The sequence below is a fragment of the Xiphophorus maculatus genome, chromosome 8, assembly GCF_002775205.1.
Source record: "Xiphophorus maculatus strain JP 163 A chromosome 8, X_maculatus-5.0-male, whole genome shotgun sequence".
Classification (NCBI taxonomy): Eukaryota; Metazoa; Chordata; class Actinopteri; order Cyprinodontiformes; family Poeciliidae; genus Xiphophorus; species Xiphophorus maculatus.
The window spans coordinates 25726070-26014427 of record NC_036450.1 but is presented as its reverse complement, the minus strand read 5'-3'; the positions used below and the strand labels follow the sequence as shown (position 1 = coordinate 26014427).

At 39.9% G+C, this 288358-nt stretch overlaps 10 protein-coding genes and 1 pseudogene across 15 annotated transcripts; 5 read left to right on the top strand and 6 right to left on the bottom strand.

Moving 5' to 3' along the window:
- Nucleotides 1-8678: 8678 nt before the first annotated feature.
- Nucleotides 8679-33004, bottom strand: LOC102226178 (hyaluronan and proteoglycan link protein 1). Its single transcript, XM_014473487.2, has 6 exons — nucleotides 32636-33004; nucleotides 16198-16332; nucleotides 12580-12743; nucleotides 10892-11090; nucleotides 10230-10532; nucleotides 8679-9692 (listed from the first exon to the last, which is right to left on the bottom strand). Exons 2-6 carry the CDS (start codon nucleotides 16301-16303, stop codon nucleotides 9403-9405), a joined length of 1062 nt encoding a protein of 353 aa, XP_014328973.1. The 5' UTR covers nucleotides 16304-16332; nucleotides 32636-33004; the 3' UTR covers nucleotides 8679-9402.
- Nucleotides 33005-40171: 7167 nt separating this feature from the next.
- Nucleotides 40172-45232, top strand: cetn3 (centrin 3). The gene is made up of 5 exons (XM_005816889.3): nucleotides 40172-40297; nucleotides 41286-41421; nucleotides 43045-43159; nucleotides 43923-44114; nucleotides 44197-45232. The coding sequence occupies exons 1-5, from the start codon at nucleotides 40281-40283 to the stop codon at nucleotides 44238-44240; spliced, it is 504 nt and encodes a 167-aa protein (XP_005816946.1). The 5' UTR covers nucleotides 40172-40280; the 3' UTR covers nucleotides 44241-45232.
- Nucleotides 45233-57841: 12609 nt separating this feature from the next.
- LOC102234229 (myocyte-specific enhancer factor 2C-like) lies at nucleotides 57842-88179 on the top strand. The gene is made up of 11 exons (XM_023338301.1): nucleotides 57842-58066; nucleotides 59940-60085; nucleotides 71074-71252; nucleotides 72925-73128; nucleotides 83223-83366; nucleotides 83456-83639; nucleotides 84835-84879; nucleotides 85009-85172; nucleotides 86455-86566; nucleotides 86639-86762; nucleotides 86855-88179. The coding sequence occupies exons 3-11, from the start codon at nucleotides 71199-71201 to the stop codon at nucleotides 87213-87215; spliced, it is 1392 nt and encodes a 463-aa protein (XP_023194069.1). The 5' UTR covers nucleotides 57842-58066; nucleotides 59940-60085; nucleotides 71074-71198; the 3' UTR covers nucleotides 87216-88179.
- Nucleotides 88180-98272: 10093 nt separating this feature from the next.
- Nucleotides 98273-108582, bottom strand: LOC102233967 (arrestin domain-containing protein 3-like). Its single transcript, XM_005815053.2, has 8 exons — nucleotides 107842-108582; nucleotides 103758-103839; nucleotides 103292-103439; nucleotides 103107-103209; nucleotides 102728-102984; nucleotides 100824-100977; nucleotides 100584-100738; nucleotides 98273-99320 (listed from the first exon to the last, which is right to left on the bottom strand). The coding sequence occupies exons 1-8, from the start codon at nucleotides 108119-108121 to the stop codon at nucleotides 99243-99245; spliced, it is 1257 nt and encodes a 418-aa protein (XP_005815110.1). The 5' UTR covers nucleotides 108122-108582; the 3' UTR covers nucleotides 98273-99242.
- A 9084-nt stretch (nucleotides 108583-117666) lies between these two features.
- On the bottom strand, nucleotides 117667-152270 carry LOC102225918 (multiple C2 and transmembrane domain-containing protein 1-like). Of its 6 annotated transcripts, none has more exons than XM_023338266.1 (21): nucleotides 151576-152270; nucleotides 136143-136263; nucleotides 135926-136068; nucleotides 135756-135835; nucleotides 133366-133489; nucleotides 129443-129481; nucleotides 127932-128099; nucleotides 127622-127752; nucleotides 127201-127387; nucleotides 126690-126783; nucleotides 126476-126578; nucleotides 125905-126007; nucleotides 125170-125271; nucleotides 125001-125075; nucleotides 124098-124217; nucleotides 123912-124022; nucleotides 123773-123826; nucleotides 122696-122805; nucleotides 121662-121771; nucleotides 120767-120864; nucleotides 117667-120687 (listed from the first exon to the last, which is right to left on the bottom strand). In XM_023338266.1, exons 1-21 carry the CDS (start codon nucleotides 152077-152079, stop codon nucleotides 120616-120618), a joined length of 2649 nt encoding a protein of 882 aa, XP_023194034.1. In that variant the 5' UTR covers nucleotides 152080-152270; the 3' UTR covers nucleotides 117667-120615. The 6 variants fall into 6 exon arrangements, with proteins under 6 accessions (XP_023194034.1, XP_023194035.1, XP_023194038.1 ...); XM_023338267.1 differs by having other exon boundaries at nucleotides 127932-128096; XM_023338270.1 differs by lacking the exon at nucleotides 151576-152270 and adding an exon at nucleotides 147874-148000.
- Nucleotides 152271-155571: 3301 nt separating this feature from the next.
- LOC102224095 (septin-5-like) lies at nucleotides 155572-169242 on the bottom strand. Its single transcript, XM_005811492.3, has 12 exons — nucleotides 168981-169242; nucleotides 168812-168822; nucleotides 166405-166495; nucleotides 166198-166284; nucleotides 165990-166113; nucleotides 163348-163482; nucleotides 162597-162714; nucleotides 161321-161422; nucleotides 160857-160953; nucleotides 160646-160781; nucleotides 158175-158277; nucleotides 155572-156659 (listed from the first exon to the last, which is right to left on the bottom strand). Exons 1-12 carry the CDS (start codon nucleotides 169021-169023, stop codon nucleotides 156597-156599), a joined length of 1110 nt encoding a protein of 369 aa, XP_005811549.1. The 5' UTR covers nucleotides 169024-169242; the 3' UTR covers nucleotides 155572-156596.
- A 13266-nt stretch (nucleotides 169243-182508) lies between these two features.
- On the top strand, nucleotides 182509-183799 carry LOC102223836 (annotated as a pseudogene).
- Nucleotides 183800-185269: 1470 nt separating this feature from the next.
- On the bottom strand, nucleotides 185270-194099 carry acads (acyl-CoA dehydrogenase short chain). Its single transcript, XM_005811490.3, has 10 exons — nucleotides 193999-194099; nucleotides 192367-192527; nucleotides 191358-191507; nucleotides 191169-191280; nucleotides 190465-190616; nucleotides 190205-190375; nucleotides 188511-188648; nucleotides 188173-188268; nucleotides 186918-186974; nucleotides 185270-186831 (listed from the first exon to the last, which is right to left on the bottom strand). The coding sequence occupies exons 1-10, from the start codon at nucleotides 194024-194026 to the stop codon at nucleotides 186679-186681; spliced, it is 1218 nt and encodes a 405-aa protein (XP_005811547.1). The 5' UTR covers nucleotides 194027-194099; the 3' UTR covers nucleotides 185270-186678.
- A 1180-nt stretch (nucleotides 194100-195279) lies between these two features.
- crybb1 (crystallin beta B1) lies at nucleotides 195280-199831 on the bottom strand. Its single transcript, XM_005811489.2, has 6 exons — nucleotides 199775-199831; nucleotides 199303-199446; nucleotides 198207-198325; nucleotides 197908-198040; nucleotides 196550-196692; nucleotides 195280-195669 (listed from the first exon to the last, which is right to left on the bottom strand). Exons 2-6 carry the CDS (start codon nucleotides 199423-199425, stop codon nucleotides 195492-195494), a joined length of 696 nt encoding a protein of 231 aa, XP_005811546.1. The 5' UTR covers nucleotides 199426-199446; nucleotides 199775-199831; the 3' UTR covers nucleotides 195280-195491.
- Nucleotides 199832-206567: 6736 nt separating this feature from the next.
- On the top strand, nucleotides 206568-208787 carry cryba4 (crystallin beta A4). The gene is made up of 6 exons (XM_005811488.2): nucleotides 206568-206630; nucleotides 207269-207312; nucleotides 207559-207677; nucleotides 207809-207950; nucleotides 208109-208251; nucleotides 208381-208787. Exons 2-6 carry the CDS (start codon nucleotides 207274-207276, stop codon nucleotides 208526-208528), a joined length of 591 nt encoding a protein of 196 aa, XP_005811545.1. The 5' UTR covers nucleotides 206568-206630; nucleotides 207269-207273; the 3' UTR covers nucleotides 208529-208787.
- A 3353-nt stretch (nucleotides 208788-212140) lies between these two features.
- On the top strand, nucleotides 212141-286247 carry grk3 (G protein-coupled receptor kinase 3). The gene is made up of 21 exons (XM_023338119.1): nucleotides 212141-214495; nucleotides 235161-235237; nucleotides 255698-255771; nucleotides 255891-255992; nucleotides 257812-257886; nucleotides 259097-259158; nucleotides 259245-259296; nucleotides 261010-261101; nucleotides 261185-261284; nucleotides 264026-264104; nucleotides 264292-264422; nucleotides 265855-265949; nucleotides 267402-267509; nucleotides 269565-269631; nucleotides 276710-276810; nucleotides 277642-277708; nucleotides 278622-278717; nucleotides 280195-280357; nucleotides 280825-280961; nucleotides 281578-281691; nucleotides 281772-286247. The coding sequence occupies exons 1-21, from the start codon at nucleotides 214383-214385 to the stop codon at nucleotides 281931-281933; spliced, it is 2067 nt and encodes a 688-aa protein (XP_023193887.1). The 5' UTR covers nucleotides 212141-214382; the 3' UTR covers nucleotides 281934-286247.
- The last annotated feature ends 2111 nt before the right edge of the window (nucleotides 286248-288358 follow it).

Genomic DNA, 288358 nt, shown 5'->3' with positions numbered 1-288358 from the left:
CGGAAACTCCGCCAGGAAGTCATCACAACATGGCTCCTCTGTTAATCCTTTAACAACGTTTTACCTGCGTTTCACTGAGATGTAGCTCCTATAATGAGCTCAGCAGATGTGCAGTTCTACCAGGTGTTTGCTAATTTCTGCTGGCTAGTCTGAAGGAGCTGAGGGATGGGAGTTGCAGGTGGAAATTTGGAAACTGCAGCTCAGAGGAAGAGCTGTGTCCCAAAGGCAGGGCTAGGTCCACCCAGGCATCTTGCGCAGCTGAATGGTTGCCATGGAGATTAAAGGATTTTCTTTTTCAATCATGCATGAATGAATTAAAATGACACCCCAGGTATGTTTTTGATGAAGGAATAACATTATAACATGATGTAAAGTTCAAAAAAGTAGATTTTTACATAAAACTGCCCCTTTAGTCATTTGCTTGAACACTTTGCTTTAGACTGGAATAGAATTCCAAATGATTGAACATGAATGGGCTTTATTATCTTTTGGTGATTCAGATGTGATGTGCGTTTTGGCCGTTAGTTCTGTCTTCATCTCATCATTTGATGAAGTAACGGGACATAAATTGATCCAACTCTTTAAGGATTAAGGTGCCACTGTGATCAGATTGAGGGACTGTTATTCCCAGGAAAAAAGCAACATGTGTCTACCTTGTTTTGACTTTGTCTGGAGTTCCAGGAGTTTATGAAGCAGAAGTGCCAGCAGCTGCTGGGACAGTTTACCACAAATTACCAGATGGAGTGCGCTAATAACATAAAATTTGCATGTTCCATAAAGTAATCTTTCTGCACGCATTTGGCAGCCTGGGCGTGGCCATGGAGGGAGCTGAGATGCACAGCAGAGAGAGTGTGTTCAAAAACAACATGTCAGTTAGCAGAGCAGTTGCACTGGTGCCTTACTTAATGCTTAAAGGATAAGTTACTCATAAAACACCAAGTACTGGATCAGTCAGACACACACTGTTTGATCCTTTTATACAGTTTGACTGATTATTTTTTTGATTTTCTAAGGAGGTGATTTGCAGAGAGGTTGTGAGCAGTTGCTATCTTACCTGCACAGAAACAAATGCAGACTGTACATTCACAGGCCAGTTCCAATGCAGACCTAACACAAGTCCAAAATATTAAAAGCAGATCACTTTTCAAATATAAAATTATAATATATAGAGCAAATTTTATCTTTTCGTATTCTAATCGCATAGTTGTTTTTACGATTTGTTTCCTCTTTAGAGTTTTTTATGTTGTTGGGGTGAAAACGGGACATTAATGCACACAAAGGTAAAAATGGAATATTCAAAATTTGCAATGTGTGCTGTTTCGGCTATTCATGAGTTATGTATTATGAAGCCATCTGACTTTAACTTATTACATACTTTTACTATGAATGGACTGTGATTAAGTAAAGGCTGGTTGGGCCAGAGGTGATTTATCCTTTATTATCATCATTCTTAATGTTTACAGATTTTTGCCTCTCATTAATATGAATTTGAAACATTGTTACCATGTAGTCTTTATGGTGCATTACTAGGTTTTTTTTTGGTTTGTTTGTTTGTTTATTTTTTGATACACACTGTATGTGTTTCGACATTGTGCAACTCAAAATCAGTGCAAGAAACTGACCGTACAAATTCTTGTAGTTTCTCCATCACAAGTTTTTTTTTTTCATCCACATGCTGCACAGCTGGGATCTGTGTTCTGAAGTCTAGAAATAACAGACAGAGATAAACAACCTTTTCATGCGCCTTTTGAAATATTTTTCTACATTATGTCATTACTGTACTTGATATATCTGTGGTGCAAAAGGCTTATTTTTATGTAATCATTGTTCCATCCATTTTAACTGCGCAACATCTCATTATCGGTGTTTTATTGTATTTGTGTTTAAAGTCGAGACGTTGTAATAAAACCTTTACAGCTTTATGAAAAAGGCTCTGGTGGGATTTCTTGCTCTTGCTCTCATCTCCTGCTCTACAGTCTACAGACCTTCTGATGTAGAATCAGATGAATGCCGTGAAATTAGACCACATAAAGCATTTCAATATTTATTCCAAAAAAGCACGAGGACTGTTTGACGGTGAAAAAGCAGTGAAATCAGGCCGATATTATGGTTATAGTCTCATTTTTCTTGTAGCTGTTACTATTTGACGTCACTACAAACTGTGGAATAATGCGATGGATCCTGAGTGTGTATTTGGTGATGCTGGTCTAAATTCACTAAAGTCCCACAGATGTTCTGAAACCTCCCGACTGAGCGGTGACCACACACACGACGCACTATCTGTTTCTGCCAAACTTAAAATTAATCAATAATAGATAATCGTAAGTCTTTTTTTTTTTATTGAAATCATAGAACATCAAACACTATAAAACACTGTTTACTCTGCTATTCACCGGAACCTACATTGCATCTACATTTCGGATATTGTAGAGCTTGGTGTCATTCATTCCTCCAGGCTAACTTAGACTGAAAGTTATTTTGTATAATCAACAAGTTCATATCTGTAGGAAATCAGACTGAGATCTCACAAAATGAAAATAACGCAATGAACACAAGTACAATGTCTGCGCACAGGTACTGTTTGAGAACAGAATCTGTTTTAATTTTATAAATATGTCCAGAAGTATCATTACTCTTCTCAATAATCAGTGGAAATCATTTGTATGCATTATATTAATCAACATATTCTCATAATTCCTGACCAGCTTTCAACATGTTTCCTCTGATATTTTGATGATTTTTCTTTGGAAAGAAATTTTAGCTCTATGAGTAAGAAGGCCTTTTTTTCCAGAAGTCAGGAATCTAGCTGGGCAACTTCAAAATAATATCACTACTATCAGCTAGAAACGGGTCTAAATCTTTCAGAGAATTTAATAACTTTGGTTTCAACTGATGATGAAATGGGGCAGTTTTCATAGCCTAAAGTGACTATAGAACCAAAGACAGTCGTAACTAAAACATCGTCATGTTATCTTCCTGTTCACTCTGTCAGACGATTTAAACCTTATATTATATTAAGAAAAGCTAAAACGAAAAGAGAAAAGAAATTAATTTGCAGCAATCCTAGTTTTACAGTTTTCTTTTATTGTGTGATATAAAACTACAATGCCAAAAAAGTGAACAAGAAAAAAATAAAACAAAAGCAAACAAAACAAGGAGAGATTTACAGATGACACTATATATTAATCCAATGCTTAAAAGAGAAATCAATAAGAACATGATGTAGTCTGGATTTTCATGTTGGTGTAATCTTTATTTTTGCAGCATCATTTTTTCAAACTGAGATTTTCAGACTGAGATTAAAAACTCATGTCAGACTGACAGTTTGTGTAAGATCATCAATGATTCCCTCAAACAGCAAAATTCAGTCACACAGGAGCTGCTGTGGGAACATATGAATCATCCCGAACAGCTGAGAACTGATGTCTTTTTTTTTCTCAAACTTTACTGCACCTGAAGTGAAGAAAGCTGATATTGTTTGCTATTTTCAGCTGTTTTTCTTCTACAAAACTGTGCATGAAACAGAAAAGGTCATTTTATTAGCTAATCACGGTAGATGCCTCTGCTACCAGTTATGGTAGAAATGCTGCAGATAACCTGAGCCCTGGCAGCTGACTTCTCATGTTTTACACAAACAGCCTTCATGAATCCAGTATGAGACTGGATTCATGTGTTTTCATGTGCGTCAACATGAAAACCAAGACGTCACCAAAGCTGCTCTCATTTGCTTCCTAAAAGCAACCTTTACTTTGGCAGGAAGCTTGAATTACGGTTACAGAACCGACTGTAGGGAGCCCGGTGAATTGGCTCTGTGTTTGGTGGAAGTGTGATCCCTCCCTGTGGAAACACACGTGCTGCATTACTGCATGACTCAGGAACTATCCATCTGCAGACGGCCTGTGTGGAGTCAAACAGCCTCCCCCTGGTCAACGTTGTTCTTTTTCCGTTTTTTTTTCTATCTGCTTCTAAAGCCTGCCTCATTAGTTGTCCTCTTACGTGGAGATAATGGGCACATGAAGAAGGTTTCAGGGATTATGATGGGTTTAGTTGACTTTTAATTTCAAGATCCTAACGGTTTCCTTATTGTGCAACTGGAACGACGAAGTTCCCCGAAGAACAAAGAAAATCCCCCAAAATACTCCGACTGACAAACAAAGTTAAGCACAGAAAAATAATGGTCTGACTTGAAGCTAAAGCCACGCGCTTCCAGACAGGAGAGGAGCAGAACGTGACATATGTACGGCATCAGGACTTAATAGGGGATCTGTATGGTCGGGCCCAACCGGCCAAATCAGTAGTTATTGTCGCAGTCGCGTGATGAAAATTGCATCACTTTGTTCTCATCCTCCTCTTGTCCTCCCTTTCTTGCTCCTCTAGTGAACTTTACCTTTCTCCACGCAAAAATTTTGTGTGATTGCTCAGAATTTTGGGGGTGTGTTTGTTTATGTGAACAACAGCCCCAACTACTCAACTTCCAGTTTTTTCGCCCAGAAAAAACGGTGTGTGTGAAAACGAATGTCCCGAAACCACATGACTCTACGTCAACCGTTCGACTTCACCCCATCCAGTGGGGCCTTCACAAGTCTGGACTTGTGAAGGCCCCACTGTCTGGACTGACCAACAGTCAGTCCAGACAGTAAGTAAAGGTCACCACACAGGTCAACGTTACCAACAATTAACCAATGTGTGTCAAGATTTCGATAAACCTCTCTACATCTGATGCTTGGACCTCATGAACAAACATGTGTCCCTATTGATATCATTGTTCAGCTCAATAACTGCGTTCCTTTCAGAGAGCTGCAGTTTTCATTATGCTGAGTGCAGCATGGAGGAAGAAGAAGAGAATAAAGTGAAGAAATACCCAGAATATCAATATGTTTCTGGATCTTTGTTATTCCTGAGAGATAAATTATTCACACTGGGAAACAGCAGATCTCTCATCATCGTGTTTCTTCAAAATGAGGCCTGTCGACTGTTCTGGAGCCACACTCTGACTCAGGGTATCACCGTCACTGTTGCCCTGGATAGTCAGAAACATCCTGGGGAGGGCAGAGCATCCTGGCTCTAGGAGTACAAATGACAAATTTGACTTTGCAGGCGCTGTGGTTGGGCAGTACGACGGAGTATTAGGGGCATTATCAGAAAATAAATGTATAATAAAAATAAGAGAATAAGAGAATTGTAATTGTATGATTTTATTCTCAAAATGTGATTACTTTATTCTCGTATTATTTCAACTTTATTCTCACAATATTATGAGAAAGTAGTATGGCTATTTATTCTCATAATACTATGGCTTTAATCTCATAGTTTTATTTAAATTTTTTCTAAGTACGGTCCTAATGCTCCATCATAGAGCAGAAATATGAATTAGGAAACAGAGCTGACATTGAGCTGTCATAAGGTCAGCTGTGTAATCATGTAAAATATCATCTAAAAGTAAAATATCCTAAACTATTTTAACAATCTTTTAAATGATAAATATTGTATGTTTTGTATAAGTTACATTTTGTTCCATATCTGACATATTGTGTGGAAGTGTAGAGTAGTAAATGAAAAACATACAGTACAGACCAAAAGTTTGGACACACCTTTTAATTCAATGACTTTCCTTTATTTTCATGACTATTGACATTGTAGATTCACACTGAAGGCATCAAAACTATGAATAACACATGTGGAAATATGCACTAAACAAAAAAGTGTAAAACAACTGAAAATAGCCCTTATATTCTAGTTTCTTCAAAGTAACAACCTTTTGCTGTGATTACTGCTTTGCACACTCTGCATTTTCTTGATGAGCTTCAAGAGGTCGTCACCTGAAATGGTTTTCACTTCATAGGTCAACCTGCTCTGTCAGGTTAATAAGTGGGATTTATTGCCTTATAAATAGTCATGAAAATAAAGAAAACCCATTGAATTAGAAGGTGTGTCCAAACTTTTGGTCTGTACTGTATGTAGTTTAGATTTTTCTTTTACAGAAGAGAGCTGTCATAAGTGAGAGTGGAAATCCCACAATGCAATATTTATACAGCTAAACTTATTGAAACTTCATGAGCTGAGTAAAATATTTTTAGAAATATGTACAAAGTGAGAAATTAGGAAATAATCACGACGAAGCAATTTGACGCTGAATAAGCTGATGTCTTGTTGTGGATTCTTGGTTTATTTTTTGTGCATTCAGAAGTTTGTAACAGTCTGAATATCTCATTTTATTTTCATGTGAATATGGTGCAGAAGTAATACGTTTATATTTCTTTCTGCCTCACTTCATTCATTATTTCTCTTAGTCGTTACATGAACTATTCATATTTATGACTGGGTGAAAGAAATAAGAAAATAAATGAAATGAAATAATGTTCAGTAATTTGTCAGGGATTCAGCCAGAGACAGTAGCAACATGTCAGCCTTCAGCTTGGGAACCTAAACCTAAATCTGTGCCTGTGAACACATCATGCCCATATATGGAAGAATCCCTTCCTGCTTTCATATAGCAACGACAGGTTGGCTGGTGTTTGCTCAGCATGCTGGGAGACTGAGAGACGCTTCCAACAGGGTCTTGGAGAGCTTAGACAGCATGTCAGCAGCCACTTAATGCCAGCACATCTGCCCTGCTCACACACAGGCCTGGCTTCATCCAGTGCCTGACCTCACCTGACTATGTGCCATCAACATTTTGCCACCAAGCGTTTCCTCTTTAATCTCATCCAGCCGTTTTTATTTTCACCTGCCACCTAGGGAGTGGGCTGCACACTTTCAGCACAGATTTAGATTTTACAAACTCTAAACTGTTGATTACGGTGGAAATCCGAATTTATCCGTTGATGGAAAAGGAAAGACATTATTTCTCTTTGTTATGAGCACCGGAAACCCCCCCAGGCCCCCCCCCCAAAAAACAGCTGTAAAGATGTCAGTCTGTTTCTGCTTCAAATAAAGGTTGAAGTAGGTTTAGAGAGGTTCATGTATTTGAACCTTAAATAACATGACAAATATATCTTGAAAATAACTTAAACCTAAAAGTGATATAATTTAAGCCAAAAAGTCATAAAAACTCCTCACGGCAACTGTTTTAGGATTTTGGTTTGATCTGGTTTGGAGTTTCAGGGTTTCTGGTTTAGTTTCTATGCATTCTTGCTAACTGTGTGTTCATCTCTCTGCTGGGTCTGGTTCTGCTTTTGTGTTTATCAATCATTTCTGTCTCAGCTCTCTCCAGCTCCTTGCCTCCACCCCAGCTGATGCTTGCTGCTAAGCAACCACCTGTCCAGCATACACACCTCCCTGTTAGTCAACCCTTTGTCAGATCCTTCAGGTTTTTTTCCTTCGTGCTATGCTGCCAGCATAACTCACACCAGAACTTTACAAATTCACTAAACCACCTACTTTGGCCCTCAGAATCCCAATTACTAAATAATTATGCCGATTGGTTTTTGGGTACATTTTTATGTTTTCATTCACTTCAAGCTACATCATGTAACAACAATATATATTTTTTACATAATTGCAAAACTGTCACTATGTGGTGGGAGTATAATATGAGACTGTGAAGAGATGGAGTTCTACTTCTATGAACAATCTTAAAAACAACCAATCAAAGCCAAGGGGAGTGTCTTTGTGTTGTCAATCATGCTCATGTACAAACATGTGTATTTGTTCACATGACAGCAGGTGCACCTGGCAGAAACAAAGTCTGGATGTGCATTTTCAAAAAATATGTTTTAGCAGTTAATTAATCAGATATTATTATTTGATTTGGATAGTTTAAATCCCTTAATAAATACATTTCAAAGCTGAATTTTGCACTTAGTTTATCTTCATCTCAAATTCAAATTTATTTAATGATCTAAATCATGTTAAGTGTGACAAAAGCGAAAACCCCAAAACAATCCATAATACTATTTTACTGCGTGTACTGTATGGGTTCTTTGATTATCCTGGAAATGTACTAAATTAAAAAATCTTAAAATGTTTCCTTTACTGATTTAAACCACTGAAGCAACTAACTCAAAAACCCCAACTTTAGGGAGCATTAAAAAAGGAAAATCCTTTGAATTAAGTCGTAAAATACAGCGAACAACATTTCATCCAGTCTACATCTACTGAAACAAACATCTGATGAAGACATAAAAGAGTCAATTTTAACTTTTAGAACAGGTCATGCTAAAAGTATTGTGTCCAAAAGAATATAATGACAAGCATCAACAAGGCTTGTTCTGCTCTTTCAACTTAAACCCAGTAACTGTATCAAAAATAGCGCTTTATCAAAGCATTGACACAAAGTTGAGAGTAAATCTTCTGGAAGCTGCTTAGCTGTGTGCTTCTTATAGCTGAGCCATGCTCTGAAGCCAAACACTGTGACAGCCTACAGTCCCTGCATTGCTCTAGAAGTGACAGCGACCCAAGCAACACGAGCAACGCTGCTTCTACTCAGGCAAAGCATTTTGGGAGGAAAATTGCTATTTATGTCGTCCACTATCCTGAATGTCATCTGATCAGTGCAAACAACCCCCTGCCCCAGTCCCTGCCCCTGCCCCAGCCCCAGCCCCAGTCCCAGCCCCAGTCCCAGCCCCAGCCCCAGTCCCAGTCCCAGTCCCAGTCCCAGCCCCAGTCCCAGCCCCAGCCCCAGTCCCAGTCCCAGTCCCAGTCCCAGTCCCAGCCCCAGCCCCAGCCCCAGTCCCAGCCCCCCCTGCTAATACTGTAGTATGTTTTATGTAAACCAAGAAGACATTGGCCAGAGAAACAACAACAAACATTTCTACAGTGTATAAAAAATATCAACACAAATACATTTCTAATATTATCACATTCTACATACTTAGAAAACACATAGCTAACAGCTAGATGTTTCTATTTGTTTTTGTCTTTGCTGTTGGTCCAAGTTTGGTCCAATGCATTTGTATAAAAAACATGAAAAAAAAAGCGGACGGTAGGATGCAGCTATAGCACCTTGTTGAGAGGGGAGGGGCAGTAGGGGAGGGTTTAGCTAACGAGTCCTGCCTAATGGCTTCACAGAGGCTGAGCTTTCATCTGCTCTCCATGTTGGGACCGAAAACAGGATAAGTGCCCAACGTTTTGGTCCAACCGTGACACACTTAGCTGTTAGTTTTGTTGGCATGTTTTTTTCTTGTATGACATTTTTGCATTAGCTTCTATATTTCCAAATCTCACCCACACACGTCAGCCCACTATTGGCATTGATTAAATATTATAGAATATATGTGTAAAATACATTTTAAGGTCCTGAATGATGATGCAACATCTTAAATCTCCCATAAGTGAAAGAATCACTCGTTATTACAATTCTCTTTTCTATGCATTGTAACCTGTTGAGAGTGTTCTTTGATGTTTATGTTTGTGCATGCTTGTGAACTGTGTGTAGGTGTTTGCAGGATGGCCTTTGCAGGATTAGTTGTTTTCCTTGTAGCAGTACACTCCGTACAGCTTGTGCTTCTTGTCGGGGAAGCCATTGAACCTCACAGCAGCTTCTGTGGGACTGCAGCGGCGCCTTGGATGGTAGATGGGGTAACGGACGCTGGCGTCCGCCAACCAGCCGGCGTCACAGCGGTCGTACTTGTTCAGCTTCCAGGCAGCGAACATTTGGCCAACCTTGGCGATCTGAGCACCATCTTTCTGACAAGCCCTCACAGCCTCGTCGTAGGTGAGCTTAGACGACTGGATCAGGTAGTAGAATTTACCTGGAGGGGAAAAACACAAACAATAAGAGAACCAGAACCATGTTATACTCTGTGTTGCCGCTGCTCATCCCTCTTCATCCCTCTCCTTCTTCCCGCTGCTCTCTGCCTCTCTGCAGCTAGCACAGCCGGCTGTGAATGCTATGGCTAATTAGCATGAAATGTTGTTTCTCCACCATTAGCACATTAAGTGGTGTGTACACTAGATTGATTGACAGCGCTAAAACCCTCCTCCTGGTTCTGTTTTGTTGTTTTGGGTTGGGAGCAGTGGATTTCTTCAGACGGCAATAACAGCTCAGGGAGGAAATTGATCTTCTTACAGATTACCTCTCTCATATCACTGTTGATGATGACAGTTTTAACACATATGTAAAAAAAACAAACATATTTTTTAAAATAAAAGTTACATACTGCAGCTGTAAGTAGGTATTCTGCTAAACATTTCTCTACGAGATGTTGAACCATAAGGTGTATTTAGGTGTTGGCTCATGAGGAGAAACCCCCTTCACAGACAAACGGAGGTAAAGTCTGACCCCTCACCTTTGTGGAAGGAAGTGAAGCAGAAGACATCGTAGTGACTCTTGTCTTTGTCTCTCAGGCCATAGTTGCGAATGCCCGGCACCGTGTTCCTCCCTCCGCAGGGTTCTCTGGGGGTGGTGATGGGGTACTGCACAGAGCCGTCGCTCAGCCAGCCGGCGTTGCACCAGTCCATCCCGCCGCGCCACGCCTCATACAGCTGGTCGAAGGATGCCACCACGGCATCCTGGTCTTGACATGCCCGCTCGGCATCATAAAAATTCAGGTTGTAGCGGCCCAGGCGGGGGAAGTAGGGGAAGACAACACCTGCAGGGAGAGGCCAACAACAGGAAAGCCTTGATGCAATAATTCCGTTGCACATGGGAATTAAAACTAAAATTTGTGCAGTTTTTATTGACCCTGATGAATGACAGGAGATGAAACACAGCTGCTGCCAGAGTTTTTAGCTTTAGGCTCTAATAGCAGGTGTCCCAAGCTACTCACAAACATAATGAAACTGCTTTGATGCTAATGTACACATTTGCTGACATTCCTCCCAGCAGTCTTTGACCCTGGAGCTAAATTTAGACAGAGCCCATTTATACAACACAACACTGACATTGCGTACTCCTTCCAAGAGCTCATTGCTTTCTGTTCTAAAAATCTCGACCACCCAATCATTTTACCTTCAAGTTCGAGGGACACCACCACTGTGTCATCCTCCAGACCATCAATCACTTCACATTTGTATCTCCCATAATCGTCCAAAGTGACATCTGTCATCACCAGGGAGGCATCCATCGGGGAGGTGCCTTGCAATTGGACACGTCCTTGGAAAGTCCCGTAACTCCTTTTGTGGTAACCCATGGCGACAAACACGTCCACCTAGAGCACAGTCAAAGGAGGTAGGTTGTGTTTTCCACATACTTAGAGAAACACTCTCAAAATAGAGCGGAACACTGAATGAAGAACAGAAAAACATTGTCGCACTCGCAACTGACTTACAACTGATATTTACATACACTGTATAAAATGCCACTTTATTTCTCACTGTCTGATTTTAAAGAAGTTTGTAACTTTTATATAAAGTATTTTAAAAAAAATATTTGTTCAAACGGTCACTATATTGTGACAGCATAGTATGAAACATACCATACTGTTGCTTCAAAAATTGAGCTCCTCTGCCTTCTCCGATGCTAAAGAGAAACTACCAATCAGAGACAGGATTTAGTGCTGTCAGTCACCCTCCATGTGACGCTGCTCATCCCCCCCACCAACCTTTCTCTCTGCTACGATGCAGCCTGCTGTGAATGCTTAGGCTAGTTAGCATGACAGAGAATAAACAGTTTTCCTTTAATGGTTAGTTGTTTTTCCACCACCAGAACGTTGAGCACTACATGAGGGTGATTGACAGCACTAAGCCCCTCGTCTTGGCTCTGATTGATTGTTTTAGGTTGGGAGCGGGGCATTTCTTCAGACGGCAATAGCTCAAAATGAAGGAGATCGATCTTTTCACAGATTATCAGTCTCATTTTACACTTACACAACCTTGTGACAGTTTGAACAAATATTTAAAACACATATTTTTTTTATACAAGTTACATATTGCAGCTTTTAATTAGACTAAATGTTTCCTGTTTTAGGTCAAGTAGGACTCGCAACAAAATCTGAAATGCCTATCAAAACACTGAGCGAGACATTCCTACATTACTTTCTGCAAATTCAGACGTGGATATACATCACTGTGCTTTGAAACGAAAGAGAGGAGCCCAGATGATTATCTCATCGCTTTGTCAGCTTATTACGGGTAAATTTATAATATTTGAGTTATTTGGATGAATGCCTATAGATGCATTAAAAGCAACAGCCATAATATCAGGACTAGTATTTGTTGACTATTTGAAAGTAGTTCAGTGTTAAATGATCCACTGAGATGATTTTAGTCAATCATCTCAGTGGATCATGCTAAATGTATAATTTAGCATGAACATTATATTTATGCTAAATTAGGAGTCAAAATGGTTGCAGAACTCTCATGATGCATTAACAAAAACTATCTTAAATTTTAAACAAAACAATTAGTTTCATATTTGAATTGAAATTCCACTGAAGGATTCAATTATTTTAATGTCATTATTATATTTGAGCAATAAATCAATTTGAACAATGTATATCAAGATAGACACCTTATCAACATTAATACATAATATGTCTGATACAATGTTCAATACTTTTCCTGAACTCTGATCCAGAACCGCACAGCATTCTGGGAGATGTGGGCAGAGGGAAGGCTGCTCAGCCTCTCCCGGCCTGCCCTAGCCATTAGAACTGAGAAAATAGAAAACTTTTTCACCTAATTCAGATCAGTTGTTACCTCTTTCAGATAGTCTGAAGTCAGTTTGGTCCACTTGATCCTCATCTTGCGGCTGGCTGGCAGTTGCTGCTCTCTCTGGATCAGGCATGGTAACGTTACATTTCCCCCTCGCCTCGTTACGACCTTGGCTTGTTCAGCCATCACATTGAATTTGGGCCCATTTTCTGCAAAACGGAGATTTATTGTAATTACAACAAGTAATATCAATAACTTGTCTTATTGATATTTAAGACCAAACAGGACAACAAAAGTAATGTTTGCAGACGTCCTTTTGTGCATTAGTTTAAGGCCAACACAACCAACATTTTCTAAACATTTCAATGTTTTCATGAACTGGTAGTGCTTTTTTTCATAAAAAATGATCTAATTGTCAGGACAAGGGTCCAGAGGAAATCCCACAGTACTTTCCATTCACCATGGCAAGCTGGAGGGAGTCACCAATAACATAAGATTAAAAGCACATTAGAAATCAGTTTCTCCCAAATTAATTAGAGATTTAAGATAAAATGTCAACAGCAACTCTGAAGAATCACTAAGGACAGTTTGTCTCTTACTGGCGACAACAATCTCATGTGCTCTCCATGCATAAACAAATACGATAAGAAGTAGAGTTGCAAACCAAACATCTGTTTTTCCAAAAACACAAATAAATAAAAAAATTAAAATCCCTAAAATCCCTTTGCCCTACCCAACTAACCTTCCATCTGTGGGTTCACCTGAAGAGAGCTGATGTCCCGATAATCTGATAGATTTGGAGAATGTTTCCAAGACTGGAGAAATATTAAAGTGTGATTCTGATAACACAATAATCAACCAAGACTCCAAGATGAAATAGAGTCAAAATGTGATTTATTCTAACAAATTTGGATACATTTGTTAGAATACCTTTAAGCAAATTTAAAAGTAACACGAGGAGACACTGAAAGAAGGAGCAGCCATAACTGTTGCTGTATTTTAATGCTTCATTGAGTTTCTCTGATAGATAGCTCAATAAACCTCAATAACACAGACCTGACCTTCACTGCTTCATTGGCTTTCTGTAAATAAAGGTCAGGTTTATATTGTTCTCTGTTGGACTAGAATGTTTACTAGGGATGTCAGTCTGAGGTGACTTTAAAGGTAACTGAGGCAGTTTTAGGTAACCTCCACCTCCCAACCTCCTTTCATCTGGCCTATCCATAAACCTTCTGACAAATATTCAGCTTCAGAGTGATCCGGGAATATTCTGAGCAAACTGATGGCCCTAGTTTGGGTTTGCCTCTGTAAACTCTCCCCTCCTTCACTGAGTTTATGTTGGCTGCCTACACACAAAATGTTTAATTCCAGCTGCTGCCTAAGCATGAATGAGATTAGCTGAACAGCAAATGGCACATTGATTCCATGCTTTGTGCTGAGGAACTGCAAGTGTGAGATCCTGTGCCTCTTCATGACACTCGTTGCTAACAGTCTGCACCTAGTAGGCTGGGTGGAGACACACCTCATATTGCGACATTTCCATCATCTTGTTTTAACACTTCAAGGACAAACATGAGCAGTGACGTAAAGAAGCAAGTTAGGATGTTTTGTCAGGTGATAGTCAGGTAGACTTGGTTTGATTGGGGGCTAAAATTGCAACATTTTCAGCTACTGTGGTTCTCCTTCACACTGCACTGTGTCAAACAAATCAAACCCTTTTAAAACCATGTTCCCCCCATTGCCTGTGGTGGCGCTGCACCAAGAACCGCTGAAGGAAACGACACCAAAAGCTCAGAAGCAAAACTTTCCTCTTCATGAAATGTAAACAAAAATGGAGTGGTGTTAGATTTTATCGGTTAGGATTTCTCTTTTGTCATTGGTAAAAGATTACCATCCATTGCTACTGCTGGCGCTAATTTTGCACACTTGATTTGGTGGTATTTACCTAGAATGCCCTGTGCGATAGTCCACTTCCTGCTTTTAGGAAGGTCTCTGGTTTGCTTGGCATTCGAAACACACCAGAGTCACTTCAGCTGCACCAAGACTGGGGTTTGTAGGTGGACCACAGCTCCACTACGCATTCACGCCTTCCCATACGAACTGGACTTTGTAGGCAAACAGACTGGAGTTGGATTAAAGTGAACTAAACAGGGCTGGTGTGAATACACGCTAAATTGTCCATCAATCTGAGGAAAGTTGTAGGGACCATTTTTGAACAAACTGAAGCTGACAAAAATAAAATTGAGAAGTTGTAAACATTTACGACAGCAGTCAATCTTTTTGAAATCACTTTGACAGTGCATTGCTCAGATAAATTGTAGAAAATAATTCAATAGAAACTTAATCTCAGTTGCTAAAGGCCCTAGATAGGATGTCAAAGTTTACGATGTTTCAATTAGAAATGTGTGTCCAAAGAAAGCATTTTCTCTCTGGGAGGAAAATGACAGCATGACCTAAATGTGCAAAAATACTCCTAAATTAAGCAGAAGGTTGGAACAATGTCCTGTCCATGTTTGGTGAAACCCTAACAGCTGATGACTGGGCCTCATTTTGCAGCTACAAGGACCCAGCCAACCTGCTATCACTGAGTCAACATCAGCTTTGTATACCAAAGTATTATAGGTTGAAGTGTGAGGCAGTGTGTTGCTCCAAACTGGGTTATGCAAACATCGAACTGATATAGTATAAAGACGGGTAGGTCGAAATTTATCCATAGTAGAGACAAGTTAAGTCATACAGAAAGCAACTGTGTCACGTGGATGTTTCTAAAGATGGTACATCAGGATATTATTCATCATGGATATACTTTTCATATATAGATTTTACAATATGACTTCTTTGTTATTAACAAAAGTGGAACATTTGAATTTTAATATGAGAATTTTAGAACCCAATGAAGACTTGGGGTGCATTCAGTCTGATGAGGACCAAAACAGCAAACTCTGGTTCAAACTTAGGTTTCAGTTCGGTAGAACTCTGGTTTGGTTAGAATGTGTATATGAACGCCAACCGGACCGGAAACTGCTCCAAAAGGATGAAGAGAACTATAATCGCAGGGCATTCTTGGTAAATACAACTAAAACAAGCGTGTAAGTCTAGTGTTAGCAGGAGAAATGACCTGTGCTCTTTTACCAAAAACAAAAGAGAAATCCTACAACCTCTAAAATCTGATGCCACTTCATTTTTGTTTACATTTCACTAAGCGCGTTGCGCTTAGTGTCTTCTTCTGACGTTTTCGTGTGGTTTCCTTTAGTTGCGTTTTGTGCAGCGCCACCCACGGGCCAGGAGAGGAACAAGTTTTTAAAAAGGTTTGGTGGGTTTGACACAGTGCAGTGTGAAAGAGAACTACAGCAGCTGAAAATGGAACAAATATTGTAATTTTGGTCCCTGATCGAACCGAGTCTACTGGAGTATCAGGTGGGAAAACACATAAACATACCACAAACATACACAGAGTTTTTATCTGCCAGTACACAAACTCTAGAACAATATCTGTGTTTGACTGCAGCCTTATCTCTGAGCCACACTGATAAGTCGAGTATTCTGCAGAGAGAGTGTCATGAACGAAGCACAGCAAAGAACATGCAAACAACTCTGCATCTCATCTGACAGAGCAGAGCTCAGGACGACACTCTGAGCGAAGAGAAGGGAAACAAAACTTACCTGTAACATAGATGGTTCTGGAGTGCTCCAGCTCAGGGTACAGAATGTCTAAATTGGTTTCCGCAACACTCAGGGAGACCAAAGCACAGATCAGCACAGGAATCATCTTCACTCAATGCACTCCAGGTCCGATCACTGCAGAAACACACACAGTGCAACATTGAGTTAATGCTTCGCAAACTTGTCCTGTAGAACCGTGTCATTGTTGCATGACAGAAAGAAAGCTCATATTAAAGCATGCAGCTTCGGAGCACAGCATCTCTATCTGCATGGCTCTCCTCTGCAGCATCTCCAGCAACTACAGGGGAGCAGAGCGGCGCGCTGCCGGCTCGCCTTGAGCACTTCCACAGCCAAACACAAAGTCTCAGAGTCTCACTGCAAAGTTGACTCAGCAGATTAACAAAAAAATAATAATAAATCTGAGATGCAGAAACTGAACTTCAGACAAGAATCCCATCAGGACAGAGGAACACAAAAAGCACAATACACTCTAAAGGAAGCGCAGTGTACCTACTGTGTGAGAAACACCAGCAGAGTGAGGAGGCAGCATGTCCTAATCACCAGCAGTTCCAGATTGCAGGCAGACTGCCACAGCGCAGAGTGACTGCCTCCGTCAGCTTCTCTCAATCTCAACCCTGACTAGTAAGTACATTCAGGATACCCCTCACATTCTGCACAGATTACACCTGAAGAATGACAGCAACAAAAAAATCCTAAATTGTGAAAATTACTAAAAGAAATTATGAAAAACCCTGACACACATAATGACGATGACATGACTGGTATATTTGTGCTAAATGCTCTTTAATTCTGTCGTCCCTGGATAAAACACACCAGAACCATTTGCTTTAAGAAGTCACTTAATTAGTGCAGCGGACCCCTCGTCTATTTACAGTTCCGTATTTACTATTTTTTCAGTGGAAAATTTGCCAAAGCAACTGTAAATAATTCTCTGGGAATGTGTCTATTTGCAGATATTTTCATAGAGTGTATCTAAAATATTTGAAAGAAAAGGCAGCTTGGGGATCTGAAATATCAAAGCACAATACTAATTGGCATTGACAGCCAATCCAGAAGCAGCATTCATTTGCCTTGGCACTGATTGGCTGGAGCCCAAAGAGTGGTAATGATGAATGTGGATGTTATCTTCTGTGTATATTAAGATATATTTATTATTTGAACTACTAAAATAGGCAGGTGTAAGACTCTTTAGCTATTATTTGAGCTTTTAAATGCTGTTTGTGTGTTTTTAAAAGTTTATCACAGACAAAATATGGTAAATGAACGACAACCAATTAATGTTATGGGACATGAACTATGAAGGGTGTGTGTACAAAACGACTGTCTTTTTCATCTTGTGCTAAAGTGCAGCTGTGTGTGCTGTAGTAATCAATTAGATTGATCTTTTAGCTCCTATTTTCCTTATCTTCATTCATTCAGTTGCAAACTGCTGATGCACTTCCCACTCCTGCCAAGTGGACGTCCTGCAGTCAGCAGAATAACTGCAGCATACACCCCCCCACACACACGCACGCACACCCCCACGCACACACACACACTACGCTCGTTACAAATACATCCTCTATTACCCCTCCCTGCCTCAAAAAGTCATTTTCCTGCTAGAGTGATTATCTGAGGGGGAAGATAGGTCGTCCTTCTAAGAAGGGTAAAAGACTTTTGAGTCCCACTGTTCGCTCCAGGACAAAAGGAGTGCAGGCGAAGTGTGACATGTCAGTGTGGGACGGAGCAGGGACATGTAGACAATCAGGTAAACCTGAGGCTTAGCTGAACCAGGAAGGGAGGGAGGTTGAGGAGGCAGGGAGGACGCTGCAGCAGGAAAAATGATGCAGTTTCAGACTTTATTGGTGCAATTAGCAGCAGTTAATGTAACACAGCAGAGGTTTCCAGCTGTTCATCAAACCCAACTCAAGTTTTCAGAACGGTGTTCAGAGGCTGAGCTCAAGATAAAACAACCTCTAATGGATCCGTGCAGCGGATTATCATGTGTATTTATAGGTATTTATAAAAGATATTTTCTTAATCATGCATGTATGTAACTTTTATTAAAAATATATTTTTTACATTTGTTGAACGTCTTATTATGTAGTGACAGTTAGGTATAAAACAGATAATTTGAAAAAAACAAGTAAATAAAGAAATCAAACTTCTCTGCCTTCTCCCATGTCTAGCTAGAATCATGCTCGTGTATGAGCTGCTCATGTGCCCTATCACCCCCTTTCCCACTTGCTTTTTGTTACCCCACATTTTTTGTGAAACTCAATGGGTGATAAAAGATGAGTATTTCATCTTGTATCTTCCACATTTAGACGATTTTAAATTGTGTATTGTTCTTGAAAGTTCAGTATAGAGTTCTTTGTAAGATTATTTTATTTTATGAATGCTTTAAAACTCCAAACATTTTTTTTTTCTGGTCAGGGGCACAAAGTCACTTCCAGGGCCACAGATGGCACACTTTGGACACACTTACTTTTAATTATGCCACCAATCAGCACACAATAATTTCAATCATATTTTCATATACTGGTGTTTATTGATGCCTTCATGGAACCAACGAGGAAAGCTAATTATTTCAAACAACACGAGTAATAATCCCAACAATGCTTTTATTTTTTAATAATGTAAACTTCTTCAATTCATCTTTAACCCCAGATGCTATAAATGATGCTATAATTGCCGAATCATAACTTCCAGCCCTTGATGCAGTGTGACAGAGGTCCCACATTAGGTCTGTGTTGGTGATGTTATTTTATAGAGATCAGACTGGTCCAATGATAGATAAACTGAGAGCAGATTGCTGAATTATTATTGGTTTGAAATGTTTACTGTGTAATATTTGGTCTACTATGTTATGTCAGGAGCCATAATATTCACACTCTGTGTGTCAATAATATATTTACTCACTTTGACTTATTTTAAATTTAAACAACTACCTTCCAGGAAACAAAGCTTGAGGAAACTCAGGACTGATAAACCAAACCCTGATTCCATCCTGACTGTAAGTAGATTCTCCTTTTTCCTTGTCAAACTACAACAACTTGGGAAAAAAAGCTATTAGTAGTATCAGTACAAGTGACCTTTGTGACCTTGTGCTTTTTACTTGCCAATAAAGTTTAAACCATCCCATGTTTGACGTTGTGGTTGACATCTTTATCCTGAAGCATAACCTGACCCTCATGAAACCTCTGAGAGAGAAAAACAAACGAGCTGCAAGAAACTGACAGGCTTAAATCCAGACAGAGAGCTGAGGAAATATTTTTTTTTAAAAAAGGATATATGGATCTCTCTGGATTTTAAATTTTCACTAAAGCTTCATATTATCACAAAAACAGAGATTTGCATCTAAATTGAATCATTGGACTCTGGAAAGGTTCTGACTCAGATGCAAACCCAAAAAATGACTGCAGATTGGTTTTAAACTCCGATGATTAGCCCTGCAGTCTGCTAACCTTGCAACGCTAAAATTACATGTTAGTGTTACCATTATTTCCCTCCTTCAAATTCAGCGTTTCCCTCTGATTATTATGCGCCCAGCAAGTTTGTGAGTTTTGCACCTGAACCTGAAAACAATCAGTGGATCCAAACGGGCAAAATCACAGCAACAACCATATCTAATAAAACCAGCTTGATCTATACAGTTAAATTAATATTTCCACTCATTATTGTAACGATTTGATGTCGCTTATACAACATTGAAAAAGAAAGTCTGTACTGTTGCAATTAGTGTTTGTAATGAATTAGCATGCTAGATTAAATGACTAGCTTAAGAGTTGAAATTAAATAGGACTTAGTCTTGTCTCAGAGTGGAAAAAACTTAGACTTGTGACTTGCAGAGCAACGATACCTTTAAAATGACCAATGAACATTTCATTTGTTTTTGGACGGTGGGAGGAAAGCAAACTCCAGACTGAAAAGATTCAGGTTCATCTCACTGTGAGGCTGCACCACACATCACTCTGCTGCCAGGAACTTTAAATAGGCCCTGTATGTAAATGATGTTGACAAACATCAGGTCAGAACATTCACATTCATTCACTGTAATGTCTGCTGAGTTCAGTTAGAGACTGTGTCAACATCCTGGTCAATCTGTTGCTGGTTATTCATTTATTTTCTGTGTAACTTCAGTTTAATATTGTAGTACTAATTTACAGTGCTACATGCTAATTCCCTTCACTTATTTAATGGATCCTCAGTCAGATTCCTGCCAGATCATTTGATGTATAACCACTATTACAAATGCTGAAAAAGTGAGAAGAATAACAGTTTTGTAGACTTTAGACCACATGTCTAACTCAAGGGCCGGGGTCGAACCCAGACGCCAAATTATGACAAGATTGCTATCTCACCACACCTGGTTTTAAGTGTAGGTCACACATTAACTGTAGTTATCCACATTTTTCAGAAAGTTTATGTTTATTTCACTAGTCAAACTTTACTGGCAGACATTTGAAATTAACAAATTGTTTACAAAGAACATTTTAAACAACATGAAGTTGGGGCACATCACAAGTTTTCATGTTTAAAACTCTCAAGGTTTTAAATTCGAGTAAGTCTGCAGGCAACAGATTTTCTGCAGGAGAAAATCCTGAAGAAAAATGCTACAAATGCATATTTTATTTGGTTTAAGACATTACAACATGCACCAGACATTTTCACCATCAAATAATGCAGATCACACTTGGAACATCAGTTCCTCTGTTTTTTTGATTCAGAGTGAGGATGCATTGTCATTTTACTCAGATCTCCGGTGGGGTTTTGCTTAACAAACCGTTAGCAGATAAATACTGCAGGCAGCCCAGAGCAGCGATGCAGCAGCTGACCTGAAGTGGTGCTTGACAAGCTGAGTGGGAGCGCCTCCACACCATGGAATGGAAGCACCTCTTGAGACTACAAAGCCACAGTGAGGAAGATCTGGTTGTTATTACATGCATGTTGTAAAGCTAATTCATGTCAGAAACAGCATGATGTCAGCCGATAAAATGTCAAACCTGTTTAGGTTGCAGGACCGGGCAGAAGTTTACATCCAGTTATCAGGAGCATGACTGCTGTACTTTGAACTGAATTTCAAAAACAAGAATTGGGTGCAAAAGCTAAAAAAATTTAAAAAAATAACAATGTGGAATTTGTCAAATGTAAATAGTGGTGGGACTCGATTTAAATTTTTAATAGTGTTAATTGCAGGATCCATCATTAATTAAAGACAACTAATCACATTTGTATCAAAAAGTATTTGTTGACAAAATAAGCAACATCTCCAGATAAAAAAAATCGCTACTGCGTCACACTTATGGGCGTACAAGAAACACATGAATATAAAGGCTCCAGGCAGGGGCGTCGCCAGGAATCTTGGGCCCCATGACAAAAAATTAAATTGGGCCCCCCACGCAGCTGCTGTTACAATTTCTTGAGTCTATCTGAATTATCAAAAGCGTCACAATTTTAAAGGCTTGCAACTGCCTTGTTTTCTTTGGTTCAATACTGATAACTAGCACAATATTCACTGCTAGTGAATTTTACATGAAACAGTTTGCATACAGTATGCAAGTAAGTTGCTTAAATTTTTTCTATTAGTTTTCTATTACTGAAATGTCTCTCCACACGAGCAACATTCATAGGCAACGTGCAAAATATACATTAAACAATCCAGACTTCTCAAAAAATACTATGTAGTTGCATTTTATTCAAGCTGCAGTATATAACTTTAATAAAATGTTTTCTCAATATTAGTTAAAGCTGGCACCATGTCGTGACAGTTTGTTATGAGACAGATAAACTGTGAAAAGATCAATCTAATCCTCCTGAACTACTATTACTGGTTAAAGTAATGCAACGTTCTGGCCAAAAACAACCAATCAGAACCAGGGGGAGGGGCTTAGTGCTGTCAATCAACTTCATTCTCTCACTACTAAATGTTCTAATGGTGGAGAAACAACTTATCATTATTGCTAGCTACAGAATAACACAAAGCAAGGGGAGGGAGGGAGCAGCCACATGAGATAGTGATTGACAGCAGTAAAACTCTCCTGTCTCTGATTGGTTGTTTCTAGATAGCACTGGGAGAAAGCAGATGAAATAACATTTTCATAGATTATTTCTATACCATACTGTCACAACATAAAGACAATTTAACAAATATGTAAAAAAAATATTTTTTTTATAAAAGTGACATACTGCAGCTTTAATTTGACTCAGGAGAGGACGGGTCAGGAGGGACTAGAGCTGCTGCTGACTGACTCATCTGTTGTTAAGTGGTAAAAGGTACAAGTTAAATATATGAATATCTTGGTAATTTTTTTCTTCGTTCATAGAATGCTAGTTAAAAGGAGGCAAACAGTCTGTAGCTAAGCTAATTATGCTAAATGGTTGATAATCTCACACAGTCTACCCACCTCTCTTGGAGAAAAACTAGGTTATAAATTGACACTTATTTTTTTCTCCCTCTCTCTATTTTTTTGTGAAAACCTAACTTTATTATTTTTCTTAGCAGCATAGTAACAGCCACAGTCGTTCTTGTCTTCCACTGACTTCTGCTGAACAGCGTCACCGTCAAGCTCCAAGCAGGAACGAACCGTTTCATGCAGATCCAGGGATTCAGGGCAAATATGGACGTGTGTTTTTTGGTCTGGGAACATTTGATTTTTACTGCTAAAAACTATTTTGGAAAACACAATATGATTAATTTTGTAATTGACAGGGTCCTATTTTTTTATTTCTATGAAAAAATAAATAAATTGCAGAGGGCCTCCTGTCGGTCAGGGGCCCTTGGAATTGTCATAACTTTTTCCCCCTGGTTCCAGGGGAAATCTTTGAATGTAAAACATCTTTATGAGTTGTGTTAACATTTTTAAACTATGTAATTGAGTAATCAAAATTAATGCAAAGTCCTGCCTATACATGCATATAGATCCATAATTAGAGTTTGGAGTTTCTGTGTCTGTGTGTTTCCTCTCTACTGCAGCTGCAGGTTTTCCCTGGAGGGCGGAGTTAAGCAGGATGTCCACACACACCTGAGATTCATCATCATGCTCATCAGCTGCTGGATAAGAGGAGCTGGCTGCCAGTCATTCAACACCTGAGTGATAACACCAGCTGTCCCTCTAGCCCTCTGTAGATCGTCTGCTGTTTTCTGGTTCCTTCATCTATACTCTCCTGTTGCTCACCTCATACTGGAAATTTATCTCCAGTGACCTCCGAACCCAATCTGTCTGCCCTCTGACCCTCCCAACTCTCGCCTTGCTACACCAACAAGTCTGCTCATTCCCATCTGGCCTCTCCCCCCCTCAAAAACCATAAGCTCCTCACCTCCTCCTTTACAAATATCTGCCTTTCATTCCCCTGGCTCATTTCTCATCCTTATATTTTGCCCATGTTTCATCAATCTGGGTCAAATTCTCACCCACACATAAAATGAAATGAAGACATCCAAGAACAACCCAGACTAACTAAGAACCAGCAAATCTCAAGTCTATCCTACACTGAAAGATGTTGAAACACACAACATTGTCCACAGGAAACTTAGTTTAACATAAACCCAGACTGAGAGGTCACTGAGTGAGGAAGAAGCTCCAAAACTGACACCTTCAAATCCCATCAAAGTCTGTAGCTGCCCACATGGATGGCTTCTACAGAAAATGAGTTTAGGTCAAATTAGACAAAGGTCAAGCTGTTGGCCCACAATAAAAAAAATAAAAATAAATCAACATTAGTCTTTCAAACATCAACCAACTGTCAAGCATAGTGGTGCAGCATCATCAGGGTTTATCTTATAGTGGTGCATTGATGAACAAGGCATCTTAGAGCCCAAATTGAGGCAGACAAACAGGAAGCAGTGGAGATTGCAGAGCAACTAATAAAAAACTTTAGGACGTGGAGAAGACGTCCAAGGAGGCTCCAACTGAGATCATTTTGGATGATCGGGACAAATTTGAACTGGAACTCCAAAAGCTAGAGAAAATGCTCCAAGAGGAGAAAAAACTAAGAGTCCAAGGAGAGACTGAAAATGCTTCTCTCTTGAAAATTGTAGAGTTTCTTTGGCAGGAAACAGACAAAGAACTGCAGAAAGAAAGGGCTCTGAGAGAAGAGGCAGAAAGAGGTAAGCTGGAGTTGGAAAAGGTAAGTGATAAACTTTACCAGGGTTTCGAGAAAGCCTGTAAGATGACAGAGACTCTCTCAGCTGAGGCCGTACTTTTTACCAACAAGCTTCAGGCAGACGACCAGAAACGAAGATCTCTGCTCAAAGATATCCAGGAACTCACCCTCATGCTTGAAGAGGAAAAAACCCTTAGGATCAAGGCAGAGAACTATGAGATGGAGGCCATAGAGATTGTAGAGGCTTTGCAGAAGGAAACAAAATATAGAACCAGGAAGAACAAAGATTTGAAAAAGAAACGTCATCACATCAAAGCTCCACCTTTTTAAAGTTATGTGAATAACAACCTTGTTGTTGTAAGATTATTAATACTTTAATTCATGTAAAAATAACTCTGGTATGTTTTTCTGTTTCACCACACCTGATTCAAATGATTGCATGACCTCCTCTTCAGCCACCAAATACTGCAAAAGTCTGTCAATCAGCCATTCATTTGAGTCAGGAGAAGGAGACACCTAAATCATGTAGGGCCTGGGTACTGGAGGACTATTGTTGGGAATCACTGCAACGGCGGTCAATTCCCGGTCTGTCCACCCTTTGGCGTTTCTTTTCCCACTTCACCCACCTTGCCTGCTGGTGATTGTAATCCCAGTGTAGGGTAAGAATAGATTATGATGAGAATTTATTGATGCAGCATATTGAAATGACAGCCATCGAGAAAGCCTAGTGCTCCTCTGATCCAGAGATCTGATCTTTGTCCCGCTCCGGCAGCCAATGAACCAATCAACAGCTAACTCCAAACCGGCCCGGTCTGGCCGGCCTGATTGAAACCCCAGCTCTCAGGGTTCCAGGGAGCCGGGTGGTACCGGGCTGGAAGTGCTAATGCAAAAACAATCAGCCCTGCTTTTAAGCCAGACTGGCCCGGATCAGCCTGGGTCTGGCTGTGCAGTGCAAAAGGGGCTTATGAGAGATGTTATCCAGCTTTTGTCATAAGGGTGCCTATATACTGTATCTCTCTCTCCAGATCCACTAGAAAGACTACCATGGAACCTCTGAACAACAGCAATATTACGGATAGATGGATTGACGGGTAATTAGACTGAATGCTGTCAAACCAAAACAGCAAACATTTACTGTGTGCATTTTGTAAGTCTAGATTATCATCAATAGTTTGGACCACAGGTCATGGCCACATCAGCATCCATGTAATGGCTAACGGTACAGTTGACTTTTCAAACTCAAAAATTTCCGAGTATTTTTTTTTTTAGAAGACTTCTCAGATTAATCTCAAAATTCCAGATTTTCTTCTAGCAAACTTTCATCCTTTCGAACTTAGAAATTTCCTTGGTTTTTCTAGAAAGTTTCTGAGATTTTATGGCAGAATTTTTTATATATCTGATCAACATAGAAATAAGTTCTCTCCTGAATGTGTCTAATTTAACATGCGTCTGCACAATATTGACAATTCTATTAAGAACCCAACAGAGCAAATAGTAGAGTTCCTCCAGTTTTGTTTTTTTGGCAACAGGCTGCTGTAAATATGTAACACTACCCGTTTATTGAGGCTGTGTATCGATGGCAGTGCTTCACCTTCATCAGCCCACTGGGTAGATTTGTGGCCTGTCTAAAACCACATGTGTTAGATGTGACCACAGTTTTAAATAAACTCAACTTTCAAGGTTCTAGCTCTATTTATATGCATGCTAGACAGAGACAAGCTCAAAAACATAAATACTAATGGAAAGCACATTAGTCAACACGACAAAAACAGCAATTCATGAGGAGAGTAAAAAGTCACATTCTCCTCTGCACATAAATGCAAAAAAAGTCATAAACTCCTTTGCCATATCGTTTGGTGGTCCCCCATAATTCACACAACCTGAAGTTTATGGTTTCTCTCTTTTCAAAGAATAATACCCCCTTTTTACTTGAATGGGTAAAATGGGCCCCTGCAACCCCCTGGTTGCTTAAGTGTGTTCATACATATATATATATATATATATATATATATATATATATATATATATATATATATATATATATATATATATATATATATATATATATATATATATATATATATAAGTGTGTGTGTTGTGAGGGGGAAGGAGTAATGGGTGGGGGTTTCAGGGTGGAGTCGCTAAGTCTAAGCAAGCAAACAGAGAGGGGTTGTTGGGCTCAGAGCTTCTCACGAGCTCAGGGCTTACAGCTCTAAATCACTTAGTGCACAACATGCTCGACCACAAATATGACGAGTTTCACAAATACGATAGTCTGCATGGGCGGCGAGTGACCAGATGAAAGCTGGGCTTTCACAGCAACGTACAGACAATGCTGCACCAGAACTGTGCTCTGATATTTCTTCATTCTAATGAGGAAATAATTGCTCTGCTTTAGTTAGATCTAAATATGTCTGTGGCACAATACTGATTGACAGTGGTCGGCTGCTGGTAGAAGATGGGGCTGTAGGCACTTAGTGACATCTTCTCTGTTGTCAAGTCTCACTCTAGCCGGTTAATGTCTGGTTTGGTACTAGCCAAGTAGGGTGTGTCTCCATGGCAGTGTTGTGGGAATGTGAAAACGTGGGCTCGTTGTGAGTGTGCCAGAGCTGTGGTCGATGCTCCGATGATGTCATTTTGCGCGTGTGGGGTTTTGGCCAGATTCTCCAAAATCTCTTGGTATATCTGTTCGTTACGCGTTGCCTTGTCCAGCCAACGCTTTATCCACTCTTCAGCTACAACTGATAAAAAAGCTTGGACCTCAAGGTGGGACCAATGAAATATAGATTCACAGATCATCATCTCACCAACTACTGCGGTTGTAGTGGTTGAACTGTGTTGTTGCCGTAAAACTGTTGGTAGGTCAATCAATGCAGTCTGCTGCCAATCAAATCACTTATGCTCAATACCTAGCTAGGTCTGGCTTGTACAACTCCTGAGGTGGTTCCAAGAAACTGTGAAGAATTGTGCAAATAAAGACGAATCTGGCCAGGGCTGACTGAGGAAGAACTGGTTAAAGCCACACTGGTGGAGCAGGGTTTTACTGGTTTCCTTAGCTCAGATTTAAAGTTAGTCAAAACATGGCCCACTGCTGTGGTTTGTTTTCTGATCAGTCCAGAAGCATAATTTCTGACTGGGTTCTCTAAAGCTATCAGTCTTTTAATATTGTCAGTTAGTGTCCAGCTTCAAACTCTGTGTTTCAGCACTGCTTGTACTGATCAGAGATCAGGTGGCAAAGTTTGTTTAAAATAGTTAATAAATCAGGATAATATTAGGCTAAATCCAACAGAGGAACAGACATTTACAGGAAGAGACACTTATAGCGACACAACTGACTTAAGTCATCTCCATGGGTGCAAGTCATTCTTTTATGAAATTGGCAAAGAACTGGTTCAAGGACCAGTTCTGGTAAAGTACTGGAATGCTATAGGTCAAAAACCCATAATTGGAGCAGTTCCAGGACTTTCTCATTGTAGAAAGATTGTCAGATGGATTGCTCTACCTGAACAACTTAACTAGACTAGGTGGACTTTACCCACAATAGATGATCTCACAGCATGTCATGTCAGAATTCTTCGTTCATTTTTGGTGGGCCAACAAGTCCATGTGTAACAGATACAAACACCTTTTTTAAGTCATTTCTAAGGTATCTGCTAAGTAATACGTTTCAGAAAGACATTGGTGATTTGTATTTCCATAATGGGACATCTCTTCTGACTGAGCAGACCAGGAATGAGAGTAATGTGGAAGATTTTGTAAGACAGGAATGCTTGAGGAAATGCAGTGGTCTATAACAAGCCAACCAGGAAGAGTGAGACATAATGAAACAATGCCTGTCGAATCAAGTGAAGTTTAAACGAGTATGAAAGTACTGCTTTGGAGATGATGCTTCTAAACTTCTCCAGCCTTTAACAGAATATCTCCTCAGTTTCTGCCAAAGCTAGTTGACCGGTTTGTGACAGGGATTCTTCCAAGGGATTATTTTTACTTAGCTACAGGTACACTAAGGTACATTTTTAAAACCAAAACCTAATGTTTATGATCTCACTCCAAACTCTTTCATTGCACTTACAAACAGTTCCTGTTTGTGAGCAGAAATTTTGAGAATAAAACCTCAGATTTGGTCAGTTCTGTTCCGTCTGTCATCTGTTCTTTTTTTAATTATTATTTTTTATGTTTTATTATTATTAAAGGAATAACCTCACTCTGTAACAATCATTGTGAGAGCTTGTGACTGTGATGTCACTACCCATTTCTGGGTGTGATTGTTTTGCTTAGAGAGCTCACTCCAGATGATAACTAATCAGCTGGATTCAGCTCCACACTGTTCTGAGAACTGAATGAAGTACACACGTTACACATGTCCAGAATTGGAAGACAGAGTTAAAAAAAACAGTAAGGGTCCCGATCGAGATCTTTTGTCCTCAGTAATAATTAGAGCCATTTCACATGAAGTACTACTAATATTAAGTATTAATTTTAAAGTATTAATATTTTTTCACACACTTCACAGAGGGGAAGAGGCTTGATGTCTCACAAATTGTGCTTCGTTTCTTCATGTTTACGCCCATATAAAACATGTTCTTACCCAATATTTGTGGCAAGACAAGAAAAAGTGACGGAAGATTTATAGCACACACTCACACAACACACCACAAGTACAATATTGTTATGAAAATCAACATCATGTATGAGAGTGAGGTATCAGCATGTATGAGACTGAGCTATTCAGTCATGGATGGGGCTCCTTTAGTTTTTACACTATTATTATTATTTATTATTTTTTTTTCCTGAAATATTTGCATATGAAGAAAACCTAAAATAATGTTAGACAGCTAGCACAGCAACAGGTAGGAAGGCACTGGTGTTGCTCCAAATAACCAGGGATAGCTCACTATGGCTACATTCACACATGAGGCCAAAGCGACCCAAATCAAATTTTTGTACCCATATGTGACCCATATCTGACTTTTTCATTTCAGTCTGAAAGGACCAACTTTTCCATGTCTCTACCAACATGAGATGTGTCATAATTCTGCACTAGAAGAAGCCAGATGCAGTAAATCCGGATGCAAACAATGGCTGAAAATTAAAATGGTGAATTTACGAAAGCAGTCTGAGTCAGTGAAGCGCATCACATCCCAGTCCCTGTTCAATCCCAATCCTAATCCAATCCCACCTCTCCTGGTCCAACTCCACCTCCAAACAGATTACTCTACAAAAGCCGCAGTAAGTGTTCCACAAAAGGCCGTTTCTATTAGTTATGGTTTCTTTTTATGAACTTTGTTTGTCTCATCATGATCGTGTGACGATACTGTCGGCTCTCATTGCTGAATATCTTCAAATTCAGCAATGGGATCTGAATTTGAAGCTCCCATTCAATGACTGCAATGTCTATTGATGCTATCGTCTGTAGACAACAGCATTCACTATTATTTCTGTAAACAGAGAGCTGCTGTGTAGCATCAACATTATTCTGCACATGCGGATCACTTTGGTGGTCGTAATCCTTTCACATTAGTCAATATCTAATGATTATATATCTGATTGATATCTCATCATTCACTAGTATTGTCTGAAAAATTGGATTCCAGCAAAAATTTAAATTGAGCATCAAGACCAGCTGCAGGCCAGAGCAGTTTAGAAATCATCACTGTTTAAAACTCAATATTCCTACATACTGGAAACCAGACCATACTGTCTTCTCACTGTTTCTCTGATGCTGTGATTAATCCCTCATGGGGACCAACTGAGGCAGTCATCAATTGCTTCTATTGTACATCTGAGGTGATCTGGACTTGTCCTTCTCAATTTCCCATCTAGCCAGTACAAAGAGAACTGAATATAAATTCAATTAGTTTGACTAGAAAATTTTAATCTTGAAAATGTGTATTTTATGTTTTAGGGAAACATAATTCCCTATTTCCCTATAACACAACACATTTTGGCATTATTGGCATTCCACACAAAACGGCCTCAATGCACTGGGAGAAATTGCATCACTAAATCCGGACCTGCAATTCAAAATAAACCAGTTCAGTGAGAGTTGCTTCTGTTTTTGCTTCAAAGTGTGAGACAACAAGAGACAACTTTTCCTGTGCTGTGCACAGATGCTTTGCACTTCTTCTAACATTGCACATTGCACACCCCACTTTGATGGTGAGCTTTGCACACCATTCACAGAAGAAGCAGGGAAACCGTGCAAGTAGCTGCAGCACATGGAGCTCATTCTGACACAGCAAAGCTGGAGTTGCGAGAGGAGTGCGGTGGTCTGGCTCAGGTTCTGGATTCCTCCCTTGCGAACAACATCGTAGGAATTTATATTCCTATTTGAGGAAAATTGCTGCGTCATGAAACATTTGTAGCTGGAAAAAATTTGTATTCAGATAATACAGAATATGTATTTCATACATATTCAGAGGTTCCATTGTATCGCCCTTCCTGCTTGCTCATGCTCTGCAGTGTGAGATCCAGCAGTCTGATGGACATCTATTACATCTCGTCTTCTGATTAATGAGGAATCTATTGAGTGTGTTGTGAAGTAAAGCAGTGGCATCCGTCAAACAACTGAAATGTTAAAAGCTGGAGTAAAATGTCTGACTCTGGGAGTTGTGAACTGTACTGAAAACCGATGTCCACCACCATGAGGTCAGGTTTAAAGTTTCCTCTAAAGCATGTTGCTTCACCTGACTTGTTTTCAGATGAACTTGTTTCAGCATTGCAGGGTTTTTTACAACCAAGAAGAATCCATCTGTTCCATCAGGTTGTCTAACCACATTAAGCCGAAGGCGACAACAGGGACTGTAAATGGATGCAGTAAGTTGCTCTGATCCCAATCATTCAAAAATGCCTTGATCGAGACCCGAAGGCCAAACTTGTGACCATGTTGGGACACCACAATGATGTAAAGATCCTGTTCCCAAATAAAATAATCTACACCACAAACTTACACAGTTTTCCTTTTAGGTTACAAATTTTATGTGGTCTGACTGCTAATAGATAAAGTAATCTAGTAGAAGAGTTTATGTTAGTTTATTGCAGTTCCTCTGAGTTCAGCTCTCAGAAAGCTACATGTCCAGCAGCAACCACAGAACTTGACATTTAAGATCTTTGTTTTTACATTTTTACAACTCGATTGAACAAATTTGTCCAAACACTACCTTACTCAACCCAGCAATCATTATACTGTAAATCAACACACAATGCGAATTGTTGCTGCTCTACACTGCGCATCATCAGTAAGAAACAACAGAAAAAACTTCTGGTTCGCTCCCTCTGGTTTCTAAAGAATTTTGCGAACCTATCAGTCCGTTTCTACAATACAAACAACCCACTGAAATCTCCTGGACCTGGAGATAACACAACCCCCCTCTGCAGGATCCTTGGGGCGTAAAATTATCTACGATTCTCTGGTGCTTCCTGCAGAGGTTCCTGTTCTCAGGGAAAACACTCTAACAAAGAAAACACACCTCTGAATACTTTCGATGGTGCATGTACGCAACCTTAACCATCCAAGTGGGGAAAAAAACTCGTGTAGTGTCGATTTTATTTGCATTTAATTTTACTGCCATGACTGGAAGTTGTAGAAAATGAATCAGAAACACTCTCTACTGCGCTGTCATTCGGAGAAAGGACAATGCACAATGCCTTGGTCCCACAGACGTATTCTCCTGAGTCGGCCCCTGCTCACAGCGCAGCAAGGTGATGGAAACATCCAGATAAGTGGCTCCTTGTGAATAAGACTCAGCTAAAGCAAACAGAACAGCTCATTTTGTTTCGAGCACCAACACTTCCAACAAGAACTCAAACAAACACTCAAGACGTTCCAGACTTCTGAGAAATTCTCTTATTTACCTCATCTGAAGATTAATAGGGAAAAAAACAGGCAAACATTACGGTTTGAGACTCTTTGATATACTTTGGTAGGAGTTTATGTTTGTTTCAATCAACAGAAATGGACATTTTGAATAAGAATGTGTAACACACAATGAATATTGGCAGCTGACGCTTTAAATAAATTAATTGACTGATTAACCACGTGGTTTATGTACAAATTGAACATGTTAATGTAAACTAACAGCTTCCTGTCATCTTTAATACCAAACATATTTTATAATTAACTTTATAATGACAAGGTCACAGAATATTACTTAATAAAAAAAGTACTTTCAGCTAGACCGTCTTTCTTAAAAACACAGCAGTGCACCTCATATTTATAATACAAATTCTGTTCATGATGTTACATTTTGCGTACATCCGTCATCACACCGATGCTTTTCTGACGCATCTCATTTTGTTGTAATAATCAGAGTAATAAAGAGGAGAACTTCACCTGGACTTCTGCGCTGTGTTGCGGCTCAGGTCAAAACTCTCCGGCGGTCAGAAGGAGCACTGGGGGCGCAGGACGACTGCGCCCGGTGAGGGCAGGAAAACCAGGCGGTGCGGATGTTTCCTGTCCAATTGCGGCTCCGCTGTGTGATGGCACAGCGGCGCGCGCTCCTTCTGGTGTGTGGGTGTGGGTGTGTGTGTGTGTGTGTGTGTGTGTGTGTGTGTGTGTGTGTGTGTGTGTGTGTGTGTGTGTGTGTGTTGAGTCGCCTGCGCTGCGCGTGCAGGTGAGAGCGACACCTCGCTTTGATTTCTCTGGAAATCTACATCCACGCGCTCAGAGGTGCGTTTCCAGGCTCTTGGTTGTTGTGTTGTGACACTTTTCAACCAACAAGGGAGGCGCCCCTAATGTTGCTCAATGTGCTGTTAACTTGATTTAGAGACCCACCACCACCGCCCTCCTCCCGCAAAAGTCCTTGTGTCAACAGTACTCCCCACTCCGTTAAACATTTTTATTTCAAGAATATACATCAGCTTCAAAACGTCAAATTAAAGCTGCAGTATGTGATTTTTATTGTTATTATTTTAACTGTCACTAAAGCTGCTCGTCCATTGCTAATATTGTCTAAATTGGAATTATGAAAATTAATTTGCTAAGTTAAAAAAAGAACACTTGTTTTTTTTTGGGGGGGGGGGGGGGGGGGGGGGGGTTGGTACAGGTGGTCAGGTAATGAAAAAGGGGGAAGACGGCAAAGGTCATCAAGGTGGGACTCGAACTTGTGACCACTTGTGACCACACACAAGGACTAATGTGTGTAGGGCTACACACATTAGTGTCTGTGTAGTTCAGACTCTTCCACCGCCTCCTCCGTATTTCGTCTAAATCAATACAGTATTTATTTAACGTTCATTATTGTACCCAGAAGCCTGAGTACCAGAGAACACACAGGCTCTAGGCAGAAAGACGGCAGATTTGAATTGAAGATCTTCTTGCTGCCGACTGCAAGACCAAGCAGCCAAATCTGTAGTCAATGAAAACTTTACCTGGGTTTGATTATTTTGCATCATAAAATAATTTTTGAAGCAGATGGTAATTTCAGTCGTTAGTGTTTCACTATTTACATCAAGTTTATTCCTGCCATTTTGAGCCCCATCAGCAGGGTCTTGTGACAGAAATGCTAGTGAACACCATGTCAACCGGTGACATGTTCTGTTGTTCAGCCCAGTCATAAAGTTCCTCATTTGTGTAACTTTCTGTACACACTATGGGTTTACCTCGCCAAATGGAGAGGCAGGGCACAGTCTGGAGACATGTTCACTTATACAAGCTAATTTTATTCACTTTTTCTTTACAATTCAGTGGTGTTTGTACGTCTTGCAGCAGAGTCCTGTCCAGCAGTTGGGTTCATAGGTAACGCCAAGAACCGGCTCTATTCTTCACTTCAGTTCCTTTCTGTGTACGACTCCATCAGTATGGGACTGATTTAAATGGGTCGCAGATTGAGCCCATCTGTGGTTTATGTGCGAGTCCTGTCATTAGGCTGATGAGGAACAGTTCCTGGGTGTCTCCTTACAGATAAACCACATGATGTGGGCAATATTTCACAGCAGTCACATCCAGGAATCTCCCCAAAGCATCTGATGACAGTGACACGCTAATAGCTGGTACTTGAGTGTGATGTTCACCAACAATCCCAGCAGCGGAGAATGCCGTACTCGTGTGTTTGTTGTGTGTTTAAGATATGACGATGACAGAGGAGTTGAAAGGAAGATGAATGTTTTTAAAGACAAAGGAGAGCTATGAGGCTCAAGTACCTGTAAATATGTGTGCTTCACAATAAGAGCACAATGAAGCACACATAGGAAATAGGTATTTAAACTCAACTTTACAGCGTCATTTTCTTTGAGGAGAAAGAAATAAACTTTATGTCAAAAACAGTTAAACGCTTTGAGAGAAAAGTACGATTGGGATATAATTTGGTCCACATCCAGACCAGCCAAGGTTATTTTAGCAGTTTGAGTGACAAGAAACTGGAACCTTTGGGGGTCAGGGAACAAAGTACTGACTGCCCCAGTTTTTCTAGTGTTTCTTAAGAACTGACTTATTTTATACACAATGTGCAAATGACAGGAAGAAATTACAAAATATTAACAATCATGAATGTGATTGAAGCAGCTACAGTTTCTGACAATCAGTCAAAAGAGTGACCTGGAAACAGAGAAGGTCTGTTTTACTCTACCAGCACTCATTGGTGCTGACTTTGGGTTTGCATGAAGCCAAGTTGTTATATCATACAAGCGGTCATCACATGGGGCCTGCTCTTCACAGCAGGGTTTCCTCACATGCCTACTGGTTCCAACATGCAATCCGACTTTCACCTACACCGACTGGTTCTTGTCTGACGTCATTCCAGGCGGCGTCCTCGCTGGGGAGTTGACTTGTGAAAGGCCAAGGTGGCTAGTGTCTCATTCACCATACTGCAAAACTTTCTTGTGAAATGTCAATAGCGTAAGGTGGATCTTTTTCTGAATAGGTAATAAAGACCTCACACATGCTGTTTTATGGACAATTACTGGCTCTAATTTCTGTAGAGCTGAATGAAAGCAGAAGTACCTCCAGATGCCGTGAGAGCTATAAAACTCTTTCAAGGTCTGAAAGCAACCGTTGAAAACGTTACTGACCAAATAAGAAACAAGACATGGAACCATTTGGATATTTTACTAAAAGCTTGGTTGATTGGTACATTCCTTTGATTTTAAGGCACCAGTTTGTATTCGACATATAAGGAAAGAAGATGTGAGTGTCTGAAGTTCTGTGACACTATAATAGTCTCAGACTTTACTGTTTATAACACTTTACACAATGAGTTATAAATGAGTATTAAATAAATCACATAGGAATTCATACAAAATCTAGTAAAAAAACAAACAAGTATATTTTTGATTCATTTAATGTGGGTTAAACCAAACCTGTTCCCTGTTTACACGTCTTCCTGCCACTGAAGCTGCAACAGCACTCTCTCACATGTGCAGAGGGACGTCAGACAGGGGGGCTTTGTGCTGGTTCAGGGTGGAGTTCAGTGGAATTTGGTTAAAAAGACATGAGCGAACACAAACACTGTGACTTCAACAGGCTGTAGCCCCACCTAAACCCACCTTAATTGCTCCTAGTAGCCATTCACAATTCATGATGTGAAAGAGCCCAGTGAACATGAAGCATTTCATGGTTTCTATGTGTGTCTTATTTCCTCCTTTGTCAGCCATTTAACTGGGTGCTCTGCTCTGGACTGTGATTAAATCTCCAAAAATTACAATATTGTGAAAAGTTCAAAGTTTTTTGTTACGTATTTTGGAAAATAAAAGTCAAATATCATATAGATTCATTACACTGAGTGAAATATTTAAACCCTTCATTTTTTTGTAATTTAGGTGATTTTGGTTTATACAGTACACACACACACACACACACACACACACACACACACACACGCAACCCCCCCCCACACACACAGTGCAATACTGAAATTCACCACTGTTAATGTATTTCACTGTTTCATGCTGTCAAATTAATATTTGTGGTGCGAAAAAGACACCCTTGAAAGATCATTTTATCATTGCAAAACTTCACTTCTACACGCCTGTCATCAGAACCTTCAGCCCCTTGGTGAACACATATCAAACTGATGTGCCAATGATGCCATTCCTTATGAACGATTAGACAGAATTGATTATGGTAATATTCTTCTGCTACTGGGCATTGTTTTATTTCTCATTTTATGCATACATTCATGCATAAAATGAATGTTGACAAAAATCTGAGAGAAGAAAGCAGTTTTGACATAATTTACAGGTAATGTGTTTATAATTGTGCAGGTTACATTTTAAGCTTTTCTGCTCTCTGTGTATTTTGAGGGAAGTCGTTCAGGACATCAGTCCACTTCAGTTGGCCAGATTGGATGTTAGTGACAAAAATATCTGGGTCCGCCGTAAAGAAGTAAACATTGGCTTGGGTGCAGAATCAACTCTGAAAATAGTTCATCAAGTAATTGTTCAAATTTGACCAGGATCCAGAAAACAGATTTACTTGCTGTTACATGGATCAATCTTGGCCTGGTGGTCAGACCACTTACCATTTACTCTCATCCCTGTCAGGAACTCCAAAGACAGAAAAAGATAGGAGATCTCTCAGCCTTAGTGTTTACAAGGGACTGCATCAAGTTGACGTTGATTATCCTTCTGAAAGTGCAGGACAAGAGCCCTTTAAAGTATCCCACAGTGAGGCAGCTGAGCTGTTTGGACCCTAGAAAGATGTTCTCTAGTCCAGAATGGTGCCAGGGCAAGATGAGAAATCCTGTGCAGAGGTTTCTGCACGATAAGCAGTTGTCAGGAGGTGTCTCAGCCGGAATGAAAGAATAGAACAGTTTAAGTTTTCTTTCCTCGTTCATTACCATATCTGTCTCTAAATGTTAAATAAGCTAGGAGTGATGTAAATTCCATCATAACAAGTGTTAGATATCCAGAAAACACATTATCAGCATGAATTTGCCTTGTTCAATCTAGTACTTAGGCTGACTAGAAAATAAAGTGTTTGCATTGTTTTTATTAATTTGGCTTGTCTTGTACTGTTTCTTGCGGGTGGCATGATTACACAACAGTTTTCCAATTTCTTATCCGTTGAGGCTAGAAATGAGACCTTCCACTCCTACCAGCCATCTCATACAGCTGATGTCTTCCTCCATCGGGCTTTCCAGAGCAAATGCTACGCTGAGTTTTGTAAGAAGCTTCTTCTCTTATTGCATGGCCAGGCAACAGTTCAGAGAGGCTTCTCAATAAACAAAGAGGTTGAAATGTGCAACATGCAAGAAGAAACGATCGTCATCCAGCGAATTGTGTTTATTGTGAAGTTGGACTTAAATTTAATTTCAGTTGGTATTTAAAAAGTCTTAAATTTAACTTGCCGTAAGCTGTAGGCCCTGAGTTGTGTCATGTCAGCCTATTAAAACCATGTTATGCTTGTGAGGTTGATTTATTTCAGCCACAGTGTAATGATGCTACACTCGCTGATGATGGGATTGCACAGCCAAGTATGTCCAGTTGGGCATCACCATGTGTTCTGGTCCTTAAATCTGACAATGCCCCTTGTTTTTGCTCAGATTTTTGCAAACGTAATGCTGTGACAAAACCATACTGTTTCCTGTTGCCAAGAATGGATGATTGCGTTGACCTAACTTTGTCAGTAAATTTGGCCAGGTGGCATTAACAAAGCGTGCATGCGAGGTGTCTGCATTTGTTGCCCCTACAGACTTGTATTCTTATACAGTATTGCTGTTTGGCCTAACAAACGGCAATCTTTGAAATGTCAATTAATCTTTGACATTTCAAAGATTAATGAACAGAGAGGCTGGTGACATGACTGGTTGTGCGGTCTACTTTGATGACGTGGTGGTGTGTTCCGACACATGGGAAGAGCACATGGAGCGCATCCGGGACCTTTTCACTCGTTTGGCAATGTTGACAGTCCATCTTGCCAAATGAGAGTTTGGAAGGGCGGCTGCTAACCTATTTAGGTCTTGTGGTTGGGCAAGGTGAGGTCTGCACTGTTGCATTGAAGGTTCAGGCAGCACAGCAGTTTCCTGTTCCACGTATGAAGGAGAAGCTTATGTGTTTTCCTGGGCTGGTGGGATATTGAAGATGTTTTTGTCAAAACTTCTCATCAGTGGTGGTGACTTTAACAAATTTGCTGCGTAAAGATTTAAAGTTTGAGTGTATCTCCCCTTTGTCAACAGGCTTTTGAGCATGTGAAAATGCTCCTCTGTGCTGCTCCTGTGTTAGTTGCACCACATCCTAAACACGCGTTTCAGCTTCACGTGGACACCAGCCATGTTGGCTCTGAAGCTGTTCTTACATATATGGATGATCTGGTTATTGGCAGGCCGGTGAGCTATTTTTCAAAAAAGTCCAGTAAGCATCACTTAAACTACTTTGTGATGGAGAAAGAGATGTTTGCTTTGATCCTAGCCCTGAAATATTTCAATGGTTATTTAAGTGCAGCAGAAGTAAAGCACTTGGTGTTTTTTGAAAAAAGGTCTTCTCATATTTGCCCCCCCTCCTCTTCTCCCTCCCTTCAGCTCACCTCCATTACAACCACACGTACCGGCTTATATGCATGTACATAACACGAGCTGAATATAGAACGCTCTGTTTTGCACCACATGTGTGCAGGGGTCATGCTCTCATGTGGCTTTCTAAGAAAGCAGCCTCTGTACAGCTTACGGATGCTGGAGAAGGTAAATATGTCCTCCAATTCCCCCAGAAGTACCCCCCACTGGTAGACGGACTTAGCCTAGAGAGGAGGCATGAAAGAGGAGCTCTGTTAGAGAGGCAGAGGTCGGATCGATAGGAGAGCTGATTATAGATCAAAACCAGGCCTAGACTGAGCCTCTGGAGTTTACTTTTAATAAGCAGCAGCTTTTTTTCTCTTTTCATCCCGCATTATCTCAGAGAAAGAAATAGCTGTCTTCGTCATTTGTTATTTCACACAAGAGAAAGGGATTCCGACATCATTGTTCCTGAAATAACAAAGTCTCCTGACTTCACTAACATAAAGATCACCATTTTGTGTCTAAATGTTTGGATTGTAAGCAGAGACGCATTCAGGAGGATGTGGGGCCCCAGGCTCGAGTCAGTTAGACATATTAAACGTTCTCTATACATGCAATCTGCAATATAGTTCAGGATGTATCAACTGCAGATTGCTATGCCTTGTTCAAATGAAAAATAATGAAACAATCTTTGTATTTGTCTGTTTTAAAAGTTTCTGTTGAAACATGGCGTGACATTTCTGGTGCCATGTTTATACATGGCCTTCACTCACACAAAGAAAAAAAAACTGAAAGGTTTAAATAACAGTGAAAGGCATGTCTGTGATGATGTAGGGCTGCTGAAAAAAACACCAAAACGATTGCAGTGATTATGCCTGATGTGCTCAAGGTTTATGTTTGTGTGACATCATTGGTTTCAGATAGTCGTGAATTGGTCAATTCCAAACTACAATAAATTAAAACACTTAAAAGTGTTTTAATTTGTTGCATTGCATATATATACAGTATATGCATATGTATATGCATATATATATGCTTTATATAAGCATATATAAAGCTTATATGCTTTAATCCTGAACAGTGTTTGCAAGACATCCACTTATTTATAAATACAAAATTATTGAACCCAGGACTGTGCTGTTGTCCACTTCTGATTCTAGACATGAAGATAATCAAACACTGAATCACGAAAGAGGAAAATACAACCTTACGTGTTATATTATGTAAGTATAACCATCATTTTTCTCCTGGACTAGGCTGGACTCCACTCTTTATGGTTGGTTCAATGGAATATATAGAATGCCATAAAGAACTGTAGTGAACGGGTAAATCAGAAGATGGGGCTAATGGTACTAAAAGGGCGCAACAGGGGCAAGAAGAAGAAGGACAAAGCAATCAGGAAGCGCCTAGCTGCTGCCTAGCAACCAGCGACCAATGCGATTCGTGAACGTGAGCGCGGATAAAAGGATTTATTGTTGTGTTGATTAGAGCAGCGCTAACTGTGTGTTTGACTGTAAAGTTCTGTTTTTAGACATTCAAACAAAAACCAGAATGAGTCTGTCTGTAAGGTAAGCTGCTGTTCCCCCGCTACTCCTGCTCTCTACCAGGGCACAGTCACTTTGAAGGCGATAAACTTGCTTGGTCCGACCGGGTTAGCTGTTAGCATTTTGGCGTCGCTCTCTGCCGAGGTTTGTTTTCAGGGACGGTGCAGCTGGGATCGGATCAATGTAGTCAGCAGACGTGTTAGGATAGTAATCAGTTACTGCTATTCGTATTTAATCTGGTATCAGACATTTTTAGAAAAGTAATATCTAGACTGAAATCTAAACAGCATGCTTACTTTGAGAATTCTTAGGGACTATAAAAATAAAAAAACACCAAGATGTTTTTATTTAATATTTTTTTAGAACTGAGGAGAGTTTAAATTTAAACAGAACCATAGAATAACTTATTTATGTGCGTCACAATACACCTCGAACAGAAATCGATTCTTAGTTTAGAACTAATTAAAACCTGATAATTCAGTTCAGTAAAAATAGTACACAAGATAAATAAAAATGATTTTTAATAAAAATGTTATCTTATGATCTACAATGTCAAGAGAAAGATACTTGACTTTGACCATTGTCCAGCGAGTGGTTATTGACACAAAGCCACAAATGAGGCTGACTGTGTCCAAACATATTCACGGAAGGTTCAGTGGGAGGAAAAAGTGTAGTTGGAAAATGGAAATAGAATTTTATTATGTGAGAAAAAAAAAATCTTAATTCATCCTAATTTGTTGTGATCATGGAAATTCCTTGGAGACAGATACATGTCATTAGAAATGGCAATAACAAAGATAACACCATAAGTGATTTTCTTTTATTTTTTAAATGATATAATTTTAGGGTGGCATTTGTGCTTTCCTAGCTTGTACATGCCAACTACAGAGTGCAGAACTTGAATTTCTAAAGTATGTTAGTACTAATAAAGTAGTAGTAAAGATACATTTATAAAATATTCTATAATGCATTTCCTTGGGTAATCTTTGATTTATTGCATGTTTCTTAACAGAACTGAGCTCGCAGGGGACAAACCCAAACGCAAGAAGAGGAGAGAGCTCACTGAAGATCAGAAGCATGAAATTAAAGAAGCATTTGATTTATTTGACACGGACAAAGATAAAGAGATAGATTACCATGAGCTGAAGGTGAGTGAGGGGGAAAACGGTAAAGGCTGTGTCATAAAAATTGTGGAATGTGTCATGAAAACTATGGAATATCTCACAAAATACATGGCCTTATGTCACACATGCCTCAGTTTTTATGACACATACCACGGCCTTTATGACATGCTGTGTCACAAAACATGGCATGTCAAAAAAGCCGTGGCACATGTCACAAAAGCAACTGCATGTGTGACAAAACCCGTAGTATATGTCACAAAAGCCGTGGCATACTTCACAGAACACATGGTCATATGTCACAAATACCTTTGTGACACATTCCACGGCTTTTGTGACATATAAATGTCACAAAAGTTGTAGCATTTATCACAAAAGCTATGTTATGTTGCAAAATACATGGCGTATGTCACAAAGACCATGGCGTATGTCACAAAGACCATGGCGTATGCCACAAAGACCGTGGCGTATGTCACAAAGACCTTGGCGTATGTCACAAAGACCGTGGCGTATGTCACAAAGACCATGGCGTATGCCACAAAGACCGTGGCGTATGTCACAAAGACCGTGGCGTATGTCACAAAGACCGTGGCGTGTGTCACAAAGACCGTGGCGTGTGTCACAAAGACCGTGGCGTATGTCACAAAGACCATGGCGTATGTCACAAAGACCGTGGCGTATGTCACAAAGACCATGGCGTATGTCACAAAGACCATGGCGTATGTCACAAAGACCGTGGCGTGTGTCACAAAGACCGTGGCGTATGTCACAAAGACCATGGCGTATGTCACAAAGACCGTGGCGTGGCGTATGCCACAAAGACCGTGGCGTATGTCACAAAGACCGTGGCGTATGTCACAAAGACCGTGGCGTATGTCACAAAGACCGTGGCGTATGTCACAAAGACCGTGGCGTGTGTCACAAAGACCGTGGCGTATGTCACAAAGACCGTGGCGTATGTCACAAAGACCGTGGCGTATGCCACAAAGACCGTGGCGTGGCGTATGCCACAAAGACCGTGGCGTATGTCACAAAGACCGTGGCGTATGTCACAAAGACCGTGGCGTGGCGTATGTCACAAAGACCGTGGCGTATGTCACAAAGACCGTGGCGTATGTCACAAAGACCGTGGCGTATGCCACAAAGACCATGGCGTATGCCACAAAGACCGTGGCGTATGCCACAAAGACCGTGGCGTATGTCACAAAGACCATGGCGTATGTCACAAAGACCATGGCGTGTGCCACAGAAGTCATGGTATATGTCACAAAGCTGTGTAATTTCTAAAAACATGGTGAAAATGTGGCAGGAAGCACCACGATTTGGGTTTGCTGTCTCTCAGGAAAAGTGTGTTTGAGGAAGACATGCTTATTAAAAGTAAACAGTATTTCACTGTATTCATAAATGTTATATTAGTAAATAAAAAAACAGATTTGATTGTTATTATAGCCTGCACTAATCTGAAATGTTAAAAAACAACTATTACACAAATTTTTAATTGCATTTTTTTGTATCCATTTGTGTAATATTTTTTGTAATGGTCATTAATACATTATTAATCCGAGCATCAACTGCTATTACTGGCACAGCATCACATTCATGTTTCATTCAACACTTCATCTGATTAATTGTCTGAGGTGGAATCCCCAGGTGGCAATGCGATCTCTTGGGTTTGAGGTGAAGAAAGTGGACGTTCTGAAGATCCTCAAGGACTACGACCGGGAGGGCAACGGCAAGATCACATTCGAGGACTTCAACGAAGTGGGTAAGGTGACGGGAGCAACTGCGCTGACAGTAGCTGCGTTTCCATTAAAAATAAAATTGCGCAAATTGAAATTCCAAAAATAAATGTGCTTATTGGAAACATGTCATGTTTGAACAATCTCACTTTTCGCGATAAAAAGCTTTTCGAGAAAAACAGCCGTATCAGAATAAATTTATTTTGTAAAACTGCTATGGAAACACTTTTTTTTTTTTGCATCAAACGAATCACGTGATCAGCAGCCGAATGTTACTACTGGTTAAAATAACAAAGAAGAAGACAGGAAGTAGTCGGAGGATGAAGGTTTGTGTTTTTGTTTTTTTCCAAACAACCTGCAGCCGGCTCCACCAGAGCTCTCACAGTATTACATAGTTTATAAAAGGTTGTGTGTCATTCCAATGTGTTGAATCCATCACAGACTACAATTTCCCCAAAATGGCGTATATGTAGCCGCTCCCAAGTAGGCGGGGCTTGTCACTCCCAACGCCTGAATAAGACGCCAACATTTGTAATGGCTGATGGATGAGCGCTAGCCCCATGGCTGAATTATGAATATATCTCATGCTTTTTAATGACTTATTCTTGTGTGATTTTAATTTCAATTTCTTATTCAATGGAAACACAGCAATTGCAAAATGGTGGTGTTGTTTTTTTTCTCCCCAACATCAGCAGGATATATACAAAGACTTGCGCCCATTTGGAATGAAAATGCAGCTACAGAAAGGCTTTGGCGACTAGTTTAAACGCGTTCTGTCGCCGTCCACAGTGACCGACCGCATCCTGGAGCGGGACCCCAAGGAGGAGATCATGAAGGCGTTCAGGCTCTTTGACGACGATGAGTCGGGGAAGATCAGCCTGAGGAACCTGAGACGAGTCGCTCGGGAACTCGGTGAGAACATCAGCGACGAGGAGCTGCGCAGCATGATCGACGAGTTCGACACCGACGGAGACGGAGAGAGTACGTCAGACTCCGGTTTTCCTACATTCTCAGCTGATTTGACCAACAGGAAAGTGTTGATGAGCTGACTTTACTTTTTCAGTCAACCAGGAGGAGTTCCTCGCCATTATGACCGGAGACTCCTGAGGAATCACTGACTGACAGAAGCTAAATGACATCCAGCTTTTCCTTTGTGGCTCTGAAGTGAACTGGACTCATTCATTGACCTGGAGTCTTTTTTTAAATTTATTTTATTTTAGTTTTGATTTAGTTTTATTTATTACCTGGCAGTGGTGGCGGTGAAGATCAGTTACTCCTGCATATGCATGACGCTGCTTTTTCATCTGGGCTGATCTTCGTTTTTATCACACTTGGTCCAAAATAAAATGATATAAAGAGGGAAGTGTTAAGATCTGTGGGTTTGTTGTTTCCTCTGACTTGGAAAAGGTTAGTTAAAAAGTCAGCAGATCATTTCTAAAAGCGGCTGCATTTCATATTTTACAGTTACTGCTTATATTTGTCAGGAACATGTCAGTGTTTGGATTTGCTATTTATTTTGTTTTTGTGACATTTTCTTTATTAAGACCTGACTCTTACTAAACTCCTGCTTGCTTTGCAAATGTGCTCTGTTTCATATTTAAAACCAGAAATCCTGCTAGTGAGCCGGAAATGATTGACTGATTAATGTTGGGAAATTACCCATAACTCCCTGCAGTTTTCCACTAGCCTGTAAGATTTGAATTTGTCCGGTTATCGTCTGTTGAGTTTTATCTTTTTCCTTCCTGTTTAAATGTGCTCATCCGCATTTCAGTGAGAAGTTCCATTTTCTGACAATGTCTTTTACACTTAAACATTTCAACAAAAAAATAAAAGAACCCAGATGTGGGAAAAAAATTTTAAATTTATTTTATATCACCACCTAGTGATCACACGATGTACAGTATATAAATCTTTCTCTCACAAGGCGAGTGTGATGAAAATTCAACAACTATCAAGTATCTAGCAAAACCTTAGCGTATTAAGCTGTACATACAGTAAAACCCACAAGTCTTCACACCCCTGCTGGGCTTAGATTTTCTTTGAACTGTGGAGTTGGACAAATTTCCCCAATACAACAATGGGGGGGAAAAAAAAAAAAGAAGAGTAAATTTTTGACAAAAATCTCTGAAATTTCGAGATTAATCTCAGAAAATTTCTAGAAAAACAGTATTAATGTCTGAGTTTCAAAAGTCAGAACTTTTTCAGTTTTGAAACTCAGAACATTTGAAAAGTTGAAAATGTTCACCATTTGAAACAGTAATTTCTGTTTTTCTAGGAAATTTCTGAGTTTAATTTGAAAATGTATGTTCCTTGCACTCCTCCTCTTGTTCCCTTATCTACAAGGGTTCAAACACATCATTGTACTCCAAAGTTGTTATAGCAATTTACAAAGTGTCATATTTAAAACTAAATCTTAATGACGTGTAGAAATATCCTTGTTGGTATTACAGCAATAAAAACATTGTATTGTATTTTGCAAAACTGGCTTAAGTTGCCAGATTCTTGAGCTAATGTTGGTAAAACATTCTTTTTAGAAGTTAGAAACTCTTTTCTCATTTTTGTTAATGAAATCTTGTCATGTGGCCCACCACCCACTGAGCGCTCCACCTGAACACAGCGCCGCTGTTGGTATGGCAACTAACTGACCTTGTCAGACAGATTTAGATCTTCAGACTCACTATTTTATCATAACCAGCATCAGAGCCGTGCAGAGACCTTTGGAGGGGCAGGGGCTCAAATTTTAAAAAGGGGCACATTGAACAAAAACTCCGTACAATAACATAGCAACAACCCATATTAATCAAGAATCTAATTGGATCCTATTATATCATTGCCATCATGTGGGGAAATGCAAAGCAAATGTATATTTTCCCCAAAAGATATAAAGTTTCTGTTTCTGCTGCTGACAGTCCTGGAGGGCTGAGCTGATCTGAGACTGTAGCTGTTAAACAGACCAGAGGAGAGAAGGTCAAAGGTTATAAAGTTATGAAATAAGCTAATTTGCTGCCATTTTACGAATTAAGCCCTAATAATATCTATTTAACCTCTAGAACAACTTGGCTGCAGACTGATTTATAGATCAAAAAGCTCAAAGGGATTAACTCTATATAATAGATTAACGTTAGCACCTCTGAGACCTAGAATTATAAGACTGAGATATCAAGGCAAAGAAAACTCAATAGCTGCTGGTAGGGGCCATTCAGGGGCCTCCAGATAGCCAGGGGCCCCTAGAAATGGTTTAATTGTAACAGACCATAGATCTAAACCTGTAGCATCATTTATAGAGAATGATAATGTTATTACATTTTATTTAATGCATTCAGCTGAGAAAAATAAATAGTACATTTAGGATTTAATTAGGAAATTTACTTTGTAAAAGTTTAAAGAATCATCTTGATAGTTTGGTTGTTGTGTTGCCATGGCTACAATATGGTGTAATCTTTGTGTTTGAGTTGGGTTTGTTCACAAATACATCACAGTAAAATAACCAATAATCAGTGATTGATTTTAAACTGGGCCAATAAACCTGGTCTCCCTCTCACAGATTCACCTGATCGATATTTAAACATGTTAGTGATGCTGAGGTTCTTAGTAGGACGGGTTCTGGGGGGAAACCCCGAAACCCGTAATATGGAGGTAATATGGGGCCTTCTGTCTAAGGCCCCATATTACCTTGGGCCGGCCCTGCATGAACAGCCGCTGCGATGCGCATCTCTGGAATCTACCTGGAATCTACCTGGAATCTGCCTGGAATCCCCCGGTGGCCCCTGTCAGTCCCCCGATGCTTTGGGGACATTTTGATTAATTTCATTGTGGCATGTTTGGCTTTTTGCTGCGGTTCTAATTATTGCTACAATATTTTCTCTGATGTGTATTTTGTGAACTCTAAATGCTTTGGGCCGAATCTTCCTTTAACACTTGAGGTTCTGCAATAACTTCTATTTACAGCCGTGAACCTCCAGCCCAGATCCCGTCAGCAGTGGCTTTAACCCGCCTGGTAGAAACGTTAAGGAGAAGCAGAGTGAACAGAGAGCAGGTGGTACCAGGTGGTACCAGGTGGTACTGGGGCTTTGAGCTGCGTTGCGACTCGCAGCAACAGTCGGTACCGTGTCTTATATCAGGATGTCTGATATAAAGACAGATATTCTTTCTATCTGTCGGTGGACCGACTCAAGCTGCCTGTAGTGAACCGGGCTTTTAGCAGAATGATGAAGTTAAAGTCAGAAGTTTCTCTGCAGCCGAAGCATTTCTGTGTTTGGGTGCGAGGCGTGTTTTGTCCCGCTATTACAAGGACGATTATGAAAATATAAATAGAAACAGTTTTTGTAAAGTCAACATCAGACCTATGTTTTTATTCACAAACCAGTGGATGAAAAAATATTCTTGCCCATAATTTGATAGTTAGAGGACACAGATCCTCCTCCTCCTCACCTTGGACCCGGAGTCTGAACAACATGGAGGCTCTGAGAGTCATTATTAGACTGAGGGCAGCCAGACTAGTTTATTTTTACTAAATTATTATATTTAGCTAAATATTATTGCTGAGGGGCTCAAACAGGCCTTCTGATATACAGATTAAAAATAAATAAAAAAAAATATTTGAAAAAAAAGAAAAAACTCAAAAAGGGCACTAGGGGCATCAAGGATAAAAGGGGCTCAAGCCCCCTCCCCCTCCCCACTCTGCACGTGCCTGGCCAGTATGATGCAACATAGTGAAGCGCGGAACCTTTGACACTGTTGAGACTGTCACAAACTTGCTTTACCGTAGCTGTCCACTAGATGGAGCTGTTCGTTATAGAACAACAAAGAAATGTTCAGAGGGAAGTTTCTCAGAATGGAGAGAAATTTCTCTCTGACAGGCCCTTTTAGACAGTACCTGCCGTCCTCTACGTGGTTAATTATTGTATATTTTATAAATCTATCAACATTTTGTATGAATTGCAATTAATTTTTGCATTGCTATGTATATTTAATCTGTCATCTGTCATGTATTTGATTGATTTGTGCTCTATGATGTGTCTTAATGATGGATCCCAGCTGGGTGTAAAGTCCAGCTAATGGGGATCCTAAACAATAATAATAACATGCTAATATCTATCTGTCTCTCTCTCTCTTGCCCTAACTCTCTCTGTTATATATATACTGTATATATATATACTGTATATATATATATATATATATATATATATATATATATATATATATATATATATATATATATATAAACAATATCTCAGATAATTATAACTCATAGAAAGTTGAGTGGAAGGGAAAAGTGTGGTGGGGAAATATAAAATCAGTAACCATGGTGTTCCTGTTCTTGATTGGTCAGTAAACTCTTCTGACCTTTAACTCCATAGAAAATCTTTGGGCTGTTTCAAGAGGAAGATGAAAGAATCCAGACCCAACAATGCAGACGACCTGAAGGCAGCTGTCAACACAAAGCAGCCTATGCAGAACCACAGGCTGATCTCCTCCATGCTACGCCGCATTGCTGCAGTAATTCATGCAACAGGAGCTCCAACCGAGCATGGAGTGCATAGACATGTACAGAATTTTCGTAAACCTGACTCCTCTGTTTAAAGACACTTTTTTAAATAGACCTTATAAAATATTTATATATTTTTTTAATTTTGGTTTGCATTATCTGGGAGCCATAATTATCAAAATGATCAGATTGAAATATTTCACGCATTGTGTTATGAATCGATGTATAACTTGTGAAATCAGTGACAAAAACGTGAAGCTTTTTATGGCCTTCTTCTTTTTCGAGCTGTGCTTGTAGTTTCTCTGCTCCTCCTCTCTGGAAGCTTCTACCTGAAAACGTGATGAACACAAATCCTTCACCAGCTCCATCTGGACGGAAAACAATTAACAGTTGGATTATTAACACAACTGTTAATAATCCTTATCAATTATCTCTTTAAAATTAGCATTCTCGTTGCCTCTTTCTATTGTTCAAATGAAAATCTTTATATGACATTTCTTGCCTCGATTTGAACTCCCTGACCTCTGAAGGAGAGCCGCTGCCCGTTTGCTCTTCCTTGTCTGCTGAAGCCCAGAAGGCTCACCATCCCGGTTCCTTCTGGTAAAAACCTCCATCAACCACACAATGGCAGCGCTGAGCTAAGACTAACCACTGTATTGTTTTTTGTTTTTTCTGGTTCTGCAAACATTTAAGAGATTCTGAGGAGTTCAAATGAAAGTTACGCAGCAGAAAATCGTCACGCTGTGTATGCGTGTGTGTGTGTGTGTGTCAGTATGCGCTCATTCAGGCTGAAGATCAGAACAAATGTGTGTTAATCAGAGCCAGCATCTGCTCTTTACTGCGGGGATCATGACTCGCCCTTGCACTGGCACATGTCTGACTGTCGGCCCCTGAACCAGGGCAGCACACACTCCAGAAATAACTCAACCCAGTTCCTCCCTGGTTACAACCCCAACACCCGTTCTGTTTGCTTTCTGCGGTGGATCTACACAAACAGAGCCGTCAGTACTGGTTTCCAGCAGTTCCTGTGGCTGAGTGTTAAGAAAATGGATGAGGACAGATTACAGAAGGAAAGAAGTAACTTGGAAGAGGATAAATACATTTCTTAACCATAAAACTGCCCAGATATCAAATATGTGGACACTGGGAAACAAGGGCAGGCAGTACTGTAAATGAGTAACTTCATAGTGCTACTATAAACATGTTTGTGTGAAAAGGTTGTGATGCCAATCAGCAGAAAATCACGTCTGGAGTACTGTTGTGTCTTCAAACAGACTAAATGAAGAAAAGCAGGCATATAATGGTATTTTATTTTAATCTGAAAGCTGTTGGAAATGTGTCCTCTGTACCATGAGGATGCACAATTAAAATAGTGGAGTATTTTTTCAACCTAACGTTGACTCTGCAGTTTCTTCCAACTTTTGCTGCCACCATTGAGCGTACTAGCGTCAGCGCCACTTGGAGGAGAAGGGAGAACTGTTATGTATGGACAGCTGATGTAAACCATGCATGGAAAAAAAAATCAATTTTACATGAGTTCACAAGGCAAATAAACAGATTTATAAACATGAAAATGAAGGATGTTATATCTATAGTTTCAGTGTTTTAGTTTTATAAATGCACAATATTTAGTCTTTGTTTTCTCCTGTTAAATCCTGTTATTTCAGCTAATATTTTTTTCTCAATTTCAGTTTTCATTGTTTTGTTAATAACTTTGGTTCTGATTCTTCTCTCAATAAATCCAACAGTTCTAAAACTTCCTGGTGCCGGAACAACTCCATTTTCCATTACTCCAATCTATACCCTCTTTCACAGAGAGCTGGAGTGAAGACAGATTGTAGAGCGGTGTGCCTCTCCCCTCCCCCACCTGTTGCTCCGAGGTTATCATACCGTCAGAGACTCATACCGGCCTCTGCTTAGTGAAATGAGTAGGTAACAGCATGTGCATCTGACCCAGCAACTAACTCTGCAGATCATTAGTCAGCATGCACCACTACATTTCACACTATGTTATCTATTTTTTTTCTTCTTCTATGTTAATTTAATGTCATATTGTCCCTGCTTTTCTGTTACATTGTGAAGATGGCAGATCTGAGGAGGTGCTTCTCACCGTGGATCAGACCCTTCTTGAAGCTTGAAGCTTCCATCAAACAGAATTGTGTTCTGGCAACCCTGGACAGAAATGAGGTGTGCTGATAATTAATCTTGACATCTGAAACAATGAATCAGAACTACAGTTACATACTCCAGCTACCCAGAAGCCCCCAGTCCCTGGTCTGTTGGGAGCATGCAGGAAAAGAGCAATGCTACTGATGAGCAGAGTCAGAGTTCCTTCTGGTGAGTTCAGCTGTCAGTCATTAGGCGCAGCTTTGTCAGCCATGTGTCAACACTTAACCTCTGACCCTGACCGAGACACTCGGACATGAGGCATGTTCAGTTTGATCTCAACAGGAAACTATTTTCAGATATACAGAAAAAGAAAAAGAAATGATGTATATATTCAGCTGAGCTGAATCCCGATAGAGAACGTAGAGAGAGCTGCATTTTAGGGTTGAGTTGTGAACGATGTTGATCATCTGCACTGTTTTAGAGTTGTAGTCTGTAGCCTGCCTTTAGTTTTAGCGAAGGCAGCAGAGGAAGTGAACATATTAATCAATTAATGTCACAGCAAGAGGAATGTGTAAGACATCCTATTGCTCTAAAGATGTCATGGTCCTGCTTCCCACTGGGTTGTTTATACCTTAGGTCATTTCCTTTATCTTCATCGAGTTGGTGCATTACATACTTCACGGCCGTACGTTAGCGATTTTGTAACATCTGATCTAATCCTTTAAAATTGCAACAAAGGGTCCAGACCCTCTGAACGACGCAAAGCGCAGAACCAGGCTCTGGTTTTCACCGGAGAACAGACCACCTGTCTGTGACTCCGTCTTTAGAAATGCAAGACGATGCTGACGACTCCTACAAACTCTGCCAGAGTGTTTTCTGTCGGGTGTCAGCTGGACTCATGTGTGACACCAGTGTCCAGGTAGGTGCCCCGACCTCTGACCTCTCCCGTTAGAATGACCTCACACCGCCTGATTTCTGTGAGTTAAACCCCACTGTGAAATGACTGGCATTTCAAGCAGCTCCTCACAGTTGTCTCCTGCCAGTGAGCATCTGAAGTTCTGTCTGTCTCCGTTTTCAGCTGGAGCTGCGGAGGAACCCAACAGCTCTCATCCCCACAGGAAAGATGGAAACCTTAAGGTTCACTGAAAAAGCACAAAATCTTACCAAGCAATTTTTGTGTCGTTTCTAGTGCAAATATCTTGGTGCACTTGAAATTGACAAACCTAGAAGTAACTTTCCAGCAGGAAATAGCAGCTTGATTTAATTTCACCTGTAATAAGGAATAAGTTTGTGTCTTGTGATGAGTGAAATTATCTGCCAATGCAACTAGTAATTTTTAATCAATATTAATTACTCAAATCAAGCTCCTATATCTTGCTGAAAAGTTACATGTAAGGTAGTTTTATCTTATTTCAAGCGTATTAAGATATTTGCACTAAAACTACACAAAAATGACTTGGTAAGAGTTTGTTTTTTTGCAGTGTAGAGGTTACAGATTGATGACCAGACTCTCTTCTCTTTCCTTCAAGAGAGCAGATTCCAGGGTTCTCACAATTATGGCAAGTCGTCCAGGCTGAGAAGCAACACAGCAGAGCCAGCCGATCACATCACCATCACCGCTTTTCTGCAATACTTTGTCAGTTTTCCAGCAAATGTAGTCAAATGCACACCTTCCAAAAATTCCACTTTTGTCTCATCAGCCCACAGAATATTTTTGAAAAACTCTAAGGCAGTGATCTCCAGCTCCAGCCCTCAAGTTCATCAGACCAGGCTCCAAAATTACTTCATTAGCAGAGCGCTGTACAGCTTGACTGCATGCTACTGAGGCAGGTTAGCCATTTAATTCCAGTGTGTAGAACAAGGGACACATCTAAACGTTGCAGGGTGTTGAGGAATGCAGCTGGAGATCACAGCTCTAAGAGGATATTCTTGGTGTTTTCTGGTTTAATGTGAGACAGAGCTTCACGCTCATTTTAATTAGCAGCACCTGTCGCCTTGGATCTCTCTGGTTCAGGTTGAGTTATCTGTGTCTTATTGTTGAACCATAAACACTAACATTAACTAAGGTTTAGATGTTCTGTTCTGACCACCTGGTAGGCCAGTAGGGATGTTCATCACTGTTCCAGAGTCAACACGACGACATGTTTAAGATTCAACCGTTCATGATCACATTTCACCTTCAGGTGGAATGTACGTTCTCCCAGCAGTTTCAGACTGTGGAACAAAAACCAGAGAGCAGAAAGTATCCGTGCATGCAGAATGAGAACGAAGTTCTCATTTAATGGTCCTGAGAGGAGATTTTGAATCCAGGACATCCTTGCTGAGTATTGTGCACCCTGTTGCTTCTGCATGAATTCTGATCAAAGAATCCTTTGGTTACATTTGAGGCCATATGTCCAGCAGCTGCAGCTCGGTCCAAGTAAGATCCAGCAAGACGAGACAACAAGGGCAAGCTTAGCGGCAACTCTGTGAGAGAATGGTGATAAAGCCAGGTATTCGAACTGACTCTCAGGCCATTAACCATAAAATTATGCAAATTAGAATTTTCAAAAATAAATTTGCTTAATAGAAACACGGCAATTTTGGAAAGAAAAAAAACTCACGTTTTTTGATACGTTTTTGTGCTAGGGTCAGGGGGTTTGCAGGTATTTCACCAACCTGCAATGGAAAACACTTACTTGCATCACACAAGTCACATGATCAGCAGCCAGATGTTACTGCTGTCAAGATGACAGGAGGATGTTGATGGTGTGGTATGTTTTTAATGACTTATCGCGTGAACAAACTTATACATGTGTGATTTTAATTGCGTTTCTTGTTTAATGGAAACACCACAATTGCTAAATTGTGTCCTTGCGACGTTAGCAGAACATCAACAACGTTGTGAGCACATTTGTAACAGAGACGCAGCTGGAAACCAATTGACTGTTATCATCCTGTGGGCTTTAATTTACCCTTGAATTCTCTTGGCATTCTACCTACATCTACTTCAAAACAAAAAAATGCTTTTTTTCACAACTTACCTGGAGTAGTATAAGATTTAAACCTATAGTAAGCATGATCAGAGGATCTGTGAGGCCAGCAGATGGACATGGAGAGGAAATGCCTCGAGACATGCGCTGGATTGTGGAATATCCCTGGCAGTTGGGTGAGGCAGGATTAGTTTACACTCGGTCATGGCTTTCACAGTAACTCTATCTCTGGGATATGCGAGCTTCACCCAGCCTGCACTATAAAGCACTGGACCCTCTCAATAAACACAAAACCTTTCCGTAACATATTGTGTTCCTTCCATGTTTTATGCAGTTGGAATTATAAAGTAAATAAGGCAGGGGTCAAAACAGGAAAACACACATTTCTTCTTTTTGGAATTTTTCTGTCATCAACCTTAACATTACTGTCAGACAAAGATGAGGTGAGCACGGCAAAAAAAAAAAAAAAAAATTGCCAGGTAATTTTGGTCTTGTTTCTAGGGCAAATTTCTTAGGAGACTTGAAATAAATCAAAACTAACTTACATGTAACTTTTCAGCAAGATACATTAACCAATTATTGACTTTAATAATTGGTTAATGCAGACCAGAACCTTCCAGACTTCTCAGGTCTTCCGGTTCTGGTTCTGCTCTGCATCCCCAGAACCAGAACCAAACAAGGAGAAGCAGCTTTCAGCATCTATGCACCACAAATTTGGAACAAACTTCCAGAAAACTGTAAAACAGCTGAAAAACAGACTTCTTTTAAATCTAGACTAAAAACCCATCTGTTTAGGATTGTATTTGAAATGTAATCATTTACAAATTTATTGATGGAACTTGACTTAGTGTCGTGTTTTGATTGTTGATTCTATGTTGCATTGTGTTTCTGTGTTTATAATGATGTAAAGCACTTTGAAATGCCTTGCTGCTGAAATGTGCTATACAAATAAAATTTGATTGATTGATTGACTGATTTAAAAAACACCTACATTTTGGTGAAAAGTTACTTGGAAGTTAGTTTTGTCATATTTCAAGCAAATGAAACTAAACCAAAATTACTTGGTAGGATTTTGAGTTTTTGCAGTGAAGAGAAAAAGCTATTCAAGTCTTGTTTAGTAAAATAATTTCTGTTCTTGTTGGACTATGAATTAACTGCAAACAGCCACTTATTATTTGGAAAGCTGAGTAAAGTTTCACAACCTACCGCCAGGCTGGTGGAACTGTTAGAAAAAAGCTATTTGACAGAATGAAGTGGAGTCACTCAAGAAAAAAAAAATCTGAAACAAAGTCAACTATCAGTCTGGGGAGAGTTACATTTCTGAGGGTGTGGGGCTCCAGTGAACCACTGTCCACAGAGATCATCCATTATCCACAGTGGAGAAAACATGGAACAGTGGGGAACCAGGAAAGATTTGACAACTTATTGAGGCGTTCCCAAAAAACCCAGAACAACGTCAAAACCTCGCAGATGTCACTGACCCGGGTTAAAATCACTTTTCATGACTTAGCAGCTAGAAAGAGGCTGGACTAATTTCTAGTGCAAATGTCTTAGACCACTTGAAATGAAATAAAAACTAAATCACTCATGACTCCAGTGGGATAAAGGAGATTGTTTTAAGTCAATAGTTTCTTAATGTTGATCAAAATTACTACCTGTATTTGCAATTAATTTCACTTCTCACAAGACATTTTTCTCATGTTCTAAGTGAAATAATTTGCCAATGGAACAAGTAATTTTTAATCAATATAAAGAAGTTATGGAATTCATACAAGCTCCTGCATCTTGCTTGAAAGTTACTTGAAAGTTAGTTTTGTCTGTTTCAAGTGCGCGAAGATATTTATAACTAGAAACTAGATGAAAATTACTCAGTAGGATTTTGTGTTTTTGCAGTGTGTAATCGATGGAAGGATGAATTTGGCTCTCTTGCTGAAAGTCCGGAGGATCCAGAGATTCAGGATTTTCTCAAAAAGTCAAAGTCTAGGCTGGAATCCGACAGACATAATCTGAACCGGGCCGTCCTGTTGAAAGCCACAGGACCTGTGACAAGCAGGGCAGAACATGGCAAGAAACAAGAAGAGAAAGTAGAACATATCAAAAGTTCACTGTTGGACACTTATCTTGATAGCAACCACTCGGCGCTATCTACATGTCAGCAGGTCGATTGGCAGTGATGCCAGAAAAAAAACTGTTCTTTCCTATAACAAAAAAATACATTAAAAAATTAGTTTTACTCTGAGATGGGAAAACTAACTAACTCTCCAAAGACTGTGGCTGAACAGGTGGGGAAAACGCCTGACATCAAGAAGTACAGTGGAGGATCTGTGATGCTGTGTGACTGTTTCATTTAAAAAGACAAAACCCCTGAGAACTCTGCTTATTAATTCAATATTGAAAAGTCCAAAATAGTGCAACTGAAATGCCATAATTACACAATTCTTTTTATGGAAAAAGATGCGGAATGCTTAAGCAGAATGAGCAAGCATGGGGCGACAGTCAACAACCGGGAGAAACGTCCAGGAAAAGCAGCTGGTCTGCTGTCCTTTTTGACCTTATGGTTAAGATCCGAGGTTTCCTTAAATGGCATTTTATTATGTACTCAGATGGCTTGTGTTGCATCTTTAATAACTTAAATGGACAATATTTTAGTCAGTGGACACCGGCGTCCTCAGGACAGCTAGGGGGTTTTAATGGGCCGTACGGGGAAACCAAAAATTCTGGCAAAGGGAGATAAAGTTTCCACCCACTCTGAAATAAGAAACTCAAACTGAAGGCCAGATATCGCTACATTTATTTACTTATTTTTTTGGTGTGGAAAGATTTGCTTATTTAAAGTTTTTTTCTTCTCATCTTTACAAATGAGTCTCTAAGTGTATTCTGGAATCAGACCGTCAGAGTCAGCCGATCCCCGATTCCTCCGCCTGCCTCTTTCTTTCCGTCTGCCGGGCCTGACAGGACGGGACAGCTGAGTGTAATCCTCCGGCTAGCAGATGCTCGGAGCGCCGATACCTCCGACATGCTGGCAGGCTCGGTCTGCCCACTGTAAAACAGTGGTTCAGCAGTTCTCCTTACTTAAAAAATATATGCAAACTCGTTGCCGCCTTTTTGTTTGTTATCACAAAATTAACTGATAAACCTGTGCAATTTTAGTCACCTTAACTTAAATTAACTTAGTTAAACTGAGGATTTTTTAATTGTTTAAACAATTAAGTTTTTTGTAAATAAACTCCAAAGCTTTTTGAAGTCCATTTTTTTTATAACTTGATTGAAGCAGTTCCTGGGTCCTGCTTCTTATGTGTTTCTCTAACAGAAAACACAAAGAAGCAGTGATAGTTTGCTCACTTTTTCTTTCAGTAAAACAAACATAACCAGGTGGTGATGAAAATGAACATAACTCTCTCATGGTGCAGTTTAATGTATTCAAATGTAGGCAACGGAAGCTGCACTGCTCTGAAAACGGCTCACTGTGGATGAACTGACTGCATATGAAGCTTTGGAGTCGACATTTTTACCTTAGACATCTTAAAATTAAGTTTTGCAACAAATAAAAAAATAGTTAAATTAGTTGCTGTTGGTGGTAGCACAATGCACTATGGGATACCTCTTCCTGGCAAATCCCCGTGTCAGCCTTTCACATGACTTCAAATGAAATAAGTTCATTCTTAAAACCTTTTTACTTCAATACTTAAATCAAGTATAAGAAAAAGTTAAAACCACTTAATTCATTTAATCAAAGTTAACTTTGTAATTTACTACACAGCCAAAAATTCACTAGACTTAGTTTAACTGAGTCTTAGCAAAACCTTAGATTCACTCCTCTGTTTTCAATTAAACATTAAAATGTCATGATTTACAGTGTAGAAGCAGTAATCCTGGGCTCTCGCACCAAGACCACAGAGGGCCCCTGAGTGTCAGCAACACATTTTTCTCTCCTCTACACACTCACACACACACGCCCATGCACACACTGCATCAGTGACACCTTACAGCTAAATATACTGCAAGTGACAGCAACAGGTGAGTGATCCACAGACATTCACTGAGCTGGGACGCAGGAGGTCACAGGGTGTGTGAATGTGTGTGTGTCTGACTGTGTATGTGTCGGAGGGCATGGGATGGGGGTGTTGGATTGTGGACTACCTCAGCTGCTCACTTTGCAGAAAAGTCAGACCCAAACGCTGCCCAGCTCGGGCTGCCCCGCTCTCCAAAGCCAGCTGGTCTGGCTTAGCAACGCTGCTTTTATTCACCTTTTTTTTCCTTTTTTGTTTCGGCTCATCTTGTTTGATACAAGGGACAGAGTGAGCAAACCCACAGCTGGAGCTGCTGGGAATCCTTCCAGGTGAAGACAGAAACACAAAGCACTGGTGAGTGAGCGGACGGTTTGATGGATGTGAGAGGAAGAACAGGAGAGGAAAACATCAGACGAACACTGCAGACACAGAGCAGAGGACTGAGAAGTTCAAGTCTGGGCAAATAAACTTTAAGCAAAAATCTGAACTTCCTTTTCTACAAGAAGCAGATTCAGAGAAGTTTATTGTTATATTATATTTCTCCACTTCAAAATCTGTTTTTGCATCCAAAAATGTCCTCAGCTTCTACCTGTTCTTAATAAATGCAGGAATCTTCGAACGTTTGAAACACCTGTTTATGTTACTGTTTTAATTTTTTTTTTTAATCTACGCTCTATTATAATAAAATGAACACAGACTCAACCTAGAACAAACAGGGACTTGTGGAGAATTAATAAAAGGATGTTAAAATATATGTTACAGAAATTTTATTTGGGAAAAAAAAACTTTTTGTAATTACAGATGTCAGAAGTCGAGGGTCAACAGAATCAGGGGCCGTCGCTCATGCAGTTGTTTCAAGTTTACGTATCTCACCTGCTTAGCCAATGGTACAGTCTTACTGGAAAAATGTATCCTCTACTCATTGTCTAGCTTTATTTTACTTGTTAGTAAAAAAAAAAAAGTTTTTTGTTCTACAAAATAACATGGATTATATCATTTCACAAAATTTTGACCAGCAACAATTAAAATGAAATAAAATATTAGTAAAAAAAAAAAGAAAGGTAAGCCGAGACTTTCAAAAGCCTACTAAAAATAAGATCAACTTTATACCAATAAAAATATATATTACAAAATAAACACAATGAAATTTAGAAAAAAGTTAAAGAAGAATGACAGAATTGCAAGAGAAATTTGTCCAAACTGAAAACAATCAATTAGATTTATTGGGTTGTTTTCTCATTTTCTGATGTAATTCCCAGTTTGGTATTTTCAGCTTCTCTGAATATGATGACAGACGCTGTAAGCTTAAAGTAACACATAGTCTGAAAAAATAAACTCAGAGAAGGAGGAGTGTTGACAAATAAAAAAAAAGAAATTGTGGAGCCGCTGATCCTCCTGTTTTATTTTACCATTTGAATTCAGTCTGGATATTACTGTTCTAAAGTTTTGGAACAATAGTTTTATCATGATCTGCCACAATCTAGAGTTTTATTTTTGAAATAGAGCAATTCAACAAACAACTTAACTATATTTGAGAGCCCAGCTATAAGAGGTTTTTGGACGCTCTCTGCTGGCCAAATTGTGACACAAGAAGCTTGACATCTTACGTCAGGGTGTCCAAACATTTGGTCCAAAGGGCCAAAAACATCAAGTCAGAAGTGCATTGTTTTTCACATTTAAATATTACAGGGGTAAAAAAAGTAAGCCAAATTTTAAATATATATTTTTTTCTGTTAAAGCATGAAACGAAAAGGGGCTTGTATTTTAATGTAATACATTTTAACTAAATTAAAATACAGGCTTTTTCCCCATTAATGGTTCCTGACGAGGTAATAGAATCTCAAATTTATACTTTATACAAAGGTTTTAAACCGAAATACCGGATACATCATTAGGTGTATAATTAATTACGTACATTAAAAAAACCCCAGATTTTTAGAAAAGTTGCGCTTTCAACTGTGTCCACATGGGGTCAGTGTTGTACCTGTCCAGCGCTGTCTTTAAACTCTTTATACTCTCATAGTTTCAATACCTGTTGAAAATGTAACTTAAATAAAATAAACATTTTCAATAAGGATTCACTTACTTTATTTATTTTGTTTTGTTTTTACCAAACAGTGGTACTGCGGTGTTCTGCCGTTGTCTAAATTCGTTTTCCTTTATTTGTCTTACCCTGCGCGTTCCTCTGTGTGTGGGCGCGTGACGATGCTGCCTGACGTCCGTTCAGGTGCTTACTTACTCACTGACAGCCCGGGAAGCGCGTGCTCTGCTCCGGGAGGAGACGACTCGCTGGATGGACTGAAGTGAACCGCTGGACGGAGACACGCTGCAAGCAGGACGTGGCGTGACGAATCATGCGGGACTGAGCGGAAGGTAAGCGGCTGTGTGAGGACAGAGTCCGGCAAATGTGATGCGGGAGTGGATATTGAAAGGTCGGGTAGCAAAAGTAGTTGTTTTCCCTTTGCCCTGTTTCCTGCGCCTCTTTTTCTTAAAAAAAATTCAAAACATTGGATAAAAGTGTGTGTGGAGGAGCGGGAGAAGTTTTACTGCCACCCCGGTGTGTCAGCTGCTGCTTCTTATTGAACAATGAGCTTGGAGGTAAGAGCTCGGAGCTGAACGGAATACTTTTTATACACAACCGAGGAAGGGTCGAGTTTCCCGCTTTGGACTTTTGGGAATACTTTGGACATTTTCCTGCCAGAGAGTTATTGAACTCGGATAGAGAGCTTCTTTTTTATTCCTCAAAAAAGTAAGTGATAGAAAAACACCCGAAAGACCTCTTCAACTTTTCCTCTTGTCAGTCTTTTGGTGGCATTTTTGGGGAATGTCTCTACAGCTCTGGTTCAGATTGGATGAGAAGTGTCTGTAGACATCAAGTCTTGTCACAAGTCATTTAAGATTGAATTAAAACATATACCTCTGGACTTTGGCTAGGTTATTCTAACATGCTTCAATCTAAAATCCACTGAATTCTATCTCGTCTGTATCCATGCTGAAGGAAAACATCCCCACAGCATGAACCTACCACCTCCATGTTTTACCACATAGTGAAGCTGAAGTGTTGTCTTCTGTTTTGCATGTTGACAAATATATGTCATACTTTCCAATTTTGTTTTAAAGCATTAAAGTTTGAGATGATAACATGGCAAAATGTGAAAAGATTCTAGGAGTGTGGATATTGTTTTTGACCTCCTGAGATTTTGGAATTTTTTACCTAAAAAGTCCATAAATCATTGGATTAGTTTACCAATTTAACCAAACGTTTCTCTTTTTTTCTCCCAATGATAGTTAAGCGCTTAGTTTTTAAGCTAAAAAGTTATTTCCAGCATGGAGGCTTGTTCAGGTTCTTATGATACATTTAGTCCAACCATTGTCTGAATTTTTCAATATTTGCTGACACTTGCTGCTCTACAGTCCATAAATAATGACTTTTATTGAAATGTCATGTAACATACTCACAAATGTTGATGTGAAAAGCCGCTGTGAGAGATGTTTGACTCCATTTGTTTAAATTTGTGTTGTGAGAGTGATACCAGCCTCACATTGCCTTAAAACATGCATCAATGTTTTGTTGTTGTTGTTGTTGTTGTTGTTGTTTTAGATTATCTATGTTATGACATCATCCAGCTGAGCCTGGTTTAACTTACCAAATAAAGGTCAAAAAGTGGTTTAAAAATCACAATTTCACATCAGTGATAAACCATCGTCCCTCATAGTTTTTCTTTTAATCTCTCACAGAATTGAGTGGTGTTTGCAAAGCACCCAACCCAGAAATGGTATTTATTTTCCGTGGCTGTAAGCCCAAGAGTGGAAATAAGGAAACCTGTACATGTTAGCTTCTGCTAGAGTTTCACCTGACAAATGACTCAAAGTAGTGTATACACCACTTTCACAAATAATATCTCGTAGAATATGAAATGTTCATGGCAAGTAAATATATTGTACATACACTTATATATTTATTTGATAATTATGTTATGTTGTCTTTTATAGGAATGTTTAAAGCCAGATTTTTATTCAAAAATCCATAAATCATTGGATCATAAGAGAAAATGAGAATGGCGGTTCATTTTTCAATGCCATATTATCACCATGTTATTCATTCATTTATAAATGTCACAGTTTCAAAGTAAACATTTACTTAGTAAGTGTAGTATTAAATAAGCAAGTATAAACATATTTAGCTTGAAACTGTGACATTTATAAATGAATGGTGAAAATATGTCTTTGAGAAATTAACCCTCATTGTTTTTGTCTTCTGACAGACTAAAGAACCCAAATTATTGCTGTTAATTTTGACTGTGTAACTTTACATATGACCCCTTTAGCAGGGACCCTGAACGGTCTTTTAACCGCTTCAGCAAAGATCTGCATATCTCCCTCTTCCTAGCTTCCTCCTCCAACTCATGTTGGGCAGTCCAAGGCTTTCCACTGCCCATGTGACTTAATCTGTTCAACTGCAACACCTCCCTAAGAAGGCATCCAGAAACCATCCTAACCAGAAGCCCAAACCAGCTTAACTGTCTCCCTTTGACAGAGAGAAGCGGCAACTCTGTTTCTCCCTAAGGGCCAATCTGTCTCATCACCAGTTTTAGGGAGCAAATGGCCCTTCTTTAAGGATTCTGACAGCCCATATTCCTGCAGTACCTCAGCACAGGAAAAGCTATAGGCATATGGTCACAAACCTCACCCAAGTGAAGACTTATTGGGCCATCTTCCATGCACCCCTGAATGTTGTTGCCTGGTAAAAGAGCTGATTCAGCATCCAGTGGCCGTGATGGAAACCATCTTGTTTCTCCTGGATCTGAGACTCAGCAGGACTCTGATGTCCAGTGCTGAGTGACTATCACATGCATGGAGTGAGAGGATATAAGCTGAGCATGTGGTTAGGTATCTGTCTCACAAAGTGACTCAAGAATTGGTTATTAGAGGGAGTACCTCATCATACCTCACATTCAGGGTCATGTTATGTCTGAAACTCGCATTGCGAACGTTGAAGGGCCTCTTCCCGGTACTTCTGTGCCTTTAATCATACTTTAATGATTAAAGGCATTTAAAAGTATGATTACATACTTTTAAATATTACAAATGCACTCCTCACACTTTTAAAAACAGCCCTGTGACTAGACCTGTCACAATAACTCATTTTTCTGGACGATAAATTGTCCCAGAAATTATTACGATAAATGATAATATGTTGTTTTGGAACCATTTTCAATTACCATATCGATAATGGCATAATAATGCAAAATTGCCTGCTCAACGACCAATAAACTTTAATTTTATTAAAGAGCACTTAACACTGGAACTGGAAGATATTTTAAATATCCAATATAAAACACAACTACCAATAACAGAAAGGAAATAAAAATCTGCACACAACCGAATCCATAAATAAAATTGATTATTCAGTTTTTGTAAACTAATTTGCTCTTCAAAAAATATTAATCATCAGAATAGAAATGATCATACTGTTTTTAATTGATCAAATAATTAATTGCTTCTTGCAACAGGCTTACCAGTGACTTAAAGTTTTTCGGAGCAGGTCTGCACTGAGGTTTAAATCCATCCTGGAGTCTTTAAGCACAGAGTTGGCATGTTCTCCCTGTGGATGTGTGGGTTCTCTCCAGGTACTCTAGCTTCCTACCACAGTCCAAAAACAAGCCTTCTAGGTTAACTGCTCTGTCTGAATTAGCCCTGTGTCAGTCCAGACTGTACACCTCCTCCATTGACCGCTGGAGGTAGGCATTGGTATCCCTGCAGAGATAAGCAGGTTTAGACAGTGGTTGGATGCTTTCAGACTTTAGTCAAAAGATGTTTTTACATTCAGGGTTTCATTATCTGTAATGTCCAAAACCAGACATTAAGCACATGTTTTTGTCGCTAAAGCTCCAGGATTGAAAAGTGTAGGGTCCATGTCAGTTCTGCCCTATGCAGAACCAAATTTATCTGCGAGAGCAGCAAGAACACTTCAAAGGTTTCATCTTCAGAACAGGTTTTGGTTCTAAAATTTACAAAATGAAGCTCCTCCTCTGAGCTGCAGCTTCCGAGCTTCCACCTCACAGAGCAGCTCTCCCCTACGACACCCTCACTCAGCTCCTTCAAACTATCCAGCAGCAATTAGCAGACACCTGGTGGAACTGCACATCTGCTGAGCTCATTATATAATCTACTTCTCAGCACAACGCTGGTAAAAAACGTTTTTAAAGGTTTAATAGAGGAGCCATGTTGTGATGACTTCCTGAAGGCAGAGTTTCAGAAAGAGCAGGAGTTTTTAAAGTGACAGAGGCCCACTTTCAAGTCATACTTTTTGTGTACGGCATTTTCATAACAACTGAAAGCAACATAGTTACTTGATTGTACTTTAAAATGGCACCAAGTGCCTGGAAAGCACATAGTACTGCCCCTTTAACAAGCAAATGTCATTCTCAGTTTTCTGTGTTACAACTTGACAAGATTGCTGAAACCAGCACTTGACAATCCTAGCTCACTAGTTTTCACACTCTGTGATCTTTTTCACATTTTATCATGTTACATTCATAAAACGTTTTTATTATTATTTTATGTCAAGATCAACACAAACAGTATTATGAGTGTGAAGTGCAGGAGGGACAATAGATGTAATTGAATCTCAGTAAAAATGTGTTGGTTCTGTTTAGAGAACATTAGTGACCCAAAAGCATCATGAGGCCTGAGAAACCCAGCAGACTGGTCAGGGAGAACGTTCTGGAGAGGTTTACAGCTTGCAACATCTCCCAGGGGGCAATTAATCGATTAATCAATTTTTCTGTTTTGAAGATCTACTTTGTGGGAAATCTGGACGGTCTCACTAATGCACTGCTTGGAGTTCCAGAGTGATGTTGACCTGCCCAGGAACTACCACCTTGTCTGACAAACGTGTTTTACAGCTTCTATTTGACTTTGAATTCAGGTCTACTCACAGAAGGAATTGTTTTGTCCTTTGTAATTTTCTTTAAGGGGAAAAAAAGTGAGGATAAAACGTATCAATTAAAATCAAAAATTTTATTTGTTCTAAAAAATAAAATAAAAAAATCAGATTTTATTTTTAAGCCACTTCGCCCAGCCCCACCCAGAGCTCAGAGGCTGAGTTTCACCTTCCATCAGGATAACAAGCCTACACCTACAACCAGAGCTACAATGAAATGATTTTGATCAAACCAGATTCATGTCTTAGGATGGTCTAGTCAAAGGCCAGACCTAAATCCAACTGAAAACATGTGGCAAGATTTAAAGTTGAGGTGTGTTGCAAAGAAAAATTATCACAAATTTCCCCCAGCAGAAGTAAGCTGCTAATGAAACCCGAAAGGGTTTTTTTTTAAAGCTTTTCTGCTGCAGAGAGTTTTTCTTCAAAAGGGTGACTCAAGGGGACTCCGATTCTACTGCCATCGTTTAACAGAGTTCTTTTTATTCAGTGATAAACTGAAGAACACAGCACATGATTGGTTGTTTTCTTTAGCAAACAATATTCCTCTCTCTCTCTTTTTCTTTGCTCCTGTTTTATGCCAGTCCACATATTTCCTAGCCTTGGTTTTAACTTAAGGCTGTAGAGATGAGCTTGTTCAAACAGAGGGTTTGTTGGAAACAAGCAGATGCTTAGAGCCTTCAAAGACAGCACCACTGTTGTTCTTCTACTCACCTCACGCTCCCCACCCCTCAAGGCCGTCCGCGTCTCCAGCAAAGTGCTGCAGGCTGCTATCAAAGTGACTCAGACAGAGGAGGGTTTGTGCACAAGTCACACAAAATCTCCACCGGAATTATCACAAGGTTACACAACTACGAGACATTGGCACCTGCTTTATTTTTATTAGCTGTAAAACTAATTGGTAATAAAACTTTTATTACCAGTTGTTAATCTTTCAAAGGTGGCTGACCTCATTTTATTTGAGGAAAATTAACACAATACTTGGAACAGCACAATAATTCATGGTCAGTTCTTGGCATAGGTTGACATAAACGGTTTTGTCTAGGGCAGCAACTGCTGACAACGATAAAATAAAAAGTGGAAACAACCCCCCCCGAAATTATTAAAGGTGCAGTATGTAAATATTGTAAAAATATGTTTGTTTGTTTTTTACATTTTCTAAAGGAGCAGTATTGTTTAAAATGGTCTTTTTTTAGTTTACATCATGTTATAATTCTCTCATCAAAAACACACTAGTGTTGCTTTGATTCTTTCATGCATGTTTGAAAAATCCTTTTGTCTCCCATGGCAACCATTCAGTTGTGCAAAATGCGTGGTTGGACCGAGGCCGAGGTCTTCTAGACTCGACATGCCTCATAAGTTATTGTTTTTTTTCCAACTAGAGGACTCCTTTGCTATTTTATACACACATTTCCTACATCTTCTAATGTAGACCCCCAGTCAAACCAAAGTAATTCCAAGCGAGTGACTAGCAGACATTACCTGTTGGAAATCAAAAACCATGCATCCTGACAGTAGTCTTAGGCCAAGTACGCACATGACCAAGTCTTTATAACACAGCTTTTGTTGGGTGGAAGGACAAAACACATAAAAACGTATTCGTCTGCCCAGATATCTGGCAATGCGTGGAGTAGGCCATAGTAGAATCTAGAAAATTATCTTAAACTGCTGGTTGTTAAAACAAATGCACAACATCCCTCTTGTGATTACAAACTGATGGTCAGTACAGAGCTGCGTATCCAGGAAAATCCCCTATGAAAGGAGTTAAATTGCAAAGATTTGAAATGGCAAAGTTGTGAAATGAGCAGCAGCTGATTCTGTATGAAGAAGCACTCACAGTTCTTCATACAGTTTGATCCCTCACAAACACACCCATCACCCGCACCAATCATCCTGCAACCTCAGGCCTTCTCAGCTCTCTTCAGATCTTCCTTATCTGCAGCATCAGGGAGCAGGGAGTACGAGGGCATGTCCACATGTCGCCTATTAGCTGTTGCTCTGGGCGATGTGCTTTGTACACACGTGTAGTCCCGAAAAAACACACAGCTCTCCGCCAGCCTTAGATTGTTCGACGGATTGGGAGAGATTGCTCGACAGCTGATTTCCATTTCTCTCTGTTCAACGTTTGCTCTCGTTCCTGCCAACCAGAACCCAGCCATATTATTCTTTGGGGTAAAAAGTTCACTCTTTTATTTTTGGAGTCCTTCTGTTTTACACGGTCTATAAATAGTCGGGAGGTTTGTGAAGACGCAGGAGGGGGAGCTGGTTGGAGATTTGCCGTCATCCTGGAAATGATCAAACTCCTCACGAAGCGGCACCTTCATGCTTATTTCTGTGATTTGAAGCAACCTTCCCTGAACGGCTCCCATCTTTGCTTGACCTAAAATTCCCTTTTCAGCTCCAACGTGCTGAGTGTGCATGTCTGGGAGTGCTGCTAATTTAAACAGCGTTGTGGAGCCGTCCTGCAGAGAGGAGCGCTTGCAGGCGCTTTGACTCATGCACTAGATATTCACATAATGCTCAATCGGCATGTCTCTACTTGCTGCCGATGGGCTCTGTATTACTGTCACAACACAAAACTTAATCTTCTTGTTGTGTTGTGACAAAACACATCAGTTACGGCGTAGTGTGAGAAGCACTTAGGTAATGCTTCCCTAAAGCAGAAAACCAACATGTTCTGATCAGGTTGTGCTCCGACTGATAATCACATTAGTCATTTTAATTACTGGTTGTTTTTACCAAATATGTACCTTGGATATGGAGTTCTGGGTTTTAGGTAATCGGCGACGAATGAGCTATTCAGAAAGGAGGGAAGTGACAGGTTCTGAAAGCTAACGGTTTCACAGAATCTGTTGCTGTAAAGGTCGACCTTGCTAACGTGCTGCAGCAGATAAAACACCTGATGTTTTGCAAAAACTGCTGCAGTCTTGACACAATAGAAACACATTTTGAAGGTTTTGTTTTCAGTGACTTGAACATGTTTATGTTAGACATTAGTATATATTTCTGATATGTCAATGCTGTCTCCACAATCCAACAGAGGTTGTAGATAGAGAGAGTTAGTAGCGAGGCCTGTCACAATAACAAACTTTGCTGGATGATAAATTGTCCCAGAAGTTTTTGTGATAAACTATAATACTGCTATTTTGAGAGTAACATAATGGTAATGGAATAATAATACACATACACCTGCTCAAAGATGAATAAACTTTCATTTCTAACAAACATTTAATGCTGGAACTGGAAGACATTTTAAAGATCCAAAATAAAATAAAAATAAATAAATAAAATGGATACTGAAAGCACTGCAAACAAAATTTTTGGGCTAGTTGAGACCAATGCACTAGGCCAGTGGTGCCCAAAGTTGATCCTGGAGGGCCGGCACCCTGCATGTTTTAGTTCTCTCCCTGGTGGTAATAACAACCTTCTCAGCATGTCAGTGTTCTTCTTATGAACCATCATGTCAACCATCATTTGATCCAGGTGCATTAAACCAGGGAGAGAACTAAAACATGCAGGATGCCAGTGCTCCACGACCCACTCTGGTCACCACTGCATTAGGCTGAAGCTTTTTGTTATTCAGTCTTTGGTAGAAAAAGAGGGAGATAAGAGAAAAATAAACAAATGGAAATAATTAATTGATTTATTGTTCATTGCCAAAGTAGTAGTGGAAGGTAGTGCTTTGCTTTTTAATTCCGTTCATAGTGCTTTGTAGACTTATTCACACTACTTGGATTTTTCTCATTTTTATGTCACAATCTACTTAATTGGTTTTTATGCAACTGCTCCAATAAAGGTCAGATTTGTGGAGTAGATGATAGATAGTTGTTCTAACCCTGCTTTAAGCTTCTCCACAACTTCCTCCCTGACACACACACACCCACGCCTACATGCCCACTGTTGGACTCTGTTTTCTAAGTAGGTGACTTCTAAAGCCAATGGGCCAATACCATGCCTTCCTTTTCAGACTGTATTTGTGAAAAAAAATACAATAACTTTGAAAACCATGTAGAATCTTCATTCCATCTAACAAGTTTCCAGTACTTTGTGTTGGTCTATTAAATAAAAGCATACTAACATCTATTGTTTATGGTTATGTCTACGGTTGTTTATTGTTTATGCACAACAACATATTGAAAAAGTTTAAGTACATTTGCAAGGCACTGTAATAAAATGTAACATTCACTTCAAATCTATCTATCGCATAGATTTTGAAAGCTTGGTTGCACGAAGAAAAAGGGAAAAGAAGCCTTCAAGTCTTCAGAGATTACTTCAACCTACTAATCTATAAATACATAATGAGTACATAAAACCCTTAAGTTGAACTGAGATGTATCCTGAATTTATTGTGAAACTGCAAACCAAGCCATGTCTGGAATCTGACCAGATAGTGTAGTTATGATATCTCTGTTTACCTTAGCACAATACAACAAGTGTATCGTCTTGAAATAGGAATAATCACAGATTTATTTTAAGCTTGTAGACTAGACTAGTTCTTCTAACATTGATTTAACCCTTTCAAATACTATAAAACGTCGTATTTGATATATACAGCATTTTAATAACAACCAAAGTTAACATAGTTACTTGACTGTGATATAAAATGGCACTCTGTGCCTGGAAAACACATAATACTGCTCCTTTAGAGTTCTGAGCAAAGCATGTCTGTTGGCAAACAGAAAAGCTGCAACAATAAAGCAGAGCTCCTTAACAGTTTCCATTACTTAACAATCCTCTGTGGAGTTTGGGTCTCGTCTGATCCAAGTCCATAATGTGGCACTTGGTGGTTGAAGGTGTGAAAATGGAGACGAGCGGCTCTAAGCCGGTATCTGTGTTTACAGTAACGCAATAACACTCTTATTAGACAAACACTGACTGAAGAATGTGGAGAAGAAATTCCATACATCACTCTTATGTTTTTATGCAACTACTGCACACTTTGCATGACAATTTAGATATTTCTGGTCATGCATTATGCTGCTAACGCAAAGTAAGTTGCAGAGGCACAGAGTGAGAAATGCTTTCAAAATCGAAGCAGAAATTCTTGTTGCTGACAGAGATCCAATTTGGGGAACTACAGACGGCCTGGGCTCTCTACAGTAAAGGAGAGTCTTAGGCTTAAAACACCAAAGGAATAGGTATCGGTTAAACTTGATTTTAAACAAGGATCTTTAAGTAATATTCATACATCAGTTCTTCTGAATACAGAATCCAAATATCATTAGATATTTGGATTCTTCCTTTCCATCATCAATATCTCATCTATCACCAACATTGTTTTTCCTTTGAAAGATGACAGATTTTACTTCAACTTTTTTATTTTGCTGATCACCTGTCAGTTTGGCTCTAACTCCAACTCTGTTATATATTTCCTTTTAGCAAAATAGGAAATATTCCTTTTATTTTGCTGAAAGGAAATAAACCAGAAGAGCAGCTAGTAAGGGCATGATTAAATATAATTTAGAAATAGCTTCTTTGGTGAGTCAAGCAACACACTCTCATCATAAAGTACCAGTAGAAGTGGGAAACATCACATCTTTAGACATTTTTAGAAATTTGTTTAAGCCGGGGCTTTTTAAACAAACATAATGGATTCATGGTTTAAATTAACGTGGTTGAACCAGTAATTGTTCTGTTTCTTTGTTGATGTGATATGTTTATTTTTAGAATTTCCAACTAATATTAACCTATTCTTATAACATTGGTAAATGATGTGTATGTTTTTGTATTTTTTTTACTGACTGTTTTATGTATTCATATTGATTAATATTAAATAATAATAATAAAGATTGTGAAAACAAACCGGTAGTTTGAGCTCAGCTTGAGGTGCTCAGTGGTTTGGAAGAAATTTCTGCCTTCTAGTTTTGCTTTTCAAAAGCTGCAGATGGTGCAGCTTACAGCAGATCTGAACTCCACAATCTGTGATTTGCATTCTGACATGGCCGCCTGTTTCACTTCCTCCTGAGCACAGAGAACCCCCCTGAGGAAGCTGGTGATGGGCGTGTCTGGGGGGAGGTTACTGAGGGGGGGATACAGATACAGTGACACGCAGACAGACGGCATGTTGCCTGTCTGTGCGTGCACAGCAGTTAAATTTAGTACGTACAGAACCCATTTTTATAATTAGGTGCAACGTCCACACATGTCTGTCTGAGGTTTGGACTATAAAAATCACTTTATTATCCGTATGTTTGTTGTCTGTTGTGTGTAGGAAGAAAAAAATCTTCTTTGTAAGCTCCTGTTTATTGCCTAAAGCTTTCACACATGGACAATAATTCAATAACAAAATATATCGCAATAAACACGTGATCAATATCAATATGTAATTCATTTGATAGAATGAATGATTTCGTCTCATTGAAATCTGAATTGTTTTTAGTGTGAAACTGACCGGGTGTTTCTGGATGTTTCTCTGCAGGTTCCAGCCAGCAGTTTGAGACTGAGAAGAAAAAACATTTGAGGAGCTGGAAGTGGATTGAAGGAGGTATTAAGAAGCAACGACTGTGAAAGAAAAGAAGAAGAAGAAGTGGGAAAATCGCAACGATGGGGAGGAAAAAGATTCAGATTGCACGAATAATGGATGAAAGGAACAGACATGTAAGCAACAGACAGAAGGTCAACAGAAACTGCTTTCAGTCAAAATCAGTCCCAAGTTTCACAGTTAGAACTACAATTCCAGTCTGAGTACAGACTGGATGTCTTAGTGTTTTAACTAGAAGCTGAGAGCTGAAATGATGTCACATTTATATGATTGTGTTTAATCTCAGTTCAGTTGTTACTATCCAAAAGTAAATTTACAAATTTCACCAACTGATGGAAGTAATGCTTTAAAGTTGAAACAAAGTAACATCCCAGCATCCAGAGACTCACTATCATGTGATGTTCACAAGCACTCACTGGGTATGAGTCTGATTGTGATGCACCAGCTGGCTCAATGCAACATGACTTCTGAGTAATGAGGCCCTGTCGTCAATAGGACTGTTGCATGAGTTCATTTTTACACACAAGTGAACACGCCACAGAGTGTGCACGCCCCCCCACCCCCCACCCCCACACACAGGTCGTGTTTGAGGGAACATTTCTTCTCTTCCTGTTTTGACAGGAAGTGCAAGCACATGTGCTTCCTGATCCACAGCAGGCAGGATCTACCCTCACAGTTCTTCCCTGGACTGTGTGATGGGGCATCCAGCACAGTGCAGCAGCTTACAGTCGGGCTATTTTTAAAAGGAATAATAATTTTAAAAAACTCACCAGCCTGTTTAATTATTTTGAGTAATCTACTGATTGTTCTGACAGTTAGTCAAGTAATTGCATGAAAAAACAATATTTATAAATACTGCCATGATATTAATATTTTAATATCAATATCTGCCCAAATTTTCATATGAGTGCAGCCCTAACAATTAGTTTTCTGTAGCTTAGAAAATTAACCTTCAATTTCAAGAGCAAATTTTTTAAGTCAACCTGGAGAAAATTACATAAAATCTAAAATTATATTCAATTTAATACAGTAAAAATAATAAAGCAGCAGGACACTTTAAAAAAAAATGTGCAGACTGCTCCAGTTTTCAGATTACATTTTCATCCTGAATCAGTTTAATAGATGAACTCTCATCTTGCAACAAAAGTTACAGCTTTTGTGTCCATGTGAACGACGGGATCTTTGGAAGCTTCATCACACAGAAACACACGTCAGCTCTGTAGACGACACGGTGCGCTCTGTCACTCCTGAGTTACCACTTGGAATGATGGGAAATATGTTTTCTGGATTGTGCATAAAGCTACACTGTTTCATGTGGTACATATTCTGACAAAGTGGAACGTCCCCAAATTTGGACGGATATCTGAAAACAGCACACCTTGCAGATCACAGTAAACTTCTGCAGTCGATACAGTTTCTCTTTCATTGTAAAAGTGCAAAAACCTTTAAGGACTACCCAGTGACTGTTGAAAAATAATATGTCATGACTTGACCTGCTCAACTATCTGACTTGTAATAAGGGGAAACTAAGAGCCTATTTTAACCTCTAATCATAATAAGGCAAAATCAGAGGCAACAACTCCAAGCAAAGCGGAGTAAAATTATTCCCTAGCTGCATTTAAAACAAACCAAGTAAACCAAAGAACATTTGCTTTACCTTCTTCACTAAAGTGTCAGACTAAATGTACTGTCGTAAAAAAGATAAAAGGATAAAAGCCAAGTGGCTACTTTTATCAAAAATGTAACTCTCATGTATAAAACTGGTCCTCACTTTCCTCTTGCCCTTAGGTGACATTTACAAAGCGCAAGTTCGGCCTGATGAAGAAAGCCTACGAGCTGAGCGTCCTGTGTGACTGTGAGATCGCTCTCATCATCTTCAACAGCACCAACAAGCTGTTCCAGTACGCCAGCACCGACATGGACAAGGTTCTGCTCAAATACACCGAGTACAATGAGCCGCATGAGAGTAGGACCAACTCGGACATTGTGGACGTAAGGAAACGATACACACACACGCGCTCCCTCCCCGCACACACACACAGATAATGTGGAATGGGGATGGATAGAAAAGATCTTTTAACATCTGATGGAATATTATCTACTGAGGTTCACGTGTCTTTAAAGCAAAAACTAAGGTTTAGGTTTAGGATTTCAACAGTTTCTTTTGTTGTTGTATTTATAATGATAATAATAAAGACTACACTCTCCCATTTACCAAGTGATCAAGTTTGTAATGTAGGAGATGCATGTTTGAATTTTTGTTTTGAAGCCTTCATAGCCTGTGTCCTCACAGGATCCTTCTGCTCAGCACAAGTACAATTTATTTTTGGTCCAACATTAAATTTTTTTTCCCATGATGCTTGAGATGTTTTTTTAAAAAAAATTGGAACTATGTTTATATTTATATTGTCCATCTTCAGCAACATTGTCCTTGCTTATGCAGCTTAGCAATCACACACAGACAGCCTGTTTTCCTTTTAACCCCCCCAAGTCACAACAGAGAGAACACCTGACAGAAAATGACATGAAAGCCACATTTATTTCAGATATTGATGATCTGATGAACAGCTACTTAACCTTTATATGGAATTTTCAATAATTTGCTTTCTCTGTTTTTGTGTCTTGTTTTTTATTCTCCTTTTGGACTTTGAGGGCTCATTGTTTATTAGTACAACACATGAATACTCGTATTTTCTTCCCTGATCTTAAGATTCTGTTCAGTAATTTATGGAGAAATAAAACAAGGTTTTATTGTCGGGTACAGAATTAAAATGTTCCTGACAGTACAGCAACCAAATCGATATTCTCTTTATGTTTCTGGGTGTGAAAGCTGCTGCTGTAACATTTCTTATCATGCAATGTAACAGTATTCCTAACGGTGCTTTATTGTGTGTTCAAACATAAAGGAATACACATGCACTGGGTTGAAGCTTGTGAATTTTACCATATTACAAGCAAAGTAAGTTGCATTGTCTGGGTGTAACCTTGTTTTCTCCTCTGCTGTGTTGATGTGGTGATTAAGATGTTGTTGCTACGTATCTGTAGCATTCACTGGTGGATGTAGTGGGGAAGTCCACAATGTTTGGGATTCATTTCAGATTGTTTTAGTGTAAAGAACAACTTTTTTTATACAAAATAAACTCGTGACCATCTTGGCCTGAAAGTTCAGGGCTCACAGAATATTCTATGAGGCCAAATGAATATGAGCTAAATTGATCAGAAAACAGGCCCAATATTCCTGCCAGATCAGGCTCTCCAAGCGTTCAGCATGCCGAGCTGAGGGACTCTGTATCAATGCAGACACAGATACTATGTGCAGTGTTTGATTATACAGTTATTACTAATAAACTGCTGGAGAACTTTAAATACTTTTGTCTTTGTGGTGCGTAAGTTGCTTCTCTCATGCAACAGATTCTTTTTTTTACAAAAATCCAGGACTGCTGGTGTTTCAAGTGATTACAGTACACTACGTGTGATTGTCAGATCTGCAGAAGCAGGGCTATAACTTGATCCAGAGAGGATGATGTTATAGCCCTGCTTACAGTCTGTTCTGTAACAGACTGTAAGCAGAGCTTGTGATTTGTCATTACATAAATTTTTGTGACAGATGTCCATGTTCAAAATCTGAGGATCAGTGATCGTTGAGGTTGTTTGCAATTGTGACTGTAAATGGATATTTTTTTAGTGTCATGTCAGAAAGTTTCTGTGAGTTAAAGTCTGAGTGTGTTATTGTGCTAATTTCTCAGTTCGGTGAAGGTTTTTAGTCTCTTTAACTTGTTTGTATTGGTGAATGTTAGTGACGTTGCCACACCAGGACTCGGTGATACAGTACGTACTGGACGAAGGGCTTATGTAACAGTGTTAACAGGGCTCAATCACAAGCATATGCCCTGACACACACATGTAAACACACACACCCAACCTGGGGACATTAGCTTAAGTGTGACTCCCAGGTGAGGTTTAGGTCCAGACAGGATTCTGATGCAGAGGCTGCAAACCTCCTGAACCTGGCAGCTGACAGTATGATTATCTAAAGCTACTAATCAATACTCAAATGTAGCATCTATTCTATTTACTGTTTTCTGAACACAAAGAGCTGCAAGACTGAGCTGCTGCTCTCACCAGCAGAACACTGGCTTAATGGGTTTTTTTTTCTTTTAGCTACAAGCAAACCAGTTCTAATTTCATACACACACTGCCTTATGAAATTGTGAATGTTTTGTTACGATGGAACAAGGGTTGGGCAATTATCATATATCATTTATGGTGAAACATTTCTTATCACGGTAAGAATTTTGATTTATCGTTGCCATTGTAAATTTCACTTACTGATATTAAATAAATAAAAAACTGACAGTATGATCAGAAAATGTCATTTCTGCTATTTTCTCCACTTTTTGTTCCACAAGAGCATCAATAAATATCACTAAATTCAAAAGTACCATTAATTGCAGTTACAGAGAGCAGTTTGATTTAGTGATATGAATCACACTTTTTTAAGTAAATGAAGAAGCCTAAATGGAAATATTTTTGAAGAACAATATTTGTGATTATGGCGCTATCAATGCTGTGCCATGCAGTTACTATCCTGCAGGACTATTTAGTGCCTATAAATAAGTATTTTTTAATCATATTCTTTATCATTATCACAATAGCACCACAAAGTAGCTAAAAAAAAAATATTGGGATTTTACTCAAGAGTCCAACAAAAAGCACAATTCATATATTAATAAATTGTGTTCAGAAACCAGGTGGGAGTAAAGTTTAAAGGAGATTAGGTTATAACTTAATATCTCAAGCTTAGAGCAATAATCAGATAAGCAACCTGCTGGAACTCTGGAGGTGCTGCAAAAATCCAGAACTCAGGTGGAAGAAGCTGTTTCATATATATATGCTCCATAAATCTGACCTTCTGAGGACATCTGTTTTGTCAAAAGAAGCCCTGCTTCCAGTTTGCCCATAACCCGGTAGACGACACAGTGAACATGTGGAAGAAGGAGCTCTTGTTTTTTGTTGTGAATGCTAACAGGAAGAGGGATGGTGCTAAATACAGAGCAGTCCTGGAAAAAATCTGTCAGAGGCAGCAACAAAACAACTTATGTCTGGAGCAAAGGTTCACAGTGATGGTGAAGAAAACACTCACTGCAAATGTAAATATGAAAGACTGATCAAAACGCTTCTGTTCAGCACAATAATGAAGGTTTTCAGACAGGAAAACAGAGTACTCATAAAACGAACAAAGTCTGCCTACTGGCAGCTGATTAGATTGTTTATTTCCTTTAAAAAATCACAGTAAGGCACAGACATTGGACAAAAAACTCCAATGTTTTCTGTAATATAAATAAAATCTTTAAACTAGAGAGAAGCTTTTCTCTGGTCATTTTAATTTATATGAAACTAGGGTCGCCATAGCATCTTTTCTTTTTTTCATTTTTCATTTATTTTCTATGATTATTTGTGTTTCTGAGACTTCTCTGAATACCCTGCAGACCCTGACAGGTTTCCACAACCTTCATCACAAGTTAGGATATTGCTTTCAGAAATATTTCCCGAATAACTCCGTATGTCTCAAGTGTCAGCCAGGACCAGCTTCATGTACAGTACATACAGTATTTACCTGAGCTTCCCTGTCCACATGGTCGCCCTGTCAGAGGCCGGCTTACACGTGCCGAAATCCTCTGTAATCTACGGCAATCCTATTTAGCTCATTACGGTAATCTGCACAGGCAGCCTCTTCATCTCTGCAGAACATCCACAGAGGCTGGATTATTTATGCCACACACTGCTCTCACTCCACCTGCATCACCTTTGACCTCCACGTTATGTTTTCTTCCTCTCTGCTCCTTGGTTGCCTCCTCCTTTGTCTCAAACCAGTTTAATTGTCATTTTCTGTGTTGATCTTGGCCTCACTCTCATTTCATTTGAACTCACACCCACATTATACTGCTGAGTAATTAAGACACCTGATCATCACCTATGCTATGTAACATAGGCGAAGCACTGTAGAGCATACATAATTTGACCAGGCTGCCACTACATAAAGTACAACGTAGGAACATCTTTGTTTTTTCTTGAGAAGTCATTGATGAGCAGCTGTCATTCTGTTTTCGTGTTTATTGTTATATAAATGTCTTATACTGTTTTGGTGCGTATGGCTGGTGTTTTGGCGAGGTCTTCTTTATAAAAGAGATCACTGATCTCAGAGGAACTGCCAAGTTAAATGAAGGTCAAAATCATTTTAAGCTGCTCAAAATTTCCCCCTTTATAACTTTTTACAACCAGTTTGACCAAATTTTAGCATGGTAGCCAGTTAGAAAGCTAGATGTAGCCACATATTTTCTGTCCTGAACACAGTGGACAACTGGCGGTGGAAGGTATCTTTGGTATGACCTGAAAGCAGCCTTTGTGAGGTCTCATCACACCTCAGAGGCACATGTCCGCCTCCCAGCACGATGAACCAGTCCTGTAATATCCCACCAGCTAAGTGGAGCTCCAACATGCATGTTCAGCACAGCAGGAGCAACCTTGGCTCAGCCAGCCCTGCGCCATGTTGAGCCAGGCACTGCTACCTCAACCTGCAAGGTTACGCATGCCTCTCAGTGACCTTTATCCCTCCCATCATCTAATCAGAGATCAACAAACTTAAGCGGCGTGAGCTGGCCGAGTATCAAAAGCTACCAGCAAACAAGAAACACATGGAGGTGTGTGTGCGTGTGTGTGTGTGTGTGGGCGTGTGCAGGGGTGTGGGGGCGTGTGTGGAGGTGTGTGAGCAGGTGGGGGTGTGTGTGTGTATATGCTCCTGAGGAGTTCTGGACTCCACAGCACACACATAGCGACCTGACACACACACACACGAAGAAAAAAACATGACAGCTGTTGTAATGACTCTGTTTTGATGATGAAGATGATAAAGTGATAATAATTGTATAGTTCTGCCTTACAGATAGTTAGAAAAAGATAATGAACATATAAAAAGTTATTTTTAATGCAATTTCATGTGACATGTGACTAACACAAAGGCATGATGTGATGTGGATTTCAATGATATTTGATTCTCAATGTTTTTTTTACATATACTGTACAGCTTATTAGAGGATTTTTCCATAGAGAAAATCTAAAATATTTGAAAGAAAATGCAGCTTGAGAAGCTGAAATATCTGCTTGCTACTTGACGCACTGTTAGCTGCAAGGCAGCCAATCCAGAAGCTGCATTTATTTTCCTTGGTGCTGATTGACTGGATTCCAAAGAGATAAGGAAGACTGCAGATGTTAGCGTCTGTGGTTACAGCTTGGTGTCCACTGTGTGAACCAGATATTTATATTTTTACCATATTTGTTTCTTGAGGGGAGGGGAGTAAGTTGGTCATGTGATATTTGGTCATGTGACAGTGATGGTGATGCAGAGCAGGATTGTGGAGCATTTCAGTGAAGCAAAGAAGCAGTGGTGGAGGCAGTGGTGTGATCAGAGAGGTTTTAAGATGTAGAAAAAGTAGTGAAATAAATGTCATATCTGTTCATATCAGTTATTGACCATGACAACAACATTAATAGCATCCCTAACATAAAATATAATACACCAAAGTATATCAAACTCTGTAAAGTACTGGGTGTGAGTGATCTGGTCATTGCCTTTTGTTTAAGTTTGCTGTTGAAAAATCTCCATTTTGGAGCTACAGAACAATCAAAGACCCTCTTTGGGCAACAAAGCAGATTTCAAAGTCATTTTAAAGGCTGGAAAAGGGAAGCTGTTTTTGAGAGGTTGGAGTATTGTTTCTGGGCCTCTGCACCGATCAAAACCCAACTAGACAGGAATTCAGTAAAAGAGAAGCTCCTTTGTTTTGGTCATCTTTTTCTGCCCTCATGTGGCTTCTTGGCATGCGCCTGTCTGCGTGTGTGTAGGCGTGTGTGTGTATGAACAGGCTGCGGGCCAGATAACTATCAGCGTATTGTTTTGTATTCGTTTAGTCTGGGAACCTTGTTGCTATTTTTAAACCAGAGGAGTTCTGCATTCCTCGCTGTAACTCTGTTAACCTTCTTCTGCTGGGGCGAGCTCTGCCTCATCAGTGTGTGTGTGTGTGTGTGTGTGTGTGTGTGTGTGTGTGCGTGTGTGTGTGTGTGTGTGTGTGTGTGTGTGTGTGTGTGTGTGTGTGTGTTCAACACCATGCTGTTTTCAGATTAGAAACAGATGAAACTGACGCTCGCAGGACCTTCCAGTTCCTTTGTGTTGGCTGAGATCCCTCCCTGCTAAATGACTGGAAACCGGCAGTGGTCTAAAAATAACCCAGAACACGGCTAAGAATAGCCATGACGGCCTGCAAGTGTGGGTGACTGTGGTTTGCTGTGAATGACTGAGTGTTTTTTTTTTGTCTGCGTGTGTGTGTGTGTGTCTTACTTAATGTGTAAGCAATAGGAAGAAAAAGAAAAGAAAGAGAGGCAACTTCAGGCTAAGTTTTATTTTGCCACAGCTTCCTCTGCTTCCATCCTTCCTTTTACCTTTTGTGACTAGTACAGTTTATAGCAGCTCAGCAGGATGACTGGGCGTGCACTGGCATGGCATGCGGCAACAGCTCATCATAAAAGTATAAAATGACTTAACTAATAACATCAACAATTGGATCTCTATGAACATTTAGAAATGAAAAGCTGATGTTTAAAAGCTGGACGTTCAAACTGTTTCAGCCTTTCAGAAACTGATTTTATTCTGAAAAGCACACATCTGAAACCAACCCAACTTTTTTTTTTTATTCTGGTTTGTTTGCACAAGTGTGCCAACTCAAACCGAGTGAATCGCTCATTGAACTGGAAATAGACTGATGGTTGTTCCTTACAACACCTGTGGATTTTTCTCTTTTTTCCTGCCAGTAGGTGGCGGCTAAGTTTAGAATTCTTTCAATAAAAAATTTTGTTTTTTGCAACTTATTAGGAGAATATGATACCAAGACCGTTGATGCCAAAACAAAGCAATTCTATTTATTAGGTCTCCAAATAAAGTAGCTCTAATTTTGGTAGCTGTGGGATGCTGTAAAAGCCAAACGTCACGGAGCGCCGTGAGAGCGCCGTCTCCATCGCAGCAGACACGGAAAGACACATGCATCCGGAGGATCATCTGGTGTGGAAGTGGTGGTGGAGGAGTGGGAGGACCACCCACAAAAAGGCAGAGCGCTGGGACGCGAGAGAGACTAAAAAGAGAAAGCGGAATCAATGGAAAAGCAAAAAGATGGAGGTTTGAATGGGTGTAGGAGGTGGTGGTGGCTGCTCTGGTGTATGTCCTCGGAGATTTTCTTATCTACTGCTGTTCCTCACACATTTACCCATTAACATACACTCAGTATAGACCTACTAAAAGGCGTGTAGTTTTCCTCATAAAGTTGCTCATTTGTAAAGTTTTTCATCTCGTCAGAAATCCAATTTCATCTAGAAATGCATCCATTAGGTGACATTATGATGGTTTCTTTAAATATGACAAATGGAGACTCAGAATCCATTTTATTTTTGTTTTTGGTTGTTTTGTTTATTTTGTTTATCAGTTCCAGTGTTAAGTGTTCTTTTGAAAATAAAGTGCATCTATCTTTGGCAGGAAATTGCATGCATTATTACATCATTTCCATTAAGTCAGCGTAAAAAGGTCTTCAAACAATATTATCGTTTATCGCAATAATTTTTGAGACAATTAATCGCTCAGCAAAATTATATGTTAATTAATTAATTAATTAATTGTTATCGTGACAGGCCTAATGACAAAACCTCCATATCATGCTCTTTGCTATTGGCTGTATGTTATTTCATATCAAGACAGAGATACACACACACACACATATATTAGGGCTGAAACAATTAATTTGATTAATCATTATGAATCAATTATGGAAATAATTGTCAACTAATTTAGTAACTGATTTATTGTTAAATTAAGGATACAGAATCAAACAAAAGGCCATTTGCTAACACAACAACATACTCCAAGCAGTAATGGAGTCAAAATAGTACAAAAATACATTTTTCATTTAAGATTTATAATAAAGACATATTTGTCTGTAAATATGTTCTACCCAGAACTCCTCTAGTGGCATACTTGTAGCTTTTGTAAATCAAATCTTCTATCAAGCACCTTTTGCTGTCCAGTTATGAATCAGTTAAACCAAAAATGAATCACCAGATCAGCCCTACGCTGTACTGATGCTAAGTCCAGCAGAAAGGCCTGAACTTTTCACATGTTGATGTTAGAAGGATTGTTTTAGCTGCAGATACATCCAATGATAAGGAATTCACTACAGAAATTATGTTATTGCATTTTAGGTAATAAAACTGTTTCTTTACTTATTTAAAAAGGGGATTGAGTCATGTTTTAATTTTCATCTTTTGATGCATCCTCATATTGTATAAAAAAAATCCACCCCCGCCCCCAAGAAAAAAGTTTGTGTAGAAGTAGACAAAGTAAGTCTTCATACTGGTGGAAGGCTACCAGCTTCTGTTTTAGTTGATTTTAGATCATTGAAAGTATTCAATCTAAAATATTCAAACCACAGGACTCAAGGCTGTTAGCTGATATTTGAGGTATTTGGGGGTGAGGGGTGTTTTGGGGGGGTATTTAGTTCAGAATTTAAAACAAACTTATCATAAGATTTTTCTGCCCTTTGAAATCAGTTTATCATTTGGAAAATCTTCACTTTATTTGTGAAAACCAGAAAATGGGAATTCTTAGTTATCCCATTAATACTTTACAAACTTTGTCTTGGACCTCTAGTGGATACTTACAGTATATAGTACCAAAAAATCCTTCTGGAAGGGAAGTCTGAGCTTTAGCTCCACCCTCCATCTGAATGACTCACTCTGAAGTTCAGTTTTCTTCGAAAAACAAGCTAAGGGTGTTGCATTGTGTTTGATTTTACTTGGTGTGTGCGTGTGCATGTGTGTGAGAGAGTAACAAGAAGCTCCCACACACTCTAGAGCAAACAATAGCCTTCTACGGCCATCCCTCCACCAGCCACACTTGTATTGGTGGGAGCTGCCTCACCACACTCCACCCTCTCTCTGTAAAGGGAAACAGGTGGACTCAGATGGATGAGTCCATGAGATGGAGGACGCTGTGATTGGTCCAACCGCTGGGGGAGCCTGCAGTGTCCTTCGGCTGACAGGCTGGAGTGATGGGGTGTGAAATGCTGAAGCAGGCCACCGCGAGCTAAACTGCATACTGTACACACACACACACACACACCCCTATCACCACCTAATCCTTGTCTGAACAGATGATTCACAACACTGACATGTTCAGTGGACCCATCCTCATCAGAACACGTCTTCTGTTCATGTAAAAGTGAAGAGTGACTCATTCTACCATGAAAACAGTTGATCAGGTCGGAGTTCACCGCTGACAACTTTTGTTGCAACCGAAGCCTCACTGGTGACAGTATCTGCTCAGACAGCGCCCTCATGTGGTCAGCACTGCTATATTCATTTTAAAGGGGCAGTATTATGTAAACTCAACTTTCTTGAGCTTTATATGTTGTAATGTTTCCTCATCAAAAACATACCAGGACAGTTGTTTTGATTCTTTTGTGCATGTTTGAGAAATCCTTTAATCTCCCATGGCAACCATTCAGCTGTGAAAAATGCCTGGGCTTCTCCTCTGAGCTGTAGTTTCCAAGCTACACAGAGCAGTCCTCCCCCACTCAGCTCCTTCAGACTAGCTAGCAGCAATTAGCAAACACCTGGTGAATCTACACATCTGCTGAGCTCATTATAGCAGCTATGTCTTAGTGCACTAGTAAAAACTGTTAAAAAAAAAAAAACATTGTTAAAGGGTTAATAGAGGAGCCATGTTGTGATGACTGTGAGTTTCAGAAAGACCAGGAGTTTTTAAAGAGACAGAAGCCCAATTTCAGAAAGATAAATTACAGTCACATTTTTTAAAAGTCTTTTTTGATAGCATTTTTACAACAATATAAAAATGTACAGCATTTTTATAATAACCATTGTTATTATAAAAATAACAATTTTTATAATAACAAAAAAATTATTATTGTTATTTTGGTTTAGAAGGTTTAGACCAGTCGACTCATCCCCTCTTGTCTTCTGTTTCCCAACAGACTCTACGGAAGAAGGGTTTAAACGGCTGTGAAAGCCCCGACATCGAAGCTGACGACTCTGCTGGCCAGAGCCCAGAGTTAGACGACAAGTACTGCAAACTCAACGAAGACATCGATCTGATGATCAACCGGCAGAGAATCTGTGTACGTCTACGTCTTCTTTCTTTTGCATAGCAAGTGTATGGTGTCGTTTCATGGAGGTTCTAAAACACTTTTTTGCTTTGGTCCAACAGGGTCTGCCTCCCTCTGGCTATGACATGGGGGTGACCATCCCAGGTAGCAATCCCAGCGGGCTGCTGTATTCTCACCAGGCCATAGGGGGCACTGTGGGTAATCACAACTTGCTGCCCATCTCACACTCATCCTTGCAGAGAAACACTATGTCCCCCCAACGACCCTGTAGCACTGGGAATGCAGGTGTGTTTATACTGACTTTCGCTTTAGGCTAGAAGTTTTCCATGAAGGGGATTGATGAGCATTTTCAAAGCTGGGTTTGTGAGAAGTTAATATCTCACCTACAGTAGATTACATTCTTGATATCTTCATTCAGTGTAAACCCAGATTAGCGTGTTATGAGATGGTGAGAAGGCTAATCCAAGAGGGGCTGAGGCCAAAGGCTACTAGCATCTTATAACCGTGGGCGGTTCTGGGCTAGAGCAAACCAGGGGCCAGTGGCCCTGTAGCGCAGAACCCTGGGACCAAATTTCATTAATGTATATTATTGGACTGGATGACACATGACTGTGATGAGACACAGGTGTCATTGCTATGCACTGAGTCAAGAATATTGGTGGTTGGGAAAATAACACAATGACACAAAGAATCTAAAAAACGGATGCAAAGTTTTGATATTAATTGTCTGCATTATAACAGTTAGATAACAAGGTAATTTTCTGACCTATGATATAGGTCAGAAAAAAGTTTAAATTTAAATTAAAATAGCAAAGAATTGGGAAGTAGGTTAGCTATGCTAGCTTGACTTTGACAATCTTAACATGTATCTGTGCTGCACAGTTTGGTGTTTTCGGTTCTGGAAATCCAAAAAAATAGGGCGACCAGCACACCTACACTCTAACAGATCATCAGTCTCTATGACTAATCAACCACAGCTGGTGTTCAAGCAACCATTTATTAATAACTGTGAAAATAAATCATTCCTGAAAACATAAAACTGTAACTGGTTGAATGTTCTGTTGGAGTTTTTATGTTCTGTTGTTTGTGTTTCTTGGTGTTGAACCCTTATACACTTATACACATGATCTCTGCTCTGCCAGCGAATGGAGCCGTTGTAAATTGGTTGCCACGGCAATGTATGTGTGTGGCGTAAAGCCGACAGAGTGGGATAAAAAATCCTAAAGAATAGGAGAGGTTTTGAGTTGTTTGGCAAAACCGGGTATGAATTATGAGTCATGTTTTTCCCCCATGATCCAGTCCTTCTAAAGTCCAAATTACATGAATCTTTTAACAGTTTAACCACTGCTGAGAAAAACTGGGATGAAAATGTTGAATTAAGATGAACATATTGAGACCATTATCAGCTCAGCCTGAACTCCAGAAACCTAACCTAGTGGTTGACTTGGGTCAGTGACTGCATGTCTCCATCTCCCTGCAGGGCTGATGGCTTCTGACCTTCCCAACACCGTGGTCTCCAGCGTGGGTAAGGCTGCTTTCACATTCCTCAAATCCACAAATTGCAAGTGGCCCAAACCATCCTCCTTCTGAGACCAATCTGCTCTCCTGGATTTTGTGTTTAACTGTAAAATTCAAACTTTATGATCTCTGACAGGAAATGGCAACTTCAGCTCCCACTGCAGTTCCCCTGGCCTCATGTCCCCGGCCAGCGTCTCTAAGAACATGCAGGACAAGAGTCCTCCTCACATGGGCATGAGCCACAAGCCTGACCTCCGCACACTGATGCCGCCCTCCAACAAGTGCTCCATCATGCCAACGGTTTTTATCACACTTCACTGTCTCACCTGGTTTTCTTCTTCTGTCCAGAGAATATTTAGATTCTTAGAGGAAAGACGTTAATAATCAGTTGAGTCTGTGCCTAAGACCCCTCAACCAACGCAGCAGTTTGATAAAACCAATGAGCTAATGACTAATATTTCAACATAAGTGCAGCATTAAATACCATTAAACTGTCTTTCTACCACCAAGTCTATTTATCCTTACAGCTAAGAAAAATAGTTCATCACTTATTACCCTGAATCAATATCATTAAATGTAGAATAAAAAAAATATGTTATTCAAATGATCAATAACTCATTCTACTTCAGTTCAGCCCAAAAACGACCCGGCATTAAAATGGGACATCATAACGTCCAGCAGTAATCGCTGCAGCGAATAGACAAACACTTAAATACTTATTTGATTAAATCAAAAAGCTTTAATGGCTCTTAGGTTATCACACCAACATAAACAGCAAACACAGTCACTTAGTGTTTAATCTGAATAAGCGTTTTATTTGAAGCACATTTTTAATTAGTTGCAACCCAGGGATGTCCAAACTGCGGCTCAGGGGCCATTTGCCAGCCTGTCAGTGGTAGAAATTTGGCCATTCAGCTCATGGACACTTTAAATTTGTTTATTTATTTTTTACTGGCACTTAAAATCTTTACAGAATGAAAAATATTAGGTGTAACCAAAAGTATTTCTGTTCTGTGAACCTGGTTTCACTTTGGAGCAGACTTGGGCTGAGCTTCATTAAACTCGACTCAGAAACAGACTATGCTGAACACAGGCTGACAGTTTTTCAGATTCTGTAAAGATTTAAAGATAAACAAAAATGAAACAACACTGCATGTTTTGCACTTTTGTTGCAATATTGCAGGTTTAGATTTTTTAAAAAAATTAAAATCGCAATAGGATTTTTGTGCTATTAATCAAGTTTCTTTTGTGGCCTTTAAGTACTTTCAACTTGGCAGTTTAGACACACGAGGGAAAAGGTTTGGGCATCACTGTTCAAAATAAAATATAATAGCTCTTGACTCAGGGACATACAGCCATTTTGTAAATGCAACAAAAACTCGCATGTAAAAAGGGAAGTGATAATTTTCAAATAGACACACAATTTCATATTCCAACCTGCAGTAAACCTGCATATCAGGGTGTAACCCCGATATGTCTTAGTGATAACAGTATCATAACTTCACAGATGACCAAGATCACCTAAATCTGATTCAGTCTTTGTTTAGTATTTCTAATCTTCAAACTTCTCTCTTTTTTTCAGAACCAGAGAATAAATCACTCACAGACAGCTCAGACTATGTCCACCCCTGCAGTGTCCATCGCTGCCTCTGGGATTGGTGGTTATCCCTCTGCCATCTCCTCCTACAGCACAGGTGAGGACGAACAGGCCACTGTTACAGGTTAAAGGTTAAAGGTCAACCTGACATTGAGTTGTCCTCCCTCAGAGTTTTCCCTCGGTAGCGACCTATCCTCCCTGTCTGGATTCGGGGGCTCAGGTCTGGGATCAGTGGCGAGCTGGCAGCAGCAGCAGCTGCAGAACCTCCAGCACTCGGCACTTGGACACATGGGGTGAGAAAACCCGACCGGATCCATTCCGATGACGAACCGTGGCTTCACACATAGAACCAAAACGATTATCGCATTGTCTCCTCTACTTACAGAAACTTTTGCCAGAACTCCGGCCTGGACGTCGGCGTTCACAACAACCTCCACATTAAGTGCGAGCCAGCCTCTCCTCCCAGAGACCGGAGCCTGGGCGTGGGCGGGGCTGTGGGCGGGGCCGGACTCAGAGGAGGCGTCAACACGGCCGGATACGCCCTTGGCACCGGCCGGGGGCCCCACGAATCCGGCAGTTCCCCTGGCGACAGCGCCTCCAGCTGTGGCAGCTCGTACGAAGGCAGCGAGGAGCGCGAGGATCACCACGGCAACGAGAGCTTCCTGCTGCAGCCACTGCCCAGTCAGGAGGAACGTCACAGCCCCTCAGTAAAACGGATGAGGCTATCAGAAGGCTGGGCCACATAGTGGGAGGGAGCATCTCCACAGGAACAGGAGGGAGTAAAGTTACCATATAGTGTTATTATTATTATTATTATTATTATTATTATTATTATTATCACTATCATATTCTCCTTGTACTGAATGCATGTGCTTTATGTTTAATGGTGGTCTGTAGTTGAGGAGGCTGGTTTTGCGATGTGAGGTCAGGATCAGCACACATCACCTGAAGAACAAAACTCTCAAGTTTTATCTGTGTGTCACAACATTCTGAACATCAATCATATGAAATATTTATTTATTCAAAATCTGGTAAAATACACCTATGCAGCTTTTTGTGTACCATAATAATAGCTTTCTTCCTTCCAATACTCCATAAAGTTTCAGCTGATAGTCGACAGATCTGATGATCTCTGCAGCTCCTCCAGAGTCACCAGGAGCCTCTGCATAATGCTGCCACTACCAGCCAGCTGAGCTGAGCGAACATGTGCAGCTGCACAATCCTCTTGTTCAGTTCCTGCACTGACCAGACATGTCTTTTGGCTGCAGCTAACGACTATTCTAGTAATCTATTAATCAGATTTAAAAAATGCCCGATTTTTTTAAGCATTCAGCTTATTTTATGTAATGTTAGAAATACATGAAAAATATACAAATGAACAAAATTCAATTACTTTTAAATGTGAAAATACACTTTTGAAGCCTAAAATGCATTAGCATCATTACTCAGCTGGCAACTGGCACTACAGTGTCGGACTCATCGGCTGATTAATATTTGGAGAACAAAAGGTGCTTAACAGGAGATTTTTAAAATTTTTTCAGAATTTGAACCATGTGAAGCTAAAAATGCCACTTAAGTTCTGGGTAGATCAGATTTTTCTATCTTAAATCCAAGTTGCAGATGTCTTCATACAGTTTTTGGTTTAGTTCCTGCTTGAGTGTTTTTTTTCTTTCAGCAATTGGCCTTTTTGAAAGCCAGTTAATAATTAATCAATTAGTAGATTAGTTGACTACTATTTCAATAATTAATCAATCATGATTAATCCAATGAATCTGATTAATTGTTTCAGCCCTAAACATAACAGTAGTTTATCCTTCTCCTGAATTTTCTTTCTGTTCTGCCTATTTGGAAAAATAAACTCACTTTAATCATGTCTTCCCATTATTGGACCCAAAGCTCAAACTTTCTCACAAGAATTTTTTGACACACAAGTAAATCTTGAGAATTTTTGTATTTTATATTAAAATTTTTTGATGTACGCTGATAAATAAGACTTTCACCTGAGGCCATCTTCCATGGGGAGGTTTGACGATGTACATTTACTGCTTGTTTTCAGTGTGTTTAGGTAGCATGGGGATTATAAGTGAGTTTCTCATGTATGCAAGCTAAAGAAGAGGTCAAAGTGAAGAAGTCTGGTACTCTGAACAGTGAAGCTACTGGCGAGTTTGAACGTGGATCCGCGCTGCTGCTCTCGCTCCATGGCTGTTACACAAGCTGCGTTGCAGGTTCAACACAAACAAATGATTCTAAACGTATCGCACAATTAAACAAGAACAGGTTAAAGGGCAAAGAAGCCGATGAAACAAGTAGGAAAAGACTGAAGGAGTAGGGTAGGTTCTGAGCGGGGATTCTCCACTAACAGAGTAACCACAGGAAGATCCTGCTGGTCCTGTTATTGGAAAGGTTGAGGACAGGCAGAGGTGTTGAGATGGCTGCTGAGAGGTCTAATGGAGTCAAGACAACAGGTTGCTTAGGGAAAAAAATGTTTTATTAATTCTACTTGGTATTGAGATGCTCAGTTTTTGATGAGTTTTCTGAGTCTGGTGGCAAAAAAACCCCCAAAAAATATATATCCAGATAGTCAAAATGTCAGGAGCCCTTTGGGCTGGATCTGACAGGAAGCTAACAAAATGAACCACTACAGAATGTTTACACAAAACTTTTCTTCTAGTCCCTACTGACCGCTGGGTGTACGCTGAAACCAAAGCTAATGAGACAGTAAATGCTTAAATAGTAATAAAAACAACAGATCAATACAGAAAGCCAAGCTAAGTTGAATATGCTGACATCTAGAGGCCATGTTAGAAGTCGCAGCCTCTCTATTTGCAGAGCTGACAGAACCGTCAGGCTTGTTTCCTCTACATCTTTGTGGGCGGCTTTGGTTTTCAAAGAAAATCCAACAAGAAGCAAAATGTTTCTATCAAAAGTAGACATTATATATGTGTCTCTTTGTTTTGTAGAATGGTCCAATGGTTGTCCCCTACAACACTAAACATTCTTCTACTAAGCAGGGGTGAGCATTTATCGTATCGTTGATCATTTATCATGATAAATTTATTGTCTCAAATTTTCATGTATCATCATCTTGATAATTAATTATTAATAATTAATTTATAAGTATTAATTTTGAATTAATAATTAATAACATTATCAATGATTCAATTAATAATATTTAAAACCTCCCAAAACTGTCCATGTTGTTGGGATTGTTAGGTTTACAATTTTCTCCACTGTTTTTTCATTGAGAGTATCAAAATATTTTAAAATATGATTAAATGTAGTTACATACAGTTACCTAAAAAAGAAGGGATAAATAGTGCTTATCAGTTTTGTTTATCACAAAATATTGTGATAAAACTTTAAGTCCACATCACCCACCCCTTCTGCTTAGTTCTTCTATTTCCAAAGCACAAAATGACTCAGATGATCATCCTGTTTTTTACTCTTCTGATGTGCAAATTGGTCTCCAGACACTAAATGATCCAGTCATTTAAGCTTAGTTCTAAACAGTCCGTTTCCTGTGTGTTTGAATGGGCTCCATGCTGTGTAACTTCCTCTGTTGTGGTTCGTTTTCAGTTTTCTGTCCAGTCCACATGAAGTCAGACGTCAGAGTGACGGGTCAGAGTGGGGAGCTATAGAGCCATAACGTACAGAACAGAGATGCTTTACTGCACAAACCTGCTGGTGTGTTTAGAGACTAAAGGTTCCTTTGTTACTATAGCAACGGGATGTTTTATTGAACGGTCTGAGTCTCCATATACACACGCAACAGGAAGCACAAGGTTTTGACGGCTGGTGTCAGACCCGGCTGCTTACCTTACTGGGCTTTTTCATTCACTCAGGTCATTTGTTCCAGTAATTTCCCATTACTACTGTACAGTTACAGTAGCACCTACTGTAACTGTACATGTAACTACAGGGTTACATTTCAGTGCTGTTTTTTTTTACAAAAAACAGAGCACGACAAATGTTATCTCAAGGCACTTTATGGCACAAACAGGTCCAATTCATATTCATATTCATAGAAATATAAAACCCAACCAATGCTTACATGAACAATCAAATCCTAAGAAGGTTCAGAGTCAGTCACAGGCAGCCTCATTTGATTGTTTATGCACATCCGGTCAGATATAGTTACATATGATGACGATTAGTAAAGACTTTTTGATAACTGATCTTTTCAGGGATCTCTTGACCAGCATTAAGGTCAGAGCTGCAGATCAGGAATCCCAAACCAAACATGGAAAACAAAATCCAATGAAAAAAACCCAACTGAACATTTCTATCCTCAGTCAGAGAAACTATTTTAGCTGCTTCTAGATGTAGCAGACTAGGAGTGCACTGTTTTATCTTCAAGAAGTCTGACCCGTCGATTCCCATTTTGGCTAAAGTTGCTAAATGTAGCAAGAATGTCGCTAAGTTGGCAACAATTGGGTGATTATTGTCAACTGCAAACGTGCAGACATGGTGGGCGGGTCTATCAGCCAAACATCTCTTACTGCAGAGCAGCAGAGGTCCAAAAATCAACCAGTGTCCTCTGCTGCTGGAGGTCGGGACTCTGATTTAGGAATGATTTCCTGTTTAGCTCTTGAAATTAAAACTCATTAATTCTCCAAGTCCAAACGCTAATAATTTCCCCGGATGCCGTGTTTCAGCCGGTCTGACACCAGCCACACATCCAGGTTGTTCAAACTGGACATACAATTGCAACTATCATCCCTATTAGAGTTTTCCTTTTGTTTTTCTTTTTGTATGTTTTTTGTTCTTGTTGTTTTTATTTCTGTGTATTGATTGAAAAGACAGAAGTGGCTGAGGGTTCAAATTTGAATATTTTGGCTTAAAACTGTATATTTGGAGCTCGACCCCTCAGCTACTCTTCACTTTTTCTGCTCTGCGCCTGAATTCTCTTAGAAAACATTGGAGCAACACAAATTGCTCCACATGGCTGAGGTACTTCTCTCCTCCATCTCCATAAGTCAGGATGGTCGTCTAAAACCTGAAAGATGTTAGACAAAAAAAAAAAAAAAAAAGTCGGGAGCTCACTCCGGGACTCCAGGTGGCGCCAGCTGGCTGCAGATGAAAATAGAAGCCTGGCTTTAAAAAAGAAGAGAGAATGTAAGCTAAGCAGTGTGAAAAGCTTCAAATCAAATCTTTGTATTATTTCTGGAACCAGTTTCTGTTTTCTGCCAGGTACCTACAAAGCTCTAATTAAAAAATAAAAAAAAAAGTTGTTCTTAATTTTTCTTTTCATCTGACCAGGTTGGTAAAAATTGTAAAAGTTTGGCCTGCATTCTCCCCTCATCACTTGCTTCCAGATGTACTGAGAGGTTGTTAGCGGCATGAGCTGGCCTTTTGTCGCCACCTGACTCACCGACCAACCAAGTGCACATTGGGTTGTCCAGAACTCCCTCACTCAGAACTGTGGTAGTGTTTGTATTTTGCAGAAAATAAAAATGCTCATGTTTTTGTTCCACACGTCTGATGTGGTTTGTTTTTTTCTGTTCCTGCAGCTACACTTACACTTAGGACTGGACGATAAATCATTAACGGTTTATATCGCGACAGATACGTGATCAGTATCAACAGGTGATGAATGTGGGGTGGAGTAAAAGGATAAAACAGGAAAGATTACGCCACCAGTTTGGCTGCGTTTCAGATCTTTAAGCAACTAAAATACTCCCGCTTCAAATTGAGAGTTCTCAACTTCATATGTACTTTAATGAAAACCAGAGGATGAAACATTTCACATAAAAACGATTCCTCTGATATATTTAATGACGGATACATTTAGAGAGCATTAAAAGAACTGAACACCAGATGGCATCATGGGGCAGCTGAGGCCAGTGTTCACAGTAATCTGCATGTGATGCTCCTTAAAATAAGTATTCCACATTACATAGTAAGTTATGTTTATTATAAGTGCGGTTATTTTCAAATAACTCAAAGTATCGGCTTCTTAAAAATCCTTACATTCATGAATCTAAAATTAAGGCCTTAATATGTTTAAAATTAATTGTTTAAAAAAATGTTACATTCATGGAGGACCAATAAGTTGACCTTAAATATGTTAATCACAAGTCTTACATTTTGTAGTGGCTGGAATATTTAATGTTGCATATTCTATGTAGTTAATTTTTTCTCATTTTTCTGTCAAGCAAAACATTTGATTCACATACAGACATCATAACATTCAGTGACTTAAAGCAGTTGAGGCTACCGCTAACTAGCTGCCAATTGTACCCCTGCTAACTAACTACCTAGCTTTTTTGTGTCTGTCCTGAGTATTGTAAGCGTATTTTTTGACACTTGGTTGGATGATGTTCTTCTTCGCCACTGGCTCACTTCTGTTGCCAACCTATAAGATACTATAAAAACATTCTGTGGGGGAAAAAAGTTCAGCCATAATGGCATTAAAAAGGTCTTTAAAAACCTTAAATTTAAGTTGGTGACGCCTGCAGAAACCCAGCAACTGCTCTGTGGTTGGATGGAAAAGATATTAGGTAACCTTGGGTATGATTTAAAGTTCAATTTATAAAACCAGCAAATCTTTACTCCACCGGAATCACAAGGAAATGTTAAACATGCAATAAAAATATATAATTCCTTCTTAAACTTCCCGGATGAGAAATGATTTCCTTCGACTTCTCTTCCCAGTGGTTAGCGCCGTCCTTGTCTCATCTGAAAGAAGCCTTTCAGACTCAGACTATTGCATGCAGGAGGCATTCTCCGTTGGACTGACTGTATTTACAGAGAAAGAGCGATCACTGGTTGGCATTGGCCTCTCAGTCGACCTGCTGTCTCAGTTTACTGCCTGCATGTCTGCAGAAGTGTGTGCAGTAACAACAGAGCGCCTGCTGACCAGAAGTACACCAAAATACTATCATTCTGTCATTTCTGCACATAAAGGAGGATGCAGTCAGATGAATATATGTCATGTCTGCGTGCCGTAAACCGGACCGAGTGTTCGGGCTCCTCGGCACGCCGACCCGGGCTTTGTTTAGAAGCCGTCAAGGACAGGCTGTGGCTGGCCTGCAGCCCACATTCCTGCCCGGCACCTTGCATGAGGGCCGACAATGTGTGCGTGTGTACATGCAGGAATCTGCTGGTTGAACAAACACATAAACATGTTAATGTTTATGTGCATTTTTACGCATTTTTAATAAATGTTCAAGCCGCTGTGTTTGGTGTTGAGCGCTCCTAAAGATGGCCCAGTTTCTGCTTTGCGTGACTTCCTGTTTGAGCTGCAGTGGATGGAAATCGTGCAAAAATAATATTTCACAAGTGTATTATATTTCCATTGCAAACAAAACAAAACCATCAAACAAATATCCAAACTGCAAATTCAGATAAAAATATTCTAAAAACGCAGCAAGTTAAAGTTTCGACTTTTAATTTTTCTCTGTGTATTCCTGCACTTGCTTTTGGTTTGCAGTTTTACTCCAGCATGTTTGTGTTTCCTGTGTCTGCAGCATGTTTCCAGCTGTGATAGTCTGTATTTTTCTGTGTATCCCTCCTTTATAGAGCATTTTACTTATAAAAAGTAAAACGGTTACTGTTTGGCTTTTATTGTGTTGCAAAAAGACGCAGACCTGTTCCCAAAGCGTCGGTCTGGTCTGCTTGTCCCGGCCTGGTTGTCTGTGTTTTCCTAAACATCAGACCAGTGAGCTCCGTTCTTATCTCATAGACTGAGGAACTCCTGAAGGTCAGCAACTAGAAGAAAGGAGGAAACGTTGTTCTATGTAAACGTTGTTCTATCAGACCGTTTTCAGCTGTAGTTTATTTAGTTTAGGGAGTTGAGAATTTTCTATGACAGACAAACACAAGCAGCACATTACTGCAAAGTAAATGTTTCATGGTTTTCCAAATGTGTCACAAATAAAAATCTAATCAGTATGGCTTGTGAAATACAGACAATAGATGGCCATTTCATAGCATGTTCATATTTAGAGTGGCCCAGTCAAAGTCCAGACAGAAATCCACCTGAAAACAGTTACTAATTTCATAGGCAAAAACTGCCATCTGTAGATGTGCAAAGAGACACGGGAACTTAAAGACTTCTTTACTTTACAAAGTATTGACACAGTGAGGCTGAATATAAAGGCACTCCACACTATTCAGATTGTTGTTTGTAAAACACAGTTGAAAGTCGGCTCTCATTTTCCTTTAACTGCACAGTTGGGCAGCGCTCTGTGGCTGCAGGTTCCTGGTCTGATTCCCTCCAGCAACGCACTGAATTCATTTTAAGGAAACTCGTTTTATGTCTCGACTTTTTCATCCGAACGAGTTCTGTTCGCTCTCACCGTGTTCTTTCTTTTCTCAGGTTTCTTACTTTATACTTGAATCTTTAAATGTAATCATATCTTCCTTTGTTTTTTCTATCATTTTTAAAATCCACAGCGCTTTGGTCAACAGCTGTTGTTATTAATGTGCTTTAAACATGAATTTGACTTTATTACTTCAACAAATCCAAATGAAATATGCTGAAGTTTGTGGAATGAGCCACAACTATCAGAACTGTCCTAAAATAATGGCCTGAGTCATTTTTTTTTGCCCAAAACATTTCCCCCCACAAAAAAATTATCTTTTGAGAATAAAAAAGTGTTAATTTTTGTTGTTGCAGAAATTGACTTAGGTCATTATTTTAGGAAGGAGGCCACATGCACTGTTTGATCTCTCCTGCATTATGTTATGCCTGCTGTTTTATGCATCAGTAGGTTTTTCCTTATGTCTATGCAGGAACCTTGGACATGAATAACATTTTGTACGTTTCTGTCTATTTTCAGTGTCAGTGTTTCCTCGTCTTCCAGGCGTGTGTGTGCGTGTGTGTGTCTTGTTGGGACCGTTTCTGCCCTCGCTGCTACAACAATGCCACACTCTTCTGTTCTCTCTGCTGCCTCTCCCTGCTTCACCAGCCAGTTCAAACCAGTTTGTGTTTATCAGCCGTACAGACGCAGCCTGTTTAACAGAGCCAAAACATTTTTCATGTGACCTCTCATCATTTGTGTGTGTGTGTGCGTGTGTGTGTGTGTGTGTGTGTGTGCGTGTGCGTGTGCGTGTGCACGTGTGTGTGTGTGTGTGTGTGTGTGTGGGTGTGTATGTGTGTGTGTGTGTGTGTGTGTGTGTGTGTGTGTGTGTGTGTGTGTGTGTGTGTGTGTGTGTGTGTGTGTTTGCGTGTGAGCGTAAATGTGTTCTTCTGAGTCAAATGAAAACAGAGCGATGGGATTCAGGCAGGATGAGTTTTCCTGCAGAGCGGCTGTGAACGGCTGGTCCTGCTCCCTGACGCTCCGCCGCTCCTCCTGTCTGATCCTGGGTAAACCTGCTGTGTCAGCAGGCGCAGGGAGGGAAACATCTGTGTAGGACGACCTGCTTCCATTGCAAGGCGCACTTATAATCCAGAATAATCCAGAATAAAGCTCTAAAGGAAGGAGTCGTATTGCGCACCAGAAACCAGACTATTCCACGTGAAACAAATATCTGTGTGCTGATAATCTCCAGTGAGATGTTGCTGAAGGATCCGGTTCAAACTGGTTTAGGCCCCAGCCTGCTGGCGGCGGAGCTTCACAGATCTGCACTCATCTGGCAAAGTCTCAGCTTTTGTGATGCAGGAATGTATATTGAAATCAATTTCCCTTTTCCATAGGAAGCCCTAACAAGGATTTCCTCTGCATAGCAGATTCGTGCGTTTTAGATTACAGCGACTAAAGTTTGTCTTTTGGCTAAAATGGAATTTAAAATTGGGGTCAAATTTAACAGTGAGACCAAGCAAACCGTACTGGGATTATTTGGGTGAAAAAAAGTAGAGAGAGAGAGAGAAAAATCGCATTTCAGATCATATCTGTATCAGTCTACCTATAATTATTTGCTTTGTGCTCTAAGTGACATGATGTATTATTTATTCTGCATTATATTTAGAAATCCTTACTGCGCGGTCAGACCCGTTTGACAGAAGGTTTGTTGCAGTTTATTTCAGATTCAGTTTATTATTTATTTCACGTTGGCCGTTCTACTAACACTTATGAAAGTTGCTTATACATGTTTGAACAAGCTTGTGAAGCTCCTGGTGTATTTCAGTGAGCTGTTCTGGTGCAACGTTATTAAATACATTTATAATTCAGCACATTTATGTCAGTGTTTAAAAAATAAAGAACGCTTTAAGTCAACTCAGCTGCCTCTCTGCATCAGATCAATATCGGCCGATAGCAAACCTCAGGCATCTGCATCGGTATCGGAAGTGAACAAAGTGGATCGGTGCGTTCCTCGTATCTGGGCTCTGATTCTAACGCTTCCCTCTCCTGCCTCATTCTAAGTGAGTTATTTCTGCTGTAGGCGTAAACTGCTGCAGGATGAACTCAAAACTTTTCCTCATCACACAACTGCTAACTTTTTCTCTTCTCTTTTTGTTTTTTTTTTTTTGGTCTGGCGTTCTGATTGGCTGTGGCGCCTTCTTGGACTTCAACTGCCAACAGAACTAAGCTCCCTCCTTCTCCTGGTACTTTTTGTTCGGTCTTACATAGGAAACACTTCCACATCAGATCTTCTGTTTCATTTTTTGCCCGGTTCTGGTTCTGCTGGAGGTTTCCTGCTGTTAAAGGGGTTTTTTCCTCTCCACTGAGGGATTGCTGTAAACATCACCAGGTCTGCTGTCGCTACATGTTGGAGTGGATGCTGCTGGTCGGTGACTCCAGGCAGTCTGGCGGGTTTACTGAGATTCAAACGTTTTTAATAAATTTGAATAATGAACTGAACTTGATGCTTTTTATTTATTTTTTTAATAAACTGCATGGAATGTTTGTATGATTGGACTGAAATGACTTGTTGACATGTTGTGAACTGGCGCTACAGAACTGAACTGAACTGAATGAGGCTGGACAAAGTGACATCCACTGATCAACTGAGCCTGATCAGTTGATCAAACATGGATCATTAATAAAGGGACAGCTTGAGAAGCTCCCTGTTATGGATAGTAGTAAGCATTACAAGCAAAAATAGAAGTGAAATCAGTGTGAGGTAGAGAGGTTTCATCTGGAACAGACAGTGTGAACTGTAACTGAGACGTGACCTCCTGCTGTTTGACATCACTGAAATCCCTGGCCAAACACATTCCTTCATAACTCATATCACTCTTCTGCTGAAAACAGGAAATGTTATAATTTCCAGGTAGGATGGACTTCCAGAAGAAATGTATAGTAGATGGGTTTGGGTTAGAGCAGTCAGTGATGTAAGCTGCTGACATGATCAGAACTGCGCCTTTAAAAGCCTTTACCTTCACCAGAGCTCTGCTGGCAGCGCCATCTTTCGTTTGCTACTTGAAAATAGTTGCCTAGATGTAAATATTAGGTAGGTTATTACATTTTAGATGATTTGCGATAAGCACAATTAGGTGTATCTTTGCTTCCCTTGATAGAAAATAAAAGGAAATGTGAGAAAGGTTTGTGTTTATCACAACCGACACATGATAACTAACAGTATTCTGGTTATTTCTCTCATGTCATGCAGCTCTGCCTGGGGAGGTGATGCATTCAGGGCAATCCGGAACAAAAACCTGTCACAGCTGGAAACTGTTTAAGATTGGGGCTGAGCTTCATCTTTCAGCTGAATTGTTGGATTTTCCTCAAATTTTTATTTTGAAAAAAAAAAAAAAAACTCTTAAAACAATATATTGTAATATATTGTTTCCTGTCTCTTCACAAGTACTTCATGCTGGATTGTCTAATTAAAACCCCAATGTAGGTTCAGGTTGTGGAAAAAACGTGGCAAAGCCCTATATCCTGTTGCCATAGCAACAAACGATTGAGTCATTGAATTATTTTAGAAAATAAACCTTTTATTTGATCCAAAGTTGATCGTGAAAGCAACGAGGTCATGACAATAATATATAATGCACAGAAATGGAATAAACAGCAACAGAGTACATGAAACGCTAGTGCAAAAAACCCTCAAATATAAAAAAATATATTGCACTTGGTAATCTGAACTTTTAGGTGGAAGAAAGTGTGTTTGAACATTCTTAATCTGATATAATTCTCTGTAAACATTGATCTGGTTTTTTTCTTTCTTTCTTTTTTTTTTTTTGCGTTCTAACATCCGTCCAGGTGGTGGAAGAATCTGCAGCTACACAGGCTTCATCTCAGAGCAGAAACCAACAGGCAACTTGTGGTTCACTGTCTGGGTTGGTCCGAGTTGTGCTTTGTCCTAACATTTAAGTCGACACACACCCTGTAGCCTTTACACACACACACACACACACGCACACACACATTCACACTCGACTTGAGCTCGAAGCCCTTGAGTTGGTCGCTCAAATATGTGACACGTTTCTGTCGTCATCGTCTTGTATCTGGTTTGAGTTGGAGAATCTCAGGGAAATTCACCGGACTTCCGCTGGAGACAGCTCTCGTCGCTATGTGCCAGTCAGAGCGCTGCGGACGTTCCGTCTACTGAGGCATGTCGGCCCGCGGCGTTCTGAGAGGGAACCGGTTGGAACGGCATGTGCAAACCTCTCTGTGAGGCGGGAGGAGACGTCTTCTGAGCGGTGGGGGGGAGGGGGGACAGGTATTCACGCCGCTCTCAGAGGACATTGGATTTGTCCTTGTCTTGAGGACAGCAAATGGTTTGTCCAGCGTAACCCTGGTCCGTCTCGTCCATGAGTCGCCGTGGACTCCGTCGGTCGGCTGTCCTCAGGTCAGCAGGGGTCCGGCCACATCTACAGTGACATCCCGGTGAGAAGTCATGTGGGACTTCTGGCTGAGCATGGGTAGACTGGGTAGGACCCCTCAGCGGGACGGACACATATCGGGTCTCCGGACGTCTGCAGTGCCGCAGACCTCCACGGTGTCGGGGTAGGGGTCCACCTGAGGAAAGGAGGGGGGAAGAATGACACTGAATTCTCTGACTCCCCTGTAAGAGCCTGTTGCTACTCAGCAGGTAAGGGTTCAGCTACTTTTCTTTTCATTTCGCTCAGTGTGAATAACATAAAGTACTAATAACTTCACATCTAGCTTTCATAGATAATACGACACAAAGTGAAGTAATGTCAACCAGCTCTGTGTGGCCCCTGCCTATTTTTGCAGCCACTTGGCGCTGACTGGCTGTACAGTAGAGAGGAAGACTGTAGATGTTAGCTTCTGCTGTGCATAATAATGAATATTAGGATGTATTTCATTTCAGAGGGGATTTCAAGAAGTCACAGATTTAGTTTCGGAGAGGACGACTGCAGCTACACAAAGCTATAAATGTAAAAACGGCTGTTTTTGTGATGCTAGCTGCTCCAACTCAGCTAATCTTTAACATGATGCTACGGACAGTTTAAAAATGATGTGCTCATTTTGTCTTGGTGTTAAAACTGTAAAACAATGTTTCACAGATATATTGTGACGTCACCTCTGCTCCTAATATAAAAAATGAATGAGCGCTCACAGCAGGAAGGCTTGAAACAAATATTCTGAATGCTCATCTGCAATCGATGCAAACTGGAGAAAGTTTTAGAAACAGCAGAGATGAGAAAACGTCCACAAAACTCTGGCTTGGTGCTTCCCTGATTTTAATGAGTTTTAATTAATCACATTTTTTGCTGAATTTATTTAATATTTTGGACACATTTTATTTACACTGAATTTTTCAGTGATTTGCATTCATCAGTTTTGGTTAAGCTACTTTAGTTTTTTATTGGATTTTATAAACTTGTATTCAAAGGCCTTATAGCATTTTTACCTTCTTAATAATATTTGGCACAATGTTGCAGGAAAAGTGTTTGCTGCACTTGATCAACACAAACTCTTACAATAATTGTGCACCAAAGTTTGTGCATGCCACATGTTTTTTATTGAAGTGTTTTTTGAATCTTTCCGATTTGTCTGGTTTATCTTGTGACATTGTAAAGGTTCCTGTTCTTAGCTCCAGTTCTGTGAAAAATTGTAGACATGTTTGCGTCAGTGTGGACATTTATTGCAACAGTTTCTAACTTACTTTTTATTTTATTGTTTTGCATCTTTCTGAATAGCAATATTAAACCTGTTTTGTGTGTTTTAAATAAGTTTTCTGCATTTCTTACATTTACTACCTTGTTAACACTAAACCACTGACATGCTCTGTGTTGTGTGTGTGTGTGTGTTTACCTCAGAGTAGAGTGGCGGGGGGAGATATCTGAACTCTGTGATGTATGTCAGCACAGATCCTTGGTCCTCTCCCTCCCCATCAGACCTATCACAGCCCTGCAGACAGTTCCGCCTGTGCGCCTCTGATATTGCCAGATCGCTGTAGCTTGGTGGAGCTGCAGAAAACAAGCAGGTGTAAGATATCGTTCTGTCCCCAAAGGAGCTGCAGGGCGGAAAACGTGGGTTTAACCCCGTGCGTACCCTCGGCTCTCTCCGGCAGGCCCATCCAGCTGACCGAGCTGCAGTTGCTGCTGATGCTGGAGGTGCGGGTGGCGCAGGCGTGGAGCGGTATGGTGCCGATGACCAGAGGCAACGAGAGCGACAGGTTCAACCCGCCGGGAATGTCCACGTACACCTGAAGGGAAGACATGCTTTTGAGTTAGCAGGAGCCGCTGGTATCTTTGTGTTGGTGAAATTCAGCTGCACACGCACACACACACACACACACACACACACACACACACACACACACACACACACACACACACACACACACACACACACATAATATAACAAGAGGCAACTTCACAATCAAAGCAATAGGAATGTGAGGAATATAAATACCCAGGGCTTCTAACCCCCTGCCGCCTCAAACATCTTAACCTTGTTATTCACCTTTTCTTCAGAAAAACATCAAACAATGGCGCTCTGAACAGTTCCCTTATATCACCTTACCCAAAATATTACAGCTGAGCCAAAGTTCAAGAAGCCAGAGAAGTAAAAACAAAGGAGCGGTCATGCTGGGGATTATCGCTTTACCAGCCCTCAACAATGTTTCATGAGTTTATGCTATCAGAGAGTCATCAGCTTGGAGATTAGTGAAGGTAATCAGGCTCCTACTGCTCTGTGCTTTTAATGTTTTACTAAGTTTGTCTAGTTTATGAGTTACTGACAATCACTGTTTGTTTTTATTCCTCATTCGGACAGGAGATGACAGACAAGCTAATAAAACACACAGCATGGATGCTCACTCGTTTGTCAGCTGTTGTTGTATTTTGTCTCCATTTCTTTTGTAGACAAATAAACTTTCTTATTGTTTCTTATTGTTTTTAACTATCATTACATTCTCAGCAATAATAAAGGCCTAGGCTACCATTACTTATCTATCTTTTGGGTACCACTGGGGGCAGGAGCTGAAAGATTTTAGTTTACTTTTAATCTACACTTCGAAGTTCCTGTGGCAGCTAGCTGTGCTGTAATGCTAACCTTACCTTTTGTGGTTAAATAACAGCAAACAATATATATATATATATATATATATATATTTTTTTTTTTTTACCCCTCCAGGGGTCTTTTTGTGGGCTCTAGTGTCCCTTATATGACAGCAGGCTGACAGGAAACGGGGAAGGAGAGGGGGGGAGACATGCGACAAATATCGTCGGGTCCGGGAGTTGAATCCGCGACGACCGCGTCAAGGACTCAAGGCCTCCAAATATGGGTCGCGCTAACCGCTACGCCACCACGGCACGCCCAGCAAACAATATTTTGATCAACATCACCACCGACTAGGACAGTTGATGTTTTTGCTGTTTGATATTTTTGAAGTTTCCTTAAAGTCGTTATCTCTCTAATTCACCACAAGGGGAGCTGCTGCTCCTAACTTCCTGCGCCAGTGACTTATAGAGCAAATGTGAAAAAACATACACATCTTACAATAACAGTATCTAGTCTTATGCTATTCAAAACTTTAAAACAAATTTAGAAGCATGGATAATTAATCTGTTCTTTTGATGTGTTTATGGAAAATGGTAGCAAATTTAGTTTTTAGTGTTTTTAATGAAAGTTTTGTTCACATGTAATTCTGTAGATTCATTTTAGAATTTGAATTGAAAACTTTATTGTGAGCATGTGATTTCATTTTATAAATATGCATGATTACCTAATGTGTCTGTAAAAGGAGCAGCATGAAGCATAAGCTTATTTAATCCCTCAGTTAATGAACGTTACCAGTTGACCTGAGTCCTTCACACACCTCATGTACGTCTCAAAATGCAACTTCATTCACATCTCCGTTTTCCTAATGCTACATGTTTGTCACCAGACACCGATGGACAGCGGGAGGGGAAGCACTTAGCTTGACTCTCCGACAGTCACCCTGTACTCACCATGAGGGCGTACTCCACTCTGATGATGGGACAGTCCAGTATGGAGGGCGACACTGGGGGGATCTTGAGCAGCTTGCCCTCCCAGCTTTGGCTCTTCCCTTGCTGCAGAGGTTCTCCCCGCAGGTTGGACACCAACTGCTGGATCTGCCTGCCCTTGCCCTTGGCGAAGAAGGTCTGTGTCTGGTACAGCGCCGCTTTGGGCACCACGACGCGGGACGAACAGTTTTCCACCTCGGCAAAGATCTGGATGGACTCGCCTGGGAGAGAGGGGAGAAGAGATCAGTCTGTCAGACTGAGAGAGGAAGGGACACAGGTGAAACTTTAGAGAGGAATACTGAGAGGAAGAGGAGGATGAACGTAAAGAAGAGGCGTGGCTCACCTGGTGTGTAGCCCTTCCGCTCTATTTTGGCACTGAGGGAGATTGGACCCGACGCGCAGAACCAGCAACACAGAGTCTTCTCCTTTGTCCCGGCCTGGGGGGCCTGTTCACACACACACATACACACACACCATTTAGCAGGCGATACTATTAAAGACGCCGATGAATAAAGCAGCAGCTCCTACCAGCAGGAGAGGCGTGTTGATGTCGATGTGTTCGAACACAATGAACTCCTTCTTGACTTTGACAGGCAGCAGCCAGGGCCGGTGCAGCTCGGCTTTCACCCAGTACCGCACGCTGCCGTGCTTCCCTTCAAACGAAGTGGCCAGAGCCCTGCAGGAGAGAGGCGGAGTGAGGCCCAGAAACGTGGGTGGTCCGGTCAAACCCAACTCAAGCCTTTCCTTCAGGCCTAGCTTTAATGACTTTCCTGACCCTGCATATTTTCTGAAGAGCTGAAGCTGCTTGAGACAGAGTTAGATTTAATTGCTTCATACACGGTTGGTTGGTTAGTTTAGTTCAGGGCTCCAGGCGGAGGTGTGGGGCCCCGTCAGAGGCTCCAAACAGGGCTTCAGATGATCAACATGAAAGGACAGCTTTCTCCTAACGGAACTTTGCGTCAGATTATCCAGGCTGAACTCTGAGGACACTCACATCTGAGGCAGGTTGAAGCTGAAGGCGAACTCATGCAGGCCGGCGTGCAGGACAGTCATGCCCTCCTCCAGAGAGTCTTCATCTGAAACACAGAGAACAAGACTTTGAATTCCGCTGTAATTCATGAACATCAGTTTCTGGCCTGGGACCCACAGACCATGGTGATATGTGACAATACATCAACTTTTAGACTGTTTTTCCTCACTTTTAGTCAATATTTAATAACTATTATGTTTAGCATAAATGCCTCACACCTTCTGACTTTAGGGGGTTTTTTGCAGTAGGATAGTTCCTTTGGTCTTTTTATTTTCAAGAAATCTTTCATTTTGTTCTTGGAAGCCAATCAGAAAAATGAGCATGGCGAATAACATTTCAATGGATAGTTTTGAATTATGTTTTATAATAATAATAATATAATAATTTATTATAATAAATTATAATTATAATAATGATTGTTAGTATTATATAATAATAGTTTATAATATATAATAATAATTTATTAAATCTGGAAAAGCAGATTTGGTTTTATGCAAAAAATTTATTAGATAAGATTTTATATATATATTATTATTATTATTATTTTATTTCTTCCACCCAGCTTTCTAAGGCCCCTCTAGCATTCCCGGACAGGCCCCCAACAGGGAATGCTATAGGCACTTTATGTTGTTCTTTTGTAATGTCTGTAAAATGTTGCAATAGTTGAGGCGATTAATTTGAATTTTTTGTTTTGATTTTGTTCGTGTCTTAAGATATATTGTTTTGTCCATGTTTAATCTTTTTTGCACTGGGAAATACGAAAGTCATGTTATGAAACAATCAAGCAGCCTTTTTCTTCCCCGTTTTGACTGGAATGTTTTATGTCTGTTGGCAATACAGAAAATACATCTTTCTGTTGGTTTCAATGTGAGATTATCTGATAAGTCATTGATTCCCACACTTTGGATTATGAAGCCATTCATAATGAGTTCAGAAATGTTTGTGTGGTTGTTATACCAACATTGTATGTAAACTCAGCTGGTAGTTGGAGTCGAGAGTCTTTTTCACTGCTGTTTTGTAGGCCAGAAAATTTGAGAACCAGTAATAAATACCAACTCTGTTGCGATATTTACACTGCGTTTATGAAAAATTTAACCTTTGATTTTGATAACAATATTCATTTTGACCATTTCAAAACCTGTGGAATGAGAAGCACTACTGTAATATTTTAAAACTTGTTACTTGTTAGACTTTTTCCCACCACTGTGTTTACGTCCGTGCTGGCACTATCATTTGCATTGTTTTGTTTGTTTGTGTTTTAATCATTTTTAATGACATTTCTGTTCTTGCCCACCTGAGATGCTGTACTGTACATCATCTGTTGTGTTTTTGAAAGTTCAGACACATGCACATTTGGACATTTAAAAAAATCATCTAACTCAGTTGCACAATAGTGAGCACAATATTTCTAATCTAATAACTGCCCAGTATATTTATATTATAATCCTGTATATCGTATAATTATTACTACTATTGTTGCTAATCTTGTTTTTTTGTATAATTTTTTTTTAACATCTTTGGAACTTTTTGTGTGTGTGTGTGACCTTATGTCTGATGCTGCTGTTACACCTGAATTCCCCCTCTGTGGGACAATAAAACCTATTTCTGTTTCTATTCTAAATATTTGTAAGAAACATATTTGGAAATATAGAGGTAAATGTGTTGCTACGGCAGCTTGTAAGGAAAGATATGAAATAAAGATGTCAATGGAAAATAAATACCCACAGGACTGCAAATAGGTGAAACAATGAATAAAAAAAATACTCACTACATTAAATAAAGATACAAATAAATAAATCAATCATATTTGTATTTATACATTACTATTTATTATACTTAGAAATGTATTTGAGGATTTTTTATACTATCTTTGTCCCTAGTTGAACAACCTATAGCTGTATTTCTGCTAAGCTATCAACACGTGTAGCGAAGCTAAACAGCAGTCAAAGGAAAAGCTTCAGAGGGAGAAACGTCATCGTGACCTTCCTCACTTCCTCATTCTGGTGTCATCTATCAGTTCAGTTTGTGTAAGAGTTCTCAGTCCACCCGCCGCGACTCGCTTCCTGCCACCTCATCCTGCATCTCTGCAATGTGAGCGCGACGCGAGACACTTCCTCTCTCTGTGTGTGTGTGTGTGTGTGTGTGTGTGTGTGTGTGTGTGTGTGTGTGTGTGTGTGCGTGTGTGTGTGTGTGTGTGTGTGTGTGTGTGTGTGTGTGTGTGTGAGCGAGAGAGAGAGTTTGCTGCGCGTGCGTGCGTGCGGGCGGGCGTGCGCGCGAACCCAGTCACTGGCAGCGCAGCTCAAGCAGGAGTAGACCGGTATGAACCAGACTGAGCAGCTTACTCTAGCTGGAAACTCCGACGAGCGCGTCGCAACTCGGCCTCCTATTGGCCAAGCACGTGAGACGAATTTAAAGGGACGAGCGCTGATTGGCTAGTTGGCCCGCGAGCTACCCGCCCACACGAGTGGAGCCCGTGGAGTGTGTGGCCTGAGAAGGTGGAAGAAGGGGCGAGGAAGGAGAGGAAGGGTGTTGTTACTCTAAAGATGAACTTCAGGTGGACCTGCTGTTCTCACGCGAACGCTGCGCTGACACAAACCGTTGTTAATGTCTGCTTCATTTCAGCCAATAAAGTTGTTTGTTTCCGGCCTGTTTTCCTGAGTTTGTCCTTTGTGTTCATCTGAACATCTTCTTCTAAAACAACAGCAGATACTGGAGAACATGATCTTATTTGGGTTTTTTTGGGGGGTTTTTTTAAATCTGATCATTTTTAAAATGTTTTAAAATGAGGAAAGGAGAGTTGTTTTAATTGTATAAAGTATGCTTATGTATTGCTATCAACTTGAATGAATAAATTACTTTAAATAAGCTTAAAGTGTCAAGACACAATAAAGAAAAAAAACTTTAAATACATCCTATTGTATTGCCATTGTGCATTCTAAAAAATATATATGGAACCGAGTGATTTTTTAGATACAGTTTGATCACCTTTTTATTCAAACTTGTTAAAAAGTAAAAACGCCTTGTTTCTGTTTGTGTTCGTTAACAAATGCCAGAATAGAAACTTTTTATGGGTTTTGGATCAAATATATTTGAAGTCTGAAGAACCTTTGGGGACAAAATGAGATATTCATATTATTTTTGTAATTTGCTAAGCAAGAAAGGACAAATTGCCAGATGTTGTAGGTAGAGTAATATTTCTTTAGATGCTGTATTGGGACTCATGCGGTGGAATAATTAGTTTCTTACAATCAGCTAAAACATGAGCCTCGGCTCTTGGATGCTCTGGGGTCATTCACATGCTCCACTGCCTGAGTCCAGCCAAGCTGCAGGGTCAGAGGTCAGCACATCTCTGAGTGCAGCTTGTATTTCCATAAAGGTTTAATCCAACGGTCTATTTTGCATCTTATTTTATTTATCACCAGGGCAACAGAACAACAAGACTGTGAAAAGTGGAGGCAGGCTTATAGGCAGCAGCTGAAGCATAATTCCCTACACACACACACACACACACACTCACACACACACTCAGACTGAGAGTCAGCCTGGTTCTCCCCTCCCCTCCCCCTGTCTCTGGCAGTTTCTGAACAGGTTTGAACCGCTTCTAACAAAGGGAGTAGCCAGATCTGTCCTTATCATTGATGTCAGCAGTGAAAATCGCCTTTCCGCATGTGTCGTTCAGGAAAAGTTGGTTTAAAACTCAAAACCTTGACGATCACTTTGTGTCTTTGATCGCGTTTATTGTACATTCGAAGCGTTCGCAACTTTTTAGTTTTCCGCAACTCTCCACAAGGAAGGAGAACAACAACAAGTCGCGATCAGAAGGTTTAGATTGGACAGAAATCAACCCCTAAAAGCCTCCATCCGTCCCGCTGCTGCCGGCGGTGAAACGGCTTGTGAACACACCGAGCAGAGGAGCTGCAGTTCGGGCATCAGCTGTTGCATCAGTACCACTGACTGATGGACTGCGCCCTCTGCATTCCTAAAGTTTTCTATGTCAGAAGTTTGTGGTGATCATCATCATCATCAACATCATCATCCTCGCTCTTACCTCTCTCCTCTCCGATCAGGGTGTCGCAGTGATGCAGGTAGTCCACCTCCTCCGTGTAGTTCTGGGTGTAAGCGGTGTTGGCCCCGGCGTTTCTCGACTCCGTCCACCGGACCTTGGCGAGCCCCCGCGCGGTGATGTCCAGCCTCTTCACCCGCACATCCCCGGTCACCTCCACCACCACCCGCCCGGAGACCAGGTCTCCCCCGGAGAACACGGGCAGGTTGTTCTCGTTCAGGCAGTCGAAGTAGACCGCCAGGGCCTTAACTTTGCCCAGCACCATGATGGAAATGCTTTTAGAAAGCCGAATAAAAAAAAAATAAAAATAAATGTAGGAAAATGTGTATTTAAAAAAAATAGGAGTCTATTGAGGAGAAGTTGGGAGCGGGAGCAGCCAGGGGCTGCGGGTGCCCAGCATAGAGCCGGGTCTGCAGCTGTCAGGGATGGCTCATCTGGCAGCTGATGGTTCGCTTCAGCTCTCCTCCTCCTGCAGCTCTCCTCCTCCGGGTGTGCGCTCTCTCTCTCTCTCTCTCTCTCTCTCTCAGCTCCGGCTCAGCCTCTCTGCTGCCGTCTGCATGCAGCGGCTGCGCTCTTAAAGCCTCCGCTCGGGAAAAAAAAACCAACCCAATAATAATCCCACTGAGCATGTGCGCTCCGACCGACCGGCCTGCGGCTGCTGCTGCTGCTGGGCTCAGCCTTTTCTAAACAGGCGAATCTGTCTCCGACGAATCTTATGAAACGGCAATTATATAAATATATAAAAACATGCTGGAAGGACTCTGTGCAAAATGGTGAAGTTGAGAAACTGCAACACCAGTGGAAGATGGTGGAGCATGTTGGCCCGCCTCTCAGCTGGCGGCGAATGGAGTTTGAAAAAAGTTTGTTGTTCTTTTTATTGATGATCAGCAAAAAGATCAGAATCCTGCATAAATATGAGCTTTTTCAGTTTGTTTGTTTTCTTATTTTAAATGATCTTATTGTATAACTTTGTAGCATGTCTGTAGGGCTACAAATTAAATGATCAATGTGCCAGTTTCATTTCCGGTTTTAATTATTGAATACGCTAATAAAAAATAAACGATTCAATTTAATAAATAAAATAATAAAACTTATTATATAAGAAAGTAGTGAAATAAAAACTAAGTTTTTATTAGATAAAAACTTAGTAAGTTTATGGTTTTATTTAGAAATAGAGAATTACTAACGGATCTCAGGTGAGGGAGGGCCGCAATGTTAATAAATAATTGTTTCAACTAAATGGTGTCACTGCTGTTAACCTCTCTTTCTTATAAAAGTTAATATCAGTTAATTAAAATATGATGCAAAAGTAAAAAAAAAAAAAAAAAAAAAAAAAACAATAGCTTAAAGTGAAACTGTGGCAAAAAAAGTATAGACTTCATTACAGATTTTTTCTGTTTTTGCTCTTTTTGACTTTTCAAAGTATCACACTTATACAATAAAGTAAATACAAACAAGTTGTATTATAAAACAATACATTCACCTACTAAGTTTTAAAAAGCTCATCCATATGTGAACATTTATAAGAGCTAATATTTTCTTGATCCAGTGTTGGCAACAATGTCTGGCAGGGAGTCGTTTACATCTGTGGAGTTTTGGACAATTCTGCTGTGGATTATTAAAATGTAATTCATAATTGGATTGTTAATGTATTTTAGTTCAAAACCTTTCAAATGGAATTAGAATCTCCAGAAAACTATAACTACGTCTATAACTTTGTTTCTCATCTGTTTTTAAATGACTTTAGTCCAGGGCATGATGTGTTACTTTCAGCTCTTCATGTCTACTTCGTGAAGATCTAGATCTAAGGTGAGATTTTTCATCTTATCTCATATTACAGTAGATTTTCCTGCGGTTCAGCAGCTGTTATGCTTTCTTATGGATTGGTGTTACATCAATTTAGAAGCTATCAGCAGGAAGGAAGAACTTCACATCGTTATGAGCTGCCTCACTCAATTCATCTCCTGACCGCTATGACTGAATCCCTGCACTGACCAATCCTTGTCTGGTTCATGTCCTCAGTCCAAGCACAGACTGCAAGAGTTACAAAATTATCAGACTCAGTACCGACTCAACTACTTATAAAATAAATATGAAATCTGGATAAAACCAAGTACACATTTACTGCTTCCATATGGTTGAAAGGTGTTCATAGTTGTAGAGTTCAACCATTTTTAAACAATTTGAGACCCTTCATATTGAGAGAAAGATTCTTTCCCACCATTAAGTCTGAGTCTTCAAAGGTTTCATCACTGGATGGGCCAGGAAACGGTCCATAAAGAGCTCAGTTGACTATAAAAGACTCAACAACTTTTGCTTGGCTTAAGTTTCACATGTTTGAATCCGACTAGCCTGCATAGGATTGTTGAACAAAGACCTTATGATGACTGAGACCAAGCAAAGCAACTTATTAGCACAAATATTTAGTGTTAAACTTATAATTTGTATGTTTTGCAGCCACAAGAACAGACCAGAATGCAGTCATTGAGTTGGCCACAAACTCAACCATTGTATAATTAATCAATCCACTCATTCATTCAATCGATCCACCCATCCACACATACACAGATAGTCTTCCGCTTTTCCGGAGACCCAGACTTCCTTCTCCCCAAGCACTTGTTCCAGCTCCTCTGGGGGAATACCAGGGAGTTCCCAGTCCAGCCAGGAAACTGTCCTTCCAGCGTGCCCTGGGTCTTCCTCTGGATCACCTCACCAGGGAGGCATCCAGGACGCATCCTGACCAGATGTCTGATCCACCTCAACTGGCTCCTCTTGACATCAAGGAGCAGCGGCTCTACTCTGAGTCCCTCCCGGATGACCGAGCTTCTCACCGTATCTCTAGGGCCCAGACACCCTACAGAGAAAAGTCATTTCGGCCGCTTGTGTCCGTGACCTTGTCCTTTTGGTCATGGCCCAAAGGTCATGACCAAAGATGAGGGTGGGAACGTAGATCAACTGGAAAATCAAGAGCTCAGCTTTTGACTCAGCTCTGTCTTTACCAGCACAACGTTCGCTTCACTGCAGACGCTGCACCAATCTGCCTGATTGTCTCTTTAGCTCCATTTTTTCTCTAATGTGTGAACAAGATCCTGGTATACTTAAACTCCTCCACTTGAGCCATGACATCCCCTTTGACTCAGATAAGGCACTCTACACTTTTCCGGCTCAAGAATGTGGTCCCCGGTATAGAGGCTCTGATCTTCATCCCGGCTGCTTCACGCTTTTCTGCTAACACCTCCAGTGAAAGCTGTAGAACATGACCTGATGAAGCCAGAAGGACCACATTATCTTCAAAAAGCAGAGATGTGATCCTACAGCCACCAAAACAGATCCCCTCAATTTATTCAAGCTGCAGTATATAACTTTAATAAAATGTTTTCTCTATATTAATTAAAGCTGTCACCATGTCATGACAGTTTGTTATGAGACAGATAAACTGTGAAAAGATCAATCTAATCCTCCTGAACTACTATTACTGGTTAAAGTAATGCAACGTTCTGACCAAAAACAACCAATCAGAACCAGGAGGAGGGGCTTAGTGCTGTCAATCAACTTCATTCTCTCACTACTAAATGTGCTAATGGTGGGGAAACAACATATCGTTACAATGAAAATGTTTATCTGCCGTCACTGGTAGCCATGCTAACTAGACTAAGCATTCAGAACAGGCTATGCTAGCTACAGCATAGCATAGAGGGGGAGAAAAGGGGAGCAGCCAAATGAGATAGTGATTGACAGCACTAAAACTCTCCTGTCTCTGATTGGTTGTTTCTAGCACTTTAAGAAAGCAGAGGACATAGATTTTTCACAGATTATCTCTCATACCATACTGTCACAACATAATGGCAATTTAACAAATATGTAAAAAAAATAATTTTTTTTATAAAAGTTACATACTGCAGCTTTAATTTGACTCAGGAGAGGACGGGTCAGGAGGGACTAGAGCTGCTGCTGACTGACTCATCTGTTGTTAAGTGGTAAAAGGTAAAAGTTAAATATATGAATATGTTGGTAATTTTTTTCTTCGTTCATAGAATGCTAGTTAAAAGGAGGCAAACAGTCTGTAGCTAAGCTAATTATGCTAAATGGTTGATAATCTCACACAGTCTACCCACCTCTCTTGGAGAAAAACTAGGTTATAAATTGACATTTGTTTTTTTCTCCCTCTCTCTATTTTTTTGTGAAAACCTAACTTTATTATTTTTCTTAGCAGCATAGTAACAGCCACAGTCGTTCTTGTCTTCCACTGACTTCTGCTGAACAGCGTCACCGTCAAGCTCCAAGCAGGAACGAACCGTTTCATGCAGATCCAGGGATTCAGGGCAAATATGGACGTGTGTTTTTTGGTCTGGGAACATTTGATTTTTACTGCTAAAAACTATTTTAGAAAACACAATATGATTCATTTTGTAATTGACAGGGCCCCAATTTTTTATTTTTATATCTATGAACAAAAACTAAATAAACTGTGGAGGGCCCCCTTTCGGTTAGGGGCCCTAAGAATTGTCATAACTTTTACCCCCTCTACGGCGCCCCTGGTTCAGAGAGCTGAAAAAAAACAAACTCTATCACCATCAGGGTGTTTATAACCAAAGGATTCTTCACTATGATCAGTCAGGTTTAACCACCAAACTAACCAAACATGAACAACAAAGGGCACAGCAGTAGATGGAGGGACGTCAAAATAACGTCTCAACAAATGAAAATAAAGAGAGAAAACAGCATGTCCAAGGTTGGGCCTGCAGTTTGGAGAATATCTAACCCTGCTCGCTTCCAGCCTCATTTCTGCTGTCCGTGTTGGTCGCTGATAAGTGAACGTTCTGGAATGACATTTCCCGTCTGCACTGTGGCCTAGCCAAAGTCGCTGCTGCAGAAGTCCAACTGGCAGCTGCAGAGCAGTTCCCTTTGCATAGTGAACAGATTTATACTGAGGTGAAACGTTTTTACCACCATGTTCTGATCATCAAAAGGGAACAAAAGCTCCAACCAGAGGAACCCAGTTTAAACCAGAAAAACATTTAGACTGAGACACTAGCTTTAGATGAATTACATCACAAAATCTGCATAAAGTCTTTATTGACCTGCTTTACTGTAGTTTGAAAATATGAAGTGATGTAGAAATCAATGTTAGTGAGACATTCATGAAAACACATTTGGACGTCTCTGGGAATCCTCTGATGCTGTACAGGAACATTTTAAGGGCTCAGCAGTTTGAGCTGCTGAGCCCTCTGGCTGTTGATTTTCTTTCTCATGATATTTTGTGTATTTTCTCCGGAGGACAGATTTGAACGGCAGACAGGCTGATCAGGAACACTCTCTGCAGTAAACTGGCCAATCAGTTCTGACTTTAAAGTTCTAAAATGTGCAGTACTTCATGGGTAGTTCAAAGGCATGTTGACAGAACGGGTCAAAGGGACGGATGACTGGGAGTCAGGATGGTAACCTGGGTAGTCTTACTGACCACGGTTTGGGAGGACCAGACTCATCTTAGGGAGTGACTTTTCCCTCCTGCAGCAAGGAGGAGTGCATCAAGATGAAGGATGAGTCGAGGAAACAGGGAAAAGGATGAGGGTGATGGGAGAGGAGAGAGATGAGGTGAGGATTAGTGAGGGGTTGAAGCCATGACGGACTGTGAAGGATGGGTCAACTGGGTATGAGTAGACTGCTGGACAAATGGTTACTGCTCCCAAACTTAAGTTAACATATTAACTTCATCTTCAGTTCAATTCAAATTTACTTTATTGATCTCAAAGGGAAATTAAATGTAATCGATACTAATTCAAGATTCCTCAGTTATTCTAATCCTATAACTTGGTAATTTTCCTTCCTGTGCAATTCCACTCGATTAAAATCTTGCTTCACAGGCATTGTGAGCTTTCTTCCCTTCACTTGGATTTCTCTGGTAGATTTTCTACAGGACGAGTTGTGAACAATAACATTGATTTTCTGCGCTATTTTATTGTTGAGGTGAACGAAGCCATTTGGTCGGTCATGTTAATTCCAAATAATGAATTAACTTCAACAGTCGCCTCGACTGGATCGGCACTTCTCTCTTCACAGTGGAGGACGGTTGATTACAGTACGGACAACGTCCAGTAAGCCATAGCGTTGAACTGGACCATTACATATGTCAAGGCTAATGTTAATGATTAGGTAACATTTAAAACTTTAACAGAGTTCATGCCTCCAGGAAGCAATCGTTTACTCAATAGTTGAGGGTCCAGACTCTGTGGATGAAGCAAAGTGTACAACAAGGGTTGGGTTTTACCAGGCGAAACCTACCCCTGTCTTATGAACATTCTCTCAAAATGTTGCCTTTTACTAAACTTTATTCAACTAGAACCTTACCTTAGACATATCTGAACCAATTCCATTGATACTGATGAATCCCATAACATCACTGATGCAAGTCATTAACTGTTCCTCGTTTTCAGGGACTGCATGGTTGAAAAAGCATTTCCTTCTTTCGCCTCAAAGCAACAATGTACATGACCCAGTTGTGCTGGCGGCTTACTGAGTGGAGTCCAGCTTCCTCCCCACGATCCAAAAATATACATGTTAGGTTAACCAGAGACGGTCGGCCCCGTGTGACTCTGAGTTGCCCTGTGATGGACTGGTGACCTACTCAGGGTGTGCCCCGCCTCCCACTCACAGGTTAGACACCTGTACCTTGTGCCACAGGGGTTCTGGAAATCACTAACGGTTGGTAAACAGTGATGTCGCTGTTAGCATCAGGCCACTGTTTCCCTGTACAATCTGAGATGAGCTCAATGCCAGAGAACTGGGATAGGTTTCTGCTCAGTCAGCTCCCTTAAAGAATTTCATCCAGCTGTAACACTGTTGCGTAGGTCAAGATTTGTAATAAAGTTCCAAACATGTGGCAACAATTCTGTGAAGAAAAAAAAAGAAATCCCTGTTTCACAGTCCTTCTGTTTTTCCTGTTTTGTCCCACATACAGGAAGATGTAAATGTTTCAGATCATCATCTAACCTGCAATACCAGACAAAGATCATCTGAGTAGATACAAAAAGCAATTTCCAAATGATGTTTTAGTTTATTAAAGTTGCAGTATGGAACTTTTATAAGAATATCTTTTACATATTTGATAAAACGGTCACCATGTCGTGACAGTTTGTTATGAGACAGATAACCATTACTAGTACATGCCTTACCCAAAATTCAGTCCAAACCTTAGTCCTAAAACCAACCGCTAACCAATAACAGCAACTCTTCTAGGTGGAAAAATAGGCCTTGCGCATAAATTACAACAAGCAATAAAATACACTGCTCACAACAAGTAAGGAATATTTGACTTTAGTTGAAATTGATAGAAAATGTTAAAACAAAAAAAAAAACATGAATCACACTACATTGATATTACATCATGAAAGCAGGACATTAGGTAGAAGCATGCAGTGGTGATGTCATCATGTCAGGATATTTATTGAGACAAACAAAACGAGGGGTCTTTGCCCCTCTCTGCCTCTCTCCCCCCAGACGCTCCAGAGTCGGTTTGTCTCTGTTGCTCTCTTCTCTACAGATCAGCAAACAGTTTTCAGTAGGATTTAGTTCGGGGGAGCTGACCACGGAAGAAAATTCATTCAGCATTTGGTGACCATTTCTGTTGGTTTGGCCACATTTCACATAATTATCATGTTGAAACGAGTCTTTTAGTACGATCATCCACAGTTGAAACAGATATTTACATCTATAGTCTTCAGAGACAACCTTTTCTTTTCAACATCTTGAGTAAGACTATTTTTTTGTTTTAGGTCAGTTATTATTAAAGATTGATCGCCATAGGTTGTTTTTTTAAGACCGATGGCGATACTACGGTAATTATTTTGACATCAGTCTAACCGATCCCTGACATCTGCTGTCAATTTCTTTGTGCTGATTTTTGAAGCCGACGTTGTTTTTTCTTCCTCCCTTCACACAATACAAATCACACAAATGTCCATTAAGTTTAGTGGCGAGGCGGATTTTGTCCCGCTATTGCAAGGATGATTGTAAAAATATAAATAGAAACAGTTTTTCTAACGTCAACATCAGACCTACGTTTTTATTCACAAAACTGTGTATGAAAAAATATTCTTGCCCATAATTTGATAGTTAGAGGACACAGATCCTCCTCCTCCTCACCTTGGACCCGGAGTCTGAACAACATGGAGGCTCTGACAGTCATTATTAGACTGAGGGCAGCCAAACATTATTGTTGAGGGGCACAAACAGGCCTCTGACATACAGATTTTAAGAAATTTAAAATTGAAAAAACAAAATTTGAAAAAAAAAAAACTCAAAAAGGGTACTATGGGCATCAAGGATACAAGGGGCAGGGGCTCAAGCCCCCTTTAACCCCCCCGCCCCTTTTCCTGTTCCTGCCCTAACACACGCCTTTCCAAATCCTTTCATCAAATTTACCCTGCCTGTTCCAGTCACAAAGTTATTATCTAAGGATTTGTAAAGCTACATGAAAACAGGTGCATGTTTCTTAAACAAATACTGATTTAGTTTCAGCTCTGTGCTCAACAAAACTAATGCTAATGACGCCACCTGCTGGCCAACGTTTTAACACACAACCTGGAAGCAGAGCGCCTCTTTTTTATTCATTGTAGTCATATTTCTCCAGCTTGATATTTGTTGGCACTATGAACGCCAGAATTTATATATTTTTTAAATTAAAAAACACATCGTAAAAGCCCCATTCATGAGGACCTTTAGCTGTGTGTGAAACTGTGTGTGTGTCTGATTTATTTTGCTTTATTGACTGGCTGACCGAGGACAGACCTGCAAACTCACATCTTTGAGTCCCTTTAGGAACCTGAGTAAGAACTCAATAGAAGCTGCAGCCAGGCTGTCAAACTCAACCACCTGGATTGAGTCCAGCCGTCTGCCATCATCCTGCTGAAATTACCCAGTAAAGTTGGGATCACGTCTCCCTGCTGCTTCATTATGAGCGACGGCGGCAGCAGCAATGCCTCACAACATCCACTGATCTGGTGACAGTTTTAACCTGGGCAATATTACCTTCTGTTCAGGACGAAACAACAAGCTTATCTATCATCTGTGGCCTGGAAAACTTTTCTGCTGCTTATTTTCATGTCCATCGTCTCCTGTGGCGGCAATGAGCAACAGAAAGTTGCTGTTGACCCCGGTGACCTGATGACGGTGAAGTTGGTGTTTGATTCACAGCGTCCGCTATCTGGTGCTAAAGATTCATTTCAATGAAGTTTGTTTTAAATAGTCCAAACTGCATTTGGGCATTAATAATTCAAAATATTCCTTATTCACACTGCTCAGAATCTGGATAGTAGCTATGAGTAGCTAGTCAAACTCAACCAGCTAGCTTGACAGCTAGCTAGCTAGCTATGTGTGTGGAATTGACTTCTTTGACCTAGTTAAAAAAAAAGTCAGTTCCACTTACTGCACAAATCTTTGTTTGTACAGTAAAGACTCTCAGGAAACACCACTGATATTACCTGGAGGATTTTTTGTCATATTTAATATGAGGAACATGAAGCCTTTGTGGTTTAGTTCTTTCTAGATCTTTTACAATTAATATTCATTTAGACTTCCTGCGAAGCATATTTAGCAGCGGTAAGTCAGTCAGCTCTACTTTCAGTTGTGTTTGGTGGAGGTTTTTATATCAACTTCCCTTTGTACCGCAGAACCGACTGAATCTGGAATCCTCTAGAACAGTCTGACCTCAGTGACTTCCCAACATCAAATTCCCTCCTAAAAATCCTGCATCTTGTTCACAAAGCTCTGCCTCATTTATTTGCTTATGTAAGACACAGAAAGCCACACACGTCTGTGAAGAAATATATTTTCTCAAAGAAGTCAAAAACAGATCAATAACGACAGAAGTGCGGTCTCGTCGGGGGAGTTTACACTACGTCGGATCAATAATCATCTTTTACGCACGTTTAGTGTTCATAAATGCACTTGTATAGTTTAGGATCAATCATGCAAAACACTTACAGACAGGAGCTTCCACATACATGCAGGTCTTTGCATCCCAACGTTAAAAAGACAAAGACGGAGATGCTGAGAGGAAGACAGCGATAAAACAGGATCAACAAAGTGAAACAAAGAGCAGCGGGGAAAAAAATCTGAAAAAAGGAACACAAACCGGGTCAAATAAGGTCTTTATGCTTCTTGTTCTTTGGTTATCAGACATCAGTGCTCATTGTTCATGTGAACACTGACATCTGCTGAGCTTCCATCTAAAGTTGCTGACAAAACCAGAGAAACTGATTCCTAGCAGTTGTAAACACTAAGAGGAGGTCAGCTCCAAATGTCTGACCGCTGCAAGATATTGGCTGCATTCCCACCCAAAGCATTAAACAGATACTGAGATATGAATATGCACGATTCAGATATGTCTGGTCGCGTTAACAGAATGGACTTATGAAAAGTTACAAAAGTTACACAAGGCTGGAAAAATATCCACGCTTATGAGAAAAGCACCAAATTATTGTCCTCAGAATTTAGATCAACATTTTGGTTCAAAACTGATTCAGTTTGTGTTTGTTTGGTTTACAACAGACAGAAAATATGGAATACTTTTGGAGGATGTTCAGTTAGTTTACTTTTTGTCTTGATTTTTTCTTTTTTGTCTTTTTGCTAATTAATGGAAAATAATTTTTTTTTTAATTCTATTTTTACCAGCTGAGTATAACACACCTAAATAAAAACATATCCAGGTTTGTGGCACATTTGCCATCTCACTTCCACATTAAGACAAAAATGATGGAGACATCCAATAATTTGCATTTGAGAGAAACAAGATAAGAAAAAAAAAACTAATTGGACAAATGTTGCAGACCCTAAAGAACGGTCATTAAATACTTTAAAAGCTATGATAAAATTGCATTGATAGTTAACTGTTTTTTATTTCCTTTAATCTGGGAACAGGTGTAAGGAAGACGACATTTCATTTGTGTTTACAACATTTTAACTTCTATAAAGTTAGAAATATTTAGAAGTTGAATAAATTTCGTGCTATGTCTAAATTTTATAAATTTTTTTGCTGTAGATTAAAACAGACTGAAAAAACAATCCCATCTATTGTGTTTGTGCAGCAAAGACAGGAGCTGCAGATGTTATTTTTGCTCCTTAAACCACCCAGGTTTACATTTGTGACTGAAGAGTTTCAAAAATAAAATCTGAGACGAGTTGAGCAGTTGAAGCTGTCGTATTTTAACTCTTCACTCAGAACTGCAGAGGAAATCATCTGCCAAACCTCTCTGAAATGTTTTCTTCTTACATAGACCTCTCTGTACATTTACTGAGTTGTAACACTTGGACTGATGGCTGATCAGGTGAATCGGTTCTCAAATTTCTTGAGATCTAAAAAGTAAAATGTTTGTGCTGCTGTGAAAGAAAGAAATCCTCATAGCAGTGGAAGACCAACGGCTAATCATTTCAGCTCATTTAAAACAACTCAAACAGTTTTTACATCAGTGGGAGACAAAACTATATATGAGCAAATATTAAGGGTTCAGACTTTACTGTTACGTCTGCTGCAGTTTCACATCTTGTTCCACACAACTTCGGGAAAGAAAAGCACAGGAAATCTCCGCAAAGTCCAACTGTTTGCTGACTGACTTAGCTCCTGCATTTAGATGAACATTTTTGAGAAAGATGTTTTGGGTTTTTTGTTGTTTTTTTCCCAACACGGGAAACCTTCACCCGGCCCGGACACGCAGAGGACCAGCAGACTGCAGGCTGTCAATCTATCAATCTGCCAAGAAGTCATTTTATTTACTTATTAAGTAGATAAAGTTACTTACAAAGTAATTTTGTGTAGTTTCTGGTGCAAATATTTCAATACACTTGAAATAAGACAGAACTAACTTACTGGTAACTTTTCAGTCAGATATAAGAGCTTGTTTTACACAAGTAGCACCTTAAAATTGATTTACAAAGTACTAGTTCCACCAGCAAATTATTCCACCTATAAGAAAACATTTTTCCCATGTCACAAATGAAGTAATCTGACAAAGGAACAAGTACATTTTCTATAAATATTAAGGAATTATTAACCTAAAACAAGCTTCTGTATCTTACTTGGAAGTTAGTTTTATCTTATTTCAAATGTTACTTGGTAAAATTTTGTCCTAAAGCTGTTTTAAACTGGCATTCATCAGATAATAAAAAAGCTACAAACTGGAAGTAAAACACTAACTGCTTATAACCGCTCATGAGAACCCCCACAGGAATATAAAAACTCATTTGAGTGGAGAAATCTTTAGGCTGCAGCGACTTTGGCTGTTGCCATGTACTTGAAGCTGAATTCACACGAAAACATTTGTTCCCCCGACTGACGGAAATAAAAAGAAAACCAATGGGTGGAATAACAGCGGACCTTGTGGCGCTGGCCTCTGAGGTTGAGGACATCCTGGGTCAGAACAGAAACAGCATGCAGCTCTGTTTTCAGACACGGCGACGACACATTCAGGTCAGAGTGACTCTGCTCCGGTTGCATGCGACAGCAGCACTGCATGCAGACGACACATTCCTTTATTTCATCACTTTAACAAGGAGGGTTGGGTTGGGTGGAGAGAAATAAATTCAATAAAATGAACAACAACAACTTTTTCTTTCAAATATTTAGAAAACAATTCAGTTTGGTAGCAACAAAATAAATAAAAAAAATCAGTAAATGCATCTTTGTCAGAATCAAATGTACAAGAGGACACGGTTAAGAAACCAAATATGAAATTACAATAAATGTACAAAGTTTACAGCTTCCAGCTAGCTGGGGTACGCCCGCCTGCGCTTGTTGGGGCTTTGTCCTGGATCGGCTCTCAGCTCTCTGTACTGCATCTGTCCAGAGAGAGAGAGACATGAATTCTGACATGTTCATCATGAGCCTTGCTGCTACCAACATGGCCGCCGTACCCACCATTTGAACATCAGATGGAACTCTGGACAGGAAGTCCAGAAGCTCGTTGTTTTCGATCATGTATGGATCACGAAGCTTCTTAGTGAACTTGTTCACACCTGTAGAATTCAAATTCAAAATGACTTTATTCATCCCAAAGGGAAATGAAATGTTGTAACTCATTTAAACTCTAAATCTTAGTGAGTTATTGTAGATAACTGTGGCAGCTGTGGGCAGGAGGGAGAAGACATGTAGGCCTGTCGCAATAACAAATTTTGCTGGACGATAAATTGTCCCATAAGTTGTTTTAAACGATAATATTATTGTTTTCATTTTAATTTATTGATTATTGTGACAGGTCTACAGATATAACCTACATAACCTGGTAGAAAGGATTTACAGTACGTCATTTTAAAATGATAATTATTTTAATAAGAATGAATCTCCTTTATAGTTTTGTCATCTTTTAGAGAAACTTCTCTCATTCTCTATCAGTAACAAGCTTCTTAAATCTGCCAGGGTTATGAATAATTTGGGTGGAAACCAGATGTTTACAACACAACCATTTTCTAACTGTCTGACTTTAAATCACACTTTTCTTCTTCTCCAGAGTCAGTTAGGATGACTAAAATAAGGACAGAGATTCTTTAGACATTAACTTTCTGAATAAAGTCAGAATTTTACCTTCTTTTGTCTTTTGATTCTTTTGTATTTAGTAAAATGGCCTTTCGACTTTATGATTTCAGTCAAACAATTTGAGCTCCTCACACCAGCTTGTTGGAATTTTGTCCTTTTCCTCCTGATAGAACAACAACTGTGGGACTGAGATCAGGCCGGTCCGAATGAGGCTTTGCTTTGTAGCCCATTTGGAGTGAATGAAAGTTCATCATAAAGCAGCGAGTGGATCGGGACTCACCCCAGGCGAGTACGAGGTATCGCAGCGGTATGAGGTAGAGCAGCAGTGTGGCCAGGCACAGGGCAGCGATCGCCAACCAGCTGAGGAAAGGCACTGTCCAGTTAAAGGTGCTGCAGGAGACACAGAGAAGGAATGAATATGTGACCTGCTATGTGAGAATTACTGCTGAAAGGTTTGAGTCTCCAGAAATACAGTCACTAATAAAAACAGCTGCGTAGGCATAATATCCCGAAGTCTTGCTATGACGATATCAGGTGTGATGTTGGCCTGTTTTCATTTCTTCTCTTGCTAATCTGAGCTTCCAACTCGGTGACCTTTAGTCACCAACAACACGAACGGTTTTTGTTATTGCTTTCCAATTACTCCTTTACAACATGAATACTGCATAGTATAGATATTGCATAGACATTGCGATGATGATATAGTGGCTCATGTTCGGTGGAAACCCAGCCTGGAAATGTTGCAAGTTGCAAGAAGCTGGCATGTTTAGAGGGAGAGAGACGTGGATTTTGACTGAAATGAAGTGAAGAGATACAGGCAGTCACTGGAGTGACTGACAGGGGGCAAAGGTCAGCAGGAAGAGAGCAATACGAAGCCACCATCCAGATCACAAAACTCCTCTGGGAAAGCAATAAAAATGTATTATTTTCATTGCTTTCAACTTAAAAAGGAGATATTTTGATGCTTCGTTCTGTGTGGATTTCACATTAAAGATGATTGCTGGCACAGTCTCCAAAGCAAACTCCAGACTTCCATGTCAAGATCCACTTAATGAGACTTGAATAGTTCAGAAATACACATCACATGATATATTGTGACCTGTCCCAACCTGGGGTAAAAGTTAGCATAACATATGGGAAAAACTAATATTTATAAAAAATGACAACACTAAGAGACATGCGTAGTGAAGTGATGTTATCAGATGTCCATTACCTAACAACAAAACCTGAAGCCTGTCTTTATAAGTTCTTGGTTTGTTTCTGCTGTTTGGTTGTGAAGGGCGACACAAGCATGGCAACCTGCAGAGAACCTACTTCTTTAACCTCTCTCCAAACGAAGCGACTTCATCCAGAGCGGTCTGTACGCTGATGAACACGTCCTGGATGGCGTACAGTTTATCCATGAAGCCTTTGTGCTCAGAGTCCTGACAGGAGAGAGGAAAAGGTTCCAGAAGTTTTCAATATTTGACACTGTATGTATAAAGTCTAGATAAGTATGCACAGTTGGAATCTGTTCATTTCATTTAGGGGCGCCCAAACAAATGGGCCAAAAATAATGTTTTTGTGCCTACTCAGCAAACAACTTACTATGCAATACTTTCAACAAATAATGACATAGTCGGATCTTTTGTTGGGAAGGGATGAGCAAATTTTTATACTTTCAAAACTTTAAAATTGTTTTGCAGAAATCAAAATAAGACAATTTGCAAATTTTCCAAGTATGAATTTGAAAACAAAAAAAAAACAAACAAAAAAAAAACAACAGAACAAATGTAGACATTTTTAACCAGTAAAATCAAAACATAGGAAACTCTTTCTTTGAAAATGCTTATTCTATTTAGCCAAATTTAATACATGAAGTAAAAGCACATTTGGGTCCAGTTAAGTCAGATTTTTTGAATAAAAGTAACTGGATAGAATGCAAAAAGACAAATAATATGTTGTAAATGTCTTCTGTTGTGAGGAGATTTTACTTTGTCTCTACAACTTCCATCTTTTTAAAAAAATAAAACAACTAATGAAAAATTGAGAAATAAAGAAATAATGTTTCCACCGACATCAAACACCTTTGTATCATTCTTGAACGGAAATCAGGGGCCAGACAGAGTCAGTCCAGGGTCCACAAATGGCCCCCAGGGGACATATTGGACACCGCTGCTATAGATATACGGGTGCCTTTCGTTAAAGGGGGCAGCATTGTGTATTCCAGGCACATATGATTCATAATTAAACACAATTCAGTAACCATGTCACCTTCAGTTGCTACCAACCAGTGACCCCAGCTTACATCAGAAGATATTTCAGGACAACTTTATTTGGCTACATAGTCACTATCTAGGTAAGCTACATCTATCGAGAGCAGAGGAATGACTTCCTGAATGACAGCAGCACCTTTTCTTCCTTGTCCTCTTCATCATCCTCCCATTCAAACATGGCCTCCATGGACTGCAGAACAGAGAGAGAGCTTCAGCAGATGATTGGTCTGTAAAACACGCACACACCTGAACACAAAACGAGTCTCAGTGCTCACCGTCTCCGCCGTCTCTCTGCCTGAGGAGAAGAAGTAGTTCCAGACCAGCAGCAGAACCAGGCCAAGTGGCAGCATGTAGAGCTCAAAGTTCCAGACCACCACCACAAACAGCTGGGAACAGAGCAGACACGGTGGGGAAACAGCAACCTGTGTAGGCGTGTGTGTGGGTGTGTGTGTTCTCCGTACAATGAAAGCCGTGATGCTCCTCTGTGACGACTCCCACTCAAAGCAGCTGTTAATGTAGGTACCATAGCTGAAGAGGACCATGATGCACCGCTTGACCCGGTTAAAGTTCTGCTGCAGCAGCTGGAAGGCAAAAGATTTTACCTGCTGCGAATGTTATAACATAATAATACAGTTTGGCTAAAATACACAATGAAGACGTTTGGTGATTAGCACAAACTCTATGAAGTCAAAACATTTGATCTCTTATTAACATCATGGATTTGTTAGATGCTTTCAAATAAAATGTCATCGGTTTCAACTAAGCTGCCCCCTACTGGCGGAGGAGAGGTACTGTCGTGTTTTAGACCAGAGGAAGCTTTTAAAAACAGAGAAATATCTGTTTTCAAAAATATGTATATTGAAAAATTATAGCTGGGGCATGGGTTCTCTTTTGGCAAGTGTGGTGTTTCCATTAAATAAGAAATGCAATTAAAAATCACATGTGAATAAGTTTGTTCACAGGATAATTCATTAAAAAAACACAGCGGGGGGCCATCTTCCTCCAGCTACTTCCTGTGGTCTTCTTCTTCATGGTTTGCACCAGTGGCAACGTTCGGTTGCTCATCACTCATGTGATGCAATGGAAAAGTGTTTCCATTTAAGTTTGGCAAAATAAACCAATTTCAATACAGCCACAAAAAAACAAACAAACAATAAAAGCCACTTCATCCTAGCACCAAAACCATTTATTGAAAAATGAGAGTTTTCCTTAAGCTAATTTATTTTCGAAATGTCAAAATGCGCAAACATATGATGTATGGAAACGCAGTTATGAATCAAGGGTCCGGCCTGGACCTGAACCCAACAACAGTTGTGCTTTAATTTTGAACATAATCATAAATGTAATTGTGTAACAACACACACCTGCTTGGAAACTTTTGGTTCTTCCTCCACGTATTTCTGTTCTGCAGGAACCACGGTCTTTAAAGCAGCCTTTATCTGAAGAAAAGCACACCAAGGAAAAACTTTGACGCTTTGGACGGAACAAACTGCAGGATTCGTGTGAACACACAAGCCGGAGCGTCACAATCACCGTGTTGTAGATGACTTCCATCTCCAGGTAGATGACTCCTTTGGTCGGGCCGGTGAGCTCCTTGTTTTTTAGCAGGTATGCTCTCTGGACGCCGTTCCGGATCTACAACACACACACACTGTGTATTTTAGGTTACCAACCTAAAATACACACACTGAGTTATGAAGCTAAACCACACACCCTGACTTGGCTTACAGACCACAAAACCGTTCTGCGAATTTCCAACAAGCACTGCAGACTAAAGCTCTCTTGGTTATCATGCTGTGTTTAGTCAAAGTGATCCAACAAATCTTCAGAATAATGTTTGCATATAAATTAAACCTAAAATATAAAACTGCTGGACATTAAATGTAATTACTTTGGATATCAGGAGGGACAACGTTTAGTTTGTTTTCATTTTTAAAAAACTCATGTCTCATACATTCTAACGGAGCTATTAGCTAAATTGTAATAAACGTCTAAATTCCAACTTTATAGTTAGAAAAACGTCTGACTTTTAGACCAGCACATATGAACTTTGGCCTTGATGGATTATCTCCATTGTTATGGCCTCAGAGACTTTCTAAAACGCTTTAGTGAAAAAAACAACATCATTAAAAATACGGAAGCCATTAGTTCAAGTTCCCTTCATGATCATCCGTTGCCTTGTATTTGATCAGCCGCATGTAACCGTGTGGCTTTAACGAGACAAAATGAAGAACATTCCCAGGAGTCTGAACAACCTCTAATACTCACATTCAAAAGAGGAATGGCCACTTTTCCCAGGAAGTCTGCACTCCTGTCTCTGTCTTCGTCAAACACTGACACCTCCAGGACCGAGTGAACATCTTTCACATTGCTGTGCAGAGAGGAGACGTGAGGCCAGACTGAGCCAGAGTCAGCGTAACAAACGTTTTTGGGAAACGGAGGAGGTTATTCCAAATTTTGCTATTTTTGTCAACTTTTTCTAACAAAATACTTTGAAATGTGCATGAAAAAAAAACAGTGTATGATTTTTGCCTTTACTTTAAATTCCTGATTTATATTATGTGTGTTGTATCTCAATAACAGATAGTCCAACTAGCTGTCCATCCTCTAAGCTAAACCAGCTACATTTTCTGCTTCTATATTCTGAAATTCAAACTTTAACTTGTGCTTTTTGGTTTCCCCAGCCTGGAACAACACATGTGGGTGTTCCAGCATCAACAAGCTCATAACTCAGGATGACTCAGGGGGGATTTTACATCCTCTCAGTCCACTGGAGAAAACGTTAACGGCCCCATAATGAAGAATTAGGAGGAAGATGCTGCAGCAAAACGTGACTCACAAGGTAAAGACTTTGTTCCACTCAGGGTTGAGATTCTTGTATATGGTATGTGTCTGCAGTCTGTCGTTATTCATCTCCAGCACGCAGAAAGGGTCACTTTTACCTGAAAAAAAAGACAGAAAGAGAGAGAGAGCAGTCAGATTAGAGAGTGTGTTTGGTGGCAGGTGGTTTCTGAGGAGAAGCAGAAGAAGAAGAAGCCAGGAGGCGCTGGTACCTGTTACGTCAGCGACCATCAGCCCCTCGGCTCTCAGCACCTTCACCTGGACGATGCCCACGTCCCTCAGGTTGGACAACGACTTCCTCACACCCTGCGGCAAAGAAATGTGTGTGCTGCAATCTTTTGGATGGTAATTTTTCAGAGGCATCATAATCCATTTTATTTATGGTTTCGGTTGAAAGCGTTTTTTTTTATTTCCCTTTTCACTGTTATTTTTGGTTGTTGTGCTTTATGTTGTATATTTAAAATATCTTCCAGTTCCAGTGTTAAGTGATCTTTACTAAATAATTTTCTAGAGGGAGAGAGAACCTGCATTGCTATGCCACTATCAATTTACTCCGTCTGAAAAAACAATATAATCGTTTATCACGATAGTCACCAGGATTATCGTGATAAACTGGACAACAATTAATGGTCCAGTAAATGTGTTATCATGACAGGCCTGGCTAATGGAAGTATTGTTTTAAAGTTAGTGGATGTGAGATGTGAACGTCAGAAGGCCACTGACGTATCGTTTGAGGATCTCTCTGCGTTCTTCTGGGTCCTCCAGCGGTGTGAGGGACAGGTCGGCGATGGAGACCGCCGCCGACGCCGTCAGCGTGACCAGCAGCACCAGGACGCCCCGGGACTCCTCCAGCGGCAGCTCCAGGTGATGGGTCTTCTCTTTACTCAGAGTGGATAGGTCCAACTGGGAGCTGGAACAGGAGCAGACAGGCTGGGTAACTCTTCAGATGATGTCACAGGAACCAGTAGAGGATCTACTGGTCTACCAGGAAACGGTCGATGGTCTGGTTCTACTGAATCACATCAACACCAGGCTTATCTGCACTTCCTCAGCCCAGTCCTTCTTATGTTCATAGATTTAAAAAGTGTTCATTGGGAGAAAAGTGGAAGCGAACACGTTGAATAAAGCTGGTTCTGGTTCTGACCGTCCGATGAAGTCGTCTCTCCTCCCCGTGTCTTTGTCCCACACTGTGATCTCTAGAACGCCTCCTGTTTCCTCATACAGATGAAGGTCAAACTGCTCCCTCCACTGAGGACTCAGGGTCTTCGACATCGTCTGCACACACACAGACACACACACACACACACACACACACACACACACAATTCTTAATCCCCTCCCCAAACTGGACTCGGTGAAACTGGATTTCAGTTGAACCTGGGTACCAGGTAAATGACCTGCAGTGACGTCATGCTGCCTGGTTCCTAGCAGAGGTCACGTCACGTCTGACCCACCTTGCTCTTGTACTTCTGTGGCCCCAGCCTGAACTTGGCGTAGGGGTCGCTCAGGCCGTTGGGGTCCATGGGCGTGAGGTTCCGACCTTCGATCAGCGTGATGCTGACGATCCCTCGCCACAGCTGGGACTTCCGATGCACGTCAGTGAGACGCAATGACTGCTGCTGCTGATCCACACACACACACACACACACACACACACACACACACACACACGCACACACACACACACACACACACACACACACACACACGCACACACACACAAAGGAATGTATTCATCTCAAAGCGAGGAATAAGACATGCAGGACAAACCGTTTTCCTGATCTCCAAATTTTTTGCTTGTTTTTCACACCAATCAAACCAATTTAGGAAAAGTCAAGGACAATTCAAGCAAACACAAAGTGGCGTTTTTAAGTGAAGGTGTTTTTTATTATGGGAGAAAAATAATCCAAACCTACATGGCCCTGTGTGAACGATGACTGTTCTCTAAACCTAATAACTGCAACGCAGCTGTGAACATGCAGCCTTAGGCTAACCCTACAACCAAACGGTGCAAATGCTTTGACTTGTGGTCCAGTCAAAGTCCAGGCCTAAAGCTAACTGATTGATGTTCCACAGACACTGTTCATCCATTCATGCCAGAGCAAAGCAAAATGAGCCAAAAAATAAAGCAAAAAAAAAAAAACAGCAAATGGTGGCGTTACAGCGTTCAGACACAAGGGGGCTGAACACAGACACACCACACACTGGGTTCACAACTTGAAATTAGGCCTCTGTCTTTTTAAGAAACTCCTGCTTCCTGTTTCTCCATTAAGCCATTAAGAAGTCGTTTGTATGACGAGCTCAGTGGACTCGCAGATCCACCAGGTGTTTGCTAATTGCTGCTGGCTAGTCTTTAGGAGCGGCGTGCGGGAGGAGCAGGGGGAGCGGCGCTCTGTGAGGCAGAAGCTCAGCTGAGGACTGCAGCTCTAAGGCGGAGCTTTGTGGAAGCAGGGAGTGTTTCGTGGGACCAAGGATTTATGTAACCCTAGAAGTGAAAGGATTTGTCAAAAATAAAATCAAAGCCACACTCCAGGTGTTTTGTTGATGAATTAATAATATTATGAGATTAATAGAGCTAAAACAAAAAGTAGATTTTACATAATAACTCCACTTTAAAACTTAAAGCGGAGTTATTAAAACTTAGCCTTAAAACTTAACACTGAAGCCGTTGGTTTATTTTTATCTGTGCCTGATACTTAAATAATAATTTTAAAAAGATCAGTTAAATCAGTTATGTAATGTGCATGCTCTGGATCACTTTGCTCCAGAAACGTCCCACCGGATCCGGCTTGGAGAGCGGAGCCTCAGCCAACGGAACCGACAGCAGCAACAAGAACTCTAACACAAAATGGAGGCACCGCTTTGAAATGCAGACATGGTGAAGGAGAAGTGACAGGAAGCTGGTGGAGGATGCTGTGGCTGTACACACACACACACACACACACAAGGTGGTGATGGTGTTTACCTTTGTGGATCGTTTCCAGGACCTCCTGAGCAGCATGGTCTGAAGACATTAAACACTGTTCAGCTTTTATACATTGAAACCTAAACATCTTGACCTAAAGCCACTAGAGGATCAGCTCTACTGGGACTAACTGAAGCTAAACCATGAGGTAGGGAGACGTGCTGCTTTATTTAAGGCCCATTAATAAAGCAACATAAACAGATGTTTCATTTATTTTCAGTTCTGATGATTTTCCCGTTTGCTCATTTCTTTCCCACACTTCTTCAGCGTGCTGTCGCCTGATTCTGAATCCATCCCTCTGACTAGAGCTGCGTTTCAGACTGAGACTCGGCTTATTATTATTTCATATGGTGAATAATATATGGATGAGACAAGCTGTGCTTAATGACTTGGAGCATAGAATGTATCTGAAGACTCTGAACAGAAAATAATCCCAAACGTCAAAATACAGAACTGTGAAGAACTTCAAGCATTTTTTGCAGCAACAATTTAATCAGAAATGAGAGTTTTTGAATATGAAAGGGTTCTCTAATTTCTAAAGCAGTTACTGAAATAAAATATACATATTATTGTTGCTAAAACTGTCACAGAACAGAACCTATTTCAGTGAATTTACTACAAAATCCATAGATTCCACCTCCTGCCATCTTACATAGATCCATCCAACCTGGGTTGAAACAACCATTCAGAACCGAGCCCAGTCTACACACCTAGCGGAAAAAAGATGCTGAAAATCAGATGTATCACTCCAATGTTTTTTTCAGAGACTCAGAGGAAATATAACTCAGACAAAATATTTCTTTATCATGACAGGGATGTTCACATCTGATCCCACCAGTCAACATTAGGTCCTAATCAAGATTTTTGTTAAATGATTACGATCAGGCGTCTCTTGAGAAGCGGTTGGTATTAAATTTAGTTGTTAAATTTGATTACATTTAAAGCCAAACACAACATTTTCGATGCAGGAAAGCAACGTTTTTCACTTTTTTCTGTAGGTGTCTGTCATACAACTTAACCTCAACTGAGTCAAAAGATCAACAAGTGATATTAAAGCAAAGAGGACACACGCTAACGCTAGCTTACCACTTCATCAACAGCAGCAAAAATATGAGTTTATTTAAGACAGTAGCTGCATGTTTTTAGAAACAAATCATAAATCTCTGCATATTTCAACTGAAGGAATGTTAGAACGTTACAGTCCCAACTCCAGTGGAGATAAAATACCTGCCGCCATCAAATTTAAACAATGACTGGCATCCAGGACAAAAAGTCCTGATTGGGACATCGCTAAGGAACAAGGGAAAATACTAAACGCAGTTTTAAATGTTAGCCCTTTGCACAATGCAGTTGTATAATTATTCTTTTAAAGCTGCCTTTGGTCATTTGTAACACAATTGGAACAAGTTAGGCTGCGTTCACACAGCAGCTCTTCATGCTCAGTTAGGATTTTTTTGCTGAAAACCTTTCTTTTTTTTTATCGTTTCATGACAAAAAATACGTTGACATTGCATAGCAGCACACTGTGTATGGAAGTCTAATTCAAATTTTTAAAGCAATGGGAGCAACCGTAATGTCACAAAATCATAACAAAATGAAGGAAGCTAATAAACAGAAAGCACAAGTAACGGCAACGGCCTTTAGTGAAGCGTTCACTGCACGAAGCGTACACGTCCAATCAGAATCTGATTGGACGTGTAGTCGGACCAGGAGTGGGGGGATTGTGATGTGATGCACTTCTTTCATAATTTCATAATCGTGAGTTTTTTCAGCCATCATTTACATCCAGTCTGGCGTCTTCTGGTGCAGAAATATGATGCACGTCTCATGTCAACGATAGAAAAGTCACATAAAAAGTGACATAAACCATTTGGACTGCAGAAATCAATCAAATATGTATCACATTTAGTTCTACATACAAAAGTGGCACAAATCAACTTTTTTTTGTTGTTTTTGAAAACATCAGAATTGGGCCGATCAGACCGCCGTGACAAAGTCACATATGGTTCATGTGGGTAAAAACAACTGAATTGAGTCGCATTCGCCTGCTGTGTGAACGCAGCCTTCACCAGCTCTATAGATGTTACATGCTAATAGGATACGCTAGCAGAATTCCAGACTCCACAGAAAGAAATCAGAGCCGTTAGTTTTAGTGGAGGTTACATCCCCTCGGTCAGCTGTGCAGGAACCCTCCATGGCACGTAGATAATTTCACACAGAACTCTGGCAACGGAAAAAGCCGTCCTGGGGTTATGTATGAATGGAGCTTTTACCTTGATGTCTGCATTTTGGCATGAATAAATAAGCGCAGCTCATCCAGTAATGAGGGTGATGTTTCAACCACCTCTCCGTTTACGGCTCCATCTGGGTTCCTGCCTTTCCCTGCCGTCATAAAACTTTGATTCCGGACAGAAAGGATAGGATCGCACATAAAAGCAGCTAAAATGGGCTTCCTCCATACAGAAGCTGCTGATATGGGGGGAAGTATCTGTGTCATATGGGGCATCTGATCCAACATTCCTTTGGAGGGTTATCAGGCGTAAAACTAAAAGGTTTAAAATTCAATACCACAAAAGTAACGTTAATGCCAGAGAGTAGAAATCCTTTCACAGAGGTCCTCTGAATGTTTTCTAATCAGGCTGCTGAGGAACAAGCTAGTTAAACTCAGAGGTGAAGCTAAAGGAGCTAAAGGAGGCGACGCTACAAGCTAAAGCACGGCTACACTCACTTTATTCACATAAGGTTTCCACCGATACGTCTTAACCTCGCCTCGCTGCAGGAAACACAAACATGTGGAAGATCTAACTGGAGACTTTCTTTAATCAACAAGTTTATAAATATAATATTCAGCAATTTATCGCTGAATATTATATTCAACAATATAATATTCAGCATTCTGTGGAAGAAAAATATACTTCATTATTTGCAGCACCACGGTGAAACTGGTGAAAACAGAAACTAATAGGGTGTTGCAGGGATTTATCTTTTAAAGACTTTTTTTTCTGTTTAGCTGCTCTTCTGTTTTAACATCTGCTGGCACTATTTCACTTTTTGGCATCTGTAATCATTTTGGTAACACTTTATTTGACGGGTTATGAATAAGACTGTCATGACACCATCATAAACATGACATAACACCTGTCATGAACATGAGTACGTCTTTATGAATATTTATGACTGTTGTCATAAAGTGTCATTCGGTAAATCATGACACTTTTAATACAAAGTTGACATTATTCAAAACGTCTTTGTTATGACAACTTGACATTAACCTAGAAATCATGATCTGACATAAATTTGTTATAAAAGTATTACTGGTTAAACTTTAGCTTTAATAACATAAAGCTAAATATTTTTTAAAGTTTAATCAATGTTTAAACACTGTGAAATTTTTCATCATCAAAACGGCGAGTGCTCAAATCTTGGCACCCAGCGGTTTGTTGTTTAGGACTCTTATTTTGAAGTAAAAAGGTTCTTAAGAAGTCAACTTCTTGTTGGGGTTGCCAACAATATTTGGTTACAAAAACACTGAGAAAGGTTCTGGCAGCATTTTGAAGACTGTAATAAAAGATACAAATAACAAAATGAGGACAAAGAGCCAGGAATGATATAAATGATTTCTATAGGAACAGTGAGAACTCTGCTAACCTGTATCTATAGCAACCCAGCTTGTCCCCTGAGCTGGACACATTCTTAGTCCTGAAGTAATAATGAGCAAACTTGGAACAAACTTTTAAAATGATGCAAAAAAAAAAAAAAAGAAAAAGCGAATTAGGCTTGTTTCTGTCTACTGGTTTAGAGTGAACCACTGTTTTTGCCCTGTGAAGCTAAACAAGCTAATTTATCAGATGTCTGACATTGCAAAAAAAATCCCTAGCTGACAGCGACATCGACCGTATCTGACAGAGAATATGAGTACACACCGCCGTGTCTCGAGGCTCCTCCATGGGGCTGCTTTTAGGCGTCAGGGTAACTGCCAGCTCCAGAGAGCCCAGGTCCTCGTTGGGGAGCTGCGGGTCCTTCAGCACCAGAGTCACCGGTATCGTCCTGCAACACAAGCATGTGTGTGTGCTGGAGTCATGCTCCCACATGAAAAAACATTAGCAGAAAAAAAAAAAGCATGTTTCGCTCTTCATATTGCATGGATAGTTGTTATTTTTGAGTATTAGGATTTTTAATAAATATGTATTTTTCTATCTGGGATTTCTAACTGGAGCTAAGTTCCAGACTCATGGATGTTAATGGGGGGTTTTCTGTTTTTTTTAGCAGATGTGTTGCTGTTGGACATCTTTCAACCAGCAGAGACTCTATTTAAATCAGTTATTATATCTTGAAGGTCAGGTAATAAGGATGGAGTTAGAGTTGAAAAATTGAGCACATTTTGATAAAAAAAATGGAGTTTAAACAGATTTAATACATGATTTAACAAGGTGACCTTATTACACGGGTCATGTAGGTTTGGATGAGAGCTGCACAATGTACAACAAATATATCGTCATCAATATCAGAGTGGGAAATATTCACTTTGAAAAAGGATTGTTTGGAATGAATTAATTGTTGGCAAAGTCTTATGACTTAAAGTGAAAATGAAGCGAATTTAATTTGAAAGCTGAAATGCATAGAGTCCAACATGCTGACACTTGAAAACTGAACATCCATCAATTTTCTTAAACCCTTGTGCCTAGTGGGGTCATGAGGGCTGCTGGTGTCTATCTCCAGCTAACGTTTCGGGCGAGGGCGGGGTCACCTGGACAGGTCGCCAGTCTGTCGCAGGAAAACTGAACATTTTCATGCTAAGTGCAAGGAAGGCATGTGAGCTTGTTCTACTGTGTGAGTGTGAAATGCAGTTTCAGATGTTCACCACAAACTAGCACAAGCAACAGGAAGGAGATGAAGAAAATCTCTCCCAGAGACACAAAAGGCTCACAGAGGAAAGCAAAAAAAGCATGCAACACATGGAAGTGGACCGGAGGGGGAACCAAAACCATCACAGACAGGGTTGCTGACCATCCACAACAACATTTGCATACTGAGCCCACACGGTTAGAAAATCTGTTTAACAACAGGCTGGGACTGTTTACAGGTTACATAATGACCACAGGTTAGTTACCTGTACAGGTCCGATGGAGGCGGGTGTGGGACGTTTATATGACCCACATTAGAGAAGCATCTGACCCGTTTCTCGGGCCAAGCCACTTTCTAAGCTCTTCTGGTTCACATATGTGATTTTATCTCTGCTCTGATGTTCCAACCCATAAATCCAACATTGATCCTGTTAGCTAACAGACGATGCAGAGAAATCATAAAGTATATTTTGTTTGTTTTTCATTACTGTGTGCATGAAGCAGTAAGTAGGCTCTTAGGACCATGAAACCTAGAACTGAAGTTAATTTTCTTTAAATACTTTTCTTCTGTAATTTAAGCCGTCAGAAGTGGAGACCTTAATGTGTTTAGTCACTAATAAAAACTCATTTTAAGGCACAGTGAAAATTAGAGTCAATAAAAAGCTAGTTAGCAAAAGAAACTGGTGGTGGAGGAGCCGTCACTGTCCTGATGGGAATCTATCACTAAAGCTAAAAGTGCATTTATTCTCCAAAGAGTCTGATGTCTTATTGGTTACCAACCACTTTAATGAACCGAGTCTTTGTTATTAAATTATACTGAAATTCAGCTTCACATATAAAGAACTGTTTTTTTTCTCTCAAATATAATTTATATTGAAATGAATCTGTGAAAGAAAATTGTCTTGTGATGCGGTGCACATCTACATTTTGATATGTGCATAAAAAATAAATGAATTAATAAAGGCTCTCCGTTAAACAAGTCTGTTGAAAGGCATTTAGGTTGAAACATTACATCAACACAACCAACAGTCATGGGTGACTTACAGCTACATTTTAGGTCAACATGAAAGTGTTTCCTCTCAAAACAAGGAAAGTGGAAGTTGGTACAGGTCCTATTTCAGTTGTCAAAATCTGGCAACCCCAACCACAGACAGGTGGCTCACATGGAGGCATGCAACAGCAACCGGCACAAAGCAGCACAAAACGACACGGAGACACACATAAGCAGCTACGAGGATGACAACAGCCACCGGACGGTAGAATGGTCAAGAGAGAAACTAACGTTGCTCAGAAGAGAAACACAGAACAGCAACAGAGACATGCAACCACTAACCACCACAGAGAGAAGAACAACAACCACAAAGACGACCTAAACGACTGGAACTACAGCGCAATGAGCTAGTTTGGATTCTTAGGCCCGTCTGTAACATGACACAAATCCTACATGATGACAGGAACGTCTACCAGACCTCTGCTGCTCTAGAGACTCCAGGTAAAGAAAAGCAGAACCCATGAAGTCGTCCTGAAGACCAAAGTCATAGTCAAAGACCTGCAGGAGAGCAACACAACATCTCCACTGACTGCTGGTTCTGTTTCGCCATCGATTTCAAAATGTCTTCTGTGTGTTTTTAATCTTTACCTTGACGTAGAGCGGTTCGCTCAGACTGTCCACGATGAGCGTGGTCTTCTCGTCCCACACCGGGTTGAGGTTTTTGTGGATGGTCTTGCTTCTGAACACCTCTTTACCAGCCAGCTTGAACTTGACGTAGGGATCGCTGGAGCCTGAACAGATCAACTGTTAACACATCCACAGAGGCAAAAAAAAAAAAAAGCAGAAGAAAGACGTCCACAAGCACCTCCTCGGTCTCGGATGGCGAGGTTGTGTCCTCGCTTCAGCTCGATCTCCAGCTTATACATCCCTGGTGGGGGGGTGGCTGCCTCAGAGGGGCTCCCCGAGGAGCAGGACGCCCCCATGCCCTGTCAGGAGAGACGGACACATTCGTTAGAGCCACTGCTGCTGCGTGAACCCGCGTCGATGCAAACTCACCAACATTCTGAAGAGGAATGCCAGAGTCTTCCTGCAGGTGTTGGATCAGAGTTTTCTCTGTCTTTGCTGCATTCATACTGACACTGACTAGAGTGTGTAACTCAACTGATCCCTCAGAGGACGGCCGACAGGAAATTACACGATTCAAGCTTCCTCCCGACCGACCGCACTGATGCTAGATGATGTTTCTTCCGTTTTTTTGTACAGCTACCCTTTCCACATCAGCACCTTTGAACGAGGAAGTCTGGGCTTGAGTAAAACTTCAGATGAGATGCAACCAAAAGTTATCAATTTTTACCAAGGGCAAAATGTTTCACTTCAAAGTCTTGCAAAAAAAGTCCAACTGCATGGGAGGAAAATATAAAGGAATACGGAAAAATGTTACAATGTTGTGTTAAAAATATGTACAGTATTTTTTGCAAAGCGTGTAATATTTGCAACATGCTGTCTGTGCACTAAAAACGATTAAGAAAGATTGTACATATGTTGGGAAGATATGATATATTTGCATTACTGTATTGGATGATTTTAGTTGGTATCGACCCAGTAAGTCAAACTGTTTCCATATTAAAAACCGACGTAGGGCTGCAACTAACAACTATTCTAGGTATCAATTAATCTATCAGTTATTCTGACGATTAATCGATTAATCGAATAAAAAATATGTAAGCCTTTTTATGCAATATTAGAAAGACATTAAAAGATGCAAATAAATAAATAAAATCCTTATTTAAATAAGAAAATAAATATTTTATAGCCTAAAATGTAATAGCAGATTATTACTTTAGTGAATGCTTGATCATTTGTAGTAAATAATTCATCTGCAGATAATGAAATACTTTTAACATCAACATGTTAGAAGTGCTGCTGGACTTAACATCAATACATCGGCTGACCTGTGAGCGTTTTTGGATGAACCCATTAATAATTGGAAATCAGAAGGTGCTTAATAAGGAGAATTTGTTTGTTTTTCTACAAAACTTTAACCAGGTGAAGCTAAACTATAACACATGAGGAGAACATATTTACAGACCAGAGGCCTCATGCATAAAAGAGTGCGCAGTTGTCACACTAAAAGTTGGCCTACGGAAAATTTTTGAAAAGTGCGGCGCACAAAAAAAATCAGATTCAGAAAGCCGTGCGCACGCACGTGGCCACGCACCTTTCCTTTATAAATCCTAATTTGCGGGAAACAGAGAGCAGCTGCTGGTTCGCCCTGTCGCCATCATAAATACATATGCAAATTGGTGTAAATACCCGTTAGTTTGACACCATGTGAAGCAATAACCATGGCAACGTCCTTGTTTGAAGCAGTATAAGTATTTATAATAATAATAATTATATATTTTATTTCAAAGGTGCTTTGAGGACACATAATGTCACCTCACAGAAATAAAAATACATTTTAAAGAAGAAAAAATCCAAATAAAAATAGAGAGAGAGAGATCCTGCAAATGCAATACTGTTTGAACATCAGTAGCGTTCAGCCGGGATTTAAAGACAGACAGAGAGTCAGAGAGTCCTTTGAATGGGAATGTGGACGTTTATTCTAAATACTAGGATGCTTTATGTCCATAAGGCGCATTCACAAAGCGGGCGGCTCGACTGAAGGATGACTGCAGCTGGACCGGTACCGGTACCGCAGGGCTCTTTGAGTTTTGCTCAGAGCTCCAGGATGTTCAGTCTGGATTATTCTAAACACTCATAAACCATCATCAACATTTCCCAGCAGATCAATATGATCAATCGCTCCCTCTGAATCCTTCCATTGGCGATGTTCTCCATCTGAGCCAAAACGCTCCACAATTACGCGGCTCACCTTAATGCAGCTACTTACAGTATATAGCCTACATGTGATTACCTCACACCTTGATCACCTTAAAAATAATCAAACCTGTTGATTATTTTTAATCAGCAGGTTGAAGTTAATCTGCTGATCCAACCCTGTTTTCTTCTTTTAGTGAGAATGAAATGACCCCATAGATGCATTTCATGCACTTCGGACCAATGAGTTACATCTTTATGAGACAAAAACTGAGAAAACGTACTATTTACATTAAGCAAGGTTTTCATATACATTTATTGTTATTTTCTTTATTTTGTGTGCGTGTTAGATTATTGTCTGAGGATAAATGTGGTTCAGTTTCATTGTTTATGTTTAAACAATAAAATATTAAAATCATGAAAAACATCGGGTTTGATGGGTCTTGGTCTAAATAACACCGAAAGGAGTCAGATTTCAATGGATTTAAGTGACTTTTGACGCTTTGTAGTTTGATATTGTCCACAGAAAAAGTTTGCGTGGCTGCCGCAGATTTTCACACCAGCGAAAAAGTGTGCGTATATTTACGCAAACTTTGACGCAAAGTTAATTTTTATACATGCCGACTTATGCGTAAAATATGGGACAGAACAATGCACGCACGCTTTATGCACGAGGTCCCAGGTGTTTTTTAATTAAATTTTTTATTATTATTATCTTAAATTCAAAATGTAAATTTATTTTTGCACAGTTTTGGCTTAATTACAGCTCTTTCAGAAAATGTCCTTTTTTAAGTCTTTATACTCCAGTTGATGATTAGTTGACGGTTATTTCAATAATCGATTCATCACAATTAATCGTTTGAGCACTAAGACGATGTTTATTTCCATCTTGTGGCCATTAGTGTGTGTGCCGTAGTGAAAGCATTTTCTCCCCCTCTGCTTGTTTGAATGTTTGAATTGAATGTTTGCTGTGTCTCCTCCTGACACCATGACAAATTCATAATGCTGCTAATGATGACAACTGGCAACAATGTTCTTTCTAAATCTGATTGTCGTGATCCAAAAAAAGTAATGAAACCATAACCATAAACTTTAGTAAAATCTTCCTTTATCATTTCAAGAATGATCCACACAAGATTAAATATAACATTTTGAAACTGATATTTGATGCATATGATGCATCAATTCCTGGCTTGATGCATATCAAGCCAGGATAAAAAATAATAATGAATATACAAGAAGTGAATCATAATGTTGCGAGAAAAAAGTTGTACAAGAAAAAGTTCATAATATTACCAGAATGAAGTCATAATATCATGAGACTAGTCATTTGACAATTAAGTCAAAATATTACAGGAATAACCTCAAAATACAAGAACAAAGTCATAACATTGTGAGAAAAAAGTTGCACGACAATAAAGTCAGTATTATTACAAGAACAAAGTCATCCAACAACTAAGACAAAATAATACAAGAATAAACTCACAATAATAAAATCAAGTCTCAACAATTTGATAACTCCATCAGCTTTGCTCCCATAAAAATAACTTTTTTTCTGGTCATTTCATGATGTTCTTCTGGTAATATTGTGTCTTCACGCTGCTAATGTCATGACTGTATTCTTGTAAGTAATTTAAAAAAGAATCTCTCTGTCTGGTCCCACTACGCCGTGGTGGATACGTATGATGTGTCAGACAGAACGCGCTCCACTCTGCCAGTAAGCAACAGCGAAAAGTTAACATCCATCTCTCCATGCTGCGTCCTAAATGCCAGGAAGCCGCTGGGAATCCTGCATCCTGTCAACACATTCACACAAGGCCCTGTGAACGTCCAGATCGATGGCGATGATAAATGAGTCTGGAGTGTGAGAGCAGCAGATTGCTCCAGCGTTTAAACCGGATGGATCGCTGCGAACTGCAGGGGGGGTCGTTAAGGATTCCTGTTGCCTCGTAATCCAAGTGTTGCTTAACGGCCTGTGAGTTTTGGCCTCAGAGATGTTTTAAAAAGTCTAATCTGAAAAGCAAAGTGTGGATTTGTACAAACCAGAGGAGGGGTCTACAACCTCTACAACCCCAAATACTGTAGTCCTAGTTCAGTTGAAAAAACAAAGACAACTTCTAAAAATATTTTTTTGTACCCCAGTGTTACTGAAACGGGCTGCATTCTAAGAATAGTTTCTTATATTATCTTCCCTTCTGCTGGTTCCATTAGAACATCAATAAATATGAAAATAAGATGATTAAATACAGAGCAATATTTCATGTTCGCAGAACTTTGATTCATGCAGTTGCCCAAAACAAGTTGTGAATACTTTTTTATTGTCTTGTTCTCCAGCATTACAACAACTACCACAAAATAGTGTGATACAATTATAAGAGCATATCTCTTATCTACTGTATATCTGTATTTTAGTGTTGGTTCTTTATTCAGTTAAAATCATCACATAGAGGCGCTGCAGTTAAACTTGGTATGAACTACTACTGAGGTGACCTTGATTTACTACTAATCTGGCCTGTAAATGCAGCTGGTGTTCTAGTTTCTGATTAAAGGTAACAGGGTGAAACACTTATTGTTGTACAATATTTTGAAAGGCATGAATCACTTTGGGGACGAGTGTTTTCTCTGACGGTCTGCTGCTCCACCAGAGCTCTCACAGCATCATAGTTCATAAAAAGTTGTGTGTCATTCAAACGTGTTGAATCCATAATTGCATACTGTAATTTCCCTCAAAGCGCCGCATATGTTGCCGTTCCCAAGTGAGGCAGGGCTTGTCGCTCCAACGCCTCAATAAGATGCTGACGTCTCCTCTGATTGGTTGGTAGATAATGAGCGGTAGCATCATGGCTGAATTCTGAATATATCTCATGTAATTGCTTATATCTGTCACTGCCTTGATTTTTAATCACTTATTGTGTGAACAAGCTTAACAAGTGTGATTTTAATTTCATTTCTTATTTAATGGAGAACACCACCATTGTGAAATTGTGTTTTTTTGCCATCAGCAGAATATAGACAAAGATTTGTGCACATTTATAATAGTAACTCAGACAGTGCTACACGGAGAGCAGCAGTCACACTGATGCGTCTTTGCAACTCGTTGCATCAACTCTCAACGTTATCATCATCATCATCATCATCATGTCTGTCGGATCTTCACTTTGAGTCATGCGGACGCCAAAGCATGTTGGGAGCATCATGAAACTACCGCTACACATGTTACTCAGCAAGTTGTTGCTAGGTAACCAAAGAGTGAGTGAATTAGTTGATGCCACCAGAACAACCTTGCTTAGCTGACCATGAGAGGTTGAGCAGCTAAAGCCTTTCATCTGCCTACATCCCCCAGAATGCTGTGGGGTTCTGGATCCCAGCTCAGTGAAACGATCAAAATTCTATCTGATGTATTTTCTATTGCTATTAATCACGTTTCTATCGCAATAGGTGTCGTTATCGTTTTATCGTACAGCCGTACATCCTTTTCCTTCCGCTTTACATCCCAGTAAAGCTCTTTGTGTCAGTTCATTGCATAGAATCCCAACAAAGTGTTCAAGATAAAGAGAAAAATACATTTACTTTCCCAGTCTCACAGATCAGCACTGCATATAACACATAGTATGACTTATTCCAGTAATGAGGCAAAATCTGCAAGGAGAAGCAAGAACTGATACTCATCTGAGGTCAGACCATCCAGACAGCCGAGATCTGATAAAAACATGACGGAGCAGAAATGCTGAGCAAAAGCCATGAGTGTGGCAACGTAAAAGTGTCCAATCTCTAAGATCAAAGCTGTTAGCAACAAGAGGTAGCATAAATTATTCACAGCTCCGCTGGGCTGCAGGTAACCAGGAGCCAGAAAGCAGAAGCAACCTGCTGCTGCGCCGCCGAGGACGGAGAAAACGAATGTCTTCTAGCAGGTGAGAGGAATGACTGAGACTGATCTCTGCCACATACAAACATTGAAAACTAAATGTATGTCATATTCAGAGTCCAAACTGATTAACTCTATACACAAACCTTTTCCTCAGCATGCAGTGTGGCTGGGACGAACTGACTGTGCTTCCATTAGCCATTAGATTGCGCTAATTTAAATTCCGAAAATAAATTAGTTTAAGAGAAACGGGGCATGAATGGTTGAAAGAACACTACCGGAAAATTTTTTATGAGGTTGGTTTTGTGTCTCTTGAACAATTTCCTGACACTTTCTACTTTGCTCCAGGCGTTACGGTCATTTCACAAACTGCAGCGTTTGCCACAGGCTTTCTTTTAAGCAACCACAAACTTTTATGCAAATGACCATCTACTGCAAACAGGATGTGTCCCAACAGTTTGTGAAAATATGATTTCCATTCATCTTTTTTTTTTAAGTTGAAGTTATTTTGAGCTGACAGAGATACACCGTGGTCTTACCTCCACTTTGACTTGCTGGTGGCCCTAAAACCAATCTCTGTTTCATCAAAGTGATGACACCACCAGAGGTACGGTTCAAACCACAGGTTTACATATGCTGTATAAAAAGGCACATGCATCCTTCTTCACACTGTCTGACGTGAAATCATAATAAACTTTTCCTGTTTTAGATCAATTATTTTGGGGCCAGATTATTGTCAATTAAAAATGTATGCGCAGGAGTCTAAATTTGTAAATGCAAGTCAAGAAATGTAAAAACATTAAGATTTGTGTTTGTTTTGTGTTTTTCAAATTATACATACAGTAGATGTAAAATCAGAGGTTTTATCTGTGAGAATAAAAGCTTACAAGGTACAAATTGTCTGTCGTGTTCTGTGTTTTCTGTGTGTTAATTTCGAGTTTTCGGTGTCTCTGTGTCTCCGTGTTGTCCTGTTCTCCCCTTGATTAGTTCCCAGGTGTTTCTTGTTCCCTGATTACCCCCAGTGTATTTAGTATCACCTGTGTGTCTGTTCTTTGTCGGGTCCTTGTCTTATGTGCGTTCAGTCCTTCGTGTTGTCCAGTCAATTTACCAGTTGCTACCGGCGTTGAGCCCTGGCTTCTGCTCAGTAGTGCTGCCTGGTTGTTTGTGGACTATTTTGGACTTATTTATCATTAAAACCGTCATTTCTCACGTTACCTGGGTCTGCTGCGTCTGCCTCACCACATCCATCGCACCAATTCATGACATTGTCACCTTTCTATGTCATTTTTTGCCAAAAGTGTTTTTTTTTTTTGCCTAAATCATCTTATGGCAATAAAAACTAAAAGATTATTTATTTTGCCATATAATTACTTATTTTAGGAAGGTGATGAAATACAATTTACAAAGTTATAACTCTGCAATATTATTGACAGCAATTTTCCCCCATAATGGGCCAAAATTACTGAGCAGCTTGTGGAAGGATATCCAAGTCACACAGTTTAAGGGCAATGGCACCAAATAGTAATGAAAAGTACTTAGACTTTTGACTTTGAAGATAGTAATATAAATTCCCTTTAAAAAATTATCTTTCTTATTATTCTGGCATTTAATAAATAGAAAAAAAAAATTGGGAATCGTAATTGAACGAAAACAGGAAAAGTATATTCTCATTTCACACCAGACTTTGTGTAAAAAAATGCTTATGTGTTTTTTTTTTTTATAGTATAAATCAGCAGTACATAAGATATTTGCTAACAGAGACTCACAGATAGTTTTCCTTGGGAAGGAGAAAGACAAGAGATGAGTGCAACCAGCAAAGCTGAAACAGCGACAGAACGAGGTAAGAAGTTTACATGACAAGGCTGACATGAACTGCCAGCGCTAACAAGCTGCTTAGTCAGAATTAACTATGGCACTAAATCAGGAAGCAAAGCTGAGAATAGAGTTAGACCAAATCAATCCCATCAGGCATTCTAATGAACGCCTATTTTAAAGCTTTGCCTTTGTTTTTACTCACACGTGTGTGTCAGGCTTCAGGATCAGTTTAGCAGCCATTGTTTCAGTTTCAGATTCCTGGTTATGATGTGGGAAATGAATCCAAGCTGAGATTATACATTAGAACTGATAAACACACTATTAATATTGTAGTTTAAAGTCAACACGGATGATCAAATATAGACTAAAAACATATTACATATTAAAGTTACAAACTGATTTGAATGTTATTGAGAAAAATAAGTGATTGTACTTTGTTGAAGCCAAAGCATAATCCTGGCTTCCACAGATGATTGCATGGCCATTTGTGACACAGAGGCAGACAGAGGCATTTTAAATATATATATATATATATATACTGTATGTGTGTGTGTATATATATATATATATAAAATATTTTGTGTACAATCCTATATGATTGTACACTAAAATAGAAAATATGGTCAATGACATCATATTCCATGGATGGATGTACTTCAAATTATATTAAAAGATATATTCATAACTATGAGATAAAAGATACAGATGCTGAATAGGGAGGTTTGGAATAAATTAAATAAGAAGAGTTGATGAAGATACATAGAGTCTTCAATAAGATGGTGGTTGAAGCTTGTGGGCTCTTTACAGACACACACTGCTCTTACAGACAGTGATCAATACTGTAACTAATAGACTCTTTCTGCAGGAACCCTCAGACTGTTTTAGACTTCCATCTTACACTCTTTTCCACATTGAAACGGTTCCTTCTTTATAGGAGACCTAGGTAGAGCTGGGGGTACAAATTTAAAAATGATACAAAACATCTTCTGGGCTGTTAAACACTTTATTTTTATTTAAAGTTCTTCTAAAAGATCTGAATTTAAGGAGACATCAGAGGTCATCTGTTCATGTGGCTTCAGGAGAAGCTCTTCAACTTGTGAAGTGGTATATAAATAAAAACCTTAATGTTCAAAAATCTCAAAAGCAACTTTTAACATACATCTGATCTGAAACCAGATATTTATAATTATTGAATAAAAAAAAGTTTAATTCTCACTTACATTAAATCCAGCTAAACGTTTCCTGTTTGCAGTTCATTAGGATTGTCTGTACTACTTTCTAGAAACATAAATCAATATCACATTAGAGCTCCACAAGTTCATTTTCATCTGGTCAAACAATCATATTGTCACCTAACTAAAATAATTGCCCAAGTCATTTTTTGAAATTGATAAAAAAAAAAAAATCTAATTAAAAGAACAAACAAAAAAAATCCCCATCTCTATATTGCCAAGAAGATGACTTAGGCAAAGAAATCACTTTTAGCAAAAACAAGCATACAAAAAAACTTTATTTAATGAAGGTAGTTATATGATTATACAAAGGAATGTCCAGCCATCATGCAGTTCAGGAATGACGTCCGTATCCCAGAGTGGGAAATACGCATATGAACCCTAGATACATGAACATCAAACCATGACAGTAACCAGAGTATAAACCTTAGAGTGCGACGGTGTTGTCATATTGCTGAAACACCTTTTAGTCTATTTTCCTGTTTATCTGAGTGGATAACAGCAGAATAATCTGGACCGCTGTCTGGTTCACCATCTGGGTCACCAATCACCCACAGGAGATAGAAATACTGAGTCTACGTAATCTGACAGACACCCATCAACAACAATACATACATGTTCATGTAAAACATGATTTACACTGGTTTGGTCTCTAGTAGAACTGGAACTTTAAGTGAAAATGTTTGTGTTACTTTAGTCCATCTCCTACTTTCCTTTTGTCAAACCGAACTGGTGTTTTCCTCACTCAGTTACTGGATTCATGCTGGAGCAAAAGGAAAAGAGCTCACCGACAGCAGGCGTTCACATGACGAGGCGAGGCAGAAGGGGTCATCTGAAGAGGCACAGCGAAGAAACCTTTGGATGGCTAGACGGGGCCTTGCCACCGGGGTTTCGCTTAATAAAAGATCCAGGGTCGGGGATGACACCAGAGGATCCCTCACAAAAAAAAGCTCTTAAAGTTCAACACAGAGTTGAGAAATATACAAAAGCAGAGAAACTGAGAATGTCTCAAAGATAGCCCCTGACTAGAAGGAAGCAGGAGACCAAGTCAAGTTGCTGAATAAAAAAAAAAAAAAAAACGACAGAAGGACAGCAACGAGTCAGCCTGCTTGGCTGGATGATAATCCTTTCCCAGTGGATTAGGAGTAACTAAAAGAGTGCTCTTCAGGGTATGACCAGAGAAAACAGGACAACGGCCTCATCGGGTCACACAGACATGTCAGGAACAACAAGTGCAGATAAAAGAAGTTTTTCCCCCTCATACCATCTGATCTGACCCACACATGAAATTATTAACTTTGAGTATCTCAACAATAAGGCAGCAAAGACCATAGAGTGACAATAATAACTATTTATTACTTCTTTTTTAGGTAACTGTTTGGCTGATACAGCAACACATACCAATGCCAAATCACATCCTTTTGTAACATGTTACTTCAGGACACTAGTCATATAACAAAAGTGTGTTGTGTGTCACTAAAGCAGACTGTTCGTTCAATGAGAGCATCAATAAGTATCAGTATTCATGGTCTTCTTGAACAGTGTTGTAAAATAGTAAAACTAAAAATCCCTACAAACAGTTTTGTGGGTTTTTGAACACCATTAATTGAAATTCATCATGACAAAGATGAATCAAACTTTTATCATGATAAGAAATGTATCGTGATAAATGATAAACGATACGTTAAATGTTCGCCCGTAGCGTCAAGCTACCAGGAAGCCGTTATCTTCCAGTGCTGTCATATTCTATAACTGCAACTGTACCAGGAACTACATGACCAAGGCTGATACCCCACCGCCACTGAACTAGACACAAAAACTGAAAAGTCTAGACTGGGCCAAGAAATATCTAACGACAGATTTTCAAAGGTTTTATAAACTGATGAAATTAGCGACTCTTGATGGACCAGATGGATAGTACCGTGGCTGGATCAGTCACAGGTATACACCTTGTATGAATTAATTAGTCTGTTTTTGGGGACATTGTTGCTGTTAAAATCAGTTCCATTATCTACAATATTTGGTTTCAGATTTTTGTGGTTCCCAAAGTTTCCAACGAATAGTAAAGCATATATATGCACACCATGAATGTTAGAAGAGATCAAAAAACTGTACTTACAAATAGATAAAAGCAAGATGTAGGCTGTTCCTGCTGTTAATACGAACATGTTTAGCTGACTTAGAACAAATGTTCATCCAGTGGGTGGGTTTACATGCTCATTTTGTGGGTCAGAAGGTGAATACTTTGGGAACCACAGGTTTAAACAAAACAGAAGGACTGAAAAATCTATTGATCTGATATGAATATTGGAAATCGGAGTGTTGGATTATATCGGCTTGCAGCTAAAATCTAACATATTCAGGACCTCGAACATTTAGTCCACCCTAGCAGTGCTTGTATCCCACACACAGACCCACTGGTTAATAATAAATGGGTCTGTTGTTTTGATGCCCATTGCTGTTGACTATTGTTCTCTGTTTCGGTGATTTCATTTGACCCAGCCTTTTCTGACATACCATGCTACAAAATAAGCAATAAAAAGAGCCATGATTTCTACTGATAATGTATTGGGTTATTATCATTAGTAGCCAATACTCAAACATATCAGTATAGCATCGGAACACCCCTGATGTTGGGCATGACACTGGACATATGAGAAAGGCTAAAGCCAAGCTCACTTTTCAACATTTTCTAAAGAGTTAAACAGACAAAGCAGAAGCAGTTAAACAAAAATGTCCAAGAGCATTCAGAGTTAGAAGCAATAGCTGCTTTAACGATAGCCTGCTGGTGTTATTAAAGCTCAAAGAAGCAACTAAATAACTACTGGCAGATTTCTTTTATGTGCTTTAGAGTGAAGACAAACCTGGAGTCTCTCCAGCAGGGTGTCAGTACCATACGGATCCAGGCTGAGCCTTTCTGACATTCCTCAGGAAATGCTGACACTGTCCAGCTCCGCTGCAGGCAAACCTCTTACGTCCGTCGCAGCACAGTTACCAGAAATGTATATTTCTCTCCTCAGTTCTTTACAACATGTGGTGTTACCATGTAAACGGCAGAGAGGATTCGTATTCTGACATAGAGGGGTCAAAAGTTTTGCAGAACATTACATGAAAAATGTAAAAGGAGCTTTTCTCTAACATTTGCAGACGTCTGTGTGAAACTTGAGTCTGAAATCAAGTTTCACCATCCCACTCCTCCCCACATCTTTAATTTGCCCCAGATGTGAGTCAGACTCCAGTTTACTACTCAGCTCCACAGAGAAGCAACCAGCATTCTTCAAACAGTCGCTTCAGAAAGGCTTCTTAAAGATTTAACTACGACTTTTACATGTTATGATTGGGCTGCATCTCAAGTCAGGCTTGCTTCCAAAATGAACTTCCTCCAACTGACATGTTATTTCTTCAACCCCTTCATCCCATTCATCCCCTTATAGTGACATTATAATTATTTTATATCCCACATGTCCTCTGGTTTTATGATCTGTTTGTATCCCGTTCACTAGTTTTAGAGCTTGGCAATACACCAATTTTATTGATAAATCAACTTTTCTGTTTCATCAGTGAGACTTTGTAGTTCAGAGTCCACAGCTGTTCACTCTACTACCACATATAAGAAAATCCTCATCAATAAACCTGTGAATATTACAGCAGTTGTGGGACTCATTCATGGGAATGATAAATCAATATATGTATATCTATAGAGAAAGATGTCTATATGGACAGAGACAACAACCTAAGGCTCAATCTGGTCAAAACAAAGGAAATGGTCAAAGACAAAATTCCTTGGTGTACAGACATCTGATGTCATCAACTGGTGCAGTGATTCCCCTAGTGGGGGCATACAGACATTGCAGTAGGGGTCATGGTATGCATAAAAACATGAATGCTTGGACACTGCAAGCATATTCCACAGGTTTGTGATAGAGCTCCCATAAAAACTCAAAGCAGAAGATGAGGCATCAAAGAGCCAAAGAGTAGAAAACAGAAGAAGGATGTCTTTCCTTTGGCTTCACCTGCACAATGGTGAAGCCAGTGTGTAGTCCGTCTTAAAGTGCTCGCTTGTGACACTTTGAAGCCTTACAAGCCGAGACGAAACAAAACATCAGTTGACTATTTCAGACAAAAACTTAGAAACTGCTGAGCTCAGCAGTCCTGGCAAATGCTCAACTTGGCTCCTATAAGGTTGGCCTGCAGAGTGAGACGGCGTAAAAAGCTGCACACAATCATGGAGAAATGAATACATCACTGTGCTATGGATATTGTTTGAACCATGACTGATGACACAGAAGCCAGTAATACTGCAGGCTATTCCTCTGTCCAATAATACCATCAGCATGTCAACAGACATAGAGGAGCAGCTGGTTGATAAGCTGCGTGGCGACTGCTGTTCTCTGAACATATGGATGCAGCCACTGACAGTAACAAAGACTGCTTATTGATAACTTGTCTCAGACTCATAGATAGAGATGAAGGAACTTGGTATTTGCAAACAAGTTCTTTTACTCCAAAGAGCTCTGTCCAGGCCTGGATTTTTTCGGCTGACCACACAGCGGTTCAGTTTGGAATGTTCTGTCCAGGGTCTTCAGACTGTCACATGAGATCCACATATTTAAACCAAGTTCCTCGTGAAGCTGATGCGCCTCGGCGACGTGTTCCTGAAACTCCATGAGCTGAACTTGCAGACACAGAGCACAAACACGCATCTCCCACATCTGGCAGGTAGAGTCACATCGTTCATCAGAAAAGTTAGGAAGTGGCAGCAGCAAGTGAAGGATGGAAATATGGACTGATTTGAGAATCTGAAATCGTTCACTGAAGCTGAACACGGCATGAAACAACACATCTCTCTTCAAATCATTTCCTGGGATATTTCCTGGTGCAGGATTCCAAACCGCCACCTGCTGACTTCAGCTCCTTGGAGGAGGAATGGCTTATTGATCTCACCTCTGATTCAACAAAGAGGCAGCAGTTTCAGTCAAATACACTGGCTGCATTTTGGATTAAAATACAGACATATTACTCTCTGCTAGGTGAGACCACCCTGGCCATATTTCTTCCTTTAGCTGCATCCTACCAATGTGAAATAGATTTACTGTCTCCCCAAACTACAGACCAAAGTTATACAATGCAAAAAATAAGCTCAGAGTTACAGTCTCACAACTGCAACCCAGTTTTTGAGAAGATTCTGCAGCAACAGGCAGGCTCACCCCAGTCACTGAAAAGACGTCAAGATTAAAGGTGGTATTTTTGCACAACAGACTTTTTTTTTTCTTTTTTTGCTCTCAGGAGTTGTTCATCTTGAGGAAGTTGTGCTAATGTTTGGAAAAACGTGTTTATTGTACTGTCGAATGTTTAAAAAAAATACAAAAAAGTAGGCTTGCGCGATCGGTATCGGTAACGGCCCGATGTATACAACTGGGCAGATTTTAACAACCGATATTTATCGGCATCTTGATGCCATTTGTTCCAGGGCGGATGTTGATCATGTGATATTTGTTTTGGTCACGTGACAGTGATAGTGATGCAGTGCAGGATTGTGGAGAGTTTAACTGAAACAGTGGTGAAGTCAGTGGTGTTTTTTTTTTGTTAAGGTCTAGGAAGAGTAGTGAAATACATATAATATGAATAACAGCAGTATTATTATCAGATGTAAAATTTTCACATCTGTGTATTGCAAAAAAAACAGTTACCCTTAAAATTGTTACACTATGAAGGCTTGTTGTTTTGTTATTTAAAAGTGGTTATAGTGTATTTGATAACATGTGATTTATTGCAGTTTACCTTTTTTTATTAGTATTATTCAGAGCTAAGGGTTGAGGTGGGAAATAAACTGCAACACAGTTTGGAGGTTGTGTGTGTACCAGGGGGCGCGCAAAGATTTTCTTGTAAAACGGAAAAAGTTTGGGAACCACTTCCGGGAAACTGAACCATATTAGAGGATCCTCAGAGGAAGGAGCTGACTGTTCAAACGGTCTCTATCAGGCTAATGAGCTGCTGCAATCAGAGACACTGAATAACACTGAGAGAAAAACCAACCACATGGCTGCCCAGCATCCTGTAAACATGCTGAACTGCTGCTGAATTATGCATTTATTACTATCATAATCCATCTGTCGGAAGCCTTATTGCTTTGTCTTCGTTTATCTACATTTAATGGTTTTTAACGCTGTTACACATCCCAGAGAAATGCTGTCCAGCTTGTTGTTTACAATGAAACCTGAGTAACTGATTTGATTGGAGCTGATTCTGATCGGATCGATTTACTGTTCTGCTTTGTTGTTCAGACAGACGAATGACTCAATCAGGAAAGTGAGTTTCTCATCAGTCTGAACACAGAATGGATCAAGAAACAACTGAATAAAATTAGTAGCTGCGACCTCCTGGAAACATCAAGACTTTTACTGTTGTGTTCTAATGCTTTCATTAGTCCACTCCAGTTGACTTATACAAGTTTACTTGTAGTCTGTTTCCTACTTCCGGGAAACATGCTGGCACCCAGCCATTCACACTAAACGTCATTCAGTAAAACTTCGAGTAAAATCAGGTAAATGACCCTCCGGACTCACCGCCTGCTCATGCTTCCTCTCCAGGTGGCTTTCCACCGCCGCCGCCTGCGCTGCGGCCGCGTCGCTCCCGCGGCTGCCGCCCGGAGGCTCCGTCAGCCTCTCCAGGCACGCGGACCCCAACGAGGAGCTCTTGTGGTGGGACTGAACCAGCTGAGCCACCGTGGATTTGCTCGCGCCGGCGGACTTGCGCTTGATGGACGAGTGGAGCTTCTCCCGGCCAGGCAGGGCGCTGCTCCCGGGAGGTTTGCCGCAGAGCGGAGCCTCCTGCGGTTTCACGTCCGTCACCTGAGCGGAGAAGAGCAGGTCGGGCTGCGAGGAAGAGATAACCCGGTCCAGAGCGACGTTCTCCTTCCGCTTAGTCTTCTTGAACATCCACATGCTCCTCTTGCTCTGCTCGTCCGGCTCTCGGCCGCCCAGCTTGGGACTGAGAAGCGGCTTAGCCTTGGCTTGAAACTGTTTCCACACCGAGCCGCTCTCATTCTCGTCCCCTTCACTCCCCTCCATCCTCCTGCCCAGAGCTCCGACGGACGCTGCTGCTCTGCCGACTTACGCAACCAGTAATAAAAAGATTAAAAAAAAAAAAAGCCCGCACTACACCGAGAGCAACCCGCTGAAACACGGATATGCAGGCTGGGCAGTCTCTGCTGCACAGCTGGCTGCCGTTTCACCCCGAAGCTTCTCCCACTCTGTCCACAGAACACAACACAGAAACGCTTTCAACTGATCTGAAGTCAGGTCTGGTTCTTCTGTTACAGCAACAAGGCACTTCAAACTGCTTTACACCTTTAAGACATAATACAGTGACTGTGAAACCAGCGATAAAAATGTACATATTGTCAAATGCCATCATCAAAATCATCAAGCACATCAAACAGGTCAATGTTCCCGCTATTGATCAAAGGCAGCAATAAGTAGTGGCCTTGATTTAAAGAAGCTCAGTGTCTCAGCATCTTTGCAGTTTTCTGAAGGTTTGTTCCAATTTTGTTGTGCATAGAAACTGAATGAAGGATTTTAGGCGTTTCCACAACGGAACCCTGTACCAATAAGGTCCAGTTCGGTCTTAGGGACCATTATTACAGTGAAGGGGGCGGTGATGTGTAAATGTTTTGGAGCTTTACGTCATGTTATGATGTTATTCCCTCATCAAAAACATACCTGGAGTTTTGCCTTGATTCTTTCATGCGTGTTTGAGAAATACTTTAATCTCCCGTGGCAACCAGTCAGCTCTGCAAATCGCCTGCTTGCACCGAGCTCCGCCTCCGAGGCACATCTATGAACATTTTGAATGTTTATAGATCATTTTTGGATTTTCTTTCACCCTCCACATCAGGGAGGGCGGCGCCCCAGCGCCCCCTATGGGCCAGCCGCTCAGTTAATGGCAATAATACAGCAGTTCTAGAAACGCAAGTCTCAGCAATTTGACAGAAATGATCAATTGTCATTGTAAGTGAGGTTTCTATTGCCAACATGTCTCTTAGGCTTAATCAATCAGAGAATGTTTTAAACATAATTTCACGGTGTATAAACGCTGTAAAAGGTCACTGTTAGCCTCTCATTTATTATTTGAAATCGCAAAAGCAAATTTAATGCTTTGGAGTGGGAGTTATGTCTAAGTATTGCCACTGAAGAGTAATGTTGAAAACATCATGAAAGTTATAGACAGTTGTACAACATCTGTCGAGTGAAAACAGAAAATTCAGACTGCTGAGACAATTCTCACATCATTTTTATTATCATCACAAAATTTAAAAACAGTCTGATCAACCACAGAAACAAAAAAAAAAAGACTTGCAGTCCTGAGTGCTGGAAAACTCTGTTGCTGTCAGGGAGTTCAGCAAACATTTGTTTTCTGATCGACTTCCTCTGGCTGTGTTTCATTTCACAAGATTTACCTTCATATTTACAAATCATTACAATTCCCCAGAAGAGTACGGCACTGAAGTGTAGAAAAGCAGTGTGATGAAATGTCGTCTAAACTCTCTGGAACTGAAAAGATGAAGGTTTGTGGAAATATTAGCTGTATGTTGGTGTCAGTTATTACTTGTAAGAAATATAAAAGGAGATTATATTCACACTAGCCTTTCTTCCAATGACCGTAATATTGTCAAAATTGGAATAACAAAAATGAATTTGTTTAATGGAAACAAAGCAAAACAAAATGCTAAGATGTTTTTGAGTGAGGATGATTAGGTTTTTCAGGCATTAGTTTATTTCGCATCACACGAGTCATGTGATCAACAACAGGAAGTTACTACTGGTGGGAAAGACTATAAAGACAGCAGGAAGTAGCTGGACAACCTGTGTCAAAGATTTGATTACTGAATAAAGTTTACCAGCACAGAAACATTTAACAATCTTCATCAGATGTAATTAATTCTGATGTTAAAACCAAGAGACGGTACCAGGATGTTTGTCAGAACCGTCTGTGTCTCAGTGGGTTTGGTCAGAACCAGAATTTTTTCTGTTTTAATCCTAGACATGTTAGAATGATCCTGTAGAAACTGCTGCACAAGCCTTCAAGACTTTACTTTATAACTCAATATGTTCACATATTCAAAACGATTAATCTGCACTTCATATTAGAATAAAATAACCAGATTAGACAGCAAACAAAACAATGGGTCTTATAGTTAATTAGAAAAACAGGACCACAGTCAGTGGAACAGGACTGTTTACAACAATTTGTTTGTTTTTATTTGATCATAATTTCTCTGTAGAGATGGTTCAGGTTTATTTTATATATTCTTCAATACAAACAGGATCTAAATTATAGATAAAAAGTTGATGAAAAAACAGCTGCTTCTTTGTAACTATTAAACAAGTTCAGTTATCATTCTGGTTGGATTTCTGACCGTGCTTCACAGTTAGTACAGTGTGTTTAGGTTTATGACTCTCACCTTGGCATCACTAAAGAAGTTTATCGCCATTGTGAGAAAAAAAAGCTCAATTTCCATCTTACCTGAAAACCTAAAGCTAGAAACTAAATGAATTCTAGTCCAAATTGAACATTCCAGTTTTATTTCTTGTTCTGCACCACAACCTGATGTTATTTGGCTCACTGGTGTTCCAGAACTTCCTGTTTGTCAATCATTGTGTTGTTCTTGAACATCTGAACCAATTACCTTTTCATCAGAGGTCAGAATGAACCTTAGACTAATACTGTGTTCCAGTTATACTCTGAACTGGGGAAATGCCGGCTTCCCAGTAGGAAAAAGGTTGGATTTATTCCCGTTGGGAAGCTGGGAGAAACTCCGACTCCCTCCAGTTGATACTTGTGTGGCAGACTTTGCATTTCAATATGGCCGCTCCTCACTTAATCAACAGTAAGCTGTGATGGAAACATGTTTATTTCACGAGACACACACGTAAGAGAAAATAATTGTAAAATCAATGTTACATGTGCCTGCAATGATAAACTGAACACAATGAAAGTAGTGTTTGATTATGGGAAGTAAAGCTTAAAACAATGTTTGGAAGAGGTCCTGATAACAACGTTTATGGGCGTCGCCATGTTGAAATTTCGACTTGAACGACTAGAATGTCGTTACCTTGGTCTGACATCAATCCCAGCTCAGAGTTCCCAATTCCCAGGTACCTGGAACGCACCATGAGTTTGATGTTCCAGAGAAATTAACATGTGGTTAGAGGAGAAAACAGTAAATATAAGGAAATCTGAGAGAGCTTCATGCAATTTTTGTAAAGTAATCAAGCTGAAATGAATGAATGTAATGGAATTAAATAAAAGAACAACACCAAAGATTAATATAAATTCATACAGCTAATTTTTTTAACAAGAGAGCGATACCTTATCAAGGTCTTAGAGTTGAAGAAGTTCAACTTTATCGTGCAAAAATGTATCTATACATTTTTACTTTGTCCCCAGTTTTCATTTCATTTAATTTCTTTTTTTGTTGAATTTTATTGTATCTTATATCCTAAGTGTTGACTGTGGGGGCTGGTGGTTTTCAATGTTTGCTTGAATGTATATTTTCTGTGTTTCTTAATAAATATATTGTAAAAAAAAAAAAAAAAAGTTTGATGTTCAGTGACCCTGAATCAAAAGTGGGTTAGGAAAAAAATATGTGATATTTCTAGAATTTCCTGACGTCAGGTCAATGAAAATTTTTTGAATTATACCAAAAAGTCCTTACTGTTTTCAGAAACCAGCCTTTTAAAATGAACTCCACCGGTTCTAATAAGAAACTCTGATATCCAACTGCAAGCTGTAAAACAGGGACATTATCTGTTATTAACTCTATGCACTGGGTATGTATACATTTGAGCTTATGTGGATTTCAGAAAGTCCACCATAAATTCAAACATGTGCACCTTTTCTTGCTTTTAAGATTCATTGAAGCTGCATCTTAAATAGCAGCATAAACGCATCATTCATAGTTCAGGATGAATATGATAATAAAGACCATGATGAGGAACCCAAACCTCTGATGCTCTGTGAACAAAGAACCCTGTTAGAAAACTGCCAGGAGTCTCATTACAGTTTGGTGAGAATCATTTATCCAAACACCATCAATAACTCAAGACTTCTACATCTAATATTGTGCTTTTGTTTTTTTGTTTTTTCCTGTCACAACAGGAAGTCATTATTTCTTATATTTAATGACTTTAAATAACTATGAAAACTCGATTCTGATATGTTCAGTTGACAAACCCGCTTCCTGTTTCTAAAAATATTCAAATTTCTGATCTTAATATTCAAAAGCATCATAACGTTTGACCACTGTTGGAATACTTATTCAGTATTTCAGCAAAGAGTTGCATCTACTTTGTTAATCTACTTTGGCCTATCTGATAACTTCAGTCTACTGGCTAAAAATCTATAGATCACTTGGCTGAGGACTGCACTGAAGAGAAAGCATGCTGTCTTAAAAACACTTTATCTGTTAATCAGTAAAGAGAGATTTCCTCATCTCGTCCCTGAAAGAAGGGGAGCAGTGTGGGTTACACTGTGTGTGTCCGTGTGTGTGTGAGATTATCGCTGCTGTAAAATGGCCGATTGGAGGTCACAGGTCCTGCCCGTGCATCTGCTGCTGCATCTTCTGCAGCATCTGCTGCATCCTCCTCAGCTGCAGAGGACCAGCCACATGGAGACAGAGAGACGGAGAGGAGAGGAGAGCAGCGTGAGGAGCAGACAGACTTTCAGAACTCTTCAACCTTTTTCACAAGTTATCACACCATGAACGTAAACTTCAGGGAACTTTTAACATCGATTTATGTGATAAACCAACACTAAGTAGTGCGTAACTGTGACAGGAATGGAAATGATGCATTATGTTTTATATTAGTTACCAAAATGTAATAGTGTTGACCCCTCTGGGGTCTAATACCCCCAAATAAAATCAATTGCAATTAATTTCCTTCAGAACTTAACCAGTAAGTAAACAATCCAGCTGTGAAACTGAATCTCAGTAGAAATGCGTCTGTTAGAGAACATTAGTGATGTTTATATTTTTATGCAAATCATAAAGATAATAATGTTTTGAAACATGGATATAACAGCAAATGCAGGTTGTTTGGGGGGGGGGTTGTTGCTATTTTTTTTTCTTATCATTCAAGCTGTAGTATGTAACTTTCATAAAATTTTATTTTATTTTTTTACATATTTATTCAAACTATCACTATGTTGTGACAGTTTGGTATGAGACAGATAACCTGTAAAAAAATGGAGTTCCTCTGCTTTCTCCCAGTACTAATTAGAAACAACCAATGAGAGCCAGGAGGCGGGTCTTAATGTTGTTAATCATCCTCCATGTGGTGCTGCTCATTCCCCTTACCCTCTGCTAGCAGTTTGTTGTGAATGGAAGGCTAGTTAGCATGGCCACCAACGATGGTGGATTAACTGTTTTCATGTAACAATAAGTTGTTCCTCCACTATCAGAACATTGAGCAGCGGGTACATGAGGGGGATTGACAGCGCTAAGGCCTTCCTCCTGGTTCTGATTGGTTGTCTCATATTACACTGTCACAACATGGGGATAGTTTTAACAAATATGTGAAAAACATATTGTCACCTTGAAGAATAGGGAAAAAAAGCACTTTTGGCAAAAAATGTCTTACACCATTTCTTAGGAAGGTGTAAGACCTTTACACCTTCCTAAGAAGGTGCGGCTTTAAGTTGGAAACTTTATGCTTTTCTTTTTTTACATTTTCTATAAATGTCAACATCCCATAAAAGAAAATGTATCCATCCTCTTTTCTTCAATATGGATACAAATAAAATAGCAGTCCTTAAAAAATGACAGTAAATCTACTGAGATTTTTATCAAAAATTATATATATTTTTGTTTTGTTCATATTTATTTATTTTTTTTTCCAATGTTAATGTAACGCTAGTGGCTCAGATTATCCAAATATCAACACAAGAACTAGTTTTGAGATGTATTTGTGTTAGAACAAAATATGCGTTATTTTCCTCCACTTCACATTTACACACAACCTGTTTCGGTCTATTAGGAAAACATATTGGAAAATACATTAAATTTAGTTGATGCATTGAGGAAAAATGAGACAAAATTCAAGAAATTCTCATTATTTTTGCAAGATGTGGCGTGTGACAGTAGTGTGTGTCTCCTGCCACTCACTTCTTCATCTTTCCTCTTGATAAGCTTCTCTGTCTCCACGGCGGGCGTGGACAGCGGCAGGATCGGGATGGGACTCTCCACACGCTTATCCGCATTCATCTTACTGTAACAGGAAAAACTCATGTGACCAATAAGAAGAGGCAGCTTTGGATCTGGCTGCTTTATGACAAACTGTTTCTGCTCAGACATGAGCGGGTAAAACAAAGACTTTACCTGCTGAGTTTGTTTATTTCTTCATTTACAACAAAAAATAGCATCTTTACTGCAGTTCTGCATTACTGGACAGACGCTATGAACCTGCAGGTTTAGCACAATATTTTGGGGTCTTTGTTTAATTAAAATAGTGAGGTTAATATATATATTTTTTTTATTTATATTTTTGGGCAATATTTCTGACACTGCAGAAATTGTGAGCATCATAAACACAGAACAACAGGATTAAATAAATTCAGTTAAATTTTTGAAATATTTTTGTTTTCTGTCATACCAACAGTGGGAGAAAACAGCTAAAACAGATAAAAGTAATACTAAAACTAACCAAAGTGTCAGGAAAAAGTGTAGTAGAGTAGGAAGAAATGGGAGGCAGGAAAAATAATAGGAGTAATGAAGCTGGGACACAAGGAAGGAAGAGCCTGGAAGTAAGAACGCAACATAAAATCTGATTTTTAATCTTTATCTAAAAAAGTTCTATAGCTGTAACTGGTAACAGTGACAGACACACAGCTGTGATTTCTCTGCTGCTTTTACAAAATTGAAATAAGAACAAACATATAAACACGTGTTATAAATATCATTAGCATAGCTATAAACATAATAACACAGCACTGGGTGATAATGCTGCGTTTCCCTCATCACTGTAATCACATTTATGCTTTCAGACTGCAGCAATTAAATTCTGTTGCACAATTTTATTTTTTCGTCTTTTGCTTTACATTTCTGCTTAAATGCTGTAACACAGTGAAACTGAGCGTTGTGTTGTTAGAACTCCAGAGTGCTGAAGGTATTTTTATGGCCCAGCTCTCTGATCTCCAGCAGCATCCTGCTCCAAAGCTGCTTTCACCCACACTCATCAGCAGACACTTTCCACAGAGGAGCATCCATCCCACACTAGGGACGCTTTGTGTGGAGCCTCTTCCCAGCTTTTTATTTATTTATTTATTTTAGATTGCATCTTGCACCCAGCTGCTCTAAAATAATTTATCTTTTACTTATCAGTTCTGGTTTGGTCTGTTAAACATTAAAAAATCAAGTCATCAAGGTTAGCATCAGCATTATCTAGAACACTTTTAAGGTTTTCATAACATGACCCAAGAATAACACTAAAACTGCTCAAACACACACTGACTCAAACACACACTGACTCAAACACACACTGACTCAAACACACACTGACTCAAACACACACTGACTCAAACACACACTGACTCAAACACACACTGACTCAAACACACACTGACTCAAACACACACTGACTCAAACACACAGCAGGTTAGTTTCTGCTTCAAAAGACAATGGACGCTGAAAAAGACTGCTGTTATGTTCAAGCTGTGCTAAAAGGTCTAGCGATGCACAGATCCAATATCAATATCGGTCCCGATATTGAAAAAAAATATTGCAGATTAGGTATTGGTGACAATGTGCCCAATCCATAAGAGCAGATCTATTCGGTCTAGTTCTGTTTTATTAGTTTTACATCACCTTTAGAATTCCTTATTGCACTTTCTGAACCATTTGAAAGACGGTTTGTTGCAGGTTAATTTTTTACATGTTCGACCAAAGTAATCAACCTGTTGACTGTCAGTTTTATTTTGCATTGGCTGTTCTACTCCTAATCGCTCAGACTGAACAGATTAAAGTTGTTTTGTTTTTACATGTTTGACCAAGCTGGTGAAGCTGTTGATGTGAAATGCACTAGTGCAGAGTTATCAAATACATTTGTAATTCAGTACATTTATGTCTGTTTAAAGACAAAGAAACATTTAAAGTCAATTCAGCTGTTTCTCTGCATCAGATTGTTATCAGCCGATACTAAACCTCAGGTAACTGTATCGTATTGGAAGTGAAAAAAGTGGATTCCTTAAAAGGAGATAGCCTATCAGCAAGGCTATTCAAGCATAACATAGCATCTCAATGCTAAACATGTAGCAGCTAACGCTAACGTCAACGTCCACAGTCCATATTTCTAAAGAAGCTCCATGAATGATCAGAACTTCCTGAAACACTGGAAAGATGAATGTCTAATAACACTTTGCACCAATCTGATGGTTGAATAACATAAACCACAGATTAAAAACAATGAATATCTTTGTTATAAATATGTCTATTTATTCAATAATTTCACAGGAGAAAAAGAGTTTTTGAACTGGAAATGTTGCTTTATGTAGTTTTTGATTAAAATGCAGTAAACTAATTACAGACCCTGCAATTAACTTGATTAAAAATTGGAATCAACTTGCTGTCCAGTGGTTCACCTGGTCATGTTCTGGATGCACTGGGCCCGGTAGTTTTCATAGTGACAGTCGTTGGTGGTGTCCTTCAGGTCGTGCATGTGCGTCCTAATCAGCATGTTCCTGAGCTTCCCGAAGTCACAGTGGGACGGGTTCTCCACTGCGGGAAGAGACCGACATGAGAGGCCGACATGCACCGGGAGCGGCAGCTGCAGACTGCAGCTCGGGGCCTTACCCTCCACGATCCCCCACGGGTAGAGGCGGCCCCTCACCCTCTGACCTCTGACCTCCAGCACAGTGTTCCCGCCGATCACTGCAAACGGAAGGCTCTCCTGCAGCGCCGACACAGACGTTTGAACATCCTGTTTTACGATCACGCTTACAAAGAACTGCCAACGTTAATAAGGGGAATATTTGAATATTACATAACGCAGATTGATCAAACAACTTATTTTGATGTTATAGTTGAGTAAATAAAACCTTTTCTGAAAAATCTTTTGAAAACGTGCACAGGGTAGAGTGGCAGATAATAAATCACTGCATTAATCTGTAACCAAAAAATAACAAGTAAACCGAAAAATACAATATCTGAGGGGGGAATAAAAAAAACAGCAAACATATTATTCCTGAGCAGAGCGCGCTGTCATTCAATTTACTGCTCAAAATTTCAGCGTACATGTTTTAGGCTCTTTGGCCTACCTTCAGCCCTTTATCCTGCTGTTTGATCTCCTCGTCTTCATCAGAGTCGCAGTCGGGGAACTGGTAGATCTTTATCCCAAACTTATCGATCTCTTCCCTCACCTGGAAGGACCAAACACAACAGGGATGTGACGGGTCACAGCAGGAACACATGCGCCTCAGCGTGCAGAGCTGGAACATTTCAGGAGAAACGTGGGAGCTGTGTGTGAAAGCTCAAAATTCACTTCAAATAAAACCTCCTTATGGAGAAGTCTGAGTCATCCTGAAACCGCTCCAGAGTCTAAAGCTGACATCCTGCTGGTGAATGGGTTCTTTTTTGGTTGTTTGCTTAATTTACTTCAGACTAGAGAGTACAAAAATAACGCATGGTTGTCATAACAACCATCACATGTCACGGGTCGTTTTCCATACTTCGAGCATGTAATTGCTGCACAGATTAAAATGTACAGGTTCCAATTTCAAGATCTAAAAGTCTAAAAGTTAAGTAAGGATAATTATAACGGAACTGGGGAATAAAGTTTGTGAAGCTGAATGGCCAAATGAGGTTTTGTGTTCTATAGGACATGTATAAATTTATTTCCAAAAATTAAATAAAACATTTTAATGTGCTTCACAAATGGTGCAAACTGTATATTCACCATTATAATTATCACAATTGTCAGATTTGAAGTGATTTGGAGGTTTTTATGTAGACATTTATTATAAATTCCAGTGATGAAGGTGAACAAATTAAACAAGTTAATGTTTATTCTGCTACTTTCAACACTAGAAGAACTAAGTCGGCATATTATTGGGCGTAGAAACAAAGGTAGATTTCTGCCAACAACAAAAAAATCTGAAATTTCTAGGTAATTATAACATTTCTAGAAAAAAGAAGGCAATTTCTGAACACCAAAGGTCAAAAATTTGGAAGAAAAAACTCAGAAATTTTAAGATGAATCTCAGAAATTTTCTAGGAAAAAAAAACATGGAAATTTCTGATTTTGAAAAGTTGAATAATTGCTGGAAAAAACTCAAAAGTTTGGAGACAAATATTAAAAAAAATTCTAGAAATAAAACAAGGAAATTTCTTATTTTGAAAAGTAAAAAATCTACAAGAAAAAGCACACAAAGCTTGGAAATTTCCAAGTTTCATGAGACTAATGTGAAATACAGCGTCATAAAGAAGAACACTTCTTTAGAGGGTTCCAGGTTGCAGCTCACTGTCTGAATGTGGTTCTGCTTCATGAACTCTTATTATTCCTCAGAAAATCCAGTTCCTGAAGTAAACAGATACCTGTTCTTTGAGCCTCTTTATCTCAGAAGGCGTGAGGCAGTCGGCCTTAGCGATGAGCGGAACCACGTTGACTTTATCCTGCAGGGCCTTCATGAACTCCACATCGATGGGGCGGAGCCTGAGACAGGATGTTAACGTAGCACACATTCAATCCAATGAAAAAAATATTTCTTTTCAGATTTATTCAGTTTTTGCGTTTGTGTTGCACTTAAATATTTCACATTAATGAGATTTTTTTTTTCCGCACCAATATAGCCGGAGCAAATACAAAAAAATACTTTTTACGTGATGATTTCATTTAGTGAGGGAAAATGAGATTAGGTGGATTAATTAACCAGCTCTTGTGGGAAAGTTCAATCACTCTGATAAAATCATGAAATATTATCAATAATCATACCTTTTGGTTCTGTTAAACTTTCCGTTAACACACACAAATTCCAAAACTGATGAAAAAAAGTCACTGGTTTGTAACGTTTCTAACACAGATCACTGCTGACCAAAAAACACAAAGGGTCAGGTCACATTTTCCAATTTTTCTTTCTGTGTTTATTCAGTGAAACTTATTTGATGATTTGAAAAATGGAAATGTGACAGAAACTGAAGAAATGTTCTCAAGTTCTAGACATGTATGTCTCAGGGTATTTATGTGTGTAGGGGTGTGCGTGCGTGTGTGTGTGAGTGTGGGTGTGAGCGTGCGTGTGTGTGTGTGTGTGTGAGTGAGTGTGGGGGTGAGCGTGCGTGTGTGTATTACCCTTGTCCAAATGGGGATATAAAGTAAAGGCAGCAGTGGACCCTGTTATCCTGGATGTTCTTCCTGTTCACCCCACTTTCATCCCTGAAGTATTGTTCAAACTGCTGGTTGATGTAGTCTGTTACCGGAGTCCAGCTACAAAACACAAGCACACACCTTTCACTGCATGGCTGTTCTAGATGGCAGCAGAAAGTAACTTAGCCAAATAGCCGGAGAGTCACATCTCCAGGGAAACAGCAGGAGCTGTGAGAGAGCTAGAAATATCATCAATAGAATGTGTCCACATGGCTCTCAGGCACTACGAGCACACAAATAGCTGTGGAAACCATAAACAGTCCAGGAACGGACCAATTCACTTTATTCTCCTCTGATACCGATACCGATATCTGAGGCTTAGTAGCAGCTGATACCGATCCGATACAGAACATCAGATGAATTTACTACAAATGTTTTTTTACATAAATGTACTGAATTACAATTCTTTTTTTTTTCCAAATTTATTTATGCTTTAACATGAGGTACAATGTAAAGGCAGTGCAATAGTTATATAGTCAACAGTGTACCGTTAACATACTAGCCTAATTGGGCTAGAACACACCCAATTATACACACATATATACACCTACATGAAATACATGAGATGGATCAAGTCAGAATAAACATACTGTGTTAGCAGACAGAAACAGATACATGAAAAAATAAATAAAATAAAAAGGAGCACAGTTACAAGTGTATTTTTAACTCCACACCAGTACAGCTCACTTAAACACAGCGTCACAAGTTTGGTCAAACATGTAAAACCAGCTTTAATCTGTTCAGTCAGTGGGATTAGGAGTAGAACAGCCAATGTGAAATAAATAATAACGGACTAAAATAAACCGCAACAAACCTTCTTTCAAACGGTTCAGAAAGTTCAATTAGTAATTCTAAATATAATGTCAAATAAAAAACTATAGCATTAAGCTGAATGAATCTGCACTCATGAATGGGGCACGTTGTCACCTGATCCAGAATTTTTTCGACATCAGCTCCGATACAGATATTAATATCGGATCATTGCGGTTCTAGTCCAAAGGTGAAACCTGCTGTGTTTTCCTCTCCATGCTGCTGGGTTTTGGTCTCACCGCCGTTCACATCTGGAGACCATTCTGTTACTCAGCAACTGTCTGCAGGGGTGAAAGGTGAAATTATGCCTGCCTCATGAGCAAGGCATCAGATCCCAGCCGATGTGTCAGTGTCTGTGTTAAACATCCATAACTGTTAGTCGTGCCAACTAGTTTTCTGTCAGGGACAACAAAACTGTGTGATTCACAAAGACAAGCTTCATTCTGTTGATGTGAGACAGTGTCTCTGTCATATTGCTCTACAACCTGGTTGCCACGCCAATCACTGTGTCTACTGCAGGCTGATTAAATTTGAGGGTACAGGATTTGGCTTTGCTTAATGGAGTAAAATAAAAATCTTTGCAGTTCTGCATATAAATTGTCATAATTCATTTATGTTCATCTAATAACTAAAAACATTGTGTGTGTCTCTGCTTTCTCTGTTCCAGTCAGCAGCAGTTCTTGCATGACTGGCATCATGGGTCAAATGTACAATACACAAAAGACTTGAACAAGTTCTAAATGTTTTCACTTATAGGTTTCACAAATCCAAAGTTGAATTCAGTCCAGGTTTGACCAGCATATTTGGAGTTTTTAATTAATTAAAAGTTTTTAATTAATGCTAAAAAAAAAAGTAACAGAGTCTCTTATCAGACGCCACCTCCAGAAAGCCATGTTTTCTTACATTGCTTAAGTTTTTTATTAATAAGAGTTCCTCGCCTCTCTATTGGCTGAAAATGACATAATGCAAAAACATTATTGCATTATGTCCAGCAGTGACGGTTTCTATTTGTCGTCACTGCTGGACTACAAATAGATACCTATGACTTAAAAATGGTGTATAACTTTGCTGTAGGTTAACAAGAACAGTTCAAAATGCTGTTGCTCTGCAAGCTAACGCTAACAATGTGATAGGGCTAGACAATAAATCAATAACATCATATATGGTGATCGACACCTGATCAATATCAATAGATGATATGTCTGATAGAATATTCAACTATTTCACTGAACTCCCATCCAGAACCGCACAGCATTCTGGGAGATGAAGGCAGGGGAAAGGCTTTAGTTGCTCAACTTCACAAAGCAGCTAAGCTAGGTTGCTGCCATCAACTAGCTCACTCACTCTTTGGTTACCAAGCAACAACCTATTGAGTAACTTGTGCAGCAGCAGTTTAAGGTTTTACCGCCATACCTCATAACTGCTTGAAAATGTAAAAATAAAAAACGATCTATTGACTGAAAATGAGAAAACATTTTTCTTCAAACCACTAGCGCTGTCCCCTTGACATCACGACGCCCTCGGTGGAGAGCCATATTGTTCATGCCAACTAATCTCACAGGGCATTTGAATAGCATCTTTATAAAACTATAATATTCTTAATAAAAATAATAATTGAAGAAATAAAAGCAAAATAAGAACAGAGCCAGTGCAGGCTGAGATATACAATCAAGAACTTTGTTTTTAAATGTATTCTGTAAACCAGTCACTCATGCTACAGGAGCTCCTGGACAAAGTTTGAATGTTTTGTTTTTTACCACTCTGTGTTGTTGACAGCGTCTCCAAAACCTGGCACATCCACGATGGTGAGCTTGAGCTTCACGCCCTTCTCCTCGATGTCCACCGTGCGCTTTGTGATCTCCACCGTCTGCTTGATTCGCTCTTTTCAGGGAGGAGAAACAACACAGCAGTCAGTCAGATATTCAGACTAAAACCGTAAAGACAAAAGCAGAATCAGCAGCTCACCCTCAGCGTTGAGCAGCTTCCTCTCTTTGTACAGGTCGGTGAGGAACAGGCTGTTGACCAGCGTAGATTTACCCAGACCAAACTCACCTGCATCACAAAAGTTTTAGTAGTTACAGTTTATTAATATACACACTCACTCTCTCTCTCAATATATATACTGTATATATATTATTGATGATCTTATTACACCCCAACCAGCAGACTCACCTGCCACCATGAGTGTGAAGTCGAAGCCTTTTTTCACTGACTTCCTGTGCAGTTGGTTGGGCAGCGTCGCAAAGCCCACATACTCTCTGTCCTAGAGACAAGCAAAGGGTGATATTACAGCACACACACACACACACACACACACACACACACACACTTTATGATGCACTGAGGATGGAGAGAGAGGACTCCTGATAGAGTGAGAAAGTTCTGCAAGTCAATGAGTCGATGAAATCTGATGGGTTTCCTTAGAAACTTCAAAACTAATTTAAATGATCTGAACTTACTGCAATATTTCATAACTATGATCAACTGTGTGATTGAATTGAAATAACCTTGAGATGGCATTTGTTGTAAATTGAAATAATAATAAATTAAATTAAGGAATTTAATTGAACTGAACTAAATTGAATTGAATTGAATTGAATTGAATTGAATTGAGGAGCTGCACAGTGCCGCAGGTGGTAGCACTGTTGCTCTGCAGCAAGAAGGTCCTGGGTTCGATTCCCGGCCTGGGGTCTTTCTGCATGGAGTTTGCATGTTCTCCCTGTGCATGCGTGGGTTCTCTCTGGGTTCTCCGGCTTCCTCCCACAGTCCAAAAACATGACTGTCAGGTTAATTGGTCTCTAAATTCTCCCTAGGTGTGTGTGTGCGTGTGTGTGTGTGTGTGTGTGTGTGTGTGTGTGTGTGTGTGTGTGTGTGTGTGTGTGTGTGTGTGTGTGTGTGTGTGTGTGTGTCCCGTCTGTTTATGTGTTGCCCTGCGACAGACTGGCGACCTGTCCAGGGTGAACCCTGCCTCTCACCCGCTGGACATTTGCTGGAGATAGGCACTTGACCCCACTAGGGACAAGAGTGTAAGAAAATGGGTGGATGAATTGAAATGAATTGTATCAAACAGGTTTAGGGTCAGCCACTGTGAAAGGTCCAAAGAGCCTTTTCCGGCTCTGGAGCTGCAGGTTGCACTAAAGCAACAAACGCCTAGTTGCTTAACAAACACACATTGAGTTTTTGTCGGATCAGACCCAAGAAAGCAGAAGAGAGACAGAAACAGAGACACGTTTCAGGCCCGCCGTCACTGCTGGACTACAAATAGATACGTATGACTTCAAAATGGAGAGCAGTTCTCCTGGGTTTCCTTCTGAAAGCTGATACCGTCAGTTTTTACAGATGGAGGAGCAGAAGAAGTGACTCCAGAGTTCAGGCAGCAGCTTTAAAGGCTCATCCAGCCTTTTCAGTTTTATCATTCATGAGGCAAAAGTTGAATTAGGTCATGCATAATGATGCCTGAATTAAAAATGACTTCGACTGCATATTTATGCACAGCGTCCTATCGGAATAAGACAGAATGTTTAAATATTGTTGGTTAGTTAATTCCACTAGACGGACAGTCTCAGCTCTGTACCTCTCTGTTCTGACCAGCAGGGTGAGGACAGGTGAGTGCACTGAAAAAAAAACGTTTCTTTGAACAAAATTTTAAAAAATAATTCTAATTTGTTTCAACTAATTTGATTAATTTTGCCCAAGCTGTCATTTTAATTTGAATCATTCTGAAATCAGATTTGTAGCTTGAACAATTAGCTGTAACGCATTATTTTATTTAAGTTGGTGAAGGACATTCCGTGAAATTCATTTTATTTACTTTGGGTCCATAACAATACATATGAATATGAGAGAAAAATGTATTTATTTCTGTAACATTCAAAATGTGAAACTCTAAAAATGTGGATTTTAATTCCATAGTTCCATTTTCAAGATACAATCAATATCTTCATCACAGAGAGAAAAAACTGAGTTAATTTAATCGCATTAAGTTTGTCAAACTTACTTTAATTACGATTGTTTAACATGACAACTTAGTAAACTTAATATATTTACTTGGATAAATTTCATTTAGTAACTTGTAACAAATAAACTCTTCTTTTTTTAAAGCTGGATCACCTATTTTTTAAAATTTTTTCAATGTTCACACTGGACTTGAAGCAAAGTGGATTGTATTCCTGTCCACTCTGGCTCTTGATTTCCAATAGAAACATAAACTTTCCCTCCGTGTCAGGTTAAGGAGTGAAAACGGGGAATGTGTGTTTCCCTCCTGACTCTCTGCTACACTTTGCTGTTCTGTCCTCTCAAGGCTGCGGTTATCCTGTGCATCTTTTCTTTCCACTCAACTTTCTATTAACGTGCTTGTATACAGCTCCTGATATTCTTATTTATTGGGAGGCGCATGCATAAATCATATTTCAGTGCCCTCAGTCAGTAGTGACTACCCCCCCACCACCACCACCACCCCCCACCCCATCTAGACGACATCATCTCTGTCAGCTGTTGTAAATGCAGACGGTGGCTGGAGATGGATCTTTTTCAACACACACACACATTCACACACCTCCATCAGCCCTGTGCTCTTTACCTCCGAATCCTCTGCCATCACGAAGCCGAATTCCAGCAGACATGGAGCAGCGCGGCCGCTCCCAAGACGGAGGAGAAGCGGAGAGAAACACAGAGAGAACCAGGCATGAAAGCTGCATCACCCAACCTGCCGGGTTGTGTCGGTTCTCTGTCACCTGAGGGGAGCTCACCTGCACGGAGCGCGCGGCTCCGGTACCTGCTGATGGACGTCATGTTGGACCCGGTGGAAGATGCTGCCTGGCTGAATGGAAGGGGCGGGTCAGAGCAGAACCAAATGTCCGTCACCGCGGCACGAGGGCAGGAAGGGAGCAGACACGAGCCAAAACGAACCCGAATCACACGGAGAGAAGCACATCTGTTACCGTGGCTTCCTGGAGGTGCATCCAGACGGTCCCTGGTTCTGGTAGCGCTGTGTGGGTGAAAAAAAAAGAGAAAAAATATATTTGCAATACACCATCCCACCAGGTGGGGGCAGTGTCCGTCTTCACGTAAACAAAATACTAGGCCGCTTTCAAATGGGCCACTCTGTTGCATCGACAAAAATTACATACATACATATATATATGTATATATATATATATATATATATTTATATATATATATATATATATATATATATATATGGGTTGGACAATGAAACTGAAACATGGTTTTAGACCACAATAACTTATTAGTATGGTGTAGGACCTCCTTTTGCGGCCAATACAGAATCAATTCGTCTTGGGAATGAGATATACAAGTCCTGCACAGTGGTCAGAGGGATTTTAAGCCATTCTTCTTGCAGGATAGTGGCCAGGTCACGACGTGATGCTGGTGGAGGAAAATGTTTCCTGACTCGCTCCTCCAAAACACCCCAAAGTGGCTCAATAATATTTAGATCTGGTGACTGTGCAGGCCATGGGAGATGTTCAACTTCACTTTCATGTTCATCAAACCAATCTTTCACCAGTCTTGCTGTGTGTATTGGTGCATTGTCATCCTGATACACGGCACCTCCTTCAGGATACAATGTTTGAACCATTGGATGCACATGGTATATATATATATATATACTGCTCAAAAAAATAAAGGAAACACTTTAAGTGTTAAACACCTGTTTAAGTGTTCCCTTTATTTTTTTGAGCAGTGTATATATATATATATATATATATATATATATATATATATATATATATATATATATATATATATATATATATATATAATAGATATAGAATAATTAAAGAAAATGTTATCAGACAATGTAAATGTAAATGCAAAATGTTTGAAAAATATCAGTCTTAACTAATCTATCATAAAATAAACCTTTCTAAATTAAAAATTAAAAGTAATTTTTTTGTAAAAAAAAAAAATAATAACTTAAGGAGAAACACCCACGCTAATTAGTGCCCAACTTGTAAAATCAGATCATCTTTAAATTAGAATCTTGCTGTGACACATGAAGTATAAGGTTTTTTTTAAAAAATCTCAAAAGCAAAATTACTTCCTGATTTAAAGAAACTCGATGACATGACAAAGTTGTTGACAATGGTCAGTTTTGTAAAGGTTGCCTTGTTAATGGAGAAGCCATGGAGCAGTGGTGAGATGTTGCGTCCAGCATGTGGGAGGAAGCAGAAGCACCCAGAGAGAATTCATAAATGTGTGGGAGGAACATGTAAACTCCACGGAGAGATTCACTGGCTGGGATTTCAACTCATTGCCCAAATCAGACACCGCCACTGATGAGATCAAAGGCTCCAGATAAGATGTGCCTGAAAGAAAAAGAAAATAAATATAAAGTCTGTTTCATGGGGCAGTATAGTTATCATTAACCATAGAGTTGTGCAAAGTCAAAGTATGTAAATAAATTTGCTTAATGGAAACACAACATTTTGAAAAAAAAAAAAAAAATTATAAGAAGTTATTTTGCGCTATGATGAATTGGTTTTGTTGGCCTTATTAAGAATAGATGCATTTTGCAAAACTGAAATGGAAAGACTTTTTTCAACAGCCGGATGTTACTACTGATGAAAACAACAAAAACGAGAAGAAGTGGTAGGACGAAGATGAGGATGATGGCTTGTTTTTTTATGTTTTGTTTTGTTTTTGACAAAATGAAGTTAGTTCCTCTAATGCTCTCATGGCATTAGATGTGTGTCATTTTAACCTGTTGAATCCATAACTCTTCTGTAAAATCGCAGACTACAATTTCCTTCAAAACTCCACATACCTACTCCCAAGTAGCTTGTCGCTCCAAACCTTGAATAAAACATTGATGTCTCCTCTGATTGGCTGATTGATGATGAGCGCCAGCACCATGGCTGAATTATGAATATACTTTTCATGTAACTGTTTACATCCATTGCTGCCATAATTTTTAATGACTTATCACAGGAAAAAGTTTATTTAGGTGTAATCTTAATTTAATTTCTTATTTAACAAAGGCATTGCAATTGCAAAATTGTGTTCGTTCACCATCAGCAGAATATAGAAAAAGATTTGTGCGCATTTGTAATGGAAACGCTGCTGGCGCAGAAAAAACATTTGGCCAAGTTTGTCCCCTGAGGCACCCATCTGTTCTTTGACTGGTTCTTTACCACTTTCATCCTGCTGGACTCTGTGAGGGACTGGCACAGACCAAAGAGTGCAACATTATAAGGCATAAACCTTTCAAGAAGAAAGGAATGGGCATCAAACGAAACTTCCACCTGAACTTCCTGTCCTCAAGTGGCTGAACAACAAGCCAGTGGCCATGGTGTCGTCTGCCGCTGCAGTCGACCCTCAGGATGGACAAAGCAGAAGCTCCAAGAGAAACAAATGATTTATCCAGGTATCAGGGCCACTGCCACAAACATCTATGGTTTGGACATGGTGAGCTGGATGCTAAGTGGAAAATAAAAATGTTTTCCCCCTTATTTCATCTATCAATCACCAACGCATGACTTTAATACAAGACTGCCTGCAGCTTCTGGGAGGGAGACCAATAAAATTTCTTGAGTCTAAGTCGCCGTTTGGTGAGCAGTTGATTTTTTGGGGGGCCCAAATAGAAAGGGCGAGTGACAGTGAGGATGAGAACTCCTCCATGTCAATAATTGAAATGTCACCTGCACCATGGTATTCTTTCATGGCTCAAAGAAGAGGAATTGTTTTTATCAAGTGTCAAACACCAGAAACACATGAACGTTCCTGCATAGATCTACAAAATAGTGATCACTTTCACTCAATATGTTCCAGCTGACTTCACACAGTTCAAAACACAGATTTATAATGTTGACTTCTTATGTTGACACAAGAAGTCAACTTTCTGATGTAGACTTTTTTTGGTATGTTCTTTTGGAATTTAACAATCAGCATCGAAGTCCAGTTTCACTTGTTTTGAGTTAGAATGTCCACTAGAGGGGACACATCTAGATTAATGCTTTTTGGAGGGTGTTTTTGTTCTGTTTTGTTTTGTTTGTTTGTGTGTATATATATATATATATATATATATATGTACATATATATATATTTCCAGTACTCATATTATATTTAAAATATATGGGAAAGTTTTTTAAAAAAAAAGGATTAGGCAAAAAGAAATTCCTGGTAGTCAGCATATTATCTAGAATATTTTCCGCCTCCTTACTTCACAAGAAAGTTGCACAACTTTCACAGATTAAAAGGAATGCTTACAGGAGAGCTAAGTTCCAGAGAAAGACTCAGCCCAAACAGAATATATAATAATAACCATATGCAGCTAAACCAGACAATGCATGTGAGAGAAGATGAGTAATGCAGACATGGGGCATCTCCTGATATGTTGAGTAAAAATAAGAAAAACATTACAGAGCTACAGCAGACTGAGCCTCTCAGGTTTATATGTACAATAAATCTTTAAATATACTGGATCTGAAGGCTCTTTGAAAATCATCTGGTATGAAAGAAATTTTTTTACAACGAAAAATGTGAACATGTGTTGTTGTTTTTTTACACCAGCGGAATATGGACAACGTTTTGCTCACACCTGTAATGGAAACGCAGCCACTGGCAACATCGGGTTGTTGATCATGTGACTTCTGAGACGCAAAAAAAAAGTGTTTTTGTTGCACTTTTGATACGGTCAAAAAGAAAAACAACCTCACAGCTCCAGCTGTGTTAGCTTTCCATGGCGTTTGCAAAACTCAGTAGGAAGATTCAATTCTGGGAAAAGAAGAACCTCAGAGGAAAAACAAATCTATGTGTTCCCCTGAAATATCATGAACAGCTGTTGCTGCCTGGCTGACTACTTACAGTAAAATCTACAGTATTTAGAGACCCTCCCTTTCCTAGGAAGATATAGTACTGATCAGTGTCAAAGGAAGGAATGGAGTCATGGAGTTTCTTACGAAAATCTGAAAAAGAATGTGTTGGCTCCAGGATTTGGTAGGGAGATATCCTGCTCTTGTTGTTGCACAAGATGGATCTGAGAAACTTCACTTAACACCATGATACATTAAAGATCTGCTGTTGTTGTACCGACCACGCCTTCTGGAAACAGCAATCAGCTGCACCATCAATCTGGAAACTTCCAGAAACTGCAAAACAGCTGAGACACCGAGTTCCTTTAAATTAAGGCTAAAAAAACATTCTTCAGCTGCTTCTGGAACATCACTGGTTTCAGTTTGGATTGCAACTTTTCATTACCTCTCTCTCTTTTTTTTCTTTTCTTTTTTTGTTGATTATGTTTTTGTCATGTAAAACACTTTGAACTGCCTTGTTGCTGAAATGCGCTACACTGATGAGCTTGACTTGGATAAGATACTCCCCAAACTCTCAGCATGTTGTAAACTTGGTAACATTGTTTGAATGGAAGCCTGACAGGCTCTGGAGCCACAGAGGGCCCCATATGTGGAGATGGAAGCAATATCTTCAAAATAACATAAATAAAACTGTAAAAAAGATCTATATTACAACACCACTGTGTGAACACTTCCCCTGCGACGACACAGTGACTTCAGCTGGGAAGCAGGTTACCACAGGAAGTATGGAGTGAGCGCCGTACAATGGCCTATTACATGTGTTTTCAGTTGATTTGTTGGCTGCCAAGGAGCAAAGAACCTACCAGGAGGAAGTGTGTATTGTTCTGGTGGAGCATTTTCTCCTTCTCAGTGGCATGGGGACAATGGGCTCGGACGGTTATTTGTTCTTCGCAAAACACACAGGAATACCAAGAAGACAAATAAGAAATTTAAAAAAAAAAGCCAAGAGTTATAGTCGGTGTGTTTCACTGTTCTTATGAGAAACCAGCTGGTCAAAATTCCAAGAAGACAAAGTCACGTTTCTCAGATAAGCGTTTGTGGACATGTAGAAATCTCAAAGATCGTGACAGCCTGAGAGCGGAGGCAAACAGAGAAAAGAATAAACGGGGGGAGATGTGTAAAATGGGTTATGATCTGTGTGGCCCCCGTGTTATCTCTGATCACGCTCCACAGAGACAGGAAATGGTGCTGCTGCACACAGGAAATGAGTTGATGGGTCAGATAAGACGGGAAAATGCTTCCGGAATCCAAAACAAGTCCAGGCATAAACAGAGAGCAGGAGTAGTAAGACCGTGTCAAACAGCCTCCTGCAGCACATCCACGCTCACGGCCACACAACTGAACACAAAATGGCCGCCGCAGCAAGATCCTTCAGTATTATTTATCATCAGTATAATCATGCCTATTGTGACTGAGTTCATTTACGTTGTTGTCAACACATGTGCCTTTAATGTAGGTTTGAGTCACTATTGTCCTTTAATCACTTGATGTTAGCTCCTCTGTGATTATTTCCTGTGCATCCATCACTCTGACCTCTGGAGAAATCAGCCCCCTGTTAACGGCTGCCATCACCACTTACACAGCTATTGAGTTTTATCAATATTCAATAGCTGCGTTTCCATCGACATTTCAAAAATAAATTTGCTTAATGGAAGAAGATGGATGGATAATGGAAACTCGTCAATTTTGAAAAAAAGCTCTTTTTTCTCTAAAGGTTTTTGGCACTAGGATGAGGTTTGGTTTTGTATGGAAGCTCGTTTCCGCCACTCTGTTAAAAAAATAAAAATAAATTATCTCATTATAATGAGATAGTATCTCAAAATAATGAGATAGTATCTCATTATAATGAAATATATATTTTTTTTTTACAGAGTGGCGGAAACGAGCTTCCATAGTTTTGGGCCGTATTAAAATTGTTTTATTTCGCAAAACTGCAATGGAAACATTTTTTCACATTTCACCAGTCACTTAATCAACAACTGGATGTTGACGCAAAACCCACGAAGAAGAAGATGACAGGAAGTGGCTGGAGGATCACATTCTTTAATGGCTTATCTCTTGAACAAACTTATTTACGTGTGATTTTAATTGAGTTTCTTATTTTATGGAAACACAGCAATCGCAAAATTGCGTTTTTCCGACATTAGCGAAATATTAACAACGTTTTGTGCACATCTTTAAGTGTGCACAAACACACAGTGTGTTTTTATTATCACTCTGTTTGCTGGTTACTCTTTCCTTTGGATTTGGAGTAAGTTCAGTGAGCTGTTTAGTTATTCAAGCTAAATCTTTTAAACTAAATAAAAGATTTAACTTTTAAACTACTCTCCTCCAGGGCTGGTGTCTTGAATCTTTGCTTCAGCACACCTGGCTGCTGGCTCCAATATTAGCTCATTAGCAGAGCTGAGGTAGAGCTGTATGCTAGTGATGCAGTTTCACCATTTAATTCAAGTGTGAAGGACACATCTAAAAAACATTTAGTCTGCCATCACACAGGAAACACCTAACTGTAGGATCAACAGAAAATAGAAAGCTGACTTAAAATGAAAACGACCAATATTGTTCAAAGCCATCAACGCTGGAAACAACACATTATACGTGGCCTATCGTTCTCCAGGAAACGCCGTTTATTTTTGGCTCCATATGTTACAATGGAGGGCTTTATTTTGGTTTATCAGTGTTCTCTGATGGAAGCTTGTGGACAGTTTGTGGTGAAGAAGGTGCTACACTACATTTTTGTTTTTTAAAAAAAAATTCATACTGTAGCTTTAAGAAAGATCATTTTTATGGGATATTTTTTTTTAAATTACATACTAATATGCGGGTTCCACATTCTTGACCATTGAGTCTTTTCAAACAATTTTCCACGTTACAACGTTTTAGACTGAATGATGTTGGCATACATGAAGATAAACCTGATATTTGTGTTTTGAAGTTTTTTTTTTTTTTTTTTTACCTTCATTTGAAACAGTGCTTATCAGGTCAAACAGATGAAGCATTAACAATGACCAGACAGTAAATGGCTGCAGTAGATTGCAGTTCTTTCAACACAGCTTTGGCCTTTTAATGGACTCCAGAAGACAGGCTCAGCTGCAGGACTCCGTCATATCCAGCCTTTGTTAAAGCAGGTGGAATGAGTCTCTAGGAGAAGAGAAGGCAGAGGCACAGAGGATTCGTGGAACCAGCGGCACCGAACGTGTACACTGTGTGTTATCCCCGCAGACTGATGACCTACTTTTGTTGGGATTTCCTCCTGTCTGAATCACTGGATTTAAAGGTTCACTTTTATGGTTTATTTTCTCCAGTTGGCAAGAAAATAACACAAATCAAACTTTTCTTTGTTTCCTGCTGCCTCTTCTGCTCTGGTAAAAAAAACCAAAAAAAAACATATGCCCCAAACCCAATGCATGCTGGTCCTATAACAGTCCCGACACTTATAAATAATGGACCCACAGCTCTTCCTGTCTATTTTTTTTAAAAGAAGGAAACAACAAATAAATAAAAGAGACAATTAGCAACCTACAAATAAACTCTGTAAACAACCCCCCAAAATATAAACTAAGAATAAATTTGAACGAAATTCAAAGTAACAACAATAAAGGCTAAGTAACTTCAACAAAAACATTCAAAAATAAATGTTCTTGCCAAGTTTTCTGGCATTTAGCGCATAGAACTAATTTTAGTCATTCTAACTAAGCTAAAACAAGAAAAGTTTGGTCAGATTTAAATTCAGACAATGAGAAAAAAAGTTAGCTCTTTTATTTAGTGTATATAAATATCTAGACCCATGTCACTGCATGTCATTGTTCGTCATTGCCATTGTTCGTCATTGCGGTTCCTACTGTTGTTTTATTACCAACCCAGCAGAGCACGCTCTCTAAGTTCAAACTCTCTGGCAGACAAACCAGCATCAACCAGAATCAATCACCATGTGCCAAACTCTGGTACCGGACAAACACACAACAAAGCATCAAAAAACAAGGCCTCGCTCATCCACGTGTGCCAGGTAACATCGGCAGGTGACATTTGATGGGGGATAATAAAACAGGGCTGATGTGGAAAAGGAGGAGGTGAACATTCCCCGCTGGCTTGGGGAACAATGGAGTCACAGGGAAGTGATAAGACACAGGACATCCTAACACGGTCGTGTCTCAGGCCCCTGACACGCTGCTGCTGCATCACCACATACACCGACCCTGCAGCTCCACATAACAAAATGCAACAGTACAGGGCAGAGTGGGCGCCATGGCAACTCACCCAACTGATCAGCCGCACTGTCACGACATAAAATACAATTAAAGTTTTAAAAAGAAGGAAATGGCTAACTTAGACCTTTACTGTAGATGGTTTTTATGCTTCTTTAATGACATTGTGTTTGGTTTAACAGAATGGAAATATTTAGCTCTACAGCAGGAACTCAAACGTAAATGTAAAGATTTCTCAGATTTGGTGATTTGGTAAACAAGGTGATTTTTAACTGATTTGTTGCTTTCGAACAGATTGTTTCCAGTCCAGGTCTTTGCACTGCCTTCACCTCTTTGTTTGTCAAGTATTCCCAGCTCTTTGTCATGTTACACAGACTTCAAAGTGTTTTCCTGGTACACTCAAAAAATGAACTTAGGGGGTTATTACATTAACAAAAGAATATTATGTACTTTTAACTAAATAATTTCATGTTTCAAACAAAAACGTGATACAATCATGTTGGATAAACAAGAAATTCAACAACTTAACATTTATGAGATTTAATCATGTTGATTCATTACAGTCAGACAGATCCTGTGCTGAAGATGACGAGTGAGATCATGTGAAATCACACGAGATCATGCGAGACAATTGTTTTTTGTAACCAGAAAAACTCCAGCGGCAGTTGTTAAATACTGTGAGTTGCGCTGAAGTAAATAAAAGAGAGAAATTCAAATACATGCTGAGAGTGAAAATCCTTCCTAAAGGTGAAAATATATCGCAGATTTAAAAAGAAAATAAAAACGGGAGGCTGCAGATTATATAGGAAATAGCGCCCCCTTCACTTCCGGAGTGCAATGGTCCCGTTTCCAAATAAGGTATGAGACTGACAGTGGTCCGTCCCTGCCCCTTTCTGTTTGCTGCAGCGAGGTGTACTTGACGCTTTTAGCTCAAAATAGGTAGTAGATTAATCTGCATTATGCAACAATAGCTGCTTTATATGCAAATGTCTGTAAAACCTTGTCAATTTGCCACTAATGTCGAAAAAGCACAATTTGCATATGTGATGTTTACATTAAATAAGAAACAGAATTAAAACCACATTGAAATCAGTTTGTTCAGTGATAAGTCATTAAAAAATATGCTGCATGATCATCCTCCAACTACTTCCTGTTGTCTTCTTCGTGGTTTCCACCAGCGACAACATCCTGTTGTTGATCATGTGACTGGTGTGATGTGAAAAATGTGTTTCCACTGCAGTTTTGCAAACTAAACCAATTTCGGTACGGTAAAAAAAGAAAACATCATAGCGCCAAAACTATCGAAAAACAATGGTGTGGTTCCACTAAGTGAATTTATTTTCGAAATGTTAAATTGCACAATTATGGTAAATGGAAACGCAGCTACAAACGAGGTAAACGTTTTAGATTAATCACATGTGTTAGCACACAAAAAGGACACAAAGACCCGCCCCATATTTGCTCCTAAAAATAACAAAAGGCCAACACAGTGGCCAGGTGCTGTGGAGAAACTTCTTCTGCCGATTTGGGCTTCCTGTTAAGTTGCACACTGACCAGGGGTGCAACTTTGAAAGTGCTGTAGTGAAGGAGCTGTGGGCTTTGTTGATGTTTTGAATTTTACCCAATCACTAACATTTGCCCTTGACGCATGTAATGCACCAGTTCACCGCTATGAAGTTTAGCAGAAATTGCCTGCACTTTAAGCAAACATCCTTCGATGCAAAGAGAGAAGTGTAGCCGAACGAAGCTGCTGATGTTAATTCAATGTTTGGAATTAATTCATTAATTAATTGTGACCAACACGACTTTGTTCACCTCCTCTGCTGCCATCACCAAAACTACAGACAGAAAATCAACGTCATTGTTCACAACTTCTCCTTCTGCTCGCTTATTGGTCTGGGAGAAAAATCGACAGGAGAAATTCAAGTCAATGGCAGAAAGCCTAGAATGTCTGTGAAGGGGAGATGAGAATTGAGCAGAACAGCATAGGAAGGCCAGGCAACGGCGTAGTAGAAAAAGAGAGAATCAAATAAATATAAAACCCTTAGAATAAGAAGATTTGGTGAAACCCTGTTACACACTGACCTGCTGGCTTTCTGTGTTTTACAATCCAGAAGGTAAACGTCGGATGTTTTGGAGCCTGCAGAAGGAGGATGCTGTTTTTTGACCAGCCATAAACATTAAACCAAAGAGAGAGAAGAGGAAGCATCTGGCTTTTTAAACACACACTCAGAACACACACACATGCACACACACATGATGACAATATTTTGGTCCCCTTATTGAGTCTGCTGGCCGTCTCCACTGCCTCAATGTTGATTAAGACACATTCACTGGGGTTATTTATCCAATCTGACCCACTCACCTGCTACGTGACATCATGACATGTTCTGTTTCATGCACTTGTGTGTGTGTGTGTGTGTGTGTGTGTGTGTGTGTGTGTGTGTGTGTGTGTGTGTGTATGCGTGTGTGTGTGTGCGTGTGTGTGTGTGTGTGTGTGTGTGTGTGTGTGTGTGTGTGTGTGTGTGTGTGTGTGTGCGTGCACTGCAGTAATGAGATCTCCAGGTGTGAAGCTGATTGTGTTTTTCTGAAGGATTGTTTCCTTTGTCATCATACAGGCGTCCAGTTTAGACTGAATGACCAGCAGCAGGTTTGGCTTTACATTCTTAGCTGGCAGGTCATTTCCTGCACACGTCTGTATCTACAGCTGGGCTCATGAGTTTACATACCCTGGCAACACTGCAAAAACACAAAATCTTACCAAGTGTTTTTGATCTGGTTTCCAGTGCAAGTATATACACTTGAAACATACTAAACTAACTTACAAGTAACTTTTAAGCAAGATATATGAGTTTTTTAAGTCAATATTTCCTTAATAGTGCTTTTTTTTTTAAGTACTAGCTCCACTGGCAGATTTTTTTCATCTATAATGTGGGAAAAATGTCTTATAACAAATGAAATCATCTGCCAGTGGAGCTAGTACTTTTTTATAATGAGCTCAGCAGATGTGCAGTTCCACCAGGTGTTTGCTAATTGCTGCTGGCTAGTCTGAAGGAGCTGAGTGGAGGAGCGAAGGGGAGGGCTGCTCTGTAAGCTTGGAAGCTGAAGCTCCAAGGAGGAGCTGCGTCCACCCATGTGTTTTGCACAGCTTAATGGTTGCCATGGAGATGAATAGATTTATCAAACATGCATGAATGAATTAAGACAACACTCCAGGTGTGTTTTTGATGAGGGAATAACATTATAACATCATGTACAGCTCAAAAAGGTCAATTTTACATAATGCTGCCCCTTTAAGGGGCAAAATGAAAGTAGGAGAGGGCGATACTGGTTAGGAGGGGGAAACTGTCCAGTAGTCATGAGGTTTACCATTCGTGTTGGTTGGCTTACTTAACTTTTTGGCCTTCCACTGTTTCCCACATCCGCTATTTCAATTCACAACGTCCTTGTGAAAAGTGTCACCCAGAGCGCGGTCACCAGAGACACATCAACACAAACTTTGAGCCAAGTAGCAAAGCTTTGACTGTAAAATAAAGTTAAAGATAATTTCTTTTTAAGATAAGATAAGATAAGATAAATCTTTATTGTCATTGTCACAAGGACAACGAAATTTAAAAGGTGCCATCAGTCAGTGCACATGCTTAAAAACAAAAAATAACCATCTCACAATTCACACACAATGTAAGAATTAACAAATAACTGGTAAAAAACAAAACAAAAAAAAAACTAATAAATAAGAACAGCCACATTCTCACATACATCATTCATGATGATTAATGGTTGTTTTTGATTGCACTTAGTTTTGTTATTGCTGTCGGGTAGAAACTGTCTCTGAGATGGTTGGTTCTTGTTCTGATTGCTCTGTATCTTCTGCCTGAAGGCAGCAGTGTGAACAGAGAATGTCCAGGGTGAGAAGTGTCCTTTGTGATGTGTTGTGCTTTTCTTAGACAGCGGTCGCTGTGCAGGTCCTCCAGTGAGGGGAGAGGGCAGCCAGTGATTTTTTGGGCTGTATTCACAACCCTTTGGAGAGCTTTCCTTTGAGCCGTAGTGCTGCTGTTATACCAGACGCAGATACAGTAGGTCAGTATGCTCTCTATGGAGCACTTGTAGAAGGACACCAGCAGCTTCTCCTTGATGTTGTTCATTCACGTGTCATTTATATAAATCTCTGTGCAATGTGTCATCATCAGAAAGCCTAGAATGTCTGTGAAGGGGAGATGAGCAGATACAGCAGGGGTAGTAATCAACCCCTGCTGCTGCTTTTCTGACCCACTTGTTAGGATATGGTGGTTTCTGTTGGGGGGCATCACTCCCACCTCCAGGTCCAAGCTTTGGGCCAAGTGTTCTTTAGAGAACAGAGATGTTGTCGCTGAACCACACCTCTTCCTCCTTCCATTTTGTGTTATCTGCCTCAGAGGTCCCTCTGGGTGAGTCAACGGAAAGCCCAGCACAGTAACCCTACTAAGTGCTCTGTTATGATTCAAACATGTTTGTCTGAATTAGACAGAGCGAGGGCAACACTGAGATTGTGTCCAGTAACGGCAGCGGCGTGATTAGAGCGGGTGTGGCGCAGCGGCTTCGTTCTGCAGTGAACATCAGACGTGGCGGCACAGAAACACTCGATCGTTGCTCATTTCCACCCCTCGCACGCCATTTTTAGAATGACCACCCCTTTTTTTTTCTTTTTGTCAAAACTTTTATAAGTGAAATGTGTGATCACATAAAAAAAAAGGTCTGTTTTGCTGCTTGGCTTGCTCTTTATGTAGGTCAGAAAAGCAGACAGCAGTCAGGAAGAACACTTCAACGTCCAGCAGTTCTTCATAAAAACTCTTAATAGCAAAATGACTAATAGTAATAATAATAATAATCCATTTTATTTATAAAGCCCTTTATGTCTCCAATTGAAACCTCAAGGGACTCATTCACACACTGATGATGGCAGGCTACCGGACTGGAGCCACAGCTGCCCTGGGCAGGCTGACAGAATGACCAACACAGGCTGGGCCAAGTGTCTCTAATTCCAGGAGGAAACATGGGAGTTCCAGGAAACAAGTCAGAATTTCAGAACAAAATACGTCAGAATTCTGGGAATAAAGTCAGAATACTTTTCTTTAGTGGCCCTGATCTTCTATATAAATCTAAAGCCACGTTTCGTTCCTCTTACACTGGGCAGCTGTCCGTCTCATGGGGGGGTTAGAGCGGGAAGGTCAGGGGGCACCACCTCTGAACTGTAAACATTCTCCCGCGTCTACATGAGCACGTGCTTGTGTACCCGACAGACCCTGCCCTCCTCATCCTCCTCATCCTCCTCATTAGCTGACGCGAAGACGCCTCCGCTGCTGATTGGCCCAAAGTTTTACTGTTTTGCCGTTGTGCGTGAGGGCGTGTGTGTGTGAGTGTGTTTCTGATCCAATGCTGAATAAAAAGGCCAGAGCAGAACTTCTCCGACCAGCTGTGATCAGAAAGGAGCGCAGCACGCGTCACGTACTCAGGGACCCAGCAGCACCGACACAACCAGAACCATGTTCGCCGCCTGCCTGGAGGTCCTGGGGATGATCCTGTGCGTCGCCGGCTGGCTGCTGGTGATGATCGCCTGCGGGCTGCCCACCTGGAAGGTGAACGCCTTCATCGAGGGCAACATCGTGGTGGCGCAGACCATCTGGGAGGGGCTGTGGATGTCCTGCGTGGTGCAGAGCACCGGGCACATGCAGTGCAAGATCCACGACTCGGTGCTGGCGCTGGCGCAGGACCTGCAGACGGCCCGCGCCCTGACGGTCATCTCGGCCCTGCTGGGGGTCGTGGGGCTGACGGTGACGGTGGCCGGGGCGCAGTGCACCAACTGCCTCAAGGACGAGACGGTGAAGAGGAGGGTGGTGTACGCCGGCGGGGTCATCTACATCCTCTGCGGGCTCTTCGTGCTGGTTCCCCTCTGCTGGATGGCCAACAACATCATCACGGACTTCCACAACCCGAAGGTCCCCCCCGCTCAGAAGAGGGAGATCGGGGCGTCCATCTACATCGGCTGGGCCGCCGCCGCGCTGCTGTTGTCCGGCGGCACGCTGCTCTGCTGCTCCTTCTCCCAGGGACCCAGAAGCCCCTTCCCCATCAAACTGGCCCCCACCAAAACCATCACGGTCAGCGGCGAGTTTGACAAGAAGCACTACGTGTAAAAACCCACTGGAGGACAGTTTTGTTTAGGGGACTTTTAGTTGGGCAGAAGCCCGTCCAGTTTCGGGCGGTTCGCCGACCCGGAGCTCAGAGGTTCGCAGGAGAAAAGCCTGTAAAAATATGAATGTTGTTGAAATGAAGGTAAATGACTGAGGCGGTTCGCAGCGCGTCGGCACCGCCAGGAGCCTGAACTCTGAGGACAATCAGAACCAGGTCATTATAATAAGGGCTGGGATGTGGTGAGGTTCCGATCCAGTCACTGACTGTAAAACCGAGCAGGTGCTGTTTTTTGTACAGATTTCTTTTTCTTATAAACAATAAAACAAAATGTACTGTATTTTATTATAATTTTTTTTTTTTACATAAAGAGTCTCATGTGATATTAGAAGTATTTTTGTTTTTCTTTAGAAAAAGAAATTAAGTAAGACATATGAATTATACCAATACTCATGGAAGGCTAACGGGACAGATGCGGGGCTCTCTGATGAACATGGTGACAAGAAACGAAGATCTGATCTTGAATTTCAGTGCATTTATTTAGTGGGGAGTTAAATTCACCAGGGATTATCTTACACACAGAAATGCACGTGAAGCCTTTGTGGAAAAAAAAACTTTTAAAGATAATCAGAGTGTCTATGAACTTTGAATTAGTTGCATTAATATACAACTATAATCTGGGATGGGCACATTTCTGTTAGAACCTCTTGAGGATGGAAAGGAAACATGGCCGGCACCCCCCATTAACACCCCGGCAGATGTGCGTTGATTTAAAGGCAATGGCTTCAACAGGAAAAGGAAGTAATAACTGAGAGCCATCTCCACTGTCACAGTCTTTATTAAAACGTTTAAATGTAGAAAATGGAAATAAATAAATAAAGATTATCTTGTCACCACGCCCAGAATGTTAACTTAATGGAGGGGAAAGTAAGTCTGAGCTGCCACAGAGCTCCAGCACAGTGCCCTTCTCCATGGCAACCATTTATTAAAAGCTTTTTGGACTTTACTTTTGTAAAGCAATTTATGACTATATTCATTTTAATTAGATCATTTTCATGTATAGTTTTTTTTCCTGTTCAGTACTGATACAATTTTAAATTTAAAAGTGTAACATGTTTCTTTCCAGGCACATAGTGCCAGTTTATAGCACAACTCTGTTACCTTCAGTTGTTACAAAAATGCTGTATATTAAACATGACTTAGAAGTTTGACTTTGTAATTTATTGCCTTAAAATTGGGCATCTGTCTCTTTAAGAAGCTCCTGCCAACACTCTGCCTTCAGCAAGTCATCACAACATGGCTCCTCCAGTATGCCGTTTACAACCATCCTTTAGAGCAGGGCTCTCAAACTCCAGTCCTCGAGGGCCGCAGTCCTGCAACTTTTAGATGTGCCTCTGCTGCTCCACACCTGAAAAGAATAATTAGGTCATTAAGACTCTGGAAAACTGATCTACACAAGGAGGAAGTAATTAAGCCATTTCATTCCAGTGTTTTGTACCTGTGGCACATCTAAAAACTGCAGGACTGCGGCCCTTGAGGACTAGAGTTTGAGAGCCCTGCTTTAGAGCGTTGGCTGAGAGGAAGTTTGTTTGACACACTTAGTGTTCCACCATTTCCACCAGGTGTTTGCTAATGGCTGCTGGCTAGTCTGAAGGAGCTGAGTGGTGAGACTCAGCTGGAGACTGCAGCTCCAACGAGGAGCTTAGTGCAAATAGGTGGCTCTTTGAATGAGAAGGCGTTTAGGCTCACCAGAATGGTTGCCATGGGAGATTCAAGAATTTTTTTCAAACATGCATGACAAAAAAATAAAATAAATAAGCTACTTCAACACCAACCAATTAAATTTTTTATTTAGAAGCAGTTCTAGAGCCCAACACGTTCTCCAACTAACTGCTCCAAACTGAGTTTAAGCCAAAATCAACATCCAAATAAAATTTTATATCTTTTTCATTTTTTCTTGTCATTTTCATGTTTCATTGTGTTGCGCATGTCCTGGGAACGTCACACAAAGTCTGAAAAACTGTAAATCTAAGAGCCTTTCATACGTCTGCATGTCATAAACAGAGGCTTTCAGCAGCCTGTTAAACTGACTGACCTAATAATGGATCAAAAGTTGCTTCAGCAAAGTGTCACTTTAAGAGTGTGCAAGAACTTTAAAGATGAAGTTCTTGGGATAGCATGTGTGTGAAGACCTAAAGAAATCCCCTAACACACCCTGTTAGCTAGAGGAAACCTTCAGGAACTTGGCCCCCATAAGTGCTTGTGTAAAAGCTCCTGTTTGTATGTGAAATAAGGGAAATAAATAGGACTATTAAACTGAGGTTCGGTAATCAGGTCGGCGTTTCACACGCGGTAAACAAGCAGCGCGGCTGCAGTGAACAATGCTCCCTATCGTCAGCACAATCAGCAGGGAGCCATTCCAGCATCCGGAATCTTGGCCTAGATCAGCAGTCAGAGCCTTCACATGGAGTAATGGAGAGGAAAGGAGTAAACACACACACACACACACACACACACACACACACACACACACCCCAACACACACACACAGACTGGAGCTGCTTCTTCCCACCATCGTTCCAATCTCAAACCGCTGCGTTTTTATTAACACCTGCACATAATAAATTACAATCAAATATGTAAATGCTGAGCGCTGAAAGGCGTGTGAGGCAAACACACAGTGTGTCATCACACACACCTTCAGATAATGAATCAAAACTGTTTCAATTAGAGCGTCTTTATCGCAGCAGAGAACTAAACATTCTGATGATCTGCAAGTGTGATCACAGTGTTCCTATTACACAACCGCTCCTGATGTTAGGATGCAGAAATGGGTCAAGACGCACGATGACTCTCTGTCGCCACCTGGTGGTCGGACCTCTGAATGGCACATGATGAGCGGTGAAAAGAAAAGGATTCTGGGAATGGTTTGGAACAGAACGTCAACATAAACCCAGAAACCTCTGCACTTAGAATATGAGGTTTGGAGAAAAGATGCCCTGATTTTAAATATTTTGGCCAGTTAAATATTTTAACTGGCCAGTTAAGCTCTTATTTCATTTCCAGTGTATTTCAATCAATGCCAGAATATCTTGCTGGTTTGAAACCACCTGAATCTTCTCTTCAAGCCTCAGCTAACATCAACAAAAAGGCCTTTACCATTGGGAAAACAAACAAACAAAAAAAAAATAGAAAACTGTATTTCATCCAGGATAAAGTGTCCATTTAGTGCAGAAGAGCTCCTATGACTGGTATTCCTTCAGGATCTGACCGGCGATGACCAGCCTCTGGATCTCACTGGTGCCCTCGTAGATCTCTGTGATGCGGGCGTCACGGTAGTGTCTCTCGGCGGGCATGTCCGTCACGTAGCCCATCCCGCCCAGGATCTGGATGGCCTGAGTCACAATGCAGAAACAGAACAAGGTTTTACACCGACCACCGCTTCGGTTCTGCTCCAGTCCTCCGTTTGCTGTTTTCTTACCTGATGGGAGCAGAAAGTGGCGGCCTCAGACGCCGCCAGTTTGGCCATGGCTGCTTCCTGCGGGAAGACACCGTCAGAGAAATGTCCGTCACCCAGAGATGTAACAATGATCAACTTTTTAGTTGGTTCCTGTGACCTGAACTAGTTTGATCACTGAATGTGTTTTTTTTTATTTTTGGTTTGTTTATTGATTTTTTTTAATACTACAAAACAAGACAAGAACTACATTAAACAAACTAATCCCCAAAGTAAATAAATATAAATTTAGTCCCATATGTTTGTGGATTTCTTTCATAAAGATTTTTTTACCGGGACTTTAAGATGTAAATTTTTTTAATCAATTACATCAATTTTATACTCGTTGAATTTTTTTTTGTCCATTATTTTCAAAACATAGAAAGGTTCTGGCCCGAACCTTTGTCTTTGTGTGTTTCTGATATGTCCCCTTAAATTTAACATAAATGCGACATCATCAGTTGAAATAAAGTAACGGATGACGAAGCTGCTTCTGTTGGCCCACAGTGAGTCAATTTTTGCTTTAAAAATGATTTGCTTGGATGCTGGTAAACACAAGTTGTGCTAAAAAGAGTTAGCATATTAGCAATGTTTTTCAGGTCTAAAATAGCATCTGAATGCTAAACATGTTGCAGCAGCACAGACGTCCCCATTTTGCACCAATCTGATGGTTGAATAACAAAATAAAAACACTACATATCTTTGTCGTTGAGCTCATATGTGTATTTATTCAATACTTTAACAGCAAAAAGGGCTTTTGAATAGAAAATGTAGCTTATTTTGTCGGTAGGCTATACAGTTTCAATTAAAATGAGTCATTCCTTTCCACTGTCACCACATGCATGCTTAGCATAAGTGATTGTTTTGTCAGATAGAAACTTTTTACCAGTTGGTGCAATAAAGTGAATATTACCACAGGATCAAATTATTACGTGTGAAACAGAGTTTTAACCTGTTTTTATGAGCAGAACTGAACTGATTCTGTAGATTAATTGAATCCGTTTGTCCTGTAAAGTCCTTGAGATGTTTGGAATGTAGTAAACTGACTTAAAGTGAAGAAACCTACAACATGATTCACCTGTGTCCCACTTTAATTGAGTTATTTCTGCATCTAAACTCTTTAGGAGTTAAACTTTGTGACATGAGAGCAAAGGACAATAAATAATGAGGAAATGTCTGAATGACATCAGATTCAAATGTTGAGTATGTTCCATTCGTTGTGCAGAGGCCCACAGTTTACCTTGGTGAAGGCTTTCTTCGCGTCTCGGAGGAGTGAAGCTTTCCAGGTGAGCAGGCGGGCGCTCTCTATGGCCACGGCCATGTCAGCCAGTTTAAACTGGATCAGGTCAACACAGAGAAAAACAAAAGAGTTCAGTCTGAGGGACTGGCACCCTGGAATTAAGAAACTGTATTAAGATTCTGTGTTTATAAACTCCTAAACTGAACTTCGGTTTTCTCTGAAGTCTGTTTTTACCCGGTAACACACTAAACTGTAATGAATCAGACTAAAACTAGCTCTAGCTCTGTCTTTAACAGGAAGTCCAGCATGCGGTTCTGTTTGAGAGCGGCTGGTCTTGCCTGGATGGCTTGCAGCTTGCCAATGGGCGCTCCGAAGGCGGTCCTCTTGTGTGCGTAGTCGGCGGCGCAGTCCAGTGACGCCTGAGCGATGCCGAGAGCCTGGGACGCGATGCCGATCCGCCCGCTGTCCAGGGTTTGCTGAGGGACGCACAAACGTCATGCAACTTAGCCAGACATAAACACCACCAGAGGACACAAACACATCATTATTTGCACCCAAATATGCAGAGATCTTGAAAATTAGAGAACTTCATAAAGTACTCTTTAAAACCAAAGTCAGTTTTTTTCCTGGCAAAAATAGCATGTTAAGAAAACAACAGGCTATTTTGGAAGTTTTTCTCGTCTTGACAGAAAAAGTGAGACTTTTAGCTGCTTCCAGTCATCACCACCGCATTTCATACAACCCCTACATAATCAGTTCTAGTTTTAACAGAGCCCTTGAATGCAGCATCAGAGAGAGAAACACTCAACAAAGACGTTGGTCTGTTTAAATGTGGGCAGAATTTCATGTTTTTGTGCATTAAGAGCAAAAACGGGCTGTCACATAATGTTAGCATTATATGACAAAACAATCTAAAGAGATCTTTGCTGAAATATTTCATTGCATCATTACTATAAGCAATTTTGTTTTGTTTTACACATGTATAAAACTGTGATAAAATTGTCAACTAAATTTTGGTTTCCTTTGAAACACGACCTGACGCAGCTTTAGATCAGATTAAGAGCTTTTTTGTTGTTGTTATTTTCACTAAGTAACACAATATTCTAACACAATTTATTATTAATTTGTGCATTTTCATGTTGAAATAAAAAGGAAAAACGTGGAGTGGACTACTGCTATGACCTTTATTAATCATGTAATAAACAAATTAAATAAAACAGAATGGTAAAAAGTCACCATCACAACTATGGCTATGGGACTTAAGCATTTATTATTATTAGGGTGGCAAAAAAAACGATTTTAGTCATCGATTAATCTAACCATTATTCTGAAGACGAATAGATTAAAAAACAAAATCGTCACATTCTGCATATTTTTCTAATATTGCAATATTAGAAATACTTGCAATTAAATATTTTTTCCTTTTTAAATAAGAAAAACATTTTTTGCCTAAAATACAGCAACTGCAGTCATTTAGTGAACACTTGATCATTCATAGTAAAGAATGCATCTGCAGCTAAAAAATTCTTCCAACATCAATATGAAAATCTCAGGTCTTTCTGCTGGATTTATCAATACAAAGTGGGGCTGATCTGCTGATTTTTTTTTTGGATTAATTGATGAGTATTTAGACAACAAAACATGCTTAAAATTTCCTACACAGAATTTGAGCAGGGGGAAGCTAAAACTTTCACTTGAGGAGTTCTGGGTAGAACGAATTTACAGATTTTTCTTTTCTTATTTTGCAAAATGTTTAATTTTTATACAGTTTTGACTGCTCTGAATATGTTGTTCTTTCAGCAAATTGCCTTTTTTATCTGTACAGTCTAGATGACAATTAATTGCTGACTAAATTTGTTAAAGATTATCTCAATAATCAATAAATCATTTCATTCCTGTCTAATTCTCGTTAGTGTGGCCTGCTTCTCTGAATCAGTAACAGTGGATGTTCAGCATCCATCCAGCCAGTGAGCAGCAGGAGGGGCTGAATGTAAAGATTTATGACTGCAGTAGTGATGAAGCGTTAGAATACCATAGCGATTTTGAATCCGGCGCCGCGGGGCCCCAGCATGTTGTTCAGTGGGATCCTGCAGTCCTCCAGGATGATGTTTGCGGTGGACGAGGCCTTGATGCCCAGCTTGTCCTCCTTTTTTCCCAGAGAGAGTCCGGGGTGCGGCATGGGGATCAGGAAGGCACTGATTCCCTGCAGACACAGACAGAGTGGGAGGAAGGATGAGTTAAAGGGCGCTGCTTTCTCTCTGCAGACAGAAACGCCGTGCCTCACTGCCGTGCCTTGTGTTTGAGCTTCTTGTCCGTGGTGGCGAACACGACCGTAGCCGAGGCGTCCCAGCAGTTGGTGATCCAGGCTTTGGTTCCGTTCAGCACCCACTCCTCTCCGTCCTGATGGGCGGTGGTGGAGGCAGCGCCCGCATCGCTCCCGTTTCCTGACGTTTAGGTTCACACTGTTAGATAATCGCATTACTATTGAATGACTGCTGGAACAAAGACAAAGTCATGAAAAACAGAACGTACACTGTGGTTTTAAGCTTCAGGACAAGCTAGTAATAATCAGGTCAAAAAAAAGAAATTCTCAAGTTACTTCAGTCTTATCCCAACAGATTCTAGAGTCTGTTTTTATTAGACAAATAAGCAGCCATGACCTGGGTGTGAAAGACTAAGTACACCAATGATTTCAATTCAATAAAAAGCAACATTATTTATCTCCAAGGGAAATTAAATCTTGTCATAACTCATGTAAATCAAGAGTCTTCAAAGAGTTGCTGTGGACAGGAAGGATTTCCAGCAACAGACAGTCTTGCAACAATTCCGGAAAGGCCTCTGACTGAAGACTTTTACTCAAGTAATAAGCAATTAATCGTATAATAATAATCGTGCGGGCTAGCTTACAGTAAAACATGAGTCTGTGTGTTCTGCTCAGTTTCATGGATGTCCTGTTGCTAAAACAGTGCGATGCTACAAACGGTAGCTATGGTTACCTGGCTCGCTGAGGGCGAAGCAGCCCACCTTGTCTCCAGCAGTGAACGGGCTGATCCACTGCTTCTTCTGTTCCTCTGTGCCAAACTTCAGGATGGGCCCGATGTACAGAGACTGAGAATCACAGAACAGTCCCAGCATTAGACCAGCGCCGTCTGCCTCGCTCCTCCATGCTGATTGGTTGCTCCTACGTTGTTAACGGAGACCACCACGCCCGTGCTGGCACAGCCTCGGCTGATTTCCTCCATGGCCAGGCTGTAAGCCAGGTAGTCCATCCCTGCTCCACCCAGCTCCTCTGGCACCTCGATGGCCATCACACCCATCGCCCCCAGCTCCTTTACCTGAATAAGCAGAACAATGGCCGCCGACATCTTTCTTTCTATACAAGTCATGATATGCAAAACAATAGATCAGTTTAGACACAAATTCCTAGAGCATGATGATAAACCATTTGACCCCCAACAGTTTCCTTTGGTTTTGTCGCAGTTCAAATTCATTTTAATGTCAGACATTATTCACCTGTTGAATTTCAATAAGGTTTCCATAAAATCATGGCAAAAAACACAAAATCTTACCAAGTATTTCTATTGTCCTTTGATAAAAATATGCCAAATAACATAATTATGAACTATTAACATAATTATTCCTCTTCTGCTGTATCTTATTTCACACTTGAAATAAGACAAAACTAAGTAGGTTTGTAGCAAGATATGAGCTTGTTTAAAGTTAATAATTCTATTAATATAGTTCCACTGGCAGATTATTTCATTTATAACACGGGGAAAGTGTTTTGTTATAAATAATGTCATCTGCCAGTGGAACTTGTACTTTAAATCAAGTCTTTTCTAACATTGCTCGGTACAAAATAAGTAAAAATATGGATGATTCGTCCTGATATCGTATTGTGTCGATATCGGTATCGGCCAGGGCTCAAAGCTGAAAAATCTGCATCGTATTGGAAGTGAAAACATTTTATCAGCACACCTCTAAAAACAAGACAGGAACAGAGACTGAGCTGTCGGTCAGACTTTCTTTAATGTGCAAGACTCGTGTTAAAAACAGTAAAATATCATTCAGTACTATTTTTCTGTTGAATCAAATCTTAATTTTTCTACTTAAACTAAAGTTTACATATAATCAATCATTTACAAATCCTCTTGTTGTGCAGCTGTGTGTATATTTGTGTGTGTGTGATAGTACCTGCTTAGCAGGGTAAAAATGCTCCTTATCGAGCTTGGCAGCGATGGGGGCCAGTTCTCTGTCTGCAAAGTCTCTGCAGGTCTGCCTCAGTAACTGATGCGTCTCCGGCAACTCGGCCAGCTGGGACAGACTGCGGCTGCCATGGAGACAGAAGTCTATAACTGAGGGACAAAGGAACACGGACAGGGATCAAGACTAAGGGCTGATGCGTTTGCTAAAATGGATAACTAAATTAAAGAAAAAAAAGAGAGATACGTTAAAAAAGCAGAGGAAATGCAGCAAAGTACTAATATTACTTTACCCAAAGCAATCGAAAAATATACACTATTAATTACAATTCCAGTTATTGGTTTGTTTTATAAAAAAAATAACACACTTCATAAAACCAGAATGTTAAATTAATTGACTGCCTATACCAGAAACTTTTTTTCTCCACTGTTGGTTCCATCAGATTAACAATAAATATGAATTTAAAAGCATACATTTATATTTAATTTAAAAGCATCAATTTATATTTATGCTTTTAAATATGAATCTAAAAGCATAAATTAAAGGCATTTAGCAGTGAAATTGTATTATGTAATATAATGAAGTGACCTATTTGATAATGTGGGATTTTGTTTAGAACTGCATTTTAGTGCTGGGGCTCTGTCTGTAGACTGAGTGATGATTTTTTTAAGTACTACTTATAATCACGTTCTCTTATCTAAATAAATACCACAAAAAAGTGCCAAAAATCTCAGCTCCATGATTTCTGATTTTGGCAGAGGCCGGAAAATATTTCAGTTCAGATATCAGATTAAAAACGAAGTGGCTGATGCATTTTATCTACTTTGGCTGTCCACCACCTATTTTGGTGGCATTTTTGGAATGTATCATGTTTGTTTTTATGGCCAAGTTATATTTTAGCTGCCTCTCTGGCACATCCTCCTTAAAATCTTCGCGAACGAGCGGGAGTCGAACTCGTAACCTCCGCGGCCGCCTGCTCTTCCACCCGTGCCGCTGCCGCCCCGTAACATGTATAAAAATAAATTAGGGAGGCTTATTTTGACCCTTTTCGCCATTGGCATAGTTAAAGGTAATCAAACTATGGTCAACTAGCCTGCATTCAATACACTACTCACTGAGAAGACCGCACTGAACAGCAGCAGGGTCTTTAAACGCACCACTAGCTATCTAGCGTTCGTTTGCTTATGTAGGTGAAAGGTCATTCCCACCATCAGTCACCTTCATCAAATAAATGACCCCGTGAATGCAACATTTAAACAGCAGCACCGGGTGCTTTGATTTCCTCTCTGTAACTAAGTCGGGAGCGGAAGAAGTTTTTGATTTTTACAGCTAAACTGAAACCGTACTTAGCCAACGAGCTAACTGAAAACACAGCTACATAACGCGCTACTTGCTTCTAATCCCAGCGAGGAGAGAAAAATCACCCAGGTTTGTTTTCCACTGGGGTTAAACTACACAAGTTACAGATGTCAGGTGATCCAGGATGCGAGAACAGCTGTTCATGCGTTCAACCATTATACTGTTAAATAGCTCTCACTTAACTAACCCGTCTCTAACGTGATTCTCTAGCTTGTTTTAACGTTTCTCATTGGTCTTCTTTCGGCTTTGTTCTTAGAAACTCACCTTTTCTAGCTTTAAAAAGTGCCGACATGGTACCTTCCTCACGGTACAACCCCAGCTGAAAGTTTATGAAATTATGTGTTGCCTTCAGGTTTTATCGTGATCGTCATTACTGTATTAGGTTGGAAGAGCATCATTCGCTGAATGAGTCGACATGGTGCGATTCATATAAAAATCTTAAAATGTCCAATTTAAAAATAATTCATGTAAAAAACGAAAATTGCTTGTCCTATTCACCTCTTAACATTTAGGATGACCTTTTCAAGCTTACATTAAAAGTCGTGTTTATATAATTTACGAGCACACCTAAAGAGGACAGAGGAAGCATGTGGACCACGTGACGCATTGCTGGATTCACTGTACCTCGTAAACAACAGACCTCACTAGAAAAACAAAGAAAAGAAGTTACACCAATCAATCTGCAGCATTTCGGAGTTTTCAAGGGTTAAAGTAGAAATACAGTCAACTCATCTCTTTCATAAACCGGAATAAAGTTGATTATTTCTTTTTAAAATTTTTGTACAAGGGGCAAAATCTTAATTAGATTTTGTCTTGCAGGTTGGCTTTCATAGCTGAAGAAATTAAGTTAGAATTTCAAAGCTGATTTTTGTTTTGTTCATATTATCTCAATTTGACAGTAATTTTCTTTGATGATTTTAAAGCGTTGAAATGACTAAACTGAAGCAAAAATAATTTGAAAAAACAAATTCGTAAGGGCATGTTTTTCACTGCACTGTACATAAACGTAATACATCAGTATGTGAAGTTGATGTCTAAAATTCAAAGCAAATTTCAAAGTTTCCACTGTGTGTTGTTACCAAAGCAACTTGCCTCTGGTGCTTGATGTAGTTTGCTTTGTGATATTTTTATGAGAAATACAAAATAATTATATTAGGAAAAAAGCAATAAATGAATCCTTTGGAATTAATTAGAACACGCTGATGAAAAATTCTGACTTGTTCAATGATAAATCAGGGGTGAATACATTTCAAACTGGTAGGATGACATAAATCTACGTCATACTCGTCTTTAGGAGAATCGATTCTTCTATAATTGTCATGTTCAGTTTGTTGCCTCAACCACATAAAGTGCATCGTGCGATTAATTCTGTAAGGTCAAGAGGATCAATAGTTTATTTGCCTTGACACTGCAAGACACAAGACCCACCCGAATGTTCGACTCAGATGCCAGGGCAGAAAAAAGAAAGATAACCAAATGAGTTATATCACAGTCTAAACACAAAACATACCACTTTCTGTAAAATAAATCAAGCTTATCCAGTCGTAAAGGGATCAAGTTTTTCACGTTTATTTTTTAGCACCATAAAAAGTCACTTAAGGTTGTCCAGTGTTTTGCTCTCGATCTCTCTTTCCTTTGGGATGGAGCAACGCTGTCGGAGGTCAAGGAAAGGACCAGAGAATTGGAGAAAGAAGAAGCTTGGAGAGATAAAAAGCTGAGAGAGCTACAGCGCCACCAGGCGGTCAAGCAGGTGTGTTTCACTTGCTGGCGGTGGTGAAGGTGAAGCATCCTCTCTGGTGGAACTGCATGTCCCTGATGCGGCGCATGGACTGGATCTGGGGCTGGAAGGCGCAGAAGTCGTTGTAGTGTCTGTAGTCACCGCACTCAAACAGGTACTGGTAGCCTCTGTATCCAGGGTACTGGTAACCCACCCAGCTGAGAGACACATGGAGAGAGAGGGAGTGTTATGTGCATCCCTGTGTACTTAGCTTCTAATTGCAGGAGACGATGAGGTACCAGAGGTCTTGTAATAAGTTCTCACATCCTAATGCTTCCCAAATAGATCGTTTTAATCTCTGTGAGTCTCTGAGAATGATTTTACAAGGTCAACTGGAGCTACTTAATCTCATTTATGATCTTGTGCAGGACTCACAGAAAGGTGGTTGTAGTCAATACAGAGTTTAAGGAACAAGGTTCTAAGGAATTTTGTTTTCTGTCACTAAGGAGAGATGCCTTATTTGGCCTTATTGGTCATTAGTGGAGCCTAGAAGTACAGAGTTGCATTTAAAGAAATTACCAAGTTACGATTCCTGCAGAAAAGTTGTTTGGTCCTCTGTTTTGCAAACAGGTCCATTATGGGACTTCATAATATAGTACATTGTGACTGATGTCCTTGGTGGCATTACAGCAGATACTTCATACATATTTTAGGGGCTATGATTGCATCTTAAGACATTATGCAGGTCAGTCAATAGATTATGAGTCTCTTTTAGAACTTTGCAGTTTGGTTTAGGCATTTATAGCAGGTAAAAATCGCTGTCCTGAGTCGTGGTGATAAATTAAATAAATTTTTTGGAGCATTGCTGTTCATCAAGGGTCAGATTAGCAATGCTAGCAATATTTAACTTTCCATGAAGCTGGTTTTGTTGGGTTTGAAAAGGTCTCCCAAAGAGATTCTTGTGCCTTTAAGGAGGTTCCGGTTGGAGCTAGAGCTTTAGAGTTCCCTTAAAAAGGTTAACAGGGTCAGAAGGACACTCAAAAGCTCCCCAAGGAGCTATCAATAACTATCTGCCTGACCAAATGTGTGTCCACTCACGCTCCTCCTGGCACCCTCACGCTGCCCACTCTGTCGCAGAAGCCGTGCGCCCAGAGGGTGGGCACATCATCCTCCTGAATCTCCATCTTGTTGCCCTTGAAGTCGGAGAGCTCAAACAGGCAGATCTTGTGCTCCAAGCTGTCCTGCAGAGAGGAAAACCAAAACACACAGAGAGATTTTATTCCTGACTTTGTGTCAGTGTTGTCAGTGACTCTAAAGAGGGCAGTGTTGTTCTAGTTTTAGCCCTCAGGGACTGGAATTAAAGTTCACTGAGTTTCCTCAATACAGACTTCTTTACTGTAGTTGCTATTTTTAGATAACAATGTACATGTGTCAGAAATAGTTTGAATTTAAAATGAACCAAATAGGCTGACAATGCAAATCTGAAGAATGACAAGTTGTTTTCTTCTTCTTCTAAAAAAAAGTGTGATCATTAATATTAAGCTTTTGTCCGGATAAGGCTTTACTTCTTTCAAAGAGCAGTAAACAGAATTTGGTGAACAAGGAGATATCCTGGCATGCACTATTTAAATTTAGCCTAAATAAAAACACTGAAAGTCCAGCCTTTGTTCAGCCGCTCTGATGTGGTTGCAGTTCTGCTCTAGAAAGAGAGACATTGAAAGCTGAGCTTTGTTCAGCTCAGCATAGCCTGGTTAAACCTTTTCACTTTCCACCACACCAAGACATCAATGGATATAGGAATCCTTTCTATACTGAAGGTTTTTCACCTTTCACTGGATATGAAATATGGCTTCAATGAAAGTCTGCTTGGGTGGTAACAGAAAGTAATGACATATAAATTTCCATTTTTAATAGTCTTGGTTATACTCCTATCTGACATATGTTTTCAATAAAGGGGTAGTATTGTGTATTTTTCAGGCACATACTGCACAATAAAGTAACTTTGTTATCTTCAGTTGTTATAAAATGCTGCATATATCAAATTTGACGTCATAAAAATTTGACTTTGTAATTTAGCACGTTGAAATTGAGCTTCTGTCTCTTTAAGAAGCTCCTGCTCTTTCTAAAGCTCCACCTTCAGGAAGTCAACACAACATGGCTCCTCTATTAACCATTTCAAAATATTTTTACCAGCGTTGCACTGAGAGGTAGCTCCTGTAATGAACTTAGTAGGTGTGCAGTTCCACCTGGTGTTTGCTAATTGCTTCTGGCTAGTCTGAAGGAGCTGTGGGTGAGAGCCGCTCTGTGAGGCAGAAGCTGTAAAGCTGCAGCTCAGAGGAGAAGCTGCACCTCGGAGGCGGCACTAGGTCCACCCAGGCAACACTCCAGGTGTGTTTTTCATGAGGGAGTAGCAACTGACATAACACCGCCCCTTTAAGTTTGAGTGTTGACAGTACCATGCGGATGGGCCTGAGGGACATGAGGCAGTCGCTGCGGTAGGAGTTGCTCCAGGTATCCCAGCGAGGATACTCTCCCTTCTCCAGGATGAACATCTCGCCACGGAAGTTGGTCTGCTCAAAGGCAACGAAGCTAGAGCGGGTGGGTGTGTTGGGGGGTGAGGGGACCGGGCACAGGGATTCAGGGATAAACACAGAGGAAGGGAGAAGGAGGACAGCAGAAAAGAGTAACACACATGAAGAAGAGAAGTACAGAGAGGTCGGAGGTGCTCAGATCACTTCTCTGTGTGGGAACTTACGGGCCGCACTCCACAATGATACTACGCACTCTATCCATGCCACGGTCACACACGTTCATACACTCATTCTGGACCTCCATCATCCTGCCCTGGAAGTTCTCCTGGTCGAACAGCATGATCTGCACAGAGGGGATGATGGAAGTGTTGGGTGGATTACAGGAAACTCAGTTTAATCCTCCCTAATTGTGCAGACAGATGTTGCTCATGTGATATCCAACTGAAACCCAGTCAGAATAAAGTTTCACTTTTAAAGACACTTTTACAGCCTGAAACTAGAAATGATGTTAATATGAATATAAAATATGTTTCACAACTTATCATAGCAGGTTTTGGAGGAAATCTCTGTTTTTGTCATAGATATGGATTTTTCAGAAACAAAAGTGATAGTTCGGGAAAAATTTACTTTAAAAAAAAAGTTTAACTCTTGGTATGAATTTATCTACTGTATAAATAGCTGTGATTTTTTATTTCTGCCTGCCAATCATTTTATACTTTTAGTAAAGCTGGACTTTTAAAAGCTCCTCTAATCTGGAACAAACTTCCAGAAAACTGTTTATAAAACAGCTTCCTTTAAAGATACAGTATGTAACTATAATAAAAAGAAAATATACATGTTTTTAACATATTTGTTAAAAATTGTGATTGACAGCACTAAGACCCTCCTCCTGGTTCTGATTGGTTGTTTCTACTGGGAGGAGGCAGCAGAGCTCGATTTTTTTCAGACTATTTGTTTCACATACTGCCACAACATATTGCCAGTTTGAACAAATATAATACAAAAATATATATTTTACAAAAGTTATATACTGCAGCTTTAGGTCTGTCCACTGAAATGAAAAAATTATCAAATTTCAGTTCCAACCTCAGGTTATTCCCTTGAAAATGATATTAGAGTCTAAAATCTCTATAGAATTCTGCACCTCACTGTTTCTACATCTTCTAACAGATGTCTTCCACTCCTTACTTGCTTGTTTTTCCACTCTTACATCGTCTCCAGCTGGATTCCTTCAAAGATCCCACTCAACTCTTTCTTCATGGCCCGACAGAACAAACAAAATCTAAGCTGATGTGCACTGATGTTGCTGCAGTGACTCACTCTGTAGGATCCCATGCCAGGATCGCCGGTCTTGGTGGCCTTGCTGGTGGCAGCTGGAGCTGGGGCTCCCTTGTCCTTGGCATCAGCGCCCTGGCTGGAGGCGGACTTGGCAGTCTGAGACATGGTGAGGGGCTTCAGGAGAGTCTGTGAGTCGGATGCAGGAAGCCGAGGAGAGGGAATGGGGGTGGGGTCAAAAATAGAAGTGTAAACAAACAGAATTGTGGAGGTTGATGCAAAAGAATGGGAAGAGCTCCAAAACATTAACATCATCTGGAGGGAAATGTGCTTTGTTGGGATTTATTGTTGTTTATGTTCAGCTCATTTTTATGCTACACTTCTGTTTGGGCCTTTCCCCTTGGCTGAGATAGGGAGTTAGAGGGGGGGGGGCTTGTGGATGACGGGGAGTGGACCCTGGCTCCTGATGTGCAGCTCTGGTGCTCGGCTGTGTATGGGTGTGTCTGTGTGTCCTTACCTGCGTTAGTACAGATTGCAGTGCCGTGTGAGGGAAGCTGGCTCGTGCTGGTTCCGTCAGAGCTAGACCCAAGCTTTTATACCCTGGCAAAGGCCAAACGTATGGGCTCACGGCACAATAGAAAGCCTCGCGTCATCACAGTTGGCCTGCGCCAAAGCGGCAGGTCATCGCATAGCCTGGAAACATTGCCGGCCCCCTCTGGCCTGCCTGTAAGCATTTCACTGTCAAAGGAAAGCACTGACCCATGCAGTTTTACCCTGGGTTGGGCTGCTGGGCCTGTGAGCTATAGCTGTATGTAGACACAAGGAATGCAAAGATCCAGGGGGACACAAAGAGGTAATCACCTACACAGGCTAACAACAATGTACCATATTCAATAGCCTGGGGACCCGAGAACAAAGACAGAGCATTTTAAATCACCGTCCTTTAGCTCTGACGAGCCAAAACAAGACAAAACATACTGAAAATATGCAGTACTTCCTACTGTAAAAATGCAAAAATAAATTTAATTTTTACTAACGTTTACATTTTAACTAGGTTTTAAGCAAGAGTAGGGTTAGCAACCATCACTGTGCCTTGGGCAAAGTTCCAAGTCAAGGTAAACTGTTTGTTCCATCCATTAAAACTGAAATAAACCTTTGTTTTTATGCACTGGCTGTTACTCTTCTGAAGGGTTACACTGATGTGTGTATTGTCTGTTTTGTAAGACCACACACCTTAACGAGTTTGTTTGTTACATTTTAAAAATCCATACAATCAAATTAATACCAGTCAATTTAATTGGGGCACCCACCATTAAACTGTTTCCCCATTTGTTTGGGTTGTTTGGGTCAAAAGTGTCAATTAAGACACTTAATTGACACTTAATTAGTTTCAAAACTATACCAGATGCTATCATAGTGGCTTTTGAAAGAATACCTTAAGGATAAAGTTTTATTTATCTGTCTTTGTGTTGGTCCTTGGAGTTTGGCACTTTTCATAGCATCTAACAGGGAGCCGGTAATTTTGCCTCTTTGCCATTTCATTTAACGGCTGCATTAAATGTTTTGTGCCCAACTTTTCAGGTATAAAAAAGAGCTATGTGTTTCTTACAGACCATGCACCAAGAATGTTTTGTATCCTCCTTGACAACAATTCAAAATAATTTTCTAAATTCTTTTCATAGCTCACTGTAGGAAAATGGGATTATAAAGCAGGAAGTTGCTTTGAGTTATTTTGGTTTGATCAGAGCTCATAATCTGTCATATTTCACAAGTCATCTGGCCCCAATAGAGATGAGACCTAACAGGCTAGAAATAGTGTGTAATACAATATGATCAAAATAATATGCAATAAAGAGATATTAGAAGCTATATTTGAACTTTTTATGAGTATTTATGCTTATAATCCTGGAGTGAACTAGATAATTTCTCAACAGATTTAGAAGGGGCCAGCCAAAGTGTGCATACTCAGACCAAATCAGACGTTTTTATGGCGAGTCAGGATGAGCAGGCCTCCAGTTTGAGTCTCAAATCCGTATCAGCATAAAACAACTAGATAGTTTATGTCTGCCTTTCTGTAATGTCATGAACATGTCCAGAATTAGCTAAAATGCTAAAGTTAGCAAGAATTCTGTCAGCAGGATGTGTGCTATCAATAGCATGTTGGCCTACAGCAACTTACTACATCTGGAATGCAAAAACAGCAATTTATAAGTTAATATTAGTGGAAATTAGCTCAAATGCATTCAGTAACATGTCTGCTATCAAAGGCAAAATGGCAGGTTAGCTAACATTAGCTGAAATGCTAATGTTAGCTGAAATGCATTCAGTAGTAGACTATCACTATCATTTTTGATTAACAAAAACGTACTCCATTTAGTGTGTAAAGTAATGTAATGTACACAAAATGAGCCAAAAGAAGTGTCAGAAAGGACAGGATGTTTGAAATTGCGAAGAGACAAACCAGTGGTAGCCTAGTATTTTTCCAAACCTACAAAACAATACTTCTCCTTTCTTCACTAGTCAGTGGTTTGGAAGATGTCAGCTTTATATTAGTTGGCTATGTTCTGAGAAATTATTACTGTCTCTATTTCAAGCAACTGGTGACAACACAAAACACTGAGGGGATTTTTGTTAATAAAAACCTTTCATCAACCGAAGATTCAAAATAACTCACTGATCAATCTTTTGTTAAAAACACCACTGCTTTAATTGAAGCTATCCCTTTCACTGATCCTTCCAGGAGTGAAATAAAGGTTGCTGCTGATCATGTTGATAATTCCAGGATTATGTCAGATGGATTACATCTGGATTATGTCGCCTCTGCTGCGACGATTTCCAGTAGTGAAGCTGGATAAAAAAATTATTTGATATATGCAGATTAGGTGCAAACTAATCCTGCAGTATAATCTGTATGACTCCCAAATCATCCCATGATACAGCTGATGCTGGAGTCAGACTCATCTCATGACGTATTAGTGGAGACTGAAATGTGTTCTCATGGTGATACCTGAACAAATGTTGAATTTATATTCATTTTATAAATTTTTTTAAACACACTTTTAAAATGTTGATTTTCATTATTTGAAAATAAGTTTATTGTATATTCTTAATGATTTGTCAAAAACAATAAATATTTCAAGACATCTCAGAAACATGAAGGTGTATACTTTAATGTCAACATATATCTCCTCACTGTAGGTTTTAGTTTTAGTGTTCAGGTGTTCAAACAAGATGAAATAGAAGTAAACATAGGTTTAGTTCTATCATGAACTAAACCGTATTTTGCTCGTCAAGATGATATAAGAGGACAAATTTTAGATTGACAAATGCTTGTAGTTAATCTTTTTAAATAGTCTGGCATATACTTAATTATACTTCTTATGAATATTTTTGTGACAGTTGTAATCAGTTTCAAATGTGTTTAGGCATCAGGAAATATGATCAAAATAGACCTAGAAAATATTAGCCTCATGGAAATAGTTAATTAGTTAATAAGTCATATATTGTCCATGTGCGGGTGATTAAACCTAAATTTGCTTGGAGTAAAGACAGAACACCCACTGGCTCATTTTTATGGTCATTTTTATGTGTGATGTATATTCACCAGATTGGGGGCTCATCAGGGATGCCAAATTGTTTTCCCTCCCAGGTTGTATGATGAAACCATGCATCGGCCAGTCTGGAACTCCTGACTGAAGACAGCCAACACACCATGGTACTCCACCTTGGATTACTGACAGGCCAGTGCCTTACTGTGAAAGACAGAGGGTGATAGGAACCAGAAATCCTTTGTTTAAGCTCCCTCTGGCCATTCATAAATCACCAGTTGACCGTGCCATGTCCAATGAAGATGAGATCTTACAGAGAGGAAACCGCAGGAGGCATGGATGAAACTCAGCAAAGTTGCCATAGAGCACTGTGTTTAAAATTTACATCGGTTTGAAACACATCATGTGATGAAACCTGTCTAATGCATGGTACTGTTAAGAAGTTATGTATGTCAGGCGATGCAAAACTACGCTGCTGTAGTTTTACTGCATCTTTACCTTACATGCCCCTACCAGATAGTTGCACAGACTGCCTGAAAGTTCTTCATATCAACAAGCAACAAGGTAAATGTTATATGTCATTTACTTGAATAGCGCTTTATCAAGTCCAGATGATTTCTCAGATTCTGATGGAGGGCTGCAAAATGATATGGTTGTGAGCACTGCTGCTTTTAAACAATAAGTCATGGATTCAAATCATGGCAAGCCTTTCTGTGTGGAGTTTGTATATTCTTTCCACAGCTGTGGAGGTTGGGTGGGGCGGGGTCCCAAAAACAGCCATGTTTAGTTCATTTACCTATGCATGGTTGCTTATCTTGTGTGTCTCTGTTTTGTCCTTTGAGGAACCCACCTCTCGTCCAGAAACCACTGGAGATAAACACCAGCCCCAATGATCCTGGTAGAATCCTATTAGCTGTTGACATGCAGCCCCCTTCATTATTATTCCATTCATTCAACATATAAATGACTCTTAGGAGATCCACCAGGTTTCCTATTGCAGGTCATAGTTGCTGTTACTTCCACACTTCATGTTTCTGCCTAATAATGAACAGATCTTGACTTTACCTGGAGTGTACTGAATTAAATTTGTTTAACTTGCAAGAGAAATCCAGTTAATTATGTTGACTTCTGATCTTTTGATGACATTTGCATTTAAACGGCTCCATCAGACATGAGGAGAGATGAAACAGCCACACTTACACCTGAGAAATGAAGTCAACACTCTTGACTTGGTTTCTAATGGTTTTTGGACTTACAAAAGAAATCTGTTAAGGCAGAACATCAATAAAGAAAACAGAAATATATTTGCATTTTGGTTAGCTGAGTCCAGTAATGTGTATTTAAAGGGGCAGTATTATGTATTGTCCAGCCACATAGTGCCATTTTAGAGGACAATTACATAAATATGTTAACTTCAGCTGTTATTAAAATGCTATATATTTCAAATATGGCTAGAAAGAAATTTCACTCTATAATGTACCACCTTGAAATTGAGCCTCTGCCTCTTTAAAAATTCCTGCTCTTTCTAAAACTCTGTCTTCAAGAAGTCATCACAACATGGCTCCTCCAGTAACCCTTTGACAACATTTTTACCAACATTTTACACATGTACTGAGAAGAAGCTGGTATAATGAGCGCAGTTCGACCAGGTGTTTGCCAATTGCTGCTGATTAGTCTGAAGGAGCACTTGGTGAGCGGTGGAGTCACAGGAGAGAACTGCTCTTTAAGGCAGAAACTTGGAAACTGCAGCTCTGAGGAGGAGCTATGTCTTACAGGAGGAGCTAGGTCCACTCAGCCGTTTTGCACAGCTGATTGGTTGCCATGGAAGATTAAAGGATTTCTCAAACATGCATGAAGTAATCAAGACAACACTTCAGGTATGTTTTTATAACATGATGTAAAGCTCAAAAAAGTCAAATTTTTCTGAATACTGCCCCTTTAAATTACACCTTGAAGTGGCCAAAATTCCTTTGGGCTCACAGGAAGTAGAGTTGTTCTTTTAGGAATTTGAGTTGCTCATAAGAGAAGTACCTCTGACTTCCCTGTTTACAAGTAGCTGATTATGCAAGTACACACACACACAGACACACGCCTACACACGCACCCACATACAAGGGCTGCTTAATCACTTTAAACAAACTGGAGTCTCCTGGTTCAACCTGTTTGAAGCCTGGGGACATGCAGTTCCTGTTAAATGTGTTGAAAACGGTTGGAGGTGAGTCCAACCCCAAGTCCCTGACATTGTGAGATCTTCAGTTGGAGTGCTCAGTCTCTTTTTAAGGCACGTAAAGGTTTACAGCTGATAAGAGTCGTTTTCCAAGTAGAGTTATAATTTGATGTCACAGAGAATCTCATGAAGGGAGTGTGACTATAACAGGCTAACTGCTGCTTCACCAGATGTCTGGATGGATGACTTCCTCTAGTGTGTTTATATTTCTGATTGCTCTCATGTTGGACTGGAGCTGATGATATCACTGACGCTTTCGGTTTGTGAAGACACTCTGCACTAAGAATGTTCGATATGGAAAGGAACAGAGGAAGCAGCTGAAATGTTAAATTCAGTCCAGGGACGGCCAGAGGTATAACTAATCTTTGTGGTTGATTCGGACCTTGTGCTGATCTAGGAGCCCAAATAGAACTTGAATTTAAAAAGACCACTTTGATAATGGACCAGTTGTACACAGTTTCACTAAGAAAAACATACATAGATAGTACATAGAAGTTAAGGTGTTATAATTTCTATGTTGTTGTTTTTTTTGCTTTCTGTTACACCTGAACGTTTTCAACCACCAAACAACTTTTATTGTCATACTGAGATACTGAGAGGCAGTTTCCAAATGACATTTTTTTTATGGTAAAAAATTGTATCCAAACCAACCTGGCCCTATTTTAAAAGCTACCCCCTAAAGCCCAATAATTGTTTATTTAATCTTTGGCAGTCACAACCTGCGACAGACTGGCGACCTGTCCAGGGTGTACCCGGCCTCTCGCCCGAATTGTCTCACTGGAGATAGGTACCAGCACCCCTCCCGACCCCACGAGGGAGAAGGGTGTACAGAAAATGGATGGATGGATGGATGGATGGATGGATGGATGGATGGATGGATGGATGGATGGATGGATGGATCAGGACATGAGATACTGCTTATTTAGATCTTTTGGCCCACATCATGTCTTCAGACAGACATAGGCTAGATGTGAATTCTGCCAATTCCTTAATTGACAGAATTAAGGAATTCTGTCAAATTCAAGTAAAATTCTGCTTACCTAGTGCAACATTGCTCTGAGACGGTTTTGTTTGTCATTTAGAAGCAAATACAACACGTGCTAATATATATTATTTTCATTAGAATCAATTGCAGGACAGAGGAGGACATTTCTGGCTCTGCTGATAATCATTTAAATCAAAAAGCAATTTAAATGAGCAAATGACTTCCAAGAAAATTCATTCTGAAACTACCCCCACATGTGACCAGATGTAAAAATAAGTCCAGCAGCTTTGGGCGACATTTTTTCTCTCCCTCCTCCAACCCTTCTTGTGTCCTTTGCCCTCAGTGTTTTCTCGGCGCTCACAGCCTTGTCACTCTTATATTCCTACATCTCAGTGTGGGTGATAATGTGGTGTCTGCATTTCTGTCCCTTCACAGATTAACCATGCTTTTGTCGAGTGGGTGGGGGTCGAACAGGAGGGGGCACAAAGCAAAGCCCCTCCCTGCTGCTGAGCCGGGGGTTTTAGCGTGACCCCTCGTCAGGGGAGGCTTTAAAAGGGTGGGGGCGCGTGGCTCCTCTCACTCTGACAACAGGACCTAAGGGCATCAGAGCAAGGTGAGTCCCCTGTCCCTCAGACAGTCAGGGCAAGCCAGGCCAGGGTGCAACAGTTGCACCCGGTATGTATTCAAACCCCTGCTTTATCCCAGCCATAAAAACAGCAGAGCTATATGGGCCCCAGGGCCCGAAGGCCATCACCACACCCAACGGGTGAGATAAAGAGCAACGGTGGCGGTTACATCTCAATGCCTGCAACATTTTCAGGGAGGAAATGGAGAGAGAATTTGATGAACAGATAGAATGGGTGGAGGGTAGAGAGAGGGAGCCAAAAGTAGACAACGATTAATGAATGCCAACAGTTCTGGTGTTACGGTCCAGTGGACTGCGGCATCCTGACCACAGTGGAGGAGTTTTTCAGGATTTCCACACATGCAATTGCTGTACACTTGGGCCACTCAAGAAACTATCTCATTTACTTGAGGTGTAGAATGAAGTGCTGAAGTAAGGCAGGTCAGATTTTCTCCTAATGTTTCCTCCTGAGTGACTATTTTCAAGTTTTCCAAGGTGTTGCCATGGTTTTATTTCTTTACACTCAGGTGAAAGCATGGACTCTCTCAAACTGTGTGCACACTGACCTCCTGCCACACCCTTCCTTGGTAGCATTGTCAAAGTAGGTCTCTTCTTCTTTCTTCCAGACAAGATGACTCACCACTGCACCAAGTTCTCCGGCCACTGGAAGGTGAGTCCACAGGTGTTGGAGTAGACTACGACATCACCTGGCCTTTTTCAAACCTTTATGCTATCCCAAAGATGAGATTTCCTCTGGTAGACCCAATGATTGAACAAGCAAGCAAAATGAACAGTCCCAAGCCTTAACATTGGTTGGCTAATGCGATTTTGTTTGCCTTGTTGTGAGTTTAGGAGGTAGTTAGTGATTCGGGGTCCAGAGTAGCCTCTTCATAGTCTGTCGTTGTCTCCCTCACAGATTATTGTCTACGATGAGGAGTGCTTCCAGGGCCGCCGCCATGAGTTCACCTCCGAGTGCTGCAATGTGATGGAGTTCGGCTTCGAGAGTGTGCGCTCCCTCAGGGTGGAGAGCGGAGCGTGAGTACATCTGCTTGAAGAGGGCAGCACAAACTGCAGCACTATCATAAAAGTTGATGCTGGACAGCAGAAATAGCCCTCTGAGATTTGTCAGTACTAACGGAGAGCTGCTTTCCCTTGCTTCGTCCCAGCTGGGTGGGTTATGAGCACGCCTCCTACCAGGGACAGCAGTTCATCCTGGAGAGGGGAGAGTACCCCCAGTGTGATGCTTTTGGAGGCAGCAATGCCTATCACATCGAGAGGATGACTTCCTTCAGACCTATTGCCTGTGCTGTAAGTCTCTACTTGTCAGTTGCTTAGGGGAAAGTTGTTGTCTGTAAAAGTGTGACAAGTAATTACTTTGGATGATAACGTTAGACCTGTTTGACCAGACCAACAACTTGAGTGTTTCTGTTTTTCTACTTCTCCCACCTTTGTATCCCCCTCAACAGAACCACAGAGAGTGTCGTATGACTATCTTCGAGCGTGAGAACTTCATGGGCCGTAAGGGTGAGCTTAGTGACGATTATCCCTCCCTCCAGGCCATGGGCTGGTGCAACAACGAAGTGGGATCTTTCAGGGTCCAGTCAGGAGCGTGAGTGTTCCCAGTTACTTTCCTATCCAGTTATTCTTTTCCAACCAGAATATTTATATTCTGCTTGGATTTTTACACAACCACATTTTGGACTTACTTCCTCCTGCCCTAACCCCTCACCCTTCACAGATTTGTCTGCTACCAGTACCCTGGTTATCGTGGCTACCAGTATATCATGGAGTGTGATCGTCACTGTGGGGAGTACAAACACTTCAGGGAGTTTGGCTCCCACTGCCAGACCCCTCAGATCCAGTCCATCCGCCGCATTCAGCAGTAACAGCCCATTCATGAAATGAACCCGATTTTCCGTTTGACCCTTCACCCACGACCTCTTCTGGCTTCTGATGCTGAATAAACTGTTTTTCTTAAATCCTACTGATTTCCACCAGTGTATCTGGTTATCTGAGGAACACGTTCCACATTTTTGCTCATGATGTGATGAAATATGTTCACTTCTTCACCGGTCAAATGATGGTGTTCAGGGTAACTAATTGCAAAAGTGGAAAAGAGTCCAATAAAGAACCCAGTAAATGGTCTATCTTGTATTTTCTAGGTTGGTTTTCTTGTCAAATAGAATAGCCCATTTTCATGACAGACGTTATCTGAGCAGTTTTTAAACCTCCAAAATTGCTTTTTAATTATTCAGTTTGGACATTTATGAAGCAGACCTATTTAATGTTGTTTTTAGCACCTCAAAGGTTTGCGAAAATTAAAAAACTAATTGTTTCAAAATTCTTTAATGTGTTTCTGGTATTTACAAAATGGATTAACAGAAAAATCTGACCATTTTCTCAGAGCTGACCCATGTCTGAGTGGGGACAGAAGCAGAGTTTTATTTGGGAAACTCCTACATTCAAGACAATTAATTAATAGAGAACACAAAGAGCTGACACATGCAGAGAATTTAGTAAGATTTAAATGTTGTATTTCATTACTTTAACTGTTAGCTTCCCTTTTGGCTAACTGTTACAAAATTTCAATTTCAATATTCTTTTTCAACCTTTAAGAGAGAATTGGATGCTTTTTTTAATTGTAGGCTCATTTATGGTAAACTTAACTTTATATAGAAAGTTCACCTCAAGTATTTGATTTCTGTATAAGAAATCAAATGCTCTGAGGTGGCTTCCTGATGGCTTTTTGGCCCTAAAGGCCAGTATACATTACTTCAGTCTGGGCCGGTTTTGCATTTTGTGACAATGAACATATACAAACAAGTGTTAGCATCAGCCTTTAATAAAACACTCATCGGTCTATAAACATACATTCCAAAGACAATTTTTGATTAAAAGGAATATTCATTTTTACAGATCCTCAACTAATAAATAGATTAGTACTGTCATTTATTAAAATTGAAACCAAGCTTAGTATTTCTTTAAGGTCCAACAGCTGTGTTTTAATGTTCCTGTATGTTCTATAAGACTACAGATTAACACTACAGAATACCTCTAATTTTTCTTACTTAACAATAGGGCTGTGGTAAGTTATTATTTTAGTAATTTAGTATTTTATCGATTATTCTGATGTTTAATCAATTATTTGAATACAAATTTTGATCAAGTAAAATATTTGTAAATACGGCCATAACAGCAGTAATACAATCGGATATCAACATCGGCCCAATTGTTCATATTTGAGCATCCCTACACTTACTTTTCTGTAGTTTGGGAAGCTAACCTGTAACAATAATAGCTGACTTTTTAAGTTAACCTGGCCAAAAATTATACAAAAATCCAAAATTATATTCAATTTAATAATATAGAGCCATAATTTAATAATATTATTATTACCAATTTAATAATATAGAGAATGTGACAATTTTTTCGATAAGTGTCACAAAGACATTTATTGAAAAAAAAAAAATTAAAGTCCATACTCCAGTTTTTAGTTTACGTACTCATCATCAGTCAATTTTGTTAAGCGAACTCTCACTTTGCACAACCATTTGTAGGTTTTCTGTCCATGATGTGAATGACTGGGTTTGGTTCCTCTGCTGCGCTCCGTCACCCATTTGTCTATAATATGCATACATTTTTGTACATTATAGATTTTACCCCTGCCCCCCAGAGAATTACATTCTGATTAACCTCTTTTAGATTTGATCGATTTGTAAAATTGTTGTTGGATTACATTTGATTGTGACCAGCACTCATTCGCGTTTCCAATTAAAATGACTCTCTAATCAGCAAGGCGGTAATGAGAAATATCAGCCTTGGGTGAGAGTGTCAGAAATCTGAATGATTTCTGAATGTCTCATCACAGCAGAGTGGGAGGTTAAATGAAGCCGTGACTGAAGCTAAGAAATGTATAATTGAAACACAGAAAAATTCAGGGCCTGATCAGAAGATTCATACATCCAGCACAATCTTGTCAGAAAAAGGTGATCACTTACACAAATTGGCAATAAATAAATAATAATAAACAGCAAAGTTTTAGCGGAGTCGTCATCACAACATTAGTGTAAATGGACTGAAAGTTCATAGAGCTTTACATCACACATTCTCATTCACACACCAATGCAAAGATCTGTAGGTGACATGGGGTTGGGTGTCCTGTTCGGGTCAGGAGGCTTTTTCTTGTCATGAAATTTGAAAGTGAAAGGGTAACTTTTTTAATTTGGGCGTGTCAGAGCACATGGTGGTCACACTAGCTCAGCTGGAATGCCAGGAGAAAGCCTCAACAATAAGACTGATTGGAATATTGAGGGATTCCGTCAAAGTGGACATGCTGAGCCGTAGCACAGTGTCTGCCATCCGAAGCCAAGCAGGGTTAAGTTCTAAAACTACATCCCAAGTTTTGATCATCTTACAGAGATGTTTGATTCACCATCTGAACATGGAAAAAGTATGGGCACTTCGTACCTATGGAGAAGCTCCACGGTTCAGGTGGGAGAATATGTGTACAGGAAAAATATTTGTGTGCTCTGTGGATCTACTGTTTTGGGAGGAGAGGCCATAAAACGTCCTGCTGAAGTTTTCCACATTCAATGTAGGAGATACGGCAAACATGCGGAAGATGGTGCTCTGGTCAGATAAGACGCTTGTAGTGTACAAGCAAAACGCTATGTGTGGTGTATAACTAGCACTGCACATCGCCCTGAGCATGCCATTCCACTGGTGGCAGCAACAATATGCTCTGGATGCTTTTACGCAGCAGAAATGGATGGATCTAGTTAATTACAGAAAAATCCTGTAGGAAAATGATTTAAGACTGTAAAAGGCCTGAGAATGGAATAGAATTCCATCTTCAAGTAGGACTACATACCTGAGATCAAATGTCAAATGACCCAGTCAAAGTAAAACATAAAACGAACTGAGAATTTGTGGTAAGACTTGAAATTTAACAGATGGTCTCTATCCAATCTGTCTAAAGCATTCTCAGCCTGTGGATGCGCGAGGTGTGAGAGACACATACCTCAAAAGACATCCAGCTGTTGCTACAGTGGAAATACGTGTACATGCATAATACTGTGGAAATGAAATGGACGCCACAAATTTCAGACTTTTGCTCGCCAAAGGCTTTGATTGTATCATTCTCCTACAATTATGCCAATAAAAAGATTTTAGATTTCTCAGTGCATTAACAGAAGCATTACCGCGGCAGGCCAGGGAAGGGCACTGCATTTCTACCTCAACATCGCATGAATCCCCTGTGTGTCACCCTGACAGATAAATGTAGTACCGTGATATTAAATGTCACAAATGGCTGCGGCTTATTGGCTGTTCTGATATTTAGGGTGAATCACGACGTCGCGACTAGTACGTGTATATTCACCTGCGGGCCACAAAGCTCATTTGTGTATTCGTCAAATTTCTGACAGACATGCATTTGGCATCCACTAAAAAAGAGGCTGGCTGAAGCACAAACGCTTCCTTCTCCAAGCACTTAAAACACTGAGCTCCGGCTCCTGCCCCAGAACAAGCCGCTCCATGTTTTACCGGCCTCTCTCCGCCGCAGTGGGAGAGGAAGTCGAACCGAGAGTCAAGCGGAGACGCTACCGTGTTAGCAAAAAACCCCTACAGAAATATACAGCGCGGAGGGTTTTCGAGCAAACATGTGCCACGTTTTTGCTGGGAAACGATACGCTTGACTGAACGGTGCGGGCTCTATCGACTGGCATACGTCGCCGAGACAGCGAAGGGACCGCGTTAGTGCTCCTCACAGGCAGCTTGAGAGAGAGAGGGCTCCCCTATCACCGACAGCCTGGTAGGCAGGAACCGCTCGGCTCTGGCTGGCGCGGAAAACGACGACCTGCTCCACTCTGCTAGTTTTTCTTAGTATTTTCAACTCCCTGTGTGAGAAGACCTCGAAAACAGTGGCACGTCCATCGTGTTTCTTCCATTTTGGCGTGGGAAAATATAACAGTCTCCCCAACGATCTTCGCCTTAACTGTTAATAACCTCGACTCCCAGTTCTGTGAAACCACCGCTGGACAGCCGAGCTGCTCTCTCCATCTGTCCGCGCACCCTCCCTCCTCTGCTGCCGTCACTGTGTGCAGCTCCGTGCCGGGTCTCCTCCCCGTGCTCGGGATAACTCAACGAGAAGCCATGGACCATATTTGTCATCTTTACTGATATTTTTCTGCTCAAGTTCCTGGGCTGTTTCTCGGAAGCGCAGCGAGACTTCCCCAATAACAAGGAGACGGAAGCAAGAACACCCGCAGCCGTTAGCTTTTCAGATCCACTGCTGCGCGGTGTGGGAGCAGCGCCGCTGTTGGTCAACCAGCTTGCAGTAACCGTGTTGACAAGCGGCTTTACGGGCTTTTTAATGCAGCTGTCGAAACCCAGCAGTTCGCTCACTGGTAATTTAGCCTTCTGGCTAGCAGGTTTCATTTTTGCTAGCTAGCATGTTGGCTAGCTAGCAGGCGGACCCGAATATCGACACCAGCAGGAGGCTACAGCAGGCTAGCTCCACGACGCGCGGATTTGGCTTGTGATTAGTTAATCACGCCGAGCCCGCTCCGGATTTGGAGCTAAAGCGTTCAAGGTGTTTATCCGCGTCTTTTCCAACGGTATTTTCGGCGTGATTGCTGCGCCCCGCACGGAGCACATCGGCTGCAACAGGAAGGAAGCCGAGCGAGAAAAAGAACGGAGCAGAAGAGGAAAAACAAATAGCCACACAGACAGCGGAGACTGGGATTGAACGGAGATCATTGTTGTGAATGCTGCTTGTTTTTCATCCTCCGATCGCATGGACTCATCGGTGCCAAAGCTCGCTTAAAGGATTCTAATATTTTGAGACGAGGACAACGGATCGCCACATTTAGCCTGCCCTGGAGGGTCTCTTTCAGGTCTTTTCGGTAAATCCATCCTCCCTCCCCTTCCCTAAATGTGATGGTTCGAGCAAAACGAGCCACACGTGTTCCTGTTTGTTTGCTTTAACTCAGATCCTCTGCTGCTATCGAGGCCACAAAAACAATCGGGAGTTACATCTCACGTTCTGACTGCAGACTCCGCCTGCCATTTCTCTAAAATTGGACCCCCCCCCCCCCACCACATCCCCTCCTTACTGCACATTTGTTTACATTTGAAGGGAAAATCCCGAATCGAAACCCCATGTGGAACTGGAGACAAACCGATCGTTTGGGCACATTTTTTCAGCAAGCAAGTCCCGAGAGACGTGCAGAATTTGACAGCTGTCCACTAAGGCTGCATATCACGGCAGCCCTGTGAAGCGAGGAAGCGCTGACACCAAAACGAGCCAGTTCCTGCTTATTTTAGCACCTTTCCTCCCGGCGCTCACACGGCGCAATCCGGCTGCAGTTTTGCGCCAAATGGGATTGCAAGGACGGCGATCGAGCTGATCCACGGACTGCTTATTGAATTTTTTTTTATCCGATCAGCCCACCTTAATGTCCCCCCCAACCCCATGAATTCCCTTTTTGTGTCTTAATGATGTTGGCTTGAGGTTAGCAGCCGCAGACATCTACACGATTCCGCTTCCTCCGGATCCCCTCCCCTTTACCGGCCCCCCCTGTCATCGCACCTCGGGCCCTTGATGGTGGTCCTCTCCGCTGGAGGAAACAGTTCTTTTAATTCCCTGAATAGTTTTTTTTTTTTTTTTTTTTTTTTTTTTTTAAAGCACCACAGGAAGCCTGCTGTTTTTATTAATTTGCTCCTCCAAAGGGTCGAAAAATGGCGGACCTCGAAGCGGTACTCGCCGATGTCAGCTATTTGATGGCGATGGAGAAGAGCAAGTCTACTCCTGCCGCCCGTGCCAGTAAGAAAATCATCCTCCCTGAGCCCAGGTAAGCTCATCAGCGAGGCCCTATGATGTTAAGTGGTTGTGACTGTTTGCAATTAGCATGGAGTCTTTGTGAAGCCTATGTGGCTGCATAGGAGGAAGGAGGCGTGCTTACTGTCAAACCTGTCCTTACTGTACATGCTTGATTTAAATAAAAAGGCTGATGCTTTCTGTCTGTTCGGTTTTCTGCAAACCACGCTGTTGCTCTCTGGCCTCCTGCAAGCAGATACCAAAAAACAGGAACAACTATTATAGATTGTGCATGCCTTTTTTTTTTTTTCTTTGCTAAAAAATGCACAGATCAGGCCTTTCCTGATCAGTGCAACCGATTTTTGTTTCTCTTTGAGGTTTGATCTGCCGATTCCAATTTGGGCCAATTTAAAAAATAAATAAATAAAATTTTCCAAAAGAATGAAATGTATAGAAGTAAAACAAAATGGCGTACATTTTGTTTGACAGTGTTGGTAGTTTTTGAATCTTATTAGCATTGAGGCAATTGTAAGATTATTATTTGTTAATTCATTAAAGTGTCTGTTTGTGTCTGAATGTGCGCATCATTTCATACCTTTCTAGTTTCTTTCTGTTTGGATTCTACATGTAGTTTGCAGGGATTTTAGAAAGCAAATCAGGGAGATATTGCATTCTCTGTAGTTTTTGTAACAAAAATAACAAAAAATGCAATAAAGGCCCATTTTATCAGCTACTCTACTGTGCATGTCACCTTTAGAGGGCAGGAAAGAATACACTTTTCTAGCTGTTTAAACTATTTACAATTAGGCTGATAAAATAATTTACAATTAAGGGGGCGCCACCCTTTCCTGCTAATTGTGACCAAAATAGGAAGAAATTATTGTATTTCATCTGTAATTTGCACGCTAAATATGAGTTTGGTTCATATTTACCTGGCCTGGCTCTTGCTGCAGTCAGGTACCACGCTCATCGGCTGTGTTTACAAAACAATAATTCCTCTATACATATCAGTATGAAATGGGCGTACCCATCAACAAAGACCTAGATCGGTTCCTAACTTTTTTTGTGTGTGTGTTTATTTGTATGGATTGTAGCATTTGTATTATTTAAGAGAGGATGATTGTTTTGTTTTAATGTTAATTTACTTAGTGGATAAACGTATTGTTTCTTTTAAATGTGCTTCCTAAATAAAATGGATCAGATTAGTGATTAACGGAAGATTATCCAACTCGGATCTGATTGATTTATCCATGAGGTTAATCTCGTGTTAGCCTGACTGAAATATCAGCGTGTGCTTCAAAATCAGCTCACGATTCCGAGGCAAATAGAAAGCAGTGGCCGACTGTGTCCTTTCCATGTTCTGTGCTCCACAGTGTACCCTCTCATAGCTGTCACTTGCTCGCAGGCTTATTTGACTGATAGCTGTACAACGGCGTTAGCTTCAAACTGGTAGCTGCTGCTGGGTCTTGCCTGTGAAGCTGGTGCAGCTGTGCTACCAGCATGTAGCAGCTCTTGACGTTAACACCCCCCCCCCCCGGCCCCTGCCGCCACACACACCCCCTCACTCATGTTGTTTGCAAGCACCCACTCTTAGTGGGCCGTCAGAAAAGACTACAGCCCCATTCTGATTGAACTGACAAAGCTTTGCCCTCTTATTAAGCATTTACAGAGAGGCGTGCTGCAGTGGGGCTTCATAGAGCTCGGTTTTAGGTCATAGCGTGCAACTCGGTAAAACAGGATGTGGTTGAGATTTGGTTATTGAGAGTTTCTTTTCATGGGAGGTTTGTAAATGTGACAGTTGGGGCTGCACTTAACAATGACTTCTCTAGATTAGTTTCAATTATTTTTTTCTTATTATTCAATTAATCTAACAAATTGTTGGTTAATTTTTTTAGGTTATTCTAATGGGAGTGTGCTGGAAATTAAAAGATTTTAACCAAAGTAATAAAAACAGTTCTTTAATGTTGTAATATGTATATTTTCTTTTCTTTAATCCATCGCACAGTCAGACGTAAAATCTAAACCGGACTGTAGTAAATAAATAATTCAAGTAAAAGAAATGAAGTGCCACACATTTAGCAGACTAACAAACCCAAGTCGTAAAATTCAAGTCACTGTTAATGTTTAACAGTGTGAAGTGAAACAATACTTTTAGTTTTTGCTAAAACGTTGTTCAAAAGTGAAGTGCAATTTCCAAAAATGCAGCCTTTTCATAAAATTACTCGGTAGTGCAAAACAATTTTTGCTTTCTCACTCACTCACTCACTCACTCACTCACTCACTCACTCACTCACTCACTCACTCACTCTCACACACACACACCCCCACACACACTTAAACATTCGAATTGAGAAATGCTCACATTTCTCAACTCAAGGTCTGACCTCTGCTTTGAGGTCAGACATGCTTTTTCTAACCCCTCTTTAAAACAATTGTGCCTGCTGTTTTAAAAGAGGTGCTAAGATGGAGCTGATGCTATAGCGATTGGGCAAATATAGCAGCTAGCAATGCACCATATGAAAATTTGGGCTGATGTTAAACCATCTGTTATGGCCGTTAATCGATATTTCCCTACGCTTCCCTTCCGACGTTGTAAAAAATGACCACAATACTGCGCTACATCACCATCACTGTCGCATGACCAAACAAAACCCACAGGAACAACTCTCCTCCCCCCATTAATACAAACGGCAGCAATGTGAAAATATATATTTTTTATATCAACCCAGTTTTATTTATCAGACCCATGGCAATATGTTAAAAACTGACAAACAGGTGCAGATACTGATGTTGATGCTGATGTATCGTTCCTCTAGCAACATTTCCTTTACAAATGTATACAAAACTTTGTCAATATTCCCCTGATGTCGAAAAAACACAATTGCAATTCATCTAGCAGTTATCAGCAGCAGCGTGAGTGTGTACGAAGCATTTAGACTTCCACACACATTGGTTTGTTTTATTTTTTGACTTTTTGCGTTGCTAATGTTCTTAGATCCAGATCTCATTAATGGCACATCACTGCTGCTTTGCGATCTGATGGATGTGCTTTTCCTTCCTCCGCTGGGGTTGCTGGTTTCGGTTTCTGCTGGTTCCGCTCTGAAAATGAGCTCACAGATAAAGCTTTCTCTGGTCAGATAGTCCATTAAAGCCATCGTCCTCCTTTTTTTTTTTTTTGTCCATAAGCAGAGTACAGTCAAAACCTTTTATTTTATACCCTGATACATGCTTATGCAAAGTGATGCTGTCCACAGTTCCTCGGATAGCAGCCTTTGTGGCAGAATCTATTCGTACGAGGCTGCAGTTTCAGATTTGCATGGGTTGACCATTCAGGTGGTTGACAGGAACACTTACAGAGCCACAACTAGGCCAGTTACATTCAAATTACCGTATTTTCCGGACTATAGAGGACACCTCACTATAAGCCGCACCCACAAAGTTTTTTCCCTTAAAATCTGGGAACATACATATATAAGCCGCACCGGACTATAAGCCGCTGGTATCTTCGCCGCTCTCGGTTTTCCACAAGGACGCAGTAGAGGGACCGTCCTTAATAAATCTGCTATTAAGGACGCAGCCCTGCGTCTCCAATGCCGAACCATGGATTCATTCACGCCGAGTTTCCGTGCAACGGCTATCGATCTGTAGTGCCAGATTGATAGCCTTCAACTTAAAAGTGTTATGATATGAATTTCTTCGTGTGGTTTCCATGATGAGGGGGTATGAGTTTGAAAACATTTCTCCGTCGTGCCTGCTGCTAGCACGTGCTTGTTCTAAATGAAAATCAGCACTTCTTTGATTTTCAATTTTGAATTCCAATGATTCACTTCCTGCTAAAGAGCCCTCTGGCTGTTGAAGAAAAATCCACAGAAAAGCCGCACCGGTCATGGTTCAAAGTGTGGGAAAAAAAGTAGTGGCTTATCGTCCAAAAAATACGGTAGTACTCACTATAGACCATTTGGGAAAAACACTTTCACTGCAGATGGTTTGAATCTCACTCACAGATAATCTACATTTCTGTTGACTTTCAGGATATTTATGAATGTACTCTGCTACCAAATTCCAAAACATTCAGGGGTGCTCGATTTATTGAAAAAAAAAAATACTGGCAATATGATGTTGTTGTTCAAATATTTTATGTCAGTATAAAATAATTCAGTATTGACAATTATTTTATATTTTCCTTTCAATCATCACCAATCTCCATGGGCTTTAAAATCTTGATCTATAATATCAGATCTGAGCACCAAAGGCAGTAAAATTCATGTTGGCATGCAGAGATGATATAGATGACCAAATATGGAAAATATTGGTTATTTATAAAACACCAATTCATAATAAATATCGTGTCAAGGCATTTTACAAAAGTCAATATCATTATCTTTATCGTCTACGGCTGCAACTGACGATTATTTCATAAATTTATTAATCTACCAATTATAGGATAAAAATAGCACATTCTTTAGATTTTTTATGGCAACTAGAGCTATTTTTAACATTATTAGAAATAAATTAAAAGATGTAAATAAACAAATAGTTAAATAAATTTTTTCGACTATTTGACGACTATTTCAATGATCAATTAACCATGAACAAGCTGATGGTTTCCGCCCTAAAAAAAACATATATCACTACTACATCTTCTGAATATTGGGCTGGTTTAATTGCAGCTTTTTATCCACTAACTGACACGCTAAGTGTTTTGATTTTACAGAGCAAATGAAATAAAAGCAATGAATGATATTGTTATTGTTGGAATGGCGGTGAATGGTAAGAGATTAGCTGAGAGGTGAAAAACTGAAAACAAGACAATGAATCATAACACCTCAGACAGTTTAGTAAGCCACTCATGAATTTGTGTGTTCAGAGAGAGCCTGATGGTTGATAACAGTGTGCCATCATAATGTGATAAAGGGATCTCGGCTGGATCGCCGCTCCACAGAGTTCTGACGTACAGCGTCCAACTCTCTGACTTCCCTGTTCGTTTTGCTTCTGGAGGCGGGCCGGACCTGTTCACAGGAGGGTTCGTCCACTGTTAGCTAGCATACCTGTCCATCATCATTCCTGGATTTATCACAAAATAATCAAAGTTTCTGATTCTGAGCTTGGTCTTGCTGATGAAATTGATGATTTCAGCTCTGTCATATCGCAACATAATTGGGAGTATAATGTTCAGATCAAATAGGCGTACACAGTTAACACTCAGCAAAATCCAATCCTATCCCAAAGATTAGTTCTTGGTAGGCATCTTTAAATAATCTGTTTTGATAAAACTCAACTCCTGCTACTTGTCGTTGGTCTGCTCTGATTTTTTTTTTTTTTGTCAGCCTCACTTTCCCAGTAAGCTTTCCCCCAGTTCCTAACAGTTGGAGGCTGGTTCTGTGTCTGTGGTATGCAAAACTTTATTTGCCGTGCAAATGATTTGGTTGATCTAATGAATCTGGGGTTTTCTTTAACGCTTTACTGTCATGTTTTCAGTGATATGAATACAGGTAGTAAAATTGATGCTAGAAATAGAAATTATTCAAAGGTCCTCATTTGTGTCCGGATTGATACAAATAGACCCACGGTGTTTAAACAGGTTTTTTTTATAAACTGGGTTTATAGTTGACATATTGAACTCCCATCACACTGCCCTGCTTCTTGATCTTGAGCTCCATGTCGTGCAACTCTAAAATTTTGCAACTTGGCGCGGATCATGAACCTTTTACTCGAAACGGTCTATTTGCAAGGTGTCAAAAAAACACAGTTTTGTAATTGCGGTGTTTCCATTAAATAAGGCAATTAAAATCAGACGTGAATTAGTTTGTTCACAAATTCAACTGCAAAAATACTTTATGGATCCCAAAAGGAAATTAAATAGTGTAGCTTGTATTAATTCAGGTTATTATACATGGTGATGGCTGCTGGCAGGAAAGATCTCCTGTAGTGGCCTGTATTTCAGCGAATTTGAAGAAGCCTCTGACCAAAGACACTGTTTCCCAAGACAGTCTGTCTCTCTGTAAACAAAACTGCCCTTCAAAAAATATGAATCATTGGAATGGAAATGATCAAGGTCATTTTAATTTATCATGTAATTAATTGCTTCTTGTGATAGGTTTAATGGTGAGACACAAAAATTAAGCTACTTTAAGTTCTTCAAAGAATAAAAATGATTTGTCTGCTTAGATTTTGGGGTTTAATAAGTGGAAATATCACAAGATTTCTTGGAAACATTTCTTAAGTAGCACCACAAAATTAGTGTTTTTTGATTAAAAAAAAGACAAAACAAAAACAATACACAAAAATAATCTCACAATTTTGGAGGGACTGATTTACACTTAAAATAGTCAAACTCTGATCAGATCAAGCATGTAGATTAAAATGAGGGGGTGAAACTAACAGTACAGAGAAGGGGAAGACCTTAAGGTACAGGGGAGTTTACCTGAAGTAGTTCAGTGGTGAAATTGACGCCTACATAGGGAGCAAATGTTTTTCTTTTATATATCAAAAAATAAAAGCTTGGCCTTTGAGATTATATGCTACAAATGAGCCCCATTAGTTATTACACATGATAATATTGAAGCTGGCCAGATAAATGCATCAACTAATGGACTTACAGAAGCACTATTATACAGCTGTCGAGTAAATCAGTGCTGCAAAAGGCTCGCATTAACATGAAAACGTACTTTTCAATCAGGTCGTTTATCCAGTAATGTGTCCATTATGTCAGAATGATATGGTTACATTATGTTTCCTTCCTGTGCAGTGTCACCCCAAAGCTTGTTGCGCTTTGAGTGCTTCAGAGAAATTACTCAGATTCAAATTGTTAAAAGTTCATAGAGGATGAGCAGAAGTAAGAGCAGGCTGGCGGGCATGCGGACTTTACCTGCAAAACCGCTTCCTGTAAACAGCCGTACATGGCAAACTTCAGAAACAGGTACATGCTGACAAACCTTTCTGTAAGCACGCTTCAGTTGTGGTCCTTGAGCATGCACGCATGCTGTAAGCCTTTAGGCGGCTGCTCATTGAGGTGGCGGGTTGCAGTCCACTTCGGCGCTCTGGAGGTAGCGTGGCACTGCAACATTCTCGGCAAGCCGGAGCCAAGTCCTCTGACAGAGAAGTGAGATTATGACAGCCACGGTGGAAGTTGTGTAGATGGGGGGGTTGGGGGGAGGGGAAGGTTGGAGGATGACCTCGTTTTGTCAAAGGATAACTTTTGTAACGTAAAGTACACATACAGATGGATTTTAGGTGGCAAAAGTTTTGAACAAGGGCAGAAGCAAGATCCCATTGTGTGAGAGAGCAGTCTCTGTTTAAAGGGATTGAGTTGTAAGGAAATCAAATTACGACAGCTTTGACATTTTAAACTTACCTTTGCATTTAATGCGGCTAACATTATTTGTAACCTCAGTTTCTGTGTGTATTCCCAAGAATCAATCAAAATGTATTGTTAGTAGAGCACATCCGAACGTAGTGCAACATGATGTATATATTTTTAAGAGGTTGAAATTAGATGGTTAGAAAACAATAACACCCCCACTGGAAATGATTTAAGACCACAAAATGAATGAGGTTCAAACCATCTCTTTCATTAATAATAATGGGCAAGGATCATATTCCTGGCTTGGTCTCTCTGCTCAACATTCTGCGCACAAGGATAGACAGAGATTTAAAGAGAAGCAGCAAAAGCAAACGAGATGGATTAGCAGTGCTTCCGTCATCCAGATATTGTCTCTGCTGCTCAGAAATTGAGCCATTAGCATGTCAGTGCAGTCAGACTATCAGAGAGACCTCTAAAGACTGACTGCGACCATAGACCTGTTCTGCCCATAGCGTCACCATCCACAAATCTTTGAAGATACTGGTATGATATGAATTACGACAACGTTTAATTTCCCTCTGGCATAAAGTAAGTGCCTCTTAGGGTGCATTTACACCTGTTTGGTCCGCTTTAATCCAACTCCAATCCATTTGGCTTGAAAGTCCTGTTCGTTTGGCGAAGTGTGAATGCACAATTGAACCCATAAAGTGAACTCTGGCCTGCCTACAAAACCAGGTCTTTGTTTGGTTGAAGTGAACACTGGTGCGGTTTGAATGAATATGTAAACACAAAGCGGATTGGAGAACCCAAAAATGTGAGTCTAGCACCAGGAGAAATTACTCGTAGTTTATTGCTAAAGACAAAGGAAAAAAAAAAAATCCTAAAACCGCAAAAATTCAATTGTTTAGATTTTGTACAGAAGGAAGTTGCGCTCAGTATCTTCTTCAAAGGTTTTTGTGTCGTTTTCTTCAGTGGTTCTTGGTGCAGCGCCACCACAGGCGAGGAGGGGAACAGGTTTTTCAAAGGTGTGAAAACACCTTTTGATGTGAAAAGCAGCATTAAGACACTTGACAAACCTTGAAAGGACAAACATTTGGGCAACAGTGAGTTTGAGATCTATCTTTGGGCTGATCTGTTTTAAAGGGGTCTTCCTCCACTAAGTGCTGCTTTTTATATTGCTTGAAGAGCTCCAGCATATTTCAGTAAAGGGCTGCCAGGAGACAGTGGAGAGAATTCTGGCTTACTATTCAATATTTTCTTGGCAGTGTGAGCACACCCTAATCTTTGTGTGCTAAACGGAGGTTTTTCTCATAGTCAGAAGAAAAATGTGCTGTTCTTTTTGATCCTGTCTGCTTCTCAACATGCAGTCACCATAAGAGCAAATGATGAACCAAAGGTTTGAGAAAAAATATCTAGGCGAAAAGACTCTCTGAAAATATCTTTATTTCCTGGAATATCTTTGGACGTCTGCCATAAATATATTTAAAGTCGCCTGAGAATGAGTTTCCATCTGCCTGTTCTCATAGATCCTTAGTCCTTGACTATGACAACCTGTTTACTTGTGTTGTAAAGTTATAAATGTAAACAAATTGGCTTTCACTCTAAACAAAAACAGAACATGAAAAAAAGAGAAAATTCCCACATGTTCATAAACTTTTCCCGTGTGAAATCTCACTATTCAAGCTACTCGTCTTTCCTGATCTTCCACTTTCTCTTGTACTTTTGCTACATTAATGGTGTTGCTCATGCATTAACCTTGGAGGAACAAGAATTTGCTCATTGGCTGGAATTAGATCTGAATGAATTAGTGATGCGTATCCAATCAATCCCTGTTGCTTCACACTGTAAGGCCAAACACCTTAGATCAGAACTGGATTGTAGATCTGTCTCTGTACAATTTTTTCATTTAAAATAGGGTACCGAGCTTTGAGTATTGGCTGATACCAATATTGACAGTATCACAGTAACTACTGTGATAAACAATGATATTGTTTGTAGGTCATTTTCAATTACTATATTGATAATTGCATAATAATACAAGTTTCCACTCTCAAAGATTGATAAACTTTAATTTTGTAAAAAACATTTAACACTAAAATAAAACGGAAATGAAATTGACAAAACGGTTTATAAAGTCTCTAACAAAAATGTACCCTTCAAAAAATAATTATCATCAGAATGGACATTATTGAGCTTATTTTAATTTATTATGCAATTAATTTATTTGTTGGCCTATCAATAACAATATGTATGAGAACACTCATTCATTTATTATCAACCAATTGGTTGATAATTGGTGGGATGCAAATGCCGCTGAATAGAAATACTGGAGGTGACTAAATACTGGAACGGACTGCTTCTGTCTGAGATTATAGAAGCAAGCTGATATAATCCAATGCCTGTTTTCTTAGTTGATATCTTAACGATTTCTGATTCCAATATCTGATCGGGAATTGGCTTTTTTAGAGGACTTGAAGTGCATTAGATGTTCACACTTGGGATGGACAATTACACAGGTGGCTGTACTGGTTACAGTATTGTGATTTAATTATTTATATAAATAAAAAAATAATAGACAGAGGCCCAATTTCAAGGCATTAAATTACAAAGTCAAATGTCTTTTAGTCATACTTCCTACAGCATTTTTATAACATCTGAAGGTAACGTAGTTACATGAATATGTAACCTTGTTGTGATTAACAAATCAATTAATCACATGATGAATGAAAATTATCAACCTCATTTTAATTTATTGGCATTATCATTTCTTCCTGCATTTTCTTTCTATTGTTGACACTGGAAGACAAAATGATCAACTCCGGTTGTCTCCACTGACCTCTGCCTCCCTCATTTTCTTAGTGTAAGGGAGGAGTGAACTATTGCACCAGTTAGTCGGATATGCTCATCTTTTCTAAATGTAATGATTATTGAAGGGCAATAATATATAATAATAATAATTATGATAATATATTAGGTTTAATGTAGTTTTTATTTCCACTTCGGTTTTATGTTGTTTAGATTTTATTCAAGCGTATATTTTGTTGATGGAGACTGAGAGTCCATTTTATTTCTGTTTTTGGTTGTTTTGTTTATTTTGTTTACCAGCTCCAGTGTTAATGGAACTGGAAAATAAAGTGTTAATAGAAAATAAAGTGTATTTGTTTTTGGCAGGATGTGCTTGCATTATTATGTCATTACCATTACATCAGTTTAAAATGGTATTTAAAAAATCGTATCATTTATCACAATAATTTTTGAGACATGAGCAGAATTTATCGTGACAGGCCTCTGAATGTGCTATAAAAGATCACAGTGTGTCTGGAAAACACACAGTACTGTCCTTTTAACTTAAGAATTCATTTTTGCTTGCTGTTACCCTCCTTTTAAATACTCCTTGTTGAATTTCTCAGTAGTTATGCTTTTATGTTTACACTGTGATGGTTTTTATTGTATTTACTGCATTTATTGTTAGTGAATGCCTTTTTTGTTGTTTATATTACAAATTACAATATATGGGGATATTAAAGATACCACTTGGTGTGATGATGGTGGTAGGAGTTTGCCCAGTAGGTCAGGCGTGGCTACTACTATCCAGTAGCTCGCCATCATCAGAGGGTGAGTGTGTGTGTGTGTATGAATGGGTGAATGGCTGTAGTGTGAAGGACTCTTTGATGGCCTCTGGACTTGGTGAAGCGCTCTGCAAGTACAAGTATTTATCAACTTCAGACAAATAAAATGTGTATTGACTAAAATCAGAGTCAGCAGGTCAGGCTTCTACAGATCAGCGATTGGCCAGAAACTTTGGTGCACCTCTATATTTTAAAATGTGGTATTTTTCTTCAGCGTTGCCGTACTGTGAGAATCTCATACCTAGCAGAGCTCTGAGATGAATCACTTTAACTTTGGTACTAGAACGCTGCGGCTTTTGTTTAAAGGCACGTTAGTGATCATTAACTGGAGTGGAATTCAGCGTAAACATAAAACGTGTTCCTGAGATAAAACGTCTTCACTCAGCTGTTTCTCACCATAGCACAACCCATGAAAAATGGTGAAATACCTCATCTTTACCATACATGGAAAAGGAAATGTCCCACGATAGTGTTGCAGAGTTTTGTGGAAACGAGAAAGAATAGTGCAAAAGCCAAGTATCCGTCACCGCTCCTGAAGCTGAAACAGCTCTAGGTCAGAGATGAGCCACAAAACAGTCACGTTATGAGTGAACTTCCAGCTGTAAACAGTCCATCCTGTTATCCGAAAAAATGGTTGGTTGGAAGGGACGACCGGCGATGGAAGCCAAGTTAGCATTAAAGCAGTTAGCTGCTCTGCCTATCTACTACTGATGGGCAACATGCACTTAAAGTTCTAGCACAATATTTTGTGGTACTAAATAAAAGTGTTGATAGGAACCACTTACTATTTTTTATTTTTAGGTAACTGTATGATCGTGACAGCGTGTCACAGCAATTATAGCCCCACAAACACAAATACTGCTCTTGAATAACATTCCCACTTATAATATGCTTCTTTAAGACACCAGTCACATAAAGAAGTATGATTTAAATCAGTAAACTTCACCCAGTAACTACATTTAATCTTATTGTCATATTCATTGATGCTCTCATTGAACAGTGGAAAAAAAATAACAAAGCTACCAGTCCTGACAATACAGACAGTTTTATTTGTAAACAGTAATTGGAATTTATGGTGACAAAGATAAATGACAATTCTTTTAAGAAATTTACCACAATAAATGATAAATGATGCTATAAATGCCCAGCCATACTAGCGGCTAATCTTATAATAAACAATGAATAAAAATCATTCCTGTTAGATTTGTAGCCTAAGAACAGAGTTTAGGAGCTTCCCATAAATCAGATCAAATTAGCTTTATTTTGGTCAGTTTACAACATTACAAAAAAACCGAAACAAAATAATGATTTAAAATAACTATTTAGCCAACTGATTAGCTACAATAAAAGGAATAGGCAGAAGTCAAGGCTTATACTTGCCTACCATATTAATAGACCCGGCAATCTACACACATACACACATTGATACTTAAATATGCATCTGTAAAGCTATACATACGTGCATATACCATCATTTGGGTGTTTATGTTGATAAAACTGATGAAATGATGCGGTCTGAAAACCTACACACCACAGAACATATATTGTTAAATACTGTTGCCTGGCTGATTGACGTCTTCCTGAGTTCAGGAACGTTGCTGCCTGTGGGGCGATGACAGCAAACGAAAGCGTTCTTTATTTTGCTCATCACCCTTCATTGTTGCTGATTGTTTAAGCTCTCTGAGAACCAGCAGCAGAACCAACGCCACCTCTCATAATTTGTCCACATCGTGTCAATCCGCTGCAGGCAACCCAGCCTTATTTATCAGCGTGCACCGGCAGCCAGTCTGTCACTCAAAGCGCTCTGTCGCAGCAGGACCTTCGTTGCCCCTCTGTGTCGCGGTCATCTGCCCCCATAAGCTAATGTTGATGTTATGCCACAAATGTTGTTCCCAGCTGAGCTTCGCTTGGCTTAAACTCAATTGATAATGTCCGGAAAATGTCCGTTCGGTTCTTTTGTACAGAGGAGTGTCAATATGTTAACAGACGGATTATCTGTACGGCCTTTGGTCCAAATTGTGCTGCATTGCATGATTTATTACTGTAATAGATGTATTCATTATCTGGGTTTTCCCTAGAAGCCGTCTGCACCCAGCCGTCCTGACCGCCGCGTTCTGGAACGACCTGCTGCACTTTTGATAAGTTTTAATAATCTTACAATGCTCGTAACTGGAAATGGTAACCGTCTTTGTGGTATGCTGGGTTTAGTTTTAAACAAATAATCTAGTCAGCTGCTAGTGATTCAGTGAGGCAAGAAGGCAGTGTCTGAAGAGGAAGTGTCGACTTCCTCAGTTCTTGTTTCAGCAGCTGTGGCTGAAGCTGAAATGTTGCATAGTGTTCACCAAAAAGGTTGCACCCATCTGTGTCATCAACACCACTAGCTGGGGTCTTCTGTCACATGGCAACAAAGTCATGCCTTGCTAGGCCTGTCACGATAACAAATTTTGCTGAGCGATTAATTCTCAAAAATTATTGTGATAAACAATAATATTGTTTGAAGACCTTTTCACACTGATTTAATGGAAATGACGTAATAATGCATGCAATTTCCTGCCAAAGATAGATACACTTTATTTTCAAAGGAACACTAAACACTGGAACTGATAAACAAAATAAACAAAACAACCAAAAACAAAAATAAAATGGATTCTCAGTCGCCATTAACAAAAAATTTACTTGAATAAAGACTAAACAACATAAAGCCAAAGTGGAAATAAATACTGCATTCAACCAAAAGAGTGCAGATTATGAAGTCTGTATACTAGGTTGCCCTTCAGTAATAATTAGATTACTGAAGGGCAAAATGGGCACATCGACTACCTGATGCAATAGTTCACACTACACGATTTTTTTGCCCTGATTTTCCCCTTATGACAATCTTAGAAAGTTGATCGTTCTAAGATTGTCGCTTACGATTTCATAACCGATCAACCTGTAGTGTGTTGTGTTGTGTTACTGTAGATCATCGTTACCGCTCCGATCTAAATCAGGGGTTTTTCTCAACTGGGAGACTTAACGCAGCCTGTTGAATGTGACAGGTAGCCAATCAGAAGGCACGGATTCCTCTTCGTGGTGTCTGAGGGGAAATTAGGAGGGGAATCCCAAACAGCTGACACAGCGAAGTCCAGCGGACTTTGGAGATGATACGTGGAAATATTAATGTTTATTCAACATTTCCTGCAAAGAATATAGAAATGACAAGGGGAGGAGTTGGAGCGAAATTGCCGGTAACTTTTCAGCTGTTCTTCGTTAACTTGACATAAATCGTTATAATGATTTTCATTCAGTCAGGACTGACACTAGCCACATGCATTGCAGGTAGATTGCAGTAAAGCATTGATTAATGCCTAATTAGTTAACTGGACTATTTTGTGCCCATTGTTGGACATCACAAGGCAAAATCGAACCAGATCGAACCGTTAAACCTAGGATTTCTGTCGGCTAATGTGTGGTCTGTCAGGTTTTGAAAATGGGCTGACAATCGGCCGACAGCTCTAAGATCGTGTCGTGTGCTGGGCATTACGCTAAAGAAATGAGGAAGGGAGGGTCAGTGGAGAGAACCGGAGTTGAGCCTTTTTTCATTCAGTGTCATCAACAGAAAGACAAAATGCCGGAAGAGACGATAAAGCCGATAATTAAAATGAGGTCGATAGTTGTGATTTATTGTCTATCTTACGGATGAAGCAATTAATTGGATTAATCCTGATTGATTAGTTATTTAAATAATTGTCTGTCAATTTAGGAATAGATCATTAACTGGAGTATACAGACTCAAAAAAGGTAATTTACTGAAATGGCAACATACTTAGAGCAGTAAGCCAAGATTCTACAAAAAAAACCCATTTTGAATTTATGACAAACCTTCTTTTTTGGTAAATTATGTCTGGCCAAGAAGTCCTCTAGTGGCATTTTAGCTCCACCTGGTTCAAATTCTGTACAAAAAAAATCCTATTAAGTACCTTTTAGTATCCAATTATTAAATAGTTAATCCAAAAATTAATCACCAGATCAGCCCTACACTGTATTTTCATATGTTTCTTTCTTTGTAGCTGCTGATGGATCTTCAGCTACAAATGACCAATCATTCACTGAAGGAATACTGTTTTATTGCATTTTAAGCAATAAAATGTTTATTTTATTCAAAAAAGCCATTGAAGTATTTCGGTGGGGAAATGGAAAAATTTGCCGACTGTCATTTTTTCTTATTTGAATAATCGACAGAATCTAAATTAATCGTTGGTTGCAGCCCTAGTATGGAACACAGTTCTGCTCAGATGTCTCCAGCCTCCTGTGTTTGAGCATTTTATTAAAATATCTAAAGTATGAAGAAAAGGTTCCTGCTAATGGTGGTGATAATGACCACATTTATTTCTTTCAGACTTGCTCTCTGTTGTTTATGGAATGTGTTCTTGTTTTTATTTCTCTCCCAGTAGCTTTAGGAAATAGCTGTGGACACTTGTTGAAGAACATTTCAAAGATCTTTTGATGTTGGCGGCCTTTTGTTTGCCTTGCTGTCGAGATGAACCCACACTGCTTTAATAATGTTACGGTCCAGACTCGAGGGAGACCGATCCATGACTCACAGCGCTCCATTGTGTGTGGTTTTTATTTTTATTTTTTTATGTCTGACTTTCAATGCATTGGTAGGTTGTTTGTTATGGGTCATTCCCATGCTGAAAAATAAAACCACTGTCAGTCATATGCTTCTATGGTTGCACCTAGTGCTGGATCTTGATTGGTCAGTACTTCTCTGGATTCATGATAGCAGAAATATTGAAAATAAAACACAAAATCTGACCCACAGCACCAAACCATGACGGTGACCCGAGCGGTGGTATGATGGATTACCGGAGCTTACCACCGCCCTACTGTTGTAGTAATAAAGTAATCTATAAATAATTCTGATGATTAAGCAAGTAATTGAAAGGGGGAAAAAGGCCCGTTTTGTTGCAGCTACTTAACCTAGTAACGGAAATATACAAAATAAAATGTTTGTAAAAAAGTAGAGCTGGACAAGAAATCAATAACAATGTACACTGCCTGGCCAAAAAAAAAAGTCGCCACCTGGATTTAACTAAGCAAATAGGTACAAGCCTCCTATTGGATAAGTACTGCATAGACGATTATCTTTCAGCTGGCAACAAGTTATTTAACCCCAGCTGATGCAATGAGTAACTCCTCATTTCTTAAACAACCCTGGCAAAAGACACATCCTGTGGTCGTGGAAAAGACGTTAGTCTGTTTAAGAAGGGTCAAATCATTGGCATGCATCAAGCAGAGAAAACATCTAAGGAGATTGCAGAAACTACTAGAATTGGGTTAAGAACTGTCCAACGCATCATTAAACACTGGAAGGATGGTGGGGAACCATCGTCTTCCAGGAAGAAATGTGGTCGGAAAAAAATCCTGAATGATCGTGATCGGCGATTACTTAAACGTTTGGTCAAATCAAATCGAAGAAAAAACAACAGCAGAACTCAGGAGTATGTTTAATTGTGAACGCAAAAGCATTTCCACACGCACAATGCGAAGGGAACTCAAGGGGTTGGGATTGAACAGCTGTGTAGCTGTAAGAAAACCTCTAATCAGTAAAGCTAACCAGAAAAAAAGCTTCAGTTTGCTAGGGAGCATAAAGATTGGACTCTGGAGGAATGGAAGAGGGTCATGTGGTCTGATGAGTCCAGATTTACCCTGTTCCAGAGTGATGGGCGCATCAGGGTAAGAAGAGAGGCAGGTGAAGTGATGCACCCATCATGCCTAGTGCCTACTGTACAAGCCTGTGGGGGCAGTGCTATGATCTGGGGTTGCTGCAGTTGGTCAGGTCTAGGTTCAGCAACATTGTGGCCCAAAGAATGAGGTCAGCTGACTACCTGAATATACTGAATGACCAGGTTATTCCATCAATGGATTTTGTCTTCCCAAATGGAACGGGCATATTCCAAGATGACAATGCCAGGATTCATGGGGCTCACATTGTGAAACAGTGGTTCAGGGAGCATGAGACATCTTTTTCACACATGGATTGGCCACCACAGAGTCCAGACCTTAACCCCATTGAGAATCTTTGGGATGTGCTGGAGAAGGCTTTGAGCAGTGGTCAGACTCTCCCATCATCAATACAAGATCTTGGTGAAAGATTAATGCAACACTGGATGGAAATAAATCTTGTGACCCTGCAGAAGCTTATTGAAACAATGCCACAGCGAATGTGGGCTGTAATCAAAGCTAAAGGCGGTCCAACAAAATATTAGAGAGTGTGACCATTTTTTGATGGCGACTTTTTTTTTGGCCAGGCAGTGTATATTGCGTTAGGCACATGATCAATATCGATAGATACTACATCTGACGGAGTATTCAATAATTTTGCTGAACTCCGATCCAGAGCCACTCAGCATTCTGGGATAAGTTGGCAGAGGAAAGGCTTTAGCTGCTCAACCTCTCACGTCAAGCTAAGCTAGGTTGGTGACATCAACTAACTCATTCACTCTTAAGTTACACAGCAACAACCTGTTGAGTAACTTGTGCAGCAGTTTATAGTTTCGTCACCGTGCTTCACAACTGCTTAAAATAAATGAACAACAGCATGGAGAGAAAAATGTGGATAAAACATTAAAGGTGATGTGATCAGTTTGGCAGTATTTCAGTTATTTTAATTAAAAAAAAGAATGAATAATTATAAATATATACAATTATATTGTGATACTTTTTTCAGCCATATGTGCAGTCTTAGTAAAAAAAACCAATGGCTTTCTTTTTTTAAATAAAACATTTCACTTCTGAAAATGCAATGCATATCAAACAACACTTTCAGTCTCTATATGAAGTGTAGAAACTTTTTTTTTAAACAAAATACTTTCAGTTGTTTTTTCACGTCATTACTCTTCTTGATCAGCAATGTAATGTTAGCTGAAATGCATTTCTTTGTACATGTTTGACATTCCAGATTTTGTTCTAAGAGTCACAGATGGGAAAAAAAAAAAGCTGGTCTTTTCCAAAGGGAACTAAAACGTGACCTGTTAGCAGCCAGTTTAAAGTGATCCATCACTTTTGACACTTTTTGTATCTGTCTCCCTCCATAGATGCTGAAGGCACTTAGCATTCCTCAATAACAGCTCAGTGGTGGAAATAATCATCTGTTTGGAACACAGTGCGCTATATAGTTAAACATAATTTAACAAAGTGTTAATGCAGATAATTTGCCTTGAGGAATTTTAATAGTGTACTCAAATCATTCGATGAGTCATTTCAGCTTTAGTAAATATGGCTAAAAATATTGATTATGATTAGGCGTGCCACCATAACAAATTTTGTTGGATGATAAATTGTCCCAGAAGTTATTGCGATAAACCATAATGTTGCTTTGAGACCATTTTATAATGTTTTATAATGGTATGTAATATACTATTATATACCATTATTATAATGGTATAACAATGAAAGAACACATTCTCAGAGATCAATAAACTTTAAATTCTAATGAATATTTAACACTGGAAAATGTCTTTCAGAAAATGCTCTAGTTGAGACCAAAACATCAGATCAAAAACGTTTGTCCACTTTTTGGTAGAAAGAAAGCGATAAAAAGAGAAATCACACAAATTGAAATTGAGTTTGTTTTAATTTGTCATGCGATTTGATTTATTGATTATTACGGCAAGCCTAATTATGATTGATCCACATTTTTCTCAGTCGACTTCCTTTTCCACCTTTGCTGAAACGGACCTTCCCCTTATAACCCACACAACCTGAAGAGCTGTAAATTGTGCGCTAATTATAACAAATTGAAATTGCTGTTGTGTTGTACATGTGTTGGACTGTCCAACGTAAGTATCATAATCACATGTTCCTGATGAAGTGCTGCCCCTTTGGGTTCCACAGCTGACATGAACAGGTTGTTGTAAACTTTTGTTAGCTCCTGTCTTGTGTGCTAAATCAAACTCACGGCAGAACATGCACATCACTTCCTGAGCTCCAGTCTGTGACTTACTTAGCATCTTATCTTCACCCCTGATGACTCCAGATAAAGACTGCTCGGCATTTTGTTCTCAGGTCTTGAGACTCAGTCGAGTCTGTATTCACGACAAAGTCCGGTTTTGAGTCTTTGCTCGTCTTAAATTTGACTGAATTTCAAGTCTTGAGACCCATTTCTGAACAGTTGGCTAGTTCTGTCAAAAAAAGTGACAATCAACTTATCAGAACAAAATAGACAGGTTAATGTCTAAAGCTACTTTTGCATTTTTATTAGTGGTGCTGTGACTTGTTTAGCATTTTTGCAGGGCTTTAGTTAATTGCAACTTATTAAAAAAAACTATATTTGAACAACTAAGCTATCGGAACCATTTGAGAGAAGGTTTATTTTTTCATTTCAGTTAATTTATTTATTTAAGATTGGCTGTTATACTTATAATGGCACCGACAGAACAAATGAAAGTTGTTTTTTTTGTTTTTTTGCATGTTTGACCAAGATTCTGAAACTATTGGTGCGTAGTGTGCTGTACTGATGCAAAGTTATCAAATAAATGTGTAATTCAGTACATTTATGTCTGTGTTTAACAAAAGAAATGCTTTAAGTAAATTCAGCACTGTTTTTCCGTACCGTTTCCATTGATCATATCTGTGTACAATGAGACATTGTGAAAATAAATGTACTTAATGGAAACACACCAAAATGCCCTTTTTCTGGTAGACAGCACATTTGTAATAAAAACGTTCCTACTGACACCAAAGTGACGTAAAGCAGAAGGCTGGTGGATGTGGCTTGTTATTCTGTAGTTGTGTATTTTCTGAGGTGGTAATCTAGGCCTGTCACGATAACAAATTTTGCTGGACGATAAATTGTCCAGCAGTATTGCGATAAATGATAATATTGTTGTTTTTGAGACTATTTTCAAGTCATATAGTAATGGAATAATAATGCAAGAGCACATTCTCAAATGTAAATAAACTTTAAATTCTGCTGAACATTTAACACTGAAACTGGAAGACATTTTAAATATCCAAAATAAATAAACAGAACAGAAACGGTAAATAAAAGAAATTCTGAGGTGTCTGTAAACAAAGTTGTTGTTCAAAAAAGGGCTAGTTGAAACCAAATCACCAAACTGAAGACTTTATCATCCAGTTTTTGGCAGGAAGAGAAGAATGATAAATCATGCCAATGGAAATTGAGCTTGTTTTAATTTATCATGCGATTAATTGATTTGATTATTGTTACAGACCTACGGTAATCAGCAGGAAAAGTTTCAGAACCATTTACTTACCGGTAATCAAATAGAAGCAATAAAATGTGTCCTCTTTACATCTGTGTAGTTCTTTTTAGAAAGTATATAATTCGAATAGTCCAAAAGTCATTTCAGATGTCCAGAATATCGTCACCTGAAATTTAGATTGTAAATTAGTTGAGAAATCTAGACGGCCGTCGGCATCCAGATGATTTTCTGTTCAGCCTACTGCTGTGTGTGTTCTGTGTGCAGGGTGCTGATAAAGTGTTAATGGGCCTATCAGGAAGGGTGTTAATTGATTCATTCTCCTTGGGCTTATTCTCATTAACACCCAGTCCCAGGATAGCTTGTATCTCTCCAGGCCCCCCAGAAGCCTCCCATGTGTCCCTGTTCCCTCCCTGCAGTTCCTCCCTGTGGGGGGACGGCTGGCTGGCTGGCTGGCTGGCTGGGAGGCTTCAAACCTGGGTCAGGATCTCTGAGGAAGCTGGAGGAGGCATGTGGATGCTTTAATAACTGACTCTTTTTTTTATTTGTTTGTTTTTACAGTATTCGCAGTGTAATGCAGAAGTACCTGGAGGAAAGGGACGAACTCACTTTTGACAAAATTTTCAACCAGAAAATTGGTAAGTCTCACCTCTTTTAAAAGGAGTAAAGCTTTTTCACACCTAGCATCATTCCGTCTCCTCTTCTCCATGTTTCCAGTCTATAATCTCTCCTCTGATTGTGATTATTTATACCATAAATCCTATAATATTAAATCTAAACATTAGCAGCGTTAAAATATCAGTCATGAGGTCCCATCCACCGTTATGTTTTATTAGCTTCTATGATTGTAATTACATAGTTTTAAATAATGAACACTTTATTGGTACCTCTGGTAAAGATGTGTGAACAGTGGTGCCCCCACTGTTAGCCCCTCCCCCACCCCCAGAGAATCATTGTCAGGTCATATAAAGGTCATAATCATCTTCAATCAAGACATAAGCGTAGAATTCAATAAACATTTTAAGAAAGAAATTTATAAAATCAAAAGTAAATATAATGGTAATAAAAATGTACATATATATTTATGTATTTTAATGACTATTTTCATTTTTATTTGCATACATTTTTTTATTTAAACTTTCTGGGGATGCCACTGTTTGTAAAGACTTTAAGAGTTAAAAATCTTTCTTACACTAACGTGTTTTAACACCGACAATTAAGAACCAAAACAGACGTGACCTTATCTGAATGCTTTTATGCAGTGGACAGGAAATAACTGTTTTTATTCACCTCTGGAAACTCATCGAGGTTCATTTTTAATGTGCACCTCTTAACATTTTCTATTTCCTGTTTTTTAAAAATTCTGTATCAGTATGATTTTATGGAGGCTAGAAAGCTTTGCCATTCCTCAAAATGAGAGGAATGGCATTTCCTCACCTTCAAGTAAGCCACCTAGGTAATATTTATGAAATTTTATTTTAAGAAAAAAATGGCTATCACCAGTCAGAACAATAACTAAAAAGATGAAATCAACTGTAAATACTTTTTTTTTTTTTTTTTAAGAAAGAGGGATTAATTTATGAGACATTTACATATCTTCAGCAGAGGGGCCAATAAATGGTGAGCTACTGTAAATACTTATTGTGTCTGGTATTTTATAGCGTTTTAGAGTGGAAGTTTAAAATGTTGCAGAATGGGACATGAAAATGCATCATTCTCATGTCTATAAATAAATGTAAGTGATTTTATTTTTATTGGCTGAGTGTCTGTGGCAGAGTGGTGTTGCCTCAGGATGGCCTTCATCAGAGACATTTAAGGGTTGATCATCAAATGACCACATAGATATGATCCAAATAAAATTTGTCTGATGCTTTTCTGATTGTCGATGGAAGCAAACAATGTGGTACTAGAGCCACACATGCTGGCTGTGCATGTGGTTTATCTGTGTAGTTTTCACCAAAAGCATGGCTGTAGAATCCAGATAAATGGAGCTGCGGTGGAAAACATCAGGATCAGCAGATGTATGAGCGTTGGTGTCGGACCTGAACCCAAAAAGGTGACGGGTCCGTCTCCAGCCGCGGTTCTTGTTGTCTCCAGAGGGGCTTTCTTTGAAACCAAGCGGTTGATCTGTGATGCTGCTGCTGTGAGGGCTGCATGTGGGCGGCTTGTTCTGCTAGCTAGCATCATGTCTGCTGCTTCCTGAGGCCGGGTCAGTGGAAGCTCCTCCTCTCCGCCATAGAGCACAGCGTCTCTGTTCACAGCTGACCGGCTGTGTGCCTTACCAGGGGACCGCAGCCACCCTGCAGGCCTGCGCTTGGTATACTTACACTTCTCACGCCCCCCCCCGCCCCATGAGAACAGGCGGTGTTAATTGTCCCTGGCTCCGTCTTCGTCTCCGGCTCCTCTCTCTCTCCGTCAGGCTTAACACTCATTTAATTTCTGTCGGTTGTGTTCAGTTTCATCTCCTCCATCCTCTCCGTTTTGGTCTGGACATGCATGCAAGATGGATTTTTTTTATTTTTTATAAGTCAGTAATACTTGGGGATTTCTTTTGTCCAGAAAAGGTGTGACCTCCTTAGAAAACTATGAACGCCCAAGATCACAGCAGGATCATGCATCTGTAGTAGGGCTGCAGCTAACGATTATTCTGACAATTAATCAATTCAGATAAGAAAATGTGCACATTCTGCAGATTTTTCTATTAACCACATAAGCCTTTTTATACAATATTAGAAATGCCTTAAAATATGCAAATTAGCAAATATTTTAATCTGTTAAGTAAACATTTCATTGCTTAGGCGCTACAGATGTATCCTTTGCTACAAATGATCAAGGGTTCACTAACAGAATGCTGCATTTGAATTTTAGGCAATCAAATGTAAAAAGAGATTTAATTATTTAATTTGCAATTATTTAGTGTATTTCTAATATTGTATAAAAAAGTTTTAAATGGCAAAATGAAAGATTTGCAGTATGTGCCAATTTTTTTTATCCGACTAATCATTAGATCAATTGATTACTAAAATAATTCAGCTGCAGCCGTACTTCTTATCTAAATAAGTATTTGTCACAGTAAAGCCCGTGTAGAGCTATAATAATACAAATTTAACAAATCCCAGTTGTTTTGCCTCAGGTATTAGGTTGGACAAGGAATTAATTTTTTGTCTAGAGAGTTGGTAGATTTTTTTTTAAACCTCATTTTAATAGAAACATTTTATTTAAAAGACAAGCATATTCATAACAGAAAGATGGGTATAAAGCTAAATTCTCCGATTTAAATGACTAAACGCGAGATGATAAATTTTCCACAAACTGTTGTTTCTAGATACTGTATTCCCAATTGTCCAGTTGTTCCAATAACTGAGCTCAAAGAATGCGGAACTGTCTTCTGTCGTTTTGCAATAAGCTTCCTGGTTTTAGCCAGCTGTTTTACATATTTTATATTTCAATAGTTTTGCATGTCGCTCTGCATGAGGTGGCTGTTTGGACATTTCCTAAGAAATCTTCTGGAACAATGGAGATGACAGCTTGTTTTTTCATCAGTTCAGTCATGACAGACGAACCTAAACTTCTGCTTTACTAAGACGACTCAGAAACAATTTCCATGCATTCCACTGATTTTCATGTTACTACATTTAGACAAACAATAACCAGAAACTTCCCAGAAATCCATTAAAGTCTTTGTTTTAAGCAGCAGGCAAAGTGTATGTGTGCATGAAGTGAAAAGCAGCAGTTCAGAGAAACTCTGCCATGCTGCGTCTCTTTTTACTACAATCAGCTCTTGTGACACTCATGGCTGCAGAAAACCCAGATCTCAGCAAATCTCCCTCGTTCCTCACTGAGCTTCCACTTCCAAAACTCACTTTATTTTCTATTCCAACTTCATCCTCATCCTTTTGTAAGGCGTTCAGATAGGTGAATCTATGGAAGACTAGCAGTTATGTCGCAGCTCACACATGGATTCTTTGTGTTGTTTACGAGGAGCTTAACTTGCGTCACTGAGATGTAAATAGGACTCTTTTTGGATTGGTATCAGAGCTGTTGTGTAAAAGTATTTTAGTAATCGAGTATTCTATCGATTATTCAAGTAGTCAAATAAAACATTAGTAAATACTGGCCCAAATTTTATATCGGTGCTTACCCACTCTTCTTAAAAAAATCAACCTGTAACAATAATAACTCACTTCCATCCATATAATCACCATTTCCTTATACCCTTGTCCCTAGCGGGGTCAGGAGGGGTGCTGGTGCCGGTGCCTATCTACAACGAGACATTTTGGGCGAGAGGCGGGGTCACCCTGAACAGGTCGCCAGTCCATTGCAGGACTTTTTACGTCAACGTGGATAAAAAATACACAGAAATCTGAAATTAATCAGTGCAATAAACAGGCAAAAGTAGGAGGTAGTGCAAACTACTTCATATTGGCTGTCAAATATTTGCATTGTTTCTCAAAATGCTGACGTTTTAGCGATATTAAAGGGGAGCATCCCTTTAACGACTGCTTTCTAAACAGAAGTTATAGCTCTCATTTTAATTTACTATGCAATTAATTGAATTATTGCTTATTGTGACAGACTTTTGACTCTGCTGCCCATTTGTTGCCATCAGAGTGGTAGGAAACTTATTTTCTGGTTTGTCTGTAAATCAATCAATCAATCAAATGTTATTTGTATAGCACATTTCAGCAGCAAGGCATTTCAAAGTGCTTTACATCATATCAAACACAGAAACACAATGCAACATAGAATCAACAATCAAAACACGACATTAAGTCAAGTTCCATCAATAAATTTGTAATTGATTACATTTCAAATACAATCCTAAACAGGTGGGTTTTTAGTGGAGTTTGCATCCATAGAAGGTTTACCTGTTACACTCCTACTGTGTTATATGGAACAAAATACCTGTTGCTATTTTTATTCCCACTCACGCTCACACACGATGTAGACAGCATTTTAGTGGCCTTCTGGCACAAGGCTCCATACAGCTCTTTAAAAGCTAAATTGCTCTAAGCAATGTGTTCCATCTAACTACATACATCTCCGCTCCACCTGCATGCATACACCCACTGCGCACTTTACCGAAACAGCAACTAGGCAGCAGCTCTGGGTGAATGTTGAATTTTAAAAAAAGGCCACATATGCATTGCATGTAAACATTTTCATCAATCAATGAAATCTCCCAAATTCCACGGACAGAACATGACATTTTTTAAGTCAGTTCAGCTGTTTTTCTGTATCAGATGATACTAATCGTGATATCGGTATTGGAAGTGAAAAACGTGGATCAGTGCATCTCTAGTCACCACTTTGTAAAGAGCGAGTCTTGAAAACGAAACATTCTCATCACTAGTTTTCATTTAAAACTGATAGAGGCAGAACAGAGCGCCCATCAGTCAGAAGACCTCATGAATATTTTGGCACACTCACACACCTCTCCCCTACTGTACGGGTAGTTTTAGGATATTTACAACCTAATAATGAGGCAAAGCAGGCATTGGAAACACTTTACCATGGTAACGTTGAGGTCTGGGAGCTGTTTCTACTCTAATATACCAGTAAATTATAGTTTTCTACTGGGATGATTGATTTCACAGCTGCGGCCGGTTCACTAATGCGCCCTGCTCTTTGTTTACTACTTCTGTTTTGTTTTTCATCTCAGAGCTTTCATTAGTCTTGTTTTAATCTGCAGCATCATAGAAACCAAATTAAAAACGCATTAAAAAGCTCATATTTCTTTTAGATGAGATCTTCGGCGATTCGCTAGTCGTGTGTATCTCGAGGGCACAAAACCTTCTCCAACCTGCTCGTTTATCGCAGAATGGAGATTTTAATACGAGCTGCGTTTACACTAGAAGACAGTCTGACTTCATTTCCGTGGGCTACTGTACTCCTGGGTTATGATCGTGTCTGCATGTGTTTATTGGACTACCAGCCGACCCTCTCCCTCCCCGCGGTTGTTTGTCGGAATATTTTGGATTTGTGGGTGTGAGTTACGATGGCATCAATTGCTTTCTAAAATGAAAGCTATAAAATATGACACTAAACTCTGGAGGCAGGGGAGACGAGGGGGGTCATTCACAAGTTGATTTGGATTTCATCATCCCTGCCTCTCTCTGCCTTGCGGCTCTTCCTCCATTTTTATTCTTCACTTTTTCTCTCTATTCTCTCCTAATGTACCTCCCACTCCCCATCTCTCTCTCACTCTCACTTTTGCTTTGGCATTCTCCCTCTCCATCTGTCAGACTTCTGGAACGGGTGATGGAGAGTTGTGGGTTGCTTAGCAACTGCGGTTGCTGTGGTAACCGTGCCAGAACTGCTGCATTTTGCTAGTCGACGGAGAGAAATGAAATTGATTAAAGGAGGAATGAAACAGGCGATGGGAATCGGAGGGAGACAGAGGTGCGGAGGGGCGTCTTTCAGGGTTGGGTGGGTGTAAAAGGAGAAACCCTCTCGTGGTCGGCGTTTCCCAGAAAGCACCGCAGCTTGTATTCTGATGTCAGCACAGTGCCTAAGCCACCTGGCTGTTTATTCACCAATCATGAGTCACGCCGTCTCTATTCCAGAGGATCCCACAGCAGCCGCTCCGACTCACCACGTCTAACAGTCGCAGCTCTATGACAGTTGTTTGCAGAAATAACCCCTCAGAGTGCACTTATAACCCCCTCCGCCCCTTCTGCCCGCCCACTACAGCTGTGGTATGAGATTGTCTTCCCCTCAGCTCCCCATGCAGGGATGTGCTTAGCTTGGTTGTAAAAGCTTTAATATCTTCAGGGCTGTTTTATGCCCCTCATCTAGTCGACTTGGCATTGCTGGACAACTAAACCACATCGCTGAAGACCTGCAAAGCGTTACATGACAGAGAGACGCGCATCTTAATTCAGTTCTGTTCAACACTTCGTCCCAGGTCAACGGCAACGAGGCAGTTCAAAGTGCTTTACATCACAATATAAAAGCAATCACAATATTAAAGAGAACTCTTATTTAATGTTGGACCATTTCATCCAGATTCTGAAGGTCTGTTTTCTAGAATTTCAACGAGAGTAGAGTTGCACTGGGCTGATGCTGGTTGCTGTCTGAGTTGCTGGTTTAAGTGTCATCATGTTCCAATTTTCTAACACGGCAAAAGAGATAAATTGTGCTGCTCTTTGTTTGGAAGTATATGGGTTAAATACGACAGAAATGAAATTGTTACTGTACAAGATTATTCCCATTTGTGCTTCAAAGCACTCATCTTTAATTAAATTGGAGCATTTAATCCAATTTATCTGATTTTTATTAAAGTAACATCAAAGCATTTGCTTCTGGTTGATCTGGTTGCAGAAGAAAAATGAATGGAATTCTTGGCTTTGATCAGAACCGATCAAGGGAAAACCGTCTGATTTGGAGCCACAGATTGGTGCATCTCTGATATGGAAACTAAAAACAACAAAACAAAACAGGAACACGGTTCAGAATTTGATGCTGACATTATCAGAACATAAATATAAACGCTGACTTTCTCAGAGGTTCACAGAATAATAAAATCTGTTGGAAAACTAGTTGAGAATCTAGAAAATGATGGAGTTTTGAAATGGAGAATTTGAAAAATTCTGTATTGTGTGATGTATCTAGGGCTGCGTCTAATAATCATTTTAGTAATCGATTATTCACTCAAGTATTCATTGCACATTCTGCAATTTTCACTTAATCATATACTCAATCATTTATACAATATTTAAAATGCATAATATAGAAATAAAACAATAATGGCTTTTTAAATGTGAAAAAAATGCCTAAAATGCATTAACTAGATTCCTTTAGTGAACAGACATCATTTGTAGCAGCTAAAACATGCTTCTAAAATCAACATGTGAAAAGCTCAGTTCTTTCTGCTTTATGTATCATCAATGAAGTATAGAGCTAATGTTTGAACAATTTTTTTTTGGATTAACTAATTAATAATTGGACAGCAAAGGGAATTTGAAGGGTTACAGAATTTGAAGATTTTTGTTATTCTGTATGCAAAACAGATGTTTTTTGTACAGTTTGGGCTTAATTACTGCTGTGACTGTTTTCACTTCAGCAAATGGCCTTTTTTTGAGTCTGTTAACAATTATTTCTATAATTGATTCATCATGATTAATGGTTTCAACCCTACAGATATCCTTTTTTTCTGATCCCTTGAAGGCCACCACATTTAGAATTTTCTAAAGGTCATGGCATAAACTTGCATATGTATATTTTTTCACCTTACATTCAAAGTTTCTGATCTTTTCCACGCTCACAAACATCACCTTTTATGTGTCAGTGTGACTCTTCTGCAGACCAGTGGTAACTCTGGTGCATGTAACTAGTAGTGTGAAACGTAGTGTGTGTTAGAGGAGACCTGGCAGCTTGGGTTGATGCAACCGGTTTCCTACTGGCGACCTCATTGTGCTTTCAGGTTGAACACGTTTTTGAAGCATGCCGCTGTGCTTTCAGCCTTTATTGTTCACAACCTGAAACCCAGCGACACGATAAAGGTCACACCACATGTTGGCAGACACCTCGGTTCCGCTCAGACGTCTGAGGCTGGTGTTGACGTCTTGTACTGAGGGACGTGCGCCGTGCTGAGATAGATACTCTGCGTATGCTGCTGATCTGCATCCAGTCCAGTTGGCTAATCACGTCTTTAAACACATGTATAAATCATGCTATTTGTTAATATTTCTGCAACTTTTACAAACAGTCCTAGTTGTTTCAAGGTTAAACATCTGCGTGTCAATTTGTTCAAGACATGTAGTCAAACAGTGCTGTGGTGATAAAGTTAGGAACCTTTTAGACAGTTGATTCCTTCCTAAAGTTAGTCAGCTCATCATGGTTGACTGCAGGGGAAACCCACCACACAATCATTCATTAGCATTCTATTGCTAATATTTTTATTTCATCCAGAAAACCTGTTAAGGCCGGTGGTAGGCTGCTGGGGCAGTCGGTCGTCCAGCTGCCCGCTGTGTTTGTGAGTTAAAAAATGTTTAAAATTGGCAGGAAGTTTGAAAATATCACTAGGAAAATTATGTGTTATTGGAGACATTACCTAAATGTCAATTATGAAGCCTTACAAAAGGCAAACTTAAAAAAACTAACTTAAACAAATGAACACTTAGCACAAGTAAAGCCTGATGGAAAGTTAGTTGCAGTTTATTTTTACATTTGACCAACATATTCAACCTATTGTTTTTGTCAGTTATTTATTTTACATTGCCTGTTCTACTCCTGACTGCACTGGCTCAACAAGTTGTGTGTTTACATGTTTGCCCAAGTTTGTGAAGCTATTGGTGTATTTAAGTGTTGTACTGATGTAGCATTAACAAATAAATGTGTAAATCAGTAAATTCTAAGTGAGTTCAGCTCTGTTTTTCTGAAACTAATCGATATCGGCCTATGCGGAACATCAGATATTTGCATTGGTGTCAGGAGTTAAAAAAGTGGATCGGTGCATTCCTAGTTTAGACATGGCAGGAGTGTCTGCATCCTTAAAAAGTCTTAAAGATAAAAAAAAATCCTAAAAGAAAGGATGGAAATTATTTTCCTCTTTGCACATCACTTTCTGTGCAGCCTCAGCAGTTGGTGTAGATCACCCTGTGCATTTAGGAATTTCTATAATCTTCCATATAGTCTTCAGGATTGCTTTTAGATTCCAGCTGCATGTGAGAGAACTCTACCCTGTGCTCTGGAGCTCAGGTTGTTGGTGGAACATGAAAAGGAATTAAACATCATCAAAGAACTGCTGCAGCTGTCAAACAGTTGGCATATTATGTTTGAAACGTCTCTTCATAAAATCATAACTCACAGTGCAAGACACCTGCTGTACATGCTAGCAGCTAGCATGGTCTCTGCTAACGCTATTTAGTGACCATCAGTGAACAGCAGTCAGTAGAATACATAACATTGTTTGCTGAATCCTGAAGCAGGGTGAGTGTCTGTCACACACACACACACACACACACACACACACACACACACACACACACACACACACACACACACACACACCAAACAGAGAAATGGTGGCTCTGTGCGACCCTATAAAGGTCAGTGTATGTATAATGTAGCACAGTCAAGTCGTCCCCTGACTCACATGATTTATTTATTTATTTTATTTTATTTTTTGTCTTTTCCCATTTTGCCTCAAAACGAAACAAAGCTGTTTTGTCACCTTGGAATGAAAACAAGGCACAAGGAAGAGATTTTTTTTCCAGACTTTAGTTTTTCCTCTCCTGTTTACACATTAAATTAGTGAATTTCTGAAAATTCACACATTTTTTTTAGCAGCAGGTTAGTCAGTTCTAGGTAGTAAAACAATACCACATTTTGTCAAGGAACATAAAATGACAATAAAAATCCATAAGGTAGGCTTCTTTAAAGGTCACTATGATAAACAATACAGTAAAATTGTTTATGCTTGTACTGTAACTGAAGTGCTAGAAGTTGGGGTTTTATTTAGCCATTTGTCATTTATAATGTCCGGCAACTCTGAAGGGAATTATTTGTTTTTGAAAATAAACCTCTATCAGTTAGCAGCTTTTTAATTTGGTCTTTTACTTTAGATAAGAGCTGAAATTGTCAGATTAATCATAATAAATCAGTTACTGAAATAATCAAACAATTTGGTAAACCAGTAACCATTAATTTAAAGTATACACTCTAAAAAGGCCATTTGCTGAAATAGCACTGTCACAATCTAAGTCATAAACTGTACAAAAATATATGTATTTTACATTTTTGATAAAACATCTCCTTCATATATAAACATGTCTTAGTAGCATAGTTTTAGCTTCAACTGGTTCAAATTCTGTTAAAAATTTTTTCATTTGCTATCTGTTTGTTGTCCAATTATTAATCAGTTATCAATCTATTGATGAGTCAAGCAGAAAGAAATGAGCTTTTTATATTAGTTTTTTTACCCTGGCTGTTGCTCAACTGGAGTCATTTCCTGTCACATGGTTTCCACCAGAGACCAACCAGGACACAAATAGCACTTGCTCAGTGTGTTCGTTTTGCCCCACCACTTTTAAGCAAAGAGCTGATCCTCGTTTACTCCAACCAAACATTGTCCTAATAGATGAGGGAAAATGTATCCGAGCTCCAAGCCTCTCCGGCTCAAACCACCGCCCTTCATCCCCTCATCTGCTTCACGTCCTTTACCTGTCCTCTAACCTGTGTGTAAGCAGAAAGATGGTCCATCACATTTGGTTATTGTCGTAGAAACACAGTCTCAGTCATGGATCTCATAGGTGCACCATGGATGGTGAAGTTGATGTTGATCTGATTGTTCAGAGGGTTCATGCTCTGAGGACAGAGAGTGTTTTCTACAGATTCCTGGTTGTTTTGACGTCCCAGTGAAAGCAGGAGTGTCCTTGAGAAGCTCGTTACCCTTTGTGTTGTTTGCTGGAGGTTTCAGAATGGATGGTGCTAGGGTTCATTTTTTTGTCAGTGGTTTGCTTTCTTTTTAATTTTAGTTCCTTTTATTTGTATATAGAAAGGTCATTTTCTACTGTTATGCTGACTGTTGGATTTGGAAAGTGCCATTTAAAAAGTGTAGAGTTAATCTCGACCTTTTTGGTTAGCATGGCGAGTTGGATTCACGTCCAGCTGAACAAATATCGCTTCTCCTATGCAAAAACAGTTACATAGAGATGAGATACATTTATCGTATCGTTTATCGTGATAAATTTCTTATCACAATAAGAATTTTGATTTATTGTCAAAATAAATTCTAATTAATTATGTTTAAAACCCCTCAAAACTGTCAGGAGTCTTACTGTTTTTCTAAAGTCTTTGTTTAATGCGAGCATCAATAGATACCAATAAATTTGAAAATGGGATGAAATCTAGTTTCTGTGAGAAGTTAAGTGGTACAAATAACATTTCTTTGTGTGACTGATGTCTGAAAGAATCTAATTGCTATCATGTTTCTAAGAACAGCATTTCTCTTGTGTTTTTCTGTGACTGCTGTTCAGTTCACTATTGTTGTCACGGTAGTACCACAAAACATCTCTACCAACTCAATTCTACTCCTGATTCTGATGTATGAAAATCACTGAGGCAGCATGCACCACATCTTCTTCTGGGCTGTATTAATATAAGAGTATAAGTGGTTATACATATTATTTAAAAAGATTTTAACTGTAAATCTGTCACTGAAGAGTCGAGTCTTACAAACTCATATATTACGTCACTTTATATGGGTCTAATAACACTGTCCAGTATGAAATGGACCATTTCACTTTTCTACTTAAGAAAACTACTAGAGTTTTCTTATGTTGCTGAACACTACACAATAATCACACCAATAAATCATAGCTTGAAACAAAGCAATTATCGATGTTCCTATGGAAACAATAGAGGGGGAAAAAACTATTTCAAAATAATTATCCCCACTTATCTGTTTTTGAGGTTGGCAAACATCAATCAGAGTTTATCTTTATTATGAGAGGTTGACTAAACATCCTGATTAATTTTCCCAGGTACATGATAAAAGATTTGATATTTCCAATCTCTAGTATTTAGGACATATGGTGTTATGACAAGTATATCATATTATTAGCTCAAGATAAACAGATTTCAAATAAGGTGATGGTGTGTTTGACTTCAAAGCCAGTAATGATAATAAAAAAAGAGCAGTAGTACAGTCCACTATAGCAGGAAGTTAGAACATTGGCTGTTTGAACCTTTCTGGGCACTGCTTAAAATGATTCCACTGTTACAGATATTTAATGTATTTCATGTGTAACAACCATTTAGGCAGAAAACTGCTGTGTAGTGTGTGAATAAAGATGAATAAAGATGAAAAATGCCTCCTGTGACAAAAGTTGATCCAGCAGAGAGCCACATGTTTGTAAAATGGGTGGGTCTATGACCAGATGATGGTCAGTACCTTTGTAGTTAGGCAGGTGCAGCACATGCATTCTGCTATTGTAGCAGGGCGGTTAGCAGCAGCGTATTGTTGACTTTTACTGCAGGAGTTGTGAACAATTGTTCCTGTGAAAAACTAATTATCTGTAGAAAGTTCATCTTTTCTATTTTGTAATAGAAAAGATACAAAATCTCCCACCACCACCAATAGTAGTGGTGGGACTGCATGAAAATATTTCAGAGTTAATTGCAAAATAAACATCTTCAATGCAAAAAACTCTTTTAGATGCTAAACTGTTGAAGACACATATGAGCTCAATAACAAAGATATTGTTTTTAATTTGTTAACCATCAGATTGGTGCAAAGTGCTGCTTATGCTGATATTAGCGTTTTGGTTGTTTGTGTTGCTGCTGCATGTTTAGCATTGAGATGCTATTTTGGGTTTGAATAGCTTTACTAATGGGATAACTCCTTTTAGCACAATTTGAACACAATAACAGTCTTTTCCATTGTTCAGTCAGGTCACTTTTGAAGCAAAAATTAACTGAGTGGCCCAAGAGAAGAGGCTTCGTCGTCCATCGCTGTTGTTGGCAAGTGTCGTTTCTTGTGTGTCGGATTTACAATTGTACTAGAAACACAAAGCAAAGGTTCCTGTTCGGGACTTTTTTATATTTAAAATGAATGCAAATAATGGTGTTGGCATTTTGAACCAATAAAAATCTATGTAATTAATCAAAATGAACACCTTAAACTCCTTCCCTTAATTATACTTAAATATTTAACTTGAGAAATCACTGAGGTAATCAGTTCCATGTTTTCTTGTCCTGTTTTTATATTTCAGCTTCATTTTTTATTTTTTTGCTTTCCAAGAGGACGAGCATTTAGATTTTGTTGTATTAAAGGGGCAGTGTTACAAAAAATCAGCTGTTTTTCAGCTTCACCTCAATCCTTTAATCTCCATAGCAACCATTCAGCTGTGAAAACTACCTGGGTGGACCTAGGCCCGCCTTCGAGATGCAGCTCCTCCTCAGAGCTCCAGTTTCCAAGCTACCAAACAACCACCTGTCAGAGCAGGCCTCTCCCACTCAGCTCCTTCAGACTACCCAGAAGTAATTGGCAAACATCTGGTGGAACTGGAGATCTGCTGAGCTCGTTATTGTAGTTACGTCTCACAGCAACACTGGTAAAAACATTGTTAAAGGGTTAATAGAAGAGCCATGTCGTGATGACTTTCTGGAAGCAACATTTAAGAAAGAGCAGGAGTTTTTAAAGAGACAGAGGCCCAATTTCAACATCATATTTAATATATAGCATATTCATAACAACTAAAGTTAACATAATTACTTGATTGTGCCATAAAATGGCAGAGTACCTAAAAGACACATAATTCTGCTTCTTTGAGAGAATCATCTTCTTTGGGGAGAATAAGAATAGTTGGAACAATGGGGAACTGAGTCAAAAATGAGTCTCGCTTCAGAGAAAATGACTCAGCAGTCAGGCTGTATGAAAGCTTTTGTCACGGAGATCATGTCCCATTGGGACACAGATATGGTAAAGTGATTCCTCTAAGATGACAAGAAATGATTTCAATCTAGAAAAAAAGGTTCTTAAATGTCTGCAGGTTCTCTGCCAGTTTTCAGCCGTCAGAAACGACCAGCACATGTTCTGCAGTGCATTTGGAACCCAGCAGCCTCTGTGCAGGTGACAGAACACAGAGGCTGCCTCCGCTAGCTAGCCTGGTATTTTTAGACTGCTCAGGTTGATCCCACTAATGAAACGAAGCTCACAGGAAAGCCACGTCTGACTTCAACCAGAGGTGAGCGAGTGTGTGCCAGGGACTTCTCTGGAAGAGGCTATTTGTCGAATTAGCCGGGTAGTGTTGAAGTGTTCACAGATTAGGGTTAATCCTCCCGTCTCGGTGATGTAAGAAGTGCTGTTTTTCCCCTCCGTTAATGCCTCTTGAACACGTCCAGTCCCCACCGCCGAAGAGTTGTGCACCGCGAGGCCTGCTGAGGTGCACAGCTTTCGGACACCCCGGTGCTCTTTGCTGCGGACGCATGCCACGTGCGGCTGCGCTCCAGGCCGTTTGTTTGGATGAGCCCAATTGTCATTGGAGGAGCACAGGGGAAATGATGCGTCGCATCTGGAAAAGAGATAAGGAAGAAGGGAAGACGTGAGAATGGGCGATAGTAGGCGTGAAATCCAAAACAAATGGCTGCTGGTCTCAACATGTCTGGAACCGAATCAGAGACAGAGGCCGCTTTCTACATGCTGTCAAGTTTCTGTTCAGCTGTTGTTTTAGCGTGAGAATAAGTTTAAAAAAGTAGGTTATGAAAACAGTCCATTTCACATACCCTCAATCTGATATTTAAACATTTGAATTTAAAATTGTATTGTTTTCATAAAGGGATAATGCACATTAATCAACATAGTAGTGTAATTTACAACATTTAAAATAAAAAGTAATCTTCAGAGTTTGCCAAAGATTCTGTTTGCCATACAACGCTGAATGTTTTTGATCAGATGCAAATTGAATGACAAAAAATGAGTTTAAAATTCAACCAGATCACACCAGTCACAGTAATCTGCTCTACAAAAATATTCCTGTTGCCTGGAGGAATATATATATATATACAGTATATACGTATATATGTATATATATATATATAGATATAGATAGATATAGATATATATATATCCTGTTGCCTAGAGGAATATATATACTGTATGGTACGTCATTTGCTTTTACTTGCTAAACTGTTACTGTACTTCATCTAAGGAACGTTTTGCAATTTGAAAATGCACAAAGATTTTTTGTCTTGCTATTATTAAGCTCAAATAATCTTCAACCAAGACTTCTAGTTCAAGGATAAATGTATAAAGTTGTATTTCACTGGGAGTTTATGTATGAACCAACAGAAAGTGCATAACTAGTTGAAAGAAAATTGTTCAATTAAAAACTATTTTAATGATCCCAAATGGAACTCTTACCCATCATATCCATGATCCGTTTAAATTTTGTTTAGTAATGCTCTCAAAAGTGTGGTGTGGATTTGTACTGAGCCCCCTTTTACTACAACACCCCAATTATTCTAGCTATAAATGCAGCTCATCTCTTCTGTGACGGCCTCACAGCTCTGAGGGAGTATGAATACTTTTGTAAAGCACTCTATACATGGAACAAACCTAAGCTTGCATAGTAAAGCTCTTCTATTTAAATAGAGCTACTTTATTCTCAATAATCAGATTTGATAATCTCGCAATGATGTTGCTAATTATTGTGACGGTAATATCAGTAACAATATGTCTGTTTTCTTCTTTCCTTTCTCTCATCTGTGCTTCCATCACTGAGTGACCTTTAGTCATTTGGCCAGTGTCATTAGTGTCCGGTGTGAACAATCTGCTGCTGCTGCAAGACTCTGTCCAACTGACTAAATATTACATTAGCATGGATAAATGAAGTTCATAACATCTGGAATATGTGAAGTCACCATATAATGTATGACATTATTACTTTATATTGCCATTTATTAACCTGTTTAATGTTCTGTTAGTGAGGATGTGTGTGCTCTGTGTTTGTCTTAAAGCTGCAGTCATCTCATCTTTTTCTACTTTTGTCGTCTTTTTGAAAAGCTCATTTGGCATTTTGGCATTAGCTGCGTTTCCGTTACAAATGTGCTCACAACTTTAACAATATTCCGTTACTGTCAAACAAAATACAATTTTGCCACTGCGGTGCTTTTATTAAATAAGAAACATAATTACAATCAAAGATGAATAGGTCTGGTGATGCGATAAAGTATTAAAAAACTTGCCACGCCATGTTTTTGGCGTGTTTCCATAAAGCAAATTTGTTTTCAAAATGTCAGATTTTGGAATTACATGGTCAGTAGAAACACAGCTATTGTCTGGACAGCAGCCCTAAATTCTGTTTAATTCACAAGCTGTTTCCATGTAATTGTCATTTGGACGAAAAGTAAATGACAATTTTAGTAATTTTAGTTCAATCACATGTATTCATATTGCTAGGGCTATAAGCTCAGTTGATTATTAAAGTAGTCCAAAAGGTTTGCACCAAACCAAACCCAGCAAACTGCACGGAGTCGCCACCCACAGCACCCACTCCACCCGACCAGCAGGGGGCGGCAGCAAACCGCCTGTGCCGAGCTGCCGACCCCACAGCAGCCCCCAACACAGAGCACGCAAATTTAAGCAAATTTTTGAAAAGAAAACAGAAAAAGAAGTGAATTGTTCTTCTCTACTGTCTTGGTGTGAATCAACCATCCTACTCAAAGCGTAATTTCATCAGATATTGACGCTACGCATGATTGTATTAAAGAGATGCAGAAGTTTCAAACTAGCACAGATCACACTTAACACAAATTGGAGAACATTCTCACCTCTAAGCTGAAGAGTTGGACTTAGAAATTCCTTTGAGTTTCATGCATTTTGTAAGAAACAGAGCCACCAGTGTATGGAAGAATTTGCTACTAGATGATTTTTTTTTTTTTGACAAATGTATTTCTATGAACCAGATTTAAAACAAAGCTCCCCAGAAGAGTCAAAACTGTTGTTTCTTAAAAAGAAAATAATATATTTCCTGAAAGGAATCCCAGGAATTATGGGCAAGGTTAAGTCTCCATCCAGGTCAGGATTGGTGTCAACGATTGGATCCCATTAACAGTCTAATTTTGCTAATACCTGGCTGTAATCGGATGAAACCACAGGGGGATTGAGTACAGGAACACTGGGGGCATCTGCTTTAGCTACAGTCAAGATTAAAGGTTCACCTTTGAATCTCCTGCTTTTTCATGTCAGAGCTTTCTGGAATAGATAGAAAATGTAAACTTGGGTATATACCAGCCGGGGAATGTTGAACCATCTTCTATAAATAGGAAACACTCAGCCAAAATGTGGAAATATGACCAACACATGACTGTTGAGCAATCTCTGGCACCAGTAATGCCTGGTAAAGAGTTTAAGTACAACCTTTTTAGTATCTGACAAGGTCGATAAACTTTGGCCTGATTTTATTCACTAAGTTGTGTTGGTTTACCAAGTATTCCAGGTGTGTTTTTTTAAATGTTCCACTTCACAAATTACTGTTGAGATGTATGCCTTCTCTTTTTGTTTTTCTTTCTTTCTATCAACAATGTCCCTAATACACCATCATACGAAACCCTTCTGAAGTTTTGGATCTACAGTGATTTACGCATGGCTTTCCTACAAAATTATTTGTTTAATTGAAGTATTTTATGCTTTATTCATTGCTGAACAGGAAATAAATTCTCAATAAAGCCTTCGAAGATTGTTGTTTTATTATAGTGTTTTATAGTTTGGCCTGCTAGTACTCTTGAGATGACGTTTTGTCCCATGTTAACACAAAGCCCTGGGTTAGAAACTGGCTGCATCTCGGGCTTTGGGATGCAGTGAGAATCAGGTGGTTTGCTGAGCTCCGTGTTACATAAAAGCTGCAACATGTTGCAGTGTGCCTCTCAGTTCATTAAACCTCTGTTTTTATCCCTCTCCTTTCCCCCCCTTTGATGTGAATCTGTACTACGACCACCGGGGGAGCTGTGAAATGTCTCACATGCAGCTTTTAGGAAGCAGTTCGACGGCCAACCATAATATGGGAGCGGGCCTCCTGGAGAGCGATGTGATCATTTCGACATCTAATCTGTGTCTTCACACCATTGTTCGCACATAGACACACACACATGCCCACCCACCCCCACACACGCCCACCCCCATACACGCAATTACCATGGTAACAGTGGGTTTCATCTCTGGAAGCAACATGGAAGAGTTTTTCTTTCACCTCTTCAGCTCCTCGTGGCGTTTCGGTGAGGATTCAGGGACGCCCCGCGGCGACATATTGTCCTTCGCCGGGACATTGGAGTCGGCCATGTTTTTAGCTAATCTGTCTGATTTTAATTAAGAGAGCCGCCTCTGTTTCACTGGATGTTTAATGACTAGATGGTTAATGTCTTGGAGTTATTTCAGCTCTGATAGTTTGAGATTGTTTTAGACACACATCTAGCTTTTAAGAAGGATTTCTAACAGGTTCAATATAAAAATAAATTGAAATGTTTGAATTCTTTGTACAAATGCTAAGGTTATAAGTGTGCAAATATTGTAGATCTGGATCAATTATTGAAGAAACTGTCAGCCAATTTAGTGAAGGATTAATTGTTAAATAAACTATACAGACTCAAAAAAAGGCCATTTTGTTGGAAGAGAAAGTTAATTGAGCCAAAACACACATTTTCCATTTAAGATATAAAAACATGTATCTGTGTTCAACCCAGGACTCTGAAAGTGGCTTTGTTTTTTTTCTTCACCTGTTTTAAATTCTGTATAAAACATTACATTGTATTGATACAGTAAGTCCTGAGCTTTTCACATGTTGGCATATTTAAACTGCAGATTCATCCTTTACTACAAGTAATCAAGAGTTCACTAAAGAACTCTAGTTGCATTTTAGACAATTAAATGTTCAATTGTTTATTTAAAAGGGAATTGAATAGTTTATTGGCATCTTTTAAAGTTTTTCTAATATTGTTAAAAAGAGGCTGCAGTGGTTTCAGAGTGCTTTTTTTATCAATTGGTCGTCAGAATAATCAATAACTAAAATAATTTAGTTGCAGCTCTGCAATATTGCACATGAAGTAGAATTATTTTTTCCCCTCTTTCATAGTTTTTTTTCTTTCATTTCCTGAAATATAACTATAAAGTTATTATTTACATATGACTGTAAAGAAAAGCCTGAGCATTCTGCACATCGAGTGTGACATGGTGAGGGCAAATGAAACGGAAACAATACATACAACCGATTTCATTCTAGAACACTGAGTGCTAATTGTTCCGTAATGACCGTGAAAGCAGCATTTGTTTGAACTGACGGTAAGCATACCAGTGGGGCCAGAGGCAGAAACAGGCTGCTTCCTTCCTTTGTGTTTCTTAGGCTGCAGCTTGGTTCACAGATTCTGTAACGCTGCTGTTTGTTCTCACTGAGGATCATGCATCCTGCCTGTGTATGTATTAATATATATTAGTATGTTTGGGAGAAGGATTTCTACCAGTACATGCTTCCTGTGTAGTCTGGAGAAGTGGAGAACTTGATTCAAGTGTTTTCATGAAGCAATCCGTTAGCCAGTCAGCTATCCATCCATCTTACCTGTTTGTCGTCCGTCTGTCTTTGACTTTAGTGTAAACATTGTCATAATCAGTCAGTTAGAATATGCTTTCTGACATCTTATTTAATAGAACAGTCGAAGTATTTTTTTTTTTCTCAATTATTTTATTAAATTTTTTTGTGAAGTGGGTTCAGAGGAAGTGAGGCTTCGGCCAATGGTAGACTCTGATCTCAAATGCAACATAGAGACACTTGCTTCTAAACATTACAACTCGGTCACATCTGTTAGATCTTTCATACATAGACGTTTGCAGTGATTCTCTTTTTTTCCCCCCACATTAAACACATTTCTTAAAAAGGAGCATATTTCATATTACTGTGGGATACAAAAGGAACTCTGTTTTAACACCAAATTAAAAGATGGCGGTTGAAGGGATCATGATTTTATTAGTTATATATATACAGTACAGACCAAAAGTTTGGACACATCTTCTAATTCAATGGGTTTTCTTTATTTTCATGACTATTTATAAGGCAATAAATCCCACTTATTAACCTGACAGAGCAGGTTGACCTATGCAGTGAAAACCATTTCAGGTGACGACCTCTTGAAGCTCATCAAGAAAATGCAGAGTGTGCAAAGCAGTAATCACAGCAAAAGGTTGTTACTTTGAAGAAACTAGAATATAAGGGCTATTTTCAGTTGTTTTACACTTTTTTGTTTAGTGCATATTTCCACATGTGTTATTCATAGTTTTGATGCCTTCAGTGTGAATCTACAATGTCAATAGTCATGAAAATAAAGGAAAGTCATTGAATTAAAAGGTGTGTCCAAACTTTTGGTCTGTACTGTATATACTGTATATGTATGTATATATATATATATATATATATATATATATATATATATATATATGTGTGTATATGTGCGAATTGTTTTTTACGGTCACTCAGGAATCACTTCACTGTTATACGGAAAGCTGTCATTTTATTTAGTGATTATAACACTATGAACAGTTTTATTAGTTGCATCAGTGAACATGTAGGTTTTTTTCTCACCACTTTGTGTCTTTTGTTTTTTCCCAGGATTCCTGCTGTTTAAAGATTTCTGTATGAACGAGATCGACGAGGCTGTGCCTCAGCTCAAGTTCTACGAAGAAGTAAGTCGGACGTGTGTGTGTGTGTGTGTGTGTGGGTGGCATTAGGCCCTTATAATCCAGCTCAGCCACATTTAGCCCCCCAGGAAGCTCTGTGAGTCTGAGTCCCGTTTCTGTTTCAGATCAAGGAGTACGAGAAGCTGGACTCTGAGGAGGAGCGTCTGAGCCGCAGCCGGCAGATTTATGACGTCTACATCATGAAGGAGCTGCTGTCCTGTTCACATGTGAGGATGCACAGAGAGAGACACCTGTTGTCGGTCAGGCAGCCTCCACCATGCTGCTGACTTCAACTTAAAGCAGAAAATGAATCATTTCTATCGGGGGATTCATTCAGCTCCTAAGTCAGATGGAATGATTCATTAACTCAGATCAGGTTCCATGTTGCTGCACCATATGTGTTTTTAAATGGCATATCTTGCTGTGAAAGTTCTGAACCAGACCGTTCTTTAAGCAGCATGCCAAGGTCAGTCTTTCTGGTTAAAATTCTCCAATTTGAAGCACATGCCGCCAAAGATTACGTTCACACAGCAAGCGAATGCGACTCAAATCAGATTTTTTACTATTATTTTATTTTTTTCCCCAAAATGTGGCCTGTGTTTGACTTTTTCACAGCGCTCTGAACGACCGAGTTCCGACATTTTCCCCCCCAAAATATGTGATTTGTGCCACTTCCATATGTGGAACTTCATCAGATGTGTGTCCAAGAGCGTCCAAAGTCTGAACGCTGCATTTTGTCTGACCTTTAGGTCATTGACATGAGAAATGCATCGTAAATCTGCACCAGAAGAAGTTGGACTGTGTAAATCTGGACATAAACAAAGGCTGAAGGTCATAATTATGAGATTGTGAAAGAAGTCACAGAAATTACAATTCCATCTCTCTCAGTTCTGGCTACACATCCAGATGCTTGGTTGTTTCTAACATGAACGACCTATCAGTCATGTGTTTTTACTTTGCCAGGCAGCTAAACAAAAAAACCTGCTAGTTAAAACACCACCAAAAAACCTAATGTATTAAATAAAAAATATATATATATATTTTTAATGCATTACATTTAAAAACCTCCTTTGTTTGTTAGATAGTGACTTTTCATTGTGCAGAAAAGTCTTGTCTGTTTGCCCAGCTGCATGAAGGGCAATTGGTTGATTTTGCTAATGTCCCTGTCAGGATGCAGGTGTGTAAATACTTCCGTACTCATCTTGTGTCAGCTAGGCCAAACAATAAAAATAAAAAAAACGCTGATGTCGCTACACGAAGCACTAAAACTGGATTAAACGGGACGCCGGCATCCGTCGAGTTCGCCTCATTTTTATTGGTTGTAGATTTTATCTGGAATTATCTTAAATGTCGGCAGTGTTGGAAAGAAAACCTTAAACCCAAATCCAGCTGCTGCTTCATTTTCCTCTCTGGCTGTGTGTCTGAGATAGCAGCTTCACCTGAATGGATGCTGCAGACGCTTTCGTTCTCTCACTTTGCTGATCTCAGTTCAGTTCACAGCTTGCAGCTCGGCTCAGAGTTTTTTTAATTTAATGTTTCTAGATTAGTCAACACAAATTTGCAGACATAAAATATACAACGTCTTGCAAAAAGTCCCCAAGTCCTAAGAACTCAACATGCTGCAATCATAAACTTCAATGCGTATTTAAGCAGGCTGTTTATTTCGTAGAACATACTAGCACATAACTAAAGTGGATAACTAATATTAATAATAATAATACATTTTATTTATAAGGCCTTTCTCATCATGAGATTTCAGCGTTAAAAATGAAACAACCATTAAGTATGGATAAGAAATCCAAGTATCTAAGACAGTAAACTATATGTTTTTGCAAAAAAGAAAAATGTTAAGACCTTTTTGAGTCATAATTATTTTGATGTGATAACTTTAAACTTAAAAACGGCCCACACACACCCAGCTACCTCTGGAGCCTCCCTGCAGCAGCAGCACGTTGACCCAGGGGACAGCCTTCTCGCACAGAGGAAGCAGAACTGAAACTACTGTTCACGCTGCATCTTTAATCACCCCTTTTTTTTTTTCCCCAGCCATTTTCCAAGAAGGCAGTGGACCATGTGCAGAGTCATCTGGCAAAGAAATTGGTCCCACCAACTCTCTTCCAGGTAAAACACCCTCCCAGCACATAGGAGTTTGCATTTTTACACCAAACATGAAGCAGATTATGATTCATGGAGTGTAAAATCAGCTTTTCAAAATGGATGTGAAACTTTTGCTTTCACATTTTTGCTCGGATAGTTAGCAAAGTATGAATCCGGTCAGGAAAGAGAGACTGCTGTCTCTAGACACTGTGGAAGTTATGTCATGCTGTAAATCAACTTTTTGAGCTTTACATCATGTCATAATGTTATTCCTTCATCAAAAACATACCTGGAGTGTTGGCTTGATTCTTTCATGCATGTTTGAGGAATCCTTGACTCAATAAAATAATATAGCAGTGTCTCATGGTGTGCGACAGTCTTTGCTTGTCTTTTACTTTCTTTAACGTGTCCTGTTTGACAATGTGTCTTTGGGTTTATTTCAATTGTAATGGACACAGACACGGAAAATAAAGGGAGAGGAAGGAAAAGGTTTAGTGGGAAAGGAGATAAAAGTAGTAGAGAAATAAAGCTAAAGAAAAAACACCCTAGAAGTTTGCTTCTACACCTGCAGAACGAGGGAAAAAAGTGAGAAACCATAGCAACAAACAAGCACACTCCTTTCAGCTGCTTTAACTTTTCTCAGTCGGAAGAGTTTTCCATTTCCTCCGGTTCCTAATGTATATTAGAAACCGTCTCGTTACTGTCTTCACTGTAAGCTGTGACAGTACACACCTCATTGTGTTTGGCAGATAGAGATCTGCCAACGTCTGATACTCTCCTCCCTGAATTAATGCTGTTCATCCAGGTTAAGTCTCATATTTTATAGTTTTGGTACACATGCCTTACTCTTAAGTATCAGTTGTTGGAAGGAAAGGCCCAGCAGAATAAGTCCAGAACAAGCCAGACAAAAGTTGGCCTGCATCTTGGTAAATCAAATCACTCTTTTCCTCTTTTAGCCCACAGCCTGGCTATTAGTCTGTTTACTCACTTATCCCCTGTGACTCATTGCAACTCCAAAATACGCCATACATATGCCAGTATTTCCTGTGTTATTACTCAATATTTAAATCGTACATTCAGCTGGAACTGTTGGCCGTTTATTAAAACAGATGCTTGAAAAATGTTACTGTTTCTCTCTTTGGTCTTATGAGCAAAAACGAGAGCTGCGTTCATGTTAGAAGTGAATGTTTCTCATAAAGCTTCTGAGCTGAGCCTCTGTGTGTCTCTGCTGCAGCCATACATAGTGGAGATCTGCGACAGCTTGAGAGGGAACATCTTCCAGAAGTTCATTGAAAGGTGAGCTGGTGAACGTGTGGAAACGCAGCGATGGCTGTCACTGCTGGCACAGTCCCATTTTTACCCTGTTTCTGTTCTGACCTCAGTGACAAGTTCACTCGGTTTTGCCAGTGGAAGAACGTGGAACTCAACATCCATGTGAGTACGAGATTGTGACGTCTGCTTCACACACAAAGTTTGATCGAAAGTAGAACATCGGTAATTATGACATGGTACAGTGCTATACGAAAGCAGTGTATGGTTATGTTACAGCCACAGATTGCAGTGGCTTTCATTCAGATTTTAGCTTATGGGTCAACACAAAGTCAAGCATAATTACAAAGTGGAGGGAAAAATTCATTCTCAACATTTTCGCAACTAGAAATCTGAAAAGTGTGGTGTGCATTTTTTGTCATGCAGACGCTGCGGCTACTGCAGATGTTCAACTAGAGACTGAAGCTTTCATTCTTCTTCATAAACTAACTCATTACTTCTGAGCAGCTTCCCTGACTAAGCTGAAGAAAAGCAGCCACTGCATGATGCTGCCACCGCCATGTCCACTTTATTACTCTATTCTTTTTCACTTTATTTTAGTAATTTAATCAGGATAAAGTAAAGGAAGCAGTATACAAATGCAAAGCAAAATAAAGTTGTATTTAGACCTGCATGGCTGGCTACGTAATGACATGGAATTCCAATATTTGTGATTGTATGTTAAAAAGCTCTTAAACTGAACTTCTAAACTTATGGAAAATATTGGTTTTGGTCTAAGCTGTGTAGTTCCCAGAAAGCGTTTGTGGTTGTGTGAAGCTCAAGCCTAAGCAGAAACTAAAAGTATAAAGCAAAAACTATTAACTCATTTCAACTATGAGTAGAAAATGATCAGATAATTTCAGAATTTAATGCAGTTTTAATTCTTCCGGTTGTTTCTGCTGGGGATTCACCAATCCACTTTTTTGACTTCCTTTTGACTGCTGGCGTTCCCACTAAAACCAGGAAGATAGAGCACATAACACCAGTTTTAAAGTCCCTCCACTGGCTCCCTGTAGCTCAAAGAATAGACTTTAAAATACTGTTGTTAGTTTATAAATCACTGAACGGCTTAGCACCACAATACATTAAAGATCTGCTGTTGTTGTATCAACCTTCCAGACCTCTCAGGTCTTCTGGTTCTGGTTCTGCTCTGCATCCCCAGAACCAGAACCAAATGAGGAGAAGCAGCTTTCAGCATCTATGCACCACAAATTTGGAACAAACTTCCAGAAAACTGTAAAACAGCTGAAACACTGACTTCTTTTAAATCTCAAATAAAAACCCACCTGTTTAGGATTGTATTTGATACGTAATCAATCACAAATTTATTGATGGAACTTGACTTAATGTTGTGTTTTGATTGTTGATTCTATCTTGCATTGTGTTTCTGTTTGTAATGATGTAAAGCACTTTGAAATGCCTTGCTGCTGAAATGTGCTATACAAATAAAATTTGATTGATTGATTTATTGATAGTAAAAATTGATTCTTAATTTTTGAATCATCCAAGCTGGAATACCTCACTTTCCTTCATCTTAACAGAAATGAGCAAACTATTCAGAAATGAGTCTCAAGACTTGAAATTAGACTGAATAGATCTGTCCTTATAGATGGGGTATATTACCACCAATATCTGATCTGGAATTTTTTCAATATCAGGACCGGTCCAGATATCAATATCTGATCGTTTCTACTCTACAGCAGCAAAGAAATCGTCATTATGGCTTGTTTTCAATAACACACTGCTGTCTGTTAGTTTTAGTTTTATATGTTCTGACAGAACATTAGAATAAAAAAAATCATAATAAAAGGTTGCTGTTCTCTCTCTGTTCTCTCTCAGCTGACCATGAACGACTTCAGCGTGCATCGGATCATCGGCCGGGGCGGCTTCGGGGAGGTGTACGGCTGCAGAAAGGCCGACACGGGGAAGATGTGAGCAAAACAGCTGAAACCGTTAGAAACCCGGCCGTGTCGCCCACTTTGTTGTAATGCCTCTGACGCTCTCTGGATTCCAGGTACGCCATGAAGTGCTTGGACAAGAAGAGGATCAAAATGAAGCAGGGCGAGACTCTGGCGCTCAACGAGAGAATCATGCTGTCGCTAGTCAGCACAGGGGTGAGTGTCGACTCCAGATGGCTTTTCTTTAAGCTTTAGTCGTTTGAAACAAATTATCACACCGCTAACTCACATTCCTGTGGGTTAGTTAGGTTTTATACGCAGCCGATTCAGAGTTTTACCACCTCTCACCTGACATTTCATCTCTGATCTCCTCTGTCAGTTGTGTGCTTTTTAGCACACGCCATGTAAGTCATAATTTAACACTCCGTTTTCTCACAGACGTCCGTCCTGTGAAACAGCTTCACATCAGCTGCTTGATGCAACCTTTCCTCCGCACAGATCTACATGTCAGAGGTTCTGACAGATGCTCAGACCTCCCAGTAGCACACAGCTGGCATCTGATTTACCCAACATAAGCAACTGTTTAAAGGGGGAAATAGTGGTTTTGTTTTACAATTCTGACCTGGTAATAACCCTCATATTTGGGTCAGATGAGCTCTACCGAACAGCATTAAGTAGAGGTCTGAACGCTCTTGAACATAAAAATGAGCCGTCTCACACCTTTTTTTCTGGTGGTGTGTGGCCACTTTATTTTGGAATTGTTAAGCATTGTGGTCGCCAACAAAACTAGAATAAACTAAGAGTCAACAGATAAATTGTTCATCTGACAAATCGGCCCAGATTCTTTTTACTTTGGGAGATTAGCTGATACTTACAAGTGAAACCAATTCACTGTTCTTACCTTAATCCAGAAAGGTCTGAAAATCAGCCAATAACTGCATTTCAATTGCAAATGTGCACAAAACGTTGTCAATATTCCACTAATGTTGAAAAGACACAATTTTGCAATTGCAGTGTTTCCGTTAAATAACATAAAATTCCACAAAATACGTTTGTTAAAAAAATACTGCACCACCATCTTCCTACTGCTTCCTGTCGTCTTCTTTGTCTTTTCCACCGAAAATATTGTTTCCATTGCATTTTTTTGCAAAATACCCTAATTTCAATACAGCTGAAAGACCACCTCATCCTAGAACAAAAGCTTTTTATTGGAAAACGTATGTTTTTTTGTTTTTTGTTTTTTTTTGTTCAAAATTGGTTTGTTACCATTAAGCAACACATAAATTTGAAATTTCAAATTGGAATTGTGAAACTAATTTTCATAATTTCAATTTGCGCAATTTTATCAGTCAATTAATCAAGTTTATTTGTATGGCACATTTCAGCAACGAGGGAATTCAAAATGCTGTACATCATAAAAACACAAAAATAAAAAGTCATAGAAACAACATCCAGTCACCTATAGAGAAGCTGGTAACAAACATTACATTTTGTCAAGTGCCCTCCTCAAAATCATCAACACACAGCAAATATGTTGGTCAGTGCTCCATTTATTATGGAACTCTGAGCAGGTAGGATTTACAGTCACAGCGTGGTTAATAATAGTCACCCCACTGTTGTCAACTTAGCAACTTTGTTGCTATATTTTGCGACTTTTCAGATAAAACAAAAAGTTCATCCACAATCAGCAGGTCACGGCTTTTAAAGATCAGTGATCAGCCAGAAAACTGCAATTGGTGCAGTTAATTCCAGGACATCATTCAATTCTGTAAGATGGATTGTTAGTGCTGGTGTCAAATGCAACAACAGCTAATCAATTTTTTACAGTCAGACTCTCTTGTCCGTAATAAAAACAGTGAGGCATTATGATGGTGAGTAGTAATGTAACCAGCTGTAATCCCTAGAGGTAGAATGCACTCTGTCCACCTGGAGCAGCAGCAGGCTGTGTGTCCTTCTACTACTAACACTAATATTTACAGTGAAGAATGAAACGGCCTTCTTCCTGCCAAGGAGCCGTTAGGTGTTTCATTGTGTTGACATCGTTTAGGCTAAAGACTAAAGCTAATGAATAGTGGATCAGTCGACACCGTAGGGTCTTAATCTGAAAATAATTTTAACTTGAAGTGTTGCTTTGTTTATTTTAATACAGTGAATAACTCAGAACAGTTATGTTTTTTAACCACCCACTATGAACAGCGGTGCAGAATCAGACAGGAAGCCTGTTGGTGCCAAATCTGTACAGGTGCTGTAAGCAGCCAACCAGAACCAGCCTGTAAGAGGGGTGTGAATACTTTTCTGACCAGCTGTTCTGGGAACAATAGTCTGGAGGTTTTTGATAAATCTAACAGTCAGGGTCAAGACACTTGCAGAAAGAGCACTGAGCTGATAACACACACTGTAGTCACCTTATCTATACACACTCTTACACTTCTTTCTCTTCAAAAATACTTTATTGATTCTAAAGGGAAATGAAATAAAATGTAAAACTAAGCAAGTAAAGATCCCCAGATTTTCTCTTTTTACTTTTTAAAATTACACATAACTGTTGTTGCATTTACAATGAGAATCAGCTTCGCTGGTGTGGTGTGTGTGTGTGTGTGTGTGTACACAGACTGGAACGGTAACTTTGGTTTCACAGGAAAGTTGCTGGAAGATGTTCATTGTTTTTATCAGAAAGAGAGGCTGAGGGAAACCTAAAGGTAAATGTCTAAACAGTTTGTGTCCTGAATGTGTGGAGTCTGCACAGATATCACTGACCTGTAAAAGTCTAGGATAGATGGAAGGTCAGCACCGGTCTGAGTCACCATGGTGATAGACATGGTAACCCAGCCCATGTCTATGTCATTTCCTGATCATCAGGAAATGAATTTGAATCAAAGATGTAACAGCATCACTGAATGAAAACAAGTTTAAACTTATTGATGATGATGATGACGATGTGTCTGTCTTCCTTCCAGGACTGCCCATTCATCGTGTGTATGACGTACGCCTTCCACACCCCCGACAAGCTCTGCTTCATCCTGGACCTCATGAACGGTAGGCTGACCTCTGACTCATCATCCCAGATCAAACTCTGAGGCTTCATCCTCAGACGGGCCGATTGGATCACACAACCCGATTCTGGCTGATGGGCTCCTTCCCGCTCTCAACGATATTCACTCTTCAGACAAAACTTAGAGCACGTCGTTATCAGTGTTATGATACACTGTTCCTGTGTGTTCAGGGGGCGACCTGCACTACCACCTCTCCCAGCACGGTGTGTTTAGTGAGAAAGAGATGCGGTTCTATGCTGCTGAAATCATCCTGGGTCTGGAGCACATGCACAACCGCTTCGTCGTCTACAGAGACCTCAAGGTGAGCCGCTGATCCTGAAATGCCAAAGTGGCATCGAGCACATCGATGTATATTACCAGATAGGACAACACCGATTAGCTGCTATAGCTAGTGACGGTTCTAATGTGGGATGTGAATTAATCTGTCACATGAATGTTCATAAGCCTATTTTTTGTTTACTGTTCTGTCTATATATTTACATTTCTGTTATTAAATTAAAGCTGAGAAAATTGCCAATAAAATATGTATACTTCCTAGATAGAAATCTAAAAACAGTTTGTTTTTTGTCAAGATGCATGAAAGCAAATTTCTTTAATTTAATTTTACGTAATTGCTACTGTAGGAGCCATAACATAAAATGTAGCAAACTATGGTTTCCTATTTGGTAAGTGTTATTAATATCTCCATGTTCTGTGAGCAAACGAGGCAATAGTTCAGTTTTTATTGTTTATTAAAGTTTTGTAAATTACAACGGCTGCAATGCGCCATAAAGAGCCTGCTGTGTCTCGGTATGGTTAGAGTGAACTCTGACTTGGTTCAAATGCATATGTGAACACCAAGTGAACCAGAGAGCGCTCCAAAAGCAGGAAGTACACTACAGCGCAGGGCATTCTGGGTAAATGCAACCAAAACAAACTTGTTAGAGAAATGGCATGTGGTCTTTTACCAAAGACAAAGAAGAAATACTCCAATCGCGAAACTCTGACTCCGCTCCATATTTGCTTACATTTCATGAAGACTGAAATTGTACTCAGTATTTTCTTCAGACGTTTTCATGTCATTTCTTTCAGTAGTTCTTGTTGCAGCGCCCCCACAGGGAGGAGAGGAAGGGGACAGGTTGTTCCACACTGAATAACCACATCTAGCCAGGCCACAGGGGGCGCTCTATTGGGCTGTCAGCGTTTCCCTTTACTGCCAATCGGAGATTTTAATAATTCAAATCTAGTCATTGCTCTTTGAGTTTCATTTAATTTCCAACACTGCCTCGTACATTTTTAATATCAAATTACAGGATGAACCTTGACAGCTGACGTAAGGCTTTTCATCTTGCCTAAATTACATTAATAGAAGTAGAAAAAAAGTATGAATAAAGGGTGTCTGTCAGGGATCTCCCCTACCTGCTGCCACTGCATAGAGCAGAACAACAAGCTTTAACTACACCCATCCACATGAAAATCCTTGTTTTCAGCCTTTCCCCTGTTTTAGCTCTGGTTCTGTTGTTTGGACGGGTTGCCATAACAATAGCCAAGATTTTGCAGGAGTTCAGGGAACATTTTCAGAGCTTCCATAAACAGTCGAGTGCAAGCCGAATGATACGTCAACACCGAGCGCTGCAGAGTGAAAAAGAACGAGAGAGTCACAGAAGGAAACCAGGACAGGAGGCCGAATTCTGCTGTCTGCGTCTGCTCAGAATGTGAAGTGGTAACCTCTGCTTGTTGTCGTCCTCCGTCAGCCGGCCAACATCCTTTTGGACGAACACGGCCACGTTCGGATCTCAGACCTCGGCCTGGCCTGCGACTTCTCCAAGAAGAAGCCCCACGCTAGCGTGTAAGTGCAAGTGCCTCACACTCACAAACGTTTACTTCTTAGGAGGAAGAAGGTCGATAAGAGATGTTTTATCTGCGGCTTTGTCGCTTTGGTGGTTTTAAAATGGCGGCTTCACTCATTTCACAGAGCAGAGAGCGTCAAAGATGTGACGATTCTTTAGTTTTTATTGGCTGATACTGATTTCTGCTTATATTTAAGGTCTCTGCAGCTGGTTTAATGGGTTTTTTTACATGGAGGAATAATTATATATAAAAGAAAAATGTGATAAATATGGAAAAGAAAGATTTTTTTTTTCTGTTTGACCTGTCAGTTGTTTGTGTTCAGAGAGATAATTTAGTCTACTTTATTTAAGAGAAATGACCCATAAATAAAGATTTGGATTAAAAATGAATTGAGTGATAAAATGCAGGTCATTTCACTGCTCTAAGCTGGATTTGTAAACACTTCTGTCTGTTGTAAATACCACCTTCTGTTTTATAAATGCTTCTTGGAACAATGCGTACATGTCTGGTGTTCTGGCCATTTCTGTTGAATTTTTATAAATCATAACTTCTGCCAATTCAGTTTTCTTCTTTAGACAGTTAAGATGTACTTGAGTTATTTTTTAAACAAAACCTGTAGTTCATTTTTGTACTTGGAATTATGATTACTTTGGTAACTTTTACACCCTCCCATTAATTTAAGAAATTAGGAACACACCGTGGGTGTGTCAACAGACATTTTTGTTCGTCAAATGTCTGGTGTGATGAGGGGAAGTGTGTTAAAATTATTTTTTTGACCACTTTTGAACTTGGAAGATCAAATTAAGTTGACTTTAATTTACATCAAGTTAATAAAAATGTCTTGGACATTATTTTGTCTGTATTTTTGGTAGAAATAAAAAAATTTCAAATAAGTCAGAAGTGCATTTAAGAAACAGACCACCTGTTACCACCCACAACCTTTATTTGGAATGATTTGGGGTTTTGGAGATGAGAAGGCCGTGACGTCTGGTTTGCAGTGTCAGAAAGTCCAGAAATCCCAGCTAGCTTTTTGAGAATCATTCACTAACAGCAACTGTTGTTTATTCGTCAGACTCATTATGAAATGCGCTTGCAGGGATGATGTGACTAATATGTTCTGGAGATAAACCGACTCCATCTTGTAATCTGCAGAAATTCAGGAAGCAGCAAAAGAATCCAACATTTTTAGGAATGTATTTTAAAGCATTGACACAAATAAAAATAAAAACAAGCTGCTGATTTCTGTACAGCATCAGTTGGACTTGCATGTATAGCAGATGTCTCACCGTTTCTGTTCTTCTTCTTGTAGAAGCAGTTAATGAGTTTAAATCATTTCCTTTCAAACCAATTTGTTAGAAATGTTTTACATCCAGTCACATTTTTCCACTCTCCTGTTTGGTTGTCTTGCTCTGTAAATCACCAACTCGCTGTGTGTGTGTGTGTGTCACAGTGGGACTCATGGCTACATGGCTCCAGAGGTCCTTCAGAAGGGAACGGCGTACGACAGCAGCGCAGACTGGTTCTCTTTAGGCTGCATGCTCTTCAAACTCCTCAGAGGGTAAAAAGCTCCAGCTTTCCTCGCTGCTCTCCTCCTCCTCCTCTTCCGTGCTCTCCACTCCCTCCGCATCCTGACGTCCTGTCCGCTTTGAAACCTCTCCTGGCTCTCTGTGTGAGCCTCTTTGAATATGCTCACTTCCCCTTCTCTCCGAGTTCCTCTCACCCGCCCGCCTTCTGTTTGGTGTGTGTTTGATCTTGTTTGTATATGAGAGCGAGTGTGTGCGTGTGTTTGATCTAGAGTGTGTAAATGCCAGAGGTCTGGTCCCAGCAGGCCAAAATCCAGGTAAAGGGTGTGTGTGTGTGTGTGTGTGTGTGTGCGTGTGCGTGTGTGTGTGTGTGTGTGTGTGTGTGAGAGAGAGAGTGAGTGAGGTGTATTTCCATTGATGTTTGGATCCACGTCCTTAAAGAAGAAGAGTTTGTGTGTGACTGAGAGAGAAGCTGACTGTTTCCAGTATGAGGGGAAAATATAGTTTTTAGATACAGGACTCTTTATTAGAATATGAATGTAAAGGATATAGTCATTACTTAAAACTTTGGAGTTTGCAGTAAGAAAAAGTATCTACTCCATTTTATGCTGTTTTTGCTTTTTGTCACCGTTTAACATTATCAAACCAATTTTAATATCAGGCATAGATCACCAAACCATGAAAAAAAGAGTGTTGTCCCCAGAGCTAAATCACAAATTTACTGTAATTCACCAAATTTTATGAAAAACTAACAGTCACCAGACACCCAGAGGTGTCCTGCCTACCAGACTTCTAGAAACCAAAAATCCTTAAATAAAACCTTCCTGTAAACTTGTCAAATTAAAAAAATTAACACAACATTAAATAAATTGTCCATTCTGATTTCCTTGGTGCTTGGAGATGACTGCAGTTCGCTGGCTTTTGCCTAAAGGTTCTCAGTGGGGTTAAAATCTTGAGAACATCTTGGTTATAGGTCTGAAAAGTCAATGTTCTTTACCATGTTGGCACAGTAACATACCCAGATCATAAAAGTACCTGGATTGTCCGAAGAAGATGGAGACTGTCTTGATCCCACCCTGTATCTGTTAAACTCATGGCTACATTTATGAGGAAGCCTCCTCTTAAATGAGAGGCAGCTCTGGACTAAGGTGGCCTTCTCTTATTTTTCCCATGCGAGGAGCGGCCATATTGAAACTCAAAGTCCTAGAAGACGTAACTGAGGGTAGTCGGAATTGCTCCCACTTTCCCAGTGGGAAGTCCGACTACTGGGGACGTTGCAGTGGATTTTTTTATTTATTTTTTGTCTGGGAAGTCGGAATTTCTGACTAAAAATGGAACACACCATTCTTTACTGCACCTTGAAGTTCTCATTAATCAGGAAAATGACTCTTTGTTGCCTAACATTATTAGCAGTAGTCTCCTTGTATGTGAAGTCTTCTTTCTCCTAAGCAATGATTACTCCACTCTTTTATTTAGAGGTAACCGTTGGCAACACAAGAAGACAGTGTTTTTAAGCACAAGTGTTGCTCTTTTATTGCTTACATTTACTGTGATTTCAGAACTTTCACAGCTTCGTCTATGCATTACAATAAGTTGATCATTCTGTGTCGGTGCAAAAATCCATTGAATATACCCTTTTTTTTGGTCATAAAATAAGTTTCTAAGCCATTAAAGTTGATTGCAATAATTATTATACTTCCAATTAGTCAGCAAAACAAAAGAAGTGCCACAAAAGAGAGCTGCGAGAGTGTGATGGTGAAGTTTTCTTCCAGGATGTGAACTGTCTCCTCCTCCGCATCCTAATTAGACCCAGTCAAATCTGGGTCACTTCAAATTACCATTTCTGAATTATTGGCTGGAAGTTTTCTGAGCACAGTTTTAAATTTTAACTAAGGGGGCCGGAGCATGACATGTTTTGAAAAGAAACCGAGTCGGCAGTGTTTTTTTTGTGTGTGGGTGTGTGTGTGTGTGTACAGCTATTTGTTCACCCTGAACCATCTTCACCCTTCCCAGTCGCTTCCGCTCCTCCTTCCCATTTCCACTCGTCTCCAGCTGGTGACATCAGGCTCTCCTCTCTCTGTCGTCTTCAGGCACAGCCCCTTCAGACAGCACAAGACCAAAGATAAACATGAGATAGACCGCATGACGCTGACCATGGTAAGCTGCAGATATCCCCTCATTACACAGTAGACCTCCTCTGTGTAAACACGCTATAAACGCAGAAGGCGATACGAGTCTGTGCTCAATTCTAAATGCATGTTTTTTTTGTTGGACTCTTCTGAACAACCGATGTGAGGAAACTCCAAGGGAGCCATAACCAGGTTGATGGTTGTCCTTCAGATAGAAATGTTTCCGTTATCCGTCTGTGTTTCTCATGAGAGGATGGCACTCTCTCACTGGGTCAGAGGCATTTCGTCTGCCTCCATGGCAGCTGAAGTGTGCAAATATGATTGGTACAGTGACAGTGCAGGGAGTGACAGTGGCCTAATGGCTTTGAAGTGTCTCATTATTTCTCTAGATGAAGGTTTTAACAGAAATATGGCTAAGTTCCCCTTTTCATCAAATCTTAGCATTCTGCCTCTCATGTTCCAGCCACAGACATGGGCTGGAACATTTCATTTATCGTGAAAAAGTAATCATAAGAATTTTGATTCACCATTAAAAACAAAACTGACAATATGATCGGAAATGTTATTTTTGCTTTAACGTGTTAAAATGTGATAAAGCATAAGGGTTTTATACTTTACACTGAAAAATTTTGTTGGTGAAATTTACAAAAAAAAATTTAAATTCAACACAAAGGAATACTTTGAAATGATTCGTTCCCTTATATATGCTGCTGTTTGATGCTAAAATGGCTTCCAGTGTGTTGCTGTGTGAACAGGTGTAAACACATAACAGACGCACAGCAAACATAAGAGTGGCGTTCAGATCCTTCCCATGGACCGTTGCTACATTCAGAGATTCTCTGGGAGTTTTTGTTACATCTGAAGGACAGTAAGTCCAGCGACCCGTCCTGACCTGAGCGGCGTCCGTGGAAGAAAGAGGAAGTCTGCTGAGGGTTTGTCGTCTTTTAACAAACTAGATTTCAGTCCTAGCCTCGCTCGCACATGGAACTCGTTCACTTCCAGTATGACGTCATTTCCTGCCCCTTGACTATTGAGGCAGATGGGTCTGAGTATTAGCTGCTCCTCATGCTCTGTTTGTCTCCTCGTATGAGCCCTGTTGTTTTGGACAATGACTCAAATGTGTCATTACTTCTAGATTAATCTTACTCAAAGGGGGAATCTAAAATGTTTATTTTTTTTCCTGTTTTGTCATATGCCTAAACAGGGTTGTTTTTAGCTGTGATTTAAAGGAACTCTGTGTTTCGGCTCCTCTACAGTTTTCTGGAAGTTTGTTCCAGTTTAGTGGAGCATTAAAACTGAATGCTGCTTTTTGTGTGAATATGTTCTACCCAAAACTCTTCAAGTGGCAGCTTTAGCTTTATCTGTTTCAAACCCAGTAAAAAATAATTTCACTCTAAGCACCTTTTGCTATCAAATTAACAAAAAAAATATCATCAGATAAGCACTATTATGTATTCACGTTAAGCTAAGCAGGAAGGGCTGAGCTTTTCATATTTTGATAATGGAAGTATTTTTTATCTGCAGATGCATGTTTTGCTACAAATGATCAAGCGCTCTTTAAACAAATGCTGTTATTGCATTCTTTTTACACTGTTATTTAAAAAAGAAATTGAATTGTTTGTATTTTAAAGTATGTATTATATCAATATATAAAAAGTGGTTAATTGGCAGAATGTGGCAGTTTTTTATCTGATTAATTGATAAATCATCAGAATAGTTAATAAAATAATCGTTAGCTGCAGCCTTACTGCAGCTGTAGACCCTGTTTAAAAGAATTGTGTGAAACATTATTTTCTGCTTTTCCATTAACCATAGAATTATGTAAATATGGGTTACAAAAATAAATTTGTTTAATGGAAACACCAATTTCAAAAATGTTTTTGCTCTAGGATGAGGTGGTTTTTCAGCTATATTGAAATTAGTGTGTTGTGCAAAACTGCAATGGAAACACTTTTTCACATCACAAGTCATATGATCAACCTTATGTTACTGCTGGCGGAAAAGATGAAGAAGACAGGAAGTGGTAGGATGGATCATGGCGCGGCTCTATTTTCATGACTTAATGCGTGAACTTATTCACATCTCATTTTAATTGATATTTAATTGGAAACAGCAGTTGCGTAATTGTGTTTTTCAACATTAATGGAATATGGACCAAGTTTTGTGCACATTTGTAATGAAAACACAGCTAATGAACGATCACTGGCCAGATTCATTGGCAGAAATCCTCAACCATCCATGATTTAAAGAACAATATGCGTGTGTGTGTGTGTGTGTGTGTGTGTAGCCTCTCAGAGGAATATGCTGCCGGGCCTTTTTGATGTCACGGGTCACGCTCAGGATGAATGACATCCATTGAGCCCACACTGTGACATATGTGCTCTCGCCCACCTATCCTGGCCTGCCTCCTCCTCTCCATTCACACTGAACTCTTGACGTGTCGAAGCATCGCGGCAGCTCTGCCTGCGCCAGCTGCTGCGCATCTGAAATACAACTCATCCCAGTGTCTAAGTCCAGCTGTGTTACTTGTAAGGAATGGGAAGAGGGAGCTGCACCCTTTCCCTTCTCTCTAGCAGAGCAAGGTCTCTAAACAGAGAAAGTCTAATCTTTCATATCACAATAAATCCAGATTAGGATTGGAATCCAGCCACTTAATCTGGTTTATCCTCTAATCCTAGTCTGGGTGTGTTACAGAGATGACCAGCAGTGGCTCTGTGAAAGACTGCAGTCCTGCTCTGAACGTCCAACTCGGTGCATGTTTGTGTTTATTCAGCATGATGAATGACCTGGTTGCATGAACTCAGAGGAAGCAGAGACCTGGGCAGAGATGGATGGAGCGGGTCCCGGACGCTGGCACCTCTGATCTCTCAAACATCTCCATGAAACGGCAGATAAAGGCTGTCAGCAGCAGACCAACACGCTGCTGCAGATGAGCTGTTGGGTGGAGGAGACAATCTGACTCCTCACTACCAGGTCGCAGCTCAGAGCAGTGCAGAAAGAAAATAAGTGACACTTTTTGTCTGTGGGACTGCGACATGTATTCTGGTTTTTGTAGCTTCTTTGACATAAACAGATGTTTGTGCAGGGTCGATCGGCTCAAAGAGTAGCTCTTATCTACTTCCATCATATGTCAATGTGCCCCCAAGTTGCCTACAGATCTGCTTATCGGTGTGTGACTTTGTGCGTGCTCACTGGGAGAAAAAAAGCTTTTAGTGGTCAGTAGGAGTGATTATACAAACATACAATTATTGTTTATTCGATTAGCAACACAAATCAGAACCTCACTTTTAATTGATTCAGTAAATTATTTTATGTAGCTTATTTGCCGAACTCTGTCGCCTCCGGAGTATAAGTGTGCAGTGGAGCGGAGACACCTGCAGTGAATCCAGTCTGACAGAGAGGCGGATGTACCAACAACGCCAGCCTCCCTGGCCTTTACCGGGACGTGGAGACGTAACTGTACCACAGCACATTATTCAATCATCTGATTGTTGAGTCGTTTCTCCAACTCCGGCCAGCTAATATCCAGAAAGTTTGACCCTTCATTCATGTCCGTCAGGAAGGATTAACAAAAATGAGGTCATGAAGAGAAAATAAAAAACAGTCCAGAGTGTTTATGCTCACTCTGGACTATAAATCTCAGGACCAGCTAAACTATAAAAAAAACCCCAGTGACTTGTAGTCCAAATATACTATAATTAAACAAATGAATAGGATTAGACCCTTCAGATGTTTAGTGGCATCACCTTCTTCGGGATCTCAGTACTTCACAGTGAGACGTCTACATTTGGTCGTTTTACTCTTCAGGAGAAACTGCTCAGGTTGTTTCAGGTTTCTGGGGTGCCATCTCCATCAAGGGGTTTTTAGGTTTTCCCACAGTTTAGGGCCCTCCAGCTTCCTGTCCTGTAACATTTACACAGCTCTGCTTTGACACACCTGGACCAAATAGTTAGGCCAATATCAGGACTTTATGCTGACGATTCAGCCCATTTATTTAGGTGCAAGGCACCAGGGATACAGCTGTCTGTGAGGACTGGAGCTCCAGACCGTGCCATAGATGTTCAGTAGTATTCAGATCTGGGCAGATCGCAGAGAACAAACTGTTCTGTAATAATTCATTCTCAGCCCTTCCTGACTGCTCCTAGCTGTGTGTGAGTTTTGGGTCATAATCTGTGACTGACACTGAGCTTTTTGACTCTGGACATAGTTTTGGCTCTTGGATGAGATTTAATTAGACCCTGTTCAGATCAAAGGTTCCCCTCACCAGATACAGCAAAGCATCTCCCAAACCAACCCAACTTGATTTCTGTGTCTCACTGTTGGTCTGGTGTACTGCTATAAACATCATTTCATAGAGCGGATGGGACTGACCATTGGGGAGACCGTGGAGCCCATCAGCACACATTCAGATGAATTCCAGTCTGAATTTATTTTTGTTTTTCTCATAGGAGAGGAACCTATTAATGCTCTTCTTAACCAAGAGGAACCTGGTTAGTTTTGGATGGTTTTCTTGGCTCTTCTTCCACCATCAACACTATCCACCTGATCAATGTAGGATTACGTTTCCCACTATAACCTTGAGAGTTTTGCTGCTTTCTCCTGATTCTCCTGTTGGCAGCTTTGGCCACAGAAACATGAAGCTGCTTGAAGTTGGTCTTGTTGCCCTTTCCTTTAACATGGATATCTAGAATCGTCTCTCTGAGCTCCTCAAACACAACTAGTCATTGCTTTCTCCGGTCCGGTCTCAGAATGGTGCACACAGTAATACAAATGTACCTAGTGGAAGTTTATCTCTGTAATGGCTGTGGGCGGGTCTATCGGTCAGCCTTCTTATTTCACAACTAAATTTGTCAGTTGCTGATTTTCAGACCTTTGTGGAGACAGATCAAATCAGTTTCTCAGCCCAAGTTTAAGGAATTCAGGGCTGATTTATCAGTTCACCTCTACTTGAAACATGAATGTAACTGCAGCACTAATAGTTTCTTTAGGGTACCAACAAACTGGTCAATACTAATTTAAAGCATCTTTGTAGAAAACAACAACAAAAAAATATTTCCTTACACTATGGTTGTAATTGTTTACTCTATCACAGACTAAAGTCAATCAGATTAGACAGATTGTTTTTATATGAATCATTTTCTGTAGAAGAAGCATTTATTTTAAAAAGTAAAAAGAGAACAAAGACATTTATCCACGTCTATAATTCATAGAACCTACAAGTATCAACACAGAGATGTGGCCAGCATAAATGGGGGATTTTGGTTTGTGAAGACGTCATCATCTATAAAGAACAACTCAGTCGATCAACCTCAACTCAGCGGCCCATTTAATTTCTTTAAAATGGAAACTGGATACCGTTATAACGGCTGTCCAAACAAATGTCCCGTTTAGAACGAAGATGCAGCTTGAACTTTGCAGTAATCCCATTTATCGTTTGATTTTGGGAATCCACTGTTGCATCTCTATAATCCACAGTAATGCTGGCTGAAGGATTAACTCTGCTCTAACACCTGTCTGACTCCCGAAGTGGGATAAAGAAAGATGTTGACAAAAATCAATGGAAGAAACACAAGCACAGCTGTTTGAGTTGAAACCAGATATTTACATACAGGCATATCCTTTTTGTCCCTCAGTGACATTAAATCAGAACATTTCCTCTTTTTATGCCAGCCAGGATTACTAAAGCTAACAAAGATATTCTTTGACAATATCTTTCTTTCTTCAAAGTGTGTACACTTACTGTAGGTATGTGTCTGAAGCAATTTAGCCAATCCCAGGAGATAATTTAATGTTGTTTAATCTTTTGAAAGCAACATCTTCTATGAGTGACATCATGGAAAAATGAACTGAAATCAGAACTGAACCTGAACCACAAGTCAGGTTCAGGTTCACTATTTCCAGATGCACAGTCATCTGTTCAATTGCAAGCTAGAGTGAATAAATTGGGACTATTCATCCATCTTTATCCAAGGAGAGCAGTTCTGTGTCCCAGAGATAATCTCAGGACATCAGACAGGAAGATAAAGCTAAGGCCTACTCCACACACAGCTGGATATCTGGGTAAATGGATACATTTTAATGTGTTTTGAAAAGTTTAATATCAATAAAAACAACTATTTCTAAAAACTCTGACCAAAGTGGAGATTTGAGAAAACTCTTATTTGTGTTCATGGGAAAGTGGAGATTGAGGGTCTCGTGCTTTACAGTCTGCAACAAATACTTCTTTTAGGATTGTGCTACACTGCCCTTATGGGTTTGGCATGTTTAAAACAACGCTGAGAGGCGGATTTGACGGGTTCATGTGGATGAAACCTTTTCTTAAACTGATCCCGTGTTCACGATCGTTTTTTAAACGATGTGGAGGAGATATTAATTTTTATACAGACATGTCTAAGAAGGCCTTAGGCACATATAGGTCTTAAAATGATCTTAAATGCTATAATCTCTTATAGTCCATACATACATGGTCTTGTACATCTGTAAATAAATATTATATCTCATAGATCACTTCTGGATAGTTGCAAACTACATCTCGTTGCTTGTACTTGTGATAGTTCAATGACAATAAAGTTGAATTCTAGTCTATTCTATTCTAACTCTGAAAGTTCTACCAAATAAGTAACAAAATGGATTAATGACAGTGAAGTTAATATTATGGAGTGTCCATCTGAAAGCCCTGACCTCATTCCCAGTGACAAAAACTTGAGAGCGCAAGGAGGCTTTGAAACCTGAAGGAATGGACCAGAATCATAGCAACCTGGAAGAAAACCTGGAACATTTGAGAAATCTTAACAGGCAGTTTAAAATGTATTGAGGAGATTTGTATACAATAAAAAAAAGAAAAAGAAAAAAAATCTTGCTATTGTGCCAGTTGTTAGAAATAAAGTTACCCAATTGACCTGCAACAGGAGAAGTTTATTCTGATTTAGTGGAAGACAATATGTGTAGGTAGCAAAGATTTATTCAAGAACACTGAGGTCTCCTTGGGAGCAGATGGCTTGATGTTTTTTTCTCAAAAAATGGTAATGGGTGCAAATGATGCTGGTTTATCTTGACATAATGTCCGACTGTGACGTGCCTTTCTGTCTCCTGTCTGTTCCCTGCAGAATGTGGAGCTCCCAGATTCGTTCACCCCGGAGCTCAAGGATCTGCTGGAGGGGTTGCTCCAAAGAGACGTGTCCAAGCGGCTCGGTTGCCAGGGCCGGGGGTACGACAAACACTCACATGAAATGTCTGTTCACATCAACGGCGATATCTAGATGGGCCCGGGGTGTCAAAACCTTTTTGTCGCATGGGCCAAAAACCTTCAGCTCAAAAATACTGACGGGCCAGAAAATATCATGTTGAAATCTAAAATCAACAAAAAAGTTCATTTTATTTCCCTATTCAGTAATAACCTAAACATGAACCATGTTAATTAAACAAATATTCACTTCTGTTTTTTTGTAGGAACCAGATTGTAGAGCCACAACTTCAAATGTTTTCTTTGTTAAATTAAAGCCATTCAAGGACTCGGTTGAAAAAGACTGAAAAATATTTTCTGTTTTCAGCAATAAAAACATTATCTAGTTCTGCCTTTATTCACTGTATCCAGCCAAGTTTCAATACATCAATTAACAGCGGATTTGGCTGCACCAAGGCGTGTGTAAGTCAGTGAGTCGATGTAGTTACCATGGCAATAGAAGAAAATCAGAAAGCTTGGAAAAGACGATCACTTTGTGTTGCATCTTTTGTAAGTAGATTTCAGTCACAAATGGCTGTGTTTACATTGTATCAAAGTGATTTATCTTTGAGACAACTTATCAAAGATAAATCAAAGATGTGATAAAACATTAACCAAACAGTGAGGGGCGTGCTCACTTTTGTGAAACGCTGAGATGAGTAGATGAGTCGTGGTGCACTGAGTGATGGGTGAAGTCAGTGCTGTCATTTTACATCAGGGCCTTTTACAGACCGGATGAAGCTGTCACAGACCGGCAATGTGGGCAACACTGCCACCTTGTGCTGAAATGAGGCATCTGTTGTGTCTCCCATCTAGAGCGCTAGAGGTGAAGGAGCATCAGTTTTTCAAAGGTATCGACTGGCAGCAGGTGTACCTGCAGAAGGTGAGTGAGCTCCGTCACGTTTCTGATGAGACCCAGGTTCATTCCCACTAAATATATGTGCGCTTTATGATTCTGGGTATTTTGTCCAGACATAATGTTTATCTAGGCCAGAGGTGTACAGACTTTATACTCTGTGGGCCAAACTTGCAAAATTGAAAGCACGTTCTCCTAAAAATAATAATAATAAATAAAAATAAAAAAACTTAGCAACAAATAGAAAAACTTTTTTTTGAAAGACTTTGGCATGTTTAGCCATGTTTGAGTCAAAAGTTGCTGGATTTGGTGACCTTATCTGTTATAATTTTCAAGTTCTTTTTGTTTGGTTTTGCTTTCATTTTGATAGAAGAAAATACATTTAGTAACTAACACTCTTTATTTAAGGACATATAAATTAAGCCAAGTTTATTTGTATAGCACATTTCAGCAACAAAGCTGTTCAAAATGCCTTGCATCATTAAAAACACCATGTAGTAACCAATTATGAAATGAGCAGCTAACATAACATCCTGTCAAACGTCACCAAGCAAATTCACATCAAATATACTGACCAATGCTCCAGTTATTATGAATCCAAGGCAGCTGTAAACTGGTGGGTTTTTTTTTTTTAGTTTTCTTGAAGTTTGCTCCAGATTGGAGGATCATAAGAACTGAATGCTTTACTAATCACTGATAACCTTCCAAAATGATGGAGCATGTCCATCTGCATCGATTCCGTTCGGTTTTCAGGGAGTCGCACTAAATTGCCTCAACTCTTATGTTCTGTTTGTAGCTCAGATCTGGTCAGGTGGATGTTTCTATGGTTACCACAGCACTACAGAGTTGTTGCTTTGTTGTTCCTCTTTCTCTCTGTGTCTTTCTTAGCGTTGTGTGATTGTTTCAGCTGACAGTTGTCCCTCTGTTCTCCGCCCTGCAGTACCCCCCTCCTTTAATCCCGCCCAGAGGAGAGGTGAATGCCGCGGACGCTTTTGACATCGGCTCATTTGATGAGGAGGACACCAAGGGCATCAAGGTAAAACAATTCCTGGAGCATCTGCACGCCTCATTTCTAATCCTCTTATCTTCCACTGCAGCTGCTGACAGGACTTTGAGTCTCCCATCGTTTTATATGTTTCAGAATCTCATCCTCCTAGCTTCACCTCAAGCAGATAGGTTGAAAAAAAAAAAAAAGGCCACTGCTACGTGCAACGGTCTCTGAAACCTGAAGAGTTCTCAATTAACTGGTGGAGTAAAGAGTTTATTCATTAGTGAGCTGCTAATCATGAAACTTACCAGAAATAACCTGTTCTGTGGCTTTGAGAAAGACACAAAAGATTTAGTCGAGATTTTCAGTGTAAAATTGGTGGAAATCTGAAAATGACCTGCTCAACGTTATCTGACTGAAGTGTTCATAGGATCCTTTTGTAGAAGAATTAGTGTATACATCACTTCATATAATTGGTAGTAGTAAGAAATATTTATTACTAATATTACCAATTAATAAATATGCTAATATTTCACAAATGAGCTATTAATCCAGTGATTTAGTTCATGTTTGTCCATTTTAGTCTTCTCTCTGTTTGAGGGGGTTCTAATGGAAACGGCAACCAAATTATAAATTCTTCATTTAAATTTCAACGTGTGTTTGAACAACTCTTTGTTCGGGGTAGAATCTTCCAGCTCAGATGGGGTTAGTCAAAGTATGTCAGATTGTAGAGTCAGTCTTCTTCAGACAGCCATCCTAATGCGCTGCGGTTGTTTTCCAAACACCAGGAGGCGCCCTTTCTCTATTGACTTTACATACAAACAAGCACTTAGTAAAGACTTTCTGAGCACCGCTGATGGGAAAGTTTATTTCAAATGTTGACCCCAGATTGAAGGGCGCCCTGGGTGGGGAGCCATGTAAAGAGCTGCCACAATAGTAGATATAAAACCTTTTATCTCAAATGTTTTGTGCATCAGATAATTTTCATATTCTCCAAATGAAAGACAACATATTTTTCTAAGCAAAGAAAAGAGTTCAGCTCCATAATAAATAATGACTGATTTAATATGATGTACTTTTTACATTTGAAGACCTGCAGTACCTAACAGTCATTAGCTCAATCACTTAATCAAGTTTATTTGTATAGAACATTTCAGCAACAAAGCAGTTCAAAGTGTTTTACATCATAAAAACACTTAAATAAAGTCATACAATCAACATACAGTCATCAATTGATAAACCATTAACAGACGTTGCATATTGTCAAGTGCCATCATAAATAAAACAGTGGTGATGACCTTTAATGCTAAGTCAGCAGGAAGTAAATCAGGTTTTTGTCCCTGCTAACCAAGCAAACCTATAGAGTTAACAGATAACTGTTAAAGACCAAGCTAGGTGCCGGAGGAAAGCAGCTGGGTTCAGAGTCTGATGAAGTGCTTGGCTCAGGCAGAGTCTCTGCTCTTTGTCTTTTTGTCCTGTTGTCATGGTGACATTGCTGCTCTGTCTTCTGTCCGTCTCACTGCAGCTGCTGGACAGCGACCAGGAGCTGTACAAGAACTTCCCTCTGGTCATATCGGAGCGCTGGCAGCAGGAGGTGGCTGAGACTGTGTACGAGGCCGTCAACCTGGACACGGACAAGATAGAGGTTCGCAAGAGGGCCAAGAACAAGCAGCTGGGCCACGAGGAGGGTAAGGCTGCCGGCCCGGAAACAGGCCCGTCACCATGACGATAAATTGTCCCCGAAATGATTGCGGTAAAGGATGATGTTGCTGTTTTCAAACCATTTTTATGTAACATAATGGTAATGATAAAATAATGCATAATACATCTTCTCCAAGATCAATAAACTTTATTTTCTACCAGATGTTTAACACTAAAACTGGAGGACATTTTATAGATCCAAAACAAATGAACAAAATAAAATGAATTATGAAATCTCTGTAACCAAAGGGGCCAGTTGAGGCCAAAGCATCAGACTGAAAACGTTTATCATCCAGTTTTAGGTAGATAAGAGAAGATCAGTCATGCAAATTGAAATTATTGAACCCATTTTAATTTATAATGCAAATAATTGATCTATTGCTTATTGTGACAGGCTTATCCAGAACACTTTGTGTCACCTTCTAACCGTGAGCGTGTATGTGTGTGTGCACAGACTATGCTTTTGGGAAGGACTGCATAATGCACGGCTACATGCTGAAGCTGGGCAACCCGTTCCTCACCCAGTGGCAGCGCCGCTACTTCTACCTGTTCCCCAACCGGGTGGAGTGGAGGGGAGAGGGCGAGTCGCGGGTGAGTGTGCAGACACATCGCGCTTCACTTTCCCACCGCCTGTCTGTTCCGTCTCTCTCTCTATGTGTGTGTGTGTGTGTGTGAAAATCTCGTTTGTCTCTTTGCTCGTTTGTCCCGTCTCACCTCTGAAGGAAAAGTGGCTAAAGACTTTAAAAATGGTAAAAGACAGGGTGAGTGTCTCTGCTGTCTGCTTCACCTCCCTGCTCTCCACCTGGCAGCACGTGTGTTTCCTCCTCTTCCTCCTGCTGCAGTTAGATGAAGAGCAGCCTTCCCTTAGTGCTCCCCAGGAGCTCACTCGTCCGTTTACACAACCTGTGGTGTCCCTAGACCAGTCCTAAGAAAAATCCTCAATACCAGTTCTGATTAGGGCTGAAACATTTAATCCGCTTCATTGTGATTAATCTGTTATTGACATAATCGGTGATCGGCCAGAAAACTGTAGTCGTTGCACCCTATTTAAAATCTTAATGTTTCATTAGGACCATGGATGGCAGTTCCAACAGAATGTAAGGAACTGGTTTGAGGCTAGGCATTCTGGAACCAATCGGCAAAGGCCTCAAAAAATTTCTGATGCTTCATGTTACCTCATGTGTTACTCATCGACTTTTTTTTACAGCAAAACCTGCTGACCATGGAGCAGATTGTGTCGGTGGAAGAGACGCAGGTTAAAGACAAGAAGTGCATCCTGCTGCGCATCAAAGGAGGGAAGCAGTTCGTCCTGCAGTGTGAGGTGAGTGGCTTCCTCGTTCCGTCCGTTCCAACCAGCGACGCTTCGAGCCCTGCTGACCCGTTCCGTTGCGTTTCCCTCAGAGCGACCCAGAGTTTGTGCAGTGGAAGAAGGAGCTGAACGAGGCGTTCACAGAGGCCCAGAAGCTGCTGCGCCGCGCGCCCAAGGTGATCGGGAAAGGCCGAGCCGCCGTGGTGGAGCTCTCCAAACCGCCGCTCACACACCGCAACAGCAACGGCCTGTGAATAAAAGGAGCACATACCTTTCTATATCTATACACGCACACGCCCTCACGCAAACATGTAGACACATACACTCTGCACACCACATCATTTCTGCAAGACATCGGCCCCAACTTCATGGCAACGCCTCGCAGTGTGTGCGGACCTGCCAGCCCCTTACCCACACACACACACACCCCCACGCCCCCCCCCACACACACACACACCATCAGAGGAGGTTCACCGGTTTCTTTTCCGTTTCATCCACGGGACTCTGCCAGTCACGGAGAGGAGAGGCGGGGCGGGGCGGACTGAAGGAGAGCAGAACCCTCTGCATGGATGTGACGAGGATTTGTCGGACTGGTCCTCCACCTTCCCCGGCTCTCCTTCATCCCCCCGCACCCTCAGGGTCACCCCTCCTCACTTGAACCGGATCTCCTGGAAGAATCTGAAAAACGACTGCGAAACGAAATGGAGTTTTAAGCGTCAGATACAGCAGGAGGTCCAATCAGAGAGAATTCCTCTTTCCCAGGCGATGCAGAAGGGGCGGGGCTACTGTGGGGAATGTAAAAACAAATCTGCTGCTCGACTGTATCCTGTCCCCCCGTACCTCTTACCACCAACCCCTCCTCTCAGTTACTGAAGTGTGCAAAGTGCCAACATGGATATTTTACTTGAGTCACCTGAGCGGCCGGTGGGAGCCCCCCGTCCCTCCGGACCCTCTCAGGGTGTTTGTTGGCGGGCGATTTATCATTCCAGTCCTGAAAAACAAGAGGACCAACAGACTCTTTTCAGATTGGCTCCTGTTTCCAGCCAGTTTCCATGGCGACCGAGATTCCATTGGCTGTCAAACAGCAACGGGTTGCCATGGGAACTGTGAAGACCAATGTACCTGAGGATGGGTAACCGTGGATGATGACGTGTGTAAGCCTCGCAGGAGGGGCGGGGCGTGTTCAGTGTATATAAACAACCCTTTCTCTGTGCATCCCATGTTTTGGTCCAGTGTGTTTGCATTGGCGGAGGACCTCTCTATCTGCCTGTCCAAAAGCCTCGCAAGGCTTTACCCCAACACAGGAGGACGGGGATGGTCTCTCTCTCTCTGCAGAGTGTGTGAGGGCGTAAGGTGTGTGTGGAAGAGCAGGTGTCGGTGCTGCGTTACCTCTGCTGGGCTGTTTCCAGACGATGCCATCACACAGACACACGCATTCTAGTGGCTTTGCAGGTTCAGCCAGTGTTTGTTGTCAGAGTGAGCACAAGTTGGACGAGGAGGAGCTGAAGCTGAGGGAAAGTTTTACAACCTTTGGTTTTCTTTTATTTTTCTGGCTTTTGCTCTTTGACCTCTGAAGGCGCCTGGAGGACCAATCCCAACCTGCTACACAGTCTGCCAATAACAACATATCCAGCTCTCAAGTATAGTCATAATATTGGGTTCAAGATTTTTAGCAATATTTTGGTAAAGCTACAAATTCCCTTCTTTGTTTTGTTTTCCACGGTGGTATGACAGTTTCGGTTTTAAGGAATTTGTAATTGGTTTAGAAAATATCAGTCCAGGTTTGACAAAATCGCTATGGTTTAATAAGAACCGCTATAGAAGTGAAAATGCTCCCTTTCTGGGATTTCACAGACAAAATAAAGGTATCAGAAATCGCATTGTGCAGAATTATCAGGTTTAGGTTCAGCCCAAGTATTGGACAAAAGAAAAAGAAATCCCACACTGTCCAGGCTACCTTAAAAAAGTGAAAAGCCATCTGTAAGAAGCATTAACATCTTATGGTGCTAGTAATGCTAAATTTACCAACGCTAGCCGCTGATGATGCTTGCAACTGATTATGCTAACTTTAACAACATTAGCCATTAATATTTCTTGTGGCGTCTGATGCTATCTCGAGCAACGCTGGGAGCTAATGACGCTCAACAATAATAATGCTAACTTTAACAGTATTAGCCACTAATGCTGCTTGTGGCTAATAATTCTAACTTTACCAATGTTAGCCTGCAATGTTGCTTGTGGTTAATGATGCTAATTTTAGCATCTTCAGCTCCTAACTTTACTCACATTAGCATCATTAGCAGCTAGCGGTTTTGCAGTTGCAATTTTCTATTGAGTTTCCAAAAGGCTTCCACATAAGCTATTTGAAAATGTCGCCAGCCTCTATAGTGCTGACAGCGAGCCAAAAAGAAGTCTTTCTTAGCCAACTCTATATCAGCACACTCAAGTACTACTTCCGTTCTCACTCCAAAATAAGAGTCTCCAACATACCAGAGTCTCATGTTTTGCTTAAATGAGGAGTATTCTGTTTTGACCAAATCTTGTGGCCAATAGTCAGATTTTTTTTTCCAGTAATTGAAAGCACCACAGTCATTCTGCTAATCCACTTGAGTGATAACACTCTTCGGTGTAGAAGTTGTTACACACCTGGTCAGTAATGCTGCTTTGTTGACTTGTTCAGTTTGTTTGTGCAAACCAACTGACTGAAGTAGAGCCTTTTCTCAAGTCCAACTGGGACGAAGTCAAAGTTAGACTTTTCACATTTCTGTAATTTTCATAAGCTGTATTCCATTTAAAAACATTCAATGTTGAAAAATGTTCACCTAATTTCGTTCCATTTTAGTATGCGTCAGCTGCATGTCCTAACTATATATAAGGCACAGGGAATCTTTTCTTTCTGAAATGCTGCACGCCGTTTTTAAAAGCTCCTTCAGTTTGACTTTACAGTTGCCATATCTGGAGCAAATGTGAGAGACGAAGCTAATTCAGCTCATCCAGTCAGCTTTAAATCATGTCACGTTTAAAGCAGAAAGCCGAACACATCAGCTGTCTGTTCAGCTCCCGTTCATTAGTGCGTTGTGTTTTTCATGACCCGGTTCGGTCGGGGCTGAAACATGTCGAGCACCGGGGCGTTTACGGGACGGGTTGTCGCACAGTCGCAGTGTTACAGGATGTGCAACGGAAGGAGAAATCTATTGTAATTTCAGGGTTTTTATTTTTTTATGCAGTACAATGTCCTTGTTGCAGAACTGTAATGCGAAAAGCTTCAGTAGAAAAAAGGGTTGATTTGCGTAAATAGCTTTTATTTTTTCATTTTTTTTGATAGCCTTTTTTCGTCAGGGGGAAATCTTATCACGTTGTAGAGATTTTTGCCACCTCTTAAGGTGTCTTTTATTTTTATAAACCAAAATGGTTTTTATTGTTTTCATTGAGAGTTATGTCATTGCACCTTTTTAGCCCAATGTGTTACTTACCAATTGTTAAATGTGCCAAATAACTTTTTATGTTGAAATTTTTGTTGTTGTTGTTGAAATGAAGGAGTGGAACTAACCGGAAGTTGGACGTTTGCTTCTCGTTACGGACGTGTCAGCATCCAAAACGATTGAAAGTCCACTCTCACAAACTTTTTAAGGAGGAGATTTTGTCAGAAGGGTACAAAACTGTGACCAAACGTTTCTCCACTGGTGTTTGTGTGTTGGCGTGTGTGTTTGTGTGTTCGGGTTGCCACGGGGGATTCTGAAAACACACACCGCCCGGTTCCGTGTACTTGTTCCTGAAAGTTTTTTCTCTCTCTCTCTCTCCACACTGTGTGTAAGTCGTGAGTATTGGGAGATACGTGAGGCTCATTAACGCCTCGTATCGCCATCCGGTGGACGTTTTACTTTCTTTCTACGTCACACACAGATTTCCCTCCCTCGGACACACGCTCAACACGATTTTAAAAAAGGACAGCATATAGGAAAAAATATATATATAGTATATATAAATATATGTGTATATGAAATGACAAAACGCTCTAGGTTTATTTAAAAGATTTAATGTAGAAAACAAAATGAACTTGTCGAGGGGAGGTCGGGGATGTTGATGTGAGTATAATTGTTTGTGGTGATGACTTCAGCTTGAATCTTGCACATAAAAAAAAAGACTTATTAGAGATATTGTACCTGCGAGTTCCAGATGATTATTTTTGTTCAGACACCAGACTCTGTGCTTTTTTTTTCATTTTTTTTTTCATATTTATTGTGTGCATGGGGAGCCGGGAGCCGACGTCTCTCCTCCACACGTCGGAGCTTTTGGGCCGAGGCTTACTGTAGAAAACCCCTCCAGTTTACACCCGTCTGAAACTCTTCTCGTCTTCACACGCCACAAACACAAATACTACTGCTTTTGGGTTATTCAAATTAAGGTAAAAGAAGAAAAAAAGAATACTGCTATCTGACTGATATTATTCAGTGAATATTCTAAAGTTTATTTTATTTCAACGATTCTTTTTGTTTTTGAGATAGAAAGTTGCGTGTTGGACTGCTTGTAAGAACAGTTCAAGAATAAAAACGACTTTTTCTGTGTTGCCTCTTGTCATGTTGCATTTATTTTGTATTTGACTCATTTGAAGTCTTTTTGTCTCATTTCCTCATAGTCCCCATGCCAACTAATCAACAAAAGGCCATGATGTTTGACCAAGGTCAAACATCATGGTGGGTCAGGTTGCCTTGCAGTGTCTGCGACAGATTTGCTCTCCAAGAGGTGGAAATTTTAACTTAATCTCAAATTTGTTATAAAAAAAATTGAAGCTGGTATATACAATCAAAACACACAGAATGATATATTCCGAGTCTTTATTTCTGTAATTTTGAAGATTGTGCTCGACAACTGATGAGAACTGAAGAAAAATACATCAAACATATTTAAAGGGACAGTATTGTGTGTTTTCCAGGTACATCGTTCCATTTTGTAGCACAATGAAATAACTGTTGCTTTCAGTTGTTTATAAAAATGTTGCATAATCAAATACAACTTAAAAGAAATGTGACTTTTTGATTTAATTCCTTGAAATTGGGCCTCTGTCTCTTTAAGAAACTCCTGCTCTTTCTGGGACTCCACCTTCAGGGTGACATCACAACATGGCTCCTCTATTAACCCTTTAACCTTTTTACCAGTGTTGCTCTTAGAGGTATCTCCTATAATGAGCTCAGCTGATGCTCCGTTCCACCAGGTGTTTGCTGATTGCTGCTGGCTAGTCTGAAGGAGCTGAGTGGAGGAGTCATGGGGAGCTGAAGCAGAAGCTCTGAGGAGGAGCGTCGTCCTTGAAGGCAGAGCAGGCGTTTTCCACAGCTGAATGGTTGCCACGGGAGACTCAAGGATTTCTCAAACAAACAACAAAAGGGTTGATTTGCGTAAATAGCTTTTATTTTTTCATTTTTTTTGATAGCCTTTTTTTCGTCAGGGGAAATCTTATCAACTAATCAACAAATTAGTTGATTAGTTGAAGGAATTGAAGAAATTAAAGCAACACTCCAGGTGTGTTTCTGATGAGGGAATCATTTTAGAATATAAGGTAAAGCTCCATAATACTGACCCTTGAAGGAACTTTTTATTCAATATTATGGACCGGCTAAAGAAGAATATCCATGTACCAAAACCTCAATACTTTGTGTCTGAAGTACACAGATACAGATCACGCCTTGATCTGGGCGTGGCTAAAAGGTGACTGGCCCAGGTTGCTTTGATGGTTGCCTTAACCTTGGCTGCTTGGTTTCCTGTGAGCCTCAGCTTTCCTGAAGGACATTCAGATCAGTTTGTAAAGCAATCAATCACGGTTCAATCAATTTCCAGAGCTGGGTAAGAGTGCTAAAGGAAAATGAAGTATGAAAAAATATACGTTTTCCCCATTCCAATGCCCTGTGCTGTCCACTTCCTGAACTTATTTTATCATTTCATTTCCAAAAATGCTGTCTCCGTCCATTTGGCATTCACATAAGCACTTCTACAATCTTGTTGCAGCTAGCTGTGCTGCAGTGCTAACAATAGTGTGTGCTTAGTTTGCTTGTCTGGTAAAATAGTTTTTACAACAAGCAACAGGATCTCTGTCTGTGGGAGACTACAACTCACACTCGACTCAACGGTCAACCGCAAAGCCAAAAAGCTTCTCTCTTTTCTTAAATCTGGTGAACAAATAAGAAATCACAAAGGGAAGCAAACGTTTTCCCTCCTGGAAGCCGAGCATGTCACAGCAAACCTGTTGGAAACATTGACAGCAGGAAAAATAGCGACTCATATGAAAGCCCATTCAGTGATAACCGGTTCGACCGGCTCCTGTTGTAATAACTGTGATCAGTGAGGGGGGTTTTCTGCTTGTTTTGTCTCCTCCTACCAGAAATAAGCAGGCTCCTCCTCCCATCCCTCCCCCTGCCCCACCTGTAGCTGTCAGTCACAGCAGACGGCTGATGAGTTGCAGATCTGCACATGTGCGGTGTGTCCTGTCAGGGACCCCGCCGGGCCGGGCGGCCATCATTCCCCTTCCATCAGGTGACCCGTCAGCCTCTGTCACATCATTTAGCAGAACTCACAGGTTCCGTCTCTAAAGCCGGTCTGGTGGGACCGAGGGGTTGATATTAACTTTCTGTCCCGTCGATTGGTCATATGTTTTTTGGATCTCCTCACCTAAGACTCAAAGTGTTGA

What these genes read in the sequence shown, in the direction of transcription:
- LOC102226178 (XM_014473487.2), bottom strand. Translation starts at nt 16,303, where the DNA reads ATGATTCCTGTGCTGATCTGTGCTTTGGTCTCCCTGAGTGTTGCGGAA. An exon ending in CAGAACCATCTATGTTACAG is followed by an intron (nt 12,744 to 16,197) that starts GTAAGTTTTGTT and finishes TCCGTTTTGCAG; the next exon opens with AAAATGGGCCCAAATTCAAT. An exon ending in CTTCACTTCCTTCCACAAAG is followed by an intron (nt 9,693 to 10,229) that starts GTGAGGGGTCAG and finishes TTTCCCCTCCAG; the next exon opens with GTAAATTCTACTACCTGATC.
- cetn3 (XM_005816889.3), top strand. An exon ending in TAGATTACCATGAGCTGAAG is followed by an intron (nt 41,422 to 43,044) that starts GTGAGTGAGGGG and finishes TGGAATCCCCAG; the next exon opens with GTGGCAATGCGATCTCTTGG. An exon ending in CACCGACGGAGACGGAGAGA is followed by an intron (nt 44,115 to 44,196) that starts GTACGTCAGACT and finishes TTACTTTTTCAG; the next exon opens with TCAACCAGGAGGAGTTCCTC.
- LOC102234229 (XM_023338301.1), top strand. Translation starts at nt 71,199, where the DNA reads ATGGGGAGGAAAAAGATTCAGATTGCACGAATAATGGATGAAAGGAAC. An exon ending in CATCTCCTCCTACAGCACAG is followed by an intron (nt 86,567 to 86,638) that starts GTGAGGACGAAC and finishes GTCCTCCCTCAG; the next exon opens with AGTTTTCCCTCGGTAGCGAC. An exon ending in TCGGCACTTGGACACATGGG is followed by an intron (nt 86,763 to 86,854) that starts GTGAGAAAACCC and finishes CTCTACTTACAG; the next exon opens with AAACTTTTGCCAGAACTCCG.
- LOC102233967 (XM_005815053.2), bottom strand. Translation starts at nt 108,121, where the DNA reads ATGGTGCTGGGCAAAGTTAAGGCCCTGGCGGTCTACTTCGACTGCCTG. An exon ending in TCAACACGCCTCTCCTGCTG is followed by an intron (nt 103,210 to 103,291) that starts GTAGGAGCTGCT and finishes GTGTGTGAACAG; the next exon opens with GCCCCCCAGGCCGGGACAAA. An exon ending in CCCCGCCACTCTACTCTGAG is followed by an intron (nt 99,321 to 100,583) that starts GTAAACACACAC and finishes TCCTTTCCTCAG; the next exon opens with GTGGACCCCTACCCCGACAC.
- LOC102225918 (XM_023338266.1), bottom strand. Translation starts at nt 152,079, where the DNA reads ATGGAGGGGAGTGAAGGGGACGAGAATGAGAGCGGCTCGGTGTGGAAA. An exon ending in AGAGACGACTTCATCGGACG is followed by an intron (nt 127,388 to 127,621) that starts GTCAGAACCAGA and finishes CTCCTGTTCCAG; the next exon opens with CTCCCAGTTGGACCTATCCA. An exon ending in TTTGGAGAGAGGTTAAAGAA is followed by an intron (nt 121,772 to 122,695) that starts GTAGGTTCTCTG and finishes TGTCTCCTGCAG; the next exon opens with CACCTTTAACTGGACAGTGC.
- LOC102224095 (XM_005811492.3), bottom strand. Translation starts at nt 169,023, where the DNA reads ATGACGTCCATCAGCAGGTACCGGAGCCGCGCGCTCCGTGCAG. An exon ending in CTTCACACTCATGGTGGCAG is followed by an intron (nt 166,285 to 166,404) that starts GTGAGTCTGCTG and finishes TTTGTGATGCAG; the next exon opens with GTGAGTTTGGTCTGGGTAAA. An exon ending in TCAAGAGGAAAGATGAAGAA is followed by an intron (nt 156,660 to 158,174) that starts GTGAGTGGCAGG and finishes GGTCCTCTGCAG; the next exon opens with CTGAGGAGGATGCAGCAGAT.
- acads (XM_005811490.3), bottom strand. Translation starts at nt 194,026, where the DNA reads ATGTCGGCACTTTTTAAAGCTAGAAAAG. An exon ending in TGGTGGTCTCCGTTAACAAC is followed by an intron (nt 191,281 to 191,357) that starts GTAGGAGCAACC and finishes TGTGATTCTCAG; the next exon opens with TCTCTGTACATCGGGCCCAT. An exon ending in CTTCGCCCTCAGCGAGCCAG is followed by an intron (nt 190,617 to 191,168) that starts GTAACCATAGCT and finishes CCTAAACGTCAG; the next exon opens with GAAACGGGAGCGATGCGGGC.
- crybb1 (XM_005811489.2), bottom strand. Translation starts at nt 199,425, where the DNA reads ATGTCTCAGACTGCCAAGTCCGCCTCCAGCCAGGGCGCTGATGCCAAG. An exon ending in ATCATTGTGGAGTGCGGCCC is followed by an intron (nt 198,041 to 198,206) that starts GTAAGTTCCCAC and finishes CACCCGCTCTAG; the next exon opens with CTTCGTTGCCTTTGAGCAGA. An exon ending in CCCTCAGGCCCATCCGCATG is followed by an intron (nt 196,693 to 197,907) that starts GTACTGTCAACA and finishes TCCTCTCTGCAG; the next exon opens with GACAGCTTGGAGCACAAGAT.
- cryba4 (XM_005811488.2), top strand. Translation starts at nt 207,274, where the DNA reads ATGACTCACCACTGCACCAAGTTCTCCGGCCACTGGAAG. An exon ending in AGTTCTCCGGCCACTGGAAG is followed by an intron (nt 207,313 to 207,558) that starts GTGAGTCCACAG and finishes TCTCCCTCACAG; the next exon opens with ATTATTGTCTACGATGAGGA. An exon ending in TTCAGGGTCCAGTCAGGAGC is followed by an intron (nt 208,252 to 208,380) that starts GTGAGTGTTCCC and finishes CACCCTTCACAG; the next exon opens with ATTTGTCTGCTACCAGTACC.
- grk3 (XM_023338119.1), top strand. Translation starts at nt 214,383, where the DNA reads ATGGCGGACCTCGAAGCGGTACTCGCCGATGTCAGCTATTTGATGGCG. An exon ending in ATCATCCTCCCTGAGCCCAG is followed by an intron (nt 214,496 to 235,160) that starts GTAAGCTCATCA and finishes TTGTTTTTACAG; the next exon opens with TATTCGCAGTGTAATGCAGA. An exon ending in AATTTTCAACCAGAAAATTG is followed by an intron (nt 235,238 to 255,697) that starts GTAAGTCTCACC and finishes GTTTTTTCCCAG; the next exon opens with GATTCCTGCTGTTTAAAGAT.